The following is a 267,148-nucleotide window of genomic DNA, read 5'->3' as shown; positions in this document are numbered from 1 at the left end:
TGAGGACACGCCCTCCCCAGCTGCTCCTACCCTCTGGGAGGCGGAGGGAGGCTTCTGCTTGAATGCATTTTCCCAGAGAACCAACTGCTCCCCACCCCCCACCCCCCCCCCCCCCCCCCCCCCCCGCCCTCCCCGCCCCCGACTCTGATGAGTGAACTGTCCACCTCTTTGAGGCCACCTGTAAACTACTTAGCCCAAGGCCGGGCACATGTGACAGTCAGTCAGCAGAGCACTTGTGCTGCTCTCATGTTTATCAGCTGAAAGACAGGGCCTGCTGCTTGGCTTCTGCTGCTGGTTGGACTCCATCACAAAACTCCTCTCCTCTCTCTCTCAGCCTTTTTACTCATTCATTCACTCATTCATTCATTCATTCACTCATTCATTCAGTCGGTAATGTCTGAATTACTGAGCTGGGGCTCTGTTCCCGGCCCTGTGGAGGCTCTGGAGCTCTCGCTCAGCCCTGCACTCTCAGGGTGTGCACATGGACATGCTGCCTCCGGCTTCCCCTTTCCTGGCCCCTCTTCAAGGTTCTGGCTCCTTTCTGCTGTCTGCTCACTCTCTAGGCCTCACCTGGCTCCAGTGGCTACTTTTGGGTCCACAGCCAGGGCTGGGGCAATGGAGTCCAGGGGCCAGTTTTCCTCATAGGGGGGCGTAGAGGTAGAGGCATGCAGAAGATCCTCTCCTGGTGGAATCACCTCTCCATGGGATGAGAAACAGAGGCCATGTCACCTGCCAAAGTGTCCCCGAAAAGAAAAGCTGAGTCTGGAAACAGGGCCGGGAGAAAAGCACAACCCCCGCCCCTGTTCTGTGCTCTCTCCGTGAGAGCCCCAGTGACGAGATGGCAGAAACTGGGGCTTGGTAGTACCAGAGTGCTTGACGGGGTAATGTCCGTCATGTTTCCTTGAGGAGGGACAGAATACTGTCCCTATGAACCTTGACTTACCGGCCACCACCACCACCACCATCATCATGACCAACATCGTTATTACATGCATTTGAGGCAGATTTTCATGAAGAAGTTCTACAGTAAAAAATTTTGAAACATGAATCGCTTTCCCAATGTGTCTCTTGAATAAATACATACATTCATATGCTTTATTGGGTTTGTTTCAAATCTGTAGCTGAGAGGAGCCATAATGAATGGAAGGATGAGCGAATGAATGAAAGTTCTGCAGGGAAACCCATCCTGCTGTCTGCTGGGCCTGCCCACCTGCCCATCTGTCTGTAGGGCAGGGCTGATGGTAGCAAAGCGTCCCCATGTCTTGTTTGGATTGACATGCCTCCCATCAGAGGACGGTGGAAAGGGCGTGGCCCTCAGCACTCCGGAGTCGGGTGCAGTGCGGCTCCTGGGAAGGGCCGGGTGGCGGAGCAGCCACCATCGCACTGACGTTTCTCAACCATACACGAGGCGCTGGGCACTGAGAATACACAGTGAATAAGGCACAGTCGATGCCATCAAGGAGCCTCTTTGCACTTGTACTTGGGGTGGGCTGGGGTGGGGATCAGAGAAGGCTTTCTAAGGGAGCCAAAGTCCAGGGTAAACCTGGTAAGAAGGAATAGAACAGAGTAGACAGAATATCACGCATAGAGCCCTAGAGACAAGAAGGAACATAGAATTCAGGGAACGAGGGATGAAGAGAGGTCAAGGGGAAGGGACAGGGAGGGGGCAGGGTGTGGAGAGCCGTGTCCACTGAGCTGAGGGCTTCATGCTGACCCTGAGCCCAACTCGAGGCCGTCGCAGGGGCGTGAGCATAGGAGTCACCTGCCCAGCTATGCTGTGCACAGCAGTTTGGAACATACGGTGTTGAAGTGAGAAGATGAGCAGAACTGCAGAACAGTTCGGACCGGAGATGATGGTGGCATGAACTAGGGTGATGGCCCCCCAGGTGGAGAACAGGGCGCAGGTGAGAGAGATTTAGGAGGTGGAGTTGGCCAAGGCTCGAGAACAGAGTGAATGTGGGCAGGAGGAGTTAGGACACTGCTAAGCTTTGGCTCCTGTGAGTGGCTGGTGGTACCATTCTCTGGGGCGGGACACCTGGAGAAGGGACACATTTCTGGTGGGATGATGAGTTCCGTTTTGGACACGTGGTGTTTGAGGGCCAGGGGACGTTGAGGTGACTGGATCTGTGGCTCTGAATCTCAGGAGGCTGGCCTGGGCTGGAGACTGATGTGGGGGTCACAGGCAGGAAGCTGCGGGAGCTGAGAGTGGGGCTGAGCCTGCCTGTGGGAGCCTGTGGAGAAGAGAGCCCAGCAGGGTCTAGGGAGGCACTTAAGTTTCAGGGGCGAGCAGAGGTGGAGGGCTGCAGAGAAGGGGGCTACCCGCCATGGCTGGAGCTGGCAGCATGCCTGTAACGAATGCCTTGTAGGCAAATGAGTCACCCTGGCTCTGAGGTTCCCAAGTGCACACCACAGGGGGACTTGGCACACCAGGTGCCTGCCAAGAATACGACAGGTTCCCCATGAAAGGGTGACCCCATCCCGGACAGCAATTCCCGTTTTCTGCCTCTGTGGGTCCTGCGTGCCCCTGTGTGGCTCCAGTGGATAATTGTATACAATGCATGGAATGTGGGATCTAAATCTGATATTTTCTGCTTCCTGCCTGACTCAAGGAGCCCCCTCCATGGCTGAAGCTGCAGTAACGCAAACCACATTGCAGTGGGTCTTATATTCCCCCCTTCCCACTGCCCTGGGAGGAAAGTTCCAGGCCTGAGTCTCCCCCGGGGGAAGTCGCTGGGCCTCAGAGGCAGGGCGGCCCGTTGGAGACACTGCAGCCTGCAGGGAGTCTGCTCGGAGTTTTGCCCGTGCCCTGCTGACCTTGCCTTCTTTCTGGCAGGGCGGGTCTTCTGGGGACCTGTTGATTTGTCTCTGTGCCCTAAAGTGATGCTTCAGTGCTCCAGGAGTCTGGTGCCCCAAGTGGAGAAGGGCCACCACCTCACTTGTCACTCAGCAAACACTCTTGGGCACAGCTCAGGGCCTGTGAGCTCGCCAGGCCCTGGGGGATGCAGAAGACACAGGCTTCCCTGGTGGGGCTCACACAGACCACTTGGGGACAGTTGGAGATGTCAACATGGATGCAGGCCCAGGGGGCACTGGGAAGGGCACATAACTAACTCAGCCTGGGGTTGGGGCATCCAGGAATTCTTCCAGGAGGAGGCAGTGCCAGACCCAGGTCATGAAGAAGTGGATTAGTTATCTCTTTGATCCTTGATTTTCTCATTGGTGAAATGGGCATAACAGAAAGCTTTAATTTATAGCACTGCTGTGAATTAAAGAGATAAAATGTGATGGAAATGAGATGAAACGTATGGCAGGCACTGTAGATAAGCATCCCAAAAGCCACTTACAACCCTCTTCCTCTTTGCCTTTTACTACCACTGAGGCTGGAAAGGCAAAACACTCATGCTCCCAGACTCCCTTGCAGTTAGAAGGGGCCATGTGACGTGATTCTGGCTGCATATACAGAAGTCTCTGTGGAGGGTTTACCTCGCTAAGTGAAAATTCTTTGCTCCTTTCCTGTCTTCTGCCTGGAAAGGAGATATGATACTGAGAGGCAGCAGCCATCTTGTGACTATGAGGTACAAACGTGAATTTGGGGCCTACACATTAAGCATGGAAGAGGCTGGGGACCTGATGGCACATGAACTGCCATGCCAGCCCTGGAATCTTCCTCCAGTTCTCCTTGTGTGAATGCTTAAACCACTCTATGTGGGGGTTTCTGCAATGGATTCCTTGTTCATACAGTACTAAAGTACCTACAGTAAGGCCTGATGCAAAAACTGTTCAATATGGGGTAGGGATGATTGAGGAGGAGGGAGAGAAGAGATCAAGTGTGTTCTAGGCAGCATTGCAAAGCCAGGAGCCTCAAGAGAACCATGGCATGCTTGAGGAGCATGGGACGGGCTGCTGGGTGAGGAGGCTGCGCTTGGGGGGCCTTGTGGGCTGTGCAAGAGCTAACAATTATCCGGAAGAAGAAGGGAGCAGACTCACAGGATGAACAAAGGGGAAGGAGTGTTCCAGGAGGGCCTGGGTGTGATGAGCGATGCCTACCTAGGAGGAGGAGGGTGGAGTCGGGTGGTCCCAGGGGAAGACTGGAGGTGAGGAGGTGGGGACAGAGAGTGTGGCACCCTGTTCCAGAAGCTTGATTCTGAAGCAGAGGAGGAAAGCAGAGGATTTTCTAGAACTATTATATAGAAATAATTCATGCTCACTCTAGATATTAAAATAAAATAAAAATCACCTTTCCTTCTATACCAGACGTAACAATTAAGATTTTGTTATTCCTGCCCTCCTGACATTTTTTTCTATACCTGTATATAAGATATATCTTTTCTTTTAAACAATACAGACGCTTCCTGTCTATACTGCTGTGTAACTTGCTTTTTCATTTACCACCCTGTAAACATCTTTCCACATTAAATCACCTCCAAAACCATCATTTTAAAAGGTTACTTAGCATACCGTGTGCAGGTGTACCGTTTGACTTACCTAGTCCTTTGGCTACATACAGACGATGGAAAGGGGATGTGGTGGGGCTGGGAGACGAGTGGGTGATCTTTTAAAGCCTAGCTGATGTTTGAGCCAGAGACACCAGGAGGACGTTTGGGAGAAAAGTGCTAGTGTGTCAGGAAACACTTTGGTGAGTCTCTGAGTGTGTACACTATTGAGTAAGGAAGGGTCTCAAGAGACGGGAAGAAGAGAAATGAGACACAGAGTTTAATCTCTGTATTATAAAGTAAAGGAAACTTGGGAGTTGTCTGCTGGCAACTCCTGAGCTCTGGGAGAGATGGGGGCGGGGGGTGCCCAACCACGTGGACACCCATGGAGGGACAGCGGCATTCAGTGGCTGCCCTGAGTCATGTTCTCCTCTGTAATGCTTCTCCAGGATGCCCCCCACCCCAAACCTTCACAGCCCACTGTGCACGATAGTCCTGGAGAAGTGGTCTTAGAAATGAGAGAAGAAAATGGGGTGCAGAGTCCACAGAGCAGCACAGTCTCAGAAAGTGGCAAGTCAGCAGGAATAGGAGAGAGCTTGGTTTGAAAGGTGATTGTGGAATTCTCAGGATTCCCACTGGCTGGGGCAGAGCAAATCCAGCCCTTTTGTTTGGATACTAAAGGACAGGGTGACTGCAGGTTGGAGAACTTGGGTGCACAGGGATACACTTTAAATGGGTTTCATATCTACCACCAAACTGTCCCCAGGAAGGCTGAATCGAGTGGACCCTCCCAAACCCTCGCCACCCCTGGATTCATTTCCTTAAATCCTCTCCAGTTTGTCAAGTAAAAAATAATATTTGTTTTAGAAGTACATTTATTTGATTATTAGCAAGGTTAAACATGTTTTCACCTGTTTGTTAGTCTTACAATGTTTCTTTGTGACTCTCCTGTTTGTTGCCTTTGCACATTTAAAAACCTGGGCCATCTGTCTTTTTGTTGTTGATTTGTAAGAATGTTTTATATATTAAGGATACTAAACCTTTGTGATAAATATTATCTGGTTTTTCCTTAATTTTTCCGCCAAGTCTTTATTTTGAAAAAGTTTTGAACTCACAGAGAGGTGGAAGGGTTCATACCACATCTGGACACCCTTTCACCTAGACTCACAGATTGGGGTCCAGCTGAGATGGACTAGCTGGCCTGGTGGGAAGATCACCTGGGGGTAGGGAAAGAAGCAGGAAAAGGCAGGGGGAGCTGAGTGGGATGCAATCACAGCAGAGGCCCCAGCCCATCACAGGGGGCACTGGGATGAACCCCCAAGTCACCGTGAGATGGGACAAGGAGGGGGGCCTTTATACCCCGACATCGACCACCCAGGAGGGGCCTGACCTGGCATGAGGCAGCTCTCTTCAGCCAAGGCAAGTCCCAGGGAGGACTGCACAGAGAACTGCCGGCACTCCCCACACCGGGGGAGTACACCCTCTGGGCCTGGAGAGGGGAGTGGCCGCCGAACCCCAACACGTCATGTTGGCTCTATCCTTTTCTCTCTCTCTCTGATTTTCGTGAAACCTTTAAGGGTTAGTTGTAGGCATCATGACACTTCACTCCCAGTACTTCGGCACATACTTCCTAGAACTGGAGCTTTCTCCTTCATAACCACGGTGCAACGATTATACTCAGGAAATTTGACATAGACACAATCCTATTACCTAACACACAATCATATCTCAAATTGCCCAGTTCTCCCAATAATGTCATTCACTTACAACTGCTTTCCCCTCCCCAACCCCACCCTCCACCCCAGTCATGAATTGAGGGTCACACATTGTATTTAATTGCTGTGTCCCGTTAGTCCCCTTTATTCTAACGGTTCCAAGTCTTTCTCATCTTCCTTGACATTGACATCTCTGAGGGGTCCACGCCAATTGTGCGGGCTCCTCCTTGGTTGGGGTTTGTCTAATTATTTCTCATGGTTCGATGCAGGTTAATATTTGGCAGGAGTGGTACATTGGTGATCGCACCAGAGGGCATGTAATGCCAATGTCTCCCATGATTGGTGATGTTAAGCTAGACCATTTGGTTAAGGCCAATTCTGTTTTTAGAATTTTTTACATGCATGTTTTAAGATTTTTATGTAGTTCCAGCCGTGGACATTTCTCTTGGTGGTTTTTTTTTTTTAAAGATTTTATTTTTTTTTCTTTTTCTCCCCAAAGCCTCCTGGTACATAGTTGTATATTCTTCGTTGTGGGTCCTTCTAGTTGCGGCATGTGGGACGCTGCCTCAGCGTGGTTTGATGAGCAGTGCCATGTCCGCGCCCAGGATTCGAACCAAGGAAACACTGGGCCGCCTGCAGCGGAGCGCGTGAACTTAACCACTCGGCCACGGGGCCAGCCCCTCTCTTGGTGGTTTTTACAATGAAATTAAACTTAGAAAAGTATTCCTTACCCCAGATTGCATAAATATTTACATATTTCCTCCAAATATATTTTCTACAATCGTTTCTTTGATTCACTAGATATTAATTTTGGTTTATGTCATAAGGGTCATTTTTTTGGCTCAAATACTTAGTCAAGTATCCAGTACCATTGGTAAGCTTTATTGACCAATTCATCCTTTCCTACATTGGAATTGTCACCATTATTATGTTCCAAATATTTACAAACATTGTATTTGCTTCTGGACTCTCTATTCTATTGTCTTAATCTGTCAATTCTTCTTTGAATTCATTTATATTGATATCTGATAATGATATATTAATAATGATAATTGATATATTGATATCTTATAATGAAATTCTTCAAGGTGGATTTGTTATTTTACAATGTAAAAATGTGAGTGTGTTTTTAGACAGAGCAGAAAGAAGAGAGAGGGCTCCGTGAGGAGATAAGAGGCTGGGATACAGAGCATGGGTGGAAGGACGTGACAGACACACACTTGCCTAGGACCTTTGGTGTGGATGGCTGAGCCTGTCCCTTCCCCTCCCTCTGCTCCACCCACCGTGTCTCTCAGCATCATATATTTCTGGCATCTCTCTATGCCATGCAGCAAAATCTGATTCAATCTCATCCTAGGGGAAGAGCAATCCATGCGAAGATGTATCATAATTCATTTTGTCATTAACCTATTAAATGCCATTTTGGTCATTTCCAGTTGTCACTACCACCTCAATTTTTAAAATCTTTGTATATTTATCTTCACTTGTGCGAGTATACCTATAACAAATTACATTTCTACAAGCATGTGAGAATGCTGAGTCAAAGCCTTTCCTTCTTTACAGTGTTGATGCTGTCTCAGTGCTCTGGGAAAATCTTTATGAACTTACAGTCCTGCCAAGGGTGTATAGAATGCCCATTTATCCATCCTGTCACCAATAATGCATCTTCTCTTCTTCAGTTTGACTAACATGAGAGGTAAAGAAAATGGCATCTCACTGTTCTCTTCATTTGCAGTGATTTGCTGGTGGCTTTTGGGATTCTGATTCTGTCACCCAACGGCTCTACTAATTCTTTCAGATTTGTGCCCCCAGCAATCAGGATCAGCGTTTTGATCAGAGTCCTCCAACTCTTTACTCGAGCCAGAAAGGAAGCCTGGGAGGACAGAACCCAGCTGGGGCACTGCCCTAAATTACCGTCTTATTGGAGGCAGATCAGCTACCTAGGAAAGTGAGGAGCCCTTGGGGGTCGCCATGCCCAGGGCCAAGTTCCAAGTTTTGTAGGTGCCCTCTTCCTTTGCAGGGCAGCCTCAGAGACTGCCTCCTTTAGACAAATCTCACGGATGCCTTTGCCACGTGGGCCAGAGGACCTGAGGCAGCCACCCAACCTGATGACACCAGGTCGCTGGGTCAGCCCCATGATATTTCTGTTCGACACTCTGCTGTGGGAACCATGGGACCTTTTGGTCTCAATGTTCCCATCCTCAGAGGCAGCTGCAAGGTCACACATCCTGGACTGGGGGACACATCTTCTCATTCCTCCTTACCTGTCAGCCCTTAACTTCTCAGAGGAAGACAATTTGGTCCCTATTCATTGTGTATCCAGAACAGAAACACTGGGCTTCTATCTGACCAAGACTGGAGGACTAGGCATTCCACATCATTGCACATTATAAGAGTCACCTGTTTTTATTCCAAAAGGAAGTTTTTAAAAAATATCACGTGTCCACAAATGTCTCCAACATAATCTAACGGGGAGACCCAACTCCAGAACATTGATACTACTGATATTCATGATGGACACGTCGACAGAGGGGAAATGCCTCAAAGGCAGCAGCCATACAGAGGAAACTGGATGGACAGGTTGGATAAACTAGCCTTCCAACTGGTTAACGTGGGATTTACCCAGAAAACAATAAGAGCCACGATTCATTGAGCCAGGCGCCATGGTAAGGACTTTACCTACTTTAAAGTCTCTTTGGCACCCCATGACAGGCAGGAATCCCTGTCCCCATTTAAAGATGAGGAGATGGAGGATGGCAGGTGAATTAACCTAATCAAGGTCACAAAGCGAGTGTGCCACAAAGGTGGTCTGGAAGCCAGGTCTTTACCACGACCTCATACTGTCGTCTCTTTCTTGACCTCAGTGGAGGTGTGTGGTCCTTGGCCCCTCATCTCCCAGGAGACCTCACGGCTCCAGGTAAGCTGGTTCAACAGCAGAGGTCCTGGTGCAGGGGTTCCTGAGTCTTCTCCCGGACTGGCTGGTCTTTGTAAATCCCAGCAGGCAGGCGGGAGTTCAGCCACATTGTGATACTGTTACAACCAGTAACCAGCAGATGGCAGTGTCTTCCAGCCCTCCGCCATTTGTCCCAAACTGAAGGATTCTAAGAACCCTGTGGAACTTCTGGGAAAGAAGCCACCTACCTCCCTTCTTCTCTGTCCTCTCCCTTCCCCCACGCAGCAGCTCAGGGCCCAGGGGCAGGCCAAGCCAGTGGCCCCTGGCCGGGCTGCAGCCGACTCCGGTGTGGATGCCAGAACAGTTGCCCCGGGTAACCTGGGGCGAGGCCGCCCGGCTTGTGCACGGGAAATTCCTCAGAGCCCGAGGAAGCCCAGCCCTGGACATCGGACCTGGGGCTGAGCTGGAGCGCTGCTGGAATCTTCCCACGCCGCCGCCCAGGGAGCCCCATCCCAGGTCTTTCTGGGGGAGATGTTTGCAGCACATCTCCGGCTCAGTGGAGACCAGCACCACCAGATATAGTGACGGCCAGTAGGCGGCTGCTTCCGCGGCTGTCATCACTATCTTCCCTCTCCCACCCTCCCAGGGAGACCATCCTCAGGGCAGAGGCCCAGGCTAACCCAGGACCCTGACTCCTCACCTCTAACCCTCTCTCCAGCTCTGAGTCACAAAGGCCAAGGGCCATTGGTGGGTCCGGACTGACGAGTTTCCTGGCTGGGTCCCTGGGAGTGGGTCCCATCCTTGCACGCTCTCCGCCTATCACAGGTGGACCCTCAGTGGACATTTGATTGTCAGTCTCACCGTGCATTTGGGGATCTAAAGCCAGGAGGGCCCAGGGACTTGCAGCCTAAGGTTAGAGGCAGGATGTGAATTCCAGTCTCGTGACTCTCAGGACCATCAACCAATCATAGCCGGGGGGGCATCTGTTTTATCTTCCAAAATAGCACATGGCTGCAGGGACCCAGAACCCCCGATAGTGAGCAGTGGAGGCTGAGCCCTCATCACACCTCACCTACAGGGTGCCCAGGGCAGAGCCGAGATGAGACCTTCTGAGCTGCGTGGAGAGCAAACGCATGCGGTCACAGAGGGGACCCGCTATCCCAGATAGGTATGGTGCCAAATAACAGGTCCTGATCACTTTCCCTCCTTAGGGCCTTGGCTTCTTTACGTGGACAAAGCAGGCAGTCCACTTCTAAGGGACCTCCTCATGCTCTTGTCATCAGACATGGGGGCCTGGTGTCTGGGTGTGGCAGGAGATGCTTGCTGGAGGCTGATCAGGCTGCAGCTGGGACTGGGCCAAGTTCCAGTGCCTGAAAGTCATTCAAGGAGGCTCTAGCTGGCAGAACCCGAGATTCACTTCCCAAGTGGCATCAACCCAGTGTGCCAGGCTCATGTTCCCAGGTGACATGTAAACTCCCACAGCAAAGGTGCTTTGAGAGCTGTTGTGGCTCTCACAGGCACGGCAGGAAGAACTTCTTCACATTCAGAGCTATCAGAAGGCTGCCTGGGATAGGGAGCTCCCCATCTCTGCAGGCAGGCAAGCACAGCCTTAGCAGAAATTTGTTATGGCTCAGGCGTAACATGGAAAGCTGGCCTAAATAACCCAATAGGTTCTTTCTGATCCTGGGGTTCTATGACCTGAATCAGAGGCCTGGTGCTCAGAGAAAGCAAACAGCTGCAAGGGATGCATGAGCAGCACAGTGCTCTCCAAGAGAAGGATTTGGGGGTGAGAATGTGGGAACCACCCCTCCCTACCCAAGTCAAGAAACACCCACCCCCAGCCAGGCTGCTTGTACCTTCCTCCTCCTATTGGAGCCAATCTCACCTGTCTCTCTGAGAAAATGACAGCTGGAGCCTGGAGTTCTGGATGTGGAGGGTGGGGGGCGGGGAGGTCATCAGACTGATGAAGAATAAGTTAGAACTTTCAGTCCTTAGTTTTCTCCCTGCCTTCTCTGAACTTCCCACGCCTGCCTCTGTTTCTCATCACCAGCCTCCCAGTGACTGCTGGGGCAACACAGAGAACAGAGGAATTTCCCTTCAAAATGCACTTAGCAGCACATTGAGCACAACTTCCAGGTCTCCAGGCAAGGAGCACCAGCTCCGTTCTGCCTGGCCCACCTACTAAAGGCTCCTCACATCCCCCAAGAGGAAGCCCCAATCGAGCCTTGGACGACCTGGTGTTGTGGGCCCCACAAGGGCCACCTGTTCATCAGCAGGCCTCAGCTTCACAGAGTCTCAGAGATGGAGGGGTGGGAGCTCCTGGTCTCAAGTTTTCTCTCTCACAAGGGCACCATCTTCACTCAGGACTGATGTTCCTTTATGGGCCTTGGGGAAGCCCTGGGTGGGGTATCCAGAATCCTGGGTCAAGCCAGGTCCTGCCTATGGGCCTGACTGGCTAGGCCACCAGGTCACATCACATAAACTAAGCAGTTGGACCACATGCTCTTGCTAGCCCATCCTGCTCTGAGCATCTGTGGCTTCTCGAGCCATGGGCAGGCCCTGCCGCTGGTGATGACAGACTGTGTTCAATGGCAGGTGTCCGGAGCTCCAGCTGACGGCAGCAGCAGGAAGGAGTCCTGGATGAGTCTTTCATGGTCTTCACCTGGACCTGAGAGTTCCTTTCTCTACCAAGAATTTTCCCGAGAGCTAGAGAGAAATGGCAGGAATATTCTGCTTTTCCACCGGGGTGGGGGAGGGTGTTGCAGACCAAGCCCCTCACACTCCCACCTCCCCTTTGGGTAGCCAAGGGTTGGGCAAAGACAGTTGGTGACTCCAGGCTCTGTCACTCACTAGGTGACCCTGGGCAAGGTGTTGAATTTCTCTGTGACTCAACTTTCTTTGTCTATAAAATGGAAATAATAACATCTACCTCCCAGGATGCAGCAGCAGTGAGAGGATACGACAGGAGGTACGTTAAGCAGTTGGCCTGAGGCCCAGCACTCAGAGGAGAACAAGTGGTTACTATCATGGTTTAAGGGGAAGGAGAGGCACTCAACATGGCCCAGGCACTCCTGGGCCTCCCCCCTCTCCGGGCTTGGCTCCACAGTTTCCTCTGCGGACTAAAAAGCCTTCAGCCCTGGCTTCCCATCGCTCTGCTCCGAACCACCTGACAGAGCACTGTATATTCATGTGCATTTATGTGTTTACTGTCCATTCTGCCCTCATGTAAGCTCCATGCATTTGTCCGCTGCATTGCTGAATCCACAACACATGGGAGGCTACTGGCACAAAGTATTCACTGGAAAGAAGAAATGAATGGAGGGTTGGATAAATGAACAAGTGAATGACTGCCTCACTTTACAGACCAAGAAACACAGGTGAGAGCAGTTAAGTCCTGGTGGGAGTACACACACCAGTGGGCAGGGGCTCCAGTGACACCAGCCCGCCCGCAGGCAGTCTCCCCCAGAGCCTTCCAGTGCCTATAAGCTGCTTCCTTCCTGGACATCATCATCTTTGGGACCAGAACAGACTGGGATTTTGGGGGGAGGCACTGAGCCTCCTCTGTGGCCTGTTATCTTGGCCACACACAAACTTCCCGAGGTGAGAATCCTCCCATTTTACAGATGAAGAATTTCAGTCTCAAAGAAGCTAAGTGGCTTGCTTTCACAGGGACAGCAAGGGCACAGGGATTCCAAACCATCCCTAATTCCTAAACCGGAAGGTGGCCTCAGGGCAGGGGTATCATGGAATCAACAAACATTTATTTGGCACCCACTGCTTCAAGCCTGTGCCAGGACTCTCCCATTCTCTCCGTTAACACAGTCGGAGAAACTGAAGGGAGAGGATGCAAGGGACTTATGCGTGTCTGCAGGGGGAAAGGAGCCAAGAAAGACAGCAGGGCCCCAGCACCAGCTTCAGTGGAGAGACCGTGGCTGGGCAGGGAGAGCCTGAGGCTCTAGGCGGCATCTCTGCCAGACAGCCTGTGCGGTTCCTGCAGGGCGGCACTGTACCACCACCACCCAGAGAGGAAGACCTGTGGTCACGGCCTTGTCGCCGGCTCTGTATTCTCGGTCCCAAAGGCAGGGTGGCTTGATGCAGCCCTGGGTCATCCCAGCCTCACATCACCCTTCCTGCTCAGACCTCACGCTACTCTCCGGCCTTTCTTCTCCGCCTCCTGATCCGCCTGGGGTCCTCGAGGAGTGACACCTCGTCAGGCCTCTCCTCCCGCCCCTCTCCCGCTCCCCCATACGTCCTCAAGTGGTGAGTGGCCCAAAGTCCCAAGCTGAGCAGGCGCCGCGTATCCGCGGTGGCCGGGATGGCGACAACAGAGGAGCTCGCTTGGGACGAAGCAGCTGGTGCAGGGGAACTCGGGTGCCTGGGCCGCTGTCGGCCCAGGAGCTCCTTCGGCTGGGCCCCTTCCATGGGTCACAGCGCGGCGCAAGGGGGAGAAAGTCGGGACTCACTGGGCTTTGCGTCCTGTGGCATCGCGTTAACCCCTACCACACACTCCAAGGGACCATGACACATCGCCCGTTTAGATTTAGAGTTCGGTATCAAATGTAATTTTAAAGGAAAAGGACGCGCCTGCTCTGCTTCAGGGATCATTTCAGCTCAGGCCCTCCGTCTGCCTAACACCGGCTCGTCCATCCACTGTCTTCGGCGTCGTTCCCGCACTCGGTGGAGTAAGCCAAAACCCGCCGACGACCTCCCTCCCCTGCGCGTCTCCCTGAGAGGTAGCCTCCGAGACCTGCCCCTGCAGGCTGCGGACCCAAGTGCCCTGCCACCCGCGCAAGTGCGGTCTGAGGCGCTGCCGCCGCCAGGCGTCCTCTCCACCCAGCCCCTGCCCCTGAGAGAGCCGCGGCCCGGGAAGGAAGTACGGAGGCGCTACCCCGGGGCTCTTCGCTGCCCTCCCTTCTGGCTTCTGGCCGTGCCCCGACATACCCAGTAGCCCGTTTCAGTTAGCTGGCCTCTCTAGAAGGCGGGCGGAAAGTCATCACTTTCGACGCACGGATGAACTCGGAGGGCCACTCCCGCGCGGGAGGCCCCCTCATCATCCCGAGGCCTTCGTAATTCCTGCGCTCCTTTGAGATCTTGGCTCCGGCTTAAGGCGCGTTCCGCGCCTAGACCTTTGCTTTCCGATTGTCGGTCCACGTCCATGTGTCCTTCTGGCCTGCCCTTTCAGCCTCTCGCACTCTCTTCCCTATGGGTCCCTTCCCCTGCTCCGGCCGCCCGCTCCCATCTTTGGGGGTCTGTGGCAGGGTGGGGAATCGCCGAACCAAAGATCAAAAACGCGCCTTTGTGGCAACCCTGCTCGCCCCTGTGGCCTCTGTGCGCCCTTGTGGCCTTTCTGCGCGCCTTGGCCACCGGGTCGCGGCACGAACAGGCGGGGCCGAGCCCTTCCAACGCCCCACCTCTGGCGTCCGGGGCGTTCGCGGAGTAGGAGCGAGGAGGGGGCGGGTGCTTCTCCACAGGGGAGTGGGGAAGAAGCTGGGTGGATACGCACGATGCCCAGGAGCCTGTAACTCCGGAGGGCGCATTTGGCTCGGGCGCGTTTGGCTCGGGCGCAGCGTGGGAAGACGGGGGTCGCATTGCAGCGGGGAAGGGAGGCGGGGCCCTGGGTCGCGGCGGGAGCCTCTGGCCGCTATCACTCTCTTGTGAGAGTGGGGGCGAAGCGCTACGGTGGGGGGAGAAGCCTCCTGCCCTGGACTCTGCGTTAGGCCGGAGTGGGGGGCGCAGCGCTGCCACTAGAATGTTCAGCAGGGGGCGCTGCTCCAGGCGTTGGGCAGGGGTGGGGTGGGAGAGGAGGGGGGGCCGCGGCTTGCTGCGCACACTTCCCCCATTATTAAACATTATGTTCAAAAGGCGCCGGGGGACTTCCCGGAGCCACGGAGCCCGCGCCGCCCGCCCGCCTGGCCCACGGAGCCCATGGACCTGAGCGCGGCCGCCGCGCTGTGCCTCTGGCTGCTGAGCGCCTGCCGCCCTCGCGACGGACTCGAAGCGGCCGCTGTGCTGCGAGCGGCGGGGGCAGGGCCGGCCGGGAGTCCCGGGGGCGGCGGCGGTGGCGGCGGGCGGACCCTCGCCGCAGCTGCGGGTGCCTCCACTGGCCCGGCCGCCGCGGCCCCCGGGGCCCGCGCTGCGCGGCGCGCTGCCAGCTCCGGCTTCAGGAACGGCTCCGTGGTGCCGCACCAGTTCATGATGTCGCTTTACCGGAGCCTGGCCGGGAGGGCTCCGGCCGGGGCAGCCGCCGCCTCCACCTCGGGCTCTGGCCGCCACGGCCGCGCGGACACAATCACCGGCTTCGCAGACCAGGCGACCCAAGGTACTCACGTCTCTGCTGCGCCCGTCCAATCCTGTCCGGTCCCGGGCTGAGGCCACAGCCAGAGCCGTGCCCCTGCTCCTTTCCATTCGGGGCGCGGCCCCCGCACGTCCCAGCCTCAGGTGTTAGAAAGAAACTTCGCCAAGGCCCACGCACCCGAACCCGCTGCGCCTGGACTGTGGCGAGAGCCGCGGCAGCTCGCGGGGCCGTGCCCCAGAGGCCTGACCCGGTGCCTCTTTCAAGTGGCCCAGGCCCTGTCGGCTGGCAGGTCCCCTCGAGGAGGCAGGCTGAATTGGAGATCCGGAGAAGCAAGGAGGGGGTCCGGCCGAGAGGCACGGCGCAGTGGTAGTGGCGGCGGTTGCTTGGTTGCAGCCATCTCTGCAGCTCCTAGTCTCGTGGGGGCTGCACAAATTGGGGGAAACTCAGGGCAATGCAGGACAGAGGCAGGCACCAGACGAAAGTAAACGTCCCCGGAGAGGCTGGTGGCATCACGAGGTACGGGGAGGGCCCTTCTCCGCAGGCTGCGTCCGGTGGACTTAGTAGCTATGGGTGCCTGTGCCTTGTGCTGGGCCCCTGGGAGAGCCAGAGGTCGCAGACTCGGGCTGTGTGGGCAGGAGAGGAGGGCCAGCGACCGTCCAGGGACGCAGGCCTCTCTCGGACCAAGCGCCCCACGTTACTCCGCCCTGGGCCCTCCAAAGGTAGGACGTGGGTGAGGCTGCGGTGGTTGCTGTGTGTCATCTGGATTTTATTAATCTCTATTGAAGTCATTAAAGCAGACAGATAGGGAAAATTTAGCTAATTTCAGGCGGAAATGCAAGTAATTTCGGCCTTAATTCTATCCAGCCAGAGACGCAACATGGAAGGCAGGAGGGAAAGAAAGGGGAAAATTGTTGGAAAGTAAGCGCTGCCCCAGTCGGGCCTTGTCTGGGAGCCGCTGACTGGCTTACGCCCGGGACCCTTCCTGAGAGAGAAGGTTGACGACGGGTACCCACCCCCTCCAGCACACACACAACGCCTACACACAGATGGGCCCAAATGGCCCTCTAGTCCGGTGGGAACTTTCAAGCATTCTCTGAGGGCCTGGCGTGCCACCTAGACTGGATGCTGGGGTCCTCGTAGGAAGCCCGAGTCCTGATGTACGGGGCCAGGGACGGCCCCAGCCCTAATGCTGCTTTGCGGCTCCCGCGCCGTGGGAGAGGTGGGGTGTGCAGGGCCCTCAGCTGGCAGAGGCACTGCTGCGCTTAGGTCGTGTGAGGCCTGCCATAGCCTCGGCCTGAGCTAAATCCTTTCCTGGGGAGCTCCGTTTGGCTGGCAAGGCTAGTAAGGCCGCCTCTCCTTCGTCCCTCTGGAGGGTTGGGGGATACAGAATCGTGAGGGAGGGAAAGGCCGCAGGGGAAGCTCAGAGAAAGTGCTCCGCCAAGCAAGCCCTCGGGAGGAAGCAGTGGGGGAGGAGCGCTAGCCCAGCGCCTCTTCTATCTCCTTCCATCCCGAGCCACAAATTGGAGTACAGCTGCCTGAGGTCCCCGGAGGCCACCGGCAGCGCCAACACTTGGGACTTCAGGAATCGAGGTCCTGGCGTCGGCGGGAGGGTGAGCAAATCTCCAGTGGTGGGGGAAGACTGCGCAGTCTCTCCGAGTTTGGGGCAAAACGAAACCATATGAACCTCTTCAAAGGGAGCTCCTTATCTGCTGCTTGGTGGAATTTCAGTTCTTTTTTTCTGAGCCCAAAAAGGAAAAACTGCCCACGACCAGAAATAAAATCCCCACGCCGGAGATAAGTCATAAACGAGGGAAAGGATAAGCCTGAGAAGGGACCGGCGGGTCCTGGAGGCGCGTCCTCACACGGGCCGCTGCCCTCACTGAAGCGAGGCAGTCCCGGGACACCCCAAACCCTTCCCGGAAGGTTCCTTGCGCTCCTTCGCCACTTTCCCCCGTCCATCGGAGGTCGCGGAAACGCTGGGAGAAGCTGAGCCTGGAGTTCCCGATGGCGAGCAGCAGCGCTCGTGGCCATGACAACTTGGGGAGACAGGCCCCTATCTGGGCCTCAGTTCCCCTTCGGCGAAGCGAGGAGGGGAGGCTGGATGCACAAGAGGGGCTCTGCAGCCCAGCTGACGCGTCCCGCTTCTGGACGAATCGCAGGGCCCCAGCCTGCCTGGGAGACTGTGGCCGGCTGGAATGGCCAGGCTGGGCTGGGGAGGAGAGGGAGCAGAAGGAGCAGAGTTTCGCAGGGAATGAATTTTCCGTTTTCGCAGAGCTGCGACTCCGCAGCTCTCCCGGAGGCTCAGCAGGGCAATAATAAGTCCCCGTGTAGCTGCGCTGTTCGCAGTTAGGATGCGCCGCGGCCCGGAGTGCGGGCTCCACTCTCACTCCGCTCTTTCTCTCTCTGTCTCTGCCCGTCTCCTGCAGACGAATCGGCCGCCGAGACCGGCCAGAGCTTCCTATTCGACGTGTCCAGTCTCTCCGACGCCGACGAGGTGGTGGGCGCGGAGCTGCGCGTGCTGCGCCGCGAGTTTCCGGAGCCGAGCTCCGGCAGCGCGATTCCCCCGCCGCTGCTGCTGCTGCTGTCCACGTGCCCCGGCGCCGCCAGCGCGCCGCTCCTGCTGCACTCGCGAGCGGCCGAGCCCCTGGACGGTGCGCGCTGGGAGGTGTTTGACGTGGCGGACGCCGTGCGGCGCCACCGCCGGGAGCCGCGCGCCACCCGCGTGTTCTGCCTCTTGCTGCGCGCAGCGGCCGGGCCGGCGCGGGGCCCGCTGGCACTGCAGCTACTGGGCTTCGGCTCGCGGGGTGGAGGCGGGGCCGCGGCGGAAGAGCGCGCCCTGCTCGTTGTCTCCTCCCGCACACAGAGGAAGGAGAGCCTGTTCCGGGAGATCCGCGCCCAGGCCCGCGCGCTCGGGGCCCCGCTGGCCGCGGAGCCGCCGCCGGATCCGGGACCCGGCACCGGCTCGCCGACGGCGGTCATCGGAGGTCGCAGGCGGCGGCGGACAGCGCTGGCTGGGACGCGGGCGGCGCAGGGCAGCGGCGGGGGCGCGGGCCGGGGCCACGGGCGCAGGGGTCGGAGCCGCTGTAGCCGGAAGCCGCTGCATGTGGACTTCAAGGAGCTGGGCTGGGACGACTGGATCATCGCGCCGCTGGACTACGAGGCGTACCACTGCGAGGGCGTTTGCGACTTCCCGCTGCGCTCGCATCTCGAGCCCACCAACCACGCCATCATTCAGACGCTGCTCAACTCCATGGCGCCCGACGCGGCGCCTGCCTCTTGCTGCGTGCCTGCGCGCCTCAGCCCCATCAGCATCCTCTACATCGACGCCGCCAACAACGTGGTCTACAAGCAGTACGAGGACATGGTGGTGGAGGCGTGTGGCTGCAGGTAGCAGACGGGCCCGGCCGGGCCAGGGAGAGGGCAGCTGAGGACCCCTTGATGAAGAGCAGCTGTGGGCCAGGCCTGTCGTCACCGAGCGTGGATGCGCGTCGGACCATGGCCCCGCGCACTCACGGAGGAGGGAGAGCAGACGTTCACACTCACACCAACACTGGTTCACTTACGCACACATTTACCATGGACAGCATCTGAAAGACCTGGGAAGAGACGTCCTGCCGCTACTGAATGTCAAAGCCATGTGTACTCTGCAAACAGATCACCGCTGCACCCACTGCCCCCTTTTGGGGAGAGGATGGTGTTTGTGTTAATGTTACAATAACAGGCACTAAATCAGGTAGAAACGGGTTAGGGACTTGGGGGCTCCAGAATGGGTGAACTAAAGAGGTACTTGCTAAGTGCTGTCTCCCTGCTTTTTGTTTCTGGCCGAGTGGAGTGTGAGGCCTGGCCCGGCTGGGTGGTTGAGTTCCCCGTGTTGCACCTGGGACCGAGGGAAGGGCGGTAACGCCCTTTCTGAGGGTTTGCGTTGCACCGAGGCCATTTACTCCGGGAAGGAACTGCTCCTAAAGGCCTTCCCTTTTTTCTCTAACTTTGAAAATCTCACGTGCCCCCTCAGTTTTGAGAAGGAACATTTGTCCGAAAGAATGCATTGTGGTGCTTCCCAGCTCCCTGCAAAGATCAGCACCACTCTTTTTTATCAGTTCCAACTGGGAATGACCTAGAAAGTGGGAAAAAAATTTTTCTTTTGGAGGGGAGGCGAAACGGGGGGAGAGGCTTTAAACTGCGAGTCTGAGCTGACGTCAAATTGGGGATGAGGTAGCATCTGCCAGGTTCTGAAGCTCCAAGCCGGGCAGCCCGAGGTGGCAGCAGTGTCTTGGGGGCACTCAGAGGAAGCTAGTGCAATGGCTGGGAATGGGACAGGGGGATGGCTATGGCTCTTCCTAGAGACCTGCCACGAAGTTTTCCTGAGGAGCTGGCGAAGAGGCTCTAAGGGCTTGGAAGAGGCAGGGAGGTGTCCTGGGGCAGGCTCTTGCAGAGCTTCAGGCTTCTCTGCCAGGTAGCTGCAGCCTCCCTCATGACATACTCAGAGTGGGCCCACATGTGCGTGCGCTTAGCTATGAAGCCTGTGTCAGCTTTTACACGCGTTCATTGTGTTGTTGCTGTAGTTTTGGCAGTGTGATAGTAACGGGAAGCGAAGCTACACAAAAGTGCTTTTGTGAGTAGAGGGGGAGGAAGGGCTGCTCCTCCCCTGTCTCTCTGTGAAGGGGCGTTTGCAGCTGGGCTGCTGTGGCCCCTTCAGAAGGGCTGGGCCTTGGTATGGGCGAGGTGAGGTGGAAGCCTATCCCCTAGTCCCTGTGTTTTGTCCCAAAGAGTCTTGTTGATTGTAGGATTGTCTGTTCATGTAAGAGGGAGGTCAAACGTGCCGGCCCTCATTGTTTTTGGTTCGTTTCTGCCTGGCAGTCCTTTGTGGCCTTGTGTAAACGGTTGGGAGAAGGAAGTTGGATTCCACCTGCCTGGGGCTCTAGGGGCTTCTTTGAAAAACCCTGCAGTCCCCCTGGGAGCTCCTGTGGAAGGCCGTGCTGGGCTTTCTCCTTCGGATCCCCAGAGGCATACATTCCCCATTTCTTGTCGTGGATGCTAAGGTCCAGGACAGTTTATACAAATTTTAATTCTCAGTGGTTACACTCTTAAGAGAGAGAAATATGAAAGATTTAGATACAGTTAATTTATTTAAGGGTCCCACCTGAGTCCTTTTTATCCTATAAAATTGTCCCAAAGGAAAAGAAAATACTTTTATACTGTGAATTTATATGCTGTGGCTATGTGAGTAGCTGTAAATACCAGAAAATACAAGTCTCTTCAAGTTAAAACAAACAAACAAACATCCCAAAGTGGCTGCTGTGGTGCACTTCCCTCCAGTGTCAGAATGGACAAAGATGGTCCTGATACGTTCATGGGTTTTGCCAGAGAAGCCTCACTCTGCTTTTCTTAACTATGATTTTAATGACTGCATGGTAATTGCTCTGATACCTGTCATCATGGAGAATTTAAAAAATGGCACTAAAGTATCAAAACTTGTGGTATTAGAAGTTTTAGAAAAGAAGTTAATGAAAAACTATAGCTAAATACTATTTTGAAGAAATTCTAGCATATTTAATATCTTTGGATGAAAGCAAATATTTTGATACTTTTTCAGTGACTAGGAAGAACAGATTTTTGGGAAGAAATGTCTTGAGTTAGCCTGAGGTTTTTATGGCAGGAAAAAAATGTCCATTTCCTGTTTTCTTCCAGTGACCTCCTCCCTCTACCAAGATGTGCTGTAACTGATGTAGGAAGTAGGCACCTTCCTGCATCCTGAATCGAGGATGCACCCCGGGGCGGGGGGGTGATCCTTAGCCAGGGACATTTCCTTCCATGGCCCCTGCCCTCAGTGTGTTCTTTGTTTACCAAATAAAAGGAATGCCTCCTGGATTTCCTCTGGTAGCTGCAGGTAACCACCAGGGGCCACCTGGGCCCTGCTCCAGACCCAGCCCTCTGGCATCTCAGAGTTAAAAGTAGGTGAATGGAGAGGATGTGTGTCACTTTGTAAAAATGACAGCCAAAGGGCCACCACCTGTGGAGGCAGACAGGTTTTTGCTGGTATGATGTGGTTCGACTAAATTTACCAAGATGTGGAGAAAAGGATTCTGCCCACGCCATTGGTGGTGCCCTGTACTATCCGTTTGTCTTCTAGGCAGCAGGGAGCGGGGCTGAATCACCCAGCTGGAATCTCCAGTCCCCACCGATGGTAGAGCTGGCTGCTGACAAGCAGGATAAAGTGTGTCAGGACTGGAGTGAAGGCAGCCTCCCCACCTCATCCCCCACCTAGGGTCACCAAAGTATTCCTCCTAAAGTAAATAGAATTTTCCACTTTTGTCGGGGGAGAATCATGCACTACTAGTTGAGATAATTTCAGTCACTTTTCCTGCTGGGGAGGAGCATTTGGGGAGCTGGAGAGGAAGGTTTCCTGCTTGGGGAGCACAGGGCAGGTCAGCCAGGGCCGGAGGTGGGCTGGTGCTGGGTCTGCCAAACACCAAGACAGTCTGGTCACTGCTGGGGGAAGCCAGACTTCGCATTATGGGACACCCCTATGCTGGCAGGCGGCCATGTCCACTGATGCCCAAATGCCTGCCTGGTTGAATTCTACCTTCCAAGCAGCGGGGATCGTCCTCTAGAGAGGGTGGCAGCTTTATTGTCTTAGCTTGGGCAAGCAGGCTTGAGCTGTGCCATTCGTTCCTTACATGCTCCCCTTTGACCCACTGTCCTGGCACTTTACCCTAATGTGCCAGGGGAAAGAGAGGAGGTGTGGATTGTGTGATTGTTGAGTCAAACACATCAAACCCATCAAACCCAGGGCAGTGACTTCTCCCCTGACAGCCATGGAGGTGTCAGTAGGAGCGAGGACCTTGCTATAAGCACTCAGGAGAGTACTGACCACCCTGTGGCTGTAATTGGAGTACAGCTCAAATCCTACAAGTCATTTATCCTGTTTGCAATTTCATTCAAACTCATAGCAGAAAATAACTAGGGACCGTAGACTGATTTTCTTCTTAAAGCACAGAGAAAAACTGAATTCTTTCCAAGAAAAAGTCGGACTCTTCCTTTGCTTGAATCTGGTCTCCAGAAAATCTAGGGAGAGGAAGAGAGTGCACTACAGCTGTCTCTGGGCCACAGACGTCATCAAGGGCCTTGCTGATTCTTGTGAGTGCATGTCATGAGGGATACAGAACCTTCCCCAGGCCTGGAAAGCAGGGCCCTCTCAGTGGGCTGCGGGCCAGGGGGCCTCAAGCGGGACGCCAGGTGGGCTGGGAGGACCAAGGCTCTGGAACGCAGCAATCTGTCAGAGGGAGCGAAGGGCCTGCATCATCCCCTCAGAAGGTGTCTGTACTGGGAAGGAAAGAGAGGAAGCAGAGGAGCGAACCCAGCAGTTAGAAACATTGGCAGGGAGTGGGGAGTGACTGGAACCCTGTGGGGGTGTGCCTGAGCCTCTGTGGGCTTCTGTATGCCAGGGTCGTATGACCCCCACAGCACACCTGCCACTGGGCCCGTAGGGAGACTGCCCGGTGCCAGGCTCAGCAGGGTGTCTCCTGAGAGGTGTAGGGGAGTCGTGGGCAGTCCCCTCTCTGCCTGGAGCTGCGACCTCTGCCCCTGTAAAAGGAGGAGCTCCACAGGCCCCTGGTTCTAGGATTCTACTTTGTCTAAAAAGCCCACTCACATAGTTCAAAGGCAGAGCAACTGTGACTCCTCCTGGAAAGGTCTCCTCCGATCCCAGTGCCAGAGTCAGCTCTCACAAGTGGAGTCGCTCTTGCTTGTGTGTGTGTGTGTGCGTGTGCGTGTGAGTCCATTATACACCGCGCCTCTGCCGCTGCTTCATGGATCTTGCTTCGATTTCCACCTGGGGCAAGGCAGGTGCAGGGCAGGCCAGGACCTTGGGGTTAGGGCTGAGCTCACCAAAGCCACTGCCTTTCCTGTGTCCCAGCTGAGGGACACTGCCAGCCTAGCTCGAGTTGCCCCTGTGCTCACACAGGGTGGGTGGAGCCACACTCAGGTTAAGACTTTCGTGTGCCCAAGTCCTGGGAAGGCTCTCAGTTGCTGCTGGCGCCTCTGTGAGGGCAGCAGAGGAAAGAAAAGCCTGTGTCTTGTTGACAGCCCAGCCAGGGACCTGGGACTGTCCTAGAGTCCCTGGACGAGGCAAGCAAGCCTGTCTAAGGGCAGACCACTCCGCCAGGTCCTCTGCAGCTCCCACCGCCTCCTCAGCCACCTCATCGATGTACTTAACATCTGGTCCAGCTTGCCAAGGGAGTGACCCAGGGGCAGGCATCAGAAGAGCTTCCCCTTCTCTTCTTTTTTATAGCCTGGAAAGTGGTGGCGCAGTTTAACATTAAGAAACACTAGACGGGAGGAGTCAAAAGCTGTTATTTCTTATTTTTCAGACAGCTCAGCCTTTTGCACCTGCATCTTCTGGCCAGTTAGGCTGGAGTAGTCCTCCTCCCTTTGTGCCGTTCTGGACTTTAGTCTGCGCCCAGAGGTTAGAACCGCACAGTTAAATCTCAGCGAGGCTCTAGGTGAGAGAAGCCTGTTCTTTTCAGGAGGGCCACGCTCCCAGTCTGTGGAGAGTCACCTCCGTGGACATAGCTGCAGGGAGAGGGCTGGAAGTTGGCCCAGGAGATCAGTGGGGGTGACTGGGGGCTTGACATTTGCTGCATGGGCTCTGGTCACTCATTCAGGGATGCTCTCTGCTCATGGCGTTCGCACACTCAGCCCGACCAGAGCTTGGCGTCTTCCCACCTACCCTGCAGTCTCTGGTGCAGGTGCCGTGCCTTGAATGGGCCTGGGACTTGGCCATGGGCCTTCTGGCCAGGCAGAGTTTGGGACGGTGCTTCATGGTGGCAGCGGCAGTTACAGCAGAGCATCCCAGGAAGGGTGGAGTCAAAGAGGCCACTGAAAAATTGCTCTGCATTTAAAGGCATGCTTATTGTTGTGGAAAAGTACAAATACAGCCTCAGAACAGCACACCCAGCAGGCAGTGGTCCTCTCCCAGGCCTGTGCAGGCCTCCTGCGAGCAGTCTTGCAGGCACCTTCTAGCGTCTGTGCAAGCGTATGCATCTGTGCTGGCAAAAGAAAGGACTGGCTTCTCTCACACACAGCATCCCCCTACAATGGCAAGAGGGCTGCAGTGTTCGCGGAAACTTCCTGAGAGAGGTGTTTCTGTCATCAGGTGAGTTTGCTGGCAGGACAGCTTAGGGTGCTGGTGTAGGAAGCATGGTTTTCATTCTTTTTTGCCTGATGAACTTCCTTCTGCTAGTTTACAAACTCTTCATTCCAGACAGGCTCACCTGAGAGAAGGTAGTGCAGGAACTTTTTATCCTTCTTCTCAGTCAGTAACAGGATGCTGAAATAAGTTGTCTAGAAAAACAAGGAGAAGCTTCTGATGGTCAAGTCCCAGGCGCCTTTAGGCCTGGTGGTACAGACCTTCTGGGATGTGGCCAGCTGTTTTGCTTTTGCATGTCGACTTTCCTACCTTTTGAGCTGTTGGTAGATAGGAGTGTGGTGTGGTGGTGGCTGGAGATGTGACCAGGCAGGAGGCGGGTAAGTGGCTGTCTTCTTTGCAGAATCATCTCTGCACTGCTCGGTATGAACAGCAGTGGCAACAGCCACACCCAGTTACTGCATCCAGAGATGGGCGAGGTGCCTGAGACACTTGGCTGCCAGCATCTAGAACCTCGGCTGAGCCTTCTGGGGATGAGTGTGCTCGTGGCTGACAAAAAGCAGACTCCTTGAAGGCTTATTCATAGGAGTCCTGCGGAATTAGCAGTAAACACAAACCCGCCGAGGCACACAGGCTGGGCCAGGGCAGCCTCCAGGCCAGTGAGCTAGTGGTTCACTGCAGCGGCACGCAGCTCGTACCTGTTTTATGTACCTGCAGATCTCCCCCACGAGCTGACTTCTCTCAGACCTTTCACACGTGGGCAGCCCTCGCCTGGAGTTTTCAGCGGGGGTGAGTCTGAAAAGCAGCGACAAGGTGTGTCGAAGGCCTTTCCTTGTCTGCACATTTATCTCAGAGTCACTCCGAGATAAAAGGCTGCCAAGGGCAGAAGAACACACACGTGTCCGAGCTTCCCCTGGGGCTCACGGCAGTGGCAACTTGGCTTGAGGCGAGCACGCTGGCTTGGAAGGCTTGAGGAAACAAGCAGGGCTTATTTCTTTGCAATTTATATTTCTGGGTCAGGGCCTGTCAGAGACAGAGCAAAGTCAGCCATTCAGCATTCTGTTTAGAAAATAATGATACAGTTCAGGGAGAAAGAAAGCTCGGGATAAAACGTGTTTTCTGGCCGGGCTATACTCAAGTGTTCCGAGCCAGGAATGGAGACTCTGGAACGGGGGATTTCTCTGGCATTCTCCACCTCTGATAAATCACAGATTGAACTCAAGCATCCTTAGAGTAATTTTTTTTTTTTCCGTATTTCACTTTATAATGTAGTGCAAACAGCTTTTATGTTTTCTATGACAAAGAATCTTAGCTGAGTCACTTTAGGTCTTTTAGCTGGAAGTATTTCACCCCAAATGAAAAGTTAAGGCATTTTTTACAAGGATTAACATGCTGACTGCAACTTGCCCTTCGGCAGATGACAATAGGGCATTCTGGAAGGTTTGGAACAAGTTTGTTAGTGTGGTTTTTTAAAAAACATATAAAGAGGCAACTCCTCACTGCGAAGCTTTCTGCAGAACTCCGGCACCCGCTTACAGCGCGGTGCTGTTGAGTGGCCCTGCGGGGGCAGCAGCACCTGACAGGATGGGTGCCCCACCCATCACACCCCTTTACTCCGACTCCAGTGCTGTGATTTCAAGAAAATGGGCAAAACTCGAAGTGGCAGTGATGCCATCAGAGCTCAATGACACACCATTCCCTCAACAGCTAAGACAAAATTAACTATCGTGGGGCATTACAAGCCCTCTCATTTTGCAGCGATGCTCAGTTTCTCAGCGTGGCTTTGGAGTAAGATGGGACAGGGGTGATGTTTTTAAACTCATTGAATGTGAGAGCTGAAATCTCCTTTGCCAGCTGTCTTCCAGCTCTGTTTGGCCAGAGCAGAACTCCGAGGCTTGGGGGCTGGAGGTGGGGCCGCCTCCCTGCTGCCCAGCTTGGCCATTTGGGCAGCACGAGCTGACGTCGCGAATGCTGCCCTGCTCAGGTCAGCTGGCAGGGAGCTCTTCGAGGGCAGGTACAAATCCCCTGTGTATAGGTATTCGCAACTTTAAATAGATTGTACATATTGAAATGTAAATGAACTGTAAAACAGCAATCTCTATTTTTCTTGACGATTATATAGCAATATATATTTGTTAAACATGCTTATCTACTCTTCATTAACCATTTTAATATTTTGTACAGATAAGTTGATTAAATATTTTATTGATAAAACTTCCCCTGGCTGGTCTTTAGAGAACTAACCTTTGACTTGTTATTCAGCCTTTCTGTGTTAGTCTGCTCTTGCTCCTCAACGCTAAGAACAGTGATCAGCCATTTAGGCATCAGGAGTGACCACATGAAAACAGGGGAACTATGTGGGACTTCTGGACCTGTCCATCTCTCTGACCCATCCCTTGAAACACCTTGGGCTGTAGTGAGGAGCTGTCCATGAGGTTGGGGGCCTCAGGCACGGGGCTGCTGCTCCCTGGGTCTTTGTGACTGGTGTGACACTGTGTGCAGCCCCACGCTGCCTGAAGCCACTGCGCGGGAAGGTAGAAAAACCGTTTGGGTTCAGGAGAGAAGAGGCCAAAATGCAGTGGAAAACATTTTCTCTTTGGAAAATGAGCACTGTCATTTACAATGAGTGACTGCGGTCCTTCCAAGCACAGTTTGAGTGGACAGCTTTCTGCTTTCACACACATCAGGCTGCTGTAGGCTTGCTGTCACTTCCAAGCATGAGCACGGCCACTCTGGAGCCTCTAAAATCCAGAGGTGTGAAGCCCGACTGCAGCAGCTTCCTCCGCAAGGCCAGCTGTCTGTCAGGGAAACCAAGAGGGTCCTGCAGCAGGTTTGACAGGCACTTCTGCTCAGTACTCTTCTAGACAAAGACAAAGATCAGTGCTCGGTGACCCGGCACGGCCTTGCCTCCTTCAGCATCTCTCTCAGACTGGGCAGGAGAGGACCAACCACACAAGCGTTCTGCCCTCCTGGCTCCACACCTGACTTTTTCCTACAAGAGATGGAGGAGTAAGCTGTTCCATCTATTCCTTAAATATTTCTGGGACAGGGTTAGTGACAAAGCAGCGGTTGTGGGAAGATGAAGGGGACTTGCCCTCGTGACTTGTTAGCAGGATTACTTCCTCTGGGAGGTGGATGGGCCAGTGTGACCCACCTTTTTGCAGAGCGATGGCAGCACACCCCCACTGTAATCCAATGTTCCTGCAGTATGTTCATGCCAGTCCCTGCGGTCATGTGTGTCCCTCTCTGGTGAAAGGGAGATCAAGAAAGTCTGCTCTGTTTTTGCTTCTTAATTTCACTACTACTAAATGGAGTCTTTTTCTTTGGAAGCAAAATTATGTTCACCTTTCAACTAACTCATTTGGCAGGTACAGTAAACGGGTAAGTTTTATGACCCTGCCATGGAAAGTGTCAAGTCTTGTCATGCTTTGTTTATAACAATCCTTGGTCAGTTCTTCATTTTCTCATTTTTCAGTCTCCACTTGACCAACCCCAGCATTCTGTGGTTAGAGGATTACACGTTCCGTAGAGAAGGGGTAGTTCTCTACTGGGAGAAAGGGAAGTCAGGGGTAGCACTTAAGATTTTATCCTATTTCCAAAACACTGATGAGAGCAAGTCTCAAAGGCCCTGCAATGACTGGTGCTACAAGAAGGTGAAGATAGACTTCTCCGTGCCCCTGGTATGCCCGATGCCTGCTCACTTCCAAGCAGGCCAAGGCAAAGATGCCGCCAACCGCTGCCCCACCGAGGGCGGTGCTGCCTGACCTGGTGATGGAGGCGCTGTGTTCCTGTGCCCCTGGGAAGTCTACCCTCTTCTGTTCAGAAGGAACAGTGATCTGGGGAGAAACTCGTTTGTTGCAATGTGTCACCAGCATGCAGCCACTGACCGTGAGGCTGTGGGCGTCTGCTGAGTCCTAATAACATCCAGGTGTGAGGCCCTTCAGCAGTGACCAGTAGGAGGAAACCCAGATGTTCCGCAGAGCCTGAGCAGGGTGGATTTGCAGAGGCGGGATGCTAGTCCCTCTGTGAGGGAAGGAGGCCCTGCAGGTGCACCCGCACCCCCTGGCTGTAATGGACGCCCAGTCACAGGGTCACATTCCCATCCCAGGGAACAGGAATTTTCCCATAGACTTACCCAGCAAGGAAGTCTGTCCCAAAGTAGGGAGGTCAGCATAGGCCCCTTTGCCAGAATGTCTGAGGAATGCAATACAAAATGAAAATACTCTGCTGTCCCAGAGCACGGGCTTGTGTAGTGTTGCTGCAATTCCCACTTGGGGTGCTGCATGGGGTCAGTGCTCAACAAATAATAACCACATATGTGGTAGTTGCTAATACCCAAACTCCAGAGGTTTTTTAGGAATGGAAGTAACAGTTGCAGCCGGAGGGGACAAGAAGAATGGGCCACGAAGTGTTGTGGCCTTGCTTTCTCATGGTCCCCCAGTGCCAGAAAGCCAACAGTCAATGTCCTTGAATCCACCTGACCCAGTTATGCACAGTTTGGCGGCAGAAACGCTAATGGGAAAGAAGAGCAAGACCATTCATACTCCATTCACATATGCAATTTCGAGGGACTGAGATGTGATTCCCTGATGGTGTGACCAACTGAGAGAATCATGTTTCTTGAGAGCTTGCCTATTAGGTATGGTAGAAACTTTTATTCAGATAACACTTATTGAATATTCCACGTGGCAGGCCCTATTTTATAAGCCCTGAGAATACAGAGATGACTAAGACACAAGTCCCATCTCCGAGGACTCTCCTTTTAAGGGCAGGAAGGAGTGTCAGGCACGCGCATGGAGGAGCAGACTGGTAAAAATATAATTCCTGCAACAATGGTAAGTACTTCAATAGAGACATGGCCAGGGGACCATGAGGGCTCGGTGGGGAGACGGGGAGAGAGGGACTGCTCTGGGAGGCAGCAGCAGTTGGTATTTTGGGCCAAGTCTCCAGGGGGCGGAGTAGAGGCATGGGCACTCTCAAAGCTGGAGCAGTTCATTCCAAAGGTTGCAGAGCTCAGCATACGTTCAGAGTCGACAGAAGTTGGTGTGTCTGGAGCACCAGGCTGTGGCAGAGCTGCAGAGGGTCGGCGTGTGTGGCTGCTGATGCCTCAGCCCTGACTCTCGCATGCAGGCTTTCCTCTTCACAATCCACTGCCTGGCATTTGCCTCCACTCCCCCTGAAAACCGCTGTTTTATCTTTCATTCTTTTAAAACTACTCAGTTGCTACCAACTATCTACTCTTCACTTCAACTGCAAACCTGGCCCTCATTTGCCCCTCCCTTGCCAACCCTCCACTCTCTCTTTTTTTTTTGGTGAGGAAGACTGGCCCTGAGCTAACCTGTTGCCAACTTTCCTCTTTTTGCTTGAGGCAGAGTGGCCCTGAGCTAATATCTGTGCCCATCTTCCTCTATTTTTTTTTTTTTTTTTTTTTAGATTTTATTTTTTCCCTTTTCTCCCCAAAGCCCCCCGGTACACAGTTGCATATTCTTCATTGTGGGTCCTTCTAGTTGTGGCATGTGGGACGCTGCCTCAGCGTGGTTTGATGAGCAGTGCCATGTCCGCGCCCAGGATTCGAACTAACGAAACACTGGGCCACCTGCAGCGGAGCACGCGAACTTAACCACTAGGCCACAGGGCCAGCCCCATCTTCCTCTATTTTTTATATATGGGACTCCACCACACATGGCTTGATGAGTGGTGTAGGTCTGAGCCCAGGATCCGAACCTGAGAACCTGGGCTGTTGAAGCAGAGCACACTGAACTTAACCACTACGCCACCAGGCCGACCCTGTAACCCTGGACTCTTGCTAGGCTGCTCACCATTGCCTCCAGGAGGCAGCGTGATGCCGTGGAAAGAAGAGCCTGAAGTGATGGCTCTGGAGTGGAGGGCCGCATGTGAATCCCAGCTGTCCCTTAGTGTCTCTGCGATCTTGAGCAAGTCTCTGACCTCACACCTCCGTGGTAATGTGTCCAGTGAGTATGATCCTAGCCTCCCAGGACTGTGAGGGCTTAATGAGCTGCTGTGAAAGTGCAGGGTGAGCAGCAGACTCTTTCTCTGGACCAGCTCTCTCTCCCAAACCCATCCAAGTTCCCCCTGTCCTTGTGGCACCTGGAGCAGCCTCCTCTCCCTGCAGGAATTTTCTTTACAGAACTACGGCAACTCAGAGCCTTCTGCCGCCCTTACCAGTCTTCCTTGCAGATGTCTTCAATCTGGTGGAAGGGGGCAGATCCCTGTCCCACCGTGGCTCTCCACCTGGACCCATGTGATCACTCACCTACATCTCTATGGGGCATAGGCAGGAATCTCAGTCCCCTTGGAAAGGGAAAACTTTTCTGTCCTCAGTATTCCTGCAGGAGAGCTTCGCCTTTAAGGCCTCAGACATATATTTGTTCACAGAGCACACTTAGTCCCAGCCACAGAGCTCTCCTTAAACCCCACCCCCCAGGGGAAGGAGCAGCCCAACTATATCCTCTTCTCTCCTGCAAGAGAAGGCCAGGAACAAAGATGATGTCTCATGTTGTGTAAGAAATGCTTCGCTTCCTGCACATTTTCTAAACGACTGCATGCTCCTTGAGGTGATGTTTGAGCATCCTGGGGTGTGTGTGGGAGGTCTGCATGGCCTGAGGCCAGAAAGCTGAGCCAGGTGAGCAAGTGCTTCCCTACTTCTCCCATCCCCTAAATGAACCAGCAATGCTAAGACTGCAAGAATCCAGTTCCAGGCTGGGTGAAACAATGCAAAATGTCATGGGGTCCTCCACTGCACCAAACAGAAGAGATAATAAAAGGAAACAACTCAGCTTTCTACTTTGGTACTATTTTACAGAGCATCTACCATTAACTGCTTAGAAGAAGAAATTCACTTTATGGAAAAGAAGCAATGAGAGATTGACATGGGAAGAGATAGATGCAGGAGGAGAGAGCATGGTGGTTTTTTTTTAAAATAATACTTTTTATAAATTTCACAATCATCTCAAACTTACAAAAAGCTTGCAAACAAAGTACAAAGGACATTTTTTTCCTCTGAACCATTTGAGAATAGACTGACTTGATGCCCCATTGCTCCCAGACATTTCAGTGTCTTGAGTACAAATAAGGACAGTTTCCCTCTTTTCCACAGTACAACCACTGAAATCAGAGTTAACATCCATCTCTTACTCCAAGCTAATCGTCAGACCCCATTCAATTTGCACAAATTGTCCCAAGAATGTTTTTTTTTGTGAGGAAGATTAGCCCTGAGCTAACATCTGTCGCCAATCCTCCTCTTTTTGCTGAGGAGACTGGCCCTGAGCTAACAGTGGTGCCCATCTTCCTCTACTTTATGTGTGGGATGCCTGCCACAGCATGGCTTGACAAGCAGTGCCACTGTCCGCACCGGAGATCTGAACCGGTGAACCTGGCACCGCTGAAGTGGAATGTGCGAATTTAACTGCTGAGCCACTGGGCCGGCCCCCCCAAGAATGTTTTTTATAACAAAAAAATCGAATCCAGAATCAGGTGTTGCATTAAGGTGTCATGTCTCCGTAGTCTCCTTTAATCTAGAATTAAATTTAATTTTAATAGAATGTATGATGAGGAAAAAATCAAGCCTTCGGAAGTCACTGGTTCTCTAAGGGTGAGTGGAAAAGTGGATGGCGTGAGCGCCCTGGACCCTTGGACATCAGGCCACGAGAGCCACAGGACTGCCTGTGGAGATTCTCTCCCATGGCTCAGAGCAGACTGGGAACAGCCGTGGGCACTGGTCATGGCTCCAGCTTAGGCTTTTCACTCAGCACTAGATTACCCCATATGAAGTGAAGTCTGTGACAAGAGCCATCCATGTGGCTGACTGGGACATAAAGACAGAAATGCTTCTGGAAAATGGATTTCATCCACTGCTTATCAATTTTAGTCTTATTTTTTACTATGATGTTGAATAGTAATAATGATTATTATAGCCAATCTTTATTGAGAAGATACTGTTGGTCTGGCATCGTGCTAAATGCTTTAATTTTATCATTCTATTTAAACAGAACAATATGTTTTAATTGTCCAACAATATGGCCTATGCATTATCATTAATCCTATCCTATAAATGGGGACACTGAGGCATGGAGAAATTAGATGAAGTTGCCTAAAAATCACAAAGATGTTAAGGCCTCCGGAGTTCACAGACCTTATCACCACATATATATGCATGGAGACATTTAATCTTCTGTTTAATTCCTAATGAAATAAAATGAACTTTAATCTTCTGAAATCTGATTCTTCCTTCTTTAACAGACGCATTGGGCAAGCGGCTTTTCAATTTAACACAGAGACTCTGACCCAAGTCTAACTCAGGAGGCCTGCTCAGAGGGTACTCTCCTCCCCCAACACAGAGACCAGGCTAGGTGGGGTCACAGTGCTGGGAAAACATTTATTTCGAAAATTCATTTGGTGCTTAGATGATAAACAGGAAATAAGAACCAATATCTTTTACTTTAACATTTTACTTTTTAAGCTCTGCAAAAACCTATAAAATAAGATTCGATTTTATACACGTGGACTTCAGAAACACAGAGTGATGCTGTAAAATAACACTGTAAGAAAAGCTGGGGATGTTATTCTGTATTCCAGTAGCATGATATACTCAGTAAGGGACTGGCTAGTGTGTCCGGCTAGTACTACTGAGTATCTCTTGCAAGCAAGGCACTTCAGAGCCGTGAGTTCTAGCTTCTAACGTCAGAATTCTGGAAGGCCACCCCATGCAGATGCCAATAAGGACTTTGTGTGCAGCCCTGTGCCAATGGCCTATGCGTCTACTGGCTCCTCTCAGGGTAAAGAGCACTCCTTCCCTGGCTCTTGGCTTTTCTCCTCTGAGAAGTCACTTGCTCTGATGCAGAAGCCATGCCAAAGGATAGTAACTCATTCAACACTCACCACTGGGTTGGCAGCATATCAGAGTTGAATCTTTCGTCAGGCGGTTTAGGTTTTGAGAGGAAGGACAATATCCCATTGTCCTGAAAGAATGATAACGCCATGAGGGATTTCCTTTAGGAGAAACCGAATGTGTCTGATCCATCATTGACCATCACTGCAGTCGGGAGGATGTATTGCTTCCTAAGGTCCCGGGATTGAGTCAATTCAGGGAGGGCAGCAATGCTGTTAGCGCGCTCTAGGCCAGAGAACATGCTTCCTCTTACTAGACTTCAAGCATCCAGAGAAGATGAATTCACATAATTTAATGGCTTGTTTTGGTCCATTATTAAAATAATTTCTTTCCAACTAACAAAGCTAATGCAGACATGGAGAACTCATTTACGGTAATTCTCCATTCAGCAATTTAAAAATGCCCTTTCAAGAATTACTATAAGATTTTCAGAAGAAGAGTCATAATGTAGCTAGGAACTCTCTCCTTAGTGCCTAGCATGGTACTTGGCTCATTGCTGGTCCTCAATGGAGTTTTATTGAAAAAAATCACGGAAGAGGCAACTGCATGTGGCAGGTATGGACTTGATTTGGGACAGCCCAGTGCCTCCCCATCCGGGTTCTGGAGAAGAGGAGCCTGCAGGGAGCTTACAACCCAGCAGGCTAAGGCTCAGACAGAGCTTGCTGGATATCCGCTGTTGGGAGGCATAGTTGGGATCCTTCAACAACTCTGTTCTAGTTAGTTGACAAGAGGAATGTCTGGCAAACTTTATTCTCTGCCTAATGCAGGTAGATCAGGAAGTCACACTCCTCAAGGAAGCTTCTCAGAAATGGAGACAAACAGTACCTTTCCTGATGGTGGCTCTGCTTGGGTCTGTGCCACTGATGGCCAGAAAAAAGGCTGACTTGGTGGTTTGTGACATGCTGCAAGGTAGTAACAGGTGGGTCTGTGGGCTGTCCTGGTATCCAGTCTGATTCTGATGATCTCAGCCCAGACCTGTGCAAAGTTAGCCTGGGCTGATCTTCACCTTCTGTCCTTAAGGGAGACCCGGGTCCACTGCCAAGATCCACTGCTCATCCTTTCCTGCTACTGGAACATGAGTGTATCCTTCTCTTGAGCTCATACACTTCACAGATCTGACTGCACTAACATTCCCTGATCGCCTTTACATTTTCTAGCAGGTGTTTCATGGTTTCCTCCAGGGGAGCCTATTCTACAATGTAACTCAAAATCAACTAAACTTGGACTTGCTTTTTTCTAGAGGGATCCTACCTACCAGAGTAAACTGAACGGTGCCCTGGGCGTCTCGTGCAAACATAAGAGCCCTTGTTTCGATCACTGTGTTCCCTGAGTCTCAGATAATATGTTGTTAAATCTACGGAATAGTTCATCACCCGTGTTCACTTCAGCCTGTGGCATGGGGATCGGGGAGCTGAGTGTTTTTAAGCCAAGAGGTTCTCAGTTTTTTCTCTTCTAATATCCAACATTATAATTAAACATTTACCTACTAAGTATACTATTACACCTACTGCCTTATATACCAGCTGCCTGTGCTTGGTTCCTGGTGTCAGTATTTATATTTTGGATAGATCATCCTTTAGCCAGTCAGCTACCATGTCAGCCATTTCCTGGTGAAAACCTAAGACAAAAGCATGAGGTATTTTTTTCTCACAGAGTCGGATATCTCCTTCTGGAAAATCTTTCTTCATGTCTTCATAATACTCTTTTGGACACCAGGCATCTACAGTACCATAGTAAAATGTAAGCTAAAAGACAAGACAAAAACATTTTATTAGAAAATGCTTTCCCCTCCCAGCACAGCTATGACACCAGCAGCCTGCAGTGCTTTGAAAACAGCCCCTGAGCCCGGCCCTGTAATCTTGGAGGGCCCCAAGGCTCCCTCCAGAGAGTGGCTCTCTCGAGCCAGTGAGCCTTCATGGTTTATGGGAGTGAATATAGAGAAATCTGATGGAAAGAAACCCATGTAGGGAGAGCCTTGTGTCACAGATCACCCATGACTCACTACAAGGATTCACAGCAAAGTTGTATATATCAAGTTTGGGAGGGACAGTGGGGACACGGCAGATGAGGACAAGGAAGAGTTATTGAGACAACCCCTGAGTGACTAGTGACCATTCATTACATACGTAATAGTTTTCATACAGCCACATGGTAGGCATAAGGGATATATTTGTTGAATGCATGCAAAGATGAATTAGACACTCAGGCCTCTCAATGTAGCAGATGAAATGTGAGCAGAACCCTGAGAGTGTCTATGACATTTCTATGAACAGGCTCCATGCAGCAGGAGAGTATGTTGATTCAGTGATGAGGTGCTATAATCACACTTCAGGTGACAGGAGGCAGGCCAGATGGAGACAGAGCCTCCTTTGAGGCATTACTAAGACCCTTTCTGGATATTGATCTATATTTGCCCATGATACACACACACACACACACACACACACACACACACACACACATGTACATACATACACCTACATATACACATACAAATATGTGTACAGATGTACACAGGCACGTGCATATATGTATGAGTACATATGTACACATAGACATATGTATATGTAAACATGTATGTGTGTATTTATGTGCACACATACATTTATAAACAAATATATATGTGTGTACATATACAGTCATGCGTCACCTAACTACAGGGATACGTTCTGAGAAATGCATCGTTAGGCAGTTTCGTCATTGTGTGAACATCACAGAGTGTACGTACACAGACTTAGATGGTATGGCCTGCTACACACCTAGGCTCTGTGGTACTAATCTAATGGGACCATCATCTTATATGAGGTCTGCCATTGACTGAAATGTCTCTATGTGGTGCACGACTATATATATTTATATATAATGTCTAGCTCTAGGCTGCTGTTCTTCAAGGCAAAAAATGAGTGAAATCTTATTCAGAAGGGTACATAGTAGTAATTTCTACAAAAAATAAGAACTAAGTTTTAAGGACTCTATGACCTCTGTTATTACTGGATAAAAAGAGTTACGTCCAGCTCCCCCTTTACGTGGCTTTCTACAGTCACTTGTTGTTTCTATAATATACCAAATTTGCTCACTTGCTCACAACGCTTATTCATTAATCTGTTAGGTAAATACTTATTGAGCATCTATTCTGTATTAGGAAGCCGGAAAACAGATAATAAGACACAGTCTCTGGTGGAGGGGAGCACTGGAGACACCATGTACACAAGACAAGTAGCCTGAAGGAGGAGCAGCTGGTGGGAACCAGTGGGCAGGAAAGATTCCCCAGAGAGCTGACACCTGAGTTCAGTCTTCAAGTTAGGGGAGCATACCAAGCAAAGTAAAAATGAGGAAATAAAGCAAAGTAAAATGCACGAAGGAGCGGCATACTTAGGGAATGGGAAGTAATTACAAATTGCTGGAATATAGGGTGGTGAGAGGTAAGACTGGAGAGGCAGAGAGAGAGTGGGTCATGAACAGCCTTCTATGCTGTGCTCAGGAGGTTGTACTTTATTCTGAAGTCCACAGGAGCTAACAAGACTTCACACAATGAAGTGACTTGATCAGGTCCGTATGCTCGGAAACTTACTCCGGCTACGTTGGTGAAGAGAGGTTGGAGGGGATCAAGCAGGGAAGAGGATGTGGGAAATATGTGTTATTGCCCACTGGATAATTTTTCTACATCAATCATTAAATCCATTATCTGAATATAGATAGGCGAAGTTACTCTTACAATAACATCATGACTCAACCAATATTTAAAGAGATGGTTAGTTAAAGAACACTTTAAAGAGGAAAATACTTAATGTAGTACTCCAGAGAATCAACTACTAATAACTAAACCAGGAGTTGCAGACTTATTCTGAATCACTTCATAGAGATTTTCCTGGTTGTCACCTGGGGTTTTAGTTTGTACGTTCAAAGGACTTGTAGCTCACAGATTTCTACTTAATTTATTCTTCCCATTCTCCTATTTTTGCTCACTACAATAATTTCTGGGCACTCCAAAGCCCCTAAAACCAAAATTCATTTTGCCATGGCTCTTAGCAGAGTATGAAGTTCTTTTTGTTTCCTGGAGAATAGGAGAGCCTGGCAGCTGACTGGTTCTCTCTTCCTGGTGTCAGTCTCTCTCCAGCTCAAAAATGCTACCACCTCACAACAAGTGGGCGAGTATTCTGGCCAGTTGTGGAATAATAAGTTTCCCAGAATCTCTCAGCAACCAATCTGCTACAGCTTCTCCTTGAAATACTATTGGGAGTACAAGCTGTCTGTAGGCATTAATAATCTACCGAGAGGGCTAAGAACTTTAGGTTCTCTCTAAACCACTCCCTAGTCTTACCACCAACAATCCTTTAAATTATATCCAGGAAATAGTGTATGGAACAGTCATTATGCACAATTGTTCAGCACTTCCTCAGGGTATGAAACAGTGTTGAGAATCTGGAAATTCAGACTTGGGCTCGTGTTTGTCAGATCTGTTCCTCTGCTCCAGTGTACTCTCATGCCTGAAGATACTTGGACACTGAGAAAGGCACTCTGGGAGCCCTCACACTAGTACAAGCTACAGTGGTGAAGTCTTGTGAAAAATCCTAATATGGAAGGGCCAACTAGAAGGAAAGCAAGGTAGATAAGACCTCCCCTAATAAAGTCTCTTTGACAAGGAGGACAACATCACTGTATGCACCTGCTGCCACTTTCTGCCTAACGTTTCAAACACTATTTCTTTTTTTTTTTTTTAAAGATTTTATTTTTTCCTTTTTCTCCCCAAAGCCCCCCAGTACATAGTTGTATATTTCTCATTGTGGGTTCTTCTAGTTGTGGTATGTGGGACGCTGCCTCAGCGTGGTTTGATGAGCAGTGCCATGTCCGCGCCCAGGATTCGAACCAACGAAACACTGGGCCGCCTGCAGCGGAGGGCTCAAACTTAACCACTCGGCCACGGGGCCAGCCCCTCAAACACTATTTCAATGGAGAACTTAGCATTTACTTTCAGTGAGGCAATTACAACTTGCAATGTCTCCAATGAGAAGTCCAGCTTGATGACCTTCAGCGCTGGGGAAGAGCCATTCCTTCCCTCAAGCACAAGGGAATCAGGCAGTTGAGCAGGAATAATAAACAGATTACAGGGACCCTATACCTACCTTTGGCTATCAAGAGACATTAGTTATGGGGCGTGTGCTGCCGAAGGGAGGTACCAGGAACCTCAACACAAAGTGAAGTACATTAGCGTTCAAGACAGTGTAACGGTGAGGATTATAGATATCCCATATGTTCACTGTATTTTATTTCTCAACCCTTCATGACCAGTAACCATTTAGTGTGGGCTGTATTTGGTTCAATCTCTTAAGTGATGGTGGGGCAAGGTCTTTGTTTTGGGTTTTTTTTTAAAGTTCTTCTTCAGGCTATATTCACTGAAGGGCTCTCTATGAAAATCTTGGCTTACAAGTAAAACACGTGGTTATTCTAACACCTTTACATACACTGGCTCAAGATACTTCCTGTTCTTTATAGACTATAAGTCACAGGCAATAGATCTGAACAGAGGACTCTGCACCTGTAACCCTAAACAGGAAAATGAAAAAGTATGGGGTGTGTGGAGGTAGAGGTGGAGGACGGGGGTACAGGTAAAGCAGAAAGAAAGAAAGAACTGGAAACCAAAGTATGGTGGTTAAGAGTGTATACTATTAATATGTTGATAGGTAAAAACAAATCGCACGAATAATACTGAACTGATGAAAACTGCGACTGATGTGCCAGGCTCTGTGTGCAGCTCTGTGCTCATTGAGTCCTTACAACAATACTCTGAGGAAGGTATTTTATCCCTGTTTTACAGAAAAGGAAACTGAAGCTTAGAGAGATTAACTTGCTTAAGTTCAAGCAATTAGTGAGTTGTAAAGCTAGGCTATCAATCCAGAGACAACATTCCTAATCAGTACCTTTTACTACTATTGACAATTAACAATTAACTGATCCATGTTACGAAAACACAAAACGTAAAGACTGGGAGGTCTTGAACTGGATACGAAAACTGAGTATGACAATCAACGACAAGAGCAAACCCAATCATCTTTATTTAAAGCCTTCCCGAAGTCTATGCAGTTCTTCTGGAGTGCTGCATGTCGTGGGGGTGACAACTGCTGTGAAAATACTGGAACTGTTAACTCAGAATCTCAGGCTATCAGCAGGATGTTTAAATTCAAAGGTTTTTAAGAATATAAATTATTTCCTGTAGTTATTTCTCCTTGGCACTTGCTTTGATATGCAGGAGAGTTGATAAAAAGTGCACATTATTGAGATGGAAATTATTCTTTTTCCAAATTGTTGTCATGTTAAATAATCCATTTGTTTATTAAACAAAAAATTTAATTTTCTTAATTCTTCTATATTCTGATTTCCTAGGACTGTGCTTTCGCATTTCCTTGTGTGTTTTCTGCAGTAAGGTGGAATTATGATTACTATAGTCTCTGTGCTCCTTTGAGTCTTCGGTGTGCTCCTAAGGAGACACGTTCTCCCATAAAATGACCCTGCAAATTGCTGCAGCTTGCCACCATAGAGAAGTCACATTTGTCTTTTCTCACGTTTTAATTTTTTTTTAAATATCACTTTTTGCTGCTGACACTGATAGATTCATAGCAGTTCCACAAAAAATAACTCTAAACTTATCTCCCACCAGGCATGGGCTCAGTGGTTGAAATTCTGAAGTGAGTAAGACAACTCTGTCCTAGAGAAGCTTCCAGACTAGGGAAACACATAGGCATGTACAAACTGCCCTTCAACACAACAGGCAGAGAGAGGTACAAACAAAATACTGTAGGAGCCCAAAGTAGGAAAACCAGACTTCTGCTCTGAGGGAGTCAACAAAGCTTTGTTTTAGTATACATTTTGAGTTGTTGGCTTTTATGCATTACTAATAGAGGCTTTATTGTAAGAACAAAAGAAATATTAGAAACCATCTTATGACCCAAGTTGATATATTTGATTTAGCTGATAACTAAGAAAAATCACTTTCAATGATAAGTCAATGTCTTAAAATATTAAACATGAAAAAGCCACACACACAAATTTCTATCTAGTAGTATATATACATATACAATGGAATATTATTCAGCTATAAAAAAGGAAGGAAATTCTGCCATTTGCAACAACATGGATGGACCTTGATGGCATTATGCTAAGTGAAGTGAAATAAGTCAGACAGAGAAAGAAAAATACTGTATGATCTCACTTATATGTGGAATCTAAACAAAAAAGAACTCATAGAAATAGAGAATAGATTAGTAGTTGCCAGAAGTCGGGAGTGGGGCATACGGAGGAGGGATTGGATGAAGGTGGTCAAAAGGTATAAATTTCCAGTTATGAGATGAATAAGTTCTCGGGATGTGATGTGCAGCATGGTGACTATAGTTAACAACACAGTATTGTATTGTATATTTGAAAGTTGCTAAGAGAGTAAACCTTAAAAGTTTTCATCACAAGAAATGATGAAATGGAGAAAGACATTGGATGGAAGTTCAAGATCAGTCACCTACCAAATAAACAGTGAAGCACACCCCTGTCTCCAAGCCACCACCCACACTTGCTCACTAAGTGGATTCTTACCCACTTTTACTCATGAATGAGACCTGGAGCCTAAGCTACAGTGCCATGTGGGTATTCTTGGTCAAATATCTTCCAAAATGCAGGACAGCATCACCATTCTGAGACTGTTACTTCCCTCCTGGGGGGCTCACAGGGTGAGCCCTGGGTTCTCACAGATCAGAGAGAATGTCCACTGTTCTCCTGGGCTGTGTGAGGCTTCCTCTATTAGCATTTTATAAAGAGCTGTAGCTCCCTGGGTGCTAAATTAACAGGCTTCCCAGCTAAGTTTGTGCTGATTTTTTAGGAAGAGTGCCCTGAGCCATCACGCTGCATGGCAGGGGAAACAGTTGGCCAGCCTGAGAAAGTAACTAAAGACCAACAGGGTGGATGCTCAGGGAGCTAATATATTTTCTCTGTCCTAGTTTGAGAAGTCAAGAAAAACTGTCATTCCTGCTTTCTCCACTTTTTCTTTCCTCTTCTGAAATAACTCCCAACTGACCAGTTTTTCTTTTTTTTTTGATCAAAGAAGCAAAAGGTCAGATATAAAGGAGGCAGTTGTTTACCAAGGGGTCAAATTTGTACCCAAACATCTAGGCCTCCTACTTCCCCGTTAGATTTCCCTGTTCTGCCTTCATTTCCCTGTTTTCATCCCCTTCCAGCTTTCCCAGGCTCAGGGCACAAACTGTTACATCCTCCAACGCATTCCATCTCTGGGGAGAATCCAGAACAGGCTAGACGACAGCAACAGGCTGCTGCTCCTCCCCTGCCCCTAAAATCAGACACTTAAGTCTCAACCCTGCAACCTTAAAGAAATCTATTCCGTAACATAAGTATGTCCTTTCAGTTATTTAAAAATCCTACCTTCTCGGGAACAGAGGGACAGCCGTCACAGAGTTTTAAAGTTTCACTGACATCTTTCTGAGGAACAGTTTTTAGGAAGCTGAAGAACTGTTCAAGAAAGGAAGACAGTTTGGAAAATAAAACCTTGTTGCCTTTCTTCTTTTTATCCAGAACTGGCTCAATTACCATTCTTAAGAAAATGAGAATCAAAATCTCCAAAGATTAAGAAAAGTGGCTGAGGCTGGTGGTGGAAAACACAATCCTTTACGACCATGGAGCCCTGCTTCCCTCTGCAGGCCTCTAGAGGGGCAGAGGGAGTCGACATGCCAGGGGAGGAGGAGGGCCAAGCGGGTTACTGCCTGGACCGTTCTCCAGTGGGTGGAACAACTACGCATCTAAACGCTCTCCTTTCTGTGTCTCAAGTGTAAAGGGCCAGAACCCACATATGGAAGTCACTGGGCCATCTCATGACTAGCTTTGTCTCTTTTTTAGCTGGGACTGGAGTGAGAAGCTGACCCAAGGCATCTATTTTCCTCTGGTGAGGCAGCAGAGTATGAGGCATCAGAGCAGATTTATGCTCTTGTGTCTCTGTTTCTCCCTGGTTATACGCCTCAGGAAACTGACAGATGTGCTGGAAGGGTCTTGGCCTAACTAACTTAGAGAAATGGCCAAGTGCAGCTTGTCTGAATTCTCTGCACTAGGATACTAGGCCCAAGTCCTGATAAAGATTAAGTACTTCTGTGTTTTCCTTCACCACTGTTCCTTTACAACATCTCCCCAGGCGCCTTGTGCGGATCAGTGGCTGTGATCTAGAATGGGACTGGGGCATTCCAGGGTCTCTTGGATACATATTTAACATCACCAAATCTGGGGCTGGCCCCGTGGCCGAGTGGTTAAGTTTGCGCCCTCCGCTGCAGGCGGCCCAGTGTTTCGTTGGTTCGAATCCTGGGCGCGGACATGGCACTGCTCATCAAACCACGCTGAGGCAGCGTCCCACATGCCACAACTAGAAGGACCCACAACGAAGAATATACAACTATGTACTGGGGGGCTTTGGGGAGAAAAAGGAAAAAAAATAAAATCTTTAAAAAAAAAAGATCTAAGCTATCTAAGAGATCTAAAAAAAAAAGTTAAAAAACAATCACCAAATCTTTCATTACAGAATGAAAATATCTTGGAAGGCATGTGGGGGAGGAAAAGTTAGACAAATAGTCTTTTTAAAGTACTCAGAGGCATATCTAGGATACAACTAAGTTAATAATAACAACAACAACAACATGCCAGACCCCCTTGCAAGGACTTTACATGAATTATAGCATTATATTTTTGGAACACTATATGAGAATAGATTCTAATATTAAACCATTCTATTGATGAAAAAAGAAGGCACAGTGAGGTCAAGTAACTTAACCAAGGTCACATAAGTAAGCAAGTGGTGGAGCTGGACTTTGAACCTTGGGCTGTGACTCTGCTCCCCGATACACTCCCCCTCCTTTCAATCACGCTCCATTAGAGAACTCAAGGGTATGCTAACAAAAGTGCCTGAAATGAAGCTCTCAAGGTCAAAATGATTGAGATAAAAACAAACCTACCTATTATGACATTCTGAACAGGCTTCAAATTAAACAGGCAGAACTAACACAATCAGTTTCAGACTAAGGCTTGGCGGAAAGGCAGTCCTGGTTAGCTGGTCCAGGGAGTGCTTCCTATGCTCCGTTAAACAGGACGTGTGCATGTCTGAAGGATTTGCATGCCCGAATCTGCAAACAACCGCACAAGGTTTGTTCCCAAAGGCAACATGCACCTCCGGGCTCAGGCGGGCCGAGCAGGATGGGGAGAGAGCCATAGCACAGGGGTTCCTGTTCCTGAGGACATTTTGCCCCTTTCCCAAACCACACTGCTGCCTGGCCTGGCCCTCTGGAGGCAGGGGCAGCACCACTTTGCAGGCAGCTCCTGCACCACTGCCTACCTTTGTCAGAAAGAAGCAGCTCATGTGTTCTCGCTGGGAACAATTTCCGACCCCTATGGACTGATAGCGATGTTCAGATTCGGTCTGGCGGTAGCACACACCAGCTGTTTCCATAAGCCCAGGCCAAAGATGGTCACGGCAGTTTAGAATTTCCCTCCTAAGTGAGTTTTAAATGAAAACTTCAAGTTTCTAAACCAAACACTCATTCACTTTTCTATGAATGAGACATACATCCCCTTATAGTTTAAAACAATGACAGAACAAGAGAATGCTGACCTCCTCTTTGCCTCAGACACACCAGGTGCCTCATAAAGCAGAGCATACCCCAGAGGCTCCCAGAAGAACTGGGATTGGGATGGCGAAAATGTACAGTTGATTTTCTTACTTTGGTTTATTCCATCCTGGTTCTCATTCTTGTCCCTCCCCGCTCCACTCCCATCCTAATCATTAGCTCCTCTCCTTCCTCCGAACTTCTAAGCTGTGTTCCCCAAGGATCAAGCTTCAGATGTCTTCTCTCCTTATACTACATACTCCCTTAGGTCACTCTTCTCCACGCTCATGGCTTCAACTATATCCTCCTCACTCTCAAATCAAAATTAAGCTGAGACTACTTTTCTAAGCTTCATACCCAAATATCCAGCTACCTGTCAGACATGTGTCCACTTGGATGTCCCACAGGTATCTCAAACAAAAGTATCAAAATGAACTTCTTTCTCAACCATCTTCCACAACTTGATGTTGCGTCTCCTCTCATATTTCCTACATTTTTACCAAATCCAAACACAGAGAAGTAAGCTTAGGCTCCTCCGTCTCCACTCTCTTATACACTAAGTGCCTTTGATTCTACTTCGTAAATCTTTCCAGATTCTTCTCCCTCTCCACCCCCAATTCCACTGCCTTGGTTCTTGTAAAAGCCTTCTAAATGGTCTCCTCACGTCAAATTTCACTCTTTTCCAATATTCTGCCACACATTTTCCCCAAAATAATCTCTCTCATTTGTTACTCTAGCCACATTGCTAGGGCTGACTGATAGGAACTGGTACCTCTGAACTGGCTGTTCACAGAGAGCATATGTTCTGATGGGTCAGTGGCTATGTCACACAGTTGTCAAACATTTTGAATATCACCCTGATTATTAAACTCCATTGCTTAAACCCTTCAATGGCTCCCCAACAACTCAAAATAATCTAGTCTCTTGAGTGAAACTTACGGCTTCATGTTCTCAGGCCAGTGCGCAAGCCACCTAACCTTCTTTAGTGTCTCTAGCACAGGGCTTCTTCACTTGGGGCCTACACGTCTATGCACGTTCAAGGGCAGAAGCGGCGGCACAGGGGTGGGGCTGGTGGATAGGAAAAACATTACACTTTTATTTTTGCTAACCTCTAACTATAATTTTATTTCCTTTAATTATGAATACAGGTAACAAACCATAGTAGTATTAGTAACACCTATATTTTGTCACCTATAAAATTATGAATATTTTCAAACCACAGTAAACTTGTTGCAGACAACTAAAAAACTATGCTCATCACTACAAAATTACAATAGTAATTCTGAGTGTTATTATATCTCATTATTTTGTGTGTTAATAAAAGACACACGTTATATATCACAAATTCGTTTTTAAGATATTTTGATAAGCATATTTCAATGTAATTTTTTTTAATAACCTCACGTATTTATTTAATGCATTTAAAAACATTATTCTGAGAAGGGCTCCATACACTTTAGCAGAGAGCCAAAGAGATCCATACACAAAAAAGGCTTCAACTCAATTCTCTAAGCTTTCCTCATCCATCCACCTACTATACATTTATTGGTTGCTCACCAAGTATCATGCATTGTGTTGGGCCCTAGGGATATCAAGACAGAAAAACATAGTTTCTTACCTCAAGGTGGGTGAGAGGGGAAAGATGACTGTTTAAATACTGTGTAAAAATGCAATATTATAATTTTACATAGAGGGCCATGGGAGGCAAAGGGAGGGACATCTAATCAAATCCAGGGGCTAGGAAATGCCTCTTGGAGATGACACTGGAGCCAAGTCTTTTTTTTTTTGAGGAAGATTGGCCCTGAGCTAACTACTGCCAATCTTCCTCTTTTTGCTGAGGAAGACTGGCGCTGAGCTAACATCCATGCCTAACTTCCTCTACTTTATACGTGGGACGCCTACCACAGCATGGCATGCCAAGCGGTGCCATGTCTGCACCCGGGATCCGAACCGGCGAAGCGGAATGTGCGAACTTAACCGCTGTGCCACCAGGCCGGCCCCAGGAGCCAAGTCTTAAATGACAGGTAGAATTTAGTCAGGTGAAGAAAGAACAAACCTAAGATGCCACAGGCCATAGTATACTCTTCTGGAAACAACTATGAGTCTGATATATTTGTTCAAGGAAAGGGAAATAACTTATGCAGTGTTGAAGCACTGCAAATAAACGCAACCGTCTGATACTGTGTATAAAGTCTCTAGACCTTGGAAGGAAGACAGACAAGCAGCCCAGTAAATTTTTTAGTTAAAAAGGCCCATTTTCCTCAAGAAGATAAAAAGTTCTTTTCATGTAGACAATGGAAATCCAGCGGTAGAACATTTGAATTTAGAACCACAGCCTGTTGATTATGCTATGATAGTTTCTGAGGGGAGGAGAAAGAATCTGAAAGCCATCCACACAGTGTAGTAGAGAGACTATTCTTACACTCACTTTCCTGGCTTCCTGACTGGATGACACAAAGATATATTTTTCAGAACTGTTTTAAAAGTTGAATAACTGAAATATATTGAATGATTTTTACAACAAAATGTGAGGCTCAAAAAGTCTTCACACTGGACAGTCCTGGATAGGTATGAAATTTCTGAATGCCTATGTTTGGGCTGAAATGGGACAGAGCATCCTTGACTAGACTATCTGAAAAATAGGGATGTGTCTGGTCTTGGGAAGCGGTTTCAAGTTTGACTAATTGTCAGAGTTGTTTGGAAGGCGGGAGGCAATGCCCACTATCTTCCTAGAACTATGCACCCTTTCAAGTTTCCTTATTTTCTCAAGCAGACTGGGACATACGTTGATTCAATTATAACATATTTCCTCTTTTTAAATTACAGAAACAAAAAGTTGCAATAAACTGCCTGTCTCTCTAGACCTCATTTCACTTAGGAATTGGAAGTATATTATTCTAGTGAAGAGCTCAAACTTAGCTGGTAGAATGGATAACCAATTAATCGCAAGGTAGTTTTGCATCATTAAACTAAACAATGCTTTCTTTGCGTTCTCAAATTCCCCAAGTACATTTAATGTTATCTTAAAAACAAAACAAAACCATTCTCTGTAGTTGGAAAAGTCTATTCTTGTGACTGTGTGTTAATATTAACCTTGAAACGTCTGCCATCTGCCATTATACCCCATATTTCTCCCATAAAAGTTTCGGTAAACTGACAGTCCTGACGCAGTTACCGTGAGCAGACCTCTATCTGGGAATGATTACACTTGCATATGGATTTAACTTAGGACAGGAATAAGTTAGCACCTTTCTTTGACCTCTTTCTGAGCACAACATACAAACAGAATCCAGCGATGATGAGTATTTTACAGCAGCTGGCTTCCACAGGTGGTACGATGGGCTTTGACACATGATGGGTCTAATCATTCAGCATGTGTGCATTCTGGAAGTGAGCATCTGCCAGGCTTATTATTAACTGGAAGCTGAGTTGTTTTCTGAACTTCCAGCCTTGAGAACGTAAATGTATTTTTGAAACAAAAGCACTTATAATTTAGCTGAAAAATAAAATACTTTTTTCCCTTTATTTTCATATCCTTCAATGACTGGAAACAGTGGAAAGCCCTGGAGAGAGGATCCTTATGAGGCCCCAACCTTCCCCATTCACCTAATGAGGTTTTTCTTCTGCCTTTAAAATTTCAATCTCTAACAATTGCTATTTTAGAAATATGATGACCACTATGGCCATTAGACAAACACAGAGGCATTTTCAAAAGTCCTCTCTGAGTGAAGCTACTATAGATCAATATTCTGAAAATATATTTTTAAGAACATATACATTTCTTGCTTTAAGATAATCGTATTGGGAGGTTACAGAAATAAGAATTAACATGGTAGGCAAGTTTCAGCCAAATGTCTCAAAGTTTATGAAGAGATTCTAAATCCAGTGAGGGACCTAAGATTTTACTTGCAGATGACAGGTTCCTGAGCCCTGTAAGCGCTGGCCACTTAGTAGGGCTCATTTCATTGTACCCAGCTGGTGTCACAGGTTCAGCACTGACTGTAAAGTTCTAGATTAGCACACTCCAACAGAAATACAAAGGCACGTATATAATTCAAAAATGTCTAGTAACTACATTCTCAACATTTAGTCAATATAAATATATCAATGAAATATTTTACTTTTTTTTTGGTACTAAGTTTTTGAAATCCAATGTATATTTTATACTTACAGCATATCTCAATTCCTGCTAGCCACAAAAGACCACACGTGGTCAGTGGCTACCCAATTAGACAGTCCAGCTCTATCCTGTTTAGGATGGACAGACAGACAAATGGTGCCATGGGAGTACCAGAGCCACCTAAATGATAGGGGGCCTAGACATATCTAAATCGTCGTGCCCTCACAGCTTCAGAGGTCGGTGCTTCCAAATGTGTTTGTGTAAGAGTCTAACATTTGCAGAAATAACTCACAAATGCTAGAAGTTTCTATCTTTCCCTTTCTGCACCTGCTTGTAAAGAAAACTGGTCTTGTGTCAGAGCTGGACGCTCCTGCTCTAATGCATAGGAGAACAAGAAAGCCTCACTGAGTTATTAGGTCTTAGTAATGTTAGTTCTTTTCCAATGTTTTACTTACATTTTAATATAACTCATTTATTCTATAAATATTATTGAGAGTCTTCTCAGTACAAGAGAGAAGTATTGATTCTAAAAATAAACCCAACAAAAAGAGGTGGTAAAATATATTTAAATAACTATGTAATCAGCTTTACTCACTTTCTATGCAACTTTCAACGACTGCATTAATTTTAACTAGAAGCAGAACTCTTTTTCTGAAATCTACAAACCCTTGAGGTCTTATAGATTCTAACCTTTCATCCTCAGTGAATATTTTTGCCCATCTACTTACTTCCTTGCAGTACTACAGTGATTACCTTCGATAAATGTTCCTTTATGGTTTCATTGTCTCTCTTCACCACGTCCATCATTTCTTGGCTCGCAAGGTAGGCAGCGTTAACTACAGTTAAAAAAAAGTCAAACACTTAGAATATCCGGGACAAACACAAATGTCAAATTAATCGTAGTAAACTCCCATTCCCTGCTTTCCTTTCAGCAAGTGCTCTCTGATGTGACATATCAGAGAGGCCCAGAGAGGCAAGTGAGGCAGGCAATACGCATTGTCTCTGGAAATAAGAGCAAGTCCTGCCAAAGAAGCTCCTCTCACCCTCATTGGGCTTTCTCAATAGTGACATAGCAGGATGACGGCCTGAAGTCAGATGCCACAGCAGAGGAAGCGTGTAATTGTACCTGATCAATGTGTTTTTATGATTTAAGGATTAGAAGCACAAATTTTTATAGATAAGTCACATATAGCAGGGAAACCGTGTGCAGTTACCAACACGAAGCTATCCTGGCAATTTTTTCAAAAAGGACACAACCAAAAAGAATGTTTATTTTAAACTAGGTTTAAAGGCTAAGACTCTTTGTTTTTGTTTTTTGTGAGGAAGATTGTCCCTGAGCTAACATCTGTGCCAATTTTCCTCTATTTTGTATGTGGGATGCTGCCACAGCATGGTTTGATGGGCAGTGTATAGATCTGTGCCTGGGATCCAAACCTGCAAACTCCAGGACCACTGAAGCAGAGCCCTCGAACTTAACCACTACACCACTGGGCCAGCCCCCCTCTGAGTTTTTAATGAGGGTTAGTCCCATTATACTGACTGCAAAATGAGCAAAGTTACTCTCATTTTCAAGATCTCAAATACCTTGGAGAAAGGAAGAAAGCCAGAGATAACGTGAATTTATGTGGCTTTCTGGTACTGGTGTGGAAATTTTCAGTTAATGCTTTGTGCCTTAAATTCCATTTTGATTGGTATTATTGTTACTTTGCTTTCATTTTTGTCATCACCTGCCTGGTAGATTTGTACTTTTCTTTATTTTTAATCTTTTGTTATTTTGTTTTAAATATGTCTCTTGAAATCATAAGCAGACTTCTATAAAAATGCAATTTGAAAGTCTCTCTCTCTTAAATAAAAAGACAACATATTCACATATATTGATATAAAAGATATTTGGTCTGACTCTAGTCATCTTGTTTTGCTTTCTTGTTATTTCTGACTCTTCTCTCCACCCTCTTTAGGGTGAATGATGAGTTTTCCTCCCCTACTTTTTTTTTTTTTTTTTAAATTTTTTTTTTTTTTTTTAAAGATTTTATTTTTTCCTTTTTCTCCCCAAAGCCCCCCGGTACATAGTTGTGTATTCTTCGTTGTGGGTTCCTCTAGTTGCGGCATGTGGGACGCTGCCTCAGCGTGGTCTGACGAGCAGTGCCATGTCCGCGCCCAGGATTCGAACCGACGAAACACTGGGCTGCCTGCAGCGGAGTGCGCGAACTTAACCACTCGGCCACGGGGCCAGCCCCTTTCCTCCCCTACTTTTTAAACATTTCTTTTCAGTATTAGTCTCAAAGCATTAATCCCATTTTTATTCATCAAGTCGTTAGCTGTGCCTAAACTGTAAAACACATTTTTTCTATTGCTGTCTGGAATTAGAGAGTGTCTGTAATCTCTCCATCCAAACAGGCGCACCCTTAGCATCCCTGCACCTTCCCCATGCCTTCCTCCCACCCTGCCTCCTCTTGGGAATTGTAAGTAACAAACTCTTATTTCAAGGGCAGCTGTCTCTCTCTGTCGCTTTATCACACCTGATTAAAACAAATTCTAAATACATTTTAAAACAATAAGACAGAGCTGGTACTCTGGGGGGGGGGGGTGTCAACGTAGTAGTTTTTGGTAGGGCAAAGTAGTGTGGAGGAGAGAGCTGCAGAAAGAGATGGGGTGGGGAGGACACTCTGGAGATCTAAAGAGGGTTCCTTTTGAGTTCCAGCTAAGTACTGATTGGTACTATCATTAGAGACACTACCAGAAGCTGGGGAAAGAACCATCTGAAGGTATTTACGGAATAATCCCCAAACTGAGAATAATTACTACTTCCACCAGCCCAGTAGAAAGTCTTATAATTAATGTACGAACTATAGAACTTAGAGAGGTTTTGCCTTGATGATGGGGTAAAATTAGCCCTAAACTAAATGCTGTTCCGGTACCAACCAACAAAGCTTAAAAGCAGGGCCAGAAAGGATCAAACTATTTCTGAGTAACATAACTGTGCCCCATAACAAAGTTCAAGAATATCTATATGAACACAGAAATATCCAGCATCCAACAAGATAAAATTAACAATGTAAGGCATCCAATAAAAAGTTATCAAGCATATAAGGCAGGAAATGAAGAAAAAGGTGACAGAAATGACAAAGATAATAAAATTGGTAAACATTCAAGAAATGGTGCTGGGAAAACCAGATATACACATGCAAAAGAATGAATTGGACCATTAACTCACATCATATACAAAAATTTATTCAAAATGGATCATAGTCCTAAATGGAACAACTAAATCTATAAGACTCCTAGAAGGAAACATAAGAATAAATCTTTGTGATCTTAGATTAGGCAATGGTTTCTTAGATAAGACACCAAAAGCACAAGTGGTGAAAGGAAAAAAACCCTGGATTTCATAAAAATTAACACCTTTTGTGCTTTAAAGGACATGATCAAGAAAGTGAAAAGACAATTCACAGAATGGGAGAAAAATCATATATGTAATAAGGATCTAGTATCCAGAATATACAAAGAACTCTTATCAACCAACAACAAAAAGACAACTTGATTACAAAAGGGCAAAAGATTTGAAAAGGCATTTCTCTAAAGATATACAAAGGACCAATAAGCATGTCAAAAAAAGCATAACATCATTAGTCATCAAAGAAATGTAATCAAAACCACAATGAGATACCACATCACACCTACTAGGATGGCTATAAGAAAAAAGACAAACAAAAGCCAGTGTTGACAAGGATGTAGAGAAACTGGCACCCTCATACATTGCTGGTGGCATTGTAAATTGGTACAGGCATTTTGGAAAACAGTTTGGCAGTTCCCCAAAATGTTAAATATAGAGTTACCATATATACTTGGCAATTCCACTTGTAGATATAAACCTAAAAGAACTGAAAACAAAGGTCCACACAAAACTTGTACATGAATGTGTATAGCAGCATTGTTCATAATAGACAAAAAGTAGAAGCAATCTGAATGTCCATCAACTAATGAATGGAAAATCAAAACGTGATATAGTCATGCAGTGAGATATTACTGAGTAATAATGAAGTACTGATAAATGCTATAACATGAATGAACCTGAAAACATTATGCTAAGTGAAAGAAGCAAGTCATGAAAGGCTACACACTGCACAACACCACTTATGTGAAATGTCTGTAAGAGGAAAATTCATAAAGACAGAAAGTAGATGAGTGGTTTCTATGGTCTGGGTGGAGGGGGAAATGGGGAATGACTACTAATTGGTATGGGGATTCTTTTTGAGGTGATGAAAATATTCTGAAGTCAGATGGTTGTCATGGTTGCTTTGCTCTGAGAATGTACTAAAAATCACTGAATTGTGCACCTTATTTATTTATTTATTGGTGAGGAAGATTGGCCCTGAGCTAATGCTAACATCTGTTGTCAATCTTCCTCTTTTTGCTTGAGGAAGACTGTTGCTAACATCTGTGGCGATCTTCCTCTATTTTGTATGTGGGATGCCTGCCACAGCATGGCTCGATGAGCAGTGCCTAGGTCTGTGCTGGAGATCTGAACCTGAGAACCCTGGGCCGCTGAAGCCAGGTGTGCGAACTTAACCACCATGCCAGCCCCAGAACTGTGCACTTTAAAGGGAGTTTTATGACATTTGAATCATATCAAAATTAACCTGTTTTAAAAAAATTGGTAGACACATATTGAAAGTTTTATAACTTATTCCATATGTTCAAGAAACAAGAAATATTGAGCATGTTAAGTAGAATTATGGAAGATACAAAAAAGACCCATACTAAACTTCTAGACATGAAAACTACACTGGATAGGATTAACAGCAGAGAAGACATTGTAGAAGAAAAATTAGTGAATTGAAGACATAACAATAGAAACTCTCCAAAAGGAAATATAGGGAGAAAGAAACTAGGGGGAAGAAAGAAAGAGAAGAACATCAACGATCTCCAAGGGAATTTCAAAGTGGTCTCATATACCATGTAACTGGAGTTTTTGAAGGAGGGAGATACAGAAAAAATATCTGAAGAATGGCTGAAAATTTTCCAAAATTCCTAAAAACCATAAACCCACAGATCCAAGAAGCTCCAAGAATCCCAAAGCACAAAAAATATGAAGAAAACTATATAAGACATATACTAAGTTGCTTAAAACTAGCAATAAAGAGAAATCTTAAAATCAGGCAGAGAAAAATGATCCATTACATACAGATAAACTGAGATTAAAAATGACGGCAGATTTCTTCTTGAAATAATGTAACTAGAAGACAGTGGAGTAACACTTCTAAAGTAATGAAAGAAAAAATAACTGCCAATCTAGAATTCTATAGCCAGTGAAAATAGCTTTCAAAAAGGAAGACAAAATAAAGAATTTTTCAGATACAAAAGCTGAAAGAATTAACTACCAGCAGAACTATACTACAAGATATATTAAGAGAAATAATTCAAGCAAAAAGATGATGTCTGATGGAAATTATGTCTACATAAAAAAATAAAGGGTGTCAGAAATATGTGGAGAAATTTAAAATACATTTTCTCTTACAAACATATTTATATCTCTTTATAAGACAATTGACTGATTAAAACAAAAATAGTAACAACATATCAAAGAAATAAAACATATGACAACAATATCACAAATGCTGGGAGGGAGAAATTGCTTACCATTGTAAAGTTCTTATGGTGTACCTGAAGTGGTATAATAACATTTGAAGACTGTAAAGTTAAAGGTGTATATTATAAATTCTAAAGCAACCACTAAATAGCAAAAGAAAGCATTATAACTAATAAGCCAACAAAGGAGACAAAATGGAAGCATAAAAAATACCTAATTAACTCATAAGAAGGTAGAAAAAAAGCAAAAATGGAACAAAGAACATAGGAGATAAATGGAAAATATATATCAAGATGGTAATTTAAACCCAACCTTATTAATAATTCCATTAATGTAAATTGTCTCAACACTCAAATCAAAACTCAGAGTAAGAAAGCAAGATTCAATTATTTATTGCCTATGTATAAAGACATAAATAGGCTCAAAGTTAAAAGATGGAAAAAGGTATATCACGCTAACATCAGTCAAAAGAAAGGTGGAATAACTATATTAATCAGACAAATTGGATTTCAGAGCAACTAATATTACCAGAGATAAAGAGGGTGATTTCATAGTGATAAAGGGGTCAATTCATCAGGAGGATATAAAAGTCCCAAATGTTTATATGCACCTAACATGTTTGAGCTTCAGAATAGATGAAATAAAAACTAATAGAAATACAAGGAGAAACAGATAAATCCAGATATACTGACAGAGATTTCAATACTCATCTTCCAATAATTGATAGAACACTTAGAAAGAAAATCAACAGGGATATAGAAAGCTTGAATGACACTATCAACCAACTTGACATCTACAGAACAATCTACCCAACAAGAACAGAACATACATTCTTTTCAAGTATCCACAGAATATTTCCCAAGATAAACCATATCCTGGTCCATAAAACAAGTTTTAATCCATTTAAACAATTAAAATCATACAAAATATGTTCTCTGGACACAATAGAACCAAATTAGAAATCAATAACAGAAAGATATCTGGAAAATATCCAAATATATGGAAACAACACATTTCTAAATAACCTCTGGGTCAAAGAAGAAATCTAGAGGGAAATAAGAAAGTATTGTGAAGTGAATGAAAATGAAAATACAACATATCAAAATTTGTGGGACATGGTAAAAGTGGTATTCAGAGAGAAATTTATAGCACCAAAAACCTATACTAGAAATAAAAAAAGTCTCAAATGATCTCAGTTTCCACCTCAAGAAATTAGAAAAGAAAGAGAAAATTAACTCCAAAGTAGGCCAAATAAAGTAAATAATAAAGTTCAGAGTAGAAATTAATGAAATAGAAACCAGAAAAACAATTGAGAAAACAAATGAAACCAAAAGTAAGTTTGGTAAAATTAATAAATTTTTAGCCAGACTGATGAGAAAAGAAATCTGAGAAGATATAAGACATAAAAAACATCAGCAATATCAGGAAAGAGAAGTGACATCCCTGCAGATTCTATAGACATCAAAAGGATAATCAGGTAATTGTGTGGAACTTTATGCCAAGAAATTCAACAACTTAGATGAAATGGACAAAAATCCACACAAAGACACAAGCTTATTTTAAGCTTATTTGAAAAGATTCAGATAACCTGAATAGTCTTATATCTATTAAAGAAATCAATTTTGTAATTTAAAGCCTCTCCATAAAGAAAACTCCAGAGCAAGATGACTTCGTTGGTCCACTCCAGCAAACATTTAAAAAAGAAATAATGCAGATTCTATACAAACTCTTCCAGAAATGACTAGACATATATGGACATCTGATTTTTGACAAAGGTAGCATTTCAGAGCAGCAGAAAACAAGTCGTCTGTGGTAGGCAGAATTCTAAGATAACACCAATAATCCTTCCCCTTCTATAATCCCCTTCTTTATGAGTGTAGGTGGAACCTCTGAACATGATGACATATTCCCCCCATGACCAGGTTACTGAATACAGTGGAGATGACTTTAAGGGAGATTTATTCTGGTAAGCCTAATCTAATTACGAGAGTTCTTCAAAATCTGAGTTTTTTCTGGCTGGTGGCAGAAGAGGAAATCAGAGATTCACAGCACTAAAAGGATTAAATGCACTACTGCTGGTTTGAAGATGAAGCTCATGTGGAAAGGTCCTCAGAGGGACCTCCAGGAGCTGAGAGGGACCCTTGGCTGACAGTCAGGAAGAAAACGGGGACCTCAATCAGAAAGCCACATGAACTGGATTCTGCCAACAATCTGAGTGAGCTCAGAAATGGACTTTTGGATATGCAGGGGCATAAGGAAGGCTTCTGAAATCTAGGCAACGGTGATTCTTCGGCTGGGTGGGAGTTACATGGGAGTTTGCTTCGTGACTATTTGTGGAGGTAAATATTTATGTTTTAAGTACTTTTCTGTAGCGTCATTCTTGAATTAGAAAAAACCCCAAAATTCAAATAATTTGTAAGGAATCTTACATTTCTAAAAGCAAATTTTTCATCAGGGAATGTATCTCACCCCATCTTTATTCCTATTCTTTTTTCTCCCCCCTGGTAATTTCCTATCTAAGTATACTTTTTTTTTTTTTTTTTAAGTAGAATACCAGTTTCCTTTCCAGTAATTGCTCCAAGGAAGCCATCTTTTTCATTCCTCAGAAATGTTCATAACACAACACAGTGGTCAGAAATAATAATACCAAATAGAAGTGTAATTTCCTAAGGGGAAAACACATTTCTCTTGGCAATGACTGTCAATAGCATTCCTGGAAACCCAGCAGAATTCAGAGTTTCAAGCACCACAATGAAGGAAATATCTGGTAGCAGGAGTAATGGAAACAAAAACATGAAGGAAAGAGAACGATTTAGAGGAAGGCTAATTGTTGACTTTTGTTTCATTACAAATCTAAATACAAGTATAAAAATAACTCACTGAGGAGTTTAATAATTCTATTTTATTTGCTACCATCACCTTCTGAAATCTGCATAGTGTTCAAGTATTACTGCAGGACTTCAACCCACAGAAGAGTGGCTACAGGAATGAAATGAATGAGGGCTAAAGTTGGAAGACCAACGGGACATTCAACTCACAGGTCAAATAGTATCACTAAATTCTCCAAGTACACATAACCTACACTAGAAAGCTGCCGTCTATTGAACTCAATCACTATCTTGATGCCATTTTGTCTGTCTGGAAAAATCCCAACTCATCTTGCAGTCCAAATTCATCTGTCTTCTCCTCCCTTACTTATCTAGGTAGAACTGATCTCTACTTTTTTGGTACCTCTCATGCCCTGTATCTGTTCTTAGGATAGCCCTAACTGTGATATGTCAAAATTCTTCACATTTGTCTCCTTACCACGCTGGAAATAATATAAGGGCAGGAGTCATATTTCATTTATTATTCCCCCCAGTGCTTATCTAACTGCATGGTTCATGGCAGGTCTCAGTAAAGGTTGTTAAACGAAATATATGGGAAGGGGCTGGGCTGGTGTTTTGTTTCATTTGGGGGTAGGGGTCAGGAGGAAAAATCTGCTGCCTTCCTTGAAGTGGTACAAGAGTTGACATCACTATGGAGGTCAGGATTGGAGGCTGAAGCACACTGACTTGGTAAGTCAAGCAGGCAGTGGTATAAAACTGGGACAAACCATTGCAGGCAAGAGGGCAAGTCTAAGAACTTCTGTTGAGATTGGCCATAAACTAGGGCACATAAAGCACTGGTCACAGCAGCAAGGGAAAACGCAGAGGGAAGTAAAACCACAACTGCAATAGGAGGTTTCGGGGAGATGCGTGAATAGCTTTCTAAAGTAGAACTTGGGGGTTGGAAGCCAAGTTGTCCTGCTGTTGTGGTGGTATGTGGTCTGGTGCCACTAGTAAGGTTCCATAGTAAACGCCCCAGTTTGTCTGGTTTTGCTATTGTATGCAGGGGAGAGGGTTGTTGGTACTGAAGTAAAGGGAGTTACAGGAGATGGGCAGAGTTTAATTAGGACAGGTGCACTTTGAAGGTAGGAAATCTGCAGTGTAAAATGTGATTCTTACTCCTCATCTATTCTGAACAAGATATTACTTCTAGTCACATTTTCTTTAAAATGGCTGATAGATTCTCTATGTCCAAAGTATACCATGTTTACAAGGAAAAATCTCTCTCTTAAACAAATGCTCATTATAAGATTTTCTGGATTAGGAAAAGGGTTTGGTATAATCACCTCCATGGTGGGAAGGTGGCTGGGGAGATCAGCCATTAGTAAGCACATAAATAGAGGTGAAACAACAAAAAGTTTTATTTTAAATTCTATTTAAAATAAAAAGTATACTAACAATAATCATGAGAACTGAGATGAGCTCTCCTGTAGATAGGTGCATCTAGAGAGAGCTCGCAGAGTGCCTGCCATAGTTAAACTGCAGTCCCCAGTCTGAGGTTGTCTTGCCAGGGTTTGTGAAGCCAAGACATTCTAGAGGGACACAGCTGTGGTGGATTTTAGTTATGGTGGGGAGAGGGTGGAATTAACTATCTAGGTCACTAGTTAACTAGTATGCATGGAGTTAACTAGTGAGGCATTTGGGTGGGGTACTCTGTGATTAAGGCCGTGGAAGATGAGTCCCAAGACCATCTTGAAGTGGGGATGTAGTAAATACTATGCACCCACCTAAAAGCCAATAAAAACTGCCTCCTTTCCTCTACTAGAGACATGGGAAAGTCAAAACATATGACTTCTCCATATCCCTTACAGCTAGGGATGTGGCACAGTTCTGGCTCCCAATCTACAGGCAGAAGTTCTTCGGGGAGGACTTCTCTTTCTAAATAAGCCAAAGCCTTACCAGGAATAAGCCCTCTGTTTTTTCCCCCTTTCCCTTCATTCTGTCTGAATGTCAGCCCTGAGGCTTAGAGCGGCAGGAGCATGATGTTTTCATGAGATGATGAGCACGGGGATAAAGGTCTATGTGCTAAGGACGAAAGAGTGGAAACCTAGAAAGAACCCACATCCCTGTCGGCACTGGTGAGACATTACCACCGGACTGTCTCCCTCAAGATTCCTTCGTGCATGAGATAAAAAGATCCCTATCTGTTGAAGCCGCTGTAATTTAGCTTTCTGTTATTTTTAGCCAAACTCAATTCCAGTTAATAAAAACAAAGATGGGATATTTGAATTTCCTGGGGGTTTCTGGTCGTAGCACAGGGGTTGACGTCCTTAACTTCTTATCAGATTCTGGTACTTGAGTTTGGGAGGAAGGTGGCATCATACCATATCTATATATACTTAAGAGGAGGCAGAGGTAGGAGATGACTGAAAAAGAGTCTTTTCATGGGGTGCTCCTCCTAGCACATCTTCTGACTAGTCCTGAGGCTGGCAAGATGTCACTGAATGTAGGGGAGTTAGGGAGGAGGAGAGCCAAGCAGAGCTGTATGGTAGCAAAATTCTTGGGGTTGAGGACAGACTGTGAAAGTGGCTGGTCCTGGAGACATGAGTATCCCACACTCCAGCAGAACTCCCTGCAGACACTGCTGCTCAGGCAGAGTTAAGGCTAGGCTCTCTGAGAAGCAAAAACCATGACAGTCTGTCCAAAGACAAAGCAGGACTAGATAAGCTCAGAAACCCAGAGGAAGTCTTCTTACAAGGGAGAGATCTTTGGTAGATTTTTTTTCCAGATTGTTTTCCACTTTTCCTAATGGTGCAAATGTGGCTTTTAACAATGTGAAACCAAGTCCTAAAAAAGTAATTCTAAACTTTCTGCATAATTTGGAGAAATGTTTATTATTCACACAATATATTATGTGTTTCTCCATAAGCCAAGACTTTGATTATTATAACCATCTATTTAGTCTGCAAACAGATACTCTTATCTACGTGACAATGAGTTCATCAAAGTGAAAAACACAACTCAAAGTCTATGATTTTTCAAAAATAATACAACTTTCTGGAGTGGCAGATAATTTATATATATATATATATATATAAACTTCTTTAGAAAAAGAGAGTAAAACTCTCATTGAGTCATTTAATTCTAAACCAGAAATGATATAGTAGTACCATATCTAATCACCTTTTGCCCTAAATCCTGATACTGACCACCAAAAAATCTTTTCCTTCTTTGCTGAATTTTAGGCTAAACTTCATGAATTATTAAAGCTGCAGTTGATGCTTATAGATGAATTTTCCTAAGCTACACACATAAATGAGAGGATAGGTAACATGGCAGTCTGGTTTTGTCTTATGCAAAAAATTATTCTTGGATTGAGTTAAAAATATTCTGAGAAGAAATTTGTGACTTTTTAGAGAAGCTTATGTGTTAACTCACTGAATAGTTCAGTTCATTTCATATTACTGTACATGTTTTTAAAAAGTATTTCCATATTGATTAAGCAAAGGAAAGATTATGAAAGTTTCTCTCACAAGAATGTATGCAACAAAGTAACGTAACCTACTAGGAATGTCCTTTGTCTCTGCCCTATGTTTTTCTAGTTAGGTAACTGAAAGGAATTAAAACATCAATTTGGCCTAACTAACAAAAAGACCCTAGAATATTTTTTAAAGTTAATTATCTTGACCTGTGATACTGCTAAGCTAAAATATATTTGCTTTTGGCTTTGATCAGAAAATCCAATTTAGCTGTCCCAGTGAAAAGTCTATTTTTCATGAAACAGAAGAACATCTATTCTTTAAAAAAATGTAGTAGCAAACATTCCAGAATTTAAAGAAAAAAACCTCATATATTTTCTTTAAAAATAACATTTAAAACAATCTAGTTACACAAATTGAGCTGATGCACACTGTGCTAAAGTTTAGTATGCTCCTTGAATTAGGGCTACTCTTCATTGAATGCTGGATAGGAAATGCTGTTTCACTCACTCAGTCTAGTAAAGAAGGCTAATATACAGAATCTCAGCCTATAGGAAGTGCTATCTTTGCCAAAAGTGCAACAGCATTTGAAATAACTGAATATTTTGATTTCTTGAATTTTTCAGACCTTACTACCACAAAAAAATATGTGTATAAACTAAAGGATATAGAAAATCAGTTTCTATCTAGATAGGCAGGATTTATTATCCACTACTTGGACTGGCAAACTTCCTCCGTTTGTTTCTGTAAGATTTCTACAGAAGCACAGACATTACATAATGTGCAAACACCGCAAGGCCTCCTAAAAGTCAAGCTGGCATGTTAAAGGTCATTATCTGGGTGACAGTCAAGCAGGTCTGCAGGGCGAATGTTTGGATGGCACAGATATAAACACTGAGAATGATCTCAGACATGGTCTTCTTTCCCTTGATAACCCCTCTCTTTGTGTAACCTGAAAATCATGCTACTGACTCAAATGGTTGGTTTGAATATTGACTACCGTTACCGTTCATGGGATGTAAGGTCAGGAAGAGTCCAATAATCACCTGCAAGGGCCAGAGTCTTATCTTATGAGTATCAGTCTCTTTCAGCTGGGACCTTCTTCCATTTGTCTAAGGAATGGCCAGGGCAAGTCTGGGCAAAGGAAGCTTCTGTGGCAGTTGTTTCAAGAGGAGGTAAGCATGACACAGAATCCAAAGGGGACAGGTGGGAAAAGGCTGGCTAGGATGATTGAGTTGCTTGGTTAAGGATCAGGCGAGTGTCACTACTAGGAGACTGAACTAAGTACTCAAGAAGAGAAGAAATTTAGAACCCAAAGAAGAAAGAAGACAGGTAATTCTTGCCTCCTTTCCCTTTACCCAAGGGACAGAATGGCCGGGTAATGGAGAAAAAAAGGGACCACTGAGCTATTGGTTACTTGGACATCAGAAGGCCAGATCTAGTACAAAGAGAACAGAAAATCAGAGCAGGAAGGGACGTCAGAAATAGCAGCACTGTGCTCCAAAGGCTGTTTACAAGTTGGTTGTCAGGAACAGAGATGAAGCAATGTGGCTGAGTGTTCAGTCTGGTTTAGAGTCTATTTTGCACGTAGTATAACTCTACTATGGTTGCTTGGGAAAGGAATCCCAGGGTTCCTCAAGCAACAATGTAGCTGGAAGGATCTGGCTGCTTTGAGTCAGGGATGGGAAAATGTTCTGTGCCCTAGCTGTCTTGCTCCTTGATGCCTGCACTTGGGGCTGCTGGAAGAAACAGCAGGAGGTCAATCACCTTGGCTGAAAGGAGAATCCTTTCTCTAAAGTGCAGCTTACGCAGCCTACTTCACCAACAGGGGGTTTATAACTCTGGTGTAGAAAAATTGGAAAAACCCTTTATATAATTACTTGTTTTAATTAAAAACATTAACCACTTGATTAGATGCCTATTGTAATGTATTTTTAGTTGTTGTTAGTGCTGCTGAGTCAATTGTGACTCCTATCAACACTGTATACAACAGAGCGGAACCCTGCCTGGTCTTTTTGTACCATCCTCTCACCTCTGGTGCTAGTTCAGACAATGCCCTGCTGCTATTCATAGGGTTTTCATGGTCAATCTTTTTGGAAGTGGGTGGCCAGGTCCTTCTTCCTAGTAATGTATTATATAATCATTAAATATATAAAAATATATAAATATAAAAGCAAATAAAACTTTCTTACATCCCATGTCCTGATTTCGGTTTAGAAAATATTTCTAAAGAGGTATAAGGAAAGCACAGGTAGCTGCCTATCTAATGCCTATCAGAAACTCAGATATTTTGGGTGAGGTGTTATAAAAATGTCTGTTATATCCTGTTGGTTGATACTTCTATATCTTTGCTAATTTTCTGTCTTGCTGTCCTATCAATTGTTGAGAGAAGGGCATTTAAGTTTCCAACTATAACTGTGGATTTGTCCATTACTCCTTTCAGTTCTATCCATTTTTGCTTCATATATTTTGTAGCTCTCTTGTTTGGTGCATACACATTTAGGACTGCTACATCTGTTTGGTAGACTGACCTTTAATTATTATTATATAATGTCCCTCTCTGTTCTTGGCAATTTTCTTTGCTCTGAAGTCCATTTTATCTGATATTTTAACAGTCATTCCTGGTTCCTTTTGATTATTGTTTGCATGATACATCTTTTCCCATTCTTATATTGTCAATCTACCTATATAATTATATTTGACCCAAGTTTTATGAAGATAGCATATACTTAGGTTATGTTTTTTATTTTATTGTGGTAAAATTGGTTTATAACATTATATAAATTTCAGGTCTACATCATAATATATTTCAAATTCTGTTTTTTAATCGACTCTGCCAATCTTTGTACAATTTTAATTGGTGTATTTTGACCATTTATATTTAATGTAATTATTGTTATGTTAGAGCTTGTATGCCATTTTATTGTTTTCTGTTTGTTCTCTGTTTTTTGTTTCTTTTTGTTCTTTTGCCTTCCTATGTGTTTCTGAGTATGTTTGAGAATTCCATTTTGATTTGCCTATAGTATCTTTGAGTATGTCTCTTTGTATAGATTTTAAAGTGGTTATTCTAGGTATTGCATTATATATATGTAACGTAATACAGTCTATTGATGTTGACATCTTACCAGTTCAAGTGAAGTGTATAAACCTTTACTTCTTTTTACGTTCTTTTATCCAACCTAATTTATAATATAATTGTCTTAAATTCTTCTTCTGTATACATTTAGAACCATATCAGTGTTATATTCTTTGCTTCAACTGTTAAACATAATTTGGAAATCTCAAGAGGAGAAGGAAAATATAATTACCAACATTTTTTTTCTTTCTGTTGTTCTTTCCTTTCTTAATGTTCCAAGATTCCTTCTTTTATCATTTCCTTTCTGTTTAGAGAACTTCCTATAGCTATTCTATTAGGATAGGTCTGATGGTTACAAATTCCTTTAGTTTTTCTTCAGGAGATTGTCTTAATTTTCTCTTCTTTCCTGAAGTATATTTTCACTGGATATAGAATTCTGTATTGACAGTTCTTTTCTTTTTGCACTTGAAATATACGTCATTTCTTTTGGCCTCTACAGATTCTGATGAGAAACTGCTGTCACTCAAATAGATTTTCCTCTATAAATAATGCATTGTTTCTCTCTGGCTACTTTCAAGACATTTTCTTTATTTTAGTTTTCAAAAATTTGACTATGATGTGTCTTGGTGTGGATTTCTTTGAGTTTACCTTGTTTGGAATCAATCCACCTTCTTAAATCTGTAGGTTTATGTCTTTTGCCAAATTTGAGAAGTTTCTCTTTCTATTGGTCTATCTTCATGTTCATTGATTCTTTCCTCTGTCCCCTCCCTTTTACTGCTGAGCCCATATGTATTGAGATTTTTGTTTTGGTGGTTATATTTTTCAGTTCTAAAATTTCCATTCAGTTTTTCTTTAAATCTTCTCTTTAGTGAGACTTTTTAGTTTTTCATTAGTTTCAAACACGTTTATTAATTGCTCATTGAAGCATTTTTATAATGGCTGCTTTAAAATCATTGCCAGATAATACCAATATCTCTGTTATTTTGGTGTTGACATCTGTTACCTTTTTCCATTAAAGTTGAGATTTTCTTGGTTCTTGGCATGAAGAGTGATTTTTAACTAAAACATGGACATTTTGGGTATTATGTCATAATACTCCAGATCTTATTTAAACTTTCTATGTTAGCTGTTTTTTTCTGACACTTATCCGGCAGGGGAAGTTGGGGGAGCAGTGGCACCTCACTATTGCCAGGTGGGGTAGAAATCTAGGTTTTCCACTTGATTTCCATTGACATCCAAGGGGTGGAGGGGTCCTCATTCTTGCTGGGTAGGAATACAAATTCTGATTCCCCACTGGGCTTCCACTGTTACCATCTTGGCTGGAAGGGGTAGGAGTACCTTACTACTTCTCCCCACTGGACCTCCATTGATCTCACAGGGGTGGTGGGGGTAGTGGCCTCATTACTATTGGGCAGTTGTGAAAGTCCTGACTCTCCATTCAGATTCTTCTGGATACTACCCTAGTCGGGGAAGGAGAAGAGTGCCTCATTACTGCTGGGGTGGGGGGAGGGTGAAGTCTAGGCTTCCCACTTGGCCTTTGTTGGCATGGGTAGGGATAAAGCATAGTTCTTATTGTGGTGTGTGGCTAGATTAGAGCAGTTATTATCAAAAAGTTTCTTTGAGAAAAGTTGCCATTTTCCTGGTTCTTTGGCTAGAGTGCAGGCTTTTGTTGGGACTTTTTTTTTTTTTTCTGTCTCCACCTGTTGGTGTTTCTGGGTTGCTGGCTTGAAGTCTAAGACATATGTGGTAAAAAGAAAACCCAGGAAACTCACCTGTGTTGTTCCTTGGGTCCCAAGGCCCCTACACAGTCTGCTTTCTTCTCCACCTTTCAGAGTATTCTCATGTTTGTTTTATATATAATGTGCAATGTTTTTAGAACTTATTAGGAGAAACAGGGAAAAGTACATCTATTCCATCTTCCTGGAAGCAGAAGTCCTTGGAGGAAAATGAAGTCCCTAACTGGAGAATGCTTTTTTTTAATCCTTTCCATAGGTAAAAAGAAAAATATCAAAGAAGGAAAAAAAAAAAAACTGTAAACGAAAATAAAATGACTTATTGAAGTATATGTGGAGTAATTTTATATATGTTTGCAAGAATTTCAAGTGATTTCCATTTGGCCTCAAATAATTTCCAAAGGTGTGTTGGCCCTTGGAAATCATCTAGTCTAACTCTTGATGTGATCAATGACTGAGAACCAGAGAGGGGAAGGGCCTAAATTGAGGCAACAGAATAAGTTTGGGCAAAACCAAGATGAGAGTTGAGGGTTTCTGACGTGAAGTCAGTACCATTTTCATTCACTAGACCATCTCTTTCTCTTCTATAATGTGAGGGAAAGATAAGGGGCTGGACCAGAAGGTCTTTAAGGGACATCTCTAACTTCAATCTTTGGTGATTTTTATGCCTGTTCTTAGCCTTGCTTCTCTTCTCCCTATCTTCTTCCACTGCTATGCTAAGTCTATAATAAAGATGAGGGTTGGGGAGAGCATGGAGGGGAATAAAACCCACAAATATAGAAAATATATTGAACTTTGTGTGATGTCTGCTTCTTGCTACAAATTTGAAAAAATGCCTCCCATACAATCTGTAGCTGTACAATTGTAAAGGCAGGGCTGTGACCTGTTTCTGGGCTTACTATGCACATGATCATGTGACACTCTTAATATAGATGGGCATGGTACCTTTATTTAGGAGTCCTGCCTTTCTGACTGACTGTGGCAAAAAGACAATGGCAGCAGCTATGGTGAAAGGAAGCTTATCATAGTGGCAGACTGCCAGAGTTTGAACACTACCCACTAGTTGTATGACTTTGGGCAAATCATGTAACTTCTCTGTACCTCAGTATCTTCATCTGTAAAATGGGGACAGTAACAATATCTAAACCTCATTAGTTCTAAGGACTACAGGTGAAAGCTTAGAATGGTGCCATTAGCTGCTGCAGCAACTGCTGTTATATCATTCATTGGAAGCTTACTGTAAATAAAATACTAGATAGACACTTTACGTATATTATTATATTTATCCAACAATAATCTTTTGAAGTATGGGATATTATTATCCCAATTTTATAGAGTAAGAAAGAAGGATTATTTTAATATGAAAATTATTTATAAATACAGTATAAATTAGTATTAACTAAAAAGATAGATTACTATTAAAAACAACATTTGAAGCCAAAAAGTAAAGTAGCAAAAACATTCCCTGGCACAGTCAGAAAATATAATCAGCAAAGCACCCAGTTTTATATAACCATGACAATTGTTTATTACTCTTATAATTTAAACCCCTCCAAAGAGGAAAATAAAACCATGGCCTGTTCACTCTACAGGAATATTGGAATGGTTTCCTTGGGTTTTCCTCGTTTTTGCAAAGTTCTCACATTGAACTAACAGGGCGCACCCTGGATTCCTGTAAGGACTCCATATATACCATATACAGAAGAATTATTTCTCACCATCCTATACCTAGAGTGGAGAATCAGAAGGATAAGGTTTAAAACCAAAATTTGATGAGGCTTTTCTATCTGTCATACAGAACTCCTCTCACTCTATTTTCACTTTATTGCTAGTTTTAAACTTTTTGGAGAAAAACCCCAACAAATAATCCTTGCTTGATATTCATCCACTGTCTGAGATCATTCTCTTAACACTTTCTGATACAGGAATAAACATATACATTTTTAAATGTGCTTACCAAGGCAGAATGGTTCCAACATGTTCAGTAACGAAAATTCAGTCTGTAGGTTCATCATTTGAAGGTACTTTCTGATCATCAAGGACTTGATTTTCTCAGGCCATGGTTTAAGTAATAAGTATGCAGAAACATAGAGAGCATATCGAAACCGGCAGAAAAGTGGAGTGGCGATCCTGCCGTTGGGTGACTCAGACATTCGCTCAATTGTTGGAAAGAGCAGAAGGGAGCGAATTATCTACAATAAAAAACATACTTTTATGAGAAGTTTTCTTAAGGGCTAAGTCATTGCTTAATTGTTTCTTCAACATAGTATTGACAAACGGGTAGGTTTTAAATATGACTAAAGATGTGTTCAGACTGAGAAGAATCACCATCCACTGCTTCCTCAGCTCACAATCAATCTGGGTAGGATATAAGGATGCCCCTTGAGTTGTTGGGGCTAGTTTTCAGAATGAGGAGAAAATCAGATTCCGAGATAACCTCTTTCTTTTTTTTTTTGAGGAAGATTAGTGCTGAGCTAACTACTGCCAGTCCTCCTCTTTTTGCTGAGGGAGCCTGGCCCTGAGATAACATCTGTGCCCATCTTCCTCTACTTTATATGTGGGACGCCTGCCACAGCATGGCGTGCCAAGTGGTGCCATGTCCACACCCGGGATCTCAACTGGCCAACCCCGGGCCGCCGAGAAGCGGCACATGTGAACTTAACCGCTGTGCCACCGGGCCGGCCCCCGAGATAACTTCTTGATTGTGATAGCAACTCATAATCCCTTTGAACGGTCGGTGGAAGTAGGAATTAATGTACTATTTTAGCAGTTATAGCAACTTGATAGACTAATGATACCAGAAGAAAGTACAGCAACATAAAGGACTCTATTTCTAGTCAGCATTTCTTTTATTGATTATATTTGGAGACAGTTCACTTTTTAAAAGCTCCTCTATTCTTAATCTAACAAGCCAAAGATGATATTTAACAGGACCAACTATATTTCTAACAACTGATCCAACCTTAATAAAGTACAGGTCAGGGACAAGTGAAGCTGGAAATCTCTACTTACATGGGAATATGTTTAAGGAGAAAAATATCATTTCAACTCAATTCATCAGAATTTCAGCAAATATATTTTAATAATACTCCTAAAGAAAAAAGAGCATAACTAAAACATTTTAAATTTACCATATTACTATTTTTAAAATTTATATATAAAAATAATTTCTTTGGGGGGATCAGAAAAGTCAAAATAATTAAGCAGAATCTCTATTAATAATAGAGTAACATACATGGAATCATCAATGGATATCATGGACAACGTTAACAGATTGCAAGACAGGAAGTGAGAAGGGATAAGATGGCTTTTTTTTAAAACCTTTTAAATTGTTCAGTATAACATAGATACAGAGAAGTGTATAAAACATAAATGTGCAATTTAACAAATAATTTGTAAAATAAACAGCTTTGTAGGTCAAGAAACAAAATATTGCTGCATGGCACCTTCCAGTCACAGTTCCTTCCTCTGCTCACATTTTAGGTAATTTCTATCTTGACTTCTTTACTTTGTTTTATGTCAATACTTATCCTACCTTAATACTATAATCATTTCCTGATTTCACTTTACCCTAATACTTATCATCCTGCTATAGACTGAACTGTCTACCACTAATTCATATGTTGAAGCCCTAACTTCCAATGTGGCTGTATCTTGAGATAGAGATAGTTTGATGCGGTTGAATTTAAGTCTTTTTTTAGTTATTGTTCTTTGTGTCTGGTTCAAGCAATTCTTCTCCAGCCTCAAATCATGAAGACATTGTTTTTTCATTCAAAAAGCTTTTTTAGAAATTAGATAATGCTATCTCTCATCTGTTCTACAATGTGGGTTGAAGCCTTGGTTATGTTGAACTTCCCAGGTGTGAGTCTATTCCTTAGCTTTCAGGTATCATCGATTTGCTATTGCCCTTCTGTATTTACATTCCTCCCTTTGGATGAACCAGATGCACTTTTCCTGGTAGGACTGGAGAGTAAAGGCAGGTTTTTGTGGACTCAGTCTCTTTTTCATCTTCTATCGTCGACAGTCCTCTTTCATAATAACCTGTTTGATGGCATTGCCTAAATGTCAAAGTTGATCAGGTATCACCTGTAATTCTGCCTTCATGTCTCTCTCACTACTAGAGAATAGCGATTTGAGGGTGAAAACTATGGAGGACTCTTTCTTTCTAATCATGATATCTTCTTGTTTTTCCTTGGTCATATCCGCCAGCTGAGTTCTCAGCTGTTTCCTGTAGACTTTTCCTTTTCTCTGAACAATAACTGAGATATTTTAGTTATTTCTTTTTTGGTCACAATAATTCGACCTCTACTAGATCTCTTCCTCTGTCACATAAGTAAGAATGTACTGTTCCCTGTGGCCTTGATGGTGAATAAAAGACATTCCTTGGGAGCAGGGAGCCACAGCCTTTTCAGATGATTTTTAAAATGCTGGACTGGCAACCACATGCTGTTAAATGCTCACAACGTGCTTTTTGAATAAATGCAGGGTTCCAGCCAGACTAGGGGAGTTTCTGCCGCCTTGGCAACTTCTCAAGTACAAAGCAGAGGGGATGCTGGATGGACTGTGCTTAATAAAGGGCTTATGAGGCATCCATGGATACTTGTGATGCAGATCATTGTGGGCTCCGGAACAGGGATGTTCCAGAATCATCCAATCAGAGCTGGCTGCCTGTATTGCAGTGGATTTATACAAAGGTTATATGTAAAGATACATACAAAAGTTATGGGATCTCTGTGAAGTCTGACTGGACAAGAAAAGTCATTTGAAGAAATCATTCTCTCCGGATGCCACTTTCAGTGTGAATTCCAACTCAATGCATTCAAACACTGACAGAGAAGGAATGAGATGAGCTCTGGAATCCCAGGACTTTTCTGATATTTGGTCATCTTCTTCTTCCCCTTCTGGCATAACACAGGATACAGTATTTCTGATTCAGCTGCAAACACTATGGTGTTGAGGACACAGGGCAAGCAGAATATGTAGCGCAAGCATCATAACTTTAGTTACCTTCAGTTGCAGGGAGGACAAGTAAGGAACCTAATAGCTTTCCAATGTCTCCAGGGCTCTTGAACAGGTCTCCCCAATCTTGAATTTGATATATTGTGGGTATGCCACGACTTCATCTTTGCCTTTCTGCCCAAAGATATTCTTCAGGACTGCTCCCAATGGCTCAAAGTCAAATGTGACTGCTGTCTCTCTAGAGATGTGGAATATGCCCTTCAGACTGCCAAAAATTAAGAAGTCTAACAATACCAAGTATTAAAGATGTGGATCAACAGGAACTCTTAAACAACATGGCATTAATCAAGTATTAGAGTTTCCTCCTCTGTTTTTAAAAGCACAATCATTTTAGTTGGTGTCTGGAGCTCACATAGAGAGTAAATTTTTATCACATTGTCTAATGTTAGCAGTTTAATTCATGGATCTGGCATTTCATTTGGATACCAAGCAGCATAGTTTGAGGGGTAGAAATGATGGAAAATCTGTGAATGTCTGGAGTGGTGCTACAATTAACCACTGATTTCACACCTTCAAATTCAGAATTCTCCCCCTATCTTTTGGGTAATTCTAATATCAAGAGTCCTTTTATTCCTGTAAGTGCTACCAATGTTCTATTGGACTTAACAAGACTTAAGAAATTCCCAGGAGAGGTGGATGTATACAAAGCAATCTTGGTATTGAGAGAGGTAGGGTTTCTCACTGCCCTGCAGAGGCCTCCCAGCTGGAGGGCTAAGGAGGAGCTCCCTTCCCCATCCCATAGGGAGGGGCTCCCTCGGGGCTGAAGAGAAGGATTCTTGTCAGCAGCTGCGGTGGCAGCAAAGACTAAGATGAAGAGAGTGACTTCTCAGCTTCAGCTAGGCTCTCGTTCGCCAGTCCCACTTGGAGCTACAGGAACACAGTATGGTAAGGAAGCCAGGTCGGCAGCAGTTCACAGTCGTTGCAGGCTCCTTGGCAGCCAATATTCTTCAGTAATATCTTTAAAAGCTCTATGGTCTAGTCTTTCACATTTAGGTTCACAATCTACCTGAAACTGATTTTTATGTGTGGTGTGAAATACGGGTCTAATTTAATTTTTTCCACATGGAAACCCAATTGTCCCAGCACTATTAAGTGCAAAGGCTGTCCTTTCTCTGCTTTTGTGAAGTGACACTTCTGTTATAAATCCTGTGTATGTGTGAATGGGTCCTTTCAGGGTTCTCTAATCTGTTCTACTGGCCTATTTCCCTCATTCTGCACCAAGAGCCAATGTCTTATTTACTAAAGCTTTATGATATATTTCGCTGTTTGAGAGAGTAACTTAAACTCCTTCGTCTTGTTCTTCAAAAATGCCTTGGGTTTTTTGGCTCTCTGCATTTCCACAAACATTTTGAAATTGGCTATTCGAGATCCACAAACATCTGGTTGAGACTTGGATGGGGATTGTACTAAATTTATAAATTAATTTGAGGATAAGTAATATCTATACAATATTAAGTTTTCCAACCCATGAACGTGGGATAGCTCTCCATTTATTATAAATCTTTAGTGTCTCTAAAAATGTTTCAGATATTTTACATGTAGTCATCTTGCACAACTTTTGTCAGATTATTAGGTACTTACTTTTTATGCTATTACAAGTAGGATATTTTCAAAATAGTTGTTGCTTATATATACAATATAAATGATATCTGCATGATGATTTTGTGTCCAGCAAACTTATTAAAGTCTCTTATTAGTTCTAATAACTTGTCTGTAGATTCTTTTGACTTTTTTAAGCACATATTCATCATCCACAAATAATGACAGTATTGTTTCTTCCTTTCAAATCCTTATTATCTTTTCTTTTTCTTACCTTATTGAGTTGGCCAAAACTTTAATACGATGCTGAATAGAAATAATTCCTGTTCCTGAACTCAAAGGAAATTTTTAATTACTATAAAGCGTGATGTGTATTGAAGGTTTTCTAGAGATATACTTTGTTAGATTAAAAAAAATTTCCTCTATTCCTAGTTCGCTAAACTCTTTTTAAAATCATAAACGGATAATGAATTTTATTAAACATCTTTTCTGCACCTACTGAGATGACTGTATGATTTTTCTCCTTTCATTGATTAATGTAGGATAAACCCACCTTGGTCATAACACATCCTTCTTATATATGTTGCTATATATGGTTTCCTAATATTTTGTGTAGGACTTTTGCATGTTGATGAGTAAACCCGGCCCTCCACTTTCTTTTCTTCTATTATTTTTCTCCAAGTTTGGATATAAAGGTTTTGCTAGTTTGAGAAAACTGAGTTGGAGAGTATGGATAATCCATTATCTAGAGGATTTTGTAAAACAATAGAATGATTTATTCTCTGAATATTTGACAGAACTCACTGGGGAAGGCTGGAGTTTTATTTTTGGAAAGTTTTGACTATTGATTAACTCAATTGCTTTAATGGCTTAGGACCATTTAGTCTTTCTATTTCTTTTTGAATCTGTTTCGATATTATCTTTTTCTAAGGATTTGTCCGTATCACTTAAACTTCCAAACTTATTGGCATCAAGTGATTTACAATATCCTGCTATTATACTTCGATCTTTGGACCACCAGTAGTGATACTACCTGTTTCGTTCCTGATATTGACTATCAGTACCTGATAGAGCAGAACTTTTTACAACCATGAAGGAAGTCTCTTCATCTCTAGTAATGTTTTTCCCTTAGGCCTTATTTTATTTAATATTAACATAGCTATAACAGCTCTCTTTGGGGTACAGCTTGCAAGATACAAATTTTCCCACTCTTTTACTTTCTACCTTTATATAGACTTATATTTAGAGGATATAGTTGAATTTTTTTCTATCTAATTTGAAACCTTTGTCTTTTAACTAATATGACTAATATATTTACACCTTTTCATTTAAATAATTACTAATATTTTGGAGCTAAATCTGAGATGTATATTTAAAATCTTATTTTGTGCTTTTTATTTTTCATATCCCTCCTACCCCAGTTTTTCTTCTTTCTTTTGCATGAGAAAGATATAAATAACAAAAATATAACTGACAGTAAATACTAAATAATTGAGTAAATGGTATAAAACACATATGTTAGTAAGTCACAGTAAATGATTAATTAAAAAGTATATGACAATTTAAGCAATGAATAACAATTGAGTAAAAGATGTATGATGTTAGTAAATCTCAAGCCTTATGGTGGGGTGGGGAAGAAATGAAATAACGAAAGAAGACTAGAAATTGAAGGAAGTGGTGGTGTAGCTTTAAATAGGGTGTTTTGGGAAGGCTTCAATGAAAGGTGACATTTACGTAAAGGCAGTTAGGGAGTGAGCTGGAAGATTTTTGGAGAAAGAGTTCAGGGAGAGGGAACAGCAAGTGCAAAGGCTGTAAGATAGCACTTATGTGGGGTGTGTGTAAAAGCACGGAGAGCAGTTTTGCTGGAGCAGAGCATGTGAGGAAGAGCAGCTCAGGATTGACTACAGAGGCAGCAGGGACGACAGAGGATGTCGGGTCTAACAGGACTTTGGTTTTTACTCTGAGTGAGCTGAGAAACCTTTGAAGACTTTTGAAAACAGGAGAGATGTGTCTGATTTCCATTTTAATAAGATTACTCTGTTGGTTGTACTGTTAACATTGTCCAGGAAGTACTAAATCAATGAAATTAGACAAGATTAAAAATGAGCATTATCATTATTTACAACTTACGTTTAAAACATAATTAAAAATCTCATGTATAAAAATAGCTAAATACGAAGGTAAAAAGAAATGTACTGCACTTATCTAAAGAAAACTTTGAAACCCAAAGACACATTTCCTTGTTCTTCTACTGCAAAAGAGATACAAATTCTCCCACTAAATTATCAAGTCAATTCACTCAATCTCAATTAAAATACTACAAAATGCTCCTTATTTTGAAATTTGATGAATTATATTAATGTTCATCTGAAAAACCATTGCACTAATAACGTAGGAATTCTGAAAGAGAAGAGAAACAGCAGAGATTAGCTCTACTAAATATTACACATATTGTGAAGCTACAATAGTTAAAACTGTTCACCAGAAGATCACATAGCTCAATGGAACAAAAAAGAAGTCTAGAACTAGACCTGAAAACATATGGGAATTAAATTTATGATAAAGGTATCAGTGGGGAAAAAAAGAGTTGTCCAATAAATGCAGTTGGGAAAAATGGAAAACATAATTATTTGGAACAGTGAAAGAATTATGAGTGTTTTCATAAATTGTGACATATCCATACAATGGAAGACTATGCTACAATGAGACATTGGGTAGTTTGCATGTGCTGACAACAAGGATGTCAAAGTTCTGTTTCTTTGAAAGCAGCTTGCTGGGATTGTGAATGAAAGGGAATTAGCAAGCTTCAAATAAGACATTCTAAGCCTTGGGGCTCATATGTTCTTTGGGCTTTTTATTTTGAAAGCACAAAGGTATTCCTGCATAAGCAAAATCAGGTTCCTCAACTATGTTCTATAAGTGATACCTAGAAAATTAGATGTCATGGAATAATGCAATCTCCACTAACAGGAATCTAACTAGTCAGTACTCAATCTTATTTTCTCCTCCAGGCAACGTTTTTTTAGGACTTTTTTTTCTTTTTTCTTTTTTCTTTGTATTAAGGTTATGAAAGTTAACATCCTTGTGAAATTACAGTTGTACATCATTATTAGTCATGTTGTAGGTACACCACTTCACCCCTAGTGCCCTCCCCCCACCCCCCTTTCCCCTGGCAACCACCGATCAGTTCTCTTTGTCCATATGTTAATTACCACCTATGAGTTCCTCCAGGCAACTTTTAACCATATTAGTAAATAACCAAACCAACTACTATCAAGGATTTGGTTAAAAAAATAATTCCAGGGAATAATATGAGGTCAGTACATTTAATCCTAACCCCTAAACCTTCTGTACTTACAATACCACCATAGAGGGTAAGAGAAAATAGAACTAGGACTCTCAGGTGCTACAAATTCTTCATTAGGAAAGTAAAACTAAATTATGTTCTATTGTATTCTGTTTATGAAAGCAGAAAAATATGCTAAAACACATTGTAAACATTTTAAATAGGAAAGTTAGAAATAAATGTTTTTATTTTTTCTTCCCCTGGCCAACCTACAGTTAACCAGAACAATCCTATTAATGAAGATGATCTGTTTCCCAAGAAGTCTGGTAATTTAGTCCTTTATGGTAACTCATTGCTCATTTTAGGTTCAAGTTTATTCACTTCAAAATAAGGCGCTTCTTTGTGTTTCATAAAATGTCCTTAAAGATTTAGAGAATATAAATGGTTAATACAGTTACTGTCGTACTAAACAGCGTACCACACAGATTCCACACTAGTTATGTAACCCACACTACATAAGGAACTTCGGACTGATCAAATCAGCTGGCAGAAAGAGGAAGCAATCCATTACTTTGTATAAATGATCCATTACTGTGATCCATGTTAAACAAAACTGCATGCAAGGGAAACTTTGAAAATACACGAGAAACTACAGGGTTACATTTGGTTGATCTATATCAATAATAAATTGAGAATTAAAGTGCACTCTGAAATCATGGGAATGGACCGAAACAATAAGGAAGTTCTAATGTGTACTCTGAATGCATCATTGCCTCTCAAAAATATAAGAAGACCAAAGACTGTTTATCACAACTAATACTTAGTTGATGAGACTGGTTTTCCTCTCTTGCTTTTGGAGAACAACAGTTATTACCTGTTGGGTGAAAAGTATATTTTTCCTAAATATAATAATGATAATTTCAATGAAATCTCTAGTCCAAATTTGATAGGATAAGTCACAGTAATAAAAATTTCTTTTATTCATATAGAAACCTATTGGCAAAAAAATCACCGAGGTCAGAAAGTATACCCAATTTTACAGCACAGCTGTGCAGAGAAGGTTTCCAAATCTGTGTATATGACAAAACATTTTCTTATGTTACATCTCATTAAAGAAAGAACTTCTAGGCTGGCCAATTCAGTCTACTCTAAGGAAACATTTTTATATATTTCACATTCTCATCTGAAATCTACCAGAGTCAACTTCTGATAATGAAGCACAACCACGTTTTCTTGAATAGTACAGGAAAGTAAATATACACATTGGGACTTTTTATAAAGGGTACGTTTTTAGAAATTACAGAGTATTTTGATGTTTATTTTTCCTGAACTTATTATTATTATTAATCATTTTTCAGAAAGGAAGTTAGGAAACAATTTGAAGTACAGCCATAAGGTAAAGAATACGATGTTCAGGCGTGGTTTCTGCGCAATGTTTCAAAAATGGGCATTTTTTTTTTAACAAAAAGTAAAATCCAAAAAGGCATCAATAAACTTTCTTGTTCAGATAGCTTATTACAGATGCATCCATTTTGCTAGAGTGCAGCAATGATGCCTAGATGTTATACTAAATGAAACCAAGATAAACAGCACTTCAACATCTTCAAAAGAGCAGCATCTCTGCTACTGTCTCTGTTTATTAGCCGAGACCACATGCTGCAGTAACAGCAGGGTGCTTCCCCACTGCACAAGCTGCAAACAAGAAAACACAGCACATACTTTTCCTTTCATATGATTGCCAACATTGTTAAGACATGTTAGAGAACATGCAATATAAACCAGACAGCCTTCAAAGATAAAGCTGCTAGTAGTCAAAGCACAGACATAGAAATAATCCTGGTTGAGTTTATCTCTTCTCCCCATAAGGCCATGTTTTCCTCTCCTTAGGATAAGACTATTCAGCTTATTTAATCATATGAATGCAGTTTACAAACTGCAAATGTCATTCTATTTTAACGATCAAGAGCTTGCTTTTGGAGATCTTACTCTGTAAAACATAAAATTCTTTATATAAAATTTTTAGCAATTTTATACATCAGAAAGACAGGAATATGCCCCACAGCAGGGAAGTGCTTAGAATAACAGTAGTAGTGATAGCTTAATATCTTCTAGGAACTAGGCTAATGCACTTTCTATACATTACATCATTTAATATACATAACAAGCTTATCAAGTAAATTTCTTCATTCCATAGATGAGAAAACAGAAGTTTAGCTACAAAGGGACAAAGATGAGGTATGGACACAAGCAGGGTAACTTCAAAGCTCATGCCATTCACTGCTATATATACTATATACTTGCATACAAAAGAATTTCTTAGTAATCATTATTGTTTGGTGACATAGTTCTCTATGGCTGAACCAATCACTACTATTATTGTTAGAGATAGGCCAATATTTATGTGTTTCAAATAATTCAGTTTCAGAAATAACTAACCCCTTCTTAGAATATTAAGAAATAAAGCATAAGATCCTTCAACTATTGATTACTGAAAAAAAATTATGCCACTTCAATATGTCTTGCTTAAGACAGATGGCATTCATGAAACTGACCACTTTTACCATTTCCATTCATGTGAATTATACTCAGACCTTCTGGGGCAGAGATTTTCCTACACTTTAATCACCTGAATGTAAAAAAAAAAGCCATTTCATGTATTTATTCTACATGTGAGGGTTGGTAATTATAAGGAATGCTTGCATATTTTCAGAGATATTTATATAACTTATGACTACACTTAAACATTTGAAACATAGCTTCAAAATCTTTCCATAGCCCATTCTTCTCAAATTTTTGTTATTTTATACACTTCACATTTATGTTAGTTTGAATGCAAAATGCTCTTCTCCTCAGGTTAAAATCTCTGAGATTGTACTTTCTTTTGAGTCTTTCAGATTCAGAATCACTAAGAACTCAAAGGGAAAATAATGCTGCTCACAGGCTCACTGCAGATTATTCTTCACAAGCTGCTCTGCACTATAATGATCTCTTCTGGAGCGCCTGTTATTCTGAATCGAACAGGGTTCTCCAGGCAGCCTCAAAATTCAGTGATGGTGACAGCAGCAAACCCATCCTCATGTCTATAAGCTACAAAGCTCTCACATGACTACTATGGCCTTTGGCAATATCAGCTTTCTCTCGGTTTCCAATGACAAAGCTACAAAGAACCTGATAGGATAGCTTTGCTGACTGGCAATTCCTTAAACCTGGAGCTGGAGTACTCTATGGGGGTCAGGAAGCAAAAAACCCCAACTGTTCGACAATAGGGTTGGGACTTTTCTAAGTTAGAAACTCCAGTCTTTAAAAGCTTAAGCCAAGAATGACTGAGAGGGAAGACATTCATTATGTCAATTGGTTGTTTTTCAACTTATTCATTTGTTCATTCACTAAAGATGTACTGGCACCTACAATACACCAGATACTGTGGTGAGTGCTAGAGGCAAAATGGTGAACAAGACAGTCTCTGCTTTTAGAGACCTTAAAGTCTAGTGGGAGAGACATTTATAATAATGCATGATGGGTACCACGCAATGGGAAAGAAATAAGGAGTACAACAGAAACACAAAATGGGCACGAAAAACTTCTTCTTCATCCTGGCCTAGGAACCTTTGAAAAAGGCCTCAGAAAGAGAAACTGTTTGACATATATTCACTGAGTAGCTATGTGAGCAAAGTGCTGATGACAGAGCTCAAGGTTATTTGGGGAAAATACTAAAAAAGATTCTTCCTCATTTAACTTTGCTGAAAGACATGGTGAAACACGTACACTTCAGTTCCACATACTAAAACACAATTTTAATACCTGTACGAAGATGAGGCAAAGGTATCCGTCACAGGTTGTCAGATTAAGGGGGGAGTGATACCATGGAAAGGCCTGTGGCCAGAGACACACGCTGGGCGCATGTACCAGACAATAGGGGATTTCTGCCACTGCAGCTGTCCCAGTAAACACTCCCAACTTGCCAGAAGTCAAAAGGAAGGGGCAAAGTATGGCTTTCCTGTTCCATTTTATCTGGAAAAAAGCAAATCCAGCAGTTGGGGGGCAGCTAAGACCCCATGAGATTGAGATTAAAACTTGGGAAAACAAGCAGCTAATTCACGGCAGATGGTTAGGCCCAAGTTACCGAAGGAAGTGCATAAACCCCAATACCAACTTTGATAATGAAACAGGTAAGGATCTGTCCTCCTTTCAGTTCAGGAAGAAATAAAGATGAATTTTAAACATCTCTTCTGTTTCACAGGTCTCTGAAGGGGGTGTTCCTCCTCCCACTGATACCCTGACACACCAGCTTTCTGAGGGCAGCATCCCTCCTGGTGGTGCCATGATATCTCCTAGGCTCAGCAGAAACCCGAGTTAGGTCCTGAGTCCTACCACTGCCTCACTGAACTTCTGAAGACTCAGCTTCTAGGGAGCTCAGAAAGGGACAAGCACCTCTGGGAAGGCCCCTACCTTCCCTAATAGGACTAGACTATACGCCTGATAGCCTGTAAACTTCCCTGCCAACTCTTAAGAGTACTTGACATACAAATATGATAAGTCAACAACTTATCAATTAAAAATGCCCCACGGTCTCTGAAAATGCTCTGTGAAGGAAATGGGAATCATATACTCTCTTACCAGTTCAAACTGTAGCCAGCAACTAAAACACTCAGTCACCTCAAAAGACCTTTAGGGGTAAAGGACCACGGTATATTCAACTTACTCTCAAATGGTTCAGAAAGAAATATTATTTATACACACACACACATTTGCCCTCCTTAACCCCCTCTCATATATATATATGAGAGACAGAGACAGACGGGGGTGGAGGGGAGAGGGAGAGCAAATAATAAAGCAAATGAGGTAAAATAGTTATTTTTTAATTATTGTTAACAATAGTAAATCTGAGTAAAGTGACTATGGCGTTCTATGTATTATTCTTATTCTTGCAATTCTTCCGTAAGTTTGAAATTATTTCCAAATGAAATGTTAAAAAATAAAGTGCAGTCCACCACTGCCCTCTATCCCCCAGCCATGGCACTTCCAGTCCCTTTTACCTCGCTTCACTCTTCTTATCAAGGTAGTATCACCCTGGAACACATTCATTTACGCATATTTTCACATTTCTTACCACCTCCCCTTAGTGGACTATGAACCCCGAGAGGGCAGAGCTTCTTATCTGCTTTGTTCATGGGTACCTTCAAGTCTGGAACAGGGGCTCAGTGACAGCGCACGGCACATGGCAGACTGAAAGAATGCAAGTTTGGCTGAGGGGCAGGGAGTCCCCGGGACGACTGCCTCATCTAATACCTCCAAGCAACTCCTCCTCCCCAACCCCAGCTCAGGACTGGAGGTTTCTTCTGTATAAAAATTGAAGGAGAGAGCTTTCTGACCTGGGTACACCAGGCCTGGAGAAAGGCGGGGAAAGGCCATCATGAAAAGGGGGATTAAGTGGGAACCTAACACTAGAAGCTGACACTCTCATACGCAAACACCAGCCTCCTGTGCTGTTTTGTCCCAGTGATGTTGCCCTCAGGGAGCAGTTTTGAAGCTTTTCTTCTGGAGAAACTTAATGGCTCTACAGAAAAAACATACAGATAGTGACACTGGGAAATACCAAACACACAAAAAAGTCAGGACACATGTCCAAACACCTGCAGTGAAGCTGACCAGCTGACAGGGTCCACCTCCACACAAACCTCCTAGGATAGCAGTGCTTCATGCTTAAATATGAATAGATAACCAAGGAATGTTGGACATTTGAGGAAAGCTTCCATTACAGCAGACAGATTGACATAAACAAAACATGAAAGAAGGAATTCAGGATGAACGGAGACAACGCAAGAGAATAAAACTCCAAAATATGCTTTCCTCAGAGAGAGAGAGAGATCCATGACACAAAAAGGCTACTACCAAAAGGGAAAAAAGAACAAGAAATATCTCTTAGAAATTATACATAAAGGTTGAAATCCGAAGTTTTCATTGGATGAATTAGAAGATAAAGTCAGGAAAATATCCCATATTTCTTATTGTATAGAACTAAAAAAACAAAAGAGATGGACAATGGAAAGCAAAATAAATCAAGAAAATCATTTTTGGAGATTTAACGTGTGAATAATGAGAAAACAAGGAGAAAAAAAATATAAAAGAAGTTTTCAGTACCCAAAGATGCCAGTTTCCAGATTAAAAAGGATAAACAGTCCCAAAGAATATCAGTATAAAATATAATAATGGGGATAAAGTAAAGATTCTAAAATGGTTTAGAGAAAAAGACAGGTCACACAAAGAATCAAAAACTCAAAATGGTCTACTTCTCCATAGCAAAGCTGGAAGAACCTGAAGTTAGGCAACAGCTGGTGACGGTGAGATGGGGAGAGGGGATGGCAGACTAGCTGACTGCAGGGCAATCTTCCTGCCAGGAACAATTAGAAAAACTGGAAAATATTTTTTAAAAGTACCCTTGAAAGCTTCAAAGGCAGAGGGGATTTGAAAGGCAAAAATCCTGGAGAAAAAGGAAACAGAGAGAGGGGTGCTGAAATAGCTCTTCTTAGTTACTTTCTGGTTCATGAGCAGTACCTAAGAGGCCAAGAAGATGAACAGAGTTTCTGGAAATCTTGTGGGGCTCAAGGGTCAAAACTTGGGCCTTTGGTGCCCATTACAGAGAAGGTTCCCTAGGCTCTCAGTGGGAACGACTAGAGGGCTACCTCCTAGAAGTAGTGATGAACTGGGAATAGACCAGACCTCACAAAGACAGCTCTGATTCAGCCTAATTTCTGATGGCATTAAAGTGATCGGTGCTTACTAACTACTGGTCAAAAGCAAAAGTAAATTCTCCCTGGGGGAAGACAGAGCCTCATGCTGTCTTAACAATTTTTCACATATAATGTCAGGTATTCAATCAAAAAAATTCTTACCAAGCTGTGATGGTTAGTTTTATGTGTTAATTTGACTGAGCCATGGGGAGCTCAGATATTTGGTCAAACCTTATTCGGAGTGTGTCTAGAAGGGTATTTTGGATGAGATTAACATTAGAATTGGCTGACCAACTAAAACAGATGGTTCTCCCTAATATTAGTGGGCCTCATTCAATCAGGTGAAGGTCTGAATAGAACAGAAAGGCTGAATAAGAGAGAATTCCTTCTGCGGACTGCCTGTGAGCTGGGACATTGGTGTTTTCTGCCTTTGGACTCGAACTGAAACCTCAACTCTTCCTGAGTCTTGAGCCTGCCTGCTTTCAGACTAGAACTTACAGCATCGGCTCTCTTGGGTTTCTAGCCTGCCAACCACAGACATTGGGACTTGTCAGCTTCCATAATGGTGAGAGCCAAATCCTTACAGTAAATCTCTTTCTGTACACACACACATCCTATTGGCTCTGTTTCTCTAGAGAACTCTAATACACAAGAATACTGAGGGACAAGGCAATATGACCAAAAACAAATAAGGAAAAAGCAGAAAAGAAATGCAACTGCATGAGACTTAGATATTAGAACTATCCATTATAATCATTATTTATTTTAATTTCAAATGTCATCTCTGAATTTTTACTTTTTAAGAATAAATAATTGTACTTTAAAAAAAATGTTGATAGTACGAAGGAGAATAAAGTCTTTAAAATAACTGTGATTAATATGATCAAGAAATTAAATGACAAGATGGAGAGTTTTGGGAATTGGTAACTACGAAAATAATAAAATGGAAACTGAAATTGAGAATGCAATAGATGGGTTTCAAATGAGTTTATAAATAGCTGAAGTGAGGATTAGTGAACTGGAAAAGAGGTCAGGAGAAAATATCTAGACTGAAGCAGAGAGAGAAAAAGAGTTACTGTATGTAAATTATACCTCAATTAAAAAAAATAATAGCTAAAAAAATCTAATAGCACCAAATAAATAGGCAATGCCTATAATCCCAGGTGGAAATATATAAGAATTATGAGAAAAGTATTATGAAGGAAGGACAGTAAAAATGACTGGGAAGAATCAGGAAAGAGTTCACATAGGAGTTTGCATTTGAGATGGTTTTAAAGATGGACAGAAGGCATCTGTTAGGTGATGGTAGGAAAAAGCAGAAAGGAAGTAGACAAAAAGAAATACTAACAGGGGCTGGCCCCGTGGCCGAGTGGTTAAGTTCGCGCGCTCTGCTGCAGGCGGCCCAGTGTTTCGTTAGTTCGAATCCTGGGCGCGGACATGGCACTGCTCATCAGACCGCGCTGAGAGGCAGCATCCCACATGCCACAACTAGAAGAACCCACAACGAAGAATACACAACTATGTACCGGGGGGCTTTGGGGAGAAAAAGGAAAAAATAAAATCTTTAAAAAAAAAAAAAGAAATACTAACAGTCAGGGCCAGCTCTGGTGGCCTAGTGGTTAAGTTCAGTGCACTCCATTTGGTAGTCTGAGTTTGGTTCCTGGGCGTGGACCTACACCACTGGTCTGTCAGTGGCCATGCTGTCGTGGCAGCTCACATACAAAAAGAGGAGGATTGGTTGGGGCCAGCCCTGTGGCCAAGTGGTTAAAGTTCTGTGCACTTTGCTCCAGGGGCCTGGGTTCGGATCCAGGGCTCAGACCTGCTCCACTCATCAGCCATGCTGTGGAGGCATCCCACATAAGAAGTAGAGGAAGACTGGCACAGACTTTAGCTCAGGGCTAATTTTCCTCAAGCAAAAAAAAAAAAAAAAAGATGGGGACTGGCAACAGATGTTAGCTCAGGGTGAATCTGCCTCCCCTGGCCAAAAAAAGAGGAAGATTGGCAACGGATGTTAGCTGTTAGCTCAGGGTGAACCTTTCTCAGCAAAAAAAAAAAAAAAAAAGAAATACTAAGAGTCAGAAAGGAGCACGAGGTATGCACAGGGCAGGTGCAGGTGCAGGGACCATGACTGAGGGAGACAAGTTGAGGCCATCTCCCTCGGATGACCCTGGGAGAGCTCCCCTGGCACCCAGATAAGCAGAATCTGTCCTTCAGTTTTTATGAAATCTCTTCTGAATCAGTGTCAATCACATTCACATAATATTCCTGAAGCCCTCAGACCTTTTCTTCTCTGTAATAGGGCACAAGAAGCTCCTCAGCACTTTCCCGAGGGTAGTAGCTTATGAAAGAGGAAAAGGTTGAATCTCTACGACTCAACTTGGCTGATTACAGAAGCTCCCACACTATACCGATGAGGAGATAAAATAATTTGTTGAAATGAAGTTTTCTGGACTGTCTACAGACTTCATTCAGGTGTGCTCCCTCTGGTCTCTGTACAGCTGCTACTGGGAAATGATTTACTGCCTGGTTTCCTAGGGATAGGGTGCCAGAAATGATGCTGGCTTCAGTCTTTATCCACTCATCAATATACCTCCCTGATACCTGACAATCTGGCTTCTTCCCAACCAAATACAATTAGCCTGAACTGGCTTGGAATGAGAGATCCCAAACAACCACATTTTACTTTTGTGAAATATCTTTCATTTAGTGCCTCCTAGGCTTTTTCCACTTCAGAGAATTTTTTGTGGCCTATGTTTCATATTGCTCACAGATTTTCCATATGGGCAAGAAGGGAGGGTAAAGCAGTCTCATGCACACTGGGTGACCATATTAGAGAGCCTTTTCCTTCCTTAAAGATCACATTCATATTTCTTCTCTCTGCAAACAGATAGACCTAAAAAGAATCTTCTGGCTGGAATAAATAATAGCCACAAAAAAAATTTCACAGAATTTTGTTCATCTGTTTCCACTCTCTTCCATGTTATTCTTTCTCGGACTGCTATGCTCCATCCCCTGAGGTTCTATGGATTTGTTCCTCTGGGAACACTCAGGTCACTGGCATAACAAGGTCTAAATGTAGCAAGGTACAAGCTATATTTTTCAGACCTGTACCCATCCAATCGCACGGACATTCACACAGACAACACCTCTGCCTTAGCATGGGCCACTCACTCATACCCCAGAGCCTCTTAAAGTCCTAGTCACTATGAACCTCGTGGTTCAACGATATTTGAATATGCCTGTATTTTTTTGAAAAAGGTCTCTTGCACCTTAGCAGTGGGATGAATGATGATGCTAATCCCAATTTGTGATTTTGTTTTCACATTTGAATAGCAACCATGAGGCAGGCCATTAAAAGGCATACCTATCAACAACCCCAAGTAATTTGCAGGGGGCAGGGTTAATAAAAAATCGCAAGGAAGGCCAAAAGCCTAGCTAATTGAGTAGAGTAGGAAGAGTAGGTAAGAAAAGGTAAGAGGCTAGGATGGCTGCTACTGCCAAAGAGGCTGCTACCGACTTAGTGCCACTGCTGGTCTCAGGGCTGGGTTTACCTGCAGAGAAACCATGAAGATGACATTACGCTTTTACTTTCCCCTTGTATTTCTTACCTATTGCTGTGTAACAAATTACCAAAAACGTTCCCTCTCCTGAACCAACTTTCTGTTACGAAGTCATACAACCAAATTGCTTTTTAAAAAAAGACAGAAAATGCAAATCATTAAATGATTATAATAGTGAAGAAATATATGCCATTAAAGGAAATTTTGAAAACAAAAAATAGATAGAAAAGTAAATCAGCCCAAAACTCACCACTCAAACACAACCACTATATTCATTTTGGTAATTTGATTTTTAAGCTTTCAAGCTTTTTAATGAATGTTTTCTTTTGATATAGTTGTACTCTTATATTCTCTACATATTTTAACATCCTTCTTAATATTCTATAATTAACTTTTATGTATTACAATGTCTTTTGCATATTCCATACTCTACTTAACCTTTCTTTTGGAGTTGGACATTAGGATGTTTCCAATTTTTTGTTATAACAAATAATATTTTTGCACAGTTCTTTTCTCTTTGACATTTTCTTAATATAGATTCCAAAGGAAAGAATTAGTACCATCAGACAGTATGGACACGTTGTACAGGAATTAACTTTTTCTGATAACACCTGATCATGGTAAAAAAACAGAAACAATGTAGAGTCTCCACCTCCAAGAGACCCTTACCTCTAACCGGTGGAGATCACCACTATAAGCCACCTAGCCTTTACCTGTTCAGACTCTCTAAAAATGTGTACAGAAATATACACACACAACACTGAACCTTTTCTTTTAAATACTGCAATAGTAGCAGCTCATCTTGTAACTGTTAAGGTACACTCACCAAACATCATTAAGTACTACTATACTGAATAAACAGACATTATTCAGTACCACCATATACTAATTTGTTAAGCACCATGTTACACATTGTGCTAGGTACACATTTTTTGACAGATTTTATTAGCTAGCTCTTCTTCAGTGAATTATCTGTTCATGCCCTTTGCACTTTTCTGAGAAGTTGCTGTTCTTTTTACTGATTTCTACAAATTCTTTGTAATCATAAGTTAACCTTTTAGCCTAGGGGCAAGAATATGGACTTTGGAGTCAAACATATGTGGTTTCAAATCCTAGCACAGTCCCTTACTAGCTGTCTAACCCTGAGAAAGTTACTTTTGTCCTTGCTAAGTCTCAGTTTCCTCATGTATAAAATGAAAATAATAATAGCCTCCTCAAAGAGTTGTTGAAAGAATTAAATAAGAGCCATAAATTATAATTATAGTAATATAATTCATAATTATAGTAAAATAGTTAATAATAATTTAATCTTTAATTGCTCAAAATATCTACAACAGAATTAGGTATTTGAAATAAAATTTTTTTTTTTTGAGGAAGATTAGCCCTAAGCTAAGTACTGCCAGTCCTCTTCTTTTTTGCCGAGGAAGCCAGGCCCTGAGCTAACATCCATGCCCATCTTCCTCTACTTTATATGTGGGATGCCTACCACAGCATGGCGTGCCAACGGTGCCATGTCCGCACCAGGGATCCAAACTGGCGAACCCCGGCCACGGAGAAGCGGAATGTGCGAACTTAACCACTGCACCACCGGGCCAGCCCCTGAAATAAATTTTTACATTGTAATAAATAAAAGTGAAAAAACAGCTCAAATTTTCATTTTTTTCTATTAAATAAAAACAAAATTGCGAAGGCGTGCTGTGTTATCCCCTCTGATCTAAGGATGGAAACTCAAGGGACTAGTTAATTCATTTTAAAATCACCTATATAATATCATAAACTCTTACACCAAGTTTCTCTATAACAAATTATAATCAGATCTATCCATATCTTTCTTCAAACAATTTCACATTCTGTTGTAAGAAGCTACTTGCTGCACATTAAAAGCAATTTGTGGCACATTTAATATGTCTTTCTGGATACTATAGCAATCTTCAAAGGCACAATCTTCAAAGTTACTTTTTTAACTTTTTTTCCCTACCTTTCTGATTTTTACAAATATACAGTATTATAATTAGAAAGGAAAACCTTTAATTTAAAGTAAGATCTTGCAAACCAACTATAAAGACATTTTGGGGATAAAGAAAATCTGCTATGGACTATATTAGATGATATCAAAGAACTACTATTAACATTGTTAGGTGCGATAACGACATGGCAGTTATACAAGAAAAGGTCCTTTTTAAAAGACGCACAGTGAAGTATTTAAGGGTGAAATATCATGAGGGCTACAATTTACCTGAAAGTAGTTAAGAAAAAAATGAGGTAAAGATAACAAAATATTAGTAGCTATATTAAACTGGATAATTCATTCTGCAATTATTTTTACTTTTCCATTTGAAATTTTCCATAATACAAATTTTAAATGAACAGTTAAAAAGGTGTCACTTTTTCCTCTCCACCTGTATTAGTTTAGATAGCTGTATTCATGCGTCACTGTGATAGGCTGCGCCTGAATACACCCCAGCTGCTTTAAACTCCGCCCCCAGGATACCCCTAAGTCTCCATCCTCTCAAGAAGCTGGGCACCATGATTGGCTAAAGGCCCACACACAACTGACTGGTGACTTCTGTCACCAGGAGAATATTCTCAAAATCTGTTACAATGCCACATACACAACTACTTTAGCACCTAAAGACAGTAATATAGACATTGGAGTTTGCTGGAATGCAGAGGGCTGCTGCAAAACATAAGATTGAGAACTTCACACAAAAGAGCAGGGCTTAAATCAGCTTCCACTGACAGACCTCTGCTACTTTGCCCCTTAAATCTTGGAACTAAGACTTCAAAGAAATGAAAAAGAAATATATAGTCCCATCCCAGGTTTGACCCAGATAACTCAAGGAAGAGGGAAAATACATCAGGTAGTGCTGTTTCCCCGAACAAGCTGGATATCAGCACCTTTACTAAAGGCAGGAGGGGTCACTGTGCTTGTGGATAAAGTCATAGGTGGAAAGAACAAGACAACATGAAACACAGAAAAGAAGATCTTTCTTTTAGGGAACCTGATTAGTAGTCTTCCTGCTTCCAAAGGATGATATAAGAAGACAGAGATGACACGTTACAGAAAGACCAGGGACAGATTTACCTGTCTATAGCATCTCAATACATTCCATGTTCCAAGCCTTTAGAAAGCTTAAGTTGGTGGTTCTCAAACTGGAATCACCAGCAGCACTTGCAAAAGCACTGAATGAGTGGGTCTCAGCCCTAAAGTTTTGGATTTAGCAGATCTGGGTGGGGCCAAATAATTGGCATTTCCAACAAGATCCCAGGTGATGTTGATGCTGCTTTGAGAACTACAGGCTTAGGTATTTGAATGAGTGTCTTGTGTCATCCATTCTACTCACAGCGACTCTTGGGCCAGGAAGAGGTGGTGATAAAATGGGTTTAGGCAGTAAGTGTAAGGTTTTCTCTGGCTGGTACCCACTTCACTTTATTTGCCCTACCTGTCCCTTTAAACGCATCTCACTAATTAACTCCCAATATACTGGATCTTTGAAAGGATAGGGGGAATTTTCCATGTCTGACAGTATAGTACAGACATACAAATAAAATGGCTTAATATTTAAATCCAAAAAGAGTTCAGAAATTCTCAGATGAAATGCATTAGACAAAGTACTAAGTATTAACATGCATGAAGAATGTTCTATTATAAACCCTTGTTTTCACTTTCTTGCAGCTTTCCAAAAAATCAGCCCTTTGTGGTGAAATTTTCCATGCTTGGTTTCAGCCCAAAGGTGATTTTTTTTTGCAAAGTTTGAGAAAAATATATTAAGTAGTTTTTGAGTTATGAAAAGATGAAAAAAGCCCACACAATTTTTCCACTTTGAAAGCAATTTTAGGATTTTTTTTTTTTTTAAATATGCAGATATCTACAAAATGGCTGAAGTTGAAAAGTTGAAACTTTCCATGGGTCTAGTCTTCAGCAAGGTAGTCTCCTAGGGAATTCCGAAAAGATAATGTGTGCACAAACATAAACAGATAAATATATATTTAAATAAATGCATAAGTAATTGGAAAAACAGTATTTTATCAATACAAACTTTCTTCAGAGCAGGGGATTTACTGTTTTCTGAAATGGAGAGTCTTTCACAAACCAGAGTAGTCAGTTGTTGAGTGCCTAACCTCTGTGGTTTTCACACACCGGAGTTCACTAATGGGTCACATGGATACAACTGTGGACCTACTGTGCACAGTGTTTGCAGAATCCTCCAGTTCCCTTCACATTCTAATCTCTCATTCTGCCCCCAGCTCAATTCTAGGATTCTGAGTCACCGTCTTCTGAGTTCAGTTTCTGCTCTGGGCCCATGCCTCAACACCAACTCCCTTTATGCTCTCTGCTCCAGAACACCCACACATGTTCTCATTTCTCCCAGTTCTCTCCGAACTTCCCTGCACCCAAAGCATTCACCTGCTTCCCACCAAAACTCTCAAGTATATTTGAAGAACTCAGGTATTATAGAAACAACAGTATAAATTTTACATTTCAGTCAAATAGGTTTTGGTGTCTTACTCTAACTGTCTGTAATCATAACCTTCCTAACTACTTCACCTGGAAAGCAGATAACGGGAAAGGTAGAAAAAGTTAGAAAACAGACTACAGAGTCCTGGTTCTGCTACTGACTAGCTAACTGACATATAGGTTAGATACATAACTCCTTAGAACTTCAGTCTCTTTATCTGTAAAATGGGAAAAATTAGGAAGTTAAATGACCGTGTTATATGTGAACATGTTTTATAAATCTCAAATAAATGTTGGGTATAACTGTTAGTAATGACAATGCATCAATTTTAAAAACTGGTTCAGGTTTCTAGACACAAATGAAGAACCAGGTAGAAGTCACAGAAACACTTTTACAAGGACACAGTCAAAGATTAAGAAAAATTCAATGTCCCTAGTTTTCAAGTGTACAGGCTTAAAAGACAAATAGAAGAAAATCTGCTCCAAGAAATGTTCTTCTCTCTCTTTCAACACCTCTCTCTGCACAGGCTATTCCCCTCGGCATATGTTAAATTCTCTCCCACATACAGGAAAAACATGTTCTTTTGACCAGCTTCTTCCTCAAGTTATCATCAAATTCCTTCTGCCATTATTTCACTAAAATGTTCTCTTTGAGGTCATCAATGACCTTCCAGTTACTAATACCAGAAGCTTTAAGATCTCCTTCTCTTCAACCTTTGTTACACTCAACTCTGTTACCTTGTTTCATTTACCTACTGCTACATAACATACCATTCCCAAACTTATGGTTTAAAACCACAATGATTATTCTTTCTGATTCTCTGGGGTCAGGAATTCAAACAGGCTTAGCTGGACTTGTGCTTATATGGCATTGGCTGGGGTCACTCACTTGGCTGTATCTGGTGCCTCATGAGTCATCCTATGTGGCCAGCTTGGGCTTTCTCACAGCATGGTGGTCTCAGGTAGTTGGACTTCTAGTACGGCAGCTAGCTTCCAAGAGGGAGGAAGTGGAAGCTCCCAGTGCCCTGTAAAGCCTGGGCTTGGAAGTACCAGAATATTACTTCCACTGTATTCTTACTAGTGAAACCAAGTCACATGCTCAGCCCACATTCAAAGAGGAAGGGAAAGAGACTTCACTTCTTGAGAGAGGAATGGCAAAGAATCTGTGACCATCTTTAATACACCATTTATGTCTTTCTTGACATTCTCCTTTCTCTTGTCTTAGCTTCTGTAGTATACTCTAGTGTAAGTTAATGGCTTTCAATTTTTTTTTACCTTGACCCACAGTAAGAAATGCATTCTACATTGTAATCTAGGATATCAGTGCACACTCATAAAAAGCTAAACAAAAGTTTCACAATACATATCTTTATTACAATACAATACATTCTAATATTTTCTATTCTATTTTACTCTATTTTAGTATATAGTTTTTTATAAATGTTTGTTATTGTTCACAAACGTAGGTTCCCTTCTCTGAAAAGGATTATATTTCACAGCCTCACTGATGGCAGACTTGGTCATGTGACTTGCTCTGTCCAATGCAGTGTGAGGAGTGACAAACATCACTTCCAGGCTAAGGTTTTAAAATGCACTGTGTGGTCCACTACTTCCTTTCTATCCTCTGCCACGAGACTGGAATATTCCAGATAGAACCTACCCCATCAATCTAGACTCTGGAGTTAAGAGTGCATGAAGAGAACTACACGGGGGCAGCCTACCCTCAAAAGACTTGCATCATGAGCAATAAACAAATCTTTGTTGTCAAATGCCACTGATACTGTGTTACTGTAGCATAGTCTACCTCATCTTGAGCGAGCCCCTGGTTGCAACCCACTGAGGCGATTTCAGGATTCACTAACGGACTGCAGCCAATAGTCTGGAAAATTATTATACCTTTGTCTCTTCCTCCTCTTCATTACCTGTTTCAACAAATGAAGTCATTCCCCTAATGTACATCCATGACCTGTTTCTTTTCTCCCTTAACAACATTCCCGGGCAAATCCCATATACTGTCTTCATTATTTCTCATCTGGACTAGTAGACTTGCTTATTTCTTGGTTGTTTGCTTTTTATTCTACACATTCTCCCCATTTCATTCTCTTTTTCATTGAGAGATTCATTTACCTGTTGCATGATTATTATCGTCACAGATCCCTCAGTGGCTCCTCGCTGTTCAGAGTCCAAACCCTCTAGTTCAAACTCTCTTGTCCCTCCTCTTCTATCAGCCTAGGTTCTCATATCCCACTGCTCCCTTTATGCACACTATGCTGCACACAATCAGACTACCCACTGCTCTCTTCATGTGCTCAGTGATAAAAACCATTTCTCTTGTTTTTCATACTATTCCCACTGCTTAGAATTCATGGCAAGCCCCCACCACCAAAACATCAAATTCTCTACTTCTAAACCATTCTAAATACTGACTCTTCCTTTCCCTCTTCAAATGCCAGCTCTTCCATGAAGGTTTTCCCCATCCTCCCAATTAGAAGCCACCTCTCCAAAACATTTAGAGCCTTACGGTCCTGCCTGATTTTGCCTTCTTATCACTTGATCTAGGGACAGGACTCTGACAACAGTTACTCTGACAGATGAATTATTGCCTATTATTCCTCCTCCCTCTAGATTACCTGGAATGTTGCACACAACTTAGTGATGTTATATGAATGTTTCTCATAAAAATGTCTAACTTTGACTACAGACATGAAGGTTCATCAGAATAATGTTAAGTGCACCACAAACTGTCTCAATAATCTCATTGTTTGCAGAATATTTGAATTTATTTTTTTCCCTAATGTAGATGAGATGTACTCCTGAATCAACATCATGATCTAACACGCTATTCTCTTTCAGTAAGATTTTTCAAGATTCTCGGCTGTACTTGCAGTGTGTTTTGAGTCTCTCAAATTTTGAGTATCTGAAACACCACTGGAGATCCCAAAAGAAACAAAAGAAAAAAGGCTCTGAGCAATAACAAATCCGTGTCCTTAATTTTGTCAGTTTTACTTATCTATCTTCATTTAAGACCTGTTCATTCTTACTTGAGACAAAATTCTAATACGGTTATGTGTTTTCTCTACTCACAGGAAATTAGTAACAACAAATTTTAAGTAGGGAAAAGAAGAGGCACCTAACACTGAATGAGGAGATAGAAAAACTATAAAATAAATTGACAAGAGAATGTTTTTAAAAAAGCACTGTCATCTAAGAAATTTCAGGACAAAGGCAAAATCCCTTTGATGGTAGTAGAATAACACTATCAAAATGATGTCCTTGAGTCACTAATTCCTCCATAATCAATATTAATTCTTGAAGAAGGCAGATAAATAAATAATATATTTTAGACAAATTTTTATCCAATTGGATAAAACAGTCTGGTGCTTAAAGGAGTGAGTTTAATCTGGAAATTTCATTTAGAGAGAAGATATTTTTGCCAACCACACAGGCAAAGGATGCTCTATGTTATTGTGCATTTTCCTCAAAGAAAGCCAAATAATATAAAAATTAAGTTTTGAAAGATCTGATACCCCTGGAAGGGGAGGAAGTGTTATCATTAAATACTATATAAATTCTTAGAGGGAAATAAAATTTAAATTACTTGAAGTTCATCTCATGACTCAGTGCAGAGTCTGGTTAAGAATCACAGGCTTTCAACTTCCAAACTTAAACTTTATGCAAACAATTTATTGGGAAAATCAGATGGTACATTTTTAACGTACAGAGAATTGATGTTGAGAGAAAGAAGATTCTAGATAGTGAGGATAAGACTGCTACTTTTTTGTTCCCATGTCGTCCCCTCAGCCCAAATTGCTTGAACAGTATTCATGGGGTCTCCTATTCCTTGAGCTGCAATGTAATGAGTTGCATGAAGCTAGCGTGTACACTCCAGAACATACCACACTATCTGTAGGCTCTGCTGTCACCCAAAGGTTGAAAGAGCCATCAAATGAGCCATCAAATATCTTCTTAGACTCTCCTTATCCCCACAGCTAATATAACCGTACCCCATTCCTGGTTTCACACAGAACAGAGGCTGAATCCTGGCAAGGCACTTTTCTCTCAGTTCCCACCTATAAAATGAAAGATGGGACTAGATTTTCTTAAAGCCCACCTCAGCTCTAAGATCCTATGAATCTAAAATTGTGTTTATTATTATAAGTCACAATAGCTACTATTTAACAGTCTTCCAATTATTGATTTTCTCAGCTTCTTTTTGAGTTTTTTACTCCGGACATTACTGTCAAAATATATGAAGAATTTCTATAATGCTAGGTTCCAAATTCGCTTAAAAAAAATTTCAATACCATATTTTTAAAAGAGCCGATTTTTTTTAGTATATTAAAATATAGGTCAGATACTATGTTTAAAATATGCAGTAAGTCTCTTAAAATGATGTTAAGACCAAAGTTTCCTATAATTAGTTACAAAAATATTGTAAAGAACTGAACCAAAATAAAACCAAATAAACCAGCTACTAAACTACACATATGTCCTCAAAATCTTATGGGAGTCAAATATTCCAGTAAAAATAACAGAAGAGATGGAAACACAAGTTTCTTATTATTGCACTTCATATGTTATAAAACATAACAGCTAACTTATTTTTGGCAAAATGATTAGGGACTGCAACACTCTGGCTTACACAAACTTACTTGATTGTCAAATGCATCTTAAATGGAGCGTGTCATGCTACCTTCAGGCACGCAGGCACTGTGCTGTCTTAGAGCAGCCTAGAGACACTGAAATTTCAACACTTCAGCAGGGGTCACACCGCCAATATTAACCGGGCCAGGTGTTTAAAGACATGTAGGAGGACTTCAACAATGCAGTTAATTGAAACCAGATAAAGCTTTTGAATAATAAAAAAAATCATACAGATGTTCACCCTCCTTCCTGGGTGACCTTTATGCACAATTTATTGCATGCATTATTTTCTAGAATATACCTTTTTTAAGAAAACACAGTTTCGCATGTTTCTCTGAAAACTCTATAATCATAGTATGAGTTATGTCTCCACAAACAGACTAGGTTAAGCTCCTGTTTCACCTTCCTTTTCCCTTTTCCTATTCGTGCAAGGGCAAGAACATCTGAAAGTAGACCAATAATTAGAAAGTTATAAAGCTGAAGAAGCTATAAGAAGCTACATTTACCTTAAGATGCATTGGACTTCTTTCCCAACAGACATTGTGAATGCAAGCCAAAAAAGAGAGATGGGTTCAAAACAAAAGTGTTGAACAACTGTTTTCAAATATTCACAAGATAATCTGTATATTACATGCAGAACAGATGTGGAACAAACAAACAAAATCAAAAGGACAGATCTGTGATTAAGTTAATAAACTGTGAAGGATTCAGAAATGAGTATTTTCTTCCCTATATTTATAGAAAAGTGTATTCGTCAGAGTTGTCCAGAGAAACAGGACCAACAGCACATATATATGGATATATATAAAAAGAGACTTAATGTAGGAATTGGCTCATGTGACTATGGAGGCTGAGAAGTCCCACAATAAGCTGTCTGCAGGCTGAGAACCAGGAAAGACAGTGGTGTAATTCAGTCCAAGTTCGAAAGCCTGAGAACCAGGGGAGCCGATGGTATAACTCCCAGTCAGAGGCTGACGGCCTGAGAACTGCGGGTGCCGCTGGTGTAAGTCTCGAAGTCTGGAGGCCTGAGAATCCAGAGCTCCAATGTCCAAAGGCAGGAGAAGATGGAGGTCAGGTCAAGAAGAAAGAGAGAAAGAATTCGCCCTTCCTCCAAGTTTTTGTTCTATTTGGGCCCTTACCGGATTGGATGATGCTGCCTGTATTGGTGAGGGCAGATCTTTACTCATTCTGCTAATCTCTTCCAGAAACATTCTTCTAGACACACCCAGAAATAATGTTTTACCAGCTATCTGGGTATCCCTTAGCTCCGTCAAGCTGACGCATAAGATGAACCATCACAAATAGTAATGCTATTATTATTTCAAATATGCACGTACTCTCTTTGAAACGTTTTTTAAAAATTTTAAAACATCTAGAACAACTAATAACCACAAATTGTACTTCATATCAGTTTGCTACATTTATTTGACATGACCAAATCACTTCCTACACTGGGAAATAAACTCAGTATTTTAATTTATATGTATCTATATATTTACATGCTTGATTGTACATTACACAAGTGAAATCCTAACTGTAGTAGTGGTGGGGTAGGCAGCTTCTGACATGGCCCCTAGTGATCCCACCTTCTAATATTCATCTTCCAGTGTAATCCATTCCTCTTGAGTGGGGGCTGGACCTGGTGATTTGCTCCTAACCAATAGAATACTATAAAAGTAATGGGATATCATTTCTGTAATTAGGTTACAGCCCGTGACTTCCATCTTGCCAGCAGACTCTTTCTCTGGCTCTTCTCCCACACTTGCTCTGATGAGGTAAGTTAGAAAGACCCACGTGTTAAAGAATTGAGGGTAGCCTCCACTCAGCTGCCAGTGATGAACCAGGGCCCTCAGTCCAACAACCCTTGAGGAACTGAGTCCTGCCAAGAACCATGTGAGTGAGCTTGGAAGCAGATCCTTCTCAATTCAAATCTTCAGAAGAGAGTGAAGTCCTGGAAGACACCTTGATTACAGTCTTATGAGAGACCCTGAAGCAGAGGACTCAGCTAAGTTGTGGCCAGATGCCAGACCCACAGAAACAGTGAGAGAATAAATGTGTATCATTTTATGCTGTTAAGTTTTGCAGCAATTTGTTACACAGCTGTAGGTAACTAATACAGTTGTTAACCTAATGACTGAGCCAATGATTCCACTGTCATTTCCATCATCATAATAATAGCTAATACCTGTAGGGAACTTTCAAGTTTTAGGTACCATTCTTAATTCTTTATATAATGCCTCACAAAACTCCTTTGAACATTTAAATCCTTAAAATATTGCAGAACATTTTATTATCCTCATTTTACAGATGAGGAAACAAAGGCACAGAGAGATTCAATAACTTGTCCAAGGTCACACAAACAAAATATGACAGCAAATATTTGAACCTAGTTGTCTTGGCTCTAGAGCCAGCACTCGCAGCAACTGTGCAAACAGAACCACTAAGTGGCAGGGCTGAACACTGTAGAGATGGTAACCTCATAACAGAGTGCTAGAGAGGAGATTGAGAACACACAGAGGGATTAGAAGCCATGCAAAATGCTAAAAACAAAAATGAAGTCTGCTTTCTGACCAAGACACCTTATCTAGGGAGGAAAGAAACAGAGTAGAAGCAATAATATAGTGAATGGAGTGCTATCTTGAATTTATTGAATTTACATTTAGAAATAAAAAATACATTTTCTCATACCCAATAAGAGAAAATTAACAACCTCCATTTGGTATTAAAAACCACACCCAGGGAGGCTACAGTCATACTTTTCCTAAGGGCAATTATGAGCATGAAGTAAGTGTGTCAGGGGGCTGGCCCAGTGGCGAAGTGGTTAAGTTTGCAGGTTCCACTTCTCGGCGGCCTGGGGTTCGCCAGTTCGGATCCCGGGTGCGGACATGGAAGGAAGATGGGCATGGATGTTAGCTCACGGCCAGGCTTCCTCAGCAAAAAGAGGAGGACTGGCAGTAGTTAGCTCAGGGCTAATCTTCTTCAAAAAAAAAAAAAAAAAGAAGAAGAAGTAAGTGTGTCAAGATGGCAGGAAAAGGAACAAATTTCTAGTAAGCTCCAAAGCTCCACTGGAGATATTTTATCACGTGGGGTGAGAAAAGTCAAAATCCTAAGACAGAGAGATTCCACAAAGAAATCACTCCATATCTTGCATCCAGATTCAGGTTAAATAGCACTCCTTCATGCTCCCACACACCCTGTGCTTACATAAGATAGCAGTTAGCACACCTATGGGTTAGTCTGTCTCCTCCATTAGACTTCAGACTCTCTTACCTCAAAGACTGTCTTATTCACTGGGACATCCTCAAAATACAGCACAAGGCCCGACACACAGCAGTGTTTAATATATGTTTGTTGAATGAAGTAATAATTTTTGTTGAAGAAATAATTTGTGACCCGTCCATTCAATGGGTCATTTCAATGGTATATGTTAGTGAAAGTACAAGTTTCTGTTTTGTTTTGAAGTTTCTTGTAGTTCACAATCTTTTCTGGGCACTTTAAATAGGGCGTTGTGTTTCCAGTGTCTTGTTTAATATCTGGAACATAGTGGCACCCAATAAGTATTTATGAATGAACGAATGAATGACTGTCTCAAAAAAGCCTCCAAGCTATAGAACAGATAGGGATCCAGACTTAAGACTAATAAAGATTTGGTATTCCATAAGGACAGCTGCTTGCCTGTCAATGATGATGATGATAAATTTTTTCCCTTTGAAAGGAGGCATGAACATTTGCAAAATACTCTTTCAATAAAGACAGATTCTTGTCTTGGTCTTGGCTGGTGACTGCTCTTAAATATTCATTTATAAAAGACAACTTATACATAACTTAAGAATTCCAAATAACCCTAGATTAAAAGGCATTCATTTGGAAAGTTCCTACCTCCTTCAGCATTATTTTTTGAAATGTTATGGAAATTGCATGAACATACACTCACATAGGGCCACAGGGATATGGAGGGAAGGACAAAGAAAGCCACCAAAGATCCCTCTCTCTGTTCTGTTTATCAATTATACAAGAAACAGAAGAGAAAAGGAAAGCCGAGGAGGACGTGTGCAAGTGCATAACAAAGCCCCTGGAGTCACCTCCTGAGGCATACTTACTGGGAGCTCAGGGGCAAGCTTCAAAATCTGAAGGGAAATATAGCAGCCTATTGAATGGCCGATGAGCACAAGTTTCATCTCCTTTGGTACATGAGTTCTCAGGAAAGCTAGCTTGTGTTCTACTTGACCACAGAGTCCGTAGATGTCCTCAACTTCTTGAGCATTTGGATCTAAAAGCAAAAATATGAGTTTTTCACATTTTCACATTTTTATTCCATAAGTGAAAGTAATAAATTCACTGGGAAAAATATGTTTAAAAAATAACTAATAATAGTAGTAGTTATCATTTATTTAAAGCCTACACGTGCTAGCTACAGTGTTAGACACTTTGTTTAAATTTTATCAACCAATCCTCACCACAACCCTGGAAAGGAAGTATTATTATCTTCATTTTATAGATGAAAATACCAAAGCTCACAGACACTAGGTGGTAGATGACAGTCACATACCTATTAAGTATGAGAGGTGAGATTCCAACCCAGGTCTGTCTGTCCTCAAAATCCATGAACTTTCAACTATTCCATGAACTCCTGTTAGCTTAGGCCAATGGTTCTCAAACTTGAGCATGCATCAGAATCCTCTGGAGGGCTTGTTAAAACACTAATTGCTGGGCTCCACCACCAAAATCCCTGATTCAGTAGGTCTGGGTTGGGGCCTGAGAATTTGCATTTGTAAGCTTTGAGAAGATGCGGCTGGTCCCAGGACCACACTTTGAGAACAACTGGTTAGGCTGATTTATATTATTAATAGACAACTAAGAAAATTCATGACGCTGCTTCATTATTTTAGATAGTTTTTGTTTGTCTGAAGAACTCATATTAAAAGACTTAAGTAGCAATGTTGTCAACTGTGCCTTTTAACCAGCACAGTCCTGACCTGAAATATCCTTTCTTTCACAAATGAACTGTTTTCTAGATTCTTCAAGAGCTAATTAAAACTTTATTTAGCTAATCTTCAAGAAAAATGAAGCACTTTGCACTTAACCAGTATTCCACTCTGATTATAGCACTTTATCAAGCTTGTATAAGTGTCTGTTTATTTCCTCTCGTAGGCCATGAGCTCCTTGAAGGCCAGGTCCATCTTTTCATCTCTGTGTCCTCTTTAACACAGTAAATTTTATTGTTGAGTGAAAATATGAACTGACTAGATGCTCTCTGAGGATGCTGCCTGCTCTAATATTCTATAAATATAGAAAACTTCAACAGATTTTCCCTATGAACATATACACAGCCCCAATGACAGGGTATAATATTTCAAAATATCACAACATAGTCAACTACTTCCTAAAATTTGAATCATTGGAATACCAAATTTCTTGCCTTCATGACTCCTGCAAGGTACTAATGCAAAGTATATTTTTAATCACAAGGTACCCAGAATTCATTATGAAGGACTGCTCTTCCGTGTTATCAGCACATGCTGTTTTTATTTCCTTTGGTGCTCAGCTCTTCTTGCGAGTCTAGCTAACTCCTCCTCATCTTTCAGACTTTCAACAAGTGTTATCTCTTCTGAGGAGTCTTTTCATGATTCAGTAGGTGAGGAGTAAAGTCCCTTTCCTTTCAGTTTCCACAACATTCCCCTTTTATCTCACCACACTACTCCTAATTTATTCCTACTTTACATTTCATGCTCGCTTATCTCTGTTCCCCGATGCCTGGCATACAGTTATTGAAGAGCTTTTCATTGAATCAACGAAGCTTAGTTCCCTATTGCTGTGGTGGTACTGATCTCCCAGTTAAGACATGTTCTGCCCTAATCTTCGTCCCAGGTCAGCCTAGAATTCATTCTCCAAATCCAAATGTTTATTAAATATTATATTTAAGTTTGAGTAGTTTACATACTCCTCTACCCTTAGTGTATCTTCTCTCACCACTTCACCCAGAAGTGATCATACTGTTCTCTGATACCCCAAAACAAACACCTATAATAGTGCAAACCAAATTCTTTATTTTTCAAAATATACAACATTTGAAAATGTCAAAGTCTTCCTTTCATTGGGACAGTATGATGTAGTACAAAGATCACGGGCATTGGAGACAAGATACATCTGGGTCTAAACCCCAGCTGAGCACCTTACTAACTGGGTGACTTGGGCAAATCCTTTAACCTGGCTTCAGTCTCTTCATATTTATAACAGAAATAACAATTCTAGCCTCCTAGGAATGTTGTTTGCATAACACTTTTAAAGCATATAGCACAAAATGTCCGGCATAAACAGTTTGAGAAATTAACGTTATGATTGCTATCATTTTAATTCCTGTCATTGAAGTTCTCCCTCAAATACATACCAAGAACACTTACATGGTTAGAGCAAAGGGAAAGAAAATGAGCTAAATCCAATAAACATTTTAAAACTTCACTGACACCAGAAATAACGTCCTAAAACATATTTCATATGAACTTCAATGAACATGATAATTCAAATGATTATGCAAATGAATATTTCAGAGAGAAATCTGGCTTTACTTTTGGGAACTGTTCAGTAGATTTCCAAGATAAACACACTACTTGCTAGTGTTTGCTGAAGTAACGAGATTAATGGGCAAAGTACTTTCTATAAATAAATAATCAATGATAGAAAATTTAAATGTGCTATCTGGACATTATTTTACTAGCAAAAACTAAAGTTTGAAAGATTATCTATATACTTGATTACATATTTTCATGCCTATTATTATTTTAACATACTCTGAAAAAATGCTAGGAATCATTAACTTACCCTCCATAAAATGCAGTAAAAAATTACACTCAATTATATCAAAATCAGATGGTAATATGGAAATTATGTATACCATTCTTTCTATAGGGAAAATGTACTCCAAATTACAATCAACTAACACACTTGGAACATAATCTGTTTCTAAATTAAGAATTGTCTGAATTGCTGGATGATAATCCAATTCACCATATCTTTATCAATATACGGTCCTGAATACGATACTGACAATTCCCTTTAGAACCTGACCCTATCTCTTAGGCTCATTTCTATGGAATTCACTTTACAGCTCATTTATCAATTCTGAAGTTTATTTCAAAAGGTACGTATATAATCTGTTCCTAACTAGTTCATAGAGGAATTAAGTAATATTGGTACTTCACATTTACTTTTCATTTAGTTGTTCAAGTGGATTGATCCAGTTATTAAAATTTTGTCAATTTTGGATCAAAATATTATGCTTCAGGACATAGGTAAATCCGATAACTATTATTTTCTTTCATTTCACATGAACGAAATTGACTACTCTGACAGAAAACAGTGACTACTTGGCCCATCGTAATATTGAAAATACAAATATAAATACACTATACTCCCCTGGTCTTCAAGGAGTTCACAGTCTAACAAGAGGAGACAGAAATAGATAAAAACACAGTTATAAACACTGAAGCATTCCCATGAGGAAAGAATAGTTTCATCAGATCACAATAGAAATCTCTTTGGATTCATAAAAAGTACAGTGCCTTTCTCCAAGTAACCCAAGATAAATTCGCAGAAAATATTCTTTACTACGTGCATAATACTATAAATGTATAACTTTTCATATTTGAATGCAATCACAATGGTCTAAATTTAACAATACATACACATATATGTATGTCTAGCTACACATTGAATATAAATGCCTAAGTTTTACTATATATTGTCACACAAGCAGTACTTACAAGTCATCTATGACCACAACAGAACTAATAAGACTGGAGATCAGTGCTACCTGAGCCTTTTGCTAGAACTGAGTCTGTAGACAGTAACTCTCTTAATCTCACACCAGAATTTTCTCAACTAGTAAACTCTTCCATCCTGCCCCTATAATTACTCCAAAGTTATACTTTAATAATAACTAATTAAATGACTTATATGTAGAGATTAAAGGGCTAAAAATAGCACTTCATATTTTAAAGAATGCTTTGAGCAAGATGAATATAGGTAAAATTTTAAAAACACAAAACAATATCATAAACTATCCATTATTATATATATATAACCAAAAGTACAAAAAGAGACATGAAATTTACTCTAAATTCATGACAGTAGAACTGGAGATACAATATCAAAAAATGGAACTTTTCCTGTATTATTTTATTCACAAAAAATATTGAAGCAATTATGGCAGTGTGAACTATCAACAGAATAGTGATTAACAGAATCTTGGACTGTTAAACAATTATTTGTACTTTTCTATATTTTTAAAAAATTTCTCAAAATAAAAGAAAAATTTTAACTAACAATGCTTTGACATCCTGTTCCTAGCTATCTTACATCAATTTTATAGGGAAAACCACCATTCACTTCTTCACTACTCCCACAAGAATACAAAAGCCCCAATTATCTAAGTTCATGTTAAACATCAGTGAGCAGTGGATGAGAACTGTCCCAAATTCTTTATGTTTACTTAATTCACCAATCCAAAGTCACCTTCCTTAAGTCACCTTCCTTTCATGACTGTCCCCTGAGTTTACTAAGCTGATAGGAAGTACACTCTCATAGCGTAGGCCTCAACTTTCCCCGCTTCTTAAGTATTTTGTAAGTTCCCTGTATCTAAACGTTGGTGCGACTCTTGTTAACCATCAAGGTATGCAACACAGTGAGGGCATGGTAGGTAGGCACTCTAATTAAAACTGCTATCTCACTTAAAAAACAAACAAAAAACTTCATAAACCCCATACATGTCTTATAAAATATTTTTTAATTATTATTCTCCAAACAGATGGTGAAAACTAAGGTCATCAAATTATGCTTTCTACTTGACCAAAACCAATGATCTGCTAAGGATTTCAACGGGGAAAATAGGGGATATGAGAGGGAGAGAGAGAGAGGAAGAGACTGATTGACTGACTCAGAAAGGAGAACATAACGCAAAGACTTAGCAAATAACAAAAGCAAGAGGGATGAAAGTGTGTGGTGTAATTTTGGACACAGCAACGAGTCCTTTGGCTATCTATGGTTATAAGGAGAGGTGGAACAAATAAGGTTAGAAAGGAAGGTTACAACTCGATCAAACAGGACACTGAATATCACCAAGAAGTCTGGACTCCACTGTGTGAGCCGTGAGAAGATATCTAAGGATCTCAAAGGGATGAGCAACAATCAGGCTGTGTTAAAGCATGTTGACCTCAAGGCTATTCTCCCTAATCCTGCAGTGCCTCTTACTTCTGTGGTCCCCAAGACCAACAATTCGCTTGATTCCTAACTTCTATTCTTGCTCTGTCCTTTGGTTATCTGATTCTTCCCACCTACTTAGAGACTGACACGTTATTTCTAGTTACTGTGGACCCCGAGACTTGACTGACTCATTGTCTCTGCCTTCGGCTCATCTAGTCATTCCATTTCACCTCTACATTCCTCTGCCAATCACAGTCCTGGCAAGAGAGAAAACTCTACTGGTTTTTCTCTCTTTCTTTCAGTTTTGGGTACTGGAATGGGAGTGGTTTACTATTTCTTTGGATAAGCATGACCCAAATCTATCATTAATTGAAAGACTGTGTAACTTTTTTAGATAATGTTTTATCAGCTGAAACTAAACCACTATGATTTCCAGCTTTTATGTTATACTTTTTGAACAAATGATTTAAAATAGTTGATAATGAATCTGCCATCAAGTAAGCTGACTCTATAGTAAATCAAAGCCAGAGTTTATACTTCTAATTCCTCAAATTTTCTTTTCACACTTTTTTTTCTTGAATCACCCCCTTCTGACATTGGTGAACATCTGTTCTCCCAATTATACTCAATTTATGATTGTGATAATGTGGTGCAACTAGAATATTATTTCCAACTGTTCATAATTTTAACATGTGCTAATACGAAGCAAAACATACTTTCAACATTTGATGTGTGGTTATAGCTTATGTCTTTTCTCCCAACGATTACATATTTTTCACACCATATTTTGCGTGTCAGAAAACCTGTACTTTAGAACAATAATCTTGGATGACGAATAAAATATCTGTCCTGCCTATCCAAAGAAATCAACTATAGCATGCATTTGCAAACATGACCTCCAATGTGTAAAAGAGCTGAAAGCAGGACTGTTTCGGGTTGACTGGGGGTGCTGGGAGACCCACAGCCCTGCTTGCCCTTCTCAGAACATTCAGCTTACTAAGAACACAGATGGAAAGTGAGTAAGGTAAAAGGCAGCATTTCTATTTCTTCGTCTACCTCTGCAGCCCCACACATAATAACCCAGTAGGTCGTCAATAAATCCTTGATGATGATGAGTTGCCCTTTCATCTCCTCTAGAAACCACAGCTTCCTTTGGCCCTGTGGTGGCCCTGTGGGCTAATGCCTCTAGATGGCACTGTTCTCATTAGGTAGCAAAGGACCCAGGCTCTAATTACTAAGTGATTAACTCAATAGTACACAAGCAGCCTAAGCAATAAGCATACTCAAAATAAAGTTACAAATAATAAGTGTCAATTTAAAATAAGAATTAAAGACATTTCCCAAAAATTGAGACACACAACAGATACTTTCTACTGGTTTTCCTCCTGAGTGTTTACTGGTAAAGATCTATGGCAGCGCTTTTGAAAATGTCACCCTCAGGAGTGCCATGTACCGTCCAGTAATAAATCTTGTTCCTCAAAGTTGCCTGAGGGTTTCTTGCTGAAGTGCATCCTGCAATCATAAGAACCACAAGAGCCGGCCCAGCCATAAATAGGGGCTCTGTTGGGGGAAATGTCTGTGGAGCTCGCGACCAGTGATGTGTGCCCAGGTGAGTGCTGCAGGCATTCCTAACTGAGGGAACTACTATCAAGAGGCTCAGGATCAAGGGAACAGTTACCTTTCTTTGTTGTTGTTATGGTGAAAACATAAGATTCACTCTCTTAGCAAATTTCAATTATACAATACAGTATTAACTATAATCGCCATCCTGTACATTAGATACCCAGAATTCACTCATCTTACAACTGATAGTTTGTACCCTTTGACCAACAACTTGCCATTTTCCCCACCCCTCAGCTCCTGGCAACCACAGTTCTTGTTCTGTGGTTCTATGAGTTTGACTTTTTTAGATTCCACATATAAGTGAGATCATGCAGCATAAATGTCTTTCTGTGTCTGGCTTATTTCACTTAGCATAACATCCTCCAGGCTCATCCATGTTGTTGCAAATGGCGGGATTTCCTTCTTTTTTATGGCTGAATAATATTCCACCGTATATACATACCACATTTTTCTCTATCCATTCATCCATTGATGGACACAAGTTGTTTCCATTTCTTGGAATTATCCATAAGTTGTGAATAATGCTGTAACAATCGAGATACTGATTTCACTTCCTTTGAATATCCACCCAGAAGTGGGATTGCAGCTCAATTTTTAATTTGTTGAGGAATTTCCCTACTGTTTTCCATAACGGCTGTACCAATTTACATTCTCACCAACAGTGTGCAAGGGTTTCCTCTTCTCTACACTCTCGTCAACATTTGTTATCTCTTATCTTTTTGATAATAGCCATCCCACCAGGTGTGAGGTGAATCTCATTGTGGTTTTGATTTGCATTAATTAGTGATGTTGAGCATCTTTCCATATACCTGTCTGTCATTTGCATGTCTTCTATGGAAATATTTGCCCATTTTTTAATCCGGCCATTAGGTTTCTTTTGCAATTGAGAGGTATGAGCTCTTTATATATTTTGGAAATTACCCCCTTACACAGATATATGAACTGCAAATATTTTTTTCTCATTCCACAGAGTGCCTTTTCATATTGTTGATTGTTTCCTTTGCTGTGCAGAAGATTTTTAGCTTTACACAGTCCCACTTGTTTATTTTTGCTTTTATTACTTGTGCTTTTGGTGTCATATCCAAAAAATCACTGCCCAGACCCATATCAAGGAGGTTTTCCCTATGTTTTCTTCTAGGAGTTATATGGTTTCAGGTCTTAAATTTAAGTATTTAATCCATTTTGAGTTAATTTTTTTGTGTATGAAGTCAGATAAGGGTCCAATTTCATTCTTTTGCATGTGGATAACCAGTTTTCTCAAAACCATTTACTGAAGATAAAATCCTTTCCCCATTGTATATTCCTGGTACCTTTGTCAAAGATTAGTTGATCCTATGCATGGGTTCATTTCTGGGCTATCTATCTTGCTCCACTGGTCTGTTTTTATGCCAGTACCATAATGTTTTGATTAGCAGCTTTGTAATATAGTTTGAAATCAGGAAGTGTGATGCCTTCAGCTTTGTTCTCCTTTCTCAAGGTTATTTTGGCTATTTGGTGTCTTTTGTGGTTCCATATGAATTTGGGAATTTTTTTTCTATTTCTGTGAAAAATGCCACTGGAATTTTGGTAGGAATTTATATTGGAATTGCACTCAATCTGTAGAACTATAATTCTAAATATAATTATAATAAGGATTGCATGAATCTGTAGATCTATAATTATCAATAGAAGATAATTAGGGAAGTAACAAGGGTAGAGTAGGTGGAGGTGGTAGTAGAAGAAATCTGAGCAACTGAAGTGCTGAAACAAAGTCTGGATGATCTTGCTTACCAAGGGCCTGAGCACTAATGGTGGAAACTGTTTTAGCAGAGAGGAATACAGAGTTTGCCGAGACAAGGGTAATCTTACATGTGATGCCTTAAAAAGAAAGATACAGGAAGTCCAGATAATGGTATTACCTAATAATACACAACGTGAGTGCAACAGATTTATTTTAAGCACAGGTGAATTTTTCCCTAAGCGCTGGCAAAGAGACAAGTTCACTGCAGGTACTCAAAAAGGATTAAATTGAGTAAATGGAGTTAGGAAAAAAGGAGGCTTAAACTCCATTCTCAAGAGGTGGCATCTGATGTCGAAGTCAATTTAAAATTAACACAGGACTCTAGAACCAAAACTAACATTTCAGGAAGCTGATCTATACTACCATATGTGAGAATTAAGAGGAGAGGTCAAGAGCCAGAGAGTTGAGATGTTCACAGTGAGACAACACAGGAAGAGTCTGAGCCATGGCTTCAGGAGGGAAAAGAAAAGAGAACCAAATTCCAAACTGACCACAGAACCACAGAGCATCTACTCTGTTGTATGTTGGTGATTTTGTTTCCCAAATTCTGGAATAACTATGTTGTGTTTTGACCATAGGTTCCAGCTAGCAGCTAAAAATAGGATAAAAATAGGAATCGCCTCTTAATTTCACCCACTTCTTCAAATAAAGGGATTCTTACAAATTTAGCACACCTGCAGATGTTTACGACTGTGGAAAGAAATTCCACTTGGAACAGAAACTTTTCCTTCACTCCTCAATAGGATCAAGGCTTCAAAAGACCAGCTTCTAAAAACTGTCAGGTAATACTTCTGAGGATAGACCAAAGGCAGCTACTAAAACTTGTACAAATATTTAGTAAAAATGTTTTAAGAGGTAACTTGTATGTTTTACCCTTGCTCATGTGCAACGTCATATGGATATGCTGACCTACACTTGTGATCAAATTTGGGATACCAATACATAATGTTCCCATTCATGATTGTTCTGGACTGAATGTTTGCACCCCCTAAAATTCTCATGTTGAAGCACTAACCCCCAATGTGATGGTATTTGGAGACGGGGCCTTTTGGAAGTAATTAGGGTTAGAGGAGGTCTTGAGGGTGGGGCCCTTATGACAGGATTAGTGCCCTTATAAGAAGAGAGCAGAGAGCTTCCTGACTCTCTGTCTCTCTGTCATGTGAGAAAACAAAGAGAAGGCAGCCATCTGCAAGCCAGGAAGAGGGCTCTCACCAGAAACTGATCATGCTGAAACCCTAATCTTGAACTCACAGCCTCCAGACTGTGGGAAAATAAATTTCTGTTATTTAAGCTACCTATTCCATAGTTTTGTTATGGCAGTCCAAGCTGACTAATACTATGATAAAAAGTAAAATGTAAATATTGTTATTTTTAAATTGCAGTATTTTTTTATTAACAGATTTTTTCAGAATGATTTTAGATTTACAGAAAATTTCAGCAGATTAGTATAGAGAGTTCCCATATCACCTGCCCCCCAACAAACGGTTTCCCCTTTCATTAGATGCTCAGTAAGTACATGATGCTCATATCACAGGAGAGACATACCAGAACACTAGGCAATGAGGCCATAGCCACCCCTCTCCCACCTCAAATTAACTAAGGGCTACCTTTAGGACAAATGGCCCTTGAATGGGATGCCTTCAGAGAAGTTAGGTTATATCTTTCTTTTGCCCTCTCATTTTCCATTTTTTAGAAGCGTGAACATGCTAGAAATCCCGTAAGTCATCTCTATGGTACTACTTCCTCCATTTAAAGGCATCTAGAAATCTACCACATGGAGTCCTAACTCTCTCCCCAGCTTTCTGAAACTTCCTCCCAGTCTTGCCTAGCAGCATACCTGGTGAATCTCTCTCCCTGCTATGCTTCTCCTTCTGCCTGTTACACCTGTGCACCCACCTCCACCCCTCAAATCCAAATTCTACTCAACTGTCAAAACCTATCTACTCCACAAAGTCTTCTGAAACCCATACTGCATTCTTTCCTTTGTTTACTCCTTAAGTATCCACACAATGAGCAGGCCAGAGTTTATCACTTAATCATTCTCTAAATGTGAGAGTGAGAGTTTCTTTAGAGTAAGGACCACGGCTTATAATACTTTTTCTCCACCATTCCTCTTAGTACAACCATGGAAATACAGTGCATGATCAACAAATATATAGTTGATTACTAGTTGGAAATAGAAAAGGCAAGTCCTAGACAAACTATTTGACCTGCCCAAAATTTTAGAGAAAATCACCTGCCAAAGAATTAAAATGATTTTAAAAATCTGAAATTAGCAAACTGTAGCACGATGGGCCCAATGCCACAAGCAGAGGTTTCCACTGGTGTAACTCTTAACCTTAGCAGGTTTTTTAGAAACATAAACACCCACTCACTGTAAAGGAAAGCAGATGTTAATGAAGACATACCATCTGAGGTTGTAAGAATCTTCTTGTCTTTGGGGGCCAAGGCATGCCCAGCATGAGAGATAACCCAAACTGGAAAGCGTTTGTTTACTGAAGAGTACAAAGCCTTCACAAATGGCACATAAGCGGCAGAAAAACCTGGGTTACCTAAGAAAAGAAACACAGACCTTAGATTAACCAAAGAAATAAACTCATATGGGGGCCAGCTGGTTCGGATCCTGGGTGCGGACATGGCACCATTCATCAGGCCATGCTGAGGCGGCGTCCCACAGAGCACAACCAGAGGCACTCACAACTAGAATATATAGCTATTTACTGGGGGGCTTTGGGAAGAAAAAAAAAAGAAGATTGGCAACAGTTGCTAGCTCGGGGGCCAATCTTTAAAAAAAAAGAAATAAACTCATATAAGATGATGTGCAGACTGGAAAAGAGGATCTATTTCTCCTCAAACTTTGCTCTACAAATCTAGTAACATTTACATATACACCTCAATTTTAATATCGTTTATACCTTAAGTCTGAGAATGATCACTTAGAAAATTTCTGTTTCTACTTTGTTCTCTAATTGTTTCAAACAAATTCTTCCACTCTGTTCCTCAGCTTAATAAATGGAACCAGCAAATACTCAAGTCCTAACACCAAGAGTCGTTCTTGGTTTCTTCCTATTCTTCACATCCAGTTCACCAATAAGTTCTGTAAACTTTGCTTCTAGAATACATTTCAACTGGGTCCACTTCTCTCCATTAGTATTATCACTTCCCATTGGCTTTCTTGCAACATCCTCCTCACAGGTCTTCTATCTACTTCTTGTCCCCTTGGAATCTGTTCTCCAGAGCACCCAAAGAGAGATCAAACCAAATCACAGCAGTATCTACTCAAACACTTTCCAGTGGCTTCCCATTGTCACCTGTATAGTCTAAAATCATTAATACTGCCAGCAAGGCCCTTTAAGATTTGACTATGCTCAGTTACCAAGCTGTATGAAAACAAATCAGTGTAAGAATCAGTCACAAAGAGACCTTTAAGGATTCTACTGTTTCCTTGTCATTTATCACAAGTACTTATATTGTTAACAGACGTTTAGCATGATCTTTTGGGGAAAAAACCACCAACTAATACATGTAGATTTTTCTTGTGTATGTATAGAAGGTATTTTTGACATGGGTTTACAATAGAGAAATAGAATCTATCAATGATCTTTTTAAAAAAGAGTCAATCTGATACATCTTTAGGAGGAAAAGATAGTGAAATAGGGTTTTCAGCTTGTAATCATCATGTATATTGTGATGATGAAGGTGTTAACCTTCATAGATACTAATCCATTTTCATCAATGTCTATTTCTCCAATTTATCTATTTCTTTATGCTATTGTTTTCTCCTCTTTGAAATTACATGCCATGGTTTTGCCACATTGATGTAACCTCTGCTATCCTTGTCAAATTTCACTGATCTCTTCTTCATTGTCATATCTTTTAGTTTCCTAGATAGGCAGTGCAGCAACTGGCTAAGGGCATAGACTCTGGAGCCAGACTACCCGGGTTGGAATCCTGGCTTTGCCACTTACCAAGTGTGTGACCTTCGCCAAGTTATTTATCCTCTTTGGAACTTGTTTTCCTTGTCTATAAAATGGGAATAATGATCACACTACCTTATGTGAGAACTAGGTGAATTAGTATATATAAAGTACTTAAACACTGCTATATACAGAAGTGCTGTACAAATGTTAGCTATTCAAACTTGTCATCAGTGTCAAGATGGTAACATATGATGGCCTTATCATCCATATTGTTATTTTGCTTCTGTTGCATTCTGATCTAGCGACCCAAGTTCCAAATTCCTTTCTGTGATGGTCCTAGTGCCATCTTTGTTAAACAGGGTGAAAACTTCCTCAACGCAGTCATATGCTCTGTGGTCAGCTGACTGGCCGATGTGCAAATGGAGGAGGAAGAAAAGAGGAGGGGTGTATCCACACAGGGGCTGTAGCAGCTGTGGTGGCTGTGGAGGACACTGTTTCATGTTTTATATTTAAATCTTTAATAACTTTGGAATATTTTTGCATATAAAGTACAAAGTAGCAACCCAATGTCTTTCCAGGTGATTAGCCAAGTGTTCCAAGACCATTTATTATATAACCCATTCTTTCTGCATTGATTTAAAATGGGTCTGATCCAACACTGAATTCTTACATTAGCTTGTTAATTATGATTCCAAATAATTCCACTTATTTTTTCCTTTTCTCTTCTGCCAGCACCATCCTGCCTTAATTACTACAGTGTTTTTTTAATGTTTCAGTACCTGGTAGGGCAAATCCCTTCTCCTTATTTCTTTTCCTAAATTTCCTAGGCTGGTCTCATAAACTTTAGAACTATTTCTACTAGTTTCAATTTTTAAAAATCTCTTTGAAATTTCACCTCATTTATACCTTAATTTAGAAAGATTTGATATTTTTTACATTACTGAGTATAACCTTCTAGGAACATGTTATGTCTCAGATTCAAATGCTTTATGTCTCTCAGCAAAGTTCGTAGGGCTAGAAAATAATAACAGTCAACATTTTTCAGTGCTATAACATGTTACATGCCAGGCTGTATTTAAGTGCTTTACATATACTAACTCATTTAGTCCTCACAGGAGGTAGTACTATTATTATTTCCATTTTATGGATGAGAAAACTGACATACAGAGAGGTTAAATAACTTGTCCAAGGTCACACAGATGATATGTGCTCAACAAATATTGGATAACTGAAAGGCGGCCCAGTGGTGAGCAGTTAAGTTCACACGTTCCACTTCGGCAGCCCAGGGTCCACTGGTTCAGATCCCGGGTGCGGACATGACACTGCTCATCAAGCCATGCTGTGGCAGGCGCCCCACACATAAAGTAGAGGAAGATGGGCACAGATGTTAGCTCAGGGCCAGTCTTCCTCACCAAAAAGAGGAGGATTGGCAGCAGATGTTAGCTCAGGGCTGATCTTCCTCAAAAAAAAAAAAAAAAGAAAAGGGCCTTTTTATAATTTATATTCTAGTGGGAGCACATATACACATAACTAAGTAAATAACCCAAAAGTGTGATAACTTCTATGAAGGAAATAAAGAGAATCATGTGATAGAGAAAGAAAGAGATTAGGGTGGCCTGAGAAAAATGTCTGAGGTGGCATTTAGCTAAGACCCAAAAGATGAGAAGAAATCAACTTTGTAAAAATTTGAGGGAAGAGAATAGCAGGATGGGACAAGAACAGGTTCAAAAACCCTCAAGCAATAAAGTGCTTGCCTTTGAAGAAACAGAAGAGTCCACAATGGCCAGTAATAGGAAGATCCAACTTAAGCAGAGATAGAAGTGGAAAATGAAATGCAAATGTTTCAATGTCATTGCATACTTCACCACTTAAATGTTATGGCTTGTGTTACACTTTATGAACCATGAACTAAACTTCCTGGATAGGAAACCACAAAGAAAATGAAAAGGGTCTTGTTTATGCAACCAAAATAAAATATGTATATATATACATCTACAGGTGTAGGGATGTCAAAAACATTCCAATACAGAAAGGCAAGTAAAACATTTTATCAAAGAATATCAAAATATGTTATAAACACATGCTTGAATATACACATAGTCAGATGCCTGAGCAACGTGTAATAGAAGCTGTGGTGGTCATCTCTAGATCCCGACTGCCAAGAAACTCTAACTATTCAACATTCCAATTGCAGACTTATGCCTTCCAGTTAGTCTTGGAGGGGACAAAAACTTCCATATATCAAGTTAACGTGGCATAGCACCTATGTAGAAGGCTATCATGTGGACAGAACTTTGGGCTTGTCTCTGGAGCCTTGTCTGCTCCATCTCCAATTACTGTACTAACAACACATGATTCTAATATTCCCATAGGATCACTTGAGAATTTTAATGATTTAATATGTTTTATAGTGAGTTCTCAAATCGTTTTCCTTTGCTCATTTCACTACTTAACGCTGAAAGAGAAGCACTATAGTGAGGAGAGGTTAAATTACGTGTTAATAAACACTGAAACTCCCAACCTCCTTTCCCATGTTTGGCTCTGAACATGAGTAGACAGGCTTCCACTCCTCAAACAGGATCCTGGAAGATACCTTCCTGGGAAAACTGAACAATCCAAGAAACAGCTGCAGATACTGAAAGGTGGAAATCCTCCAATGAAATGCTGGGTCCCTACCCAATCACCCTAAGGTGAGGATTACCTAGGGTGACCAACCATCCTCTTTTGCCCAAGACTATTGTGGTTTTAGTACCAAAATTCACATGTCCTGGAAAACCCCTCAGATCAGGATGGCTGGTCACCCTAGGCACACCTGTGGACAAGTCCCACCCCTGAATACAAAGATTCCAATCAGTTTTTTGTGTCCTCCTTTTAAAAATGAATGATCATCAAACATTTCAGGAAAAACAAACACTAATGCAAACAAACAGAAAAAAGAACACAGTAAAAACTCTAACAATGCAAGACGCCAAAGAAAATGATAGTGCACCCAGGAAACAGGAAACTATAAAAAAGAAAAGGAAAACAGAGCTCTTAGAACTGAAGTATGTGAGTCTCTGGTTTAAAAGGGTCCACTAAAACCCAAATACAATGCATGGAAAACACCTAGACCAAGGCGCTTCACTGTTAAATTTCAAAATCTTAGGACAAAGAAAAGTTTTTCAGGAAGGAGCTTCACATACAAAAGATCAAAATTCAGAATGCTATCAAGACTTCTCAAAAGCAGCTCTGGACCCTGGAAGACACTGAAAATGCTCTCCGAATTCTAAGGAAAAATTATCTTCAAACTAGAAGTCTAAGTCATTTTCTGACCTACTAGATTTTTTAAAAGATTTCTTCCCATATACCTCTTCTCAGGAAGGTGCTAGAAGATGTGTTCCACCAAAATGAAAGGGATAAACCAAGAAGAAGAAAATGTGGGATCCAGGAAACAAGGAATCTAATCCAGGAGAAAAGTGAAGGTAATCCCCAGGATGGCCTATGCAACAGGCCTGCAGAACAACCATCCAGACTGGAGTTGAAGAAGAGAGAGTTCTGGGAGGAACATCTCCATCAAAAAAAGAAACTGACTGATGACTCAAATGCATTGAGAGGATGTTTTTCACTTCTAGAGAATAGTTTTAGGATAAGTTAGGGATTAAAACATAGGAAACTAACGGGGCTGGCCCCGTGGCCGAGTTAAGTTCCTGCGCTCTGCTTCGGTGGCCCAGGGTTTCACCAGTTCGGATCCTGGGTGCGGACACGGGACCGCTCTTCAAGCCATGCTGAGGCAGCATCCCACATGCCACAACCAGAAGGACCTACAAATAGAATATACAACTATGTACCTATGGTGGGGGGGTGGGTTGGGGAGAAGAAGAAGAAGAAAAAAAAAAGATTGGCAACAGATGTTAGCTCAGGTGCCAATCTTTAAAAAAAAACATACACACACATAAGAAACCAAGCAAATAAAAGAGACAATCATTAACCCAGGGAAAACAAACAAACAAAATATATAAGAAGAGAAATGCAATCACAAGACCCCATAGGCTGTCATATGATATGATATAATAGGACATATTTACAGTTTCATTTTTAATCTTTAAGGTTGATAATATACTTATGTTCAAAATCATTTAAAAAGTGCTTCGAATACCTCCAATGAAGCATTCACTCCTAACGTTCTATGGACAGCGATCCAACAAAAGTCACAAGTGACCCAGGTGCCAAATCCCAGAATATGCAAACGTTCTATAGTAAACTTATAATCATCTTGACACGAGGAAGAAAAAGTTATTTAGAAAATTGTCAAAAATATTTGATGAAGTTCTAATTATTCTAAATATTAAGAAATTTTAAAAAGCAGATTCTAAAACTTTATGTATGGTACACTTCCAATTGTGATTAAATATATATATATATACATACTTAATAGGCAATATAATATACATAATATAAACGCATAGAAGAAAAACAAAAAGCCTAGCCACCAAAGTATTAAGCATGGTTGTTATCAGTAGTTTGAGTGATTTTATTTCCTTCCAAAATGTTTTCTATATTTACCAAATTCTCTATAACAAACCCATAATAGTACTTTTACAATCAGAAATACTTAAAAGTATCTGCATAAAGTCTCCTAATCCAGATTTTTAAACTTACCAGTAATAACGAAAATAAGCAGCTTAGGCCTGTTGGCACTTTGATCATTGAAGAGGTCAGTCCAGGGACCACATTTTAGAACTTGGGTTTCAACTCCACAACATAAAATGAATTCCTCATGTACAGGAATTTCTTCCTTAATTTCTGAGTCCATTCCTAAGTAAGGGGAGAAAAATAAAATGAAGAGTCACTAAACTGTAAAACCCTCAGAGCTTTATCTCCTCCTACCGCTTTACACCAACCTTGCACTCCAGTCTGTCTTGTCCTTGCATTTCCTCAGTGACCTCACATTTTTCTGCTCCTATAACTATGCTAATGTTTTATTCCTCAACCACTCCTGGAACACTTTCTCACCTTGTGTCAGTTATCGGTTTACTGCTTCAGCTCCAAATTCATCCTTCACTACCTTCTCTGAACAAATGGATCTCAGTCTTTTAAATATTTTTCCTCTGCCAGATGATAAGATGTCAAGCTTTGTCAGAAGAGTATGCTGGAGAGACAGTGAAGGAGGAGGGGTTTTCTGTCCTGGATTCAATGTACTCTCTCAGCAGGTTTCGGGAGCACTTGCTTTTTTTTTTCCCCCTCTGCTGCTCAGGCTGTGAGGTCTCTCTAGTGTAGTGATTTCCAACTGGAGACAATTTGCCCCCAGAAGACACATGGCAATTAAGATCTGGAGATAATTTTCATTGTCACAACCGGGGGATACTACCAGCATCTAGCGAGTAGAGGAGGCCAGGGATGTGCTTAACATCTTAGCACAGGACAGCCCTACACAACAAAGAACTATTTAGCCCAAAAGGTCAAACTCTGCTCCAGTGCTGGGTGCTACTCAGACAGCAGCAGCAATGTAGCAAGAGTCCTAACACCACAGGCTTGTGTCCCAGTCCAGGTGGCTGCTCCCTGCAGCCCCTCCTCAGCCTCCACCCACAGTTTTTTGTATCTTCCTCTTGAAAATGAACAGGTAATCAAAGATTACCAAACAGATCTCCAGTCAAACGCTGGAGGCACTGGCAGGGGGAGGCCTCTTCAACTAGCTGTTCCAGTAGCACCCAAAGCAGTGCCCCAATTTTCTCTGTACCCACCTACCAGCCTCAATTCACCTGTGCCCTAAGGGTTGTTACTGTCGCCCTCCCAACAGACACCGCATGCTCCAGGCTTCACAGCTGCAGCTGCACCCTGATTTAATCTGCACACCTGCCCATTAATCTTGGTCCACCTGCTGACACAGTGACTAAGGACCAGCTTTAACCCAGGCAACCTACCAAATTACTCTACCATACAATGGGCTGCAACCACACTTTCTTCTATGAGATCTAAACTCCCCTTCCCAGTTTGTCCTTCCTTGAGCACTTTCCCTCAGCTCTCAGGTAACTTTTAGAGTTCTCTTTATATAGTAGCTTTATAGTGTCTCTCCTATCATAGCTTAATAATTCTTCATGCTAAACTAACCATTTAAGTTACTGTGTGGTTTCTGTCTCCTGAGTGGATCTAGATTGATATATCCCTCATGTGTCTACCCAAATTCTTGAATTGTGATTGCTCTTCAAATCTTTCCCATCTTAGACTCAGCTTAAATCCTACTTTCTATTTGAGTCTTCCCTGACGACCTCAAAGAAAGGAAACATCCTCTTCCTCTAAACTCAAAGTACCTGTCTTTATCATAAGTAGGCATAAGTAAAGATAGTCAGCTAAACTTTACCTAGTAATCTATGCACTTGTTAATCATGTCATGCCACACTCTATTTCTAAAATCTCCAAATATTTCTAAAACCTCACTTCTCTAGCCTGATGTTATGTTGCCCCTTCCATTTTCTTCATTTATGCCTTTATTACTTTTACTGTCATTTAGTGTACTTAGAAAGGGAGAAGAAATAAACATATATAATCCAACCTCCATGTGTAACCAAAAGTCCAAAACTGATTTCCTTAAATAAAACTACTTAGAAAATGAAAAATTACTTCAAAAGTGGGGATTCCTCTCCATTCAAAATATATTGACTAAATAAATAAAACTACCATCTCAACTTTTCTTATGGATTGATTTTTAGTTCACTAATAAATGTCACTGTAGCCCAATCTCTAAAACTATCACAAACACAGTCTATTTTTAAAGGCCTTATGACATTTATAAAGTGTTTGAAGCAATATTAGATTTAGCTGTTATACAGAGTATTAAATGAGAGCAGAGAGAGAAGACACTGGCTAAATTTAATATTTGCACCAGAAGAGAAACCAAAGTCATCAACTACGTTCCACTCATACTTAACTTCAAGTAAATGACATCTTGGGAGTTTGATTAGCCACAAATTTAATGAGAATTCAAGTAGATATGAAACTCAAACACAGCTTATAAAAATTGGAAAACAAACAAAAAATAACTACAACTCCAAGACACCTCAAATAAAATACCAGTGAACACAATGGAGTTAACATATGTATTTATAAAGCATTTTCAAATTTTATTTCACTTTTATGTTTCTGAATCTCACACAGCCAAACAGAAAAAGCAAAGGAAAATTTAAGGTACGAGAATTTGAATTCTTCCTTACCTAAGAATCCAAGGTAATTCAGTTCTGCAAACAACTGTCAGATTAACAAGGGAAAATGTTTTCTAATTATATCTTCTTAAAGGCTGATGGGCCCGCCTTCAGCCACAGCCTACAAGCAATCTTTAATGATGTCAGTTTTAATAAGCAGCAAGACTTAGGCTGGATAGAAACCAAGTGTGGATACAATCTGTACAGGTCAGACCAGCCTTGTTTGCTTAGATACAGGTGTTCATCTGCTTACAGAAATGAGTTTCTGATCTTATTTAGTAAAATAATTTTTTCCAACTAAATCTTATATAAACCTAGACAATACATAAAATAGAAAAGCAGCATTTGATCAGTATAAATTTTAAGGTTCAAATTTATAATATTTATTTATTATAAAGTCAGCCAATGAGAACAATAAAGCTGTACTAATGAACAAAAATATCTGAAAGTGGAGTTATAAATGAGTTTTATTTAGCTTTAAATCCAAATAATGTCTGCATTTTATTCTGGCTACTGAGTAAGAATTCTGCTTTATCTATCCATGTAAGAACTGCAAAAAATAAATGTTTTTTAAAAACTGGTGTTGCAATGTCCAAATTGTCTTCAATTAAACAACATTACTCCTGAAAGAGAGGGAGTGAGAGAGTTTTCCTTTAAAGTTAAAGCACTAACAATATCTAGCAATAACTTGTACTATTTAACATGCATATAAGGCAGATAAGAAACTCCTGAAACTTCCCCAAATGACAGGAACTTTATACATAATATTATCAAATGTAAGTGGTGGGCTGTGTTATTGTCCCACAATTATACAGAGTAGAGCATACACTTTGCATGTGTCTGAGGCTTGACTGGCAATTAACCAGTGCTGTTCCTGCTCACTAGTACCAAAACTACTTGTAAAATATTTAGTGACTGGACAAGGAAAGATAAAGGCCCAGGGAAGAGATACAAAATTTCTAATTGTTATCAAAACACAATATGAAAAGTACAAATATATACAAAAATGGCAGTGGAAGCTTTTTTTAAAATTAGCCTAGTAGCAAACATTATCATGCTGGTTATCTGTGTATATTAAATGCCGGTATACAACAGAGAGGAGTCCGGGAGTTGTTTTAAATTAGAGGGTTTTTTTCCCAGTTTAAAATGTACATTAAAATTCAGTTTGATCCTCCCTTAGCTAGGAACTGTAGCTTGTTTTCAAACAAGCTTCCATTGAAAACAATTTGAAAAGCCAGAGAAAATATTGAAAAAAATATCTGTTCAAAAAATCAGTAACCATTAAAAGAATTGTACAAGGATGCATAATAATTAATAAAAGAGGAAACAGTAAAGAGAATTAATATAAAAACAAAAGCAGAAAAGTAATAAAGAACAGGTATACAAATAAATAAAAAATAAACATCAAATAATATATTTAAGCTCAACTATATCAGTAATAAGTTAAATGTAGACTAATTATGCTAATTAGATACAGGCAAAGATGATCAGATTGGGTAAAAATAAAACGAGTAACAACATGCTACTTATAAAAGATACACATTAAGAATAAGGATATATAAGGAATAAAAGTGAAAGGATGGAAAATAATATACCAAGCAAATACTAATCAAAGGAAAGACAGTGTAGCTATACTGAAATCAGATTTTAAAAGTAAACTTTAAAGTAGGAAGTAGAAAAGAGATAAACAGGGACATTTCATTATGACAAAAAATCAAACCACCAGGAGACCACAATAATTCTAAATGAGCATGCACCTAATATTTTAGCCTCCAAAGATATAAATTAAAAACAGAAGTAAAAGGAGAAATACATAAAACTACAATCATAGTGGAAGATTCTAATGCATCTCTTAGTATCTGATAGAATGAGCAAAGGAATATATGGACAAAAAACGTAGAAAATTTGAATAACATAATTAATATTTATGTTAACATGACATAACTGACATAGTGGTCTCCTCTCTATTTGAAAGTAGAGCATTCCTATGAAACCTTCCTAAGCTGAAATGGCGTAAAGCAAACAAGCAATTACCATTAATTTATATGGGAAAAATTTTTGAGTATTCCCATAGCCAAAATATAACCAACCAAGACAACTTGAAATGAAGCACAGATGCTCACAGATACAGTTCAAAGCCACGGCAGCCTGATGCTGAGATGCTAAGTATAGTTCCCAGGGAAGGAGCTTGGCAGCGCCACTTTCGCTGCTCACTGCCTCTAATGATGGCTGGCTGCAAAACAAACGGTGAAGGCTATTTTCGCCTTTTATTTTTGGTAAAAGCGAAAATCCTCTTCAGACTGCTTTCAGTTAGTAAAAATAGGTATTAATGTAGGTACTAAACAGGTACTAAAGCAAAGTGGCAGAAAGCAAACTTTCAGATAGTGGGGGAAAACCTGTACATAGAACTCTTTTGCAAATAACTGCAAAATGTACATCCTTTTCAAGTGCACATAAAACATTTACCAAAACTGACCATACACTGGGCCAAACAGCAAGTCTCAACAAATTTCAAAGAAGTGAAATAACATAGAGTATGTTCTCTGTCCACAGTGGAAATAAGCTAAAAATAAATAACAAAAATAATAAGAAAATCCTCCAATTTTTGGAAATTAAGCAATACACTTTTAAATGACTAATGAGTGAAAGAAGAAATCACAATGTAATTTAGAAATAATAATGAAAATACGATGTATCAAAATGTAAGGGATGCAGACAAAGTCATGAACGCAGGAAAATTCAAAGTCTTACAATGCTTTCTAAAATATTAGGGAAAAAGTCTGGAAATCAAGGATCTAACCATCTGTCTTAAGGAGTTAGAAAAACTAAATGAATCCAAAGAAAGAAAATAGAAAAAAGAACATAATAAAGAATAGAAATTAATGAGATAGGAAAAAGTTTACATTCCACAAGATTAACCAAAAGTTTGTTCTTTGAAAAGCCTACAAATAAATACACACCTGAGAAGACTCATCAAGAAAAAGGGCACAAATAACCAATATCAGAAGTGAGAAGAAGATATCACTCCAGCTTCTAAGGACATTAAAAAGATAATAAAAGAATATTATGAAGAACTTTATGCCAATAAATTTGATGCAGGCAAATTCCAAGACAAACAAACACAAAGAGGTTGGAAAAACCTTAATAGTCTTCTATCTACCAAAGACATTGAATCCATAATTCCCAGTCCAGATGACTGTTAACACTTAAGAAAGAAATAATACCAATCTTACAAAGTTGTCCAGAGAAGAGAAAAAGAGGGACCACTTACCAACTCATTTTATGAGGCCAGCAAACCTTGATATCAGTAACTGAGAAGGACATTATAAGAAAGGAACACTACAGGCCAACTTCTCTCATGAACATAGATGCAAAAACTCTACTCGAAACATTAGCAGACCAAATCCAGTGATACAAGACAACCAAATTATGTATATATCAGAAATACAAGGTTGTTTAAACATTCAAAAGTTAATCAATTTACCACATTAACAGAATAAATGGAAAAAACCATATAATCACTTCAACCAATACAGAAAATACATTTGATAAAATCTAATTCAGAGTCATGAAAAAATTCTTAACAAAGGAGAAATAGAAGAATCTTCTTATGAAACATAAGTATCTACAAAAACAAAAAACCTACAGCAAACATTTTACTAAGGGTGAAATACTGAAAGCCCTTCTGAGTTTGAGATCAAGACAAAGAAGTCTGTTATTATCAAGTCTATTCTACACTGTACTTGAAGTCCTAGCCAATGCAATAAGACACAGAAAAGAAAGAAATCTGTGTGAATTGGATAGGAAGAAAAAAACTGTTATTATTCACAAACAACAAGATTATATATAAGGGTATTCCAGTTACTCTTGCTGCCTAACATACTACCCCAAAACTTAGTGATTTAAAACTACCATTTTATTATACTCATGGATTCTGTGGGTCAAGAATTGAGAAAGGGCACAATGAGGAGAGCGTATCTCTAATCTGTAATGTCTGGGGTCTTGGCTGAGAAGACTCAACAGCTGGGTGTGATATGTTCACTGGGGGCAAGAGTCATCTGGAAGTATTTTTATTCAGATACCTGATGACTGATGCTGCTAACACTTTCATCTGGGTGCCTCACTGATGTGTCAAACTTTACCTGTTAAAAATCAAAATCATCTTCTTTCAAAAATCAACCCTACACACCTGACATCCTGATTTCTATGTTGCCATACAGAGCATCTTTATTTTCCCAGTGACCTAACTCGAAAGCTTCTTTGACAGTTCTTACTGTATTTCGGAGGAATAATCATAGGTGAGAAAAAAAAAAAAACCCATCAAAAGAATGAAAAGGAACAATTAGAAATGGGCATGAAATAAGATATATAGTTATGAAAGCCAGAGGAGAATGTTTCAAGAAAGTTAGGGGCTGGTAATGAAAATTTTAAAATACATAAATGTCAAAGAGTGAGAGAATTAGATATAGTAAAAACTCATATTTTAAAAGTACTTTCTGTAAGCCAGAGCACTGTGCTAAATGCTTTATAAATATCATATCACTTAATCCTGACAACAATCCTATGAAATGGGTAGTAGTATTTCCTCCCTCTACCCAAATAAAACATGTGAGGAGAAAACTGATTGAAAGACATTAAAGAATTTGCCTAAGTTCACACAATTAGTAAGTTGGAATGTGGTGGAGCCAGAATTTGAACCCAGATGTCTGAATGACTCCAGAGCTCACATTCTTGTTTTATAAATTTTACTTATATATGCACATATATAATTTCACTTAAATGGATAAATGAGACATAATATATGCTGAGATCTTTTTAAAATGCTCAATTACTTTTTAATCCTTTGCATGCCTCATCTCTACCGCTCCTTCTCATCTCCATGAATAATACTCCTAAACTTATGTTATTTACTCAGTATAAAGTCTTCCATATTCTTCTATAATCACATACAAATATACGTAAGCATTTATATATATTTTAATACATATGAGTTGTCTGTGTTTGAATAAATAGGAGTATATTGTACATACTTCTATACATTTTGCTTTCATACTTAACAACACATGAAAATCCTGCCAAGTCACGTAGTATAACACTATTTTATTATTTTTAATGGTTCTATAACGTGGATCATAATTCATATCACTATCTCCCTGTTGACAGGCAGTCAATTAGTTTCCAGTGTTCTGGAACAATGTTGCAATAAGTATCCTTAAATCCCCACGGTCTTACATATATCCATCTACACCAGCTCTTTTGTTTCTAACCTGATTCCCAAGTGTGGAATTACTGGGTTGAATTTTAATAAGTGTTGCCAGATTGCTTTCCAAAAAGAGTGTAAGAATCACATTTCCTCTAGCAATCTAGGGAAGTATCTTTCCCCCTACGATCCTATCAACAATAAGTAGTACCGTTATTTTTAATTCTTGAAGTCTTTGGGTATAAAATATCTCACTCTTTAATTTGCATTTCTCTGACTACTAGTGTATTTGAACATTTTTTCATATTTGCTGGCCTTCTGGACTTCCTTTTCTGTGAATTGTCTATGCATATCCTTTGCCCAGCTTCCAAGTCGGTTACCTTCTTATTGGTTTGTAAGAGAACTCGGCATACTGCTGATATTAACTCTTTTCCAAGCTCCTATATTTCACATATAGCTTTCTAGATGTTTATTTTAATTTTTGTTTTTTACATTTAACCCTTTAATCCATTTAAATAAGGATCCAACTTTGTTTTCTTTCAGATAGAGAGCTACTTGTGCTAATACCATTTAATAAAGAAACCATCTTTTCCCCACTGAATTAAAATATAATTTTTTTCCTGTATTAAGTTTTCATACTTAATGGGAAAGAGCTTCTTAATCACAATACTATACTGTCAGTAAACCTGGTAATTGGTCCATGGTTAATTTTTAACTATTTGGTAAGGGCAGAAACCAAACTGACAGAACCAAGAGTCAGTATTACCTAAATCTCAAGTATGGCCACTAAAAGTTACCTGTTCTACTTAAAATCATCAGTGTTATTCAAGGGAAAATGGGGAAAGGAGGGAGCTTTTGGAATCTGGAACTATATCACAAAACTCTTTTAAAAGTTTTAATGAGCAAATGTAAATTTTTCATTTAATTTTTGATTCCTGGTTTCTTTTTTCTGGAGTTTCAAAATTCCCACTCAACCTGCTAGTAAGATTCTACAATTTGCCATTTACCGAGGCCTAAAATCCCTTCTTCATTTCCTTCCCCATTTCCCCTTTACTAGGGTTTCCAAAAGGCAATTGCCTGGAACAAGAAGAGAAAATTTACATCTTCTTGGTTCTGCTAATTACACAGATAACTTTGCAGTGAAAGTTTAAAATCTTGAGTAAGATGACTAGTTTATATACACAAATAATCTAAGGCTATTATTATTTTTGCCCAGAAATTATGTGGATATTCAAAGTAGCTCTTCTGGAAGGATAAAATGAAATGCTTTTCAAAAAGCAAGAACCAAATGTAATTATAGAATTGAAAGTATAATAAAAGTTTTAAAACTTGCTGTATGAGTTCAATAGTAGAGTTGAACTGCCAGAATAGGATCATGAACTTGAAGACATATCAATAGAATTTACTCAGTCTGAACAAGAGGAAAACAGACTGAAAAAAAAAGAGCAGGATCTCAGGGACTTGTAGGAAAATAATAAATGATCTAATATTTGTATAATCAGAGTCCCAGAGAAATAGGAGAAAGACTGCTGGGCTGAAAAACACTTTAAAAAATAACAGATGAGAGTTTCTCTAATTTAGCAGAAGACATAAACTTACAGATTCAAGAAGCTGAGTTAATCCCAAATAGGATAAAACCAAAGAAATACAAAACACATCACAGTCAAATTCGAGAAAACTAAAAACAAAGAAAAGATCTTAAAAACAGCCAGAGAGAAATGACATATTACATATAGACATAGAGAGGAACAATAATTTGAATGTCAGCAGATTTCTTTTCAGAAACCAGGGATTCCAGGAAGAAGTGGCACAACATTTTTCAAGTACTAAAGGAAAATAACTGTCAATCCCGAATTCCATATCAGACAAAACTATCCTTCCAGAATGAAGGGGAAATAAAGATATTCTCAGATGAAGAAAAACTAAAGGACTCTGTCACCAACAGAACTATCCTTAGGAAGTTCTCTAAACAGAAAGGAATAAGTGAACAAGGTTTAACTTTAGAAAAGGAAGAACAATGGATTGAGTAAAAGCAGCAGTAAATATAATGGACCATCCTTCTCTTCATAAGTTTCTCAAATCAGAATTGATGGTTGAAGCAAAAGTCATAGCATCATTTGATGTGGGGCTCAATGTATGTAGAAGAAATATGATAATTATATTTAAACAGTGGAGGGGGTAAAAGGACACGTAAATGTAAGTAAGGTTTCTACGCTTCACTTGAGGTGGTAAAATGTCAATACAATAGGCTGTGTGATGTTATGTATGTATACGTTATACAGGGCAACCACTAAAAAGAAGTATACTAAGCGACATACTCAAACATACTATAAGTAAGTCAAATGGAATTCTAAAAATATTCAAGTAACCTACAAGAAGGGAAGAAAACAGAAACGGAAACATGATAACAGAGAAAACAAACATAAACAAATAATAAAATGGCTGAATTAAGCCCTAACATATCGATAATTACTTTAAATATAAATAGTCTAATTTTACCAGTCAAAAGGCAGAGATTGGTAGAATGGACGTAAAGAGAAATGACTCCCAAAAAACATGTTTACAAGAAACTCAATTCAAACAAAACAACACTGGTAATTTGAAAATGAAAGAATGGGAAAAGATATATCATGCTAATATTATTGTTTTTTAAAACAACACTGGCTATATTACCGTCAGATAAAGCAGACTTCAGAAAAAAGAAAATTACTGCACAAAGAGAGACATTTCATAGTGATAAAAGGATTAATCCACCAAGAAGACATCCTAAATGTATATGCACTGAACAACAGACAGTCAAAATATATGAAGCAAACACCAACAGAACTTAAAGAAGAAACAGAAAAATCCACAATGACAGGTTGACACCCTCAGCAGTGAAAAGAACTACTAGACAGACAGACAATCAACAATGTAAGGAAGAAATGAACACCATCAACCAACAGGATGTAATTGACATCTAACTGACATCCAACAACAGCAGAATACACATTCAAGCGCACATGGAACACTCAACAAGATACACCGTATCCTGGGTCATAAAACAAACGTAAATTTAAAGGAACTAAAATCATACAGCCTATGTCTTCTGACTATAACAGAATAAAACCAGAAATCAACAGCAGAAAGACAACAGGCAAATCTTCAAACACTTGAAAACTAAAAGACACACTTCTAAATAATCATGGATCAAAGAGGAAATTTGAAAGGAAATTTTAGGAACATACAAAACAGTGAAAATGAAAATACAACCAAAATCATACAGCCTATGTCTTCTGACTATAACAGAATAAAACCAGAAATCAACAGCAGAAAGACAACAGGCAAATCTTCAAACACTTGAAAACTAAAAGACACACTTCTAAATAATCATGGATCAAAGAGGAAATTTGAAAGGAAATTTTAGGAACATACAAAACAGTGAAAATGAAAATACAACATATCAAAATTTGTGAGATGCAACGTAAGCAATGCTGAGAGGGAAATTAATAACACTATATGCTAACATTAGAAATGAGAAAAGATGTCAAATCAATAGACAAGAAATAGGAAAAGAAGAACAAAATAAACTTAAAGCGAGCAGAATGAATAAAATGTTAACTATCAAAGCAAAAATCAGTAAAAATGAAAATAGAGAAAAATCAATTAAATAAAGAGCTAGTTCTTTGAAAAAGAGCAATAAAATCAATAAATCTCCACCAAAAAAGATAAAAAGAAGACACAAATTACTAATATCAGGAATGAAATACGGGTTATCACTGAATATCCTATAGAATACTATTACCCTGATACCAAAACCAGATACAGACAGTACAAAAAACAAAACTACACACCAATACCTCTCATATGTATACCTTAACAAAATATTGGCAAATAGAATCCAGCAGTGAATAAAAAGAATTATATACCACGATCAAGTGGGATCTATTCCAAGTATGTTCAACATTTGAAACTCAGTCAATGTAATTCACCATACCAAGATGCTAAAGCAGAAAAAAAACATATAATCATATGAATTAACTAAATATACACCATATGACCCAGCAATTGTACTCCTGGGCATTTATCCCAGAGAAATAAAAACGTGTTCACACAAAAACCATCACAGAAAGGTTCATCGCAGTTCTATCTGTAATAGCCCACAACTGGACACAACCCAACTGTCCTTCAACAAGTGCATGGTTAAGCAAACTGTAGTACAGCCACACCACAAAACACTATTCAGCAATAAAAAGGAACAAACTATTGATATACTCAACAAGTTGGATGGATTTCAAAGGAATTACGCTGAACGAAGAAAATCAATCTCAAAAAGTTACATACTATATGATTATATTTAGACTACATTCTTGAAATAGACAAAATTATAGAGATGGAGAAGAGATTAGTGGTTGCCAGGGGTTAGGGACTGGGGTAGGAGGAGACGGCTGTGGTTATAAAGTGGCAGCATGAGGGGACCCTGTGGTGATGGAATAGTCCTGTATCTTGATTATAGTAGTGGTTATATGAAGCTACAGACCTGTATAGACACAAACAAGGCTTGTAAAACTGGTGAAATCTCAAATTCTGTGGATCATACCAATGTCAATTTCCTGGTTTTAAAATTGTGCTACAGGTATGCAAGACGTTACATTGGGGAGGTTAGGTACACAGAGATCACCTTGCACTTAATTTTTTTGCAATTTACTGTGAATTTATAAATATTTCATTTAAAAAAACTCTTCTTTTTTTTTTTTTAAAAAAAACCATCTAATTACCCATGTATTTATTTAATCACCATTGGTTTAAGTTGAATGAAAGAGAAAAACTGGGAATCTTACCACATAGCCACATGTAAGCTTCCAAACACACAGCTGCAAGTCAACACATAATACAGATGCATGAACAGAACCTTTTTTTACAATCAGCTGTAACTACAGATCTCCTTGACTTAGAATTGGGGTTATAGGTTCCCAATAAACCTATCATAAGCTGAAAATATCCTAAGTATCCATTTAATACACCTAACCTACTGATCATCATAACTTAGCCTAGCCTACCTTAAAGGTGCTCAGAACACTTACGTTACCCTACAGTTGGGCAAAATCAGCTAATGCAAAGGCTGTTTTATAATAAAGTCTTGAATATCTCATGTAATTTATTGAATACTGCACTGAGAGTGAACAACAGAATGGTTGTCTGGGACAGAATGATCGTGAAGTGTATTGGTTATTTGCCCTCGTGACCGCGTGGCTTACTGGGAGCAGCAGCTTGATGCCACTGCCCAGCATCACAAGAGAATATTGTACTTCATGTCACTAGCCTGGGAAAAGAGCAAAATTCAAAGGATGGTTTCTCCTGAATGCATATCACTTTTGCATCATCATAAAGTCAAAAACTCTTAAGTTGAACCATTCTAATTTGGGGAACGTCTGTATTAAGCTTATATTCATTTCATCTTTCTCCAGAATAACATATTAAAGGAAGCAATCATTTTCTATATCTTGACGTGATGACAATCTCACCAATTACAACAAAACTGCCTTCTTTTTCTGCAATTCTTTCACTTGTGAAGCACATTCTCATTCTTCTTATCTGACCTTAGCAACGCCTGCAAAGTAGGCAGCACAATCAATCAAATAAGAAATTGAAGGTCAAAGATTTTTATATTATTTGTCCAAGGTTATAGGGCTTTTAAATGGCAAAATCAGTTCTACAGTCTTCTGACTCCTACTCCAATATTTTCCAGTCACATGTTATTCCAAAATTTTATGCAATACTATAGAATCCGAAGGATAAATAGCATAATATTGTAGGAGAAAGTCAGAGTGGGAATGAGAACGATGCACATTACACCAATATTCTGTGCAACAGTTTCTTGTTCCTGCTTGACAAGTGGTCATGAGCCCAGTAATTTTACAACTTTTACATTTCATCTAATTTTGCCATTTTAATGACCACATACTAACCTCCAGTGAGATTCTTCTCAAACCTGTGCAACTGGGTCAGAACAGCAAGTTTACACGATGAATATAAAATCCATCACCACTGCCAAGGAAATATCAAAGCTAAAGCACATACTACACTCAGGATGAACTTGAAGAATTATCTTTATTTGAAAAAGGCAAAAAAATTCTTTTTCATAACCCCTTTACTGGTTTTAAGCCACCAACTATTACATCAAAATTTATTGTAATCATACAAACAAAAAAATTTTTTTAATGTGCCAGAAAGCAGTTTTCAGTTTCTAGACATCAGTTAAAGCCAAGAATTTCAAAAATTTGCACAAAGTACTCTACTTACATATTAAATACACTCATTAAAAATAATATACTAATTTTCCTTTGGTTGAAGTATACTTGAGAAAGTAGATTTTGTAATTAGCACTTAATTCTAAATATATTATAGCAATACTACAAATGAGAAAATGCAAGGCTCAATCTTTTAAGAAAGAGAAAGAAAGTCACCCAGTCTGAAGGCCTAAGTTATCATACTACCAATTTTAGAGGTGTTCCTTGATTGTCCCCTAGAATCCTACATGCTGGGAAGAAAGGCCTTAGAAGGCCTGCAGGGCTTCACCTTTAGGTGGAAAAATGGGCAAAGATCCAAAAGAGACATTCTTATCATTTCAGAAAAGTTTTTTTTTTTTTAAAGCTTCATGAATAAGGATTCCAGAGATTTTTCTAACTTTGCTGGGTTTCTTTTTGTTGCATCTGTCTCTTTCACCACAGGGATCTGCTCTTAGAACCAAAATGGTAATAACTAAAAACCCAAGGGTGAGTTTACAGTTAAGGCTTTAAGGGTGAATGAAGAGCAGTGTGACCACCAGATGCAAAGAACATCAAGAGAGCTGTGAAGTGCGGTCGTTCTAGAATAGCTGACGTTTATTGAGTGCTTATTGTGCTTAGAGCACTGTTCTAAGTGCTACACGAATGACCTTAGTTAACAAAACAAGCTTATCAAGTGGATACTAATGTACCCCATTTTACAGATGAGAAAAATTGAGGCACAGACTACCTCCATAAAATACCAAGATGCGCCGCAATGGTAGAGGCAAAAAGCCTCAACGGTTTCGCCAAAATGCTCCGCTCTAAATTGAAGGGAGCAACAACCTCCGTTTTGACTTCGGCTGCATAGCGAAATATTAAAGCAACTACTGTTGAACCTCAAACGTGTGGTTAGGGGAGTTTTAAGTTCAGAGACTAGTCCGAGAGTCACTTCTCAAGGGTACCTGGTCTAACAAATTGGGAGACACAGGGGGAGGAGGAGGCAGGAGGAGGGAGGCTGAGCCTGCTGAGAAATCTGAGTCCAAACCAAAAGAGCCCTTAATGACCCCGCTGATGGACAAGTAGGGAAACTAAGACCTGCTGAGGGACGACAGTGACTTGGCCAGCGCTAGAAGCTTAGTTGGTACAAAAACTCAGATCTCTGGAGTCCCCGGCCCACACTCTGGCCCCTCCTAGTCACTACTTCCCGGCCAGCTGCCCAACGTCCTGGCCCCTACTCCCTAAGGCGACCGCTGTAAGACCCCCGACAAGCACGCTGCAGTTGGCAGTACCAGTGGTACCTTCCCGCGCCCAAGGGGCTCCCGGCCAGAGCGGCTCTGAACCCCAGCGCGGTCGCGGTCGCGGTCGCAGCACTGTTGTCTACGCCCCTGCAGGCTGACTGGCCAGGGGCAGCACCGCCTCTGCGAGGAGCCATGGAGAGGAAGGGCTCCCGCTCCTACTGCCCTGCCTGGCCGTCCTTCCTCTGGTAAAGTCACCCCGAGGGCAGTGGATACCACCTCACCTGTCCGCCTAAAAGCAGCGGGCTCTCCCGTCACGGTCCTGGGAGGCGTCACCAGGTCCGAAGTCCCGTCCCCTCTGACGTCACAGCGCCGCGCCGCGCGCGTTTAAGACGCACGGTGTGCCGGGGATTGCAAGATTCTTGACCTTGGCTTGGGGCCTGTGGCCCGAGTGCAGCGAAGTCGTTGGAGGGCGTGCCTGTGCTGGAACTTTCTTTTCCCTTTCATTTGAATTTCATCCGCCTCTTATTTCAGTCATCCTTGACATACTTCCGGCTCCCCATCTCCCTTCTCTATTGCTCCCCTTTTTTTCACCTGCCGGTTTTACCCTTCCTCCGCTGATGGTTGCATCTCTTCCCTTCACCAGGTACACGTGAAAGTTGATTCTCAGTTGAGCTTGTTTATTAGTATTAGTATGGCCAGCCTCTGCTACTCTGCACTTTAGCAAAATGCTGAAAATGTCTATTCCAGAAGTATTTTGCACTTACCACACCCAAACTCCCTGAAGACAGGTCACATTCATCTTGTCACCTGTTGCATCCTTGGCACCTGGCACATAGTAAGGTGATGAGTATATATTCTCCAAAAATGCAATAGGGAATATGACATAGTTTTGTAGCCAGGGGGAGAAGCAGAGAAGTAGACCAGCGAATCAGTGAATCTCACCCACGCATAGAAAAGGACCCTTGATCCTTTTGTATTCAATATCTCAGTAATATGTACCACACCCAACTAGTTGTTGGCAGTAAGCTGGTATCTCTTCTTCATTACCTCTCCCCTTTTCAGTTTTACTTCCTAAATACAGTAATTAACCAGAGAAGTTTAGAAAAAGCCACTCACTGTGCTTTTCATGAATTAACTAATTTTTAATCTTCGCGGCAACCCCATGAGGTCAGTTTTAACATGTGACCATAGTCTGGAAGCACAAATATACAAAATAAATGAGTGGTTACATTATAATGACATTACACGATATGTTCAGGGTGTTGTCCCTCATTACTAATGCACAGCTCAATGTGTGTAAAATTCCAATGAGCGTGGTTCACTAATGCAGCATTTCTTTCAGTCTTTGAATATGCATTTGCGGTGTGTCGCTGAAGTGATTTATATCTCTGATTTCATCGAATAAACCTATGCCAGAAAAATTAACCGTAGGAGTTCAATCTTTTTTAAAAAATCTATCTTTCCAGACCTTTGGCAACTCTGTATTATTATCCCCATTTTACCCATATGTAAAATGCAACACAGAGAAATTAACTTGCCCAAGGTCACTTGGCAGAGCCAGGCTCTGCTATCCTATATACAGTTCTGCATTGCTTAATGAAGGGGATATGCTCTGAGAAATGCATCATTTGGCAATTTTGTTGTTGTGTGAATATCATAGAGTGTACTTACACAAACCTGGATGGAATAGCTTATTACACACCTAGACTATGTGGTACTAATCTTATGGGACCACTGTTCTGTATGTGGTCTGTTGTTGACTGAAACATCACTATGCGGCACATGACTGTACTCCGTTGTGGTTGGCTGAGTTCTCACTACCTCTGTCATGGGTGAAGCACTTATTCTTCCACATCTGGACTGCTTGCAACAGCCTCCTCATTGTTTCCATGTCTTCTGTCTTTCCTTGCTGTGTCAGGAGAGCCATGCACCCTTCAGTGAAACTTTCATGCTTTCCCATACACTGTTCTCTCTGCCTGGGTGCTCTTCTCCCTCCCCTCCTCATTCCCCCACCCTCCTCAGACTACCTCCAACACATGATGCAATTCACTTTTGAATGGCTTTCCCTCATGCCCCCAGCCCTGGTGAGGTCCCTTCTTTATACTCTTGTATCACTAATTACATTCTTCTATTAGGATGCTTATTTGTCTACAGCACCAGGATCCACTGTGAGATCCTAGAGGACCTCTTCCTTCTTTCATCTGTATGTTTCTATGTCTAGAATAGGGTCTGATACATGGTAAGCATTCCATAAATGTATGTTTAAATGACTCCACTCAAGTAGTGAGTGGAAGCCTATAGAATCCATTTGGCATGTGTTCCAGGTAAATGTGTATTGTGAAGCTTTTATGTGCACATCTTCTTTCCCACATTAGTTTCCAGGCCCAATTAAGACAATGTTTGCCCTGCAAATTGTGCTCTGTACAATCTTTAAGTAAAGACTGTGTTAAAATTCTTGTGCATGTATTCGTTTATTTGAAGGTCTGGGGTATTTTGAAATCATCTTTTCTAGTGCTATCCTCTATCAGTGCTTCTCAAATTTTAGTGGGTGTAAGATTCACCTGGAAGAGTGTTAAAACAGAAATTCTGATTTAGTAGGTCTTGAGTGGGGCCTAGAATTTGCATTTCAAACAAACTTAGAGATGCTGCTGCTGCTTCTGCTGCTACTGCTGTTCCTTAGATCACACTTTTAGTAGCTTTGCCCTATATGACAATCATAGAGAAAATGGTTGGTGGGAGGGTTATAGTCTCGATTTATAGTAATTTGTGCCTAAGAATATGTATAATTGCCATCACTTCCAGCATTTACAACATATGTTGCACAAAAATATTTCTTGGGAAATGGATTTGTGCCACGGCAAATTCATTCATTTATTCATTCTTTCAAAAAATCAGTATATATTGAATGCCTGCTATACACCAGGGACAAGAGGGATCTTTGCTTTCTTGGAAGGCAAGCAGATAATAAACAAACAAACAAGAAAGTAAATAAGAAATAAGGAAGAAAGTAATAAAAGAAAATTAAATGTCAGTGTGAAAGAGTGGCTAAATTAGATTGGGTGGTCAGGGAGGCATCTGAGCTGAGTCCTAAATGGTAAGGAATCAATCAGAAGACGTAGTGGAAGAGGTTCTAGCATTCCTTCTCATTCCCTGTCTCCTTTAATACTAGCTGCCTAGTATACTAGAGCACTGTCCTTAACCCTCTTCTCTATCTACACCGTCTCCCTAGGTGATTGCATCAGTCCCATTGCTTTAAATACCCCTTATAGACAACTCTCAAATTCACTTCTCCATCCTAAACCACTCCCATGGGTTCCGGGCTTGTACATCAAAAGGCCTACCTAACATCTCCACTTGAAAGCCAAATAGGCATCTCAAAGGTACCATAGCCCACACAGAAGTATTGATTTCTGGAATACATCCAGATCTGAGGACAAAGTGGAAACAGGATCTGAAGAACAGTTGGGAACCCAGGCAGAATTTTCTCTACATCTCTTGACTTCACTCCTTTCTGGGCATCTGTTTCATCATTCTTTGATCCCCAAGCTGCATGACAGAATATAGCTGTTTGTGGTTCATGCAACTTATGTTGTAGACTGAAGAGTCATTGGTGCTGTTCAAATAGTTTCTGTTTCCTACCTTCTAGGCACGTGGTAGGATTGCCGTTCCCTTATAGTTACGCAGGGATTGCAGGGGCTGGGCGTGCCAAGGGGCTGTGAGCAGTTCTGGTCAATGAGTTGTGAGGAGAAATGTGTCACTTCTAGGCCGAGCAGTTGTTTCCTTGTGTGAGATTCTTCAAAGCTTCACTTTTCCTTTGGCAAGGTGATGGCAACATTTGAGATGGTGCCTGTCCCAATAGCTTGTGTCCTTGAGTAGCTACTGCTGTGGAAAGCCAACTGACCAACCTGTGATGAACACATGTGAGAAAGAACTAAAACTCTCTTGTTATTTTTGGTGTTATTTGTTTCCACAGTACAACAAAACCTGTCCAGATTGATACCAGGGACAGCCACATAGACAGGCTTTTTTTTCTCACTTTCTTGATTTTAATTCCAAATACCCGGGGAAAATTTCTGATTGGCTCAGCTTGGGTCTGGTGTCCTGCAATTGTCCAATCATTAATGACAAGCACTAGGGATCATATTGTGCCTTGTACAGAGGGGCCATCTGCTACAGTTAAGGGGGTCATAGTAGGCAGGCAAACATTCAACTAAGGTGTCTACTATAAGCACACGTGGCTATAAAATTAGACTATTGTATACCAAGTTGAAAACAGTAAATGGAAAGGAAACACTTTCACCTTTTACATAAAAATTTTAGACTCCCATTATTCATTCAATGTTTATTGACTATCCATTACATTCTAAACACTCTTCCAGGCACTGAGGACACAAGGGCAACCCAAAGAGAAAAATCCTTGCTCTCACAGAAACACATAAACAAATTATATTAATGTATAATGACAGTGGAAGGGGAACTAAAAGGCAAGGTGAGAGGTAGAAAGTGAGGAATGTGTTTGTTACCTATTGTTGTTTAACAAATTACCCCAAAACACAGACTCTTAAGACAGCAAACATTTATTATCTCTCACAGTTTCTGAGAGTTGAGAAGCCAGGAGCAGCCTAACTGGGAGGACCCAGCTCAAAGTCTTTCATGAGTTGCGTTCCAGCTGGTTGGTCAGGGCTGCAGACATCTCAAAGCTCCAGTGAGCCTGGAGAATCCACTGCTAAGCTCAATCTCTTGGTTGTTGGCTGGCCAGCGTTCCTCCCTGGCTGTTGGTGAGAAGCTTCAGTTCCTCACCATGTGGCCCTCTCCGTAGTGCTGCTCGCAACAGGACAGCTTGCTTGTACCAGAGGAAGAGATCTGAGAGAGAGCAAGAGAGCGCCCAAGACAGAAACCACGGTGTTTTAGAACCAAATCTCAGACCTGACAAACCATCACCTCTGTATGCTATTTAGTATCACTAGGATTACACAAGGCTGCAAAGCTAGAAGACAGGGTTCATTTGGGACCATCTTGGAGAATGGTTACCACAATGGTGCACTGTTTTGTATCATGAAAGCAAGAAAAATCGTGTCTTAGGAGGCAAATTTGAGATCTGCACGAAGAGGGGAAGCAGATGCAGGATAATGTGATGGGGCGAATTCCATCTAACATCTCTCTCGTTTCCTTTCTGAATTCATGTCTCATATCTTCTGAGCGGTCATGAGACAATCATATACTCCTTTGATACTCTCTCTGTAGTGTCTATTATCTTGAACTGATATTTAACTCCCACACAGAACTTTTTAAACAACTTAAAGTTTTCTCTAAACCTGGACATTTTAGGAAATACTACCAGTTTTAGAGGTAAAACCATGTTGTTCAATTAGTTGTTAATTAGCTCTAATAAATTACTGATTTGTATTCAAGTTAAAATACTGATTTATTTTTTCCTAATATTAAATTTTTTTTTTGAGGAAGATTGGTCCTGAGTGAATATCTGCTGCCAGTCCTCTTTTTGCTGAGGAAGATTGACCCTGAGCTAACATCTGCCCATCTTCCTCTATATGTGGGATGACTGCCACTGTGTGGCTTGATAAGTGGTGCATGGGTCCGCGCCGGGAGTCTGAACCGGGGAACCCTGGGCCACCAAAGTGTGGCAGGTGAACTTAACTGCTGCGCCACTGGGCCAGCCACAAATAACTCTACTTTTTGAAACCTGGTAGACATTAGTGGAAGGCACATAGAGGAATGTGTAATCCTGTATGATGTATTTGGTTGGATAACAAAGTTGAGCATAGTGCCACCTAAGAAATGGAATAGAAAGTGGCATTTTGGCTGATAACATGAGCTTTGGATAAACAAAACTGGAGCAGTGTGTGGCATGGAGGGCATATTTTCTATTGTCTAGGTAGCATCTATCTCCCCTCCTCACTTTTGAACAGTATTTATCCTTTCCCCAAGTATTTTTCCTTTCTTGTGTTTAAGGGAAGTCTCCCGGATGGGCCTGATTGGCCTAATCGATCATCACATTCCCTTTCCCTGGCCTCACTTACTGATTCCAGTCTGGATCTGTGACCTAAGCCGATTCTGTCAGGGCCATGGAATTCTGGGAACTTGTGCTTTTTGTCCTCGTGGACAATGTGAAACTATGAGTCCTGGAACTGCTGCAGGCATTTTGCCTCCATGATGAAGGTAAGGAGAAGTATGGCATTGAGAGAATCACAGAGAAATGGAGGCAGAGTCATGATCCGTCACGCGCGAGGCCTGCCAGTTTCTGGACTTCCCAGTTGGATTAGCCAAGAAAGCCCTATTATTGTTTAGGTCAGTTTCAGTCGTGTTTTGTTATTTCCAGCAGAGACTCTCCTAACTGATAGATCCTGACCCACCCCAGGGGTATCTGGGGACTCATTACAAAAGACATCGGGCTGATGAGCCATTTCATTGCTCTAGCAGTGGCCACAAAAAGATGCAATGCAGTGTTTTCTGATTATTTAACTTTATGACTGGGTGGCAAGGGATAATTTATGGAAAGAAAGCTTCAAAATGTCAATTGAGGCTTATGCAGAATAGGTTAATTATGGAACTCTAAGGAAGGTAAAAGACCAGAAGGAGGGAGAAACTTTTGTCAAATAATAGTAATGGCTAATATTTATTGGACATTTCCTATGCGCCGTTTTGTGCTAAATGCTTTACATTGGTCTAGAAGGGGAAGAGGAGCTTGGAGACAGAGTTCAGGATGATGGTCTCGGAGAAATGGTCCCGTCTTTGCCCGATCCATATGGACTCTTGTCCGAGTCCTAGGGAAAGAAGGACTATAGTGAGAAACGGAAAGAAGTAATTTTCCACAAAACTTATGAGAGATTTTGGGATCCCAAGGCAGTACTTCTCAGGAACCACTGTGACAGAGTATAGTACCCAGGAAGAGGGAATTTGCCTCTTGATCAGAGAAGCTTCGGTGCAGCATCTCACAGACACGAAATGATTTCAGGGGACTATCAATCACATGCAGCTCTTACAGGGAAGAAGTTATGTGGGACTACTTCAGAGCCTCCTGGCATTTCGTGGGCAATGCCATTGAAGAGGAAGAGAGGGGAAAAGGTTGCATTTCTGATATGGCCCAGATCAACTATGCAGAGACCCTTGAAGACAACTCCTAGGAACTATCAGAGTTGTCGGGGGCCCTTTCATGGAGGAGAGAGAGGAGTTGGGGACACTTTACAGAAAGGATGGAAAGACCACAATAGTCATGAGGAGTGACAGAGAAATGGGTAATGCTTGGATCTTTATGATAAGAGAGAATATTTCTGGTGGATGTTATGAGAAGGTTAGAAGGACCTGTGCTTATTAATAAAATATGTCCCCCTCTTCCTGACTGTTCCATTACACAGAAAGTTGAAACTCTTGGTTTAGACTTCCTTTAAACTAGGATATATAGATTGAAGATTATGTAAAAAGGAATAGGAGGAAGAAAAAGAAAAAAAAGATCATAGAAATAGGGGAAAAAATAGATTTTTTTTTAAGTGTAGAAGACAACTAAGATTTACCTTCAATATATATTCTAGAGATAGAAGCACTAGTCATAAATATCAGAGAATTTTGAATTGTGGTTTTCCACTGGCTCTAGTAATGAATTTTCTCATTTGTAAATTTTTAAGTATAGATAATTCTAAATGTTTATAAACATACCATTGCTTCATGCAGCCTCCATAAGATGGCGTACCCTGAGATCCACATTAGCATCTTTTTCCAAACACGTTAGGTCAAGAAAACAGATCCACATGATGATTCATCTTAAGCATAAATCAAAAACCAATAGCAAAAAATTGGCAAAGCCATGCTTAACTCCCATACTATAGCTATACTGTTCCTCCTGGCATTTAATTATGCAGAGACCCAAAGAGATAGATGGTCTTGGCATACTTTGAGCTGTGAGACTTGGAGATTCTTGCTAAAAGACTGTTCACTGATGGCACTGCCTTCATAGAGGTACTTGGTTTATAAAAAGAATGAATAAAAAAAATCTGGCAAACATCAACACTTCAGACCATCAACAACAATACTATATATATATATATATGTTAGAGAGAGACTAAAAGAATATTTTTATTTTAGGACTTTCAAGGTCATTCACCATATATAATGTAACTGCAACTCCAAATGTTTTGTTTTAGTCCATCAATATGGACTTAGTCCCCCTCGATGAAACCACAGTATAAAGAAGCTTGTAGTGGCAGGGCAGGTTACAGTGAGGATAAGAAAAATTGGGGAGCTGTTGTTCAACTATCTCTATAAATTAAAAACAAAGCAGAGATTGGGACTAGATAAATATTCTTTAGAGTACAGTATGTTCCTGTTTTGTTGGATTCCTCAGAAACTAATTGCTCTGTTCAACAAGGTTTTTGTGGGCTAATTATACTCCTACGGGACATTTACAAATTGTTCCTTCTTATTTTTTATTGGAGACTTCCTATCCCCCAATAAAATAAGAAGGGTATTTTTCATAAATCAAAATGTTTTTCCATATCATCTATCTATCCAGCTCCAAGGATGTGCACGTCCTAATTCCTGGGACTTGTGAATATGCTACATTAGCTGACAAAAAGGACTTTGCAGATGTTGTTAAGATGTGTTAAGGATCTTGAGCTGGGGAGATTGTTCTGGCTTATCCAAGTGGGTCCAATGTAATCACAAGGGTCCATATAAGAGAGAAGAAAGAGGGTCAGAGTCAGAGAAGACAATGTGACGACCGAAGCAGAAGGAGAGAAGAAAATGTGATGGTGGAAGCAACAGTCATAGTCAGAGAGAGACAGTGGAAGATGCTATGCTGCTGGCTTGAAGAAGGGGCCACAAACCAAGGAACGCAGGCAGCCAATTGCTGGAAAAAGCACGGAAATGGATTCTCCCCTGGACCTTCCAGAAGGAATGCAGGCCAGCCACCACCTTGATTTAGAAGCTGATTTAGAAGTTCTGACCTCCAGAATGGTAAGATAATAAATTTGTGCTGTCTAAAGCTGGTAAGTTTGTGGTAATTTGTTGCAACAACCATAGGAAACTAACATACCAACAAAATAAAGGCTTAGACCATTTCTGTTTTGTAAACAAGTGCATAATATTAGCTAGGTAGATTTCAAGCTTCAGAGTATATACTTGCTGTTGCCAAAATACTTCTCTTACTTTCTATTACTTTCACCAAACGTGACAGAAGCCCATTTTCCCTTCATTGAACCTCTGTCCTGCTGTTTGCTGAATATTCCTGTTTGACATGATTTTTGGCAAGTATTTGGTCTTGACAGAGAGAAAGCTAATTGACTCAACTGACATGTTTTTCTCTAATGTTTGGCTTTCTTTGGGCTTAGCCATGTGTGTTAGTTTTTTACAGTTTATAGTTTAAAGATGCATTATCTTGTGACCTTAAAAATTGCGAAGGCATGCTATTCTGAGCCCAAACCAACCAGACTAGCATATTTGTTTTACACTCTCATTAGCAACCCTAATGAGGCCCAGGCCTATGATTTAGCTGTCTCTGAATTATCCAATACAGATATTTCTCTCCACGATGCTGGGTCCTGCACAACAGAGGAACTAAAATGTCTGCTATCCTTCTATTCTGTTATCACGGTTTCTCTGCTAAACTTTTGCTTTCTTGAATTTTAGATACCTTTAAAAGAGTCTCATGTTTGCCTGTCTTTTCATAGTCTAGTTCCCAAAAAACAAAATGTAGTCACATCCTCAGTATAGAGTTCATTTTCATTTATGGTTTTCTTTAGAATTCCTTACTGAAATCAACAGAGTTAAACAAAAATTTAAAAGAAATGTCGAATTTCCAACATTATTAAAACATCTCAACTTCTAGTTCTGGCATCACCCATTTTTGTAACAAATCAGAGAGGTGGGGAAACCACGTTTAGTTTCCTTTTTGGGGATTTTTTTCCCCTAGATGATAAAACTGAGATAACAACCCCAAAGAGTGTGTGTGGGGATTGAGTGGATGCCTGAATTTTTGGCTGCCCACGTCTGACCCTCTCCTTATGTTTGGGGAAATGTCCCACAGATGAGCCCTCTAACACCTTAGGCATTGTGCTAGGCTTGGTTTGAGATAACTCCTTCTAGCCAAGGACTTGAGATTATCCCACATAAAACTGGCCTGATACTGATACTCATCATCAAGTGCCACATTGAATAGCACAGTCTTAAGAGTCAGAAAAGGCGGAGTTCAGTGAATTATAAATGGGGTAAGGAAAGCTTTCAAGTGGAGGGAGTTCTTGAGTCCTGCCTTGAAAGATAGCTAGTATTTGCATAAAGGAAAAAGAAAATGGCATTCTAGATGAGGAGATTAATTTAACAAAGTATATGAAACGGTCTGAAATGGCATGATCCAGTGGAGAAAAGCTGACTCTAGTCTCAACTGTGCACAGTCAAGACTAATAATGCTTTCACCTCAAATGTTTTCCTTAGCATTGTACAGTTTCTACTGAAGAAGTGCCCTGAGCTCCTTCATGTCCGTTTCAACATCCTTTTCCAAACCTCTGTGCCTTCACATCCCATGCCCTCTGCCTAGAATGCTATTGTCTTCCCTGGTAACTCTACCCTGTTAGCCCAGAAAATTCCCACACACCTTTTAACACTCAAATATCACTGTCCTAGCTTTCCTAGGCAGAGTTAGGCTCCTGGGCCTTCAAGATACCTTGAACATATCTATAGTCCAACACTTATTGTTTTGCTGGAACATTTAAAAGCAAATTCCAGACATCATATTACTTTAACCTTAAATGCTTCAGTATGAATCTCTAACAGATAAGGAATTCTTAAAAAAGAACAAGAATACCATTATCACACCTCACAAAATTAACACTAACCCTTTAATATCTTTTAATATCCAGTCCATATTCAATTTCTTCAATTTCTCTAAATTGGGTTTAGTTGACTGCATCCTCGTGGTTTCAATCTGGGGCTTCTAGGGCAAATTAAATGTGTGCATTTTACCATTGGAGTACCTTAATGTTGTCGTTTAATCTCATTGAAGACTTCAGAAAGTCTGTTTTAGATAGCACAGCAAGGACAAAATTTAAAATGGAAAAGAAAATGTAGATAAAATAAAATTTCAGCTTTGAGCATGAATCACAGCATGGTCTTGGGTTTATTAAATACTGTATTCTTTTGAGCCAGTTCATAGCCTTCTGGGGGCAAAATCCATCTTGTCCGTCAATGGTCCCAGAAGGACACCACAGAACAGTTATTGGTGGAATAGCCTCCTGAGAGGAGGAGCCAGACTCTCCTAATGGGTCTCTCTCTTAAGGGATATAGACCATAGGCTAATGGTCAAACCAAATGAATTAAAAAGGAAAACCAACAAAACCAACAAACTGGAATATACTTTTCAATCCCAATGTTTCTTTCCATGGTGAAGGACCTCAATTAATTCAACACTCCTGGCCTCTCTCAATCCCTTCCTCACTTTACCCAGGGAAAGTGGAGTGACTTACCTGATACGCAGATTTTGGAAGAGTAAACTATGCATGCTTAACTCATCTGTTTTCTTCTTCTTGGAGCTAGCTTTCCACAGGGAGTAAGAGATCTTTGCTCCTCCAGAACATAACCTGGGCAAGTCTCCACCCCTGTAGAACGTTGCCTCTGACTGAGTGGGAAAGTGTGTCTAATTCTGCCGTTCACTTTGCAGGCCTTTTGACTTGCATACGAGCTGTGGACCCTCGTATAGCCTTTATTAGAAACCAAGATGATATTTTGGTCTCTATATGCTCTATTCCTCACCTTATTTCTCAGATTTTTCAGAACCCAAATGAGGACGAAAGGTACTATTCTGGGGGTCTTCTCAAAGATATAAACAATCATAAAATATTATGTTAATATGCGCTATATTCTTTCAGCTAATATTTTACATAGGATTTTGTGTTGATATTCATAAAAGTGAGGTTCATTTGTGACTTTCTTTTATGATTTTTGTTATAGTATTACACTAGCCTCATAAAAATAATTCAGATATTTTCCTTTTTATTTTCTGTGCTCTGGAACAATTTAAATAATATTGGAACCATCAATAATTTATATTTTTCTAAAAATCTCTATTTTAATTCAGGTTCTCAAATTTATTTGCTTAGAGTTGAGCAAAGTAGTCATTTATGAATCTTTCAGTTTCCTCTGTATTTGTGACTATTCTATTATCATTTCCAACTTTTGTAGTTTTGTGGTATCTCCCATTTCCCTACTTGATCAGATGGCTTAATGGTTTGTGTTTCTATATTGTTGAGTTTTTTTGGAAGAAGCAGTTCTTGGATTTATGTAACAGTTTTATGTTTCTCTTTTTAAATTCGTTACCAAATGCTTTTTTATTTATGATTCTTCTCTTCTGCTTTCCTTGGCATTCTTTTTTCCCTAATTTGAGTCTTACTTGTAAATATAGATTTTCCAGCTATGAATTTTCCCTTGAGCTTCTCTTTGCTTGTATCCCATATTTCTGAGCTACTGATGAGTAAAGTCATTTGATAAGCAAGCAGATTTGCCTAGTTGAGAGATCTATTGTCCTGTGAAAGGAGATAGTTGAATGATCTATCGTTTGGATAAACACGTATTCAGGAAGTCTCTTAAGCAATAAAGTTACTCCCAATAATTTTTTGCCCTTTTCAATATGAGATTACATTTTGTGCCCCATTAATATCAACCTTGGCCATGTAGCTTGTTTTGGACAAAGAAATGTTAACAAAATGGTTCATTGTGGGATCCTGCCATTATGGAATCTGTCATTTCTCTTTTCTCTTTGCCTGAAGATCAGTATGCCCCAGATTGGGGTTGTTCCTTTGTCCAGGGTCCCAGAATGAAGAAGATGTGGAGTAGAGGTGGAACCAACCCATGAAGGATATGTAATGGGAGCAAGAAATAAATCTTTGTTGCTGTAAAGTGCTGAGATAGTTGGATTGTTTGTTATTGCAGCATAAACTAGCAAAGCTATCTGATACAGCATGTATTTCTATATGTATGTATACACATAAATATATACATATTTATGTGTATACATACATATATATGTAGGTATATATTCTATACTCCTTTATATGTACCTTTATATACTACATTGTATATACATTTGGTATGTAATATATATCATGTACACCTAAATATGATATAGGAACATCTTTTTTTTATTAAAAGATTTTATTTTTTTCATTTTTCTCCCCAAAGCCTCCTGGTACATAGTTGTATATTCTTCATTGTGGGTCCTTCTAGTTGTGGCATGTGGGACGCTGCCTCAGCATGGTTTGATGAGCAGTGCCATGACTGCACCCAGGATTCGAACCAACGAAACACTGGGCTGCCTGCAGCAGAGCACGCGAACTTAACCACTCGGCCATGGGGCCAGCCCCTATAGGAACATCTTTTGAACAAAAAATGTTTAAGTACATTTTATGCGACTTGAGATGCAATTTTTACTAATTAAATTATTATGAAAATTTATATTCGTGTCTTTGCTTTTATGACACATTTGTGGTCATGGCTATGATTTGTTTGAAGTCAAGTCATTGGTCAAAAAAGTTCTTCCATTACAATTTTGTTTCTTTGAGAAAATCCCATTGCTCTATCTATACCCATCGGCTTTAGGACATAGATCTAAAATTTTAATATGAAAAAAGGATGCTGCCTCCACTTGTTTGCAATTTTTAAATTCAGATTTTACTGCTCCTTAAAATTAGTAGAAATGACTTGTAATCATAGTGGCATAATATATCTTTAGAAATGTCTCTTACAGAAGAAAGAGTCTCTTGTAACCATCAGATATACAAACAGTGTGAGATTTGAAGACAGTTAAAAGAAATTCTTCTAAATAGGAAAAAGAAAATATTCTAATTTTTCTTGAAAGCATAGTCAATAAGTCAGGTAATATTTAAAGATTCCAAAACATACATCTTATTTCGATTAGAGTTGTGTCTTTAGGGGCCGGTCCTGTGGTTAGAGTTCCACATGCTCCACTTCGGCAGCCTGGGTTTGCAGGTTTGGATCCTGTAGGCAGACATACTCCACTTGTAAGTCATGCTGTGGAGGCATCCCACATACAAAATAGAAGAAGATTGGCACAGATGTTAGCTCAGGGACAATCTTCTTCAAGCAAAAAAAGAGGAGGATTAGCAACAGATGTTAGCTCAAGGCCAAAATTCATCACACACACACACACACACACAATTTAAAAAAAGGAGTTGTCTCTTTGATTTAGCAAGTGTTCATATAATTTTGCAATTATTGTAATATTATGTCTTAGAGAACACTATTTCTTGGTAGATCTAAGCAAAACCATAAGATGCCAAAAATATTTGAAAATAGTATTTTTGGTTGACTACTCTTTGCCTTACATTGTTGTTATTTTACATGGCAAAGCTGGCAAAAGTAAAAATTTAGTTAGTTGTCTAATTTTGTTCTTATAAACCCCAATTTTCTGTATGTTAGTACAAATCTGAGTTTTAGTATGCTAATCTCTGAGTAATCAAATATGCCTAGGAAAAAGTAATCTTCAGGGGAACCACAACCACAGACCATCTGATTTACATTATTAGTACTTTCCATGTAATAATTCTACACATTGTTATCATTAGCAACACTATTTCAATCACGAATATCACCAAGTTCAGAAGAAATCATTTCTGAATTGTCTCTGTTGGACCATGATCAAGAGGGAAAAATACAAGACCGAGTTTTCCTTTAGTGTCGTATCTGACATTTTTAAATAGACTCATTTTCTGTGGTTTCGTGTAACCTATTACATTTGTCACTGGATGGCAAGGAGGCCTGTCTCTCATTAGCACTTCCGCTAGTACTTGAGAAAAATATCCTGGAAGAAAAAAGATTCAATTTCCCCCCCCTCTGGATTTGGAGGCATTTGATTTTTTGAGAATTTCAGTGAATATCATCTCTAATTTTAGTTGAAAACCCCTCATCACACGATGTTACAAGATATAACTCACATACTATCCGCCTAGAAATATGTTTCTCTTTGATCCTAAAAATGGCTTTTGATTAAAAAATTGGCTCTCCATTATGTTAAGAGTGAGATAGGATTTAAGTGGTGGTAGTGGGGGCGGGGGGAGGAGCGGGTAATCGATAAAAGACAGAACAAAAGAATAGATCAGAATTAAATCTGTTAGTTTTTATTCCTCTCTTAATTTTTTCCTTCCTTCATGTTTATCTGAGCCCCAAGTTTTCCTGCCACAGGTGTGGAATGTGTTTATACTGGGTTTGTCTCTTGTGTGTGTGTGCGGTGTGTGTTGTATTTACAAGGAAGTCTTCGAAAGTGTTTTTAGCTGGGTTATTTGCTTTGCTCCTCCCTCCTTTTTTTCCCATCGCAAGAGATGACCTTAGCATCTGTTAGTGACTCTCTATTGGGACGGGCCATTTGGGATGAGACAGAATTCTGCTTGCACCCCTCACTGATGGGCACTTCCTGTGGACGTGCTGAATGATCTTTCAGTTGTGGAAATCAGACTGTGTCACTACCATGCTTAAAATTGCTCATTGGCTCCCTCTTACCCACAAGATGAAAGCCACACTCTTCTACCCAGCATGCAAGGTCTTCATGACCTGGCCCTAATCTCCCATTCTGACTTAATCTCCCCCTTCCAGGAATCTAAACTACCTAGAGTTTCCCTACAAGCTGTATTCTGATCCCTCTGTCTTTACACATCCTATTTGTGTGGCCTGGGATGATCTTCACTAACCAGGGAGGCTAATTAATTCCTTTTGTTCCTTTTGTTTTAGCTCAAGTGCTCCCTTTTCAGTGAAGTCTTTCCTACCTGCCTCAGACATCCTCCAGAGTTCCCACTGTACTTTGTACACGCCTGCTGAAGCCGAGGTGGCTAATTTACTGCCAATCCAATATCCGTTCTCACCTCCTTCCCTCTTAAAAGATTTCTGATTTTATTTGGAGTGTCAGTGTGCCCAATTCCCAAACTTCTTGTGGCCAAGTGACCAATCTCTGGCCAGTGAAAAACAAATAAATGCTGGGTTGGACCTCCACGAAATCTTCTCAAAAGGAAGACAGATAACTGGAACTGGCCCTTTTTGTATTTACATACTGCCTGGATTGTAGATATATTGGCTGGAGCTCCAGCACCCACCATGGACCATGAGGGCCCCTTGAAAAGAAACAACATGCAGTAGAGATGGTGGGGCTGAAAGATGGAGAAATCTGAGATTGACAGTGTGAGGCTGCTTTAACAGCCTCGCATTATGTACCTCTGAACTTCTTTTTACTTGAGAAACAAAAGTTTATTTTTGTGTTTAACCAGCTCTTATTTTGGTTTTCTCTTATAGGCACCAACTCTAATCTTGACTAATACCTCTGCATTATAGCAATTACCAATGTTATAATATTGTTCTATTTTCATATGTATCTTTCCCCCTCTGTTATTTTCCAGTAGGATAGCTGGGGTCACTGTATTGTGTTCTAATATAATATGACTATCATGCTGAGTTCTGCCAGGACATGACTTTTGAATTGCTGGTAAGGGTGAGAGTGAGGTCTTCCCAAAGTGTCATTCTTGGGGTCTATCATCTAGAGAACAGGCAAAGTCTTCAGATAAGACCAGAACAACTGTAAGGAGGAACTTAGTTGATAAAAGAAGTAATCATGACTTTCTTATTCTCTCCCCCTGAACTATGAGGAGTCTAAGCTTCCATCAGGACACCTTCAGGTGAGAAGTGTTCAAGGTTGCCTTAGACTGAGTGACAACCTGTTGTGAAACACAAAGGGAGATTTGTCGAAGTGAGTAAGTCACAGCTTATAAACTGATTTATTCTAGATATATTCTGCTCTTTCTATGTATTTTCTCTTTAAATGTTTCAGCCTGATCTAAGCGTTATTCAGGAGAACTAAGGCAAGGGCCTGTGTTCATCTTGGGCCTGAGGGTATGCAGAGTCCTGAAGTTAGCAGATGGTAGCTTCAAGAATCAACCAGGGACCACAAGAGTAACGGAGAACTCAGGAGGAAAGAGTGAGGAAGGAGTATGTCAAGGGGCTGGCCATGCCCTGTACCTAGCATGCCCACTTCCAATGCAAAATCCTCCAGGAAGGAATACTGAGTTTCCCTTCAATTATGAACACATATGAGGTTAGTTCTAGGAGGGCACATGGAGGTCATTTGGTCCAACCCTCTCATTTTATGGATGAAGAACTCACATCCATGGAGGTTACATGACCTCACCTATGTCAGTGGCAGAGCCAATTCAGTGTTCTTTCTGCTATGCATTATTGATACCAGGTCGTTGAAAAAACCAATTTTCAGTGAAATAAAATAAATTTTAGAAGTAGTGTGTTTGTGTATTTTTATGGAGAAGAAATCCACAGTTTAAAAAAAAATCAAGTTTATGAGGGCAACCATGAGCTATAGCATAAATGGTAAACGTTGGGAGAACAGCAGTTTTCATCGCAACTTCTTCATCTGTCTTTCAAAGCTCCTGTGAATGAGATTCTTGCAGGTAAGTCCCTCCACTCCCCAGCTCCATCTACCAACCACTTTTCTCCTGAAGGAAAATTGCTTTTATTTTCACTGACATTTTCTTCCTTTGAGCTCTCACTGTGCTTGTACTTAAGGCTTGGACAGGAAAATATTTTTACTACAGTAGGGGCTCAATTCAGAGGCATGTGGATTTTCCATATCTGACCCTACCTGCATAGAAATGCAAGTTTGTTTCTGTCACCATTGATTGCATTGAAAAGCCTAGAGCTCTTTGTTCCTCACAAGTGTTTGCTCAATTCAAAGGGACAGCTTGAACTTGGATGCTCACTTATTCAATGTTATTTCTTACCTGTCTCGACTCTGAATATTGTGTTCATTTCCAAAGTGATGTTTTTTCTTTACTTATTTTATTAGATATTTTGTGCCTCATACTTCCTCTACTCAGAGAAAATAGTTAACAAAATAAAATTTCAAAATGTTAACATTATTGAATGAATGAAGGAATGAATGAACAAACAATATTTTGAAAGAGAAGCATTGGCTCTAGGAGCAGTTGCAGATGGCATCTGCTAGGTTGCCACTCATCTTGACTGGGTCATTGGTGCCTCAAATCTACTCCATACTTTTGAAATAATGTCTGTGGTATGATGCTGTTGAAATAATAGCTAATCCAGTTTTGTTCCTGGTGTGTCCTTCTGGCCCTTCTCCCACCCAGTCAAGTGGGCGTTCCACATTCCCTTGCAGCAGGGTAGGAAAGACACAGCAGAAACAGAAAGAAGGCAATCTTTGCTTCTGTGTTTCAAAACTCTAAGCATCAGTGAAAGGGGAGGAACTCAAGCGACTAGACTACAGATTGGAAGACTAAGTGGTAAGAGAAAACTTGGGGACATTCCTTAGGCTGGGAAGGTTGAGAGGGAAAAGGAGAAGATATGACTAATTAGGGAAGAGCTTGGTGGAACTAGGAGGGACCACTGTGAAAGAAAGAGAGATGGCATCTGGAGATCATCAGTGTTCCACTTGAGTGAGCAGGACAAGGTGTACTTATAAACCTAATCAAGCATTTTGCCCAGATTCATATGTACAGAGAAGCTGGACATTAGCAAATGTTGATGGAACTAGTGTTATTATGAGAGCAGACAAAAAACCTCACTTTCTTCTTCTAACGAGTGCAGTTGAGTTGAGCACCATAAACCACATTAGACTTTTTATCAGAATGGATGAAACACGGATCATCTAGGATAGAAAAATAGTACAAGCAAAGCATTGGAGAGTATGAACACTGGAATGATCAAGATGTGAGGAAAGAGTTTATTGCTTGGGCAGATTATAAAGAGGAGCAGTAGACGATAAGATAAATGGAGGCCTTTGAAATTTATCCTACAGGAAAGTGAGGAGATATTGGCAATTCTTGAGTAGGGGAATGGAATTCTAAACATAAATGGCTTAAGAAGACTAACATGACAATAATGTGTCAGAGGGACTGGATTAGGAGGTGGCTGGCTGGAGGAGGGGTCAAATTAAAGACAGCCTGGAGAATATCCTAGATGGATAGTGAAGGAAGGATATAGGAGATTTTTCAAAGGTTTATGACCTTTAGAGCATAAAATTAAAAGGAGTGTGATATTAAACATGACTTCAAAAGTTTGAACCTTGGGAATTCTGAACAATGGATGGTTGTTGTCCTTGAAAGGGAGGACAGAAAAAATTTCTGTATCCTGGGTTCTTTCCGTGTAAGGCAGATCTGGCAATATAACACTTTAGATTCTATGGTTTCATTTTTTTTTACATTTTGAAGCATTTTCCCCAATTTGTCTCATTTGATAGTTGAAACAGTCTGTGAAGCAGGCATGGTAATTGTCATTTTCCTATGTTACTTTTATAGAAGAAGCTGAAGCGCAGAGATGTTAAGGGATTAAATGATTTATTCAAACTTCAGGAAGGTGGCCCAACTTTGAATGTGTTTTTGATTAAAGAAGTGGGTAAAATATGTACAGGCATTATAGGAATTCAGGATAATGGGTGAGTACCGATTAGAGAAAGAGGTGAGAAGATTAAGTGAAGATGGTGTTTAAGAAGAGGTAAGACCTTGCAGATATGGTCAATTCTCTTCTAGATGTAAGATATGGATATTATGGATGGGAAGTAGACAGTAAAGGATCTGGTATCTGGAACTTGACTGTCTAGTGTTAATCCAAATTGGAAGTAGGGTCCTACCTACTAAAAACATATACATTGCAAGATACGATGTATTGGTCATTCTCTACCCAGATTTTAAAAAATATTTTCTGGGCTATATCATAAAGTTCTCCTCCTTTTATTTCAAGGAGGGGAAATTGATTTGATTAAGCAAGATGAGGGATGGGGCCAGAATAAAGCATAAAGGTGGAGAAGTGAGAGAGCTATGGAAAGGCCTCCCTGAAGTAAGACACTCCTCTATCTACCATGTGATTCTTGCAAGATAAGAAGAGATGTTTTTGTCATGTCCGTTCCTTATTGGGTATGTTCCAGAAATACTGCTGGAGCCACACTGCATGTTCTCATCTCCCCATTCTCCATAGGTCAGGGATGAGTGGAAGTATGGGAAGTGGAAGTACTAATTCACCCTCCCATTCATTTTCATCTGTGGGCACCAGTCATTAGTGGCAAAGCCTTAAAGCACATGTGCCTTTTCTTAAAGCTAGAACTTTTTCCCTCCTCTTGTAGGTCAAGGGGTTTTGATAAAGATACCTGCTACTTGGGTTAGTTTCTGTATAGTATTAAAGGGATATTTCAAATCTGTACTGTCATTTAGTGAATGTTATGCCCCCAGAGTTGCAACTGGGGTACTTAGAATCAATGCTAATTGGTGGCAAAGTCTGGCAGCAAAGAGCATGTACTTCTGTCATGCCCAGTAAAGTTGTACATACAAAAACATTGAGGCATCTCCAGGGACCAGGAGAAAAGTTCTGGTTTAGACAAATCCTGAGCTATGAGCCTTCGCTGTGTCCAATGGTTAATTTTATATGTTAACTTGGCTGGGCCATGCTGCCCAGATATTTGGTCAGACATTATTCTGGATATTTCTGTGAAGGTGTTTTTTGGATGAGGTTAACGTTTAAATTGGTGAACTTTGAGTAAAGCAGATTACTCTCCATAAGGTAGGTGGGCCTCATCTAATCAGATGAAGGCCTTAATAGAACAAAGACTGACCTTCCTCCTAGCAAGAGGGAATTCTGCCAGAAGTTTGCCTTTGGACTCAGACTGCAATTCCTCTGTGGGTCTCCAGCCTGCTGGCCTACCCTGTGAATTTTGAACTTGCGAAGTCTTTACAATTGTATAAGCCAATTCCTTAAAATCTTAATCTCTCTCTCTTTGTATATATATTGTTGGTGGTATATTTCTGGAGAACCCTGATTAATATAACATGTGAGCTGTTTTTCCAGTTACCTTATTGTCACATAAGAAACAACCCTAAAATTTAGTGGCACAGCTGGGATGTCTCAACTATGGGCTGGAGTGAAGATTTACTCTTAAGACAGCTCCACACACTCACGTGGCTGGCAAGTTGGTGGGGCCGTTGTCTGGGAGCTTAGCTGGAGCTGTTGGCCCCCAGCCCCAGTTCCTCTCCACGTGGGCCCCTCCACAGGCTGCTTGGGCTTGCTCACAGCATGGTGACTATATTCCAACAGCAAATAACCCAAGAGAGAGAACCAGGCAGCTGTGCCACCGTTTAGGCATGGAAGTCACACAGCATCATCTCTGCCGTAATTACAAGCCCACCTGGATTTAAGAAAAAGAGTTCTAGGGTTCCCAGATAAAATATAGGATGCTCAATTATATTTGAATTTCAGATAAATAGCACTCTTTCTTTAGCATTGTTTGCCACATGCAATATTTGGGTCATACATATACTAAGAAATTGCTTGATCTTCCTGTATTTTTACTTTTTAAATCTGGCAACCCTGTTATAGATCTCCTCTATTGATGAGAGAAGACTCAAAGTCACATTGTAATGAGAGCATGTGGAATGACAGTATTCTTGTGCCTGTATTGGGAAAATACCCTCTGCCCCAGTCTGTCTTCTGACCATAACAGTTTCCATCACTCTCATATGCAAAACACACACATCCCTTCTCCCCAAGACCAACAAGTCTCATCCCTTTCAGAATCAACTTGAAGTCCGGGATCTGGTCATCTAGATAAGGTCTAGGTGCAAATGAGGCTCCTGGGGGGCGAGGAGGGGAGGGGGGCGGGGGCGGGGTACTGTTTCTCAGGTGCCACTCCTTGAGTAACATTCCTTTTAATCTGAAGACCAGGAAGAGAAGAAACAAGTTTTGTGTCCCTTATGCATTCAGAATTCAAGAGTGAAACAAATCTAAGCCAGCTGTCAAAAATATGAAACATGAGAGTACATAGCAATTGCTTGTCAAGAGCAATTCTGAAACTCAGCAGCTGTCGCAGGTCCCTTGCTTAGGGCTCAGTCCTATGGCCTTGGAGTTATTCTCCAGGGCTCTTTGCTCTCTGGGCTCTTGGTTCTGCCCTGTGAGGCCTCCCCTCTTTTCCATAAGAACTGGCCTGTGTTTGAAGCTGGATAGTTTGCTAAGGCTGTTTCCTGCCCAGAGCATTTGGGAATAAAAGGCGTCTTTTCATTTTGTGGGATCTCTATTGTTTTCGGTCTAAATTGATACAATTCCTTTGAAAATGTTGCGAGCTTTTTATGTTTCACTTTATAATCCTCTCCATTAGACAAAAATCACGCTCACAAATCTCTAGGTACATCCTTCTCTACCTAGGCTCCCTGGGAGACTGCAATGGGACAAGGCCACTAAGATTCTGAGGAGTTCTATTGTTTTGTTTTTTGTTTTTGTTGTTTGCTTTTACATCCTTAAAAAAACGGCTTTATTTGGAAATACTTTCAAACTTACAAAAAGTTGCACAAAACAAACCAGTACAAGGCACATCCTCTATACCCTTTACCCAGATTTGCTCACTATTAGTTTCCTGTGGCTGCTGTAACAAATTACCACAATGAATAGCTTAAAACCACAGAAATTTGTTCTCTCACAGTTCTGGAGGCTAGATGTCCAAAATCAAGGAGTTGACAGGGCCATGCTCTTTCTGAAGGCTCCAGGGGAGAATCTCTTCCATGCTCTCTTAGCTTCTCGTGCTGCCAGCAATCCCTGGCATTCCTGGACCTGTAGACACATCACTCCACTCTCTCCTTCTTTCAGCACATGGCCTTCTTCCCACTGTGTGACTCCACATATCATCTTCCCTCTGCACGTCTGTCTGCGTCCCTTCTTCTCTTCTTATAAGAACACCAGTCATATTGAATTAAGAGCCCACTCTACTCCCGTATGACCTCCTCTTACCTTAATTACATCTGTAACAACTCTACTTCCAAGTAAGGTCACATGCTGAGTTTCCAGGAAGGACGTGAATTCTTGGAGGACACTAATCAACGCAGTATACCTATTGTTAATGTTTTACCCAATTGGGTTTATCATTTGCACTCTCTCTTTCTCCCCTCTCTCCTCTCTCTCTCTGTCTCTTAATCTTTGTTTTGGCTTCTTTCAGTTTTAGGTGTCCCCCTCACCAATACTGCCCTGTTCCTATTCTTATTAGTTTAATTTCCTTTTTGAATATGTGGGATAGTGATCAAAAAAAGTCAAAGAAATTTCACTCGTATTCTTTACACTCCATTCTTCCTACTCCTAATTGGTAATTGACTTTATTCTTTTCTGGTTAATCCATCCTCTATTTCTTTTTTCTAGTGATAACTAGATATAGGTATGTTGTCTTATTTTTTTCATCCATTTACCAGAGGTAGCATAACATACATACTCTTTAGCACTTTGCTTTTTTCATTTAATAATGTCTCCTAGAAATAACTCCACAGCAGTTCTTAGAGATCAATCTCATTCTTTTTTAAAGCCGCATTGTATTCCATTGTGTGCATGCACCATAGTTTATTCAACCAATTTCCTATGCTTGGACATTTAGGTGGTTTCCAACATTTTGTAATTACAGGTGATGCTACTGTGAATAGCTTTATGCACAGAAAAATTCATGTATTGTATTGTTGGAGGTATATTCTCTAGGTAAATTTCTACCAGGGGAATTTCTGGGTTAAAGGATAAGTACACATGTAGTTTTGTTAGATATTGCCAAATTCCCCTCCATATGGGGTTTTTCTCATTTTGTAGTTCTACCAGCAATGTATGAAACTATTTCCCATGGCCTTACCAACAGAGTGCATCGTCATATTTTTTAACTTTACCAATCTATTGGGTAAAAAATGGTATTTCACTGTAGTTTTAATTTGCATTTTTATTATTATGAGTGAGGATAAACATCTCTTCCTATGCTTTGGGGCCATTTTTATATCTCTTTTTGTGAATTGTCTGTGTTTTTGCCCACTTTTCTCAGGATTTTTCATCTTTTTTCTCCCAAATTTTAGAAATTCTTTAAAATTAGAGATATTAACTCTTTATCTATGATGTTTGTCATGAATATTTTCTCCCAGATTTATTGCCTCCAGGTTTTGAGCTATAGTTAGAAAGTCTTTCTCTTCATTGGACGTTGAAGTGGCACTCACGCATGTTTCCATCTAGTACTTATGTGGTTTCATTTAGCTGATTTTGGTATTCATTTAATTCCCTTTTTTTTCTTCTTCTTCTGAAGATTCCTGTCCTTTTTTCCAGGTCACTTATTCATTTAGAAGGGTACTTAAAAATGCTTTATACAGCAATGTTAGAGGTATTTACCAGGAGAGTTATTCAGAGGATTGTCTACCATGCCGCTGGAAAGAGAAGTAAGCTAATCTCTTCTCGGCAGCCTGTGAAGAAGACAGTATGTTAAGCTACCCACTTCCAAAACCCATAGTCTTGCAACGTGTCAATCCTTTTGGCAATTTGCTTTTGGCTGATCATACTATTTTCTTTTAAATCTATTGAAAAAGAAAATTGTGCATGTTAGCTTTTTCTAAAAGCTTCTTTCTGTATTTGCTTAAAATACAATAAAATGTAGATTACTTAACTGAATCCATATATTTTTAAAGGGCAGACCTTAAACCAAAGCAAGCTTAATTTGAAAATATGGTGCTTGAATTCTTTACATGATTAGCAAATATAAAGACAATTCAAACTCTCCTCAAGATATAGAGCCAAACAGAAGCATACTATACAGGATGAGAGATATTTGTTTAAAGAAAGACTGAAATTCAAATAATATTATTAATGTTAGAAATATTTAGATAATTCTTTTCCATGCACAAATGTCCTTCATTAGGAGATTGTTAACTATTAGAAGGAACATACACTGCTTTCTCTGGGATCTAGAACTCACAAGGCATAATGGTCCTTTTTCATTTTGTACATGGCTCTTTTAAAGCCAAAAAAGGGCCAGAATTTCACATAGTAGCATTTCCATTTATAAACTATATTATAAAAGAAAGTAAAACTCAGATTTTTAAAGAAAATCTCTTTTTCTAATCCCAATATAAGTTTCTGGACCAAATCTACTGCAACTGTTATTTCTGGCACTTGGACCTTTTGAATTCAACCCCACAGACACTGTCTGAGCAGTTCTATACATGAGCGCAAAAGATTTTATGCAGGCTCCATCTGAGAAAAGCTTAGTTTTCTATCAGCTGATTTTAGGTCTCCCACTCTCCAAACTTCCTTGTGAGTTCTCTTATGTTCTGGATTTGCTAAAAGTTTTAGATGAGCTGTTGGTTAAAAGAGAGACCTGCTGGGATTTTTATCAGACCAAACATAACGTCTACTGCCAAAGACACATTCTGAAAATCATTGTAATTTAAATGATGAAGCAGGGAAATCTGAAAAGAAGCTTTGCTTAAAAAAAGAAAAGGAAGAATTTCCCCACAAAATCCTCTGAAAATTCACAATCTATGAAGTGTGCTCCTCCTTAATTTTCTCTTTCACTCACTTCCTAGTTCCCAGCAGCTGCGTGGTCTCTGCAGCGAGGACTCTGCAGGCTGTTTGCTTAATCAGGATGGGTGGACTGTGAGAATAGGAGACAGCAGATGAGGACATGTTGGCACATCTCTTAGATCTGCAATGGTCTCGTTGATGGTCTGATAGTACATAATTTAAATCAATTTTGATAAGGAATAATAACCATTAAAGTCTTTAGTTCCCAAGTGAGAATGTTATTGTCTTCATAGTTGGCTGTAAATATTTCAGGAAGCACATGCAGCAGTCAGATTATTATTAAATTAATTCTAAGAATGTCAACTATTTGAGGGCCAAAGTTATGGCCAATATCAAAGGAAGCTAAGTAGGTTGAAACTACATGTCATTTGATATGAAATCTTGATGGAAGATTTGAAGCTCCCTTTCTTTGCTCTGGCTCCTGGTGGGTTCTAGATTGCTTTCACAGACATAGTTACTGTCTGAGACTCACAATAGTCTCGTGGGGCAATCGGCTCAGCAAGTTTCCGTCCGCTTTGAGGGTTGAGGGTCAATTGACCTTCTAAGGTTTCCAGCATTATCAGCAGGGTCCAGACTGAAACAGAGACCTCTGGCCTCCTCCTCAAGTGCTCTTTTCTGTTACAACATCAGGAGAAAATAAAACTCAAAGTGTAAGAAAAGAAAAAGGTAAAAGAGCTCAATTTTGTAGGTTGTTGCAAATGACAGGTTTATATTAAGAATATTTTTAAAGGTAGCTAATTGGTGAACATTGGAATAGATTTCCTGGGGGGAAATTGTGTTGATTTTTAAACAATTCAGATGTAAGGTGAAAATAAACTTTGTGGAATAATAAAGTCCCCAGGGGGAGTAAACTGCAACATTAACTCCACTGAGGAGCCGTGGGATTTTCATCTCTTACTGGAGAGGCCCGTAGCATGTCTTCCCATACGCGATGAAATCACCCATCCTCTCAGACTTTCGGGAGTTTTCCTAGAGGAGGTGCCTCTCTTCCTCACTCTACACCAAGTGGATTGGTGGCAGTGCTCTGGATGGCCAACATGGATTTCTGCTTGCCAGGAAATTTCAGAAACCCCCCTCTGGGGCTTGAGTTGTAGACCAGGGGGGAGGAGATGCTGAGAACAAAGGACTCAGAAGGCACATGCTGGCCTGTCATCATTGTGCAAAAATTTTCTGATGCTTAACACCATCATCTGTAGTGGGATAGAAGTCACTTTCCAAGGCCCAGATCGACCAATGTGTTTTTGTTCTCTGAGACTGAGAGACAATTAACAGAGAGAAGTCCCCCAAGGCTGCAGACGACAGTCCTTTTCGTGGCTGGCTTCTGTGTGTTGCCAGACACGCTAGGGCTTGCGCATCTTGAACTGTAGAGTTAAATCCCCCATTCTTATTTCTTGGCTGTTAAGAAATTACTCTAGAAATTCAGTCGCTAGTTCATCAGGTTACGTATGTGTAAAATGCTTAAAATACATGTGTGAAAAGGCAAGTAAATACAACAGCAATTCAATCAGCACTTTGAAAAATGGTTCTGGATAGTTAAGATTCTTGAATCTTGATGAGGTGGTTAAACCATATTCCAAGGAACGATTTAGGGACTGTATTAAACTGTACGAGTTCTTCACAAATCCCACTTGAATTTCATAGCCTATCTGTGATGGTCTATCTGTGTTAACAGAGTTGTTAAAATGTAAAATCCTGAGAGTAAAGCCTGGTGAGAGAAGCTCTGCCAAGTGGAAGCTCTCTTCCTTGGGGTCCCTTAAAGTCAAGAGAGCTTTGCATTTTCTCTTTAGCTGGGGCTTGGGCTGGGGCTGGAGCCAGGACTGGTGTGGACGGGTAAAGGTAACTCTTTAGAACACAGAAGCGGCTTTAAAAGTTAAGTGTAAACTTCATAATTGTGAGAGGAAATCTTATTTATGCTACATCAAGACTCATAAGTACAAATTAGACCAAATCATTGAGCTACTTTCTTGAGCAGCCTGATTTTTATTCCCCCTGACCTTAAGTCTGTACTCTCTTTGCATTCTGCTGGCTGCAAAGGCATTTATGTAAACACTTAGTCCACAATCTATTCTAATGGTTCAATCCACAGACAAATGTCAGGCCTCCTGAGGCCTCTGTGAGGTAGATGAGAGGATGGAAAGGAACGTACCTCTGTTCAGGCTCTTTCCAGGCTCTACTCCAATATTCACACAAACTGCCAGGAGGGTCTTCCCAGAACACAGATCCAGTCATGTCACACTCATTTAAAACCCTTCTGGGCTACTGCTCCAGCTTGATCTCCCACCTTTTCAAACAGTCTACACTCAGGCCCTCTGGAGTCTTGTCATCTTGCTTGTGTGGCCCCTTCTGCCTGGAAAAAACAAACACCCCACACTCCCCTCCAGAAAAACCCTATTTGGCTTTCAAGGCTCTGTTTTTGTTTCTTTTGTTTTGTGAAGACTTCCATGATCTTTCACCTTTACCTCTAATTGTAAGACAGAATTAGTCTCGCTGTTCTGTGTGTGCCCACAGAACACAGTGCTTACTTACAGATTATGTTACAGCTGAATATTCACATACATGCATGCACATGAGTGAGCACACACACATCTTAACTGTACGTTGAGCTTCTTGAGGGCTGAGCCATATCTTCTTTCTACACATTGTACACTGCTGGCTCTTAGAAAATGATGAATTAATTAAATGAATGAATGCAACAGTCCCAGAAGAACCACAAGCTTTCTGATTATCTGAGAGTTGGCTTTATGGAAGAGAATGTTACAAGCGTGCCAAGTTCACTTAGATGTTAACTGGATTTATTGTGGTGATCATTTTGCAATATATACAAATACCGAATTGTTGTACACATGAAACTAATACAATGTTATGTCGATTATACCTCAATAAGAAAATTATTCCTGGAAAACTAAAAAAGTGTCCCTAGTTCAAAGGAGTTTCATTCTGCCCTGACTTCTTTTTTTCTTTGTTTTTATTTTTTGAGGACGATTAGCCCTGAGCTAACATCTGCTCCTCTTTTTTGCTGAGGTAGACTGGCCCTGAACTGACATCTGTGCCCATCTTCCTCTACTTTATATGTTGGATGCCTGCCACCCCATGGCTTGCCAAGCGGTGCCATGTGTGCACCGTGGATCTGAACCAGGAAACCCCAGGCCACCAAAATGAATGTGCGAATTTAACCACTGTGCCACCTGGCTGGCCCCATTTCTTTTTTTTTTAATAGGGCCTTCTCTATCATGGTGTCTTGCTGAAGGTAAGCCACTTCCTTGGAGGGCCTTTCTTCTGTTTTAGACTTCTTGAAAGCCCTTCCAGCGTTAAAGGTCCGGCTCCAGCCCCTCTCTCTTCAGTATCCCCTTAGAGTTTAGCAATCCTTCCCTCCCCCACACTTCCAGAGTGCTTGCCTTGTGTTATGGTGGTCACAGCCACCCCAGGAGAGCTTAGTGTGAGTGCTGGAGGGGGCAGGCTCTGTCTGGAGTCAGTCTGTCTGGTTCCACTTCCGATTTAAAATAGGACAATACAATATTAATCGCAATCCTCACGATCTTGGATTACTACGCCCTGAATCTGTGGATGGAGAACTCCTAAACCAATGCACCTCCAGGAGCTTTGCTGCTTGATTTAGTTAAAAAGGAAAAAGTTATTTGGAACACATAAATGTCCTGTGAAAACAAAACGAAACAAAACAAAGCAAAACCAAGCAAAACCTTGGACTCAGTATGGTAGGAACATTGTGGGAGTTTAAAGGGAAAGGACAGGGAGCGGCTAACTAGGTTAAGGGTGTTTAGCTGGAGAGTAATAAATGAGATGACTACAGCAGTGATAACATCAGGGCAGGTCCCTAAATAATTGTCATGTTGGTTGTTGAGGTGCATTGGGTAATTGTCCTACTTTGCCACAGGTGGTGTGAAATAAAGTAACTTGGCCATAATTACTGTGCAAAAACCTGATGGCACGGAGGCAATACTGGCCATAGATAGTGCTAGAACTTTCTGGAATCAGATGAAATTTAATCGAGGGTAAAATTCAACAGGCTGAAAAAGCATATAGAAAGTAGGACATAATTTGGACCAAAACAATAACAACAACAACTTTACATTTTCTCAATTATATTTTGCCTCTTGAGTCATATGGAAAATTGCTTCAAAACTTCGATTTTCTAGTAAAGCAATGCTGTGTGCTAAATAATACTGACTTCTGACGTCATTTATATAATGGGAAATAAAAGTGCCCACTAAACCAGTGGTGCGTTGGAACAGCAAGTGTTTCTCACCTGAGGATGTTACGTTACTTGCTTACCAGGGCAGGCGGTATCTGCTCTGTGGGGGTGTCCGTGCCTCCCCCCACCGCCCTGCCCAGATCCTCTCTCCCTCGTCTGGGCGCCCACTGCACCGTGGGCATAAATCAGTTTCAGCATTTCTCAGCCAGTATTTAACTGTGTTTTTTGTTTTCCCTCTAGGCTGAGGGCTCCTTAGGGATCTTCAGGCCATTTCTGAAATGTTTTTGTATTTTGCCTGACAATGAAATCCTAAGTTTTGTTTTGCCTTTTTATAATGACCTTTATTCAGTGAGGCCAGAGAGCAGAATGAGAACTTGGGGGAAGAATGTGGGTGTTTCAACTGGAGTCCTCTCAAGCCAGACGGAAATGAGAGGAAATGTAGACCCAAACAAGGAAAGCTCGGTGGTCCTTCGTGAAGCGGCAAGCATCTGCTGAGGCTGGTTCTGAGGAAGGAAGGTGCTGCCTGCAAGACTCTAAGTCAGGGTTTAACAAGGGAAAGCTGTTCAGGACTCCGAACAGCATCAACCCATAGCTCCAAGGGCCAGGAGACTGAAGGGGAGAAAGAGCAACGCCTTCCCCCAAGTGGAAAACAGGATTCCCCTCTGGGTTGCTGGGTGGGGTGTCCTTTCGTGTAAGCAGAAGAGGCGCTGCACACTCGAGGAAGAGACCAGAGGCGCTGCAAGGGTTCCACCCCCGCCTGCCACGCCCCGCCTCCCCGCCAAGCAGGTGTGGGTGTCTCTGCTGAAGAGACCAGGCTTAGTGTCTGCAGCCCTGAGCTTCATGCAGGCACCACCAGCAGCCAGCTGGGTCACCTGGAGCTCTGGGCGTGTTGTCCCATTGTTCTACTGGGGATTAGGAATCCCTTGCTCTCTTAATCCTGGGAAGGAGATCTGACAGCCAAGGAGGTGAAGGATGGGAAAACACTTTCTAGCAGCGTGTCTGATGCCCCAGCATTAGCCCTTTGCTCCTTGAGCTAAGGCAAAGTCGTTTGATAACAGACAGCTCTGCCTGGAAGGGGATGGGCATTAATTATCAGTCATTAACTTCTTCACTCTTTCCTGAGGGACCCTATCTGAGAACAGGGTTTAAAGGGAAGAGTGAAAGACCTGAGTCCTGAGGTCTAGATGCCAGATGGGGCAGGCTTGTCAGGCAGCCACGGGTAAGGATTCCAGAGCTTGTCTGACGGAGGAGTAGAGGAAGACAGAACAGGAAGGCTAGAGCGACTGGGGCCATGGTGTGGGAAAGGACGGAAAGGAGCAGAAAGCTTCCCTTGCCCCAGTTAGCTCCTGGCCCGACATTGGTGTGAAAGGGAGTAGACTGAGCCAGAGGCCCTGCCCGCTCTGCCTGACCAGGGAGCCTCGCCCAGCCAACGGGTCTGCGAGCAGGGACAAAACTTGAGGCAATAACGGCCTTTCTGTCCACTCAGAGCAAGAGTCAAGCTCATGAAAAGTGTTGGTGGAGAGGGGACTGTGCCAGAGAAAACAGACAAGCAAAACAGAGCCTCACCCAAGACTTCAGGCCGAAAGAACTAACAGAGGAACGTGGAGTTCTTTCTGAAATAGGAGCTTGGTTATAAAGCGCAAAACGTGTGAAGGCACTAGTGGGGAAATAGATGACACAGAGAGGATATTCCCTTCCAGACCAGTGTGAGTCTTCAGAGTGCACCCCATTTTCACCTCCGTAAACAAGCTGCCCTTAAAACAGAGTTTCTCAACCTCAGCAACGATTGACATTTTGAGCTAGGTAGTTCTTTTTTGGGGGGCTGTCTTGTGCACTGTAGGATGTTTAGCACCATCCCTGGCCTCTACCAGTTAGATGCCAGTAGCACCCTCTCCCTAGGGTACATTAAAAAATGTTTCCTAGACGTTTCTAGATGTGCCATGCAGCAACAAAATCTCCCATGTCTGAGAACCACTGGCTTCAATGTTCTAAAGGAGGATGTTTCTTTATTACTTTGTTTAACTATTTCCTGATCTCAATTTTTCTTTTTTTATCATTGCACTAAGTTTCTAAACACTGCTTTATATAATTAATTAATTTGTTCATTCATTCAACCAAATTTCCTCTTTGTTAAAGTGGTAATGGTGACAAGAAATGACATTTTGGAAGTTCAAATGAGGCAGTGTTTGAGCAAATGGTAGACCAGCTGTGTCTTATTTAACTAATTAGCACCATAATTAGCATATTTGCAAAATTATTAATAGAGGCAGTATAGAGTGCTTGATTTAAGCACTGGATTTGGAATCAGAAAAGCTGAGGTTGGGGCCGGCCCTGCAGCCGAGTGGTTAAGTTCGCGCGCTCTGCTGCGGCGGCCTAGGGTTTCACTGGTTCAGATCCTGGGCGCGGACATGGCACCGCTCGTCAGGCCACGTTGAGGTGGTGTCCCATATGCCACAACTGGAAGGAACTGCAGCTAAGATATACAACTATGTACCAGGGGGGACTTGGGGAAATAAAGCAGAAAAAAAAAAAAAAACCTGAGGGCTAGTCTCTGCCCACAGGGGTGGGTTATGGAAGCTCAACCTCTCTAAAGCCTAAAGTCCAACGGGTTTAATGTTCATGTGTAGCACACTTACACAGGTATTGCCATCTTATTTTTCCAGAAGCACATAGTAAAAAAATTCTACTAGGAAGCTTTCTGTAGTATAGTTTGTCTCAGTCTAAATAGTAATACCTCATGAATTGCATCAAACGCAGGTGGGGCTAAGTTGCGTTAGCAAACCCAGAGAGACATATAGGTATGAAAAAACAAAGAAAAGAGTAAAAGAGTTAAGAAATCTCAAAAGGGATCAATTTAATGAATCATATGTGAACAACAGCATAAATGTTTAATAGGAAAATAAGACAGAAATACCTTTAGCAAGAAGGAGAAAAACAATGAGAAAAATATAAAACTTCACAAGCGAGTAAAACTGACTTCATAGAAAATGCTCTAAAAGTTAAACATAAAAAACAGGTGGATTCAAGGAGCACATGGTACATAGACACTTGAGCAAGTCTGCTATATGCGAATTGACTTTAGAGGGCTGGATTGTAGGCCAACTGGCTTTAGTTAAATTGCTTTCTTAGAAAACTGCACTTATCCATGGTGATTCTGGGGCTACAAGGTCAGTTTTTGGAGTGAAAAGAAAAAACAATGTAAGCAGATACAGGAAAATTAAAATGAGGCACGTTACAGGACAAACTTCTGCCCAAAGATTATATCCCTGTAGGCCTGGCCCTTGGTAAAGTGAGACAATGGCCAAGGCTGACCCTCAGGGCAGGTGCCCTGAGCCCAGAAGCCTTCCCCAGCAGCCTCTCTGCCTGGCACTCACGGCTCCTTGTCCTACGTTACTTTTCCTCCCAGTACTCAGCCCATCCTGAGTTACATATTTATTTGTTTATTTGCCTCTTGCCTGTCTCCTGCACTGCTCTGCCAGCAACACACACACACACACACACACACAAGTGCACACACATATACACGTGCACACACACACGAATGTAAACTCCTTAGTCACTACTGCCTTCTCCAGGGCTTTTCCTTCCTGCTCCTTCAGAACTCTTCGATGCTGATCTGTTTATTTGGCATCAGCTGCTGGGCCACTTACATGCTGATCCCTGAGCCTCACAAGAGCTCTGCCAGGCAGCGATCAAAGCACATCTTCAAGAAACTCACAGATCAAGAAGGGCGAGTGGATGCACAATAAATTATTATTATTTTTTGTTTAACATGAAGAATCTGATGTTCAGACAAGTTCAGAAATACGCTTAGGATCACATCCCTGATAATTGGCTCTGCTGGTATTTAAAGCAAGATTGTTTAAGTAAAATCTTTCCAAAATGCCATCATACCTCAAAGGAGCAATAAGCATCTGGCAAGAAAGCCTTTTTTTCTGTTCCAAAATGTCCTTTAACTTCCACCAGGACCCCTTGTGAACTTTAGATCTGTTCCGTGCTTGGGTGCAGAACAGAGGCCTGGAAGGCCCGTGCAAGGTCACTGGGTTCAAGTGACTTGACCTGACCATGGTGGGAGACAACTGCCCAAGGTCACCGGCTCTGCTCCAGAACCTTTTGGAGATGATGCTAGAGTAACTTTTTCCAATAGAAATATAATGTGAGCCATAATTAATTAAGAATTTCCTAGTAGCCACGTTAAAAACAGAAGGAATAGGTAAAATTAATTTTAATCTTATATTTTATTTAACCCAATACATCTAAAATATTATTTCAACATGCAATCAGTATAAAAATCAGTAATGAATATTTTACATGAACTTTAATTTTAAATTAATTAAAATAAACTAAAATTTAAATTTCAGTTCCTCAGTTGCTCCACTCACATTTCAAGTGCTCCATTGCTGCATGTGGCTAGAGAGGATAGGAAGGGAGAGCAAGGGACTAGAGAAACATTTGGTGCTGGTGGCAGTTAGAGGCAGCTCCCTCGTGTGTGTCTGTGTGTAATATTTTGTTAAGGATTTTGGAGCTTCTCTAGCATGGCAGCTCAGGGGTGTCAGATTGCTTACACAGTGGCTCAGTGTCCCAGAAAACAGGGCAGAAGCTGCATGCCTTTCATGATCTAGCCCCGAAGGTCACATTACATCACTTCTGCTGTACTCTTTTGTTCATAAACAAAGTTTTATTGACACATAGCCATGCTCATTTGTTTACGTATTGCCCATAGCTGCTTTGGCAGTACAAGGCTAGAGTTGAGGCATTGCAAGGCAAAACCTAAAATATTTACTATCTGACCCTCAGCAGGAAAAGTTTTCTGACCCCTGCTGTAAAATACAAAAATGTGGAATGGCATGGTGTGGACTCCCAGTTTTTAAATGGCTGAGTAAAGTTAAGATGATGCTACCTTCTTGTCTTGAAAATCACCTCAAAGCAACAAAGAGAACAGAAATCAGACATGTCAACTCCAACGAAAAAGGAAACAGCTATAACCTTGAACCACAGTCTATGAGGAGATGCAGTGGAGATCAACAGGGCCACAGGAGGAACCAAGAGATGATGCTTGAGTCTGTACATCTCCGAGAAAGCTGGCAGAGCACAGTTCTCCAAAGCAGATGGCCCACCCTGAAGGGCAAAATCGACAATTCCTTACTGGGAACAATGGGGACATCATGAGCAGAGTGATGGCAGGAGCACCTTTGAACTTGATTTGACACCGAGGGTAGTCAGTGATGACAGGGCTGTATCACAGAGACCCAGCCTTATTGTAAGAGTTGGGGAGAGAGATACTGTACTGGGAGCAGCAATCCCTAAATCTCTATTGGCTGGGAAAAAGCAGAAGCTAAAAACTTGCTCACACCCACAAACCTTTATTCTTTTGAAGGTGTATTCTTATGTCTACCATAACAAATTTACACAAACTTGGTGACTTAAAATAGAAATTTATTCTACCGCAGTTCTGGAGGCCAGAAGTTTGAAAGCAAGGTATGGGCAGGGCTACATGCCCTCTGAAGTCTTTGAGGAGAATCCTTTCTTGCATCTGCCAGCTTCTGTTGGTCCTGGCATTCCTTGGCTTGTCATCACTCCAGTCTCTGCCTCCATCTCCACACGGCTTTCTTCCCTGTGTCTTTATGCCTGTGTGTCTCAAATTTCCCTCTCCTTTCTTTAATAAGGACACCAGTTATTGGATTTAGGGACTAGCCTAAATCCAGGATGATCTTATATCAAGATCTTTAACTTAATTAGATCTACAAAGACCCTATTTCCAAGTAAGGTCACATTCACAGTACTAGGGGTTAGAACTTGAACATATCTTTTTTGAGGACACAATTGAACCCACTACAGAGGGTGTAGTGGTTTTAAAACATGGCCCCAAATTCTTTGACACTCCTTCCAGCAACGGGGTGGTGGTGGTGTCTATGGCTTCTCCCTGTGAATCTGGGTAACCTATCCATTAAGCAATAAATACTGATTCCTTCCTCCCTCCAGTCCCATGTAAATTTTAATCTACTTTCTGTCTATATGAATTTGCTGATTCTAGGTATTGCATTTAAATTTAGTTATATAATACTTTTCCTTTTGTGTCTGGCTAATTTGATTTAGCGTAACATTTTCAAGGTTCATTCATGTCATAGCATGTATCAGAATGTCATTCTTTTTTACGACTGAACAATACTCTGTTGTATGTATATGTCACATTTTGTTTATGCTTTCATTTGTTGATAGACACTTGGGTTATTTCCACCTTTTGGCTATTGTGAATAATGCTGCTATGAACTTTGGCATACAAGTGTCTATTTGAGTCCCTGATTTCAACGCTTTGGGGTATATACCTGTGAGTGGAATTGCTGGATCAATATGGTAGTTCAATGTTTATTTTTTTTGAGGAGCCACCAAACTGTTTTCCAGAGTGGCTGCACTATTTTACATTCCTACCAGCAATGCACAAGGGTTCCAGTTTCTCTGCATCCTCACCAAACCTGTTTGGTTTTTTTCAGTTATGGCAGTCCTAGTAGGCGTGAGGTGGTATTTCATTGTGATTTTGATTCGAATTTCCCTAATGACACTTGACGTTGAGCATCTTTTTGTATGCTTATTGGCCATTTGCCTTTCTTCTTTGGAGAAATGTCTACTCAAGTCCTATGCCCATTTTTAAATTGAGTTGTCTTTTTGTTATTGAGTTGCAGGAGTTATTTATATATTCTGGATATTAAACCCTTATCATATATATGATTTGCAAATATTTTCTCTCTTTCTGTGGATTGTCTTTTCACTCTGTTGGCAAGGTTCTTTGACACACTAAAGTTTTTAATTTTAATGAAGTCCAGTTTATCTACTTTTTTCTTTTGTTGCCTGTATGAGTGTTGGTTTTGACATTTAGAGTAATTATTTGTTTATTTTAGGTAAGGAGAGTGGCTTTTGCTGAACGTTTAGATCTTTGATCATGACTAGACTAGAAAAACTTGTTTACGGAGCTCTTTCTGGACCCACAGCCCAGACATTCACTCTGGATGGCAGAGGAACCTGGAGAGAGTCCGGATGTCACCTTTGTCTCATCAAGGAATGCTCGCTGGGACAATTGTTCTTTCAATGAGTTCCAAAAGCCTCAGTTTATCTAAGTGGCTGACCCACTTATGGGGGAAAATTGTCTCCAGCTTGTTTTCAATCTCTTTCAAGACTCCTTCTTATCCTGTACTTTTTACCTTCTCAGAGTTACTTGTGTACATGGAGAATAAACAATGGCTAGTTTTTATTTTACTACTCTCCAGTTAAATTTAATCTCCTATGTACCTTATCAGTTTCAATTAAACCTGCTATTTTCTGTATTGTCTGAGTTGTATAACCAGTGATATCTTTTCAGCTGAATTGTCCTCAATATTCTAATGCTTATAAGATGCATAATATCATCAGTTTTACAACTGATTTTTCTTCCTAGAGATAACCTTTGTGTTTCTTTTGTTTTTCCCTCTCTGAAGGGGTTAATAAGTGTATGCATACTAAGGACAATAAGGTACGGCATTCGTGTGCATGTGTGTGTGTGTATGTGAGTGTATGTGTATGTGCATTCAGATAAAAGTATTTTGACTCTGTGGATGCAGGTGGATTCTCCAAGTTCCCCAGAAATACAGAAAGTTGTCTTTGCCCTTTCTGGACTTCAAATACAATTTCTTGCCATGTCTAGGAAGAAAAGCGCACTCACAAAGTCCATCTGAGAACCTATGGAAAGATTTTGGGGACCAATTCCAGATCCTCTTTCTTTCGGAGTAGATTTAGTCTGTGGAAACTGCTGGTATAAGGACTTAGTATAAAAGTTTAAAGACAGATGTGACATGAGCTTCAGGATTTCACTATATTCATATTCCCATACAAGTGATATCAATATGGAAGAAGTGGTCTGAAAGAGAGAATTGGAAAATATTTAAATAAGCCATTAGTCCTGCCAACGCAACACCAGGGCATCTTGACCGCACATTTGGAACTACAAAAAGTCATAAACCTCTAAACTTTGGGAATGATTACATCTGGCAGGAGAAGAGGCAGGGCAAGGCCCTTCAAGTTAGCCACGGCTGATCCTTTCTTGTTTCCAGCCTCTCTGGGAGGCCGGTAAACAGAGCCAAGAAGCCTGCACGGCCATTTAGCCACAGGAAGAGAAGGTAAAGGGTCATAGGAAAGGGTAACAGAAGACAGGAAAGAATAGGTTCAGGACTAAAATGCTGCCAAGAACAGCATTTTAGGAGGAGGTGGAGAAGCATTTTAGGAGGAGGAGGATGAAGGAGAAAGGAGGTGGAATGGAGTTCTGCTTCCTAGAGCCACCCAGCTAAGAATAACCTTTGAAGCAAATAACTTGAGTGGGAGCATCCAGAAATTCTGTTCTATAAATTGGTACTTCTCCAACTTTAATGTGCTTTGGAATCTCTTGAGGATCTTGTGAAAATGAAGATGCTGATGAAGCTGGTCTGGGGCGGGATCAAAGTTCTACATTTCTAACCAATTTCCAGGTAATGTGATGCTGCTGGAGCCCATTTGAGTAGCAAGCCTATAAATTGAAGATAAGGTAGAAAAAGAATGATGAAGGAAATGAAGGAAGGATAGAGGACCATAAGCCCTAATACTTTGCCTGTGGGTCATGCCATGGACCATTTCTGGAGGAGGTCTTTTGGATTCTTCTGCAACTGAATCTCCTCAGTAGGGTCCATGACAAAACTCTCTCTTGCGACAGTTGTAGCCATTTACCTCTCTTGAATCTGTGTGACAAAGGGTGATGTAGAATGTTGGAGTGGTTCATTCTCCTCATTTTATGGAAAGAAGCAACAGACTTCAGGGTAGTGAAAACTTCAAAGCAGAGACATCAGTGTTCCAAGGAAAGGGTTGGAACAGAAGAAGCCGCGTGAAATCTAGGTGTAAAAGTGAAAATATATAAGACATCTCTGGGAATGCTTAGAAAAATATATTTTGGGTGAACCTGATAAGAGTAGAGAAATATGTGGCCCTCCAAGGAACCACATGTGTGCTGCTCAGGAGCCAGCATTGCGTTGCCTGCCCCAACAACCCACAGAGAAGAGAGTGCAGCATCCATCTGTTTTTCCCTCCCACCCCAAAGCTGGAAGAACTAGAAGAAGGCAGCTATGAGAGTATCTGAAAACCGGACTAGACCCTCCTTCCATTTCTCTCTCTTTGATCTTATACACTTCTTCTAAAACATGCTTTAGCCTATATTTCCTTTACTGTGAATTTGCATGTTTATAACTTTTGCCAGTTCTTTATTGTGTTTATATTTTCTTATTGATTTGTAAGAGCTCTTTATATATATTAATACAACTAGGACTTTCTTGTATGTATTTAAAGTTTTAGAGACATGTGGCCTTCAAAGATGCAGATACTACTTCTGCAACTTGGACGTCAGTTCTGTGGGGGCATTAATGTCTCATAAATCACTAGTGTCCCATGCATAACAAGCACCCCCAAACTTAGTGGTGGGTTGAGAACAAGTGGAGGTTAAATGGGTACACACACACAAGCGGCTAATTAAATATGTCATGAATACTTAGTGCCTCATGAAAATTTGATGAATCATATGCTCCATGAGTATTTAATGCCTATTTGGTCCTTCTGTACATTCCAATCTATGTTTAGCACGTGTCTGCTCTACTTTTTTTTTGGCCTAATGTTTCTCACATGATGTCTATTTCTATACTTAGTTTCTTCTATCTTCTTTATTTATCAGTTTCTCTAATTTTTTATTGTAAAATTAAATATTCTTTTTTTAAAAAAAATCACAAATATTCATTATTTTCCCAAAGGCAGTTCACAAAACATTTGAGATGCAGTATAGGAGGCACATTAAGTATCATTAAAAGGCTTCTTTCTTCTGACAGGGTGAGGGGATATCTCATTGTACCTCACACCTGTCAGAATGGCTATTAGAAAAAGAACAACAAATAACAAGTGTTGGCAAGGATGTGGAGCGAAGGGAACATGTGCACTGTTCATGGGAATTTAAATTGGTGCAACCACTATAGAAAACACTATGGAGTGTCCTCAAGAAATTAAAAATAGAAATACCACATAATCTAGCAATACCACTTCTGGGATTTATCCTAAGAAAATGAAACACTAATTTGAAAGGATATCTGCATCCGTATGTTCACTGCAGCCTTATTTACAATAGTCAAGATACGGAAGCAACCTAAGATGAGTGAATAAAGAAGATGTGATACACACACACACAAACACACACACTGAAATACTACTCAGCCATGAAAAAGAATGAAGTCCTGTCGTTCGAGACAACATGAATGGATCTAGAGGATATTATGCTAAGTGAAATAAGCCAGACATGGAAAGAAGAATACTGGATAATTTCACTTGTATGTGGAATCTGAAAAAACAAAACAAATGAGGAATCAAAACAAAACAGACTCACAGATACGGAGAACAAACTGGTCATTACTAGAGGGGAGAAGGCTGGGGAGATGAGCAAAATAGATGAAGGGGATTAAGAAGTACAAACTTTCAGTCATAAAATAAATAGGTCAAGAGGGTATAATGTACAGCATAGGGAATATGGTCAACAATATTGTAATAACTTTGTATGATGACAGATAGTTACTAGCCTTATCAGGGTGATCACTTTATAATGTATGGAAATGTCAAATCACCATGTTGTACACCTGAAACTGATACAACATTGTGTCAACTAAACTTCAATAAAAGAAAACAAACAAAAGTTTCCTTTCTTAAACTGAAGTTTGTCTCCCAATCTTGACCAGGTCTCTTATTTTGGGTTCCAGAGACCACGGCAGGGGAAACCAGCACTACTCCTTCCCATCAAGGCCCAGGAAGTCCATATATTGAAGTGCCAGAAGAGTTCGCATGTTCTCACAGCAAGATGGGAGGTCCTCGGAGGCCATTCTGAGGTCATTCTGGTGCAAGCCTCACTGGAAAGTATGGTTGTTCAGGAATTGTAGCACGGTTGTAAATGGTGCCAAATTCTTACTGCATGCACCTGCATTCTTGAGGTGGCAGAGGGCGGGGGGTGGCACGCCTACTCGGTTATGTGTTATTTCTGTACAAGGTGAAAACTGTAACTGAGCTCAAAATTGGCAACATAAACACATCCCATCTTCCAACGTTAGTGACTTCCCATATAATTAATGGACAAAAGTGAAAACTTAAATTGCCCTCATAAAATGAAAATAGTTATTGGAATAAACTTTATTCCCCCCATTTAATAGGACTCATTTGGCTTTTATTTTACATGGAAAAGGGGGATCAAAGGCATTAAAGACCCATTATTTAAAGTCAAAACAAGGTTTTATTGGGTTTTCATGAATTAAAATAGATTAAGGTCTTTTCAAAGTTCAGAAACAAAAGTAAATAAATTTAGGAAGAGGATGTAGCATGGAAGGGAAGAGAGTTAATGTACTAGAGTTCTATACTTAAAATAATAGCTCTTTGCCTCTCCTCCAACTCTTGTGTTTGTTAGAAAAGCAGAGAAGAATCATTTTCATTAGCTAAGCATATTCTAATGTTCTAATAGCTAAATGGAAATCTTATTATAGTCCCTGGTGGAATAATTTAAGCTAGTGTTCTTTATGTGGCTCTGCATATAAATATCTAACTCCAGAGTTTTAAGTAAGATCCAAATCAAACAAAATTAGTTAATTTCATCTTTCAGTAAGACATTGTTCGACTAACACACAGGTGTACTCTTTGGAAAGAAGCCAGCTAGAAAATATTTGAAACTGACTACAGAGAAATTACCAAAATTTACTGAAGATCATAGGTTATAGTTTTAATTATTTAAAGAGCAATTTATTCAAATAGCCAGGAGGGGTTTTCATCTCAGCTGAAAATGTTTGGGTAGGTTCCATTATAGTTTCCTCTGATTCTAGAATCTAAATCTTGTGTTTTTTTTCCCTCTGCAAGGCACCATATTACTTTTTGGGTCATGCCAATAAATACAAAATTCTTATTAGTTGAAATATGGGTGAACATGAAGTACTCACTCAGTGTCTAGATGCTCTTGATCCACATGTCTAAAGTACTTAGGATGAATGATACTCATGCCTCTTTGTTCTGCAAATAGAGCCGAAAACTCCAAAGATTAGATTTTCTTGCAGAGTTTCCAATAATAATACTTGATTACACAAGGAATTGATGTAATAATAGTTTCAGATAATAATAATGCTTAGCACTTAAGCATTTGTCATCTTCAAACTGTTTTAACTGTTTAATCCTCATAAAACCCCTGTGAGTGAGGAAGTCAGAAAGCAGTACATTATTCTCACTTCGTAGTCTTGAACTCAAATCACTGAAGTGTGTTTGCTTCCTCCTGTGTCACTTGGATCCGGCTGGGAGGAGCAATCCCACTGGGAAAATCATTTGCCCCAATGGGAAATATAAGGAACAGTAAAGAACTGATTCTAACATCTGTGCTGTGGAACACTTTGCCTTCATCCCTGTAAGCCTACAGAATGAAGAGCTTATAGCATGTTATTTGCATATTCAACCAAAACCCACATTGTACACTATGCCACTGGGATAACTCTGACTATTGAGTTTAAATGATAGTGATGCTGGAGCACAGAAGGTAATGTGCTATGTTCCAACTATTTACCACATTCAGTTGACAGACAAGCAGGATTCATTAATACGCTGGCTGCAACATGCCATTCAGAGTCCCACATCAAGGGAACAGTGTGCTAAAACAATAACCTAAAAATTATTTAACAATGGTGGGGGCTGGGGGCAGTGGGATCTATTTTCAGGGCATTTTAAGGTTGGTCAGACTGCTGTAAGAAAGTGGGGCTGAACATCTATAGACACTAACTGGGCTTCGCCTGGTCTTTAAGTTCACTCTAATTTTTAAGATGTCTCTGAAATTTTGCTCCAGGAAACATAATTAAATGCAAGAAGTCCAGATGGATAAGTAGAATGACCACAATTTATTGAGGGTTTACTATATTCCAGTTATATTACTAGGTGTTTATTACATTATCTTGTTTAATGCAGATCCCATAGTGATTATACGAGGTAGATATTAGACCTATTTTATTGATGAAGAAATTAAGATCCAGACAGTTTAAATAAACTTGCCCCAAATCGCAAGACTGTAAGTTGCAGAAATATGACACGAACTCATGTACATTTATTAACTGAATGGATGAAAGCGCCTGGTCTGCTATGGTGGAGTCCAATTAGACTTGACCCCATCCTTACCACTTCTCACTATCGCAAAGGTTCCTCCAGCGCACGTGCTCAAGGAAGCCTGGCTGACTGTCCTCAACCACAGCCTGTCAAAATAGGCGTAGATGTCAGAGGAGCTGGAGAAAATCTGAATTAGGGGCTAGATGTTCTCCAAAGATGTATCTCTTGTGCATTAGTCATTTCTTCATTCTCAGTATCTTCATATAATTTTTCTTCATTTTTAATATCTTGCTCCTATTTTTCTTTTTTCCACTCCTTCCTTCTGATCTTATACTTCTATGCCTTCCATATAAAAGCTATTCCTCTCATTCCTAAGTCTATTTTTCCTGGGAGTAACCAATCTGTATTCATTTCTAGGATGTTTTAATGACATTCAGCTACTCCCAGGGTAGGGCTAGACTTTTCTCCAGCTGCCCAAGCCATGTCCATTCCCCTTCTCACAACATCAGCAAGAGCACCCAGGAGGCCAATAGCTTCTCTGAAGACAGTGACCTCTGACCCCTGGATTCTGGCTGGATCCTTCCTCTAGAAAAGAAGAACAAAAACTGAGCCTGGAGGGCAAGGATCCATCTGTGCACCAATGGGACTTGATTTCCACCTTGTTCATTTCTGCAGACTTCCTTATTCCAGCCCAGCTCCTAAACATATCCACTGGGAACACACATCTCCTAAGAAAATAGGGAATGTAAGCTGTCCCACGAGCCGTCCCGTAGGAGCGCGTGAGAGAGGACTGCAGAGTGAAGTACAGCTGGAAGAGCATATGTTTTGGAACCAGGGCATCCTTGTTTGGAATCCTGGCTCCAGAAATTCCATACTCATCACAGCCTCCGGAAAGCCGAAGTCAAAGGTGGTCTCCAACTGTCCTCAGGAACCCGCTATGAGGAGAAAGGAATTTTCCTGTGAGGAGTTCATCAGGTCTTTGAACTCAGTAGGCAAGACCTTATACTGTTTTGAGCTTCCTGCCACCACTCCACCACCACATACTCTTGGCTCTCGGCCTATCAGACAGGGATCTGAAACTGATTCCAAGTGTGGAAACATCTCTGAGGGCCACTCAGAGTTAAATCTCTTCAGGGATCTTGTGTTTTAAGTAGCTAGATGTGAGAACTCAATAAATATATTTTATTGAATGAATGAACATTTCTTACAGGGAATTGCTGCACAAAGAGGGACTTTTAGTGTAGGAGGCCTTGCTGGGGCCTCTGAAAGCAAGCCCCAAAGAGGAAGTTGGGGGAGGCAGGAGTGTTCGTGCTGTCTTTTCAACTCCAGAGTTCCAGCCACAAGGCACTTCAGATCTGCAGGGAGACCCAGGGTGGTCCCATAATTCCCTGAAGAGAAACCTTGGAGTGAGCCATTTATGTTCCTTATCCCAGGGGCTTGTTCCTGTGGGTTGAACACAGAGCATGAGGATGGCTCTTGCTCCCTTGGATTTCTTCCTCCTTTGCTCCTCTCTCACCCTAGCACAGACATCTGCAGTCTGAAGAACAGGGGGGACCTTGAGCCAGGCCTGGCCTCCTCTCCAGCACTAGCCCCTATACCCTCCCTCAGGGCAGGCCCCTTAGCCTCTTGCTCTTGCTTCTTGGGGTTTCTGTCTCTTAGAGTCCTGCTTGAGGTCTGGGGTTTGAGCCACGCTCAGACACTGAGATGCAGAGGTTAGGGTCCCATGGCTGCAGGCCTGAAGAGCTTTAATTAGCGGCTTCTCCAGACCACCCGCCTACCAGCCTCTCCAAGCCCCTGCTGTCTGCATCCCAGAAGGGTCCTCACCACTTGGGTGGTAAACCACAGCAGGACGCCTGAAGGTAGTCAAGTGGGCCTGAGGAGGCCCTCAGACCTCAGCTGGTTTTAATTCTATAAAACTGAAACTTAATATACAAGGCAGGCAAGATAAAAAATGCTTTTGTGCTGTATCAGTGTTCCATGTTAGACTTCAAATCCCATTGGGTTGAATTCAACTACAATAATAATGATGATGGTAACAGTAATAATAACAATCACATCAACCATGTGACGATAAAAGAGAAAAAAGAAGAAACCAAAGGGAGAATCCTGACACTCATCTAGCCCTGCCTGGTGTGTGTTCGTTGTCCTGGTTGATTAAACAGGAAGCCCAAGTAATGAGGCCCAGGGACTGCAGGTCCTCCTGGTTCCAGCAGCTTTGCTGGAGGCACTGCCAACCTGGGGTCATTCTCAGGCCTGTGTCTGGTTGCCCAAAGCCGAGCCTGGGAGTCCAGCGGGAATTATGTTGGCTTCTCCCCAGCTAAGTTGTCCTAGAGCCTCCAGGAGATACTGGCCTAGAGGACTGAGGGACACTTGTCTAGTTTCCTCCTGGGGAGACCGTGGCAACTAGAGTCCGGATGACCATTTCCCAGCTGAGAGCAAGGGACCACAAGTAGACAGAAGACTCACCAGAAAGAGCATTTCCTCATTCCTTTTGGTTACTTGAGTTTACTTTGTAAACTCTGTACAAAAAATATGGGCCCTTTCACATATCTCTAGGTGAACACCTTCTCCAGCCCCACAGCAGAAGTCCTGAACTTGTCCTCGACACCACACATGGGTGGCCTCATTGTGGCTGCCTCAGGAGCTCAGACTTCCTTCTCACCTCCCCTCTACTCCTCAGTGCTGGCATCTCCCCTCCACACCCTTCTTCGACTCTGATTTCACAGGACGAGGCGAGTCTTCTTTCCTTCCGTGGCCATTCACTCTGCTTCCCCCTTGACTTCATTTTCCCCATTTGTCCTTCTTTTGGATCATCAAGTCTTCTGTCGTGTATTTTTAGCAGTTCCTTCCATTTGGCCTGTGAACGTGCTCAAGTTGCTCCTATCTTGAAACAAAACAGAAATTCATGACCTCATATCTTTTGTTTCGCCTTCCTCTCTTCTTTCCTTACCTCCCATTCATACTACCCCCCCCCACATTTTTAGTCATTTTATTTCTTTGTGTGTGGTAAAAGATATATAACATAAAATTTATCATTTTAATGCTTTTAAATGTATAATTCAGGAGCATGAAGTAAATGTCCATTATTGTGCAACCATCACCAACCATCGTTCCCTCTCTGAGTTGCTGTAATCTGCCTGCCACCTACGCCTCTGCACTAAAACTGCTCTTGCTGAGCTCATTAACAGACTTCTGGTTGCCAAATCCAGTGGATACCCATTCAGGCCTTGTCTAACTGGCCTCTTTGAGGGGTGTGACACTTGCTACCATTGCTTCCTTTTGGAATGACGGCTGCCTTTCACTCCTCTCATTCCCTCCAACTGTCTAGCCACACCCACTCGCCATCATGGGATCCTCTTTCTCTGCCTTAGACGTTGCAGCTCCTTGGGAATCCATCCACAGCTCTCTGTTCTTCACACCACATGCCAATTATCTCTTATGCTTTGGCCAGGTCTCTACAGCGAATGGCATAGTGGGACACCACTAAGCCCAAGGCCTGTTGCAGCTGAGACAAACTGCAGAGAATATTATGCAACCAACAACCTCCCCTTCCCCCTAAAGGAGCTTCTCCAGTATCCATGTCCCAAAAGCTGTAGGTAATTGAAGTGTGTCTGGTTGGTAGAGGAACCAGGCAAGTTGGAAGATTTGGTTATTGACAGCACAGGGTGGAGATAAGTTAATTTTGTAGTTCTTATGAAGCAAAGAAGAAATCGCCAACTAACTACAGGCAAAACAGATGGCCTGCATGTATGGGAAAATATATTGTCCTCCCAAGTTTGCACCATCCTCAAAACCCTCCCTGATTCCTATAAGTAGAGCCTTGGTTCTCCAGCTGCCAGCCTGGTAATCCACTGCTTTAGAAAACGGGAACAGGGAATCCCTGTGTTCAGGGAAGTGCAGTGTGAAAGTGACGACTTTCAACACTCCAGAGGGGAGAGAAGAGGTCTAGGGACAGGTGTGGGCGAGAGTGGGAGCTGGTGAAAGGCCCATTTGCTTCTTGTCCAGATTGAACAATAACTGACATCAACACAGCCACACAGCGACCAGGAATACACAGGACCCGTCACACAGTCACGCTTTTTGTAGAATGAGATGCGCCTGGGAGAGTGCTCCTCTAGGATTGGCTGACTCAGGGCCTGGTGATTGTAGAACCAGCAACAGCCACCCAACACCAAAACACCATGGCTACAATCGGCCAGCCCTGGCAGTAACTGTTGGCATCTTAGGGAAGGAGTTTTAAAGATTTAATATAGTTATAATTATAAATGATTGCATGATCAGGTCCCATGGGGAATAGGAAAATCAAAACCCCTGGGAACGATTGATGATCCTCTGGACAATTCCTGCTCATCTTTCAAGACTTAAATTATGTGCTCCTCTCTCTACGAGGTCTTCCTGTCTCTGACAGGATGAATTTCACAGTCCCTCCTCTGTGCTGCCTTTGTATGCCCTTCTGCCATATAAGTTCTTTACATGTGTTATAATCATCTATTAACCTCTGTCTCATCCATTGGCCTGCATTCTCTGAGGGCAGTACATCTATTTCTGATGCCTACCATTTTCCTGGTATACACAAAGTCCTCAGGAAATTTTGAATAAATGAATGAAGGAGTGATAAATGAATAAAGATTTCAAGTGACGAGTTCTCAGAGCCAGACTGGGGAAATCATTCATTAACAATGGACAGACATCGTTGGGTGTCTGTGAAGCCTCAGATGGTTAAGGAGCATTAGCTCCTTAAAGAGCACACCAGCCAAGAGAGACATGGGGTTGTGTAACCAGGGCCTCAGAGAAGGGGCATGTGTTATTTCACCAAACGTTGTGTATGAAATATCAGGATGACATAAAATACTGGGTGAAAGAACCTCTTCCCAATGTACGGCCCAGCCTCACCTGAACATTAAGCTGGACAAGCAAACCTGTGCTTGTTTTGTTATGAATAATTTTAATTCCACCCCCCCCGCCCCGACCCGGCCCCCGCCAAGAGACTGACCAACTTAAGAAGAATGTCTCTGATAAAAGCATCCTTATAACCTAATGAATTCACTAAAAAACATTTAGAAAATGATTGCAGGTCTTTGTCAATGACTATGGCCAGTGTTGGTTCACTTTTCCTGGGTCAGACCATTACCCGGTCTGAAATAGAGCCCAGGACTATCAGTGTAACACCCCCTCCATCGTACCAAAGGGCCAGAGTGTTGGCCCATGGATGGAACAAACATTAGCCTTTTAATTGTTATCAAACAGGTTGTTTTTCAAAAGCTCCTTTTCCACAACCCTATGATGACAGGGAAATTGGACACCAAAGAAGGAGACCCCAGAAATGGGGAGAAGACATTCAAGTTCTGTTTGTGCTGGGCCAAAATGAGGAAGGGTTGATGGAGAAAAAGGCAAGGTCCCCACTGGAGTGAGACCGTATCCTCCTGGCTCTGAGACTTGAGGTTTGTCCTGGAGCAGGGGAAGGAAATAGACCCTAGCTCCCTCAAGCTTGGTGGGCTGCTTAACACCCCAAGTTGGAAGATCTAGGCCTGGGACATCTTCCCCGTGTTCGCATTATTTCATTAGGCTGTTGACAAATAAACACATGGAAACAATCCACAGCCACACGCTGATTACATTTTCCTTCAAAGGCATGGCAGGCCGTGTGTCTTCTGTGAAAAATTATCTTAATCCCTTATTGACATCTAACCCACCCTTGGATTTTCTGAAATTTCTTAGTCGTGCTTTTCAGAGTGTTTGATTGCTGGTCTTTCTATGTGACTTTGCACACAGTATTCACCGCTCTCTCTTCCATCCTGGAGTAACTCGAGGCAGGATGACAGCTGAGCTGACTTCCAGCATCGTCATCCTTGCGATAGAAGCTGTCCCCTCTGTGGTGGCCCATTGAGTGGCCCCACCATCCAAGAGCCATTTCTGCAGAGGTAGTGTTAATTCTCTTTTCTCAATCAGATTGTAAACACTTAGGGTATCAGTATTTCTGTATCTCCCATCCTCCCTAATACTCTACTGGCTATACAAAGGCTCTCAGTCTACACCTTCTCATTTGTTGATTGAGGGGCTAGAAGCCTCAATGGTATATAATGAACTAATTTCTCTTGAACGCATCTAGAATGGCACTAGTTGTGTACCACTCTTGGAAGAATGGGAGAAAGGTCACTACAGTAATTTCTCATGTTCTGTGGTTCAGATCATATCGGAAAACTCCTCAGGTCGAGCAGTTCATTCCAATGGTGTGAACAGCAGCCTAGAAGAATGTTGACTTGGCAACTCGCACGGCAACTTTCCACTGGGTCGATGTGAGCGGGGCAGGAGGTGTCTCTTGGCGGTTTATCATTCCATATGTGTTTATGCAGGCTTTCCTTTGAGAGAGTGTACCTCCTCCACCTGACAGTCTGTTTATGCACAGCCTGCTGATACACCAGGCGTCAGTTAGCACGTCCAATGTGGAAAGTATTATAACAGCTATGCAACCACCTTTGATTATAAGCAGCTTTTGCTTCAGATATGATCGGGTCACCAGAAAATTGGGCATGTGCAGGGGCTGGCTTAAAGGCTTTATCCTTTTCTCTGCTCTTGTTTATCATTTTTTAACCTTGGAAGGTGAATTCTAAAGTTCCATGTTCCCTATCGAGTGTCCCATGGCGTTTGAGAACGCAGATACACAGACACGTGAAAGCCATTTATAGCAGCAAGCATGATTTTGAGGGTAGAACTTTTTGAAAGTTTCATTCTCACGCTTTGGCTCATGACCAGAGAGGTGGCAATCCCTTCAGAAGAAACAACAAACCAAATCTAACCATGTACTCAGACAGCCAATGTCTGATGGCCTTGGCGTTTGGTGTTCTGAGTTCCTTAACAACCCGTGATGGTTGAGTGTGGAGCCATGCCTTCCCGCCACTTCCCTGTAATCTTATCTCAAGTACATGGTTTTGTGGTGAATGGTAGCCGGGTTCCCACGTAGGGTCATGTAGTTTGTGAAAGTGCTTGGCTGAGGGTGCTTGTCGGGCTGGAATGCAGGCCCCTTTCTGCTTGCCAGGCCCGGCTCTCTGTCAGCCCAGGCGATGGGACAACTTTTTGTAATTTGTCATCTCAGAGAGGCACTCTTTTGCCCAGAAGTGCTGCACAGGATGTCCACCCCGCCCCTCACCATGCCTGGTGTCTCCAGTGTACTCAGCTTCCTGCTGACTCTAGGCTCCTCTACTGCCACCCAAGGACAGAAGGCCAGAGCTGGAGGAATTTCTGCCCCAGTGCCATTTCCTACAAGTCCCTGATCGCCCCTGTTTATTCTGAGCTTCTTCAGTGATATTCCTGCTCACAGATACTCAGCACACAGGAAGGGTTTTCTTGCACATCCATACCCTATAAGAATGGGATATATAGCATGACAACCTTTTGTGACACTAACTTACATGGGTTTTTTTCTGCCTGTAGTTAAATGTTTTACCCTTCCCTCTGCACTCAGCCAATTTAAATAACCAGGCTGTTCTGTGCTCAGTTCCTCAGGAAAGGGATGGGAAAAGTAGGAAGCAGAGAACAAAGAGTTATCTTTTTAAAAAAATTTTACTGATGTCACATTAGTTTATAACATTGTGTGAATTTCAAGTGTACATCATTGCATTCTAGCTTCTGTGTAGACTGCACTGTGTTCACCACCAAAAGTCTAGTTTCCGTCTGTCACCATACATATGTGCCCCTTTACCCCTTTCACTCTCCCCTCACCGTCTTCCTCTCTGGTAACCACCAATCTGTTCTCCTTAACTATGTGCTTGTTTGTTTATCTTCCACATATGAGTGAAATCATATGGTATTTGTCTTTCTCTGTCTGACTTATTTCCCTTATCATAATACCCTCAAAGTCCATCCGTGTTGTCGCAAATGGCATGATTTCATCTTTTTTATGGCTGAGTAGTATGCCATTGTCTATATATGCCACATCTGCTTTGTTCATTCATCCGTTGATGGGCACTTCCAAGTTGGGTTGTTTCCAAGTCTTGGTTATTGTGAATAATGCTGCAATGAATGTCGGGGTGCGTGTATCTTTTTGAATTAGTGTAAATGGGACTATATCAAACTAAAAAGCTCCTGTACAGCAAAGGAAACCATCAATAAAGTGAAAAGACAACTCATCAACTGGGATAAAATCTTTGCAAATCATATCTCTGACAAGGGGTTAATTTCCAAAATATATGAAGAACTCATACAACTCAGCAGCAAAAAATTGAACAATCTGATCAAAAAATGGGCAAAGGACCTGAACAGACATTTTTCCAGAGAAAACATACAGATGGCCAACAAGCACATGAAAAGAAGTTCCACATCACTAATTACTAGGGAAATGTGAATCACAGCTACAATGAGATATCACTTCATATCCATCAGAATGGCTATTATTAAAAAGGCAAGAAATGGGCCCAGCCCTATGGCCGAATGGTTAAGGTTCTGTGCACTCTGTTTCGATGGCCCAGGGTTCACAGATTTGGATCCTGGGCATGGATCTATTCTACTCACCAGCTACGCTGTGGAGGTGTCCCACATACAAAAAAACATAGAGGAAGATTGGCACAGGTATTAGCTCAGGGCTAATCTTCCACAAGCGAAAAAAAGAGAGGGAGTTGCAACAGATGTTCACTCAAGGTGAATCTTCCTCAGCAAAAAAAAAAAAAAAAAAGACAAGAAATAACAAGTGCTGGAGATGATGTGGAGAAAAGGGACCCCTCATATACTCCTGGTGGGAATCCAAACTGGTACAGCTGCTGTGGAAAACAGTATGGAGATTTCTCAAAACATTATAAATAGAAATACCATATGAACCAGCTATTCCGTTTTTGGATATTTGTCCGAAGAACATGAAAATAAAGAGTTGTCTTGACATGCATTTCCAGAAGCTGATACTCTCAGGGGAGCAGCAAGGACCCCATGTGTAGACAAGACAGGAGGGACATCCTGAGTGAGGGCAGAGATTCCCACTCCTGCTTTCTTTAGAAAGGGTCCCTGGGTGAAAGACAGCTCTGTGGTCTACCTGTTGGCAATTCTGTCTGGGAAGATTCCCCTGCACCAGCATGGCGTAAAATGACTCCTGTGTCCTCAAGGGTGGCACAGGAAAGTTAAAATAGTCAGATCTAAAGGGTCTTATGCCTGAATGAGGATGTCCTGCTGAGAACTTGTGTGGCCTGAAAACTGACCACCAGATGGGACAATGGGCACTTCAGCAATGCGGTCATGCTTGATGCAACCACCCACCTGATGCCTCAGTGCTATGTAAGCTCCCAGCATATAGATACTGTCCTGGAGAAAACAGAGGTGCTTGAGATCAAGCTTCTGTCCCCGCAGTGCAGTGGGACTCAAAATATACATGAAGTGATAGAAAAAGAGGTGAACTGCACACCTGAGCAGTGAACAGGGATCCACACCTGCTGTAGGACCTGTATCAACCGGATCCTTTTCCCAACTTTCCCTTCTGCCTCGCTCCACCCTCACATCTCTGCCCTCCTCTCTGTGATTCTGTTACCCACCCACATTCCATGAAGGAAATAGAGGAATGCGGGGGTCTGCTGGGGTGAGGGCCGAGCCCAAGCGTTACTAAATGTAAATCTGGTTTGAGGAAAGAATCTAGGAGTTCAGCTCAGCTTAGGTCCTCTCACACGCCTTCCCCCTGGGGCCAGAGCGAGATGGGGCTCACGTTTTAACATCCAGCAAGGAGTTCTTGGCCCCCACTATCTCAGGGAGACTCTCCCTGGAGATTCTAGCCCTGTCTCTGGAGCCTGGATGGGAAGGCTTCCTTGCCACCTGGAATCCAGATCTGCCTCTCTGACTTCTCAGTCAGGCTCTCTCACAGCACAGCAAGGCTTCTTGACCAGCGGAACTGGTATGCCCAAACTGCGACAGGATGTGAGGATGTGAGCCCTGGGTTGGCAGCAGGCCACCGGGACCCTGGTCCTAACTCTGGTACCAGCTTGCAGTGTGACCAGAGCACTTTCCCAGACTTCTCTGAGTCCCTGAGTCTCCCCTGGGAAACAAAGAGGTTGGGCTGGGATGATCCGTGAGGCTGCTTTCAGCTCTTCAAAGTTTGCAGCTGTGACAATCTCTGACATTTCCCCTTTCCCTGATTTGGGGCAGCAGTTTAGTTCTTTTAAAAACCTAATGGAACTCCTGTCCCTTTTATATGTCTGACCTTTTAGAGGGTTCCTTCCTCATCCTCTGATACTAATGACGACAGCAACATTTCCTATGTAAACAGGGCTTCCCAGTGTAAAACTATATTGTCACGTTAATTAGCCCATGTTCCTTATTCGGGACCTGCCATGACGGATCCCTCTTGCACTTCTCTCTCCTCTCATCTGTCTCTTTGGTGACTAACTTTCTGTTTCTTTTGTTCTCCCTTGAGGGCTTCTGAGTTTTCCAGGGCCAGCTCCTGACCCCACTACACATGGCCACCATATCCTCCTAGTTGTCACCTTAGAGCTTTCCCATGTGACCTCCATGCACATTTGCAGTGACCAAAGAAAACGACTTTGACCACACTTTAAACAGTGCTTCATGCCTCTGTTTACATGAAGAATCTTTACTGCTCTTCTGATGAGAAATGCCATATACAATCAAATCCTGCATAATGACGTTTTGGTCAATGACAGACCGCATATACGATGGAGGTCACATTAGTACCACATGCCTAAATCTGTAGCAGGCTATCCCACCCAGGTTTATGTAAGCACACTCTATGATGTTCACACAATGACGACATCCACTAACGATGCATTTCTCAGAATGTATTCCCGTAATTAAGTGACCCATGACTGTATAGTTATGCCAAATTTAGGTGTTTTAGAAGGCTTCTCACAGGCAGGTAGCAAGCCTACCTTCCAGAAATAAGCACTGTTGGGGTTTGGCACACATGCCGCCAGTCTCCTCCTTAGAAATGTGGGGTGTTCCTCCTCAACTCCTTTTCTTTAAGCCTGCTTCCACATAAGATGGAGGTATTAAAACATTTTTCCTTTTATGCAGTGTAACTCAAGGCTGGACAGGAGACGGACACTATCCCACGATAAGGGAAAGGAGACAAGCCAGCAGGAGAGGAACCTCGTCAGACTGCTTTCTGGCCCTTTTAGCTTCCTCTACCCCCCTCCCCCCATCTTCAGTGCTTGAAGCTTCTCTCTCACCCCATCAAGGTGCAGGACAAGTCGTGCAAACAGGGAGGTGTGCATCTGGTCCTGGCCATTTCCTTCTGTCATAGATTTAATCAGGAAATCTCTACTAAGATGAGCCTTTGGCTCTCACAGCATTTTATTCCTCCATCTCCACTCCCCAGATCTGCCTGTGCCCCAGGTCAGCGGAGAGAAGGCGCTACTTCAGATCTTAGTGAGCCAGATTGTCTCCCGGCCAGAAGTGGTTGTCTGCTCTCCTGTTGGAGCTGGCCTGGGAACAGGGAGAGAATGGGAGTGGGATTAGGTAGAGGAGAACGCCCATGGCTTCTCAGCCATTCTCCTACCCACTGTGCTCTTAGAGCTTCCGGTGTCAGACAGCTGCTCCTAACAGTTCAGGTGTGCACGCACGGTGCATCTCACAAAGCACATGCTTTCCTATTTGCTCGTCTGAACCTCACAACACCCTGTGAGCTGGGTTGGGCAGAGTGAAGTTTGAGGGCAGTGGCTCAGCTGAGGCATGTAAGTGGTGGAGATAGGGCCCCTCACACATAACCCCTGACTTCCAGACCCCTGTGGCCTGAGAGGGATTGGCCAAGACATGGCTAGCAGGCCTGCAGCTGCTGCAGATGTGGAGCAGTGGGAGACTGCGTGATACCTGGCTCTTCTCTATCCTGGAGACTTTCCCAAGGTTTGATGTCTCTGCGAGGCTGTGCCTCTCAGGGGAGTGTCCTGGGGCCCTGGGGCCAGATTGCATCCCTTGGCAGGGTCAAGGGCATCTTCTCTGGGTAACCTTGAACTTTGTGTCAGGTCAGCAGAGTTAGGATGTGTCTGCATCCTCTGGAGGCATATTCACTCATGTATGTATGTACTCAATCTGGGGCCTGGAATATGGCAGTAATGCCAGTGACAAATGTGTGCCCACTGGCTGAATGTGAATGCGAGAGTGTCTCCCAATCCAGAACAGCTCTTTTATGGGATTCCACATACTCTACTGCTCTCCAAGATTGTGCTCGATGTATCTCTTCTTCCATCTCCATGACCTTGGCCTAAACCCCTCTTTTTGTAAGGCTGGCTGTCCTGAACCCCAGACTCTGAGGGCCACCAGCAGACTCCCACAGAATCAACTTTCTCTGCTGTTTTTAGACTAGCGACGTGTGTGTGTGTGTGTGTGTGTGTGTATGTGTGTGTGTTTTGGTTTTGTTATAATCTCTCTCTGCCTTCTTCCCTTCTCAACTGCACCAAGAACCATGATTTATGTCATTTCATTTCCATGACAGCTCCTATCATAAAATGGGCACAGAGTGTGCTATAAATACAAGTCGAGTAAAGGAATGGTGGAGTCTGCTTTGGGGTGAAGATAGGGAAGTATGTCGCTGGAAGCCATCTTAATGTCCTCAAGATACGATGTCCTAATGAAGCAATCACTTCATCTGAAAGCTGGCTGATGGCTGATGGCTCCCATCTAACAGGAGAAAGAAACCTGTCTCCGAAGCATGGACTACATGGAAACACTTCCCTCTAGCCTGGTGGGGCCAGTCTAGGTCACGCGACCACCTCTGGACCAGTAATCGTTGCGTGGGTATGGCCATGAGCTGACTGTCTTACAGCAATCAGGAGCCCTCTCCTGAGCTGGTGTTGGGGTGAATACATGAACTGAACAGTGTTCTTTTAGAGTGGAAGAAGGGGGAAAGAGACGCTCGTCAGGCAACCACCCATCATAGATACTTTTGCTGTGTCTGTATCAGAGGGATCAGTTCAGCACATTCTGGTCTCCACTCCTCAAGCGCGTGCAGTTTTCACCTGACTTTTCAGAGTATTCCTCACCCATGAAGCTGCATTGTTCTGTTGCTCTGAATGCAGAAGCAGTCGGGCTCTACGAAATCCATTCCTGCGTTTGCCCACTGACAGGCTAAAGGGCTCAGTCCACATGCTTAGCAACGTCCCCTCTGATGTCAAGGACAAAATTTAGGCAGAGAGCCAACTAATGCAGGACACCACACAGAGTAGAGACATGTGTCTCATTCAGTGCTGACACTTTCCCTAGGGGTGGTGGGAGGGACTGGGGGGATAGGCCATAGTTTTATTCTGTCAATTAGAAAGAGGTGCTGGGGCAGGGATTGCCATGGGCTGAAGGGCTGGAGCCACAGACCTGTTGGAAGCCCATTGGCAATGAGGCTGGCATCCTCTGGGAAGCACAGAGTATGCTGAAGAACATGTGAGGAGTGAGGGGGTGGGGCCGCTTACTCACTACCTGTATGAGCTTGGGGAAGTTTTCTTCTCCTTCTTTCTTTCTTTTTTCTTTTTATGTTGTTTCAGAATTTTTTAAAATTGTGGTAAAATATACAACAAAATTTGCCATTTTAATTATTTTAAGTGTACAATTCAGTGGGCATTAATTACAATTACAATGTTGTACAAACATCACTACTATCTATTTTCAGAACTTCTTATCACCACAAACAGAAACTCTGTACCCATTCACAGACTCTCCATTCCCTGCTTTCCCCAGGCAAAATCTGTCTCTAAGAATTTGCCTATTCTAGATGTTTCATATAAGTAGAATTATATTACAGTTGTCTTTGGTGTCTGGCTGATTTCACTTAGCATAATATTTTCAAGGTCCATCCATGTCACAGCATGTAACAGAACTGCATTCCTCTGTATGGCTGGATAATATTCCACTGTATGGATACACCACATTTAGTTTATCCACCCCTCTGCTCGTGGACACTTGAGTTGTTTCCACATTTCGGCTATTGTGAATAATGCTGCAATGAACACTGTGGTACAAGCATCCTTGATCAAGCTTCTTAACCTCTCTGTCTCTCAGTTTCATTGTCTATAAAATGGGCATCAGAGAGTAGCTTCCTCATAGGCTTACAGTGAGGATTAAAGAAGATAATGCGTGTTCAGCACTGAGTATGGTGATGGCATAGGCAGAGCTCAACAAATGGACATGTAAGTCCACGAGGAGATTGGATTTGTTTTCCAATAATTCTAGTATTTCAGGAGTTCATGTACTGTGTAAAATGAGAACAATCTCTATTTCTGCCTCCTATCTAATTATTTTAGATCATACAAATTAATATTCATAATTTTTCCTCCTTCCCTCGCTTTTACATGTGTCCTCTGCTTCTTTCTTCATCTCTTTCTTTCCTTGTTCCTTCTCTGAATTGAAGCAGGGTGTCCAATTATTGGATTTACTTCTCAGACTATTAGCTTTCCAGGGAAGAGTAGGAGAGAGGAGCATCACGAGGAAGAGAGCAGCCTGGTGGGCGAGGGATTGTGACATGCAATTGGTTGTGGGCACATTTTATCGCCTCATCTGCCTGGGCTGTGCAGTAGAATTGGCCATAGTTACTTGCTTTGATGATAATGATGATGAAGAGTATACCTACCAGTGAAGGTTCCAAACCTTATTCTTCTCGTTACACCTTTAACAATTCCTTCCCTCATTCCCTGAATGTGACCTCCTTTTTGAACGAAATAAGGCATGAGCTATTCCAGCTCCCTGCTCTTGACTCCTTACAAACACATCTCCATGCACACCCGCTTTCCCAGTGGCTGTGTGCCTGCCCTCAGCATCTCATCCCCTCCTTTTGCTTCTAAGATCTAGTGCAATTCATTTTTTCCTCATTCTTTATTCTTTCCCTCTCTGTTGGTTGTTTTTTCTCAGTCAATAAACATGCCCAAGTTTCTCCTTTCTTAAACAACCGAACAAACAAAAGTCAACAGAAATAAACAACAACCCTAAAGCTTCCTTTCACATTCACACTGCTTCAGTTAGTGTCTTGTCTCTTTTCTCCTTTCTTATTCGGGTATTTCCGAGGATTGCTAATATCCTCCACTTCTTTACTTTCCAAGATTTTCTTAATCTATAGCAGTCTGGTTTTTACCAATTTACTAAAACCACTCTTCCTAAAGTCACCTTTAACTGTCCAGTTTCCAGAACCAACCAACAACCTTTAGTCCTTATCTTATTGGACTTTTCTGCTGCATTTGACAACATTCCTTGCTCCCTCCTTCCTGAGGCTCTATTTCATTCATGGCACTCAGTCTGGCCTCTCTTGCCCTGGGACCTCTGCATTTTCCTTCTTCCATCTTCCTCACGAGCCCAACTTCCTCAATTCTTTTGTTTCCTAGAGTTCTGTCTCAGGCTGCCTTCTCTTCTGCCGATAAAAACTCATTCTGGAATATCTCATCCACTCCCATAGTTTTGGCTACCCCCTAAGCTGATGGGTTTTTTTTTGACTCCAGCCTGTATTTCTCTGAGCTTTATACTTCAGTTGCCTCATGGACATTCCTACGTAGATGGGCATCTCGGTGTCAGCAAATCTTCATTATCTTGTTCCCTAAGTCAGCTGATAGAGATACTATTTCTCTCTCGTTGGAATTAGAACCCTGAAGTCATTCTCGATTCCTCCTAAAATGGTTCTGAGACTCAATTTCCAATGTGTGTGTGTGTGGGGGGAGGGGCCGGCGAGGGGAGTGGCACACAGCACCAAGTAATTCTCCAGACACCAGCTGGGTATCCTTCAATTCAACTCAATTCTGACACTGTCTGCCTGGAGACAGCTTCAGATTCTGCAGGTTGAGGGCTCAGTCCTATAAGACTGGCCCCCTGCTTCAGATGCCAGTGACAAGTCCAGGTTGTTACCTGTGCTTCTGACTGAATGGCTATAAATCAGAGGTTCCCATGATACCCTCCTTGGATTCAATTAATTTGCTAGAGTGGCTCACAGACCTCAGAGAAACATTTTACTTAATAGATTCTGGCTTATTATAAAAGGATATAACTCATGTCGACAAAAATAATCCATAACCAATCTATAAATGAAAATTTGGGTGAGTTTATTCTGAGCTTAAATCTTAGGATTATAACCCAGGAGAGTCTTTCCACAAAGGAACAGAGCACTCCAAAGAAGTGGGGGTACACAGGGTGGCTATATACCCTCAAAGAGGGTGTTTCACATATGATTGAAATGTCCCTCCCACAATAGTCACAAGATTGCCCTGTCGGCACAGCACTTAATGGACACAGCAGGTAGTGGGTCTGCTATCTCTGAGGGCGCAGCAGGAGGCAAGTCTATTGTCTTGAGCTGGGTGGTCACAGGTGAGTGCAGCAATCAGTTCCTAGCCTAAGGAAAGATGCTTAATCCTTGAGGAGATGCCAATGTTGGGAGGGGGAGGGAAGTTGCACCTTTATCTCAAGGGCCTTTTGCTCTTGCCATAGGGAATCTCTAAAGCAGATATACAATGCATGCTCAACCGCCTCGGTCAGGCCCTTTTGGAAAGACAAGGTCAGGCCGAATTAGGTTTACACAAAATGGCTTCCTCATATACTCCAATATCCTATTACTTGCCATTTTTATTTGTCACTCAGGAACAGCCAGATGGAAGAGATGCACGGGGCAAGGTGTGGGGAAGGGGCGCAGAGCTTCCAGGCCCTCTCCAGGCCCACTCTCTCCCCAAATCTCTGTGTTCACAAACCCGGAAGCTCTCCAAACCCCTTCCTTTTAGATTTTGTTGGAGGCTTCATTACATAGGCATGACTGATTAAATCATTGGCCATTGGTGATGATTCAACCTCTAGTCCCTTTCCTCTCCCTGGAAATCAGGGGGTAGGACTGAAAGTACCAATCCTCTATTCACGGTTGGTTGGGGGCAACCAGCCCGCACATTTAGGTGCTTTCCAAAGCCACCTTCATTAACATAAGAATCACCAGACACCCATCTCACATTTTTGGCTCTTTTTTCAGGTACTGAGGACAACAGACCAAATATTGTAACAAAAGATGTTCTCATTGCTCTTATCACTCAGCAAATTTCAAAGATTTTGGGAGCTGCGAGCCAGGAACTGTGGATGAAGACCAAATACACATGAGAAATATATTTTGGTTATCTGAATTACCCTCTTTTTCCTCCCTGGTAAATCCAATCAGTCACCAATTCTCGTCGGCTTTACTCCTCAATGTTTCTTCAGGCCAGGGCAGGTCTCCTCTCTCACCTGGGTGACTGTGGTTGCCTCTTTATTGGCCTCCCTGTGTCCAGATTCTCTACAAAAATGCATTCCCTCTATAGCAGCCAAAAGGAGTTTTTAAAAAATAGAGATCTTTATTTTTATTCTTACTTTTTGCTTTTTAAAACTGTAGTAAAATACTCATAACACAAAATTTACTATCTTAATAATTCTTAAATGTACAGTTCAGTGGCATGAATTACATTCACATTGTTGTGCAACCATCACTAATATCCATCTTCAGAAATCTTTTCATCTTGCAGAAGTGAAACTTTGTATCTGTTGTTAAATCCATTAAACAAGGAGGCCATTAGGCTGAGGTGGCTCTAATGCCTTGGTAGCCTATGTCAGCAAACCAAAACCTAAGCCTGTGTTGCCTCAAGGTTAAGAAATCAAAACCTAAGGACAACCAGTCACAGCCAGCCAACTAGGCTTTCCCAAATAAGGCAACTGCTTAAGCTACAGCCAACCAAATGACATCCTGTGCTGCTTCCGCCTCTTCTCTATAAGCATCTTTCCTCGGCTCCTGTCAGTGGAGGGCTCCGACCCACTTCCATTTGATACTGCCCAGTTGGAATCAATTTTTGCTCAAATAAACTCAAGATCTTTCATATGCCTCAGTTCATCTTTTAATACCACTAAACAATAACTTCCCAATCCTCTGTCCCCACAGACTCTGGCAACCACCATTCTACTTTCTGTCTCGACGATTTTGACTACTCTAGGTGCCTCATATAAGCGGAATCACACACTATTTGTCTTCTTGTGTCTGGCTTATTTCACTGAGCATGATGTCCTTAAGGATCATGCGTGTTGTAGCATATGTCAGATATTCTTTTCTTTTTAGGGATGAATAATATTCTATTGTATGTGTAGACCACATTTTGTTTATTCATTTATCCCTCAGTGGACACCTGGGTTACTTCTACCTTTAGGCTATTGTGAATAACGGGACTATGAACGTGGTTGTACGAACATCTGTTGGAGCCTTGTTTTCAGTTCTTTTGGGTATATATCTAGAGGTGGAATTGGTGGCGCATATGATAATTCTATGTTTTAATTTTATGAGGAACTGCCATAGTGTTTTCCATTGTGGTTGCATCATTTTACAATCCCACCAATGTACACAGGGATTTCAATATCTCCACATCCTCACGAACACCTGTTATTTTCTGGGTTTTTTTTTTAATAGTAACCACCCTACTGGGTGTGAGGTAGCATCTTAGTGTGGTTTTTGATTAACATTCCCATAATGGTTTAGTGATATTGAGCATCTTTTCATGAGCTTATTGGCTATTTGTATATTTTCTTTGGAGAAATGTCTACTGAAGATCTTTGCCCTTTTAAAAATCAGGGGTTTTGTTGTTGTTGACAAAATGATTTATTTTAAAGACCACAGATCTGACCACATCACTCTTCCACTTGAACTTTTCATTGTTCTCCACTGTCTACACAACCTGGCTGAAGTAACCTCCTTCTCTCCTCCTCCTTTGGCTCGTCTGAGCCCATATTTTCTGTCCGCACAATCTCATCCTTCGTGACCCAAGCCCATCTCAAATATCACTTCCACTGGGGAGTCACCTTCATTCACTCAAGTTGAGTTACAGAAAAGGCGAGTGGAGAGAGGAGGCTGCTTATCTCTGGCTGGGGAGCATCCTTGATAGAAAAGCAGGCTTCGATTTGGGGACATTAGATCTGTGGGTGCAGCAGGCTGAACTTGGTTTCCTGCTGGATCTCAGATGGGTGGTATGATGACTCAGAGAGGGCTGGCAGGTCCCACTGTCCTGGCAGTTCCCATGCTCCTTTTGTTGTCTCCACCCCACCCCCACGAGTGGTACAGGCTGGTGAAGTATCTGCAGTGGCTGATCTCAGCCCATCTTTGCCTAAGTTTCTGAAAAGTCCTGATGTCTAGAAGCTCCGTGATTATAACCTGACTTACTATGTTTTATTAGGTATCCAGGTCTTCACATCACTGCCTGTGCCTGTGAACTCTGGAAAGTAGCGCTAACATTTTTCCTGGGGAAAATGTCTGAGTGACAGAGAAAACACATTTTTTAGCCACTCGGTGGCCCCTCAGCCAACTGCCTCCTTGCCCCGCTCTGCTCACACACAGAGCAGCCTGCCTTACTACCCATTCGGCTTAGCTCAGCCATTAAACTCTGTTTGAAGTTTTATTTCCCTCTATTCTTGCTATCTCAATGGGCAATCGCTCCCAGGACATTTTGTAACAGATAGCGTTTTCTGTTCTGCTGAGAACACAGGCCCCTGGCGGACGGCCTTGTTGTGTTTGGGAGCCCAGCCTACCTCTTCCCCAATCTGAACCTCATTCTTTCTTGCTCCTTCTTGTTGTTGTCTTAATAATATCATTTATTTCTGAGGGCCTCAAGTCTACAGAACTGAGGTACACACGTGCCCCAGTTCATGTCACACTAACACTGAGGGCTGTCTTTTGTTTCATTTTTTCCCCATTTCTATCCCGTTCTCTCTCTAAGGAACCTGCTTGTGTTGTGAGGCCTGAAACCCCGTGCGCTGCCTCCACCTCTCGGAGCCTCACAGGACTCCAGAGGTCTAGCTGTGAGTCCCTGCCCGGCGGAAAAGGCTCCCCCCATGGCTACTTCCCTGGTCAGCTGACCAACTACGCCCTGCGTGGTCCTCAGCCTAATGGGTGTCACCTCCCGCCAGCCTGTGGAATTATTCAGACAAACCAATCAGTCCTCTCATGGGAAGCAGGGGCACCCCACCCTCCTGTTACTCTAAAGCATGCCTCTCAAGCCCCTTCTGGTTCTCTCTGCTCCAGAGTGCAGCCTCGTGTGGCCCTGGGTGGTGTGTGGTGTCCGTCTCTCCAGGGCTGTGAGTCTCAGTGACTAATGAACTGCTGTCAGTCTCATCTGTCCAGTGTTGGGAGATCCTCCTTCACCAACGGGCTGAATAGTAGGTGATGGGCACAACACCCCGGTGTGTTTAATGCAAGTACTTCCAAACCATCTTCCCAATTTAATGGAGACATATATATAGCCATTTAAAATACATGGTGTACTTTTACTCTGCACAAGGTTTTGTGCTGTGGATCTCACTGTTTCTTCCTGTAGCGCTTGCTCTCCATGCCCGGCCATATCCCTTTGTCTCTCACTCTTCATTGCCAGCTCCTGTGACTTTTTGAGGGCTTTCTCTATTGTAAGAGCGTGGCAGGCTGGGAGTGCAGGCTGTCGTCGGCCCTGGGAGCAACTCTCAAGGAACCGTGGTGAGAACATGCAGCTTTCTTACAACTCTGACGCACGCCCCAGGCAGTACCCCTGAGGTCCCCAGCAGCGCACAGCCCCGACTGCCCATGGAGGTACCCTCCTCATTAACCAGCTCTTCCCCCCACTTCCTCCAATGTCTCCCTTCTCCACTGCCTGCCAGTGCTTCCTGTGATTACTACCCAAGCAAACTAGTTGCCCTCCAAAACTTGTCTTAGGTTCTGCTTTTGTTTGCCACTCGACACTGTTTGAGAACTCCACATATTGCTCTATGTAAACACATTTCCATCGCATGGAATCCCAACATGGGCATCCACTACACGTCATCCCTCCATCTCCCTGTGGCCATCCTGCTCCCCCTCCTCGTGGCCGGGTGAGACGGGTCAGAGAGGCAGACACCCAGGAGTGGGATTGCTGAGGCTTAGGGAGTAGATACACTTATTTTCACTAAGACTTCTCTCTAAATTGTCTGCACAGTTTGTTCTCTCACCAGCAATGTGTGAGAATTCACTGTCCCTGTGTTGCAGGCTGGGTTCTCCAGAGATGGCACCGTGAGGGAGTTTGGTGAGCAAGATGTTTGTTAGAAGGAGGAGGAAGTAAGATTGGGTAGAGGAAGAAGTCAAACTGCGACACAGGCCTGACCAAACCTTGGAAAGTCTCTGTGGACCCTGCAAGAAGCTCTGGAGTAGGTGTTGCCCCTCGGCATCCTGCACTCGACCCAACCGGCCAGGCCTTTATATCCTACTCTTCCCACTGCAGCTGAGGCCGACCCTGAACGGGGCTCTCTGCTGACAGCAAGTACTTCCTTGAGTGGGAATCCGGGCACACATCTCCCTGCCAATGAGACTCGGGAAGTGATGTCTCACTGCTGTTTTCATCTGCATTTCCTCCATTTCTGGTAAGCTTGAACACGTCTTTATGTGCGCATTAGTAAGCTGGTATTCAGCCAGTAGGAACCAGCTGTTAAATTAGCCGTTGCCTGAGCCCCCAAATATTCCCATCCCAGGCCAGACAACCCAGCCCCTCACTGGGACCCCCTGGACCTCCTCATAATCCAATATCCAGAGGGGTGTCTGGCACCACAGGGGACTTCCACAACCGTGCCCTGTAATTCAGACAGTCTGTTCCGTGGGGCAGCGCCTCCACCATATCTGTTAACTACTCCAAAATTGCCCTGAGAATGAGCTATTGTGGTTCCCTTTCTGTGAAATGTCAATTTAAAACTTTCTGCCATCTTTCTATGGGCTTTCTAAACTTCATCCAGGAGGATGTTGTTTCAGGTTTCAGGGATTTGGTGGTGGTGAGTGTGGGTTAGGGAAGGGGGGGAGGGCCCCTCCCTAGACCAGCAGCCAGCAAGAATCAGCGGGTCTTCAGGCCAGGGGCCAAGCAGAGTCAGGGCCTAGGAGAAGGTTAGGCAGAGAAGACTGGCGGTCCTTGGGCCACAGAGGCGCAGGGGCCTGCACCGGTGCTTACTGGGAGTTGGATAATCAGTGATGTTCTTCAGAAAGTCCTCCCGGGTGCGTACTATGTGCTGTCCCCAGGTGTCGTGGGGAGGGGGTGCCCCGCCACTGCCTTCACTCCAGTTCCACACACCTGCCTCTATTACCCTGTGTCTTACCAGCCGCTGCCTGCTCCAGGCTCTTCTGTACACTGGATCCTGAGTAGCTTTGATTTCTAAAATGCAAATCTGGACTTACCTCTTGAATTTTCAAAACCCTCCAAAATCTCCTCATTGTTCATTAATATTGTGGTCATCCAGGGAGCATAATTGGTTGGGGTCCTTTAGCTTTATATGATGGGTAAAAATACAAACGTTCCTCACCAAAATGGGAAGTTTATATATAGCTTAGTTGTTCAGAATGGTGAGCTTTTAGGTGTAAACATTTGAAAAATATGAAAAGGAATTCTGGTTTTATGTCACTAAGATGATTTTTGAATTATACTGAACTGGTTGCATTCATTATTTCACACTAACATCCACAGCTCTGGACCTGAATTTTGTTTTTTTGAAAAAGAATAAAAGTGAGAGTTTGAAATAAATGAAAAAAAAAAGCTCCGCATTGCCTGTAGCATACAACCCTTAGCCTAGTACACAAGATCCTTCTTAAACTGGCTCCAGACTCTCATCTCTGTCCTACCACCCTCTTCCCCACCCCCACCCGCCTACCCGTTTTCTCTCCTCCATCCTATGCCTCTGTGCCTCTGTTTTTGCCTTGAATGCCTTCCCATTCTTCCTTAGGGGACAATTCCTCTGTGAGGTGTCCTTAACTCCTAGTGTCACAACGAGTGGCTCCCCCCTACTGGGCTTTCCCAACAGGTAGGGCCTGAGGTCAAAGTTAAGTAACCAGATGAAGAAAAGAGAGAACAGTGAAGGATACCCCAGGCAGAGGGCATGGCAGGGGCAAAAGCCTGGGGTGGGAGGGAGCGTGGAGGATTTCTACTCCACCAGGCATAAGTTCAGGAGGGCTGGAGAGAAGAGTGTGTATTGTGTTTGTGTAGGGGACCTGGGAGTGGCCAGGAATGAGATCAAAGAGGGAGCTTGTGGCACAGTGTGACTTTCCTCTGGCCACGGGGAGCCCCTGGGTGGATTAACAGGCAGAAGCCCGAACAGCTAGTGATTGGGTTTCATCAGCCTCATCGTGCAGTTCTGTTCAGCAGCTGACCCAGCTGGGGACTTTTTCCTGACTTCTGTGTCTTGGAGAGCTCCCACGGGCCACTGGGCAGAGGGACTGGCCTGCCTAGGCTCCTGGAAACTGACTGTGTTGCTAATGGTATTTCTTCACGGGTCCTAAGACTTCTGGTTCTGGGAGAGGTGAACACAGGTAAAGCCTGGATTCACTCCTAGGGCTTCAGTTCATATTAAATTTGCCTCTTCTCTGAGTGGAATGGTCCCCGGGGTGCGTGGAAACCCCACAGCCAGGGGGTCTCAACAGTGAAGCTGAGGTCCACCTGCCTTTTCTGCTTCTACCAAGCACACCTTTTGCTTAAATGGCTTTCAGAACTCATGGGGCCGGCCTGGAGGTGTAGCAGGTAAGTTTGCACCTTCTGCTTTGGTGGCCCAGGGTTCGCAGGTTTGGATCCTGGGTGCGGATGTACACACCGATTGTCAAGCCATGCTGTGGCAGGCGTCCCACATATAAAGTAGAGGAAGATGGGCACAGATGTTAGCTCAGGACCAATCTTCCTCAGCAAAAAAAGAGGAGGATTGGCAGCAGATGTTAGCTCAGGGCTAATCTTCCTCAAAAAAAAAAAAAAAAAAATTCAAGTCCTAACCAAGAGGATTTAGGTGCCACCAGGATGGAGGAAGAGGGGACAGTGTCTAGCCTGAGCCAAAGAGCCCCATAGGGGAAGAACTTGTGCTGAGAGGCCCCCACAGAAGCCTGTGTTTTCATTACTAAGCAACTTTAGGAGGAGCGTGTTTGGGAAAAGAGAGACGGTGGGGTAATAAGTCTGTAATAATGGCTGCCATGTGGAGGGAAGGCAATGTTACCCAGCTAAGAACTAGAAAACATGGTTTATATTTTCAACAGTTGGAGAAAGAAATGAAAACTGAATATTTGCTGCACCTGTGAAAACATATTTGATCATGATGGCAAGTCCAGCGTTCTTAGTGTGGGATTCATATTTCATAACTCGTGTTCAAACAAGAAAAATGATTATAATGTTAAGTATTTCCTGAGTTTATTTTGATGGATGACAGAATAAGTACTGTATCTTTCACTCATTAAAATACAGATTGGTGTAATTTAATAAATGAACTTAATACACAGATGTTCCAGGCTGTTTTGCAGGGTGTATATTAATCAACTTCTTTATATATGATCCTCTTTTATATTTTTTAAAGAAACTCGCAGGAGCCAAGAATTTATTAGATTTGCATGCTCTCAGACGAGTATCCGATGTCAGGTACATGCAGGAGTGTATTAAGGTGAAATGGAGCCAGATCTGCAGAATGGCCAGGCTCCCGCAAGGGTCGTCCCCAGCCTCCTGACTGGCTCTCTGGGTTGTCTCAGAGCCCTGGTCCCGCATCAGGTCCTGGGTCCAAGCTGAGCTTACTTTCTGCTGCCACTCAGAGGTTCCTCTGGAGACCCAGGTGGGAGGTGGTGGCCTAGGGCACTTTGGTGGCCCAGACTGGATAGTGGCTCTGTCTGGGGAAGAGGCTTGCAGCTCAGGGGGTGCCTCGAGGGAATCTCAGGTTCCCTGGCCTCCTCCAACGGCCTTTCAACCCAGTGTCACTCTCCCTTCCCCTGCTATCTCTTGGCAGCACAGTTAGGGGCTGAGCTTTGTTCTGTCTGTGCTTATTTCACACGAGAGGAACTTGTCTCACTAACAAGACTGAACTCCTGAAGATAGGAGCTGTGCTTTCTCCAGCTCCCACAGTCTGCGCTCAGTGAATCCGGCTGGTCTGTACTGAATCCATGTGTCAGAGTCAGGACTCGTGGCACTCTGGAAGGGGACACAGGAACCCAGGCTCAGCCATTCTAGAGGGTGCAGGTTGGGAGCTGGAGACAGTGCGAGGACACAGTACCAGCTCACCTCCCTGGGGAAGGACAGAGAAAGCACGAGAGCAGAGACTTCCCTTCAGCCACTCTCTTCTGTTCTTTGCAAATCCTGTTGGAAAGTGACACAGGGGTCAGAGACATTGCCTCTGGCGGACAGTGGTGATGGAGAGGGCTGGGGGAGGTGTTTTAGGCCAGGTTGCTCAGTTTTGCAGCCTGCTCTGTCCACACAGAGCACTTGGTTGTCTCTCAAAACACCTTGCACACTCTTGGTGCTTCTGGAACTATAGTTATGCTGCCTGGTGCACCGCATTAGATAGAGACCCCACAGGGCCATTTCAGCACCTCTCTCCTCATTAGAGTTTAGCCCAGCCCCAACCTTGGGCCCTCCTCGAATCGCCCAGGTAGACAGTCAGTGCAGGTTGCCTTGTAAGGTAGCCTGAAAGATTGAGATAAGCCTGCCACCCAGAACACAGGCAGTGGCATCCCCCAGCTCCCCCCAAGAATGCGTGCTCCCTGGCGGCTGCAGCCTGAGCCGGCCCACTCCCCTTGCAGCCCCTCTGCACCCTCGGTGGCTCATCAATCACATGGGCAGGTCCTGCGGGTGCGTAGTGGCCATGCTGTCACATGCCTGTTTGCAATAAGCTCTGGCCATAATCATTAATCATTCATTGAGGCTGTGGTTAGCGGCCCTCAGTCAAGTGGATGGTTTCAGGTTTTCAGGCTAAGTGCCTCTCCAGCAAGCATCCTCCTCAGCCCTTTCATGTCCAGCCATTTGATGTTCTGTGCATGCCGAGCTGGCCACCAAGGCCAGGCTTTGTTGTGGAGGGTTGCTCCAAACGCTTCCCTCAGGGCCAGTGGAGGAGAGTTCTGGGCCCCAGCTCCATGTCTGCACAGGAAAGAGAGCTTATAAGACGAAGCTATCCTGAGTGCTTCCTGAGCACCCACTTCTTGGCCAGACCACGGGCATCCGAGAGAAGGAGAAAGTACTCACTCTGCCCTCAGTCCCCCGTTTAGGATAGAGCTCATGCAAGCTAGTTGGCCAGCAAGGCTGACTTTATGTGGGTTAAGAGGACTAGAACAGCCCTTCAGTCTATGGGTTTCTCACGAGGGTAGTTGCCTGGAGGCTGGGCATTCGGGGGAGAGGAGAAGAGCCAAGTTAATCCCAGGGGCCGAGGCCACGGGTGAGCATAGCTCTGTGTGTGCTGTGCTGCTGTGTGGCCATGCTGTGTGGGCTGAGCGAGGCTTTGAATGCAGACTGAAGCCATTGAATAATGGTCTGGAAACAGTGGCAATGATGAAAATCTTTTTCGCTGGAAAAAACATGAACAAAACTAACTTTACATTTAAGCCGAAGATGACAGTGTTTTCTGTTTCTGCAGGTTACTAATAAGGTCACAGTCAGAGGCTCTTGAGTTACTTGAAAAGATGCATAAACCATAGGTGTGGGATGGAACTCGGAAGGGCTGGAGAGAGCTCAGTTTTGTTCAACAAACATCTCTCAATCCCCTCCTCGGTGCTAGGACCTCTGCCTGCTGGAGCAGAAATGTCCTGGAAATGCAGAGGTAGGAGGGTTAGAGCAGGCTACACCCAGGGCCATGCCCCGCTCCACAGGGGCCCTGGATGGCTCCCAGGGTAGGGATTTCAGGGTCCAGAGCCACAGGGGCAGGGGCTGAGGGAAGCGGGCTGCTGGCCATGTTGAAATGGGAAGTTGACATAGAGATGTTACTGAGGGTGATATCCCAGCCTCCATTTCAGTATCTTTCCCAGAAAACGTTTCTTGCCAAAAAACTTATCCACTGTGTGCTCATTCTTTGAGCCCCTGCTTTGAACAAACGAAAGAACTCTGGTTAATCAGAGTCAACAGAGGTTGCATGCAGTTGAGAGGATCAGGAATGGTGCATAGAGCAGGTGGGATGTGACGGGATCTGAAAGGACAGAAGACCTCCCCAGGCAGAAGTAGGGTAGGAAGAGCTTGCCAGGTGGATGGAGTAGGGGACACAAAGGCACAGAGGATGGTCTGAATAGCTGGCGACCGACGTCCTTGTGCCAGGGTGGTGGGAGATGGGGCTAGGAAGGCATGATGGCCCGAGGCCAGGCGAGGTCTCCAGCACTGGGGAGCCACACTCTGCTCCCAGATCACCACCCTGCCTGCTTCATCCCTGTGTTTTCACCCATGCCTCTGATTCCCGCAATGCAGATTGTTCTCCGCTACATGAGCAGCCATTCTCCTGACATTTCTCTCTGCTTTTCTCACACTGTGTCCTCCACTTGGGAAACTTTGCCTCTCTTTGCTTCCTGGAGAATTTCTCCTCATCCTTCAAGATCCAGCGCAAATGCCAGCTCCTCCTTGCAGCCTTCTCTGACTGCTGTGGTCTGTACAAATTACCCCTTGTGCTGGAACCCCACACTGGAAAGCCTGTGATGCTGTTGGCCACTCACTGGGTGCTTGTTTTAAGGTGGAGGTGGTGACGATCTGAGACCTGCTTCTGCCACCCACTGCCTGGGGAACCACCTCGATTTCCTCATCCATAAGTGGGAAAAACTGTTGCAAAGAGTTTTGAGTAGCAATAAATAGAATAAATCAAATGACGTGTGTAATGCCTACTGCAGAGCCTGGCATGGAGGAGATGCTCAGAGAAGGTTAGGCCCCTTCCTGCTCCCTGATCGCATTCTGTCTATGTCACAGTCAGCCATTTACAGGTAAGTCCCTGCAACTAGGCTGGGAGATCCGTGGAATAGAATCCATTTTCTGCCGAGTCTGGTGCAGTAAGGGCACACTGCTTCAGCAGAATTCCTTCACTGCAGAGACGGAGCAAAGTCGTTCAGGCAATTTGTAGGTGTGGGAATCAAGTTTGTTTGTTTGTTTTTCTTATGAATGTTCTGATTAAGCCAAAAACGTCCTGAAGTCATGCAATTCTCCTATCCCCAGAGAAGGATTTGAATAAAGTATCCTCTTGCTGAAAGGAAAATTAGAGATAATTAGTCCAGTGGTTTCCAAAATTTGTAAAGGACTGGAGCCGTTTTTTCAAATGAAATTTTATATGGAACCTTAAGCTACACAAGCAGACAAAGCACTATTTTAGGAATATATCGATATTTATTATTGATTGATGATAAATTAATTAAATCACATTCATGAATGCATTAATTGTATAATTTCAAGCTTATAACAAATAAATAAGTTAAAATAAATCACCTTGACAAATGCAGTTATTTTATCATCTCAAACTTATAGTAAATAAAAAAGCACAATGAGACTATTATGATCAGCACAAAAATTAGAAATTAGGCATTATGGTGATCCTTGTCTTATTTCAGTTTCAGAATGAAATTCACTTCTGTATTTTATCTTGTTTTCACAGTCTGGAGAGAACCCTAATCCCTGCAGTGATGGGTAGGCTCCAGGGAGCTCTGCTTTGTAACCATTTGCTTGTTTCTCATGCAGTCTCAATGGCCTTCAATTACCCGGATAGTGGCAGGAGGCGCTGCTCTGAGACTGCCACAAAAACGACTAAACCTGGCCACACAAGTTGTCACTCTGCATGGTGTTAAAAATGGATATCCCGCCTATGTGGTTTTTAAAATCACACTTTTATCAATGGCTAAAAATAGTTCTTAGATATAAAATTTTGAAATAAAACACTCCTGAAACCTACACAGTAACTTCTTGGGTCTCTAGGGTCCTGGAGGACATGATATGAACCCACTAATCCAGTCCACAGATGAGTCAACTGAGGCCTGGCATGTGACAAGGACACATCAAGGCCACAGAGAGAAAAAGTGGTGGGCTGGGGTGAGAATTGAGGCCCAGTGCATCCCACCTCAGGGCTCTTTTGACTGTGTTCTCTATCTATCTTTCCAAATTTGTATTGGTAAGAAAGTGTTTCTGTTGTTATTTGTTTTTAATAAGTTCGATACCCCAACTCTTGAGTTTGATTTATAGTCGAGGCCTTCTTAGATTCCAGTGATGAGCCTGAAACAGGCTGCTTACTGGAATTAATAGTACAACCCGGAAAGCTCCCTCCCACCTCACCGAGAGAATTCTGCCCTGGTGATAGATAATTGAAATGGATTTGGCCAGCCGGGCCCATACAGTAATGACAATTTTTATGTTTGTTCATCTGTCAGAAGAGTAAAAAGCAAAGCTGGTAATTTGTGTTAACTAAGCGCCTTCATTATAAGAACTCAAGGGAAAGGGTGGGGAATAAAACATTTTTTCGTACAGCTGTCCCGGATCCTGAGGATGATTTGTGTAGTTAAAGAGAAATTCTAATAATGTTGAGCGTATGGAAAAGTTTACGGCAGAGAGGATGGGTCATTTTCCAAGTGTTCGGATTGAATATCAAGACCTGTGCAGCTTCCTTTCTCAACTCCTGCTTTTCCTGGCCGGGCCCAGCTCACAGGTGCCCCCACGTGCTGCAGTAGTGAATTCCAAGAATTCCCAGCTCACAAACGGCAGTTCCCTGGTGAGCCATGACCGGGGCGTGAGTGTCACGGAGGGACCCCGAATTTCCCACGCTTCACCCAAGAAGGCAAGAAAAAGCTTTGCTCTGGAGGGTGCTGGGTGCTCATGCATGGCTGCTATCTTTTCTTCCACCTGTCACTCCTGACCTCGAGCTCTGCCCGGCAGGTGCTCAGCACCCAATTGCTGGCAGCATTTTAAGGGTGACTCTTCTTCTCTTAGGGCAGCCCTTTCTGGGACTGCTCTTACTCTTAGGGAGAACAGGCTATCGGTCCCCATCAGACTCTGTGCCCAGGCATTCTTCCTCCAACTGCTCATCCAGGTAGCCTTGAGACCCCTTCTCAGGAGACAGAGCCTCTCCTGCCCTGGCGGGAATTGAGGTTAGGGATGCTGATACCCCAGAAAAGGGAGCTAAGGGTCTGATTGTCATGTTGGGGTAAATGGCCAGCATCACCTCTTCCTTGAGAGCAGACATTTCTACAGGGATAGAAAGTGTGAAGGCCCTGAGAGGCTGGCATTCTAGGACAGGAACACTGAAAAGAGAGGAGCGAACGTAACAAAGGAAGTTTGAGGTCTTCAGATGGCCTGACCCGTTTTGCCCCAGGAAAGAGCAAGTGGAGAAAGAGTCTAATCCTGTGGGGCCTTTAAGGTGAGGCTGTTTCCTGCTCCTTGGGACAAGGACAGTCCCAGGTCTGACCATCCCTGACTATAAAGGTGACAGATAATTCTTCAACTTGCAACAGAGATCCTCTCTTTGTAAAAAGGTTCAGAGCTGAGCTTTCTTGAAGAGCAAATTTCAAATAGGATTTGAGTCATTCACAGAAAGTGATTTACCCTCACACCTCCAAGAACACATCTATTATGCAAAGCAAAATTCTGACTGGGCCTCAAGAGAAATCACACAAAAAACAAAGATTTTTTCTTCTTTTTAGAGAATGAGGCAATCCTGCCGTTTGAATAATCTTTGCTAATTCTGAACGATGCTGCATTTGTCTTATAAATGCAGGGACCTGTGGAGGAAGAGAGCAAGGGGAATGTGAACTTACTGGTCTTCAACACAGGGCACCTCATGTGGCCTTGAGTTTCAGCTGGCCCAGTATGGCTAAAGATACAGCGTGGATTGACGTGTTGTAACCAAGCTTAAAGAAAAATGTTATTCTTTGAGACCAGCATGTGCATCATCATGCCTGCTGCTGATCACGGCTGTGGACGATGGTCTCTTCCTGCCCCACACAATTTCCTTGGCTAACTAGGAATATCTTCCCTGTATGGCCACATCTCTCAGGCATTTGGCGACGAGGGCAAAGCTGAAAGTCTCTCCCTTTATTGGAGTCAAATCTTATTTCTAAGAAGGTTTTACATGAAAAGTTAAAGACAAGCTTGACAAAATAAACAGGGTTCAAAATGTTTGCCAATGAGTCTCTGTTAAAAAGGATGGCCCTTTCTCTTGGAGCCTTGGTTGACCTTTGTGTAGGAAGGAGTGGAAATGTCCCCACAAAATCCCCAAAACCTCATGGGAAGCTGTTGACCAGCTTTCAGTGAACTGGGTTTTTGCTGTGCTCTGGAGGCTGAGTAACAGGTGCACTTCAACAAACCTCAGGCAGATGAGTGTAATCTTCAAAAGGTAGATTTCTTAGTTTTGATTTTTCAGTGGTGGCATTATGAGCCCATGCTACACTGTTTCTGGGAAGCATACTGGGGCCTGGTCAGTTGGCAGTTTTTAAGAGATTATAAAGAGCAGTCAACTGAGGTCAGGAGCCCTGTGTGTCTAGATAAGTCACCCATCCTATCCTCCACATTTTTCTCATTTGTAAAAATATCTACATCTCTGAGCTGTTGTGAAAACTGGATGGATGCTGAATGTGAAACACTTTGTAAACAAATTGGAGGGTGTGACTGTTCAGCTGAGGAACTCAGGAGGGCTGTCACACAGAGAGGGCAAGTTGGAGAGGGCTGAGGCAGTGAAGGGCTATTGCTGAGGGATAAAAGGCAAGTGGAGGGGCTGGCCCCGTGGCCGAGTGGTTAAGTTCACGCGCTCCGCTGCAGGCGGCCCAGTGTTTCGTTGGTTCGAATCCTGGGCGTGGACATGGCACTGCTCATCAGACCACGCTGAGGCAGCATCCCACATGCCACAACTAGAAGGATCCACAACGAAGAATATACAACTACATACGGGGGGCTTTAGGGAGAAAAAGGAAAAAATAAAATCTTTAAAAAAAAAAAAAAGGCAAGTGGAGGGACAATTGCATTAACTCCAGAGAGCAAAGACAGTTTCTGTGACTCCACAGACGTATGCTGTCTTCACTTGGAGGTCCACTCTTCATTTCTATTCCAGCCTTAGAGGCTTCTGGTCCAATAGGAACAAAGGCAGCTATGGAGATGTACCCAGTATATTAATCTCCTTAGAGTTCCCTGAGCTTGTGACCAGAGGCAACACCTCCTTCCCCAAACAGGTAAGGCCACACTGAGCCAGAGTTCACCTTAAGCCTCCTCATCCCTGAAGTCCTTGAGCCCAGTTCATTCTATGGCATGGGGGGCAGAGGATGCTGGAACGTCCACAGTGAGAACAGCAGGAGTGGGCTCCACCAAACAAAGCACAAATGGCAGTAGTTAAAAAAGATAGGAAATTTTTGAAGGTGGCTTGTTTTTTCGTTGGCAATTGACCTGAAATGAAATCATGAAAGCTGCTGAGTTCTGTGCAGTCTGGGCACAGAAACTTGGAGAGTACTAGTCTTTAGTGTCAAACTGGCTTGCCATGACTTGGGATCATAACCACCAATCTCCTGTGGATCATCTGAGCAGAGGCTGTGTAGCCCCTGAAACCCAAGTCTGGGCCAACTTGAGGGCCATTCATATTTTTTGGGTCCCCAAAATCATTGAACTGGGTATCTGGCTCATGGAGGTGTTCAGCATCAACCTTTTCCTCTCCCCACCCTCATCCCCAGAGGAATCCAGGACTGGTCCAGTTAGCTCCCCAACAGAGGTCAGAGCTGGTGCTCTCCAAGGTGCTGATGGCCTAGGCCAACTCCCCCAGAGGGCACATCACACTGCAAATGTTCCTTGAAGCTCACCCAGGTCACATGGGGGACCTTTCTTTGCCTCCATTCTTGTGACAAGGGGGACCCTATGATAGGTTTGAGTGGAAGAAGATACTTCTTAGGCTCTCCATATTGGTTTGAGAAGATTGATCAAAGGCTCTAAGTAGAACTGAGAATATAAGAATGGTGCATCTCCAAGATACCTGGAGGAGCATGGCTCAAAATGCCTTGGCAGTGCCATCCTTGAGTCCAGTATGTCCACACCAGTATATTCTCATCACCTAGAGAAGTAGGAAAATACTACTATTAGCAAGAGTCTGAACATGAGGGGGCAACTTGGGGCATCCTCTTGACAGATTGTGGATATGACCAGTGAAACCAGTTGGGGACTGTTGGAGTAGTTAGGCTAGAGATGGTACTGAGTTAGGGCAGTGACTTTATCACTGGGAAAATCCTAAGAGGCAACACCAGTAAGACAGTGATTATTGGATGTGGAGGGTGGGGAGGGGGAGAGGAATTATCCTTGACTCTGAAATTAATGGCCTGGGAGACTAGGTAGATGTTAATGCCATTCATGAGGAGGAATAGCAGGTTTTGGGCATCATGATAAGTTCGGTTTACACATTTTGAGTGTTGGGTACCAGTGGTACTTCCAAATGTGTTGTCCAAGAGGGGTTGGGTACACAATTCTGGAGCTCAGCAGAGAGGTCATGGCCTGTGATGGAGATTTGGGAATCGTTCAAGAAGAGGACAGGTTGAAGAGATGAGAGAAGATTAGATCAACCAGGAAAAATGTGTAGAGTGAGAGAAGAGGAGGGCAGAGAACAAACCTTGGTGGAATGTCTACATTTCTCAGTGTGCTGAGGCAGAGGGGCTGATAAATGAGTCTTCCGCAGGGCTCCCATCATCTGCCCACAGACCACTCCGCTGCCAACCTGACATCATTTCAATCACTTCTTTTTCACTTTCCTCTGAAATAGATAGATAGATAGATAGATAGATAGATGATAGATGATAGATAGATAGATAGATAGATAGATAGATAGGGATAGATATAGATAAATGTAGATAAAGATTTAGATATATAGAGATAGATTTATTTTAAGGAATTGGCTTGAGTGATTATGGAGGTTGGCAAGTACAAAATCTGCAGGGTTGGCCAACAGGATGGAGACCCAAGGAAGAGCTGATATTGCAGTCTCGAATTCGAAAGCTGGCTGGAAGCAGAATTCCTTTCTCGGGGGACATCCATCTTTTTTTCTCTTATGGTCTTCTACTGATTGATTGAATGAGACCCATCTACGTATGGAGAGTAATCTGCTTTACTCAAAGTCTACTGATTTAAATGTTAATGTCATCTAAAAAATACCTCACGGCAACATCTAGACTAGTGTTTGGCCAGATATCTGGGTACTGTGGTCTAGTAAAGTTGATACATAAAATTAAACATCATAAGGTGGGGCACTCGGAGCCTCACACCCAGCTTCAGATGAGAATAAATGAATAATAAAGAAAGAATACCCCATCCCTTCCCAGGTGCTTTAATGGCCCAGACACCCCCTTCTCCTCCCCCTGCTCCCCTCACACGTGCACTTAGGCTGTGGAGGAGCAGGGGGTGTTGGTGCCCTTCTCAGGGATTTGTCCACATTCCTATCAAATCACATTTGCTCATTCCAACCTGATCTTCCAGAGTCTCCAACCAAACTCTCACTTCAGGCCCCCTCTCCTCCGACACCCATTTTGGACACTCTTTCTTCTCTACCTAGAGATTCTCCCTCACATTCTCGTATTTGATATATTGTACCTTCTAGCAGGTTAACGGAAGCCTCAACTCCCACTGTGTCTCATTCGGTCTCACAGGTATAGGAAAGTTATAAGACAAAAAAAATTCTCATTTCCATTTCAAAGTTGGAAAATGTGAGATGGAGAGGAATTAAATTACTTGCCCAAAAAATCTTTCAGAGAAAGTCTAGTGCTGCCAACAATGGGCTTTTCTGCATAGCCACACCATTCCCCATCTGTGTTGGAATCCTCGGTGCATTTTTCAAGCTTAGTGTCCAAGACATCTCCAGCCTAATAAGAATAAGGTGCCCTGGGCTGGTTCCCAGCCAGGGCGGGAGTGAGCAGATATACATTCCTTTGCAGCCGGTTTCAGATTCTGGAATGCTTTCCTGGAAACCACACAATCTCAGGAGAGATTCATCACCTCCCGATGCTGACTTAGGACTAGGTCAGGACAGGGGCCCTGGACCCCTGAACGAGACAGTGTCTGCCCGACTAACAGCTTCCTGTGTGCTGACTGCAGGATTTACTCAGAGCTAGCCTGGGCAGATCTGGCTGAGATTCAGGGGGAACTCCCCACCTCATCTCTCTCCCCATCCTCCTCTCTCCTCATACCCATAGTACTCCGCTACAAGTGTGAGGGTGGGGATTTAGTTCTTGCACATCAGGACAGAAGGCCCAGGGCCAGAGGCACAAGCAGCAAAGGCTTCTCTGGGCATGCACCTGGAGACGTTCCTCTGTCCAGGAGCTGGGGATAGGGGTTGGCTGTCCCATTGTATAATGATGCTGAGGCGTCTTTGGAAGGCAGCTGTGGGGTCAGTCATGTGAGCACTAGACAAGGAGGCAGGGGCCTTGAGACCCTGTCCTGATTCTGCTTGTCCCTTCTCGGTGATCTCAGGCAAGTCACAAAGTCAGAGAATGGTGATCCCAGATGTGCCATTGGAACATCTTCCCATTTCTCTCACTTTGGAGATGGGGAAACTCTAAGAAGTCACAGCACTGGTTTGTGGTCCTAGAACCAGGACTAGAAATAAAGTGTCCTGACAATACACTTCCCATTATTGCCTTAATTTCCCTGGACCTCAGATTTTTTCACTTGCCAAATGGGGGCCATTGTAAAGATCAAATGCAGTCATGGATAGAAAAGGGTTCTAAAAAGGAGAAAGTGCTGGGTTCTCAGGGGGCTATTGGATCCTAGGAGTGACACCTACCTCCTCATCCTGATCTGGGTCCAAATTGCCTTCCCACATCTGATACAGCCCAGCAAGGATGTAGGTATGAATTCCAAAGTGAGGGAGGCCAGGGATGATGTCCATCAGGTGCCAATGAGTGTGTTCATAACTGGTGTTAAAACACTGAAACGCTTGCCACCCCAAGGGCTCTCTCAGGGCCCTTCTGCCACCTTGGTTCTTCCCCCAGAAACTAAAGGATAAACATCTGACACAGCAGGAGGTCCTTAAAGACCCTACTCCAGCCCTAGGTCAGCCAGCATCCTTTCTGATTGGTTAGTGTTCATACCATATCATGTATTTGGTTATCTACTGGTATGCAACAAACCACTCTGAAACTTAGTGGCTTAAAACAACAACTTATTATTACCTCTCAAATTTCTGTGGGTTAACTAGGCTCAGCTGGATAGTCCCCCATTGGGTTCTCTCATGTGACTGCAGTCAGATGGTGGTTGGGTCTGAAGTTATCTGAAGGCTCAGCTGGGCTGGACATCTAACATGGCTCATTTTTGTGGCTAGCATGCTGGCCATAAGCTGGAAGCTCAGAGGGAGTGTTGACCTGACTGGAGCACCTGCATTTGGCCTCTGCAAGTGGCTTGGGCTTCTCAAACAGGGTGGCCGATTTTCCAGAGGGAGCATCCTAAGAGCCAGCACGCCAAAGGCAGGAAGCAAAACTGGCCTGGTGTCAACTCCACCACATTCTACTTGTCAAAGCCATCAAGGGCCCTCCTAGATTCAAGAGAGTAGGAGAGCCGCCACGACCGCATTGCAGAAAAGCATGTGAGTGGGATACGTTGTTAGGTTCATCTTTGGAAAACACAATCTGTCTCAGTCACTGTGGGAAAACCTCACCAGGCTGGCACTGCCTGTCTGATGTCCCCTGCCCCTCCATTAACAGCCCTTTCTCCTCCCCTGGCAGGCTCCCATCAGCTAGAATGGGAGAATCCCCTCCCCTCCCTGGAGCTCCATCTCCTCTGCTCTCACATCTCCATCAGAAAAAAGAGCTGACAGCACTTCTTCACGCTCTCACACTAAAGGCCCCTACAGATGCTTTTTACCGGATTTGCATCAACTACAACATGGTGCTCCATTTCCTGGCCAGACCAGAGGGTGATAGTGACCTCAGGAGCGTGAAAGAGGCCTGCATGAAATCTCAGCTCCTGAGTGTGTGGCGAGGAGGGCGTGTGGCGTGGCAGGAAGTACTGCTGTGAGAGGTCTTGGGGCAAACTTCGGCCACTGCCGGAGACATGAGTTCTGAGCTGATGACTGAATACAGTGTCATGAAGGAGCTATCTGAAAGGGCTTTGCCTTCCCTAACCCAGTCAAAGCCCCATATCCTTGACGTGAATCCTCACCCCTGCATGCAGGCATGAGTCTACCTGAGCGGAATTCCGGATGGTGTCTGGACACAGAGTTCCTCTTGTTGCTCAGAAAGGCTGTATCCTCACTTTTTCTGTGGGCCAGGAGAGGGCTTGGAGTCACCGTCAACCACCATTGCTATCTAGAGCATTCCATTCGCCTTGTTTCCCGTCCCAGTGTGAAGTGTGGGTATTTCTACAATCTGTGTCTCTGCCACATACTTCTCAGCACTTCTCCCTGTCAAACCTTTGCCAAGCTGTCTTAGGTAAAAAATTTGTATGGCCTTCCATTCCATGGAAGAAAAAGCAAGTGGCTCTTGGTCTCTCTTCCATCCAACCAACCCCCGATGTGCTTTTTTTTTTTTTTTTTAAAGATTTTATTTTTCCTTTTTCTCCCCAAAGCCCCCCAGTACATAGTTGTATATTCTTCGTTGTGGGTCCTTCTAGTTGTGGCATGTGGGACGCTGCCTCAGTGTGGTTTGATGAGCAGTGCCATGTCCGCGCCCAGGATTCGAACCAACGAAACACTGGGCCGCCTGCAGCGGAGCGCGTGAACTTAACCACTCGGCCACGGGGCCAGCCCCCCGATGTGCTTTTTAACTGAGAGAAAATCCGCTATTCATAAAGAAAAACAAAGGATGATAAATTATAGGACCTTGTAAAATATATTAACATGAATCCACACTTTCTTCTGGATAATTGAATTTAGAGTGACATCGGCCAGACTCTGCAGCTTATGCAGGAATCCCAGCCTCCCTCGCTTGTTTTTCATTCTTTTAGTGTGATCCCACAAAGACCTCCCTACGTCTGAGGGCCTCCGCTGTCTCCAGGCCAGAGCGTGTTATAATCTTGTTTACAATTTCATTACTCTCTGAATTAGAAGCTTCATTAAAATGATATGTCTCTCTCAGCATTGTAAATGACAAGAGACCTTCTAATCAAATGTGGCCTCATTAGAAGACAGGAAAGAATTAAACGTTAGGATGCAGGATGGCAAGGTTTTGATATTTATGAAGGTCAAATGAAGGGTGAGTAATATAACAGAGTATTCCACTGAAAGTCAGATCAGTGTTCCTAGGAACTACTGCCATGGCTTCTCTTGGTGCTGTAAATAATAAGTTTTCTGTAGACTTTTCTTATACTGCAAGGTTGTAGACTGTCCATGGTTTGTATGAAGCCACCATCGTATTTTAATTATAACTGGAAGGCTGGTTGGGAAAAAACTGGAAAATGTCCAGAAATAACTTGTTTCTGCCAACTGTCTTAATCTTCCACTTTAACCAATTATTCATTGGTTAATTGGCATTTTGCCAAAGAAGAGGACTCTGGAGACAGGCAGCTTCGCTCATCTGAGAATCCCTGTGATTTGGCTCTGCTGAGCTTCCTTCTTGGCAGACCTTGTCTTTATCTCTTCAAGCAATAGAAGTCTGGTTTTAAAAGCTATGTTCATTGCTGTTCACTGACTTGGGGTCACTCAGTGGAATGAGGAAGGGACTTTGGGTCTGTGGGAGTTGGCATTCTGATTGGCATGACCACAAGATGTGGAGGCTGTTGGAGCAGGAGAGAGTTGGTGGGGGCTGAAGGATGCTGAGACTCACTGGAGTGGTCCATCCCAGGTCCAAGAAGTTTCTCCCCCTAGGTCTCCAGCATCCTGGGTCTTCAGAGGCAGGGCCACCATGTAGGATTGTGTAGGCTTTGCACAAGGGTACCCAGTCAAGGGGATGAGCAGTGGACAAGTTTTAGCCTGTGTTCCACTTGCCAAACCCTGCCACTGGGCTGCATCCATCTGCAGCCAGGGTTGGCAAATAATACCTATCAAATCAGGTCCACTGCCCATTTTTATAAATAAAAATATTTTGGAACACAGCCACACCCATTTGTTGACGTCTTGTCCATGGCTTCTTCAGTGTGACCCTGGCAGAGCTGAATAGTTGTGACAGAGACCTTCTGGCCCGCAAACCCTAAAATATTACTACCTGGCCCTTGATAGAAAAAGTTTGCAGAGCACTCATCTGGAGGTAAGGGCACCTTTTTCTAATTTGCAAAGGCTCTGTCTGCCTGCCAAACCAGAGCTGGAGCTGAAAGATAGGGGCTGTCTTTTTCTAATTTGCACAAAGTTGCCTTGAGGGCTTGAGGGCTTGAGGGCTGGCAAGGCCCTGAGGAGGAGATCGCAGCCATGCCTCTGAGGGAGGGAGCCTCGGGGGAGCCAGGGCTCTGGAGGCCTCACCCCAGACCGCCCCAGGCTGTCAGTGGACTCCGAGCTGGCTCCAGGCAGCAGAAGAGCCACAGGCTTGAGCACAGAGAGGCCGTTTGGGGAGTGAGGGCTGGTTGTAATGGCTCCCAGAGGTAAAACAAATGCTTTCCTTGTTTCTTTTCCAAATAACCGTAGAAGAGAAGGTTTGCTTTTGGGTCTTTGTTGCTGGCCACTCCATAAAGAAATGCAAACTGTCTCATGAGTTATCATCAACCACTTGTTTACACAGCAGGGCTGATTGACACGGTTTATTTTTCTGTGGTTTTTCTACTAATCTGAAACGAAACACGAACTAGAGAACTCATGGAGTTCCCTTCACCTTTTGCAGCCCAGAACCTGCAAGGGAGGTGACTGTTTTCACTTGCATGACTATTATATGGCCCCTATAGTTCTGGCTGCATCCACATGAAAGATCTGGTTAGCTATATCTAAAATCCTGCAGGATCCCTCGTCCTCCCAAGGGAATGGATGGACAAAGCAGGGCCTACGATTAGTAGAACATAAGGCTGGAAGAGAACTCAGAGTTGTCTTGTTTTTTGACGACTCTGGAATCCCTTAATTGAGCTCATGAGAATCAGCCCCAGGGAGGGGCAGCAAATTTCTCAAGGCCTCACAGGACCCAGTGGTACCTTCTCTGGTCAAACTCCAGTGGACAGGGTTTGGAGTCCAGGCAGGAGACTCTCATGGCAGGAAGGGGTGCCTATCGTGGTCCACCTTCAGGGAGTGGAGCCCAGTGTGTGAATAACCACTTCAACGATTTCAGCGTGCCCAATGCGCCATTAACACGCCCAAGACAGCTCTTTCCATTCACGGTCTCATTTACTCCTCCTCACTATCCTATGAGGCTGACACTATTTCCCCACATTCCATTGGTTGTCATATCGAATTTAGAGAGAATCTCAAAAAAATCAAGTTAGATGGGAAGGAATGATAAATCCAATGGCCTTCACATGTTAAAGGGACAATACAGCGGGTGCTTTTTACGTTTTTTTTTTTTTTTGATAAAAACAAACAAATAAAAAACACCTCTAGTCTTGTTAAGTGAGCAACAAACTATTTTCTAGAAGTTGACTACACAAAATCAAAACAGGAATGGTCTGGATACAGAAAAAGTCACGAGGACAGACCTGGGGGCTCTGAAGTGGGTGGAGCTTGAGTCCTGGATGAGAAGGCTGTCCGGAGATGATAATGCCACAGGAGGCTGCATTGCATGGAACACAGAGCCTAGAGCTGCTAGTTGCCCCTTCCTGGAGGAGAGAGACAGCAAGATTGGCGGGATCCTGAAACCCCAAAGCATTACCAGGCCGTGTCTAGGGGCTGTAGCCACTCTTGCCAGACCCCAAGGAGACCTGTTCCTTACTTCCCTTCCTTCTGGTCTCGTGCCACCAGCCTGTTGCCCGGCCCCTCTTGGAGGTTGGGGGAGACCCAGAATTTGGCCTGAGTGTGTTATGCAGGATACATGCAGTCTCAAGATCTGTTTGGAGCCTGCTTCCCTCAGGACTTCATGCCGTGTTGCTCCCCTGCCCCCCGTACATGCTCACACATCCCCATACATACACATATATGAGGAATGCCATGAGAACTTTGTTAGCCCTCTCTGCCTCCGCCGAGGGCACTTGCATGCAGCGAGCAGCATGAGGCATTGCATCTGAGATGAGGCAAAGCTTGAGGACTGAGAGAGAGTGGGAACAATGGGACCTTTCCCCGAAGCCATCTCTTATGCTATGAGGCCCAGCTTTGGGAAGGGCTCTCATATATTTGGGGATGTCCGGCTGGGCTCCTGCCCTGCTCAGCAGCAGGGGAAGGATTTGCTGGTCTGTAAAGGTCTGTCCCTGCTCAGCAGTCTATGATTCAGGACCAGGGAGAAGGGAACTACCAAAGTCCCTTACCTTCAGGTTGTCTACGAACTCAACTATCAGAGGAAATCAAATCCCGTCCCAAGCAGCTCCTCTTAGGTCTATACCTGCAGTCAGAAGCAACTCTGGGAGGAAGATTCATCTTTGCAAGGCCAGTGGTTGATTGGTCCCCTGAGCAATCCTTGCCTGCATGCTTCTCCCTCTGCATGGGAGTTGGGTGAATCATCTGATTTTGGTGAAGGTTACAATAGTCGGGGCTCCAATGCGCCAGAGCTGCAGTTTCTGGAGCCCAAGAGACAGGATTGTAATTCTATTCTTTTTGTAAGGAAAGAGCTCAGTCCTTGGGTTGTATCAACTGGAAGAAGGAGCCTGCTAGGATTCATTTCCCTTGAAGTCAGAGCCAAGTGCTCTGAGGGTGCTGCCCTGTGCTGGGAGGGCCAGGTGTGAGCAGTGGGGCATGATAGGAGAGATGAAAACAGACTCCAACCTCTCGGAGGGGGCGGAGATGTTTCTTGGGCGCTGCAGCTCTGCACCATAGAGATTAGCCTAGCCGTGGAAAGGAAAGACTTTCACATGGACCCAAATCTTTTCCTGAGTCAGATGGTTTTGCACAATGTCCATTCCTCCCTCCGCAAAGATGCTGCTGACTGACAAGTAGAGTTCCCCACATTCTCATTCCACAAGCACTGCCTCTTCAACCTCCCTCCCTCCTCAGACCTCTTCTTCTTCAGGAAGTCTTCCTTGTCTCTTCTAAGTCATAGCCCTCACCTTCTGATTGTCCAGAGTGTCCTTGGTCTTTGCCAGGAGTGCCCAACTGGGTGATGGCCAGCATGGGAAAGAGCCCAGCTTTGCTTCTAGACTTTTCCTACAGAAGTTCTCCTCTCTTCCTAGGGAACTGTAATCTGTAAGCTTGGCCAGTTTTGGGGAAAAAGGGACTTAGAACCTGAAGCTTAACTGGGTAGGTGGGGCTGATGGAAGTGAGTCATGTATGATCAGGACACCTTATCAGGAGTGCCATACTGACTTTGTCCACTGAGTATGCAAAGTGGGGTGTGATCCAAGCCCCAGATGCTTGATGGATGAGTCTCTGCTCTTCTCAACTTCCTAGGGCCTTCTGTCTTGCTGTGAGTGTAATGGAAAGTTTTATGTCCCAGGCTACATCTTTGTTAAAATCATTAGTATTTTAAAGACATTATTTATGCCAACAACTGCTCATCTTTTCCCTTAAATGACCTGAGGCCATGACCTCAGTTGCTTTTACCCCTGCTTCCTTTTGGCCTCTGAGATTTTTAGGGACTGGCAAGAGTTTTCTGAACCTAGAGGGCCTTTGAGCATCAAAGAAGCAAGGTGAGGGGCTCAAAGGGATTTTGTGGGGAGGGGACTGGGCATTCGTCCCTCCAAAGACGGAATGAATGATTTTTAATGTTTGGTACTTGGGTTGCATTTTCTTGTGCTATTGGACATCACCAAATATTTTTGAGGTCAAAGGCAAGACAAATGTCAGTCTATTGCCATTTGCTGTAAAATTTTCCCCTTTTTTCTTTGGTTTCAATAGCTGCTGCCTCTGATAATGCCAGGTAATTGAAAGGCATCTGACTGATAAAAAATATTTCTCCCTGGAGCCCAGAAGCGCTGGTTCAGAGATGGTCTTTGCCGAGAGTACGTAACTGCATAATGGCTGGCACATGTGACAAGAGCTTAGCGGTCTCACTGACAGAAGAACTCATTCGTTCAAGGATGATGGAAAGACTTAGTTTGGCCAACACTCATTTGGATTCTCACTCCGAGCATGGGGAGGGCACCAGGAAACTGCCTGGGGAAAGGATGATTGTTGGGGGGCTAGTCATGGTCCTCAAATCTCTCAAAGGGAAGAAGGAGAGAAACTATGTGGCCCCAGAGGGCAGGGATGGGACTTGCAGAGAGGCAATCTGAGGCCAACGGAAGGCAGAACTTTCTAACACTCAAAGGGGAGTGTTGCTTCCAGTGCCAGGGAGAGATAGCAGAGGCCTGGGGAACACGCATCAGTGGGGTTGTTAAGAATGATCCTAGAATGCATGAGAACTAAGAAACCAAATGTACAATAAAAATATACAATCTGGTGGTCTTCAATAAAACCACACACACACAAACTTATAAAGACCTGGCCTTAAAAAAAATAACGATACTGCTCATCTTTAGTGCAAAAATAATGAAGCAGGAGGATGGAGGAAAGAATGATACAAATTTAGAAATTTATAAAATATTTGATTATCATGTATCTAGTAAAAGAAGTGATGACTGTTCGTCCAGGATTAGAATAGTACTCGCAGTCTTGGTCAATACTTGATCCTCTTCTTCAGCTCAAGGGAGAATAGCTCCTGCTCCAATAAGTCAAGCCAGTCCTAGTGCACTGAAGGGAAGGGTCCACGGGACAGCTCCCTCTGGGTGACGAAGATGGCTGGCTCAGGTTCCCTCCCTTCCTACCATCCACACACAGCCCATTCCCAGTGCATGAGGGCAGCCACATCTTCATTGCATGGCAAACGTCAAAGGCCTGCCTGATGTCCTCCATCACCCTCAATCCGACTCCCTCATGCATCTCCTCGTCTCCGAAATAATGCTGGTTGCTGGGTTGCAGTCTCATCCTTTTGCTGCTCACAAAGGGGTACACTCAAGCAACCCAACAATAAAAGCATCCCGAAGGGAGACCAGCTGTACTTATAAATAAACATCCCAAGCACATTAATCTGCTGAAGCTTTTTATGAGGGGAAGCATAAAATTTCAAATGAAGGGCCAATGGGAAGTATGTCCGAAATGTTGGAGCTAGGAACGCGCTACAGTAGGGAACTGCCCAGCTAGATCCATAAAACAAAATGTAACTAACAACTGATTCGGTTTTAAGACCTCAGCCCTCTCCCTCCCACACCTGAGTTGTATATTTTATCTTAAGGGCTGTTTCATGTTCCAGAATGAGCTCTGCTTGCAAGCAAGCTGTCACAATTTTATGGCCTCAACTTTAAAGAGCAGGACATTTCTTTCCTGGAGAAAAAGGCTAATAGGAGGTAAAACGCAGGGATTACGGGCTCTCCCACAAATCCAGGCGAGCAGATGCGCCTCTCTTCTGTAATCAAAATGAATGTTTTCTTTGGACCCAGCTAGGAAGGCCGTTTAAAGCATCCCGGGAACAGGAGACATGTGCCAGGCCGGGTAGCAGATTGGAAGCAGACGGTGAGGAAAGCAGGTGCCTAGCTCTTTGGAGTAGCTGCTCCTTCCCCACTTCAGGACAGGTAATTTTGAAAAATGACAAGCCGATTTTCTTTTTTAAAGTGAAAAATGGGAGATGGCATATGGTTAACATTGCTCCCTGCCCTGCCCTTCACCTCTGTTAATGATCTGCTTTCTTCCCTTTGCTGGGGCGATGCAGAGTTCTGTTTGCATTCTTTTCCTCCTTAACTTTGTACCAGACCATTCTGATCTGCAGGGGAGGACCCTCCACTGCCAAATAAGAGCCTTTGGAGCCGGGAAAAGAGCTTGGATTGGGAGATTTCAACGGGTTCAAATCTCTGCTCTGTCGCTCACCAGCTTTGTTGGACCTCAGGAAAGTCCCTTGTCTTCCATTTTCTAATTGGGAAGAAAAGAAAACACCACCTCGTCACATGCTCATTGTGGGCATTACAGGGCTCCAGTGATAGCCTATGTTCGGGCAGAGTCATATGACCGAGGTTCATCGTTAACTGTTGACCATGAACAAACACTTTTCCCCCACTGAGCCTCAGTTTTCTCATCTATAAAATGGGGATCATTACCCCTCACCGGGTTCTTAGGAGAATTAAAGGAAATAGGCACAGAAAGTGCTCAGCAGAGCACCTGCCACACAGGGGGCTCTCAAGGCATCTTTACCGTCATTGCTGTTGTTTCAGTAGGAATCCGGCTGTTTGACAGACTAACTCCCCTAAATGCCATGCAGCTGGAGTCCAACAAAGGCAAAACCAGGCCCGCCATACCTGCTCCTTTGCTCAGGATGGAGCCTGTGTTCAATTCTAGTTCCAGCCAGTCCCTGACCCTTCCACTCACTCTCAGGCCAGCCCATGTGCCTTGGGCTCATCATAGGAGCTTGGTTTGTCAAGCTGGTGATGCTCGATACTGTCTAGGGATGTGGCTTGGACCTCCCCTGCCGTGGACTGTTTCAGCCCCCTGCATGCCTTAGACAGGTTCTCCTGGCCTGGCTCTAACCCCTGCATCCCGAACACCAGCTCTGGGCTGCTCTGCCAGCCTCAGGCGGGTCAACTTCAATCTCTCATGAGAAGAATAAACGATTTAAAGCTGAAGAGGGGGGAATTAGGTCATCCTAGACCTTTTCCCTCCACTCCTCTTTGGGGCCAAACTACTTTTGTCACCTGCTGTTCTTACTTCACTTTGACAGCAGGACAGAACAACATAAACACAAACAGAACAGAGACGCGAGCCTACGGCAATAGGGAGAATGCAGCTCCACAGAGAACACCGATAATGTCACGTTTGCGCCACATCCCAGCGCAGCGTCTTGGGGGAGTGCCCTCCTCCAGGCTGGAATCAACTCATCTCGCCCTCTTTGCTCACACTGCCTGCCTCATGCTACCTCCTGTGGCTCTTCCGTTTTTCTTGATTTTTTTGGTGCCATCTCCCAAGCAAGACTGAATTCGTGCAGGGTGGGTACCATAGTCTAATCCTCCTTGTTTCCCCTACCTCCCATCACAGGAGAGAACCTTAACAAAGACTGAAAGAGCCCAGGCCACATGGAGAGGCTGAGCTGGAGGTGTTCAGTTGAGATCCCAGTTTCTTTGACAGCTAGATATGTGAGGGAGGAAGCCTCAGGACTTCTCCTGCCCCAGCCACTGCCTGACCACAGCCACATGAGGGACCTGGATGAGAACCACCTGGCTGAGCCCAGTCAGATCATAGAGCCTTGAGAAATAATAGTAATAAGTGATCATTGTTTAATACCGTCAGGTTGAGGTCGCTTGTTGAGCCGTAGTAATACCTGGATCACTGATCACTTAAACATCTCTTTTGGTTGTTTTTCTGGTCATGGGAGCCACAAGCCATGCTCCTTGGAGGGGCTTAAAGTGCCACCACCAGCTGGCGGTGGGTAGTGGCTTCAGGCTGCAGCAGCATCCTGCCTGACCTGCATGCCATGCCTTGAGACTGCTGGGAACCTTGGCTACGGGATTCCTCTGGCTGGACCCCTCACCTGGGGAGGTGTTGGCTGCCTGGCCCTTGGGGAGTGACCCACCCTTCCTTCTCCGGCAGAGCTGGGAAGATATCCAGGGCCAGCTGTGTGCTTTGGAAAGCTCCTTCTCTGGTGCCTCAGCTCTTTCCCCTGTGCAGGAGTATAAGATTAACCTCCAGTTTTACACCCTGGAACTCCAAGTACCATACAAGGTTCAGTGTTTTTCAGGTGCAAGTTCTCTATTTGGCTTGTAGCGAATGAGTACAATAACAAGCTTGAATATACGGGTCTTCAGGGGGTGAATCTCGGAACCACAAGAGTAAAGGGGTTTCCAGTTACCCTCTGGCTTGTGCTCAAAGCCCTCACTCTCCCTGAGGAATGGGTGTGAAGGCTCAGGCCACGCAATGGTCTGGGAATGGAGACTTGGACGAAAGGATAGGTTCCCCAGAATTACGATACACGCCATTAGCTAGCAAGCAGGTGGTCAGACAGAGGAAGGGAGAGGAGGCTGCAATGAGCGTGTGTGATAAGCATGTACACTCTTCCAAGATGCTTCTCAGCAGCTGCGCTCATCTATCAGCCCTGCCACAGACTGAATGTTTGTGTCTCCCCCGAATTCATATGCCAAAGCCCTAATGTGATGGTATTTGTGGATGGGGGACAATTAGGTTTAGATGTGGTCATGTAGGTGGAGCCCTCATGATGGATTAGTGCCCTTATAAGAAGAGGAGGAGACCTGGGGCTGGCCCCGTGGCCGAGTGGTTAAGTTTGCGCGCTCCGCTGCAGGCGGCCCAGTGTTTCGTTAGTTCGAATCCTGGGCGCGGACATGGCACTGCTCATCAGACCACGCTGAGGCAGCGTCCCACATGCCACAACTAGAAGAACCCACAACGAAGAATACACAACTATGTACCGGGGGGCTTTGGGAATAAAAAGGAAAAAATAAAATCTTTAAAAAAAAAAAAAAGAAGAGGAGGAGACCAGAGCCCTTTCTCTCTGCTGTGCGAGGACACAGCAAGAAGGTGACTGTCTGTAAACCGAAAGAGGGCACTCCCCAGACCCCGAATCTGCTGGCACCTTGATTTTGAGCTTCCCAGCCTCCAGAACAGTGAGAAATACATGTTTGTTCTTTAAACCACTGAGTCTGTGGTAATTTGTTACAGCAGCCTGAGGTGACTAAGTTAGTCCTAAAACCCCATTTTTAACTCTGTCTTTGGGCTTAGGTCTACTTAAGATGGTTTCCTCCAGCCTGATCCGTTTATGGGCGAAGACCTGCGTGGCCTGTGGACTTGCCCAAGGTCACACAGCTGGTAGGTGACAGAACTCCCTCCACAGTGTGTGCGCTTTGCCACAGCAATGCCTTGGCTCTTGAATCAGGAAGACATTGGCTTTCCCTTGTCACTGTGTCCATCTACACCGAGGACACTAGGGACAGAGATAACCACCCATCTAATCCGCCAGGCAAACCCAGTTGAGAAAAGAGAGAATTTTATTTCAATAGGGATTGGAAATCCCTGGACGTGTGCTCAAGATTCCAGGCCACTTTGGAGGGACATAGCCAGAGACATAAATAATCATGTCCCTGCCTAGCAGAGCCCAGTTCCCTTGTGGCTTGTGAGTTCACGAGAAGCCCAATTTTAGTGGCTTCTAAACAGAGTACCTAAGTTCAAGTTCAGGTCACTGTGTGACCTGAGGCAAGCTACTTAACCTTTCTGTGCCTCAGTTTTCTCATCTGGAAAATGAATAATAGTAGTACCCTACTCATGAGATTGTTGTCAGGAGTTTACTTCATTTTCCCTCTTTTTCTTTCTCTCTCTCTCTCTTAGAGAAGTTCCTGGTTATTGCAGTGCTATTGTTTGTCATTATCTTTATCCCCACTTTAGTTTTCATTGCATCCAGTCTTGGGGAGCCTATAGTCTACAGGTGTGTTTCATTTTGTCAGCATGGTGTGTAATAAAAATTTGAATTTGAATGTGCTTGATGTGGCACTCACTCTCCAGTTTGTCACAGTCTCCACGCCTGACATTTTTAGATGTTTATGTTACCAGGCAGTCCCTATAGGCTGCTGAGTCTGTAACTTCTGGTCTATGAGAGAGCTTAATTGGACAGGTGAGGACATAGCACTCGTGGGTGTAAGAATCTCTGGAAGGAGGGGTGATGCCTGCAGTTGGCGAAGATATTTTGGGAGTTCACACGACAGCAGTAAAGCCACATTTCATCCTCTTCTGCTGCACCCATGCTCATGACGGAAACGATGGAAGCCAGAAGCATCTGAAGCAATGGCTGCCGGTGAAGAGACACTCACGTGTGCATGCGCCAATATTTCACTCCTGGTCTGAAGGCTGGAAAAGACCAATGTCCCAGCTCAAACAGTCAGGCGGGAGGAACTCCCTCTCACTCGAGAACAGGTCAGCCTTTCTGTTCTATTCAGGCCTTCAGCTGAGGGGATGAAGCCGGCCTGCGTTTTGGGGGGCAATTTGCTGTATTCAGTTTACCGATCCAAATGTTAACATCATACAGAAACATCCCCACACACATACCCAGAATAACGTTTGGCCAAACGTCAGGCACCTGTGGCCTAGAGAGGCTGACACAAAGTCAACCACCACATACACCTTCACAGATGCTCCCCTAGTTTGGAGCTGTACCAGCCTTGGCATTATGGACAGTGCCTGCCGAGCAGCTTCTTAGCAGCCACGCTGATTCCTCGGGAGGGCTGGACACCCGTGTCCCTGACAGGGGCCACGCATTGTGATGCTTGCTGTTTGGGGGCAGTGATCAGCTCCGGGAGGGGAGCTCTGTGGCTGGGGCTGCCTACTGATAAATGGCCCACAGTGAGCAATAGCTCTTTGCTGTGGTTTCCTTACAGGATGATTTTCTCCAGATTCTATTGTGACGGAAGGGCTATTTCAACACTTGCTGCTGTAGCTGGGAGGTGAACAGTCAAGAGGCTGTGTGTTTCACACCTCTTTGTCTTCACTCCCGGCTCTGAAACAGGTGCTCTGAGCAACGGGACATGCATTTCTTTGTCCTCAGACATGTCTGCCTTTCCCGCGAGAACTCAGCAGGCCCAGCCTTTTAGTTGGCCAGATTTGTCCTCATCTCTGATCCCTCTTTTGCACTTACCTCTTCTGTGTGTTTATTTTGGCCTCTGGCTGCTCAAAACCCCCATCTTGCTGGCCCACAAGGCCTGTCCCCTGCCCCCAAGTGCCTTAGCGCCAAGTAGACTCTTCCCAAGTCAACCTGCACAGCGGTTCCTTCTGGGCAACGGGTCCCAGCTGGGCCAGGTGAAAGGCATGGATAAAGAAAATTCACCTTAAATAGGGAAGGATAGATAGCCTACCTTGCTCATCCTATGGCCCCTTATAATATTTAGAGACAGAAGCCTGATAAATGGACTGATTTCTAATTAGGGAGATTTTTGGTGGCAGAACCAAGCAAAAGGAAGAAGTGTGGGCAGAGTAGATGAGGGGAATGGGCAGGGCCTATAACCATAGCTGGTCTTGAATATGGGAATCACTGTAACTCTTTCTAGAATCTTCTGGATCCTAAAGATCACACGCTGTGGTCAAGCTTGGCTAATCATCCATCTGCCATGATGGCTCCTTTGGCCAGGCCTGGGCTGGCTTCAGGGGAGAAAACTGGCTGGCCCTTGGCAGCCTCACTGTGGCTTGGCAGTGGTGCTACCAGGAGGACACACTAGCCCCAGGCCCACACCCCTGTTTCCTGAGGGAGCGGGGAGCCTTCTCTATCCCTCTCACCCAGCTGCCACAAGCCAGGTTCAGCGAGGAGAGAGACGCACTTCATTCCATCTGGGGGCCAGGCAGTCAGAAACAAGCTACGGAGGCCGAGGAGGGGTGTGCACAGTGTTGGGCTCGCTTGGAACGAGTATAATCCTATCCCAGGATTCTCAGTCCTACACAACCAAGCACCATCAAACTTACCCTATTTACTTATCTTTGATAACATGTGTACGAGATGTAAAATCCAAAGGGCACAAAAGGATGAGCAGCCAAAAGTGGGTCTCCTTTTCACCCCGTGCCTAGTCTCCCAGTTTCCTTCTCCAAAGGCAACCAATTTCTTATTTGAACTTCTAGAAGGATTCTATGCATATCCAAGCACATATATTCTTTTTTTTTTAAGGAAATGGTAGCATTCTGTACAAGAAGTTCTCTATCTTTATTTCACATTACTTATCTCGGAGACCATTCCATATGAGGACATACAGAACTACCCAAATATATTTGCAGCTCTAAAATATTACATGGCATTGATGCACTTGAATTATTTTATTAGTCCTCTATTGATGTACATTTGGGTTGATTCCAATCTTTTGCATTTACAGAAACAATGCTGCTGTGAATAACATGTATCTCAAATCTGTGGGATACATACCTAGAAGTGGGTTTGCTGGGTCAAAGGTGAACGCCTTTGGAATTTTGATCCCATTGCCTAAATGTCCACCATGAAAGTGGTGCCGTCTCCCCAGCGATGTGCGAGGCTGCCGATTCCCCACATCTGCACCCACATAGTGTGGCAACGAGTTTTTTGACTTTTGTCAGTTTGATGAGTACAGAATGATGTTTCATGGTAGTTTTAATTTAGATTCTTACGTCGTAAGTGAGGTTTTGCGTCTTTCAAATATGTTTGTTTATGTTTCTGAATTTCCTTTTCCACGCACTGTCTGTTCACATCTTCTCTCATTTTTCTATTGTATTATTGCTCTTTTTCTACTGATTTATTGGAACTCACTGGAGAAGAGGGGCATTTCCCTTCTCCATGCTTCATATTTCCAACTGAAAGGGCATCAGTAGATGTAACTCTTGTCCTCTTTCTGACCCCCTCCCCCTCACTCACTCCAGCTGTGAAGAAGAGAAGTGAATTATGGGATGGGGGAGTTTGGGAGGAGGAAGTGGCTATGCCTTGCCTCTCTCTCCCTGCTCTTTGGGATCTGCCTGCCTGAAGAACATGTGTGCTCCCAGCCGCCCTTGGTATGCAGTAAGCTTGGTGACAGAGGCCTGCCCAGGCCAGGTGGGGCCTGTATGTTTCCAGAGCTGCCTGTGATGCAGGGCAGATCAGCTTCATTCTGGGGTCCAGCATCAGGAGGCCTGTTGTTCGCACACTTACGTCGCATTCTTCAAAGGCTCCGTCAGTAATAAAGCTGGTTTTGGGGCCCTCGCTTGCCTATTCCTGTGTCTATTATAAGTTTGTTTGGAATTTTGGTAGGAAAAGGGATGCTATTTATTAGATCTCTCAAACTTCAAATCAGCTTTATAAGTGTTAAGAAAATTAACTTTCGCCTATGATATGAATTCCAAACACATTTTCTGGGCTTTCATTTGTTGTTTGATGTTTTTCTTCTTTGTGTGGAAATCTAGTCAATTTGATGGATATCGTGTTTTGTGGATGTTGCAGTTTTGTGTCATGCTATAAACGCCTCTCCCACTGCTGGACTATAGAATGTGTTTTCCTGTGTTTTCTTCAGGGACACACCTGCTTTCTTTTTCATGTTTAACCCCTGTGAGGGCCTCCCCGGTATGGCATGCTGCTGGGAGCCTGCGCTGACCGTGAGGGCATGGGACTTTGGGAGGTGGCTAAAGAAGGAGGGACAAGGGAGCACAGGTCCCACGTCTGTGCGAGGCTGGCGCTCCTTGTTGTGTGCAGTTAGGGGTCCCACGTCGGTCTCTAGAGTCGCCCGAGCACGTCAGCGGCCACAGCGCGGGGAGAAAGAGCTTGAGCAGCCTCCCCCTGGGGCCCAGAAAGGGAAGGGCTTTCTTGGCCCCCTCTGTGAGTCGGGTGGCAGCAAGATTGGAGCCTAGATCTCCCACCCGCAAACCAAGAGCTTGTTTTCTGGACTGGGGGGTCCAAGACCAGCTTGTTCTGGTTGAACCAGAATGCTCAGGTGACACCAGGCGCAGCTCTGAGGTTGATGGGCCTGGTGTCTCCTTGCTCTGCGCCCCTGCTGTGTGCCCCAGAGTTCTGATGTCTGGCCTGACGGAGCTCAGACTCCTGCTCTGGACGCCGGGGCTGCCGGGCTGACCAGCAAAGCCAGGCAGGGCTGGAGGAAAGGCCTCCGAGGGAACAGTGGGCATGTGCCTCTTCTCTCCTGACTCAAATCAACAACAGGCTGCAAACGTGGGACCACTTAGAGACCAAAGTCTTCCCGCATCGGGGACTGGTTACCCTCCGAGTTCCTTCCACATGTTATAAAGGAACATGCCTCCGGGGAGCAGAGCGGACCATGTGCTGCTCTCCTCTCAGCCCCGCGGGACTCAACAGCCTGAGGAACAGGTGGATGAGTGGCTCAGTTTCGTCCCACCTGTCTACCAGCAGTCCCTTCCTCTTTCCAGCAACGCATCCCCGAATAATACAACAATCCCTTTGTGTTTTTCATAAGCAGAATTAAACACTGAGAAGTTCTTTGGTCCTTCTCTGATTCTTTTTATATGAATTAGGGTGGGTGTGGATGAATGTGCAGATGCCTTATTATAGGTGATTGTGTGCTGTGTGTACATTTAAATTTTATGTATGAAATCTTGTACTGTCTCTTGTCCCAGTGATGTGATCAATCCTATATGATCTTTGGTTGCTCTTTCTTCCTAGCTATATTCCCTTCCCGCTCAGAGAGCCTTGAACAGCCTCCATCAGGGCTACCACATACAGTTGCACGGGCTGTGTACTGCACAACTCTGAGGAATACCATTGATTATAAAATCAAAAGTCTATAGGCCAAAAGTCACCCCTGGACTTGTGGACTATGACAGCTCTGCCTCTACCCATCGTGCAGTCACAATTATAGGTAATTCTAATTCTTTCGTATAATTAATGACTAATATGCTATAGCCTAAAGCCACATGAAAATATTTCTTGGAAAATCTGCTGTTCTGAATTATCTAGGCTTATCACTAATGTACGTGATTAAGAGTTACTCCCACTCTTTTAGTTGAGCTGAATCAAAGGGAGAAGAGAAACGCGTTAAACTGATCCACACTAAGGTGTGAGTGACTAACGTGCCCCTAAGCCCTGGAGGACCTGGGGAAGGCTGTTCCATTTCAGAGAGGGACCATAGTGACTAGAAAGAAGATTTCAGGTGTAAAACCATAACGGGTGGCCAGAGGAGGGGAAGAATTTTTGTCAGGGTGGGAGAAGACTCGAGGGCAGGGCTCTTTCAGGCCCTCACTCTCCTCTGCTGCCCCAGGACCACTCAGCTCAGTGGCCCACAGGCTTGAGGGGAGTCTCTCTGCAACGGAAAGTTTCAGTGTCTCAGCTGTTGTGGAATCCGCTGGTGTGTGAGCCTCTCTCTCACCTCCTGCCACAGAAGCCTGAGAAGTGTTCTTCGTGACCCTGATGCTGGGGTGTGGGTGTACGACTGAAAGTCAGCCGGTCAAACGTCCCCGCTTGGCACTGGAGCAAAGGATGCCAAGAGGCAGGAGCCACTGGAGTGCTTCCCGGCAGGATGGGGAAGCGCCTCGGGGCTGGGGCCAGTGCCCAGCGGCAGCAAAGACTGAGGCAAGCGTCTGGCAGGGTGGTGGCCTGGTCTGGCACACTCTGCCTCGTGGCCCTGGGTTCCAGCCTGCTTCCTGATCCTGATTCTCTACATTTCCTATGGATTCCGTATGCTGCCTTACATCTTTCCTAAAAATCCCCTTCTTCCACCAGAGTCAGCTTCTGTTTTTGTAGCCACGAACCTGAGAGAAATCCCCTCTGCTCCCAAAGGCCTGAGGTCGGACTGAAGTCAGAGTGAGTCTCTGGAGAGAAGTGATGAGCTGATAAACCACCTTTCTGGACAAAAAAAGAACCATGGTTTGTGGCGTTTGCATTTGCTGATTTCCCTGGTATAAATACTTCCACCATGGTCAATTTCAAAATACCACACTTCCAGTACCGGACTGGCAAGATTCCTGAATATTCAGCAGTTGGCTGTGAGGAGCCAGGACGAGACGGCTTCAGCGCAGCGCTGCTCAGTCTTAGAACCCAACGGCCGAGCCTCTGGGCGAGAAGGCTGTCATCAGAATGTGGCTTCTGTAGGCAAGGTTCTGGGTTTGCCAGACTCTGACTGCATGGAGCGTAAGGAGGGCGGGGGTGAGCAGTGGTCAGTCCCCAAACTGGGGCAGAGAGCTGAGGCAGGGCCCGGGGCACTGGCACCCCCTCAGCCAGGAAGAGCCCCTTTCCTCTGTGGATAGGGTCAGAAACCTGTCTTTGCTCTGATCCTAAACTTCGACTGACTATTAAAGAGGATTCTGTGACTTTGGGCCAGCTGCTTCTTCGCTCTGGGCCTCAGTTTCTCCATACAAAAAACGAGGCGGCGCTTGCCGTGCCAACATCAGAAAGTTCTTGTAAGAACCAGGAGTTGTGAGCTGAGGCCAGAGTGGGTCGGCTCTGTGGGGACAGCTGAAGACTTCTGGGGCTGTGGCCGATGGACAGAGTCCCTGGGGAGGCTTCTGGCTTTGCATGCTTCGCAGCATCTGCGTGATGCATGCCTGGTGTGTGCGTCTGTGTGTGTGCTGTGTACGATGTGGTGGAACCGGGCCCTGGGGACATCCAGTGCAGTGTGACTCCAGGCACATGTCTTGGATTACTGGTACTCAGTGGGTGAGCAGATGACAGAATCCTGTTTCAGAGGACACGAAGAGGATTTGAATGTTTAACAAAACATGCCCCAAGACATTTGCAAAATGTCACTAGCATCGGCTGGCCTGTTCCCTCCAGTGGGTGTTGACAGGGTTTGGTAAATAGTCTGATTAAGCCATGTCCTCTTGCAACCTCGAAATTGACAATTTGAGTTTAGGTTTGTTCCTGGGACTTAATGTGTTGGCCAGTTGCAGAGAGAAAGAGTGGACGCTGCCTGATTCCCTGGCCTCACATCAGAAAAGCCCTGAAAGCAGCTCCAGGAGTCGCTGGTCTCCACACGCCGGCCAAAGTTGCCCCACTTGGAGGTTCTGACGCGCCCAGTGCTCTCTGCCCTCGCGGTCCCGGCCAACCTCATTGCACAGCCTGGAATTAGGTTACATGAGAACCTCTGACCGCCTTGGTCAATGCCAGTGTCTCTACTCAAGGGACTGAAGTCCACTCCAGCATCCATTCCCTTCTTCACCTCTCAAGGCAATCTCGAAACATTAAACCCTAAGACACCTAGGGAGATACTGAGGTTACATTTACAAACCATGTTAACCCAAGACTCCAATTCATGTCAACTGTTTTCCAAAAAAAACCACTGTAGTTTAGCTCACATCTGCTGGCACCACCAGATGTTTCTGGCACTCTTGGCTCAGTCATCCCCTGGCAGCTATCACGTCCTAAAGTCAAATGGGAGTGTGGAGGTGCCCAGAGGGTTAAATGGCCAGCTGTCACCACTTGGCCCCAAACAGCTGTGTGAAGCTCATGAGTCAGACTCCTCAGTTCCCGGAGACGCCCTTGAGCCCCGGGCGCCGTCTCCCTAGAGCGTCGGGCAAAGGGCTCGCACCGGCTGGACGCCAGTTCTCCTTGTCAACAGACCCACTCACTTCCTGCTTCACCACCTGCTCCCCCCCTGACCTTCTTGCTGAGGACTGTGGGCATCTGCCTTCTGAGGGGAGCTAAGAGGGGGCCCCTGACCTGTCCCCGTAGTCTGGAAGAAACACGCCAAAGTCCATTTTAGATGTAAAGGTGAGAAAGGAAGTGTGTGCTCCAAACATGCCTTTTGGGGAACAAGAAATTTCCCAGATCATTATCTTTTCTTCATAAAAAGCACACTGCAGCAATAGTCTAGCTATTCATTTGGCCTTGAATTAATGTGACATCATCCAAAATGACTATTAGTCTGAAGTTCCCACTTTCAAGGCCTAAAAAAAAAATCCCCTTTCCCCCAAAATAAACATTACACGTGCTCAGCCATAGGAGTACAGGATCATAGACTTTGGGAACTGAAAGGAACCTTAGAGTTTATTTTAGGGAAGAAGAAACTACTGCCCGGGGCAAGGACACTGCTTGCCTGGATCTGAGATGAGAGGTCAGGGAGGGGAGTCCCCAGGGCACGTTCCACCTTTCAGGAGCCACCCTGGGCCATAGCTGGGCTCCATATTGCCATCTTCCATTTGAATGTCCCTAGGTGTCTGGTCACAGACTGAGAGGTGATGTGAGCCTGACGGATTGTTGTCTCTAGATTTCTGTGCTGCTGGGGACCCTCCAAGTCATTGGCTCCGTCTTGGCAGGGAAAAGCTCATGATAGTAAGCCGGGTACTTAATTTTTTTCCCCCAAAGGACCACAGAGAAGATGGGAAGGAAGGCTCTGTAAATTTCTGCCATCTGAGCCTTTGTGGACAAGCCCCAGCAAATCCCAACGTGGGACATGGCAGGGAAAGCGGACTTATGGGGGCAGGCTGCACCTCTGATCCGTGAAGCTGCTTCCGAAGGGCCAAGTACGCCCAAGGAGGAAAGCAGATGTAGCTGTCTTCCAGCTCCAGGCCAGACTCACCCCCAGAGCGCCAGCCAGTTCCCACAGCTCCTGTGTGTTCCCAAAGCTCTTGTGTGTTGGGGGAGGAGGGTGCAGGGCAAGAGGGCTTCTCTTGTCCCTGGAGGGCACCTGACATTTTGACGGGGCCCTTTTGACATAGGGACATGTTGTAGTGGCGTGAAATACCCCGTGAAATGCTCAGCTTTTTCTTTTCATTTTAACTACTAAATAATGTGGGTGAAAGTACTCCCCTGCCCCCAGGCTCCAGGACAAGTGAGGGGGCTTGGGGGCTGGGCAATAGACAGGGGTGGGAGTCACATATGTTACTTGGCAAAACCAGAGTTTTTGCATATGGAAGGGGCTGCATCAGAAAGTGCCCAATGACAACTACTGCCTCAAATATCCTGCTTCAGGGCTCAGGTTCCAGCAGCCCAGGCCGGGCACGGCCGAGAGGCTGCAGCCGCACTGCCGTCCTTGGCCTTTCGCCAGTCAGGTGTCCAGCATCTGGAACTCTCGACTCCCCACCCTCCCCGCAGACCTCTGCACCCCTCTCCGTGGGGCTCCAGTTAGGCCCGATCCCCTCTCCCACAGGGCTCCATCTTGCAACCAGCTTCTCAGCGGGGATGCAAGCGAAGCCTGGACTTTGGCGGGCAGTGAGGAGGAACACTGAGCGGGCAGCCCCGTCTGTGTCCCTGAGGCCACCAGGGGTCATTGGGAGTCGTCGGCCCCATCCCTTCCCAGGTCTGATACTGGGATGTCATTTCACCCAAATTAGCACTGGCAGTCTTCCCTGAGCCTTCAGCTGAGACCGAAACTTGTGAATGACTGCCTCCAGGTGTGTTTCTACACCGCCTGGGAACCCTGTAGGCGGAAAACAGAGGGCTTTGTTCCAGAGGGATTCCATCTGAACACCCTGGAAGGACTTTGCTGGGCCGGGGCAGCAAGGCCTCAGCTCAGCCTTGAGGTACCAGGAGTGTCCTAGTCACCCTGGTTAGTGTGTGTCTTAGGTCTCCGGCCCCAGACAGCCCGTGCTGTCAGGCTCTTTCCTCCATATGGCACAGAAACCTGCCCGAGACACAGGTGAGGAGGGTGGAGGTGTGTACTGGGCAAGTCTCTCTAGCTTGGAGGACAAGCAGTCTGGCCAACCAGAGCATCTGTACACAGTAGGGGCCTAATTCATACTTGTTGAATGGAAGAAGGGTTGGTGAAGCAGCAGGGGGACCTCCCTAGATTCCAGAGAGCTCTGCCCAGTCAAAGGCTACCCTCCCTGGAGGCCTGGGCTTCTAGAATGTACCCTTGCCCAGCTGCTGGTGTTTCACCATCTCTGACAATCCACCAACCTCAGGATTTTTCAACTCCAATGCAATAGCCTTGACAGTTGAACATATTGCTCCTCTGTTCAAAAATCTTTGTGGGCCCCTATTACCTCCAGCACTGTCTCCTCAAGAATGTCTCTCAGAACATTTCTCCCATGAGATATTATTAAAAACTGGCTTCAGCGATCATGCTTCCATCTTGAGGATTCACAACACAGGTCAGCTTACCTAACGGCCCTGAGAAGCCCTGCAGGGAAGAAATTGGTTTCTCCAGCTTCACCGTGGAACACTAGGATCCTGTCTTTTGTCTGCTTAATACCTGTTAGCACACAGCAGAGTATGGGATGTATTCGTCAACACTTAATTTACAACATAAAAGCTGAAGGGATTAGTCTCGCACTCAGGAGATTATGAAGTCTGGCCTCAGCCTATGGTCCTCCCTGTCTCGCCATCACGTTGCTCTGCCCCCCTCTCACCCCATGCATCCCTTTCCTTGGGCATGCTGTCTGTTACGGGCTGCATCATGTCCCCCACCTCCCCGAATTCATATGGGGAAGCCTAGTCCCCAGTACCTCAGAATGTGACTGTATTTGGAGGCAGGGCCTTTAAAGAGGTGATTAAGTTAAAATGAGGCCGTTAGGGTGGGCTCTAAACCCAATGAGACTGGTGTCCTTATAAGAAGAGGGGACTGGGGGCTGGCTCGGTGGCCAAGTGGTTAAGTTCGTGCGCTTTGCTGCGGCGGCCCAGGGTTCGGATCCTAGGCACGGACATGGCACAGCTCGTCAGGCCACGTTGAGGCGTCATCCCACATCCCACAACTAGAAGGATGTGCAACTAAGATATACAGCTGTGTATGGGGGGGTTTGGGGAGATAAAGCAGAAAAAAAAAAAAAAAGAAGAGGGTATTGGGACACAGAGAGAGACACGAGACATTGATGCACACAGAAGGAAGACCATGTGAGGACACAGCGAGAAGGCGGCCATCCACAAGCTAAGGAGAGAGGCCTCAGGAGAAACCAACCCTACCTGCACCTTGATCTCAGACTTCCAGCCTCCAGAGCTGTGAGGAAATGAATCTGTCCTTTAAGCCCCCGAGCCTGCGGTGCTGTGTTATGGCAGCGTGTGCCACCGTTCACGGTGTTACCTGCTGCTCCCCACTGCCCCTCACCCCTCAGGGCTCCCATCTCCCCCCCACTGCTTTCTGCTGAGCTCTCTTCTTCCCGGGATGCCCTTCTCCTATCTCCTTCAGGGCTCTGCCCCCGTATTTCTCTTTAGCAAAAACCAAACCAACAAAACCAAAATAAAGCAAAATTCTGCCTGTGTTTTGAGGTCTCACTCGAGTGCATCCTTGTCCCGTGAGCTCACCCCGGTCCGCTCACCTGCAATGAGTCCCTCACACTTCTGTGCTCCCAAAGCTGGTAGAAGCTTCAGGCGGCTTTTCTCTCCCGCTGCCCTCTGCTCTGGTGGGTGGAGCACATTTATTCCTCCCTTCATACTGTTGGGTCTCTGGGGGAAGAAACTTGTCCTGGTCCCAGTACCTAGCACGGTGCCCCACGCGTAACAGGTGCTCAAGGATCACTTTCTGGATGGAATTAAAACTGGGTCTCCACAGCCACCAGGCCAAGAGGAGAAGTGAGTACCTGCTGCCTGACTGCCGTTTCCCAGCTCTTGGGATGCTGGGACCAGAACTCCAGTCTCTGCTCGGGTTCAAGGAGGGCTGTGGGGAGCTGGGAGACTTAGAGATGAGCCTTGAAGGATATGTAAGAGCTGAGGTCATGCCTCTAGGAGAGCAATAGAGCAGAGAGCTACTTTATCCTGGTTTCCAAATAATTACACGCACGTTTGGCTTGAACGCACAGGAAACCTGTGCCTCACACACAGAGGGGACTCAGTAACCATGAAGACGAAGATGGCCACAGGCCAGCACACCCGGGCCGTCGGGCTCTGCTCCCTGAGGAAGTTCCTGCCAGTGACCCCACTGGAGCCAGAAGGCACAGGCAATTGTGCAGTGGGCCAAAGCCAGGACCTTCCTCAGGAGGCCCGGGATGGGTCGGCACGTGTGTAGGCCACCAGGGCCCCAGTCACGGGCCTTCACGTGGGTTTGTCAAGCGTGGCAGCACGGGGCGTCCATCCACATGCCCCATGGCCTTGGGGAGAAGGGTCCCCGTGGAAGGGAAGCTTTGACACCCTCCACTCTGATCTGAACACAGGTTTTTAATTTCCCTGTAATTTGCCCTTTCTCCCTCTCCCGGGCTGGCTTCCCTGTCATTTCATTTCCTGCTGTATTCTCATCTTACAGCAGAGGTGAAGAGAGTTGACCTCTCCTTGCCCCAAAGCTGAGTAAAATACAGAACAGATTTTTTTTGTGAATAAAAATAGGCTTGAATATCACCAGCCAGTTACTTCGGGCTCTACTCAGCCCATCTGGCCTAGTTCTCTCCCACCCACCAGCCCTCAGGGCAGAGCCACAGAGAAAAAGGGCACTGGGTCTCTGGGCAGGAGCCCGAGGGGAAGGCGCAGGAAGGAGGTGAGAGGGGCAGGACAGAGCCACAGTGAGGTCAGTCCGGTGGTGGTTGGACAACTTTATCCTCTCATGTGACTGCAGCAAGGATAGAAGGCTTCTTATGGGGTGCCCTTGCCAGGGACCAAGGAGGAAAGATTGAAATGTCAACACCTAGTGGGAAAGAAATTTCTGTCTGGAACATTTGGGAAAATTCCAAGAGGGAGGCAACTGGAGCCTTTGCTAGTCGAGGAGCGGGACTGTGGGCTTAGAGCCAGACAGACCGCACATCCGTCTGGTCCTTGCTCTTTTGGGGTTGGCTGCACCACCTTAGATGAGGAACCTAATCTCTGCAAACCTCAGTTTCCTCATCTGTGAAACGGAGAAGATAATGAGGTAGATTCTGTAGTCAGCTGTGAGAATGAAATAAAACAACCTGTAGAAAGCTTTGGCACATAAAAGGTGAACTCTGATCTACCTGTGTCCCTCTTGTCACTCAGGTCTCAGCTTGCACATCAGTGGGGCCGTCTCTGCCCCACCCCTCTGTCTAACGCAGCAGCCCACGCCCAGCTCTGCTTGGGGTTGGGTGAGCGCCCTGTTCTCTGCCTAGCTTGAATGTTTCTTTGTTTCCTTGTCTATGAGTTTGCTGTCTGGCTCCTCCTGAAAGGAAAGCCCGTGAGAGCAGGAGGCACCCAACCATTCTGGCACCCAGCCATTCTGAGCGCTCAATTATGTTATTAAATAAATAGATGCAAAAATGACAGTGATATTTTTCTTGTGTCAGGGTAACTTTTTAACAAATTCATTTACGTTTTCACCCCTCGCTGTGTTTTCCCTCTTTTCTGTCCTCCTTTTCCAGCAGTTAGCAGGCTGTGGCTTCCTTGCCTCCAGGGAGATTGCGGCTAGCCTAAAAGCAGAAGTTGTCTGCACGACACTCTCCTTCCTGGATTTTGTTCCCCAAAAGTCTAAAACCATGGAAAAGATTATGCTAGTGCCTGGGAGGGTTTGAGGAGAGAGAAAAGGAGGAAAGGAGAGAGGGAGGGAGGAAGGAAGAGACAGAGAGAGATAGAGAGAGAGAGGGAGGGAGAGAGGGAGATAGAAGGAGAGAGGGAAGGAGGGGGAGAGAGAGAGAGAGACATTCTGGAGGAAACATAAAGAAAGAGGGACTCCTTATCATCCTCCCCTTCCCCCCAAGTCCAGAAAGAGGTTTCTAGAGACCAGATGGGGCAGGAGGAAGTTCTAGGTTTCTGGGAATAGCAGTGGATGTTAATACACCCCCTGAGATAACGTCCTAAGAAGGTGGTCAGCACTCAGAGGGGGTGGCTGTGAGATGCCCTTGGGAAGCAGGGACCTGGGCACCAGTGACCCCCAGTGACGGGAGTGGCACCAGAGCAGCAGTGTGGACCAGTGTGATGGGTGTCTGGGCGTAGCTGGCCAGGGCTGTGACTGATGACAACAGGGGCCTTCCCAGTCCCCTGAGGCTACTTACCACCCCCCCCCCCCCCAGACAGAGACAGCATAGCCCCTGGGATGACTGATGGTAAATGTAGCTCAGAGTCAGAGCTCACTTGTTCACCCTCCTCTGCATTATTTATTCACCGAATCCTTTGAAAGGCCTCACGGCTTGCCCTGTGCCCATGTTTGGAGAAAGGGAAGGGTAGGTGTGAGGAATGCCACTCCTGGTCCTACATATGGCAGGAGCATGCCATCCCTATACCCACCATCACTCCTGGGCCCCAGCTGGCTCCGCCCAGGGCTTCACAAGTTGTGAAGTCAGAGGTGGCTATGTGTCAGGTATACAAGAAAGGTCATAATTCTTTATCTTCCTACAGCACAACTGGATCTAGTAGAAGGACCCCTTGTATGAAGCTGATAGATAGTAGCTGTCACCTTTCATGGCTCCCTCTCCCTCACTTGTATTATATAAGAACCGCAGGACTTTGCAATTCTGAAGCATGGAAAGGCCCAGAACCTCAGATGTGAGCAGTTGCTGCCACAGTGGCTTCTTGCCCAGGGCCGGGCCGTTCATCAGAAGGTGGCCAGCTCCTCTGTCGGCTGCATGCCTGTTCTGCCACGGGCCCTGGTGCTCCTTGTCCACGTCTCCACGGGCCCCCGACAGGAGGTCCCGCTGTTCCTGGGCTCTGTGTGGGGTAGGGCAGGGATCCCATTCATCCTCCTGCCTCAGGATTTAACTTCCTACAGGTGGGTCGCTTCCTTCTGTCCCTCACAGAACCAGCTTCCAACTCCTTCCCCACTAGGACAAAAGTAGATAATTCTCCTAGTGGACTTGGCTTTCAAGAGGTCACTTGTCTCATCTGACGCTGTACCCTCTCGCTCTGAAACACGGAAGAGACGTCAGCAGAGTACTGGCTCCACAGAGAATGAGTGAAATCTGTATCAGCTTCCCATCGCTGCTGTAAGAGTCACCACACCTAGGTGGCTAAAGCAACACAAATTTATTATTTTATGGCCCCGTAGAAGTATGACATTGGGCTGGAGTTAAGGTGTCGGCAGGGCTGTGTCCTGTTCCGGAGGCTGCAGGGGTAAATTCACGCCCTTGCCTTTACCACCTTTTAGAGGCCGCCTGCGCCCCTTGCCTCATGGCCCCTTCCTCCATTTTCAAAGCCAGCAGGGCAGCTTCTCTCTGACCTGCTCACAGGAAATGACTTTCTGTTTGAGTAGCAGACGGGTGGGCCAACCACTGCTGTCCTGTGTGGTTAGTGAAGAGAGGATCCAAGGAGGGAGCCGGACGGCGGGGAGCCTCCTCGGAGGGGTGGTACCTACCCAGGCCGATGCAGGGCCCAGCTCCTCCACTGCACTGCGGGAAACTTGAAGTCAGGGACTGGGTCTAGCCCGGGCTCTTCCCTCCCTCCATGTTAAGTTCACTGCTTTACGTCCAGGAGACACTCAATAAATATCACTTGGAATGAACCGATTCAACTCTTTCAGAGTCATTTTCCTCTTTGGGGCCATAGCTGCAGAACTGTGACATGACGGGAAATTAACGACTGTTGCCGCAGTGGGGGACTGAGCCACCATCCTCAGGGCAGAACCCTGGCCCTAGGGTTTGGAGGATTTTCTTTATTTTTCTGCGTTTTCCCCCATCAGAGATGACCACCAGAATCGAGCTGGAAGCTCTACGTCCCGTCGTCCGGTCGCGGGGCCTCACCAGGAATCCCCCCAGACACCAGCGAACGGGATTTGAGAGCAGCCCTCGGGTTCAAGCGGGACTTTAAGATCACTTGGGGGTTGGTCAGTGATAAATGTCTCCTCCTTTGAATTTCTTCATAAAATAACGTGCTGGGAGCAAAAGGACGAAATTAAGCAAGTGAAATACTTGGCAGAGTGTCAGGGAGGCCTTTCTGGGCAGATCTATTAGCTGTGCCCCCGGGGGAGGGGGCTGCTGCCTGAGTCTGGGGGCTGCACGGCTTGGCTGCAGGAGCGAGCATCCTCTGTGCTCTGTCTCTGGGCCCCAGCTCTGAGACTCTGGATTCTGGTCAAAAAATTCCCCTTGCAGCTTCTGCCTGGTAAGGCCCCTGAGCTGTGAGCATCTTCCGCCCTCTGGCCTCAGATCGTTCTCCTTCCATCCTACCTTCTTCTTCACACAAAGCTTCATAATCGGGACCCTACGTAGGTTCTAGGATCCTTAGGCTGGAGGGGAAGGATGATCACAAGGATGTCTTAAGCCAGAAACCACCTCCTGGCAGGGCAGGCTAAGGACAGGGCTGAACTCTCTATGGTGATTTCGTGTTTGCTGAGGGAATGAATGAAGGAATGACACACACAACTGGAAGCTCATGGTGAATTAAGGTTGCCTTCGTACTTCTGCTGGGCCATGATCTCTCTCGTAGGTTGGAGCAACTCAGTGTCCTTAGTCTCTCCTAAGCTCTTGCAGAAGACCTGGGATGTACAGGGATGGCAACGCATTACACTCAACCATCTTCTGCTCCTTAGAGGGTTGTTCTCCGGGCCACCCTTCAAACCAGGCTTGGCAAAAAATTAGTGGGCTGTGAAATCAACGTAGGGGATGGAGACCCACCCAGCATTTGAAAAAAGAAAAAAGACATAGAATAAAGTACAATTGAAAATATCAGAGTGTATCTCAGGAGTAAGGGTAATACTTTGTGAAAATGTGTTTTGAATCTGCATCTGATATATAGGATACTAAATGAGGGTGGCAACGTGCTTCTTAGAGTGAATCAGGGTAAGAAAGGTTAGAGCATCTCAGGAATCACTGGGGGATCCCATGCCCCTGGGGGCAGATGCTGCAGCTCTGACCAGGCAACTTCATCAGCTGTAAATAAAGATGCATGAACCATCCAAAAGGTCCCTTTCCGGAGACCTTGGGGGCCAGTGGAGGAGCGGTGGCTAGGAGTTGGGAGGCCGGGGTTCTGAGCCTGGATCTGTCTTCTACTCCTTGTGAGCCAGGTGCGTTGCTAACTCCTGACCTCAGTTTTCTCCTCTCTCAAATGGGGAGGTTCCGTTGTGGCTGTGTGCGCTGCTTCCCTCTGGTGGTGAGCTCTGACGCTGCAGCCCTGTCTTCCAGCTTGGGGTTGTTGGTTGGCATCTGTGGTTGTCCCAATTCTCCGTTTTTTTTGCCAGAAGGAGCAAGGTGTGCCTCACTCCCAGGTGGAGTGTATAGCACCCCACGTGTGTAGTGTGAGGTCTCTGCAAAGGCTCAGAAACTCTGCCTGGAGAAATACTCTGGTGTGGTAGCGTACAGCACAGACCTTTCATTCAAAGTTCTGTTTGTCAATGAATATTGAGTAACCCTTTCAAAGTGTGTGAAATTCGGCCTCCGGAGGCTTCAGGCTATGGGATTAAGGTAGCAGCCTTCGCCAGCTTCCACAGCTGCTGACTTTCGACAGTGTGGAGTTCACTGCGGGGGTACTACCTGCTACGGCCAGGTTAAAGGTTAGTGCTTCTGGGGAGGCAGCCTCAGGCCCCTGCGTCCCAAGATGGTGACATCTCTTCTTGACCTTTGCCCACAGTAGCCTCCTTCCCTGCAGCCATCTTTACCAAAGATCAGCAACGCTGAACAGGGCCAAGGACTGAGGCTTCCTCCCAGAAGAGGGCACAGCTAATAGGGACCTACCTTATAGCCAAAGGTGGGATGAGGTCCACCAGCTTTGGGGTACTTAGCTGTATGCCAGGCCCTCTGGATGTGTCTGCTGGACCTCAACAGGGTCTTTGAAGCTGCTGAGAATGAGATTCCATGTTTAGAATGTGGAGCTTATTTCTCTCACCATTTTCCTCAACCTCTTCTTTTTTTTTTTTTTCTTTTGCTGAGGAAAATTAGCCCTGAGCTAGCGTCTGTGCCAATCTTCCTCTACTTTATATGTGAGTTGTCGCCACAGTGTGGCTGACAAGTGGTGTAGGTCCGAGCCCAGGATCTGAACCTGTGAAACCTGGGCTACCAAAGTGAAAGGTGCTGAACTAAACCACTACACCATGGGCAGACCCCTCAACCTCTTCCCTTTTTTTTTTTTAAAAGATTTTTAATTTTTTCCTTTTTCTCCCCAAAGCCCCCCGGTACATAGTTGTGTATTCTTCGTTGTGGGTTCTTCTAATTGTGGCATGTGGGACGCTGCCTCAGCGTGGTCTGATGAGCAGTGCCATGTCCGCGCCCAGGATTCGAACTAACGAAACACTGGACCGCCTGCAGCGGAGCGCGCGAACTTAACCACTGGGCCACGGGGCCAGCCCCAACCTCTTCCCTTTTTGATGGTGTCAACACCTGTTTGCATCTCCAGTTAATGCTATAATTAAATTCCCTTTAGTTTTTGATTCACCCCTCTTGCAAGAGAAGTGATTTTCCAAAAAATTTCTTACTTAAGCAGCATCTTGCATTGTTCTGAGATTTATTTCTAGTAAATTAAAAGAGGACTGAATGTTCCTGGCATTGTTTCTGGATTGAAAAAAGTTGTTGGCAGAGGTAATGCATCGTCCAATGCCCCAAAGCAAATATCTTAGGTCATTGCATTCAATAGGTGCTTAATAATTGTTAAAAGCTTGAATGGACAAATGAGTGGGTGGAATCTCAGCAATGGCACTTCAGGTGAAGCTTCTGAGCTATGAATGGACGTGTGAACCTCACTGTTACAGGACAGGACAGGGTGGCCTGGAGCCAAGTCAGGGTACTTAATGGATGAAGTTGAAAGACCCAAGTAAATATTTGGCAAAAAGGAGTCAAAGTACTTTTCAAAACAATTATTTAGGTTATTAAAGCCCTGTCTTACGGGGATCTGAGGGCCTGAAGTAGGAGTGTTTTATTTTTAAACAATTCCCTTCCCATCTGACGTCGGGAATCCCCGTGATGGCTTGGTTTTGAGGACATTACCAGTCAACTGCAGCCAAGAAGCGATTAGCAAGCGTCTGCTCCATAGACATGGGTCTGACTCCTGGGCTGGGTTCAAATCAGAGTTCGTAGTTTAATAATAATACAGGATTAGTTTTCCTTTAAAACGTCCTGTGCTAGAACCGTTTTGAAAAAAACACAGAAATATCCATGGAAGTTTGGGGGCACGAGCGAAGACTTTGAGAACACGTGATTTGCACATTTGAGTTCTTGTATGCATCCTCCAGCAGTGAATCATGGAGAAAATGTCCCTCCCTTATTCTCTTGATGGCAAGTGGTGGTTGTTTCTAGAGGAACAAACAAAGCAAGGGCTTTAATTACTCTTGTCACGAATCAATGTCACGGAACAAGAGAGAGAAGTGGGACAGCCTTGCGTATCATTGATTGCTGTGTCATTTAAAGGAATATGACTAAAGCTTTGGAAGAAACACTAGAATTCTGCAGAATAATTTAAAGCTGCATTTCCCAAAGCTGTGGACAGGCGCTGATGGTAGCATGGGAGAGGATTTTAGCCAAGACGTGGATAAATATTTTTATTTTAATGACATATCTTTATTTTAGCACGTATTAAAAAGATACACAACTAACACACCCTACTTGTGATTTTATGAAAAAGGGAAGAAAAGAAGAGAAGGCACATTAATTTAAAGCAAACTAATAATAGTACCTAGTGGAAACTGTGAGGCTGGTACCCAACAATGAAGTTTGGGGAACAAATCCAAAGGGAGCGTTCAGTTTTTGCAGTACTATTAGGAGCAGTACTCAGATTCCCAAGTATCATTTGGAACAAATATCCAGGACCTATCATCTACCTGGGGGAAGGCTCAGGGACTGCAGCTGTATTTGGAGGAAGCCTTAAGGGCACGACCCTCCCTGATTGTGGGGAGCATTTTGACTCCATCTTGTCTCTGTGAGTCCACCAGTGAAGACCCCCAGCAGTCAGTGATGTCTGCTCAGGAGGGTGCACCTTCTCTCAGACCAAGTCTGGACCTCAGAGGGAAAGCGACAGCTCCAAAGCTGGCCTCTCTGCCCCCCGTCAGGGGTGTCATTGCCTGGCCTTGGAGAACCTTCCACTAGGGCTATCACATCTCACAGCGGATCAGGGCAGAGGCAAAGCTAACAGGTACGTCTTCCACTCACTCAGGCTCCTCTATCACCTGGGGATGCAGGCTGGCGTGTGAGCCCCCACAGCATCTCTCTCAGGATAAAGACAAGGGTAGTGGGCTCTGCCTTTACTCACTTTGCTGAGTCTTTGCGGATAGACAGGTGTCAGGAGAGGGCGCTTAAGAGGACAGTTTCACTGTCGAGGTGACTTTTCTGTGGAACTTCAGTCTTGACTAGAGAATCCACTCCTGAGCCTGGACTTGCTCGGGACTCTGGCTCTCTCAGAGAAGGAACTCAAAAAGAGCCCAGAGCTGATGCTGGGGATGCCATTTGGTGGTCTGGGAGTTGCTGATTGCTTTCTCTGTCACAAAGCCTTTGATTTCCACCGGCTCATGTGTACACATGTGGGTATTCTTGGTGGCCTGACCATTGAGCATAATTAAAAGAAATGATTGGCTTTCTCTTGATGCAAACATCTGGTTTTACTTGAAACAAGATGACTTAGCTGTTTCAGAAACATTCTTGTAACCCTGGATTCACATTTTCTTCTTAAAATATATATTTTCTCTGTTAGGGCAGCATGTTAATGTAAACACTGCGTGTAACTGACAACCGACAGTTTCAGAAGTATGTGGGGCTCCGAGCACCGGAGGAACCACAAGAATGATTGCGTTTTTGATTTGATCACTGGAAATCTGTTTCAACAGTCACTCTGATTTAAACAATTACTCTGATTTATACTCCAAACGCTGTAATTTGCAGAAAATGTAACCATGTGAGGACATTTTTGTAGAGTATGTCTTGGCAAGTTTGTTTTGTTGTGATGTCATTCTCTTCAGCTTCAAGGAAGCACTGAGGGAGTGGAAGGAAAACAGGGTCCTTCTTTCTAATGTGTGTTCCTGACCGCCAGGGGAAATGTCTCCGAGTCTTACCACTACCAGCCCCCAGGACCGACTCCGCAGGGCTGAGAATGACATCCAGGAGAGAAGCGAGACCCAGTTTCCTGAAGGTCAAAGAATTAAGGACCAGGAGTCGGGTGGCTGGTTGTGTTGTCACTGCCTCTGTCTACAGTTAAGGCGGGCTGGTGGAAGTCTGCTCTCGCACCATGTTCATTCTTCAAAGAACAGGTTGGCGGAGCTGGAAGACTGATAGAGAACAAGGGGTTTAATCCTTTCGTTGCTGGTAAAGGAAGATCCAGAGAAATAAAGAACATCATCCAGGCTCTAGAGCAAGTGTCAGAGCCAGGGGAAGAACCAGGTCCCTGGGTTTCTGATGCATTACAAGATCAAAACGTAGGCATGGAATTGCAAGTCGGTCCCGTTTTAAGTACAGAGAATGTATCTCAGTAAAACGAGAACATGAAGTCATACATCAAAAAAGAGTAGGCAGTCCGTGTTTTGCAGGGTGCAGGCTAAGAGAACTGGTGTTCAAAGTATTAGCCCTGTTTATACTACACCCCCTGCCCCCAGCCTCCCCATCTTATTACCCCAGTCAGGTCAGTGTTGCTGGAGAAAGGGCAATTCCCTGTGACCTGGCTCTGCCTGCTGGATCGGCCACAGCTCAACTGCCACAGGCATTGAAGGGTGCTTCTTACATGAATCATGCCTATGGGGAGGGCACCAGGGCCCACGGTAGTGGTGGGGTGCCCAGTCTCTCTAACCACATCTTCCTAGACCATCTGCTATGGGTTGAATGTTTTTGTCCCTTCCATATTCATGTGTTGAAGTCCTGATCCCCAATGTGGTGGTATTTGGAGTTGGGGCCTTTGGGAGGTAATTAGGTTCAGATGAGGTGATGAGGGCGGAGCCTCCTCAATGGGATTAGTGCCCGTATAAGAAGAGGAAGAGACCAGATCCCCTCTCTCCACCTGTCATGAGGATAGAAGAACAAGATGGCTGCCTGCAAACCAGGAAGAGGGCTCTCCCGGAACCTGGCTGTGCCGGTGCCCTGATCTCAGACCGCCTGCCTCCAGAACTGCGAGAAATATGTTTCTCCTGTTTAAGGCACCCAGTGCTTGGTATCTTGTTATGTCAGCCTGAGCTGACTAAGACGCCACCTGTCTCCAAACAGCCCGGGAGACCCACAAGTAGTTTCTCTTTCAAGTCCATCTCCCTGATAGTTAATTGCTTCAGTTAGTTTATCAGTAACTCCTGAAATTCAATTATGTGGCTCTTATCCCGGAGGAGCTGTAGGTTATGACAAGTTCCAGCTCCACCTCGAATCTGCTGTGTGGTCGAGAAGGGGTCTGGTCCCCTCACCGTGCCTCGGTGCCCTCGTCCATTAAATGAGGGACCAGACCACCAAGTGCTGATATCTCTTCCAGCTTCTGTGACTATCATTTGGTTTATATGTTTTTCCTGTTTGTAAAATGGTACAGGCTAATGGTGGACAGTTTGTCCCACTGGGACCTCACACTGTTGGAGATATGAGGTTCACCATGTGTGTGACCTCTCCCACAGAGCCTGGAGTGGGGACACCAAGCCAAAGGCATGCTCACAGCCTGGCATGCCTCTTGGGACTGTCCTGGGTGACACCATCAAGGTGACTGTCGTGTGCTTCTGAATTATGTTGATCTCTGTGGCTCCTGTACTATGAACGGTAGCCTGTGGAATACACAGCTCCTAACACAGGAGTCGGCACACAGCCAACACTCAAAAAGCGTTTGCTAAACAGCGCTGGATCAGCTATTTGACCAATATGTCCTAACAATAAATTTGTCCATGCTAACCACACTGACAAAAAAATTTGTTCTTTCTTTATTTTCCTAAAACCGATCTGATATTCCACATGAGCTCCCACCCACTAGATAGTGGGAGAAAAAATAAAACTAAATTTTGGTCCAATTGAATAATTTCAGACTGATTCCAGCTCTCTTCTCTTCCCCTCTCTCTGACCCCAGATGGCATTGGGTGTATGAGGAGGGAATACTATATTCTCAGATCTCTGAGGCACTGATGGCCCTCTGATTTCCAAGGCAGTGTCCCTTAGTCTGGTCACTCCTTGTCTTGCTGGCTTTGGTGGCTGAGGGCAGCGGCTGCTAAAACTTGTGATGTAACTTTCTATCTTGGTTGCTCTCCCTGGCTGACTTGGGCACTGCTGCATCCTCCAACTAGCTATGACCTGAGAGGTTCATCCCTGGTCTCTGTTGCAGGGTCACTGTACCACCTACCATGGTGGCCCATGCATGGGGCCCTCTGGCTCCTAACTCAGCAGCCATACAAATCCTCCTTGGAGGGCCCAGGGGAAAGAATGTCTGGGTCCCAGATATGCCACAAGGAAAATGAAAGTGGCTCAGAAAAGGTGGTTCAAGCTTGGTCTTCCTTAGCTCTAATATGCTTCACAAGTAAGTTTTTGGTGTGCTTGCTGCCATGTTGGTGCAAGAGTAGACTTTGAAGTGAAATTAACCCAGAGTCCCACTTGGTAAACAGAACAAAAGGCTCTTCCATCTGGCTTTTCCCTCCAATTGTCCAACATATTGGAGTCTCCTACCTCACCCCCTGCCTCTTCTGCACATTTCCCCTTCTCCTTCCAATCCCTCAGGACTGGAAGGGGTGGACTTCTAGCTTTCCCTTCATCGACAGAGTCTCCTCCTCAGCAAGTCGCATGGACTATCTACACTACAGAGAAAATTCTATAATCTGAATTTCTTCAGTTGATGTGTGGCTCACTCTCAAATTTATACTCATCTCCTGCCTAGATCTCTACTCAGAACTCCAGATTTGCATATCCAATTGCCTTCTCAATCTTTACACTTAAATGTCTAAAAAGAATCTCAACCTTAACATAGTCAACACCAGACCCATTTGGCTTCCCTGCTCTCCGTATCCGTCCGCTATTCTGAGCATTTTCAATTTTGGTGAACAGCACTGCCATCAGCTCAGTGGCCCAGACCAAAAATTTAAGAGTCACCCTTGACTCTTCTGTCTCTCACACCCCACATTCAACCCATCAGCAAATCCCATTGGCTCTACCTTCAAAATAGATCTTGGACCCAAAACACTTCTTACCATCTCCACTGTTACCATCAGCATCTAAGCTACCATCTCTCTCACATGGACCACAGCTATAGCCTCCTAATTGGGATTCCTACTCCTATTTGTGTCTCCGTAGAACAAGGGTTCTTGTTTGGGGGTGACTTCACCCCCCAGGGAACATTTGACAATGTTTGAAAACAGTTTTGGTTGTCACTGCTGGGAGGAGTGTGTTACTGGCATCTAGTGGATAGAAGCCAGGGATGCTGCTAAAAATTCTACAAAACACAGGACAGCCCCACAACAAAGAATTACCTGGCCCAAGAAGCAATAGTGCTGAGGCTGAGAAACCCTTCCATAGAGTTTCTTCTCCCAACACAGTAGCCAGAGTGATCTTTCTAAACTATAAATTAGATGGTGTCATTTCCATACTTAAGACAGCATTGTTTTCTAGTGCAATAAGAAGAAAATTAAAATTATTTCCTCCAGTCTTCAAGGCCCTGTAGAACCTACCCTCTGTAACCTTTCCTATTTCCTATTTCTCCATTCTCCTCGTTTACAATACTCCAGCGACAATGCTCCTTTGTCTTTCTCTTCGATTTTCTAAACTTGTTCCTGTCTCAGGGCCTTTGCTGTAGCTTCTGCTTGGAACAGCGTTCTCTAGATCTTTGCTTGGTTGCTGTCTCATCACTCAGGTTTCAGGTTAAATGCCATGCCCCCCTTGAGTCATTCCTGACCTCCCTGAGTAAAACGACCTCCTGCCCACTCCAGCAACACACACACACATGCACAGACATGCGCACTCACACATCACATTACTTAATTTTATGTTGTTTATAAATAGCGCTTATCAATACTTAATATTATCTTACTTTCGTGTGTTTATTTGTGGTCTGTGTCTTTCCTCTAAGTTTCTTGAGGATAAGACCACTCTTCTGGAATAGTACAGAGAAGGGACTCAAAAAATATTGCCGACTGCCTGCCTGACTGATTGTCAATATGTTGAACAGAAGCTAAAGTGATTTAGAATATCCTTTCTCTCTTGTCACTGCCTAGCTTTCAGGACTTTTGTCTCACTGTAAACACTGAAATCGTATTTCAATAATATGAGCGGAATACTAACTCTTTCTCTATGCATTCCTGATATAAAAATATCAGCCACTCCTACCCCACCCCACCCAACCAATATATACCTTAGCTGGTTAAGGAACAGGTCATGTGCAGAGAAATGCAAAAGAGAAAAGAAGTAATCCTTGTTTTTCAAACTATTACTCTGTTACAAATAAAAACAAAGTGTTCAATTTATTTTTAAAAATCCCCCAAGCCTTCCAGGAGTCCAAGCGCCTCCTCCCTTCTCTCCTCCCAGGGGAACAGGATATGCCCTGGCTGATTGGGCTGTTTGCACTGTCCCCAGTAACTGAACATTAGTCTGCATGCGTGTGTGCATCAGGTGTGTATCTGTGCCTATGACACCCTAGAGGTTAAAGATCAAAAATGGGGAAGGATATTTAGTGTATCAGCCCAGGAAAGGTCGGTGGGAAGAGCACATTCATTTCACGTGAACTAATAACATTTGTATAGGTGGCAGCTATTTGCAGCTTTTTATCATTTGTTTGCAAATGACCTGGGTTTAAATCCATTTATTCTTTTGTTTTGGAGAAGTTAATTCTTCTGAGCCTCTGTTTCCTGATCTGTAAATTGTGGCTGACAATTCATTTATGATGGTCCGAAACATCCCAGAGCTCGATCTCCGCCATGATAGGATGCCTCTCTCGGCCTTGCCTTGCTGGCTGTGAAGCATCTACCAGCCTTGCCTGATGGTTTGGGTCTTTATTACCCAGATGGAGGTGTGTGGGGGAGGTGAAGACATGGAGGCTTATCGGACTTCCGTTGCAAATGGCAGGGTGCTACTGGTGAAGAAGGACAGAGACTGAAACTGGAAGGAGGGCAAGATGGAGCCTGTGCGGGCTCAGCTGTGAGCAGTTTTCTTGTCCGTAGGGATGAGGGAAGAGAGAAGATTTGGGGGCATCTGTCAAGCATATGAGACACAGTAAGAGAGGGGAATAGGGAAAGGCAATGTTTAAGAAGCTCTTCTGTGTGTTAGGATGGTGATGTCACCTCGGTATTTCCTCTAGGGGCTACGGTGCTGACTGAATTTGTTCTTTTATCACTTTGGGGGCTGGACGGAGGTTCCTTTGAATGTGACATCATGCTGAGACAGTCTTCTCAAGAGTGGAACCAGAAAATCAGACCTTATTTAAGTTAGAACCAATTTGCACCCTTGTTGTGAGGACGACATGTGGCTTAAGTGTGCTTTTGTGTGTAAAATCTTCAGCACAAGAGTCTGGTAAATATTAAGGACTAAACAAAATGTAGCTACAATTGGCATGCTAGTCACTGTCTTATCTCTCAGAAGACTGACTTGCCTCTCAGGAGTTCATAGTCTCTTTTATTTGGCACTAACCATTTGCCTCTGTTTGATCTGGTCTGGATTTTCCCTCAACCGCTCTTACCTCAGGTCTTGTTGGCGCAGAGCTGCTCAAGAATCTAAGCCTAACTTCTCAAGGTCACTTTGAGATCCAGAGAAATGGGGCTCAACTTAAGTACACCAAACTTTTTTCCTTAGGAATGGCTGGGCCTGGGTCCTTTGGAAATACCTTTGTGCAAGTAAGGGAGGGACAATTGTAATGGGAAGCGGACAGGTCAGCTGGGTTCCCAGTCAAGTGGCCACTGTGTAGCCTCAGGAGGGGTTCCAAGAATGCCAGCCTAAGCCCCTTCCCTCTGTCCACCACCTCACTCCTTCCCAGTATTGAACTCCGATAAGCCCCGAGCTTGCTCTGTGGCTCTGAGAGGGTGATTTCGTTCTTTCCAATCCAACAAGCTCAGGATCAACAAGGCATGATCCAGGATTGGCCAACTTTTAAAAAGAAAACATGGTATCCCCAGACCCCACACAGTGCCTAACCTAGCGGAAGTGTGCTTTACCGTGCTGTGGCTGGAAGGCGGAGCGGCTTTCTCCAGCACTCGGCTACCTTTCTGCCCACCACGGTGCTCACTCTCTCTATTCCCTCTTTTGCTTAATCCTTCAGCACCTACTGCTTCATTCTCACCTTGTTGCTTCTGTGCTGGTCTCAACTGTCCATCCATCCCGAGGGCAGGAGGTCCATCTCTTTTTGTGGGAAGCAGTTGTACAGAGAGGTGAGGAGCTCAGTCACAGGTGCCAGATGCTTGGAGTTGAATTCCAGCTCCATTACTTAGCAACTAGGACCCTGAGCCAGTTACTTAATCTTTTCATGCCTGAACTTCCTTATCTATGAAATGGTGATGTTGAAAACATCTGTCCTGTAGTGCTGCTATGAGCTTAAGTGAATTAATATTTAATTCAGCCTGGCATGTAGTGATCACTATGTAAGTTTTGTGGGGGTGATGATGGTGATGATGATGATGGTGATGATGATGATGATGGGATGATGATGACGATGAGGGTGATGATGGTATGGTGATGATGACAATGATGGTGATGGTGATGATGATGATGGTGATGATGGTGATGATGATGATGGTGATGATGATGAGAATGATGGTGATGATGATGATGATGATGGTGATGGTGGTGATGGTGATGATGATGATGGTGATGATGGTGATGATGATGATGGTGATGATGATGAGAATGATGGTGATGATGATGATGATGATGGTGATGATGGTGATGATGATGATGGTGATGATGATGAGAATGATGGTGATGGTGATGATGATGATGGTGATGATGGTGATGATGATGAGAATGATGGTGATGATGATGATGATGGTGATGGTGATGATGGTGATGATGATCATGGTGATGATGGTATGGTGGTGATGGTGTTGATGGTGATGATGATGATGCTGCTGCTGCTGATGGGATGATGATGATGAGAATGATGGTGATGGTGATGATGATGATGGTGAAGTTTCTTTTCCCTGTGCTCAGCAACACCCAGCACTGATCTGGGCATAGAGTTGGTTGGTCTTAAAAGAGCTATTTTTTGTCACTGTCTGAATCTGAGATATCTTGAGAGGTGGCGGCAGTCTGTAAGCTGTGTCCTTCTTGTGAGTTGTCGTGGGTCACTGCTGGGAAGTAATGGCAGGCAGAGTTTATGCTAATGCTGCAGGGAGCAGGACCTGATGGGGTTGACTGAGGGTGCTGTGAGGCCACTGAGAGGCCCACTGAATACTGCTGAAGTGACTCACGTAGTAACAATTACTAACGACACAAGGGACTCTTTTCTTTTGGCCATGAACTCTCATTCCTTCCTGGGAGTAGGCTGCCTGTGTTACTGTTAGAATAACCAAACTGTCTTTCAATCCAATTATTTGGAAGTTGTTGCCCAGGGCAGGCAATAGGCTGGGCAAGGAAGGTCACTTCCCACCACCAGCCTCTGTGTCCTGAGAACGAGGATACCAGGTTTGCTCTGGGGGGAAGATTTTAATTTTTTTAAAGAAAAGTTCCATTTCCTGTGTCAGGAAGAGGCCAGAGCCTGCTGGGGGTGGGCTGGGAGGGAAGAAGTGAGCAGGGGCCCACAGAGGGAGGCTGGCCCACCCGGAGCTATTTGTTTCTGGACTAAAGCAAACTTCATCTAAATTCTGATTTTCTCTCTCAGCAGCCTGTTCCTAACTGTTGTGGTTCTTTGATTGAGGAATTTCCAGGATGGGCAGTGACTTCATAGGATGGAAAGGAGCGTTTGGAACAGTCGAAAGAGGAGGCCCTAGATTAAGACCTGGGCCAAGACCGAGCGCCACAGTCTGAGGATGAGCCTCCCCCAGGGAGACTGTCTTCGGGCTCTCACCCCCACAGCAGCTGACTGTAGGATGATCTGGCTCCGTGAGCGATATGGGAACACGGACCTTCCTAGCAAGTGCGTTTCTCACTAATTTTGACCTGACTTAATTAGAAGACTTAAGTGTATGATGTTGACCCTGGCTCTCCAGGGACCCATGACCCCTGAAGTGGTCAGGTGAATCCAGGCACTTTGCTCATAATTGCATCAAGGACTAACTACTATGGAAAGAAGATCCGAGGTGTGTTTTGGGGAATAGTTGGGTATAATCTCAACCTTAGGCAAAGTGGGTCAAAATGGAAATCCTGGTGAGAGGCATGAGAGAATAAAAAAGCCTCAGATCCACAGGAAAGGCAGGGTGAGATATGTGGGACTAGAGGGAGGAGAGATAGATGCTACCTTTCCTGAAGCAGAATCTCCAACCTGGCCAGCTAGAGTGCAGCTTTGATGCTGTTAGACAGTGAACAGGTAGAAGATGTCACATATCAAGTGCAGCGAACTCTCATAATCTGCTTCTAAAATCCTGGACTCCCTCCCTTGGCCGTTGTGAAGGCATTGTCTTAAGGAGGTGTTAGGACTGAATGTTTGTACTCCCCTCCAAATTCATATATTGAAATTCTAATCCTCAATGTGATGGATAGGAGGTGGGGCTTTTGGGGAGGTAATTAGGTCATGAGGGTGGAGCGCTGGTGAATAAGATTAGTGCCCTTAGAAGAAGAGAGATGAGAGCTTGCTTCCTTTTCTCTGCTCTGCGCCATGTGAGGACACAGTGAGAAGACGGCCATCTACAAGCCAGGAAGCAGGATCTCACCTGACACTGGATCTGCTGGTGACTTGATCTTGGATTTCCCAGCCTCCAGAAGTGTGACAAATAAATATTCGTTGTTTAAGCCACTCAGTCGATGGTATTTTGTTATCGCAGGCTGAGCTGACTAAGACAGGGTCACTGTCAGCCAAGTTCAAGAATATAGTGTTCCCAGACGTGACAGGACCCTACAAGCTGCTCTCAAGGGAGTTGTGGAGCTGTTGGGGTATGACTGGATATCAGCAGTTTTGTGATCAGCAATGACCCTCCTCTTTCTCATGGTGGCAGCAAGATATATACATACAGGGGAGTGGTCACAAATACCCAGGGGGACAGGTAAAGTTGTATCAGAGGTCCCCCAACTTTTCAAGTATAAGGGCACTATAGAAAAAATGTGACTCAAACAACAACTATTTATTTAACTCGTGATTCTCTGAGTCAGCAATTTGGGCTGGATCATCTGGGTAGATCCAGGTTCGGCTGATATTCTTGGGCCCTTTCACACATCTGTGATGAGCTTCTGGGTCGGCTAGAGGCTGGCTGGTCTAGAATGCTCACTGGGATGGCTTGTCTCAGTTCCATGTGGTCTCTCATCCTCCATCAGGCAAGACCAGACTTTGTCATGTAGTGGTGGTGGCAGGGTCCCAGGAGTGCCTGTGGAAGTGTGCAAAACTCTTGAGGTCCAGGCTTAGAACTTGCATAACGTCATGTTGGCTGAGCTCTATTATCCAAACCAAATCACCAGGTCAAGTCATGGATTCCACCTCTTGATGGGAGAAGCTGCAAAGAATTGTGGCAGTTTTTGCAGTTGACCACAGGTGTCCCCTATGCTTTTGCTGGATTTCAGGATTTGCTTCCAGCTCTTTGAAATCCATCAGATCATTTGTGAAAGGGATATCTGAGAAGAACCCCAGTGTTTGGGAAATTGAAAGGATTGCTTTTTAATATCAAAAAGTTTCAAAAACCCCACAAAAGAGTTGATAGACTTCCACAATCTAGTGTTTGAAAAAATTACTGAATAACTAAAAGTTGCTATACATTTGAGAAAGTGTTGAAATAAATTTGTATCTTTTAAGCATGGCAGCATCAATATGCATTAAAAGAGTAGTTAAAGTTTATATGAAATAAGACATATTAAGGCTGCAGGCATTGTTAATGTGCAAGCAGTCTCATGGATCCCTTGTAAGAGCTCTGAGGCATGGGAAAGACCCAGGCCCACGAGCGCTATTCTGCAGGAAATGAAGAGCGGACCTAATGTCGTTCCATTCTGCCGTCCTCTGACTCCTTGGACTATGCACTTATATCCAGTTACCCTGTACTGAGAGACAACACTAGAAACTTCCCTAGACCTTTTATAGCCGCTCATCCAACCCCCAAACCATCTTTCCCTCAAGCCAGTGTATAAGGTCTGAAGTTCACCATGGAAAAGTCACATCCCAAGGTCATGATTCTCAGGGCTAAATGCAATCCCTCTAGGAGTGGGCATGCAGTGTGAGGCTACCATCGGCGGCTTTCTCTGCAGTTCCCTGGCAACGACGGGGCAGATGAGACAGCCCAGCTCAGCTACTAAACAGTGATGGATATTGGAAGTCTTCTTCCCTCTTCTGAACTTCTGTTTTCTTCTTGAAGATAGTGGAATTTGAAAGGCCCTTTTAGGAAGGTCAAGATTGAAATGAATCACAAGGAGGAGGTGGGCTTTCCAGGCCAGGCACAAATAACTAGTTCTCATCTTTTTCGCCCTCATCTTTCTGTTTGTTCTTGTTACCCTGCCTCCTCCCTCTGTGCCAGGATCTGACCTCTCAGTGGTGACACAGCCACCTTGCCAGGTGGAAAAACCTTGGCTTTGAGAGGCAGTGTCTTCCGTGGCTGGTGCATCTGCTTCACATTTGGGGTTTCGGCAGAGGGTTTAATGTATTGGGAACCTGTAACTCTAGTACAGGGCATCCCAGTGAGGATCAGGACCAGTCACTCCGAGGTCAGAGCCTCCTCACATATGCAGCGAGAAGCAGAGGCAAGAGAGCCAAGGAAGAAGGAGAGCGAGAGCAGGAGGGAGCCGGAGTCTCAGTTTCTGGGACTTTCTCTGCCCAGCTGGGATTCTTCGAGCCAGCTACGATTCTTCCTTTTGAAGCCGTGAAAACCTCATTACCTTCAAAGCACCTCCCTTTTGGCTTATGCCAGTTTGAGTGGTGTTCTTTCTCAGGCAAGCTTGAGAGCATTGATTAAGACACACGAATTTCACAGATGAAGACATATTTATCTGACATTTGTCTGTGCCAGGCTCTGGCAGCTTCAATGTTTAAGTCATGGATTCTGTTCTCCCAACACAAAGTCCAGTATAGGAAATTAACACATAAACAGATACGTACAATGTAGAGTGAAAAGTGCAACACAAAAATACGTATAGAAGTCAGCCATAGATTAACAACAAGAAGGGGGTAAAGCGGGCAGAAAAGGAGGTGCCATCAAAGCTGGGTTTTGCAGGGTCACCAGCAGACCAGCAGATGCAGCAAGACCACAGACGAGGATGCACAACAGGATGTGTGCAGGGCTTCGAGGTAGCGGGGTTTGGGGTTGCTCTGGAGCAGAGGGAGGGGAAATGAAGGAGCTGGGACACAGAGCTATATGGCACATACTGTAGCCCCCCTAACCCGTGGAAGATTTGCTCCAAGACCCGGTGGATGGCTGTAAACCTGGATCGTATAGAACCCTATATATACGATGTCTCTTCCTATACGTACATACCTATGATAAAGTTCAATTTATAAATTAGGCACAGTAAGAGATTAACAACAATAACTAGTAATAAACTAGAACAATTAGAACAATATACTGTAATAAAAATTACGTGACTGTGGTCTCTGTTTCAAAATATCTTCTTGTGCTGTACCCATCCTTCTGCATCTTGTGATGATGTGAGATGATGCAACTCCTATGTGATGAGAAGTGAGATGAATGACGTAGTCGTTGTGACGTAGTGTTGTTTTCAGCCCAAGGTTGGCTGTGGGAGACTGAAACCTCAGACTGAAACCGCAGATAAGAAGGGACTACTGTACTGTGCAGGGCTGCTCAGAGAACCTTCCAGGCTTGCTCCATGGCTCTTGGCTGTTGACTTGCGGAGATCTGGACAGATGTAAATTTATTTTCTGTGCTTTCAGCAAAAGTATAATGTTGCACAGTATTGTCTTCTTATCTGACAAAAGACAACAGAATCTTTCAAAACATTCCCACCAAATGTTCTGAACATTGAACTGGAAGATTTCAGAACTCAGGCAAGGAAGAAACAGGTCTCCTTTGAAATGGTTTCCATCCCTACCTCCTCTCCCCAACTCCTACAGCTATCCTTTGCTTTATAAGCAGAGATGAATGTTTGGAAACAAGAACGGGAAATGGTGAAAATGTTTCTATTGTCATCATCCCCTGGGTGACTTCTCTGGCTTGCTGTCGGATGTTCGGTGCTACAGCCAGGATGTGCACTGGGATCCACAAAGTGCCTCTCCCCTGACAGCCAGCCACACTTCTGAGCAAGCTCAGATATGAAGATGCACACAGGGAATGTGGGGAGACGAATCCCGGCCAGCTCTCCTCCACTTCTAATGCCACCTCTGTTAGCCACGCTCACACTAACAGTGGTTGTAACATAGAACATGGAGCAACCTGGAATTCTCATTTTTCTCTTTCAACCGGTATATAAAATAAGCTTTACATTTCCTCCAGAAATGCATTTCAGGGTTCACGTTTCCTCCCAAGGGGCTGCTTTGGACAAGGACTCCTCTTTTCAAGCCTGATTTCAACCAAGGGAATTAAATGACTGGGAATTAAGTGCCTGAGAATCAGGGAAAGCCAGCAATAACTGGCAAACTCAAAACCTGGTCTAAATGATTTGTCTGCTACTGCCCTTGTGCATTTAAGTCAGGAGGTCTGCCCAGGGTAGTTACTGAAAGCTTACTTTCCACCAGCATCCACATATCTGTTGTCCCTGCCTCCATCACCCTCTCCACTGTCAATAGGGTTATCACCACCATGAGTGCCATGAACCCTCACTCTGGGCACTGTCCCATCATGGGAGGGCTGCTTAATGTGAAAGGCACATTGTCTGCAGGTCTGCCATCTCTCCACTGCCCTTGTCCTCCTGCAAAAATAGAAGCAGCGGAGGTTGGCCTAGCGTCTCCCTGTGGAATCAGGCAGAATGAGCTTCCAGAACATGTCCCTCTGAGAGAGGGCTACAGATCAGGAAGCTGCATGGCCCATCTTGTAAACAGAACAGACTGACCAGCACTTTTGAATGCAACAGCTCCTGGCTGGTTGGGAGTGTCGTGGGTGCAGAAACCATGTTTCCTGGATCAAAAATGTAGTGATGCATGTTCATTGATGGGGTTAATGGGGCAGCAGTTTCGAATTTCAACTTTCTTGGAAAGTCTAGGATGTTAGGGTGTTGAGGAGAGGGCCAAGAAGTGAGTTCTGTTCCCCAGAAGACCCTAGTGGCTGAAGGCCTACGGGTGACTTCTCAGCGTCTGGATCTGGGTAGGTTACCGGTGACAGGTGCTCCAGATAATATTCAGAGGAGGCCCCTGGGATGACTCCCAACATCCTGTTGGAACTAAAGCTATTCACCTTATAAAGCCTTGCCGAGGGAGGTGGCGAGCTTGTGTCCTTCTGAAGCAGGACAATTTGTTGTCCTTCTCAACAGGAGCAATTTTGTTCCCCAGGGGACATTTGGCAATATCTGGAGATATTTTTGCTGGTCACACTGTGAGGGAAGTACTACTGGCATAAAGTGAGTAGAGGCCAGGGATGCTGCTAAACATCCTAAAATGCATAGGAAAACAAAGAATTATCCAGGCCAAAATGTCCAGAGGACCAAGGTTGAGAAACCCCATTTTGAGGGGAGGGTCCAGGAAAACTGCGGTGACCAAGGCCTGGGCTCCATGAAAAGTAAGACCAGAGGAGGGAGACTGGGGCAGACCCGGAGGGCAGAACCATGAGTCAGGCACCCGGGATAACTTAATCTGACACCTGGCTTTGAACATTGGATGTAACTTGCACAGAAATAAGCCAGCTAAACAAAGAGGTTACAAACAGTCTTATTTTGTTTTTACAAGTGCCTCTCTCTGCATCTGTAGCTCCAAGGGAAGGCAACTGGAAGGGACCTGGACCTGACCACTCTGAGCACTCAGGGGAATAAGTGTAATCAGCTTCCACTGAAGTCTTCATCAGACAAGGCACTGGGCTCTGACAGCTGCTGGAGGAGTTGGCTTCAAGGAGAATGGCTTGGAGAGATGGCTTTTGGCTCCGCCCTGCAAGAAGTCGGTATTTGCAGTAAGAGGTGAGTGGGGTGAGATTTGGAGATTTGGGTCTGATTTGCATGCATTAATGAGGTACTGGCCCCGCAGCCTGTGGTCCTAGATTGCAGAGCCTGGCTGAGCATGTTCTTCATGACAGATAGTCCTGTCTGGGCCAGGACAGTGCAGCCCTTGCCCTCGATCCCAGCCATATGGACCCATTGAGGGACCACATGCTTGTGTTCCAAAGGGCAAGTGATCATTCCTGGGCTTGTCCTTATATCTGGACAAGGATGATGGTCACCTTCTCATATGATGTCAGCAGACACAAAGGGCCCTGCCCCCACCCCTGTCCTCCTCCCTCCTGCCTGACAACTCCTCTCCTACTCTAGGGAGAGTAAATGTTAGTAACACTCCAGTTACTTCTCCTTCCTCTGTTTCTGGCCATGCCACTTGGGTGAGATGGAGCACAGTGGCTCCTGAGTGATGTTATGTGGGCTCAGACTATGAGTTCCTCGAGTGCCGAGCAGAGATTCCATATTATTTATCTCAGTACCCCCAACCTTGGTGAGTCCAGGAGCGGTGCTCTCTATAGACTGGATGGATGGACGGACAAACAATGAAAAAATGAACACGTAGCAATTTTGCAGGACATTTGTTGGCTGCTGGCAGGATGTATGATATTTGGGCTCCTTCCTCCATATCGCCCATCAGAAGGGTCTCTCTGGGGAGAGGAAAAGTTGAAATGAAAACAGAAGGAGAATCAGAGAGGGAGCCAAAGGGCCATGCTAGGCCATGGTCAACATTTCATGATTGTTGGGGCAGTGAATAAACTTGCAGAAATGAAAGCCTTCTGGAGAATTAGGATGCTGCTGACAGATGCCTCTGTGGATGCCCAGACCTGCCCCTGGTAGCAGGAGACTTGGATGAGCAGGGCATGGGACTTGCCTTTGGCAGGTGCCATTTTGGTTGAGGAGTCAGATCATAGACAGGTAAAATGGTAAATATAGTAAGCTTTTGGCTCAACTCAGGATTATTTGACTATAACAAACAAAAACTGCTCATGAACTTAAGCAAAATGAGAGGAATGAACAGTAAGAATAGAGACTTTCTGGAAGGACCCCCAGGCTTCATGGAGTCTGGTGGATTGCCAGGTGGCGCTTGTCAGACTCTCTGTGCCTCGCTCTTTGGGATGGCATCGTTACTCCTCCTTGCTTCTCTCAGCTCCAGGCTCCCTCTCTGGAGCTCCCATTCCAAGGTGCTTCATTTCTGTTCCCTCAGAATTTCAGCTTGCCTGACTGAGGTTGACCTGAAACCTACTATGGCCCAAATTTACATCACCTTTTGGTGCCGGCACACAAAAGTTTTTACTGCGGTTTCTGTATCTCTCAGTTCAAATTCCAGAGAGAAAGAAAAAGGAGAGAGAGAAATTGCATTGGTTCAGCCTGGATCAGTTTCCCACCCCCCGATCCCAGTCACCCAGGCTTACCTGTGGGGCTGTGTCAAAACTCACAGGAAAGGGATCTGAGCAGTGGGGATATTTCAGCAAAGACAGTTGCAAGAGATGCTGCCGATGTATGTGGAATGAATGAGAGGAATTACCAGGAGTTGTGACTGACTGATGACATGTGGGAGGACTTCACGGTGACAAACCCATGAAATAGGGAGTATGAAGAGAGTAGGATGTGAGCTAGGTTTGGTGGTTAGTGTTTGCGGGATGATGAGAAAGTTGATTTGGAGTCACTGAGCTTGACACACTCTTTCCATAGGCAGGGCAGTCAAGCTCATGGAGGCCCAGAAGTGGCGCGCATGCTCCCCTCTAGGGGGCACTGATATATAAGAGCAGGTTCTCCAGGACAGATACCTAGGACAGACAGGCTCCCTGGGATGCAGAGATGAAGAACCCTTCAGAGAAAAGGTGAGACAATGGTTGCTCACTGGGAACAGGGAGAGAATCAGGCCCCATGGTTTCCTCCAGCCTTGCTCCAGGAAACTTGTCTCAAGATCCTTAAGAGAAGAAGCTGTTGAAACAAAAAGCCAGTCTGCTTTGGGAGCCCCCTAAAGAGCTCCACTCACTGAGGTCATCTGAAGTTTGGCTGGAAGCTGAGCTCATAGTTGGGAAAGCCCTAGACTCAAGGCCAATTCGGAGGCACAAGGGTAACCACACAGAAGAAGTCTAACAAGCACATTGGAGGCAAGAGCAGGGCAAGTTGTACAACTGCAGAGGAGAGCCTGTGAGCCCCTGGGCCCCAGCAGAGGAGGGGAGAGTGTTAGCGGCTTAAAATCCCAGTGACTTTCCAGGACGGAAACCTAGGGTCAAAGGTCGCCAGGATTGTTCTCTAGGGCCTGGGCGGTTCCCAAGACCAAGGAAACTCAGAGGGAAGAGCAGATCTAGGACCTTTGAGATATGGTCCAAGAGGAACTTTGTCCTGTACCAAAACGGTCCAGTTTAACACAGAAAATATGTTCAGGGCTAGGCTGATACCCTGACAGAAAAGCCTCTCCTTCTCCCTCTTATACTGTAGAATGGCACATTGAGAAGCTGCTTGTCCCACGGAAAAGCTACCCAATTCAGGTGACAATAATGAGGAGGGCACAACAGCTGGCATCCGTTCTCCCAGTCTGGAAGTTCTTGGGCAGCCAGCTCAGAAGTGCCCGCACAGACACCAGGCCCACCTCTCCTGGCTCGGGCCACTCACCAGCGCCTGCAGATGGAGAGGAAGCTGGAGAGAAACTGTGACTGGAAACGCCTGCCAATGGTAATGGATACATCTGGAGGGTGAAAGTGGGTCATTAACTGAGATCCAAGACATGTTTCTCCATGTTATTATCTTATATTTGTATTGAAAGTCATCATCCTGGGCAGTGATAGAGAGGAATATACAATATAGAATTTCTGCTTTGCCTGAAAAACTAGCTTCTTACTGTAAAAGTGACACATTGTCAATTGTCTATGTTTTGGCCTTCACACTGCCTTTCCTTTCCTGCTGTCAGGCAGTAACCAGGGACTTACCTCCTCTCAGGTTGCCCCATGCTCTTCAGAAACACTCCTATCTCTACACCAGAGCCATGATGATTCTGTTGAGGCTGAGACCGGCTACTCAAGCCCCCTGCTTTTCCCGCCAACCAGAGGTGCACCCTGTGGAACAGGGCCCCAAAACTTCCTGGGAGAAAGACCAAACGCAGTTCTGATTTGTTGAGCATCTTAGAATCACTGTGGACCAAATAAACACTTGTTGTCATGCTAACAAGCTTCTGCCAGGACCTTCTGGGAATGAGGTGGCCAGGAGAGGGGCGGACGGAGAGTTCACAGGCATAGCCTCTACCAGTCAAGACCATGGCTTTTGGAGTTAGATTTGGATTCAGATCCCTGCTGTATCACTTACTAGCTGTGTGTCTTTGGACGTTTGCTTAACCTCATTGAGCCTCAGTTTCCTTATTTGTAAAATGGAGATAATAATACCAACTTCAGAGGTTTGCAGTAAGGATTAAATGAGAAAACTCAGGCAAAATGCTTCTCCCAGTGACTGCTCCCTAGGATGCACTTGAAAAGTATTAGCTTTATTGGTGTCAATGTTACTGTGCTGTTTTTGCGCTCTGCCTGATTTTTAAAGTCTAGTGTAGGCAATGCATTGAGGCAGGGAAAGCTCACTACGTGCTTTAAATAGCATCTGGGAAGAATCTGTCACGTTTTGGAGATGCCAGCCAAAGAACATCTTATTTCCAGCCAAGCGCCTTGTTTGTCCAGCTACAGAGTGTGGCCTATTTATCTGAGACAAAGTCACCCCAGACCCATTTTTCATATTCACTTCTCAAGAAGTGCAGCCAGGGGAGGAAATTAAGTTGTGGCTTGGTTGCAGCCCAAGATGCAGACATTTTCCTTTTTGATAGGCGCATCTGCCCTTCCAGTGGCCCCGTGAAACAGGCAGGAACTGAGAATCACTTACGGTCATTGGAGGAACTGATACCCTTTGAAAGAGGGTTGAGAATAATGCAAATGTCACGTGGTACCTGCTATGCACAGAATAGAAGGAACAAACCAATTAACTGATGGAATGTGGAGCATCTAAGGGGAACTGCAGGGGCTCTGAAAGGCCAAGAAAAGCAGCAAAGTGGGTCCCCATGTGGACAGGAGCCTGCTGCTGGTGCTAAGCTTGGCCAGAATGAAAGCCGGTCTAGTGGCTTCCACTGGCTCTGGGTCATCTTCCCAAATTCTCAAGATACTTCTTTTCTTTATAGGATGGGCACATCCCTCTTTGAACGGTAAGTTCCTACATCACAGTCCAAATGTCAAGCCCAATTCCTCCCTTTCTGGAATCTTGAGTTCCCACTCACTTGTGGCTTTGCTTTCAGGCTGCCTACTGTGGCAAATATACCTGGATTTGCCTTTTCCACTGAATTGCCAGCTCAGGCTGAGGACACACAGTCTTTCCCAGATTTGATCTCTGAGGCAGGAGTAGATTTCAGAGGGTGCCTAGTGCACCAAGTGAAGGATCTTTGGGATCATCGATTAGTAATGTCTGCTCTGGACAAAGGCACACGTAGCACAGGCTAATAAGGAACTAATGCACAGTAAGTGATTTAGAAACATTTTTAAAGCAAATAGTCAAAAGAAGAATGAGCAGAAAACAGGTGAAGTATCTTCCTGAAGCTCACATAGGCAGCATGTCTTAGAGTATGGAGTAGAAAGCTCTCTTTTGATTGGCAGCTCTGAATTCTTCCTCCTTGTATCGTTGGCTCTTGACCTTGGATCAAAGCATGGTGATGGTGGGAAATCATGAACAAAAGTGGGAGAGAGAAAGTCTGGTAAAGGCCAAAGGTTTTTCTCTAGCTCCTGTTTGATCTGGTCAGAAACAGATGCATCTGGAGCCTGGGAAAGAGACCTCAGCTGAAAAGAGACAGACTAGACAAGGGGCTCACCTGGCTTTTCTGCCGCTCAAACAGAACCTAATGCAAGTTTCAACAGGGGATCGCTAGTCACATGTATTCTCCTTCTAGAAATCATTTGTTAATCAATGAGTGCACTTTTTTTTTCTTAGTATGTTAAATCACATCTGGAAATGATCTATCCCCATAAATTGATGCGCAGGAAGATGATTAAAAAATTCTGATTGTGCCCAAATGAGTATGGAAATGTTTAATAAGGAGCTGGCGTCTTGGGATGCCTGTGAGGCACATTCTTGAATCTTCACGGCCTGGACTTCACTTGGGGCAAAGGGACCTAAGGGAGCATTAGGGAGGCACTGGTTTAGTTTGTTTCCCAGTGTCCTGTGGGCAAGCACTCCCCTGCTCCCCTGCTCCCCTGCTCGCCCTTCGCCTGTCTTTCTGGAGCCCAAGTCCCCATTGTTTGATTCTCAAACACATCAGCAACCTCGTTTCCCAGGGCGGAGGGAAGGTATGGAGGACAATGGGGTTGGCACAGTGTTGGCATCTCACAGACACACCATGAGGATTCTGGAATATGGGGACTACCAACCGTTTTCACTCTTGGAGAAGTTATGGTGATCTAAAGTCTTTTTGAGCCTAAAATCCATATGACTCGCACAAGCTCATAGAATAAGCTGCCTCTGCCCATCAGAAGCCTGCGCTGAGTGAGCTGGACCATGTCCCCTTGCTCAGGAGTGAAGATGCAGAGTGGAAAAGAGAGGCCTGTGTGCAGCTCAGCTTGCTGCTCTGGGCACTTTGCTGCATGCTGCACCGCAGGAAGTCTGCCAGGCACCCCAGAGTTGGGGGAAAGGGCCCCTGACCGGGATCCCTTACCTCGCTTTCCCTGTGTCTTCTGTATGAGTCTAGGGGATCTGACTGCTTGGGTGGTTCCAAGGGCCGAGGAGAAGGGCTCCGGCCTTGCCCCTCAGCCAGCACAGCAGCCTCATCAGTAGCCCCTGACTGGGCTCCATTTGCTTCAGTATCTCCTTCCAGGGAGGCATCTCCAGGCTCCCCAGAGTGTTTCTGCCCTTTGGCTTCCCTCTGAGGAAACTAAGGAAGATGAAGACTAGCAGGAGGAGACTTTCCCAAGATTTCAGGGGATGTTGGGAGCAGAACAAGGACTGGAAAGAGGACTCCTCCCCATATCCTCCTTCTGCTATTTCCTGAAATCCTTCTATTTGCCAGATGGTTGATGGGTATTTTATTTAAGCCCCCCAGACATGTGATGAATTTGGTGGTGCCATAGCTTTCATCCCCCCAAAATTTATTCCCCAGGCATTGGAAGACATATCAAATAAAAAGCTAGAAGCAGGCAGAAACTGATTTATAGAGAGAGGTGAGGCCACAGAAATAACCAGTGTCAACAGCCTTTGGAAGAGAAAGGGAGCAAAGGCTCACTCCTTTTAGGAGATGGTGGGACACGGGGCCCTCAGCCCAGGTTTACACTTTGTCCTGCCGATTCCCTATGAGTCCGAGTTCTCATCTGCCCATGGTGCCTGTCTTCTTGGTTAGAGCTTTCTTGGTGTGGCATGAACACAGCATGGTGAGAGGCTTAAGAGACAGACAGAAAACCAAACCAAACCAAACCAAACCAACAAAAACAAGTTGGCTCTTGTCACTCATTAGAGAATACTAGCCAAATGACCACCTTGTTCTGCGCATGGAGACCAGAGAGCACAAAGTTCAGGCCTCCATATAGGTGTCATTTCAATGGGCACGCTTTATGTTTTGCAAACTCTTGATGTTATTGAGTGGGCTGAAGTTTTCTAGGTAGGTCTGGTAGGGATGGAAGATAATCAAGTAAATGGTAAATATTACCAAGGTGAGTCAAAGCAACATCTTCTTGTCTTTTCCATCCTTGTTCTGTGAGCGGAGAGAGCAATAGTGCAGTTCTGCTCAGCGGGCCGTGCAGCAAGGCTTCTTCCCACTGGCTGTAGCTGAGGCTCTCTGGTGTCCAGCTGGTGGTCAGGGACAGGGACTGCAGTTCAGGACATGGAGGCGCCCCTGAACTGCAAGGTGGGGTGGCGAGGCCAGCGGAGAAGATCCCCACTCTAGAGAGGACGTGGGGGACTAAAAGTAGCTACCGGTCTGCTCCACTCTAGTCCCACATCCAGTGGGGAATGCACAGTCAGCATAATACTCATGGCTTGAGCAATGCTCTGCAAATCCCTATCCTGGGCTGAGCATTTTGGGTATATTTTGAGCTTTAACTCGATTTGAAAGTTGGCTTGGAGCCAATCTCAGGCCTTAACCCTGAACCTTGAGGTTGTGTATAAAATCTGTCTCCTGGGCTTAGGCACAGCTGACATGCAGGTGCTGCCTCCTCTGCCCAGAGCGCTCGCACATGCAAAGGGAGGATGGAGGTTGATGAGGATCAAGGCTGCCCCTGCCCCAAGGAGAGAAGTCCAAGGTGATCTGCCCTACATACTGATCTATATCATCCTCCGGGAAGCATGGGATGTCCTGACCTGATCCAATCTGATTCTTATCTAAAGTTATAGGACCACCCAATAACCAGACCCCACCTGCACTGATACCATTTTAATGACTTTTTTTTTACATACTCTTTCCTTTGTCTCGTAAAGAAATAACTCACATACCTATGCCTTATAAATTTAGCCCTGCCCTCAACCCATTGCAGCTCTTCACGGCCTGTGGGTCCTGTCCCCATGCCTGCAGCTCTTACTGCCCATGAGTCCTGTCCCCATGTCGCAGTTCTTTATTGCCCATGGGTCCTGTCCCCATGCTACTCCATGTTATTCTCTGAATAAAAGAGCACTACTGCCAGAACTTGAGAGTCCAAGAAATCTTTCTTTTGACTCCTTGACTCAACGAGCCCACATCAGAGGTGAGCAGTGGGGATGATTCAAGCCAACTCCTTGGAGGCAGGAGCTATCCAGGCAACAGGTTCCTTGCCTTAAGCCCTCCAGCTGATGTCGACCTGGATGGAGCAAGGTGGACAAGTAGAGAGGTGATGGGTGGCGGGGAGAAAGGACACATGGGGGTCCAGAAAAGGGTCAGAAACAGGAACCTTGCCTTCGTTGAGCTGATTTTGCGGGAGGCAAACACAATCCATATGTTTATGGGATCATTACTCTGTGCCTGATCCTGGCTGGGGGTGAAAATGTTGAGGGACGTGTTCCTTGCGTGCAGGGAGGGGCGAGGGGCTCCTTCAGGCTATAGACTGGCAGGTGGCCCAAGTGGAGAGTGGCTTGGACCAGTGGCGGCAGCTCTGGTGAACGACTCTGGAGCACAGAAATTTGGCTGGAAGAATCTCCAAACAGCTCTGTTGGTCTTGGCAGTCAAGCACTGCACGTTCCATTCATCAGTGTCACCTCTGAAATTCCCAGGGGCCCTTCTACATGGAAGAAACAAGGCATGTGTGCAGCTGAAAGTGCATTTCCCCAGCAGTCAGGGCTCCAGGCCGGCCCTTGGGTGGAGTTCTTCGGGTGGGTGGGTTTTATTTCATGCGCATTTTACCGAGGTGAGACACTCCCTGGAGAAACGCAGGCCTGGGGCCGGTGCTGGGAGGGAGCGCTTTCCCCAGCAGAGACCTTGCAGCCCCCATGCTCAGACTCTGCAGGCCTTCCCTTGGAGACTCAGCTGCTCTCCTGGCTGTGAGACATTAGATGTTTCTGGAAGTTACCCTGATAAAAGTCCAAGCTGGGAGGGATGTGAGAGGTTCTGAGACCCAAATACCTCATGGAACAGAGGGGAGATTGTGGCCCCAATAGGAGAAGTCACAGGGCCAACATCCAACTTGTTGATAAGTGGACAGCTTTGTAGGCTGAGCGACACCAAGTAGAATCAAGAGATGGGGGTTTGTTCTGTTCTCTCCTAGAAGAGCAGCTGGCACATCGCATGTGCTCATTAAACATTTGTTGAAGGAAAGAGTAGAGCCCATCTCGACTCCCGGGCTGTCTCAGTACCATGTGCCACAGGCTGGAGCAGGAGGCAGGGGGCTGAGGGAGTCCCCGATTCACGCTCAGGCCAGGGGGTGTGGGCTGACCTGCATGGGAGTTCATTTGAAAGCAAAGTGCTGTGACAGTGTGGGGATTTGTAGAACTGTCTGGGAAGGGCATCCCGTGGAGGGTTACAGGCCAATTGAGCATGTCGCTGCCCCTGCACTGCAGCTGGTGCCAAACTGGGGCTCACCCGGAGCTGGCGGAATCAAAGCTTCCTCATCTGCTTTCTGACCAGAGGCCGAACGTGTGGACTTACCGGGAGCTTGAAGGCACCTGCCTGCCTGTGATTGGGCTATTTCTCTTCTAGTTGCTCTGATGTCCATCAAGCAGAGCACTGATGTCTGCTGGGCACGCCAGGCCAGGTCGACAAAGGACTTGCTCTTGGTCCCTTTCTCAAGGACCAGCCACCTGACCATTGCTGCTGAGCTCCTCTCTGCTTCCAGGTATCAGGTGACACAGCCCCGGGTTTCAAGAGAGCACATGAGGGTACCATGGCGCAGGAAAGAGAATTTCAGAAGCAGAGGCTGGCAGTGAGCCTGGGATGAGGCATCTCTGGCAGCGACAGAGAGGCACCAAGAGGGAAGATGAGTAGGGGTAGGTATGTGTGGGCTGCATCCACTCGTTTGTGTGCACATGCACCCATACATTCGTGCAGATGTGTGTATCTGTCTGTGTGTGTGAATGCATGTGCCTGGTGTCTGTATGTAGGGATTAAAAGATTGACTGAGGCATATTAAATATTTTAAGAGTTTATTTGAGCAAAAATTGATTTGAATCAGGCAGTGCCAAACCCGGAGTGATTAGGAGCTAGAGGCAAGACTTTTTAAGAGAACACGAGAAGCAAAGCGAAGACATTATTTGATTGGCTGTAGCTTAGGCAGTTGCCTTATTTGGGAAAGCCTAGTTGGCTGGTCGTGATTGGTTGTCCTTAAATTTCGATTTCTTAACCTTGAGGCAACACAGGCTTAGGTTTTGGTTTGCTGACATAGGCTACTAAGGCATTAGAGCCGCCTCAGCCTAATGGCCTCCTTGTTCAATTGACTTAACATAGGCATTTCTGCCTTCCTGTGTCCCATGTGCACAAATGCACAGGTCCAGGTGTCAGCGTAACATGTGTGCCTACAGGCCTGTGTAAGTGCTCAGGTTACTGTCACCAAGGGATGACACTCAGGATATTTAACGCCCAGCCTGGTGCAGGCACTGACAATCAGATGGATGCTGTCAGTAACACAGCAGCCGCTGGAGTCACGGGGAGGCCCAGTGGGGCCCACGGGAGGGGCTTGGATAACTGGGCAGAGGGGACATGTGGGGAGCTTGGGGTAGCAGCTCTGTACCAACCAGTGCAGAGGTATTTTAATATTTTAATAGCTGGTATGGCCTTCCTCATGCTAATGGGAAGAACATTGGTTCGGCTGTCCCCCAAAATAAACTTGGGTGAGTAATTAGGAAAATATGTTCTGGCTCAAGTGAGTTAGATTTTCAGTAAAGGGAGTGACAGGATGGGATTCACGTGTTAGAAAGGGTACTCTGTAGGCTCTAGACAAGTTACTTAATTCCCTGTAAAACTGGGATGACCACCCACCTTTATGTAAGGTTGGTATAAGGATGAAATGAGATATCCACACAGTGTGCCTGGCACAGGGAAGTTGTTAATATTATTGGCGTCATCATTTGTATTATAAAAATGGCACAGTATGGGGCCGGCCCCATGGCCTAGTGGTTAAGTTCGGCACAGTCCAATTCAGTGGCCCAGGTTCGGTTCCTGTGTGCAGACCTACACCACTTGTTGGTGGCCATGCTGTGGCAGTGACCCATATACTAAACAGAGGAAGATTGGCACAGGTGTTAGCTCAGGGTGAATCTTCCTCAAGCAAAAAGAAGAAGATTGGCAACAAATGTTAGCTCAGGGCAAATCTTCCTCAGCAAAAAAAAGAAAAAGAAGGCACAGTATGTTTCCAGGTATGGTTTTAGAGATCACATAGATCTGGATTTTAAGCCCAATTTGCTGTTTATAAATTTTAAAAGTGAAGGCACTCAACCTCTCTGAGCCTCAGTTTCCCCACCTGTAAAATAAAGATCACCATATGTTACTATGGGTTTGTTGTGACACTATTAACCCTGCCTCGCACATGGGAAGTAATCTATAGATCAGTCCTATTATTATTATTCCCAATGATGATGATGACAGTGGTAACAGGAGGGACCCCTCTGCAATCTATCAGAACCTGAAGGCCTTTAGAAATCACTTGATTCAACTGTTTCACTGTGACCATGGGACTTCCGTGGTCTGGAGAAGTGTAACAGAGGACTGACCTCAGACCTCCCTGGGGCTGTGGCCTGAGGGGCCCAATGAGGCTTGAGGAGGACAGTGGACCTCCAGTTGGGATGGCCTTCCTCATTTTGCTGAGTCCTGGGCTCC

The 267,148-nt window shown here is 43.8% G+C and overlaps 2 protein-coding genes, 1 long non-coding RNA gene and 2 pseudogenes across 16 annotated transcripts; 2 read left to right on the top strand and 3 right to left on the bottom strand.

Annotated features, from left to right (window-relative positions):
* The first annotated feature begins 14,886 nt into the window (after window positions 1-14,886).
* Window positions 14,887-18,864, top strand: GDF7 (growth differentiation factor 7). The gene is made up of 2 exons (XM_023619450.2): window positions 14,887-15,360; window positions 17,763-18,864. The coding sequence occupies exons 1-2, from the start codon at window positions 14,967-14,969 to the stop codon at window positions 18,725-18,727; spliced, it is 1,359 nt and encodes a 452-aa protein (XP_023475218.2). The 5' UTR covers window positions 14,887-14,966; the 3' UTR covers window positions 18,728-18,864.
* Window positions 18,865-32,856: 13,992 nt separating this feature from the next.
* Window positions 32,857-131,028, bottom strand: LDAH (lipid droplet associated hydrolase). Of its 14 annotated transcripts, XM_070235870.1 has the most exons (10): window positions 130,736-130,826; window positions 115,232-115,387; window positions 109,082-109,225; window positions 98,173-98,342; window positions 86,456-86,568; window positions 66,792-67,026; window positions 48,903-48,985; window positions 44,969-45,097; window positions 43,759-43,915; window positions 43,382-43,549 (listed from the first exon to the last, which is right to left on the bottom strand). In XM_070235870.1, the coding sequence occupies exons 2-5, from the start codon at window positions 115,383-115,385 to the stop codon at window positions 86,542-86,544; spliced, it is 495 nt and encodes a 164-aa protein (XP_070091971.1). In that variant the 5' UTR covers window positions 115,386-115,387; window positions 130,736-130,826; the 3' UTR covers window positions 43,382-43,549; window positions 43,759-43,915; window positions 44,969-45,097; window positions 48,903-48,985; window positions 66,792-67,026; window positions 86,456-86,541. The 14 variants fall into 14 exon arrangements, with proteins under 14 accessions (XP_070091962.1, XP_070091963.1, XP_070091969.1 ...); XM_070235861.1 differs by lacking the exons at window positions 43,382-43,549; window positions 86,456-86,568 and adding an exon at window positions 32,857-35,134; XM_070235862.1 differs by lacking the exons at window positions 43,382-43,549; window positions 86,456-86,568; window positions 130,736-130,826 and adding exons at window positions 32,857-35,134; window positions 117,781-117,910.
* LOC111768181 (nuclear pore complex protein Nup88 pseudogene) lies at window positions 69,111-70,093 on the bottom strand (annotated as a pseudogene).
* LOC138917778 (nuclear pore complex protein Nup88 pseudogene) lies at window positions 69,999-71,961 on the bottom strand (annotated as a pseudogene).
* Window positions 131,029-139,036: 8,008 nt separating the features above from the next.
* LOC138917757 (uncharacterized) lies at window positions 139,037-171,263 on the top strand. Its single transcript, XR_011426202.1, has 2 exons — window positions 139,037-139,421; window positions 170,823-171,263. It is a non-coding gene; the product is annotated as an uncharacterized lncRNA (long non-coding RNA).
* The last annotated feature ends 95,885 nt before the right edge of the window (window positions 171,264-267,148 follow it).

This window comes from Equus caballus, chromosome 15, assembly GCF_041296265.1.
Source record: "Equus caballus isolate H_3958 breed thoroughbred chromosome 15, TB-T2T, whole genome shotgun sequence".
Lineage (NCBI taxonomy): Eukaryota > Metazoa > Chordata > Mammalia > Perissodactyla > Equidae > Equus > Equus caballus.
The sequence above is the reverse complement of the archived record's forward strand: the minus strand, read 5'-3'. Positions and strand labels throughout refer to the sequence as shown.

Coding starts and splice junctions, on each gene's coding strand:
- GDF7 (XM_023619450.2), top strand. CDS start 14,967: ATGGACCTGAGCGCGGCCGCCGCGCTGTGCCTCTGGCTGCTGAGCGCC. Junction 15,361..17,762: donor CGCAGACCAGGCGACCCAAG/GTACTCACGTCT, acceptor CGTCTCCTGCAG/ACGAATCGGCCGCCGAGACC.
- LDAH (XM_001501695.6), bottom strand. CDS start 115,385: ATGGACTCAGAAATTAAGGAAGAAATTCCTGTACATGAGGAATTCATT. Junction 48,986..66,791: donor GTTGGAACCATTCTGCCTTG/GTAAGCACATTT, acceptor TTTTAACTGTAG/TTAACGCTGCCTACCTTGCG. Junction 35,135..48,902: donor TAAAGGAACATTTATCGAAG/GTAATCACTGTA, acceptor CTTGTCTTTTAG/CTTACATTTTACTATGGTAC.